Source organism: Monodelphis domestica, chromosome 4, assembly GCF_027887165.1.
Source record: "Monodelphis domestica isolate mMonDom1 chromosome 4, mMonDom1.pri, whole genome shotgun sequence".
Lineage (NCBI taxonomy): Eukaryota > Metazoa > Chordata > Mammalia > Didelphimorphia > Didelphidae > Monodelphis > Monodelphis domestica.
The window spans coordinates 427,541,793-427,825,371 of NC_077230.1; the positions used below are offsets into that span (position 1 = coordinate 427,541,793).

Genomic DNA, 283,579 nt, shown 5'->3' on the forward strand with positions numbered 1-283,579 from the left:
CAATGTTAAGTCTTGTGCCTTGTAAAATGATCATTAGCTACCTCCATTACCCTTTCCTTGATCCTCCAATAAAAGATTGAGGACATATATAGTTCACTCTCTCTTTCTCTCTACCACCATCAGAGGAGCACACAGGCTGGATCCCAAGCTCTTGAAGCCTTGTCTCTGAGTCTCTCTTCCTTTGTTCTATTTCCTCTTTCTCTATATCCACTTCACCCATTTTCTCTCAGTTTCTAACTCTCCTTCTCAGGTGTCCACCTAGGAATATATTAATTTGTGGCTACAGGCAGGCACAACTCATACCTGTCCCAAAGATTTTAGTTTTCATTACTGGTAGAAGGTAGAAGGGGGACAGAAAATAGATTTTAGTTAATTGGAAAAAAATAAATTAAGAAAAAGCTCTTTTCAACCACGGGTGTCAAATACATAGCCTGCAACATTCTCAGGTACTGCATGAACCAGGGGAAAAGGTAATTGGAAAATAGCTAACAAAAGAAAATGACACAGAGATAATTATATGATCATTTAAAATGTGTGCTTTCATCATCCTCATGTACAGATTGAGGCCAATAAAAAATCATTCCACCTCTGAAGTATATCCTGTTGGTGTCTGACTTCCCCAAGGTCACTTCCCCACTTCACAATTCTATCTCTCCCCCCTGCTCTCCATTCAGAACATTCCTAGAGGCAGGGACAGGAAGTTGGGATACCCCTAAGGTTTGTAACAATAAAACTACATGAAATAATAGGAAACTAAGGCCAGAGATGATCTCTCTATGGTCCTGCTGTACATTAATGTGATTATGGGAATGGAGGGTCTGTCATCTGTACATAGGAAAGTCAGACCAGTGAATTAATTGGGCAGCAGGAATTCTACAGTGGATCCAGCTACTGAATGCTAAAGCCAATAGATCAGAACCAGGCTTCACAAGAGACATGCTTCCATGTGGCATTTAATGCCACAAAGAGGAAAATATATGTCCAATGGTGAATCTCTTTGTGTGAAAGGAGACAAAGTTTATATCTTCCTTTCCATCTCCATAATTTCCCTACCAAGGGGAATCAAGGCCAGCCCCATTGCATGACCATAGCTTATACTCCAACCAAGACTAGAAATATGCCGTGGTTCCACAGCACCAAGGGAAAGGGATTGAAGGAAAGAGTTTTGGGCAGTCATTGAACCTGCGGTCCTAGAATTTGGGAGATGAAGAAGGTTGTATATCACTAGGACAGAAGAGAATAATACAATATCAATAACAAGGATGATGAAGACTACTCACATGCTTTTTATACCTACCATATAAAAAGGACCTTTACTCATAGAATGCTATTATATACAGAGAAAATGTAATTCATTTTTCCAGATAAAGAAACTGAGGCCTCAAAAGGAGGAGTCATTTACTACACAGAGAGTAGACAGAAAAGAAAGGATTCTATCCAAGTTTTATGATTCTGAGCTCAGGGCTCTTTCTAACACAATGCACTGTGCCATGGGACCAGGGGGGGGGGGAGAGTCACTTTTGTCTATTTCTGTCATGCCAGGGAAAGAGAGAGCCCCACACAAAGTTGGGGGCCCAATCCAGATACTCACCATAGATTATAATATTCTTGGTTGCAGTACGCGTCAAACCAGTGAATGAGTTAGATACAGTACAGGTATAAGTGCCAGCATCACTCAGGGATGCAATAATAGAAAATGTGGCTGAGTTGCTGACTGGTTGTCCATTGTGTAACCAAGTGAATTGTGCTGCTGGGTTAGAATCAGCAACACAGCTCAAGGTAATATTTGCCCCAGTACGGTACTCATTGGCTGAATGTACAATTGTGGCGTTATCTGGTCCATCTGGAAGAAAGAGAAGGATTCCATATTGAGATTATGGCAGAAATAAGGGGGCATCTCCTAGTCTATAACCCATCACCAAGAACCACTGTGTCTCCCTGATCCTCCTTTGAGCTGGGAAATTCACAACTCATCTTCTACTTTTCCAGTGTGGATCTGAACTTGGAAGATCTTAGGGCTTTCTCCAGTTCCGCACCCTGGATGGCCACCCTCCACCAGAACACATGACAAGGCCAATTTGGGCTCCCTAAAGATGAAAGGGGTTGGGAGCCTCAGAGCCTAGCTCTTTAGCTCTCTGAGGAGGGATGGAATTAGCCTGGCCTCTAGGAACACACCACCAAGCTATAAGCAGGCACCATATAGGAAGAACAAATTTACTCACAGGCAACATCCAGTGTGAATGGATCACTCCTATTGCGATAAAATGGGTTCTTGATTTCACACACATAGGGCCCTTTGTTATCGCTTCTTGTGAGACTGCGGAGAGTGAGTGTCCTCCTATCTGGCGACAGCTGTATCCTGCGACCAGCTGGGGCAACTCCGTTTATGAACCACTTGTAAGCGTGAATTTGACCTGTAGCATAGCAGGTCAATGAGAAGTCTTTGGTCTCCACTTCAGTATTGTTGGAGGTGAGAATGGTAGGTTTGGACAGTGGCGCTGTGCAGAGAATAGACAGAAAATGACTGTGTTGGTTCTTTTTCTTACCTTATAACCAAATAAGTGGTTTGGAAGTGGCCTGTTTAAGACCTTAGCAAGGCAGGAGGCCAGAGACCAAGAACCTGTGATTTCAATGCAAGGACACCCCTTTCTCTGGTGCAGATCACAACTCCTCCAGGCCTTAGGAAAAGTTCAGCTTCAGTTCCTGTGGCTGACAAAGACATTCACATGGAGCCCAAGCCCCGGGTGCTCAGTCTTTCTGGGCTGAAGCAAGTAGGACTGGGGATGACCTACCCCAGACAGAAAAATCTGGGGAGATTTAATTGCATCTATCCAGGAATTCACTGAAGCACTATCACTATTAGAACAACTTGAAGAAGAACCTGAAAAGATTCAAGTTGTAACTTCTATGTGTGACATACCCACAGATATACCACAAGGGGTGTTTGCAAAATATCAAAATGATATGAGTTAGATTAAATCTATTACTCCTGTTAGGATTGAGGTCAGGGAAGGAATACCATCTAAGATACCACAATACAAATTGAGTAGAGAAGCAAGAGAAGAGATAACACCTATCATAAATAGTTTGCTTGAGCAAGGTATATTGAGACCTATGGTATCTGAATACAATTACCCAATATTAGCTATTAAAAAGAATAAGCTAAATGAAGATGGAACTCCTGCCTGGAGATTTGTGATGGATTTAAGGGCTGTGAATAATTTTATATGAAAAAAAAACACACTATAACACCATCTCCAGACAATATCACAACTCAAATACCTGCAGAGTCTAGGTGGTACACAGTGTTGGACCTGAGCAACGCTTGCTTCACTATACTGTTGCACCTTGATTCTCAAAATATTTTTGCTTTCCAATGGAGACAAACCCAGCTGTGCTATGCAAGATTAGTGCAAGGATGTTGCGAGTCTGCTTCAATATTTTGTCAACTATTGCAGAGTGATCTAGCTACCATAACTTTCAAACATAGCAGATTGATACACTATGTGGATGATTTGTTGCTAGCATCTCCTGACCCTAAAACATGTTTGGAAGATTCAAAGAAATTATTGAGAGAACCTTATAAAAGGGGACATAAAGTTTCTAAAAAGAAGATTCAATGGGTCCTACCAACAGTTGAATATTTAGGGTTAGTCCTGGAGGGGGACACCAGGAAAATATCTAATAAAAGGAGGGCAGACATACAGAAGCTAGGCACCCCTAGAACTAAGAAAGAACTTAAGAGCTTTTCTGGCGGTTGCTGGTTTCTCAAGGCAGTACATAGTAGGATATTCTCATATTTCCAAGTGCTTGATTGATATGACAAAGAAAGATATTAAAGAACCATTGCAATTAAATAAAGAACATTTACATGCTTTGTCACAGTTGAAAGGAGCTATTTTATCAGTTCCAATTTTGGGAATACTTGATTATATGAAAGAATTCCACTTGTATGTCCATGAAGCAGATGGTGTTGCTTCTGGAATATTAGCACAGTATTTTGGGTTAAATCTGAGGGCTATTGCATTTTACAGTCCTATCCTTGACACCGTTGCACAAGGAATGGTTCATTGCCTCAGGAGCTTAGTAGCTACAGCTCTAATGGTCAAGAAGTCATATGATATAGTACTAGGATGTAAATTGTATGTGTATTCTGCACATCAAATTGAAAAACTGTTATGGTCGCAGAATATGCATTCATTCACCGATGCAAGAATATCCCAGTATGAAGTCATTTTGTTAGGCAATTATAACATCACAATTCATAGATATGCACCATCGATCCCAGAAACTCTGATCCCTGATTTGCCAATGGATGGAGAAGTATTGCATGATTGGGATCAGATAGTGGAACTCATGCATAGGCCAAATGAATGCCTTAAAGATACACCTCTTATGGATCCAGAAATAGAGTTATACATGGATGAATCCTCTTATGTTCATGATGGGAGACAATTCACAGGGGCAGCAGTTGTTGACAATGACAAAACTCTTTGGCATGCATCACTGCCAAGCCATGTCGGCACTTAGGGAGGATCATGGCCCTAGAATTAGCTAGAGGGAAAAGAGCTAATATTTTTTCTGGATTCACAATATGCTTTCTCCACGGTGCATTGGTCATCATACATATGGTAATACAGAGGGCATAAAACTTCAGCTGGGAAACCAATTGCATATCGCAATCTGATAGATCATATCATAAGTGCTGTAGACTTTCCTAAAGAGGTGGCCATAATCCATTTTAAGGCACACACTCATGGGAAGGACAGAATACCCGTAGGGAATGACTGAGCAGGCACAACATCAAAGTACGCTGCTAGGTTCGATCCTCACCATGTGCTGAATTTCTCTCTGATCAAAAGGCATGATCTCACTGAAGCCTAGGATGGAGAAGAGATGCAGTCATGGAAAGAGCAGCTAGGTACTAAACTAATCAAGGGTGTCTGGATTGCTCAAGGGGGTAAACCTATTCTCCCTAAAAAGTTATATCAACATCTATGCACTGTAAGTCATGCAGAAGGACATTATGGAGTGCAAGGGATTCTGGATACCATAAAGAGATATTGGACAGCACCAGGAATTACAAAAAATACCATTAGAACTTGTCAGGCATGTAAAACATGCAAGAGATATAATCAAGGACATTTTAAGAGTGCTGCATTGGGAAGCAGACCACTCAGCTATATGCTTTTTCAGTGTATTCAAATTGATTATATCAACATGCCTAGAGACAAGGGATACGAATATGCATTGGTGATTATGGATAAATTGACTAGATGGGTTGAGGCATGTCCATCCAAGAAAAGTGACACTGCTACGGTAGTGAGATTTCTATTAAAGGAGATTATACCTAGACATGGCATTCCTGATACCATAGATTCGGACAAGGGGTCTCACTTTACTTCCCAGATTCTAAAAGTAATCTACAAGAATTTAGGGATTAAGTGCAATTACCATTCAGTATATCGACCCCAAGGTTCCAGGCAGGTCAAGCGTATGAACAAAGAACTGAAAACATAAATAGGCAAACTCTGTTCAGAAACACATTTAAAATGGACAGATGTTTTGCCTCTTGATTTGTTCAATATTAGAACCAGGCTTAGGACTGACCTGCATTATATCACCTTTTGAAATGCTACATGGTCAGCCACTTTGGCATGGTAGGACAGTAAGACCACCTTACTTGTCCATCTTAAGAGGGGAATGTGTTCTTCATGAATACTTAAAACAGATACAACGTAGGATTGAAGAACTAAGGAAACTGGGTTTGCTTGGGCAAAGAATACCACTAGATTTTTCATTGCATGAGATAAAACCAGGTGATAAGGTATATGTCAAGAACCTTAATAGAGAATCTCCTACAGAATCAAGATGGATCAGACCAACTAAGGTCATAATGACAATCCCAACATCTATAAAGGTTGATCAAAGAGATCCATAGTTCCATACTTCACATGTGAAATTGCATCACACCCATAATGTTGATTAGCTCTGGGAATATAATCAATAAGCAATGACCGTCCCTACTGACAACACATGAAAGGACATGACTACTTGCCACCAGAATACAGACAAGAGAGTCCTACATATGTTAACATGATTAAGTGATAGCACCCCTGGAGCAAATGCAGCCAGTGTTGCAGCCAAAAGAATAGCATTAGAAGCCTTAGAAAAAGCCTCGATATATTTCTATACAAAGTCTCTGCCAAGAACTAAGTACAGTAAACATTCAATAAATCTTCTAGTGAAAAGTGAAACAACAAGAATTAGCAAACTTGAAATCACTATTTTTAACAAAATCCTGAGAACCTATGCATAATGGTCACACCCATCTGTGAAAAAACATATGTAGACCTTACTTGCTTTTCACGAAGATATACATATGCAAAGCTTACCTCCATGCACGAAGAGAATACATGTAAATCTTACCTGCAGACATAAAGATTGATAAATTCTGACAAACATTCATGAAGATTTCAACTTACTTCCATGCAAATATACTTTTCACTCTTATTTGCACACACATAAAAATGTCACATGCATACATGTTTGTGGTTTGTTCGTGTGTTCTGGGTTCCTGATTGATTATTCCGGTGGATCCTGATTTGAAGACCACATCTTCAATCAAGACTGGAAGATGGCAACTGGCATGCAGACCAGACAGAGGACCAGAGAGTAAGAAAGATTTTATGCAAACATCGTTAAAGGACATGGTAGGACTTTGGAACTTTGGAATTTTGGAACTTTTGATCATGAGGGTATGTAAGAATGCATAATACATGTTACCTCACATATATGCACATATATGCACACATCCTACATAGAATACACTTTAGTAAGATATCTCATAGAATGGGTAAGTACATAACATGCATAGTGGCATAACAAAAGACACATTGATACAAATTTCTGTGGAAAATTCAAAGATTTCTTTTCTGTATGAGTTTGCACAGAAATATAGTATGATGTACATATGTCAATGTGTATGGATCCTATGTACACATGTAAATTACTATTGACTAATGAGCTAACTTTATTTGAGTAATTTATTAATATTCTAACTACTAACATTAGTGACAGCCTAGTGAATTTGTTTAAGTCTTAGGAAAGTAGACATAGAAGTTCTGAAGTATAGAATTTACATTGCATTATGATTGTAGGTTAGCATTTGTTAATGATAGTAAACTTTTCTTAGTGACTGTATAGACATTAGGAATTAGGACATTTGCATATTCTTAATGTTAGTGAAATTGTTGGATTGATTTGACAAATGTTACAGGAGTTGTTATGTGAAACTATATTCATGTAAATCCCTTACCTAAACCATTTTCCTATACGATTCTTAGCTTAACATCTATGTAGATAGAATAGTTAAGTTAGGATTTTTTTATCTGGGGGTGGCTAAGGGAATACTTAAGATAGCACAGGGTGAAGAATAGATAGATAGAATTAATAAGTGTAAGTATCATTGAAAAATGCAAGTTGATTTTTTTGGAGAATAAAAGGGGGGATTGTGGAAGAGGCATGAAGAAAGAGAGGATTTGCAGGACAAGCCAAGCATGCAGATCAAACTGGGGACATGATCTGCAAAATCAAGGTGAAGATTCCAAAAGGAATGTTCCCAGGAGGAGGCAGTTGGGACCCTGGACAGAGGAGAGAAACTGGGACTTTGGGGTTCTCTCTGGGAGTGACTGACCAAGAGAGAAATCTCTTCTCTGGATTCCTGATCAAGAGAGCCTGGCTTTTCCTGACAGGCAGAGAGAAAGACCTTTGTGGTTTTTTGAAAGAGTCTGGACTTGAATTACTCAAGCAGAGATTATCTGACTGGAGAAGGAAGATTTAACAGTTATCTTCCATCTCTCTGGCTGTAGCCAGAGTGTCACAATTGTGACTAGACTGACATTTCCTAAACCCTTCTTAATTCTCCTTGTAGGTTAGGGACAAACTTCATCCCTCTCACCTCAATCCACATTCTGTTTGTTACCAATAAACCCTTTACCTGAGAAAAGAAGAGTAAAGAATATTTCTCTGAAATCGCATAGTTCCCCTGGGTTACTTAGAAGGTGGCTGACTAAGACCAGGGGAGGGGAAAGGGTAGCAGGAGGGCTTCAGGTGAAAGACTGGGAGGTGAAGGGTGGAGAGTAGAAAATAGTTTGATTTATTAGCTTTAGTGATCTTTAGGCAGCTCCAGAGTAATCCCCTCTAGCAGTATCTATCTCTCTAGCCTTATCTCTCATCTATCTCCATTATAACTAGGCAACCTCAGGTGTCCCCTAGTAGCAGCTCTCTAGTCACAAGCCAGAATATCCAGTTACCACAACCAGAAATATTTACACAGATTATCTCTTATATTACAAAATGGACTGGTGGGGAGGGAAGGAGTATAAGGGATGGAGAGGGTTGGGAGGTAGTTTTAAAAGACTTCCAAAAATAAGGAGGGAAATAAGAAGGGATGGGGTAGAAAGGGTAGTGAAATAAGGGTGGAAACTAGGAGGGCTGATTAAAAGTAGATTATAGAAGGAAATAGTGAACGAAGAAAATGCAGAACTACAAGTAGAAAGCAAAATGTTGGGAAATACATATCTGGTAATCATAACTCTGAATGTGAATGGAATGAACAAATCCATAAAACACAAGCAAATAGTAGAGTGGATTAGAATCCAAAACCCTACCATATGATGTCTACAAGAAACACACATGAGGAAGATAGATACGCATAGGGTGAATGTAAGAGGATGGATCCAAATCTATTGGGCATCAACTGATAAAAAGAAGGCAGGAGTCGCAATCATGATATCTGACAAAGCCAAAGCAAAAATAAATCTAGTTAAAAGAGATAGGGAAGGTAATTACATCCAGATGAAAGGCAGTATAGACAATGAGGAAATATCAGTACTCAACATATATGCACCAAATGGCATAGTATCCAAATTTCTAAAGGAGAAACTAGTGGAGCTCAAGGATGAAATAGATAGGAAAACTATACTAGTGGGAGACCTGAACCTTCCTCTATCTGAACTAGATAAATCAAAACAAAAAATAAATGAGAAAGAGGTAAGAAAAGTGAATGAAATCCTAGAAAAAATTATAGTTAGTTGATATATGGAGAAAAATAAATGGGGGCAAAAAGGAATACACATTCTTTTCAGCAGCACATGATACATTCCCAAAAATTGACTATGTATTAGGGCACAAAAACATTGCAAACAAGTACAAAAGAGCAGAAATAATAAATGCAACCTTCTCAGATCACAATGCAATGAAAATAATAATTAGTAAGGGTACATGGAGAGGTAAATCAAAAATTAATTGGAAATTAAACAATACGAGTCTCCAAAACTGGTTAGTCAAAGAACAAAACATAGAAACAATTAATTTCATTGAAGAAAATGACAATGATGAGACATCCTTTCAAAACCTATGGGATGCAGCCAAAGCAGTACTCAGGGGGAAATTTATATCCTTGAGTTAACAAATTAGGGAGGGCAGAGGCCAATGAATTGGGCATGCAAATTAAAAAAACTAGAAAGTGAACAAATTAAAAATCCTCAGATGAAGACTAAATTAGAGATCCTAAAAATCAAAGGAGAAATTAGTAAAATTGAAAGTCAAAGAACTGTTGATTTAATAAATAAGACTAGAAGCTTATACTTTGAAAAAACAAAATACACAAAGTACTAGACCATCTAATTTAAAAAAGGAAAGAAGAAAACCAAATTGACAGCATCCAAGATGAAAAGGGAGACCTCACCTCTAATGAAGAGGAAATTAAGGCAATCATTAAAAGAATCATTATGCCCAATTATATGGCAGCAAATGTGGCAATCTAGGTGATATGGATGAATACTTAGAAAAATATAAATTACCTAGACTAACAGAGGAAGAAATTGGTTACCTAGACAACCCCACATCAGAAAAATATTGAACAAGCCATCAAATAATTTCCTAAGTAAAATCCCCAGGTCCAGAAGGATTCACAAATGAATTCTATCAAACATTCAAAAAACAACGTATCCCAATATTATACAAACTATTTGGCAGAATAAGCAAAGAAGGAGTTCTACCAAATTCATTTTACGACACAAATATGGTACTGATCCCAAAACCAGGCAGGTCAAAAACAGAGAAAGAAACATATAGATGAATCTCGCTAATGAATATAGATGCAAAACTCTTAAATAGGATCCTAGCAAAAATACTCCATCCAGTCATCACAAGGGTTATTCACTATGACCAGGTAGGATTCATACCAGGAATGCAAGAATGGTTCAATATTAGGAAAATATGAATCTTAAAACTGCTCAGACTCTACCTTGGAACATTTGGTTAAGGCTATTCCCCATTTAAAAATGGAGGTACTTGATCAGGAATGTACTGGGAATTTTAACATTACTCCACCCATACTTAGGCATACTTTAGGGGAAGATAAAGTTGTAAAACTCCTTACTAGAACAATGAAAAAGTCCCTAATTCATACTTACAGTGAGTCCAAAACCTTAAGCTAGGTCTATTTTTTGATCTAATACAAAAAGGTACTAAGTTCCTATAAAGGTTAAATTAATCAGTAAAAGGTCAAGCAACTTACAAAAGGAAAGCATAACAAAAGAGGTGTGAAGTTTTAGTCTACTCAGAGAAGGTGATAACAAAAGAATATGTGAATTAAGAATGGTAAGTCCTGTGGAAAGCATCTACTGTGATTAGTAGATGTGAAAATTTAGGGGAGCTGACATAAGAGAAATTTTTCTTTAAAAGGAGATGGTTCTCTCAACTTAGGAGTTAGTTGGATCTCAGACTCGTTGGAGTAGCTGGGTCTCTGAACTTAGTTGGAATCTTGCTTGGAACAAAATCTTGTGGTGAGTGGATAAAAGACTGACTTAGTTTTCTCTCTTAAAGAGAAAGGCCTAGGCCATTTGGCCTAGGCCCTAGGCCTTTTCCTACTATTTCCTCTTACTCTGTCTCTCCTTTCCCTTAATTCCTTCATTCATTTTAATTAAAATCTCTATAAAACCCAATTGACTTGGGTATTTCATATTTGGGGTTTTTCCCATGGCAACAACTTATTTTTGATATAAAATCAAGACACTAAAATTATTTCTACAGTTTTGGCAATTCACAGTCTTGAACCCACATTTTCATGGTAACAAAAACCATCCACATAACTGACCATGTTAACAAGCAAACCAATAAAAATCACATGGTTATCTCAAAAGATGCAGAAAAAGCCTTTGATAAAATACAGCACCCATTTCTATTGAAAACACTAGAAAGTATAGGATAGAAGGGCCTTTCCTAAAAATAAAAAACAGTATAGATCTCAAATCATCAGCAACATCATCTGCAATGGAGATAAACTAGAAGCATTCCCAATAAGATCAGGAGTGAAACATGGATGCCCATTATCACTTCTATTATTTAACATTATACTAGAAACACTAACAGTAGCAATTAGAGAAGAAAAAGAAATTGAAGGTATTAAAATTGGCAATGAGGAGACCAAGCTATCACTCTTTGCAGATGATATGATGGTCTACCTTAAGTATCCTAGAGAATCAACCAAAAAGCTAGTGGAAATAATCAACAACTTTACCAAAGTTGCAGGATACAAAATAAACCCACATAAGTCATCAACATTTCTCTATATATATCCAACACATCTCAGCAGCAAGAATTAGAAAGAGAAATACCATTTAAAATCACCTTAGACAATATAAAATACTTAGGAATCTATCTGCTGAGATAAACACAGGAACTTTATGAACACAACTAAAACACACTCTCCACACAATTAAAAATAGATCTAAACAATTGGAAAATCATTGGTTGCTCATGGGTAGGATAAGCTAACATAATCAAAATGACAATCCTGCCCAAATTAATTTACTTATTTAGTTCCATACCCCAAAAAAATTTTTAATGAGTTAGAAAAAAAAACATAAAATTCATTTGGAAGAACAAAAGATCAAAGATATCCAGGGAAATCATGAAAAAAAATGCAAAGAAAGGAGCACTTGCAGTCGTAGATCTAAAACTATATTATAAAGCAGGGGTCATCAAAACAAGTTGGTACTGGCTAAGAGACAGAAAGTAGGATCAATGGAATAGACTAGGGGTAAATGACCTCAGCAAGATAGTCTATGATAAGTCCAAAGGTCCCAGTTTTGGGGACCAAAACCCACTATTTGATAAAAACTGCTGGCAAAATTGGAAGACTGTATGGGAGAGATTAGGTTTAGATCAACATCTCACACTCTACACCAAGGTAAACTCAGAATGGGTGAATGACCTGAATATAAAGAAGGAAACTATAAGTAAATTAGGTGCACACAGAATAGTATATTTGTCAGATTTTTGGGAAAGGAAAGACTTTAAAACCAAGTAAGAGCTAGAAAAAATCACAAAATGTAAAATCAATAATTTTGATTACATCAAGTTAAAAAGTTTTTGTACAAACAAAACTTATGCATCCAAAATTATAATGGAAGCAACAAATTGGGAAAAAATCTTCATTACAAAAACCTCTGACAAAGGACTAATTACTCAAATTTATAAAGAGCTAAATCAATTGTACAAAAAATCAAGCCATTCTCCAATTGATAAATGGGCAAGGAACATGAGTAAGCATCTTCCATATGAAGAAATCAAAACTATTATTAAGCACATGAAAAAGTTTTCTATATCACTTACAATCAGAGAAATGCAAATCAAAACAACTCTGAGTTATCAACTCACACCTAGCAGATTGGCTCATATGACAGCAAAGCAAAGTAATGAATGCTGGTGGGGGTGTGGCAAAGTTGGGGCATTAATGCATTGCTGATGGAGTTGTGAATTGATCCAACCATTCTAGAGGGCAATTTGGAACTATGTCCAAAGGGCATTAAAGAACAGTCAGAAGTGATTCTGAACAACTTGGAGGAATCTACGAGAAAAAAACACTATCCACATTCAGAGGAAAAACTATGGGAGTAAAAACACCCAAGAAAAACAACTGCTTGAATACATGGGATGAAGGGATATGGTTGGGGATGTAGACTCTAAATTAACATCCTTGTGCAAACAACAACATGGAAATAGGTTCTGATCAAGGACACAAGTAAGACCCAATGAAATTGAACATCAGCTGTGGGAAGGGTAGGTAGAGGGGAGGGAGGGAAATAAAGAGATTACTTTAACCAAAAAAAATTAAATTAATAAAAAAAGAAACGATAAACAAGGGGCAGCTGGGTAGCTCAGTGCATTGAGAACTAGGACTAGAGATGGGAGGTCCTGGGTTCAAATCTGGAAGAACTATACACAGTAACAGCAATATTGTACAAGGATCATCTGTGAAAACTTGGCTACTCTCAGTAATGTAATAATCTGGGACAATCCTGAAAGATTTATGACAGGGAATGTTATCCACTTCCAGAGAAAAAAAACTATTGGAGTTTCCTTTCATATTAGTATATTTGTGGTTTTATTTTGGAATTTGGTTACGTATAAATGTGCTCTTACTACAATGTCCCAAATGGAGTGTTTCGTACAACAATAAAAATACAAAAGAAAAATTAAGGAAAAAAGAATTAGTAGAATATTAATGGTCATGATTTACCAAGCTCTTTACAGATATTATTCCATTTGATCCCAAGTCACTCAAAGAAACACTGAACAGAATGAGTTCAAAAACAGAAACTTCAGATTCCTCTGAATTAATGCAGAATGAAGTGAGTAGAACCAAGAGGGTGATTTATACAATAACTACAGTGTTCCGAAGTCAAAGAACTTTGAAAAACTTGGGACCTCTGATCACTGCAGTGGCTAACAAGGATTGCAGAAAACCCATGATAGTGGGTTACTCACTTTCTACAAAAACCTACAGACTTCCTATGAAATCAGCTGCCTCACTTCAGAAATGGGATGCAGTCAGGGTGTATGTTGCAACAGATATTTTTTGAGCATCAGAATTTGTTTTCCTTGATTGTCCATGTGGCATCATAGGTGTATTTTAATCTTGAAACAATTATTAATATATCAATAGTGCAACCTATATTCTTATATACCAGATTCATGGGCAAGTAGTTCTTGATCATTGTATTTAATAGGTACTGGATTAATTCTGACCACTCTCCAAATCTACAGTCCAAAAGTCAGAAGAATTCCTGGGTAGGCTGCCACAGGGTCCTAGTTCCCACCTTGTCAGGCCAGATTCCATACCAGGTCACATGTTTGAATAAACTCCTCCTCCTTGATCTAATGGTTGTCAGTTGAGCCAATGTTAACTCTTATGCCATGTTACATGATCATTAGCTACCTCCCATTCCCCATTCCTTGATCCTCCAATAAAAGATTGAGGAAATATGTAGTTTACTTTTTCTCTCTCTCTACTAGAATCAGAGGAGCACACATTAAGGCTTTTTAAGCACTGTCTCTGAGTCTTTCTTCTTTTATTATATTCCCTCTTTCTCTATATCCCCTTCACCCATTTTCCCTCAGATCCTAACTCTCTTTGTCAGGTGTCCACCTAGGAATAGATTAATTCATGGCTACAGGCAGGCACAACTCATACCTGTCCCAAAGATTTTAGTTTTCATTAGTGGTAGAATGTAGAAGGGGGACAGAAAATAGATTTTAGTTAATTGGAAAAAAAATAAATTAAGAAAAAGCTCTTTTCAACCACAGGTGTCAAATACATAGCCTGCAACATTCCCAGGTGCTGCATGAACCAGGGGAAAAGGTAATTGTAAAATAGTTAACAAAAGAAAATGACAAACAGATAATTATATGATAATTTAAAATGTGAGCTTTAGGCATCCTCATGTAAAGATTGAGGCGAATAAAAAATCATCCCTCCTCTAAAGTATATGCTGTTGGTGTCTGACTTCCCCAAGGTCACTTCCCCACTTCACAATTCTATCTCTCCCCGCTGCTCTCCATTCAGAACATCCCCATAGTCTAGGAGAGGAAGTTGGGATACCCCTAAAGTTTGTAACAATAAAATTGCATGAAATAAAAGGAAACTAAGGCCAGAGATGACCTCTCTATGAACCTGCTGCCCATTAGTGTGATTATGAGACTGAAGGTTTTGTCATCAATACATAGGAATGTCAGACCAGTGAATTAATTGGGCATCAGGAATTCTACTGTGGACCCAGTTACTGGAGGCTAAAGCCAATCATCCCTTTACATGGATAAGAATCAGGTTTCATAGCAGCCATACTTTCATGTGACTTTTTATGCCACAAAGAGGAAAAATAGAGGTGCAATGGTGAATCTCTGTGTGTGAAAGGAGACAAAGTTTACATCCTCCTTTCCATCTCCAGAATATCCTTGCCAAACAGGATCAAGGCCAGCCCTGTTGCATGACCATAGCTTATACTCCAACCAAGAATTAAAAACATTCTGTGGGTCCATAGCACCAAGGGAAAGGGATGGAAGGAAAGATTATGGAGCAGTCATTGAACCTGCAGTCCTAGAAGTTGGGAGAAAAAGAAGGTTGTATGCTACTGGGACAGAAGAGAATAATACAATATCAATAACAAGGATGATGATGACAATTCACATGTTTTTGTGCCTAACATGTAAAAAGTACTTTCCCCACATAAAATCCTATTATATACAGAGCAAATATTATTCACTTTTCCAGATGAAGAAGCTGAGGATGTGAAAGGAGGAGACACACTTACCACACAGATAATAGACAGAGGAGGAATGATTAAATCCAAGTTTCATGATTCTGAGTAGAAGGTTCCTTCTACCACAATGCATTGTGCCATGGGACCACGGAGGCAGAATGTCACTTATGTCTATTTCTCTCCATGTCTATTTCTGCCAGGGAAAGAGAGAGCCCAACACAAAGTTGGGGGCCCAATCAAGCTACTCACCATAGATCATAAGAGTCTTGTTTGCAGTGCGCGTCAAGCCAGTAAATGAGTTAGTTGCAATACAGGTATAGTTTCCGATATGATTCAGGGATGTAATAATAGAAAATGAGGCTGAGTTGCTGACAGATCGTCCATTCTGTAACCAAGTGAATTGTGCTGGTGGGTTAGAATCAGCAACACAGCTCAAGGTAACATTTATCCCCGTTGCGAACTGATCGCTTATATGGTCAATTGTGGCAATATCTGGGCCATCTGGGGGAAAAAGAAGGATTCCATATTTAGATTATGGCAGAAAAGAAGGGCATCTCCTAGTCTGTAACCCATCACCAGGGACCACTGTGATGCTCCTTTGAGCTGGGAAATTCACAGCTCCTCCTCTACTTTTACAGTTTGGATCTGAACTTGGAAGATCTTAGGGCTTTCTCCAGTTCAGCACCGTGGATGGCCACCCTCCACCAGAACACATGACAAGGCCAATCTGGGCTCCCTAAAGATGAAGGGGTTTGGGAACCTCAGAGCCTAGCTCTTTAGTTCTCAGAGAAGGGACTGAATTAGCCTGGCCTCTGGGAACACACCACCAGGCTATAAGCAGGCACCATATAGGAAGAAGCAATATACTTACAGGCAACATCCAGTGTGAATGCATCACTCCTATTGCTATAAAATGGATTCCGGATTTCACACTCATATGGCCCTTTGTTATCTCTTCTTGTGAGCCTGCTGAGAGTGAGTGTCCTCTTATCTGGCGACAGCTGTATCCTGCTACCAGCTGGGGCAACTCCATTTATGAACCACTGGTAAGCGTGAATTTGACCTGTAGCCTGGCATGTCAATGAGAAGTCCTTGGTCTCCACTGCAGTAATGTTGGAGGTGACAATGGTAGGTTTGGACAGTGGTGCTGCGCAGAGAATAGACAGAAAATGACTGTGTTGGTTCTTTTTCTTACCTTATAACCAAATAAGTGGTTTGGAAGTGGCCTGTCTAAGACCTTGGCAGGCTGGAGGCCAGACACCAAGAACCTGTGATTTCAATAGCAAAGCTCCCCCCTTTCTCTGGTGCAGATCTCATCTCCTCCAGGCCTTAGGAAAAGTTTAACTTCAGTTCCAGTGACTGACAAAGACTTTCACATGGAGTCCAAGCCCCGGGTGCTCAGTCTTTCTGGGCTGAGGCAAGCAGGACTGGGGATGACAGACCCCTTCATCCAGCACCTGGGCTTGGATTTGAGGCCTTTATAGCTTGGCAGAACCACCAAGAGTTTGTGATTCCTTGGCCTGGGCTTTCGGAAGCCAGTGTTCCTTACCTTGACAGCTTGATAAGGATATTGGGAGAGGTTGGTGTGGATAGACTAGGGACAGGCCACAAGGAGACTGTGCTCAGAAAGGGAAACATTACTTTAATTCTGAAGAAAAAAGAAAAGGAAAGGCAGAGAGTGGAAATAGATCAGTTAGTATCAGGGAACAAAAGGAAGAGCCTCAGGCTGGGAGTCAGTTCAGACCTGGTTCAAGTCTGGAGATTTCAAACCCACAATAACATCTCTGGTGCCTAGGACATGATTTGTCCACAGGAAGTAGTTCCTACCCTTTACAGAAGATTCTGGAATTCCCTGCTTTGGCCTCTCCCTTTTCCTTAGGTGTTTCCTACTCTATAAGATAAGAATGAGAATGTTGAAGGTGATCTTCAAACTTAGATATGGTTTTATGCTGGGAATCTAAACTAATGGGGAATAATTTTCCCAGAGTATTCATGGCCCAAGGAGAGCCCTTTCCTTATCTCTAGTTGGAAGTAAGGCCTTGCCACTGAGAGAGATATGTATGCCAGAGCAATCTCTGGGGCACATACATGAGGATCGTCAGGCCTCTGTCCTGGGTCATCCATGGCCAGCTGTCTTAAAAATAATTTCCAAATTGATAGTCATAAGTTAGAAATATTTCAGCTTCCTTGACCTTTCTCCTTGTTATTTTGGTAGAGCTTGCACTCCATCCCTGGGTCTCCATTGGGAAGTTTAATGTGAGGAAGAGTGAGCCTCCCATTTGTATCCAGTAAAGCCAAGTGACACTGGCCAGGACAGTGACAAATCTGAGGTCAGCTAGCGACCTTTTGTAGTGGGGGGAGAATATGAAGGAACAGTGAGCATTCTCTTGGGCATGAAGGCCATGGTAGGACTTTTTGGAAGGTGTTTTGGCAGCATCAATGGATACAGTGCCTGACATGACATAGTGACTAGTGGTAGCCTAAGAGGGAGAAAGACCTATGTTCAAATTCTGTCTCAAAATGTGACTGGCTGTGTGTCTTACTAGCAAGTCCCTATCTGTGTCTCAGTCTCCTGATCTGTTAAATGGGTAAAATAATCTCTCAGTCCAAGTGTTATTGGACCAAATGAGAACATATATAGAAGTTCTGTATAAATCCTGAAAATAGCCCAAACAACGGTTCAGAGGAAGAAAAGTACAGAGTGTGAGTCTGAGTACCAAATGTAGACTCATGCTGTCTGAGCACACAATGCATGGCCAGAAGTATCTGAAAGGCCTGATGCCCTTTTGTGAATGGCTAAGGTTTAATGACAGACCAAGAACACTCAAGGATAGTCTGTAGGCAATAGAGAGTCATGAGCAGAGAAGAGACTAGAGCACACACATATTTAATTGAAGGACCAATTGAGGGCACTAGAGATGCTTAGCCCAAAGAAGAGAAGACTTGAGTGGGAGAAGAGACGTGTCTCCATGGACTGGTGGAGTTATAATGGGTTTTGTGACCCTGCCACGGGATGTTCAGTGGCTTACATTGATCAGGTGGGGACTATTTTCCTTTCTCCTTACAGCAACATTCAGGTACCCTTTTATCTCTTGTCTATCACAGAACAACTCTTTTTTTTTAACCATTACCTCCTGCATTAGAATCAATACTATGTATTGTTTCCAGAGCAAAAGGGCCAGGCAATGGGGGTTAAGTAACTAGCTCAAGGTCACAGAGCCAAAGAGGATCCAGTTTTAATGGACTTGACTCCCTGATCATTTCTCTTCCAAAAATGATTTGGGATGCCTTGGGGAACTAACTGAGCAGGATTCCTGGCCTGACTCTGCAACAGTGCTGAGACCCATAAACAGGTTCACATCCAACACAATCCCTTCATGGGTGAGGATGGACTCCAACATTTGCCCCTCTATGATCTGATGCAAATCAGGCTGGCTCAATTATCCCTGGCCTCAGATATTCCTCTCTTGCTATTGGTCTCCTTCTGTCCACTAGGTGGAACTACCAGGTGTGACAAGGAAATCACTTTTAAAAGACTGATATATATTAATTTAAGGTCGCCAAGGAATTAAGCTATGTAATTCCTTAATGAAAACTCAAGTCAGTCTTCAACCTTTTATGGAGTTTTAATTGCAAACAGGAGGAAGAAAGGAATTAGAGATAGAGAGATAGAGGGAGAGTGAAAGGGGAGAGAAGGGAATAGGGCTTCAATACCCCTTCTGTTTAGGCTGGGCCAAAAGGTCCAAACCCTTAGATAGCTGGGGCAATGAATGGAGATCAGTCCCTATTACTCACGTGACCAAATATGGAGAAATAGTCTCTGGGGCCCCCACCTTCAGCTTCCTTCAGCGCAAGCTTCTCAGAGCACACAGCAACCACTCAGACAAACTCCTCAATCACCCCCAGTCTTCAGACCCTCCTATCCTTCAGGAAAACCCTCCAAGTTCCCTCCCCTCAGTCCTCACATCTCCCAATCACCTGTCCATCAATTTCCCTGTGCCAATGGAGGCTCTAGCTTAACCCAGGACCACCCAGAGGTCTCTGGCCTTTGCACATGTCTGTTGAAGGTCATATTTTCAAATAATTAAATCTTTGATCCTTTGCTACAGCCCTTTCTAAATCCTGTTAACCTGAGGAGGATAGAGATTGGAATAATTAAATTTTGATCTAGGCTGCAGCCCTTACTCAATCCTGTTAGGACTGAATAGGGTGGAGATTGATTCCAAGTATCTCCATTGTATCAATTCTAAAATCAATCATGACTCAAAGAAATTCCTGTTCTATGCTTTAAGCATAGGTCAAAGTCCTTTCCATTGTTCAGCAAAAGGTTTCTGTCCTAAAGTAATCTTAAGAAGGGAAGAGGAGGAAACTCCCATGCCAATGGTGTTCACATTCCAATAGCCAAGACCCACTATCAATAGGGAATTTTTCAAGTATGAAATTTCCCAATGGTGAAATTTCCAACATTTATAAGTCTAAGAAATTTTGAGGTTTACACAGGACAGGAAGAACTCTGGCTCATAAAAAGTTTCAGAGTAGCAGTTGACACCTAATGTGATCTAGGGCATCTTAACCTCTCTAGGGCTGTCTGTGGATACAACTGATTTCAGTTCCCTGGAAAGATCAGGAAATGTCCAATTAAACAGAAAATCCTGAAAATCCAAAGAGAATTTAATAAAATCAAAAGAAAAAATGCAGAATTAAATAAATCTAGGATCTGTTTTTTTTTTTAATAAAAATACAACTAAATAGATGACCCATTGGTTAATTTCATTAAAGAAAGAGGAAAACATAATTACCAAAAGCAAAATTGAAAAGGATGAATGAGTTAGCAATGAAGTTGAAATTAAGGAAATTCTGAGCAATTATTTTGAGCAATTATGTACCAGCCATAACTCAGAAACAAAGAGTCATTTAAGGGTTACATCTAAAAAGCAAATCGGGAAAGGCTTTACAAAGTTATAATTGTGGATTGTCTTATGGCTCAATTAATATGGAAAGGCATAGAATATGTGGTTTCAGGTTTAGGATGGTATCCTCATGAAATCTGGGTACCCATTGCTAAAGATATACTACAGAAATATTTAGTCTTTACTATTAGCATACCCCATTACTATTACCACCTACACTCCACAAGGTTAATTTTCTTTTTTGTCACAACATCCTGTTGTTTTTCCTAGTGTTCTAAGAGATCTTCCAGTATCAGGACCTAATGTTTATGTTGATACGAATGCTAGTTATAAGGCAGGAGTATACAAGGAAGGTAGCTACCTGTCATTTTTACCACTCCTTTTTCTTCTACCCAACAAAATGAATTAACAGCTGTTTTGCTAGAATTTTGGTTATTTCAGGAGCCTTTCAACCTCATAATGGACATTAAATATGTTTTTCAGTCTTTGCAAGGTGTAGAACAAGCTGTCATCAGATCTACTCAAAGCAATGTACAAATGTTATTCTGTAAATTACAAACTGTCATATGTATGACAAAAGACACATCCAGTGTATGCCATGCATGTACGCAGCAATACCAATTTACCTGGACCTATTTTTAAAGGAAATGATATCATAGATCAAGCTTTGATTGCTCAATGTTATCTAACTGATATGCAATTAGCTGAGAAATCCATCATAGATTTCACCAAAATAGTACTGCTTTAGGCCAAATGTTCCAACTCACTAAAGATCAAGCCAGGAGTATTGTTAAAAAGTGTCCTAATTGTGTTCCAAACCATCCCCCAATGTATATTGGTGTGAATCCCAGAGGCTTAAGTAGTACAGATATAGGGCAAATGGATGTGACTCACAAACCGTCCTTTGGACGACTTAAATATATCCATGTCACTGTGGATACTTATTCAGGGTTTTTATGGGCTTACTTTTCAGATGCCTGGTCCCCCCAGAACATTTAAAACAGATATTGGACCTGCTTATACTTCCAAACAACTTTTTCTTTTTTGTAAAACTTGGGATATTCAACACCTCACAGGTATCCCATACATTCCACAAGGACAAGCTATTGAGGAGCATAGTAATCAAATACTAAAAATGTTTCTTTTAAAACAAAAAGGGGGAGACAGCACCCCACATCAACGATCGGCAATAACTGTATATACTATAAATAATTTGATCTTTACTTCCAATAATATATCCAGAGCTGAAAATTTTTTCTCTGCATTTTCTTATGAAGGAAATTGAGGTACCACTACTCCTGTATTCCCTGCTACAGAAGAAAAATTTGTCATATGGAAAGATGATGATCAATCCTGGCAAGGACCTCACCCAGTGGTCCTGCAAGGCCAAGGCTTTGTTTGTGGCTCCACAGGTAAAGACAGTGTATGGCTCCCTTCCTGCTGAGTTCAAGAGACTGACTGACCATAAAGAGAAGGACGAGAAGAGGACTCCGGAAGCCTCACAAGGAGACTCGACTACGTCTCAATAAGATACTGACTCTTCTACTTCTATTCCAGAATTTAAGTACAGCTACTGGAATAAAGAGATGGGTTTTTTGGGAACAACCACCTTGCGTAGAGTATGTCGGCATGGGACACACTTTACCATAAGTCATCTTATATACAAAAACTAATTCTGATATTCCTGGCATTTACCATTTTGAGAGACAAGCTAAGGACAATAATCAGGCCAATAATTGTTTGTGTCTTTCAATTGGACTGGACTAGTTGAGGCACCCCCAGTGTGCCTCACACGAGACCATCCTGAATGCCTGCCCCTCAGATCTCTGCAGGTGCATTATTATGGTCATCCTGACCTGTCAGACTCTTTCTGGATAGGATCTTATCGTGTAGACAAAGGGGTAAAATATAAAGGGTACAGCCAACTGCAATATTTAGTTTGGCTAGGGGAATCTTGTGATGGTACTTGGGGACAAGAAATACCTATTTGTCCTTCTGTGATGGAATATGAACAAAGAGACACTGTTAATATGTTTCCTCCCTTGCTATTGTGTAGATCTAAAAGGGCACCATGTATTCATTGGAAAAATATGATTTGGGTATCTTGGCATAACGACACAAGGTGTATTGGAAAGAAACTGGATTCTTATGAATTTCATGATAGTTTTATAGGAGGATACAGCTTGCCTTTGTGGGTGATGCCCCCAGAGCTAATTGGTTACGTTCTGCTAATTTCATACAGATTTTGATTGATTATGGAAAGACAGCCCTGGCATTGGATAAAGTAAATATGTATCACTATGTTAACGTTTCTAATAATGGAAAAGTCCAAAAACCAGTAAATACAAGTGTTACATTAGACATTCAGACTTGCCTAACAGGGGGATATGCTTTTATACCTACAGTAAATAATCATCCTGAAGCTGAACATTACTGAAATAACAAGCAAAAGAGTTAGATATTTGAATATTGGAATGTAACCTGTAGCAACTGTAGGGTCAGTTACTGTGTAGGATCACAGGTGGATGGGCCTGTCTTAATCATTAAGTGACCACGCATGGCCCTTTTTGCCACTGAACATAAAGATTCATGGTATGGTAGCCCAGGGGACCAAATTCTTTATGTATTACAACAAAAAATAAGACCACAACATAAATGATGTATTACTTGTATTGCATTAGGCATAGTAGCATTAGTTTCTTCATTGGCTTCTACTATAATAGATTCTGTATCTTTAGCACAATCAGTATCTAACTTACATTCTCTTGAGAATGACGCCAATCATTTGAAAGCATTGGCTACAAATGTAACCTCAGCATTAGAAAGAGAAAAAGAAATTGATACAAGTTTTTACAAAAGTATTATGATGTTACAGAAAAATATGACTGATCTAACAAATGAAGTAGAATATGTCATTGAAAACCCACATGAAATGTGATTATAGATATACTGCATTTTGCTTACTATATAAGAGTAAATAATGACACAAAAACATTGGAAAAAAATTAAATTACAATTACAGGAATTATGGGACCATGAAAACATCACCAAATATATTAACAATCTCAGTATATTAATTCAGAATATTGATTCATCCTTTCAGGAGGATCTTTAACCACAGCATATCGCAGATTCTTTGTATAATTGGATCGAAATATAAAAAGGAATATTTTCCTCCTTATTTCATGATATGACTCTTTTGTAGTTGGTGCACTTGTGATTTTGTTTATCTGCTTATGCTTGCCTTGTTTGCTAAAAGTTTAATTACTAGTTTTGCTTAATTGCAAAAAAACTATTAATGGGATCCTGTACCAAAAGGAATTTGATGTCTTAAAAATAAATGGGGAATTGCAGTGAACCTTCCAGGAACCCATGAGAAAAAATTCCTCTTCCCAGGTGTTTGACACAAACTATTCCTGCTGAGTACACCAAAACATAGAAATCTCAGTTCAAGGCTGCATAAACAATTCCAAGATCTCCTGAGAACGGGTTAACTCCCCTGTTCACATTCTGGGGAGGATTGGGGAGAATAGATTGTTTCTCTTGAGGAGAACTTTAAATCTTGCGTGCTGCATACAATAAACATTCATTATCCCTGCTTTGATAATGTTGCAGTCTTTCATTCTTGCAACTTTTTAGCAGTCCCCTATTGCAACTCCTTAGAAGTCCCAGGCAGTTTTCTAATACGCAGTTCCCTCAATTGATCTTCAGAGACTCCAGACCCCTCAACAATCTGGCTGAACATTCCCCACTTCACTGTTGCCACTTGTAAATTGTGTCATCTAGAACCAAATACAATAATCCAAGTGCCATCTGATTGTACAGAAAGACAGCTATCTCCTTATTCTTCGAAGTGGACATGCTTCTCTTAAGACTGCATTAGTGTTTGGGGTAGTTGTGTAGCTCAGTGGATTGAGAGCCAGGCCTAGAGATCAGAAGTTCTGGGATCAAATCTGACCTCAAATAATTCAAAGATATATGACCTTTGGCCACTCATTTAACCTCCATTGCACAGCATGGATTCTAATGCTAATAGGGAAGGATTAAAAAAAGTATACATTATGTTTTTTCAACTACCCTGTTACCTTCCCACTGATAATAAGTTTGTGGATCTCTCAATCATCCCCAACATCTCTTTATGCAATCCAACATGGCATTAATAGTCTGTATCCAAATTCTCTTTTTTTTTTTTAGTTTTTAGTTTTTAAACATTACTTTATTTGGTCATTTTCATACATTATTCATTGGAATCAGAGATCATTTTCTTTTCCTCACCTCCCCTTCCACCAACCCTCCCCAAGTCAACGTGTGATTCCACTGGGTATCACATGTGCCCTTGCTCCGAACCCTATTCCTTGCTGTTGGTATTTGCATTAGGGTGCTCATTTAGCATTTCTCCTCAATCATATCCCCTCAACAACTGTAGTCAAGTAGTTGCCTTTCCTCCGTGTTTTTACTCCCACACTTTGTCACACATTATTTCTTTTTTTCTTTCCAGTTTCAAAATTATGCCTTCTGCTTGTCTGTAGAATTAGTAGAACATTAATGGTCATGATTTACAAAACTCTTTACAGATATTATTTCATTTGATCCAAGTCACTCATAGAAACATTGAACAGAATGAGTTCAAGAAAAGAAACTTCAGAAGATTTATCTAAACTGATACAGAATGAAGTGAGTAGAACCAAGAGATAATATATACAATACCAACATTGTTCTGAAGGCAAACAACTTGGAAACCCATGGGACCTCTCATCACTGCCCTGACCAACCAGGACTGCAGAAGACCCATGATGAAATAAGTTACTCACTTTCTACAAAAAGCTATAGACTTCCTATGAAATCAGGTGCCTCTCTTCAGAAATGGGATGGACTGAGGGTGTAAGTTGCAACACATATTTTTTGAGCTCTGCAATTAGTTTTCCTTGATTGTCCATGCGGCATCATACATGTATTTTAATCTTGAAACAATTATTAATATGTAAATATTGCAACTTATGTGCTCATGTACCGGATTCATAGGCTTATTAGTCTTGATCATTGCATTTAATAGGTACTGTATTAATTCTGACTACTCTCCAAATCTACAGTCCAAAAATAAGAAGAATTCCCGGGTAAGCTGCCATAGGGTCCTAGTTCACACCTTGTCTGACCAGATTCCATACCAGGTCACATGTTTGAATAAACCCCTCCTATTTGATCTTGTGGTAGTCAGTTGAACCAATGTTAAGTCTTGTGCCTTGTAAAATGATCATTAGCTACCTCCATTCCCCATTCCTTGATCCTCCAATAAAAGATTGAGGACATATATAGTTCACTCTCTCTTTCTCTCTACCACCATCAGAGGAGCACACAGGCTGGATCCCAAGCTCTTGAAGCCTTGTCTCTGAGTCTCTCTTCCTTTGTTCTACTTCCTCTTTCACTATATCCCCTTCACCCATTTTCTCTCAGTTTCTAACTCTCCTTCTCAGGTGTCCACCTAGGAATATATTAATTTGTGGCTACAGGCAGGCACAACTCATACCTGTCCCAAAGATTTTAGTTTTCATTACTGGTAGAAGGTAGAAGGGGGACAGAAAATAGATTTTAGTTAATTGGAAAAAAATAAATTAAGAAAAAGCTCTTTTCAACCACGGGTGTCAAATACATAGCCTGCAACATTCTCAGGTGCTGCATGAACCAGGGGAAAAGGTAATTGGAAAATAGTTAACAAAAGAAAATGACACAGAGATAATTATATGATCATTTAAAATGTGTGCTTTCATCATCCTCATGTACAGATTGAGGCCAATAAAAAATCATTCCACCTCTGAAGTATATCCTGTTGGTGTCTGACTTCCCCAAGGTCACTTCCCCACTTCACAATTCTATCTCTCCCCCCTGCTCTCCATTCAGAACATTCCTAGAGGTAGGGACAGGAAGTTGGGATACCCCTAAGGTTTGTAACAATAAAACAACATGAAATAAAAGGAAACTAAGGCCAGAGATGATCTCTCTATGGTCCTGCTGTACATTAATGTGATTATGGGAATGGAGGGTCTGTCATCTGTACATAGGAAAGTCAGACCAGTGAATTAATTGGGCAGCAGGAATTCTACAGTGGATCCAGCTACTGAATGCTAAAGCCAATAAATCAGAACCAGGCTTCACAAGAGACATTCTTCCATGTGGCATTTAATGCCACAAAGAGGAAAATATATGTCCAATGGTGAATCTCTTTGTGTGAAAGGAGACAAAGTTTATATCTTCCTTTCCATCTCCAGAATTTCCCTACCAAGGGGAATCAAGGCCAGCCCCATTGCATGACCATAGCTTATACTCCAACCAAGACTAGAAATATTCCGTGGTTCCACAGCACCAAGGGAAAGGGATTGAAGGAAAGAGTATTGGGCAGTCATTGAACCTGCGGTCCTAGAATTTGGGAGATGAAGAAGGTTGTATATCACTAGGACAGAAGAGAATAATACAATATCAATAACAAGGATGATGAAGACAACTCACATGCTTTTTATACCTACCATATAAAAAGGACCTTTACTCATAGAATGCTATTATATACAGAGAAAATGTAATTCATTTTTCCAGATAAAGAAACTGAGGCCTCAAAAGGAGGAGTCATTTACTACACAGAGAGTAGACAGAAAAGAATGGATTCTATCCAACTTTTATGATTCTGAGCTCAGGGATCTTTCTACCACAATGCACTGTGCCATGGGAGGGGGGGGGAGAGTGTCACTTTTGTCTATTTCTGTCATGCCAGGGAAAGAGAGAGCCCCACACAAAGTTTTGGGCCCAATCCAGATACTCACCATAGATTATAATATTTTTGGTTGCAGTACAGGTCAAACCCGTGAATGAGTTAGATGCAGTACAAGTATAAGTGCCAGCATCACTCAGGGATGCAATAATAGAAAATGTGGCTGATTTGCTGACTGGTTGTCCATTGTGTAACCAAGTGAATTGTGCTGCTGGGTTAGAATCAGCAACACAGCTCAAGGTAATATTTGCCCCAGGAGGGTACTCATCGGCTGAATGTACAATTGTGGCGATATCTGGGCCATCTGGAAGAAAGAGAAGGATTCCATATTGAGATTATGGCAGAAATAAGGGGGTATCTCCTGGTCTATAACCCATCACCAAGAACCACTGTGTCTCCCTGATCCTCCTTTGAGCTGGGAAATTCACAACTCATCTTCTACTTTTCCAGTGTGGATCTGAACTTGGAATATCTTAGGGCTTTCTCCAGTTCAGCACCCTGGATGGCCACCCTCCACCAGAACACATGACAAGGCCATTTTGGGCTCCCTAAAGATGAAAGGGGTTGGGTGCCTCAGAGCCTAGCTCTTTAGCTCTCTGAGGAGGGATGGAATTAGCCTGGCCTCTAGGAACACACCACCAAGCTATAAGCAGGCACCATATAGGAAGAACAAATTTACTCACAGGCAACATCCAGTGTGAATGGATCACTCCTATTGTGATAAAATGGGTTCTCGATTTCACACACATAGGGCCCTTTGTTAAAGCTTCTTGTGAGACTGCGGAGAGTGACTGTCCTCCTATCTGGCGACAGCTGTATCCTGCGACCAGCTGGGGCAACTCCGTTTATGAACCACTTGTAAGCGTGAATTTGACCTGTAGCATAGCAGGTCAATGAGAAGTCTTTGGTCTCCACTTCAGTATTGTTGGAGGTGAGAATGGTAGGTTTGGACAGTGGCGCTGTGCAGAGAATAGACAGAAAATGACTGTGTTGGTTCTTTTTCTTACCTTATAACCAAATAAGTGGTTTGGAAGTGGCCTGTTTAAGACCTTGGCAAGGCAGGAGGCCAGAGACCAAAAACCTGTGATTTCAATGGCAAGGACACCCCTTTCTCTGGTACAGATCACAACTCCTCCAGGCCTTAGGAAAAGTTCAGCTTCAGTTCCTGTGGCTGACAAAGACATTCACATGGAGCCCAAGCCCCGGGTGCTCAGTCTTTCTGGGCTGAGGCAAGTAGGACTGGGGATGACAGACCCCAGACAGAAAAATCTGGGGAGATTTAATTGCATCTATCCAGGAATTCACTGAAGCACTATCACTATTAGAACAACTTGAAGAAGAACCTGAAAAGATTCAAGTTGTAACAACATGGAAATAGGTTCTGATCAAGGACACAAGTAAGACCCAATGAAATTGCACATCAGCTGTGGGAAGGGTAGGTAGAGGGGAGGGAGGGAAATAAAGAGATTATTGTAACCAAAAAAAATTAAATTAATAAAAAAAGAAACGATAAACAAGGGGCAGCTGGGTAGCTCAGTGCATTGAGAACTAGGACTAGAGATGGGAGGTCCTGGGTTCAAATCTGGAAGAACTATACACAGTAACAGCAATATTGTACAAGGATCATCTGTGAAAACTTGGCTACTCTCAGTAATGTAATAATCTGGGACAATCCTGAAAGATTTATGACAGGGAATGTTATCCACTTCCAGAGAAAAAAACTATTGGAGTTTCCTTTCATATTAGTATATTTGTGGTTTTATTTTGGAATTTGGTTACGTATAAATGTGCTCTTACTACAATGTCCCAAATGGAGTGTTTTGTACAACAATAAAAATACAAAAGAAAAATTAAGGAAAAAAGAATTAGTAGAACATTAATGGTCATGATTTACCAAGCTCTTTACAGATATTATTCCATTTGATCCCAAGTCACTCAAAGAAACACTGAACAGAATGAGTTCAAAAACAGAAACTTCAGATTTCTCTGAATTAATGCAGAATGAAGTGAGTAGAACCAAGAGGGTGATTTATACAATAACTACAGTGTTCCGAAGTCAAAGAACTTTGAAAAACTTGGGACCTCTGATCAATGCAGTGGCTAACAAGGATTGCAGAAAACCCATGATAATGGGTTACTCACTTTCTACAAAATCCTACAGACTTCCTATGAAATCAGCTGCCTCACTTCAGAAATGGGATGCAGTCAGGGTGTATGTTGCAACAGATATTTTTTGAGCATCAGAATTTGTTTTCTTTGATTGTCCATGTGGCATCATAGGTGTATTTTAATCTTGAAACAATTATTAATATATCAATAGTGCAACCTATATTCTTATATACCAGATTCATGGGCAAGTAGTTCTTGATCATTGTATTTAATAGGTACTGGATTAATTCTGACCACTCTCGAAATCTACAGTCCAAAAGTCAGAAGAATTCCTGGGTAGGCTACCACAGGGTCCTAGTTCCCACCTTGTCAGGCCAGATTCCATACCAGGTCACATGTTTGAATGAACTCCTCCTCCTTGATGTAATGGTTGTCAGTTGAGCCAATGTTAACTCTTATGCCATGTTACATGATCATTAGCTACCTCCCATTCCCCATTCCTTGATCCTCCAATAAAAGATTGAGAAAATATGTAGTTTACTCTTTCTCTCTCTCTACTTGAATCAGAGGAGCACACATTAAGGCTTTTTAAGCCCTGTCTATGAGTCTTTCTTCTTTTATTATATTCCCTCTTTCTCTATATCCCCTTCACCCATTTTCCCTCATTTCCTAACTCTCTTTCTCAGGTGTCCACCTAGGAATAGATTAATTCATGGCTACAGACAGCCACAACTCAAACCTATCCCAAAGATTTTAATTTTCATTAGTGGTAGAAGGTAGAAGGGGGACAGAAAATAGATTTTAGTTAATTGGAAAAAAAATAAATTAAGAAAAAGCTCTTTTCAACCACAGGTGTCAAATACATAGCCTGCAACATTCCCAGGTGCTGAATGAACCAGGGTTAAAGGTAATTGGAAAATAGTTAACAAAAGAAAATAACAAACAGATAATTATATGATAATTTAAAACGTGAGCTTTAGGCATCCTCATGTACAGATTGAGGCGAATAAAAAATCGTCCCTCCTCTAAAGTATATGCTGTTGGTGTCCAATTCTTTCTCTCCCCGCTGCTCTCCATTCATAACATCCCCATAGTCTAGGAGAGGAAGTTGGGATACCCCTAAGGTTTGTAACAATAAAATTGCATGAAATAAAAGGAAACTAAGGCCAGAGATGATCTCTCTATGAACCTGCTGCCCATTAGTGTGATTATGAGACTGAAGGTTTTGTCATCGATACATAGTAATGTCAGACCAGTGAATTAATTGGGCATCAGGAATTCTACTGTGTACCCAGTTACTGGAGGCTAAAGCCAATCATCCCTTTACATGGATAAGAATCAGGTTTCATAGCAGCCATACTTTCATGTGACTTTTTATGCCACAAAGAGGAAAAATAGAGGTGCAATGGTGAATCTCTGTGTGTGAAAGGAGACAAAGTTTACATCCTCTTTCCATCTCCAGAATATCCCTGCCAAACAGGATAAGGCCAGCCCTGTTGCATGACCATAGCTTATACTCCAACCAAGAATTAAAAACATTCTGTGGGTCCATAGCACCAAGGGAAAGGGATGGAAGGAAAGATTATGGAGCAGTCATTGAACCTGCAGTCCTAGAAGTTGGGAGAAAAAGAAGGTTGTATGCTACTGGGACAGAAGAGAATAATACAATATCAATAACAAGGATGATGATGACAATTCACATGTTTTTGTGCCTAACATGTAAAAAGTACTTTCCCCACATAAAATCCTATTATATACAGAGCAAATATTATTCACTTTTCCAGATGAAGAAGCTGAGGATGTGAAAGGAGGAGACACACTTACCACACAGATAATAGACAGAGAAGGAATGATTAAATCCAAGTTTCATGATTCTGAGTAGAAGGTTCCTTCTACCACAATGCATTGTGCCATGGGACCACGGAGGCAGAATGTCACTTATGTCTATTTCTCTCCATGTCTATTTCTGCCAGGGAAAGAGAGAGCCCAACACAAAGTTGGGGGCCCAATCAAGCTACTCACCATAGATCATAAGAGTCTTGTTTGCAGTGCGCGTCAAGCCAGTAAATGAGTTAGTTGCAATACAGGTATAGTTTCCGATATGATTCAGGGATGTAATAATAGAAAATGAGGCTGAGTTGCTGACAGATTGTCCATTCTGTAACCAAGTGAATTGTGCTGGTGGGTTAGAATCAGCAACACAGCTCAAGGTAACATTTATCCCCGTTGCGAACTGATCACTTATATGGTCAATTGTGGCAATATCTGGGCCATCTGGGGGAAAAAGAAGGATTCCATATTTAGATTATGGCAGAAAAGAAGGGCATCTCCTAGTCTGTAACCCATCACCAGGGACCACTGTGATGCTCCTTTGAGCTGGGAAATTCACAGCTCTTCCTCTACTTTTACAGTTTGGATCTGAACTTGGAAGATCTTAGGGCTTTCTCCAGTTCAGCACCCTGGATGGCCACCCTCCACCAGAACACATGACAAGGCCAATCTGGGCTCCCTAAAGATGAAGGGGTTTGGGAACCTCAGAGCCTAGCTCTTTAGTTCTCAGAGAAGGGACTAAATTAGCCTGGCCTCTGGGAACACATCACAAGGCTATAAGCATGCACCATATAGGAAGAAGCAATATACTTACAGGCAACATCCAGTGTGAATGGATCACTCCTATTGCTAGAAAATGGATTCCGGATTTCACACTCATATGGCCCTTTGTTATCTCTTCTTGTGAGCCTGCTGAGAGTGAGTGTCCTCTTATCTGGCGACAGCTGTATCCTGCTACCAGCTGGGGCAACTCCGTTTATGAACCACTGGTAAGCGTGAATTTGACCTGTAGCCTGGCATGTCAATGAGAAGTCCTTGGTCTCCACTGCAGTAATGTTGGAGGTGACAATGATAGGTTTGGACAATGGCGCTGCGCAGAGAATAGACAGAAAATGACTGTGTTGGTTCTTTTTCTTACCTTATAACCAAATAAGTGGTTTGGAAGTGGCCTGTCTAAGACCTTGGCAGGCTGGAGGCCAGACACCAAGAACCTGTGATTTCAATAGCAAAGCTCCCCCCTTTCTCTGGTGCAGATCTCATCTCCTCCAGGCCTTAGGAAAAGTTCAACTTCAGTTCCTGTGACTGACAAAGACATTCACATGGAGTCCAAGCCCCGGGTGCTCAGTCTTTCTGGGCTGAGGCAAGCAGGACTGGGGATGACAGACCCCTTCATCCAGCACCTGGGCTTGGATTTGAGGCCTTTATAGCTTGGCAGAACCACCAAGAGTTTATGATTCCTTGGCCTGGGCTTTCGGAAGCCAGTGTTCCTTACCTTGACAGCTTGATAAGGATATTGGGAGAGGTTGGTGTGGATAGACTAGGGACAGGCCACAGGGAGACTGTGCTCAGAAAGGGAAACATTACTTTAATTCTGAAGAGAAAAGAAAAGGAAAGGCAGAGAGTGGAAATAGATCAGTTAGTATCAGGGAACAAAAGGAAGAGCCTCAGGCTGGGAGTCAGTTCAGACCTGGTTCAAGTCTGGAGATTTCAAACACACAATAACATCTCTGGTGCCTAGGACATGATTTGTCCACAGGAAGTAGTTCCTACCCTTTACAGAAGATTCTGGAATTCCCTGCTTTGGCCTCTCCCTTTTCCTTAGGTGTTTCTTACCCTATAAGATAAGAATGAGAATGTTGAAGGTGATCTTCAAGCTCAGATATGGTTTTATGCTGGGAATCTAAACTAATGGGGAATAATTTTCCCAGAGTCTTCATGGCCCAAGGAGAGCCCTTTCCTTATCTCTAGTTGGAAGTAAGGCCTTGCCACTGAGAGAGATATGTAAGCCAGAGCAATCTCTGGGGCACATGCATGAGGATCGTCAGGCCTCTGTCCTGGGTCATCCATGGCCAGCTGTCTTAAAAATAATTTCCAAATTGATAGTCATAAGTTAGAAATATTTCAGCTTCCTTGACCTTTCTCCTTGTTATTTTGGTAGAGCTTGCACTCCATCCCTGGGTCTCCATTGGGAAGTTTAATGTGAGGAAGAGTGAGCCTCCCATTTGTATCCAGTAAAGCCAAGTGACACTGGCCAGGACAGTGACAAATCTGAGGTCAGCTAGCTACCTTTTGTAGTGGGGGGAGAATATGAAGGAACAGTGAGCATTCTCCTGGGCATGAAGGCCATGGTAGGACTTTTTGGAAGGTGTTTTGGCAGCATCAATGGATACAGTGCCTGACATGACATAGTGACTAGTGGTAGCCTAAGAGGGAGAAAGACCTATGTTCAAATTCTGTCTCAAAATGTTACTGGCTGTGTGTCTTACTAGCAAGTCCCTATCTGTGTCTCAGTCTCCTGATCTGTTAAATGGGTAAAATAATCACTCAGTCCAAGTGTTATTGGACCAAATGAGAACATATATAGAAGTTCTGTATAAATCCTGAAAATAGCCCAAACAACGGTTCAGAGGAAGGAAAGTACAGAGTGTGAGTCTGAGTACCAAATGTAGACTCATGCTGTCTGAGCACACAATGCATGGCCAGAAGTATCTGAAAGGCCTGATGCCCTTTTGTGAATGGCTAAGGTTTAATGACAGACCAAGAACACTCAAGGATAGTCTGTAGGCAATAGAGAGTCATGAGCAGAGAAGAGACTAGAGCACACACATATTTAATTGAAGGACCAATTGAGGGCACTAGAGATGCTTAGCCCAAAGAAGAAAAGACTTGAGTGGGAGAAGAGACGTGTCTCCATGGACTGGTGGAGTTATAATGGGTTCTGTGACCCTGCCACGGGATGTTCAGTGGCTTACATTGATCAGGTGGGGACTATTTTCCTTTCTCCATACAGCAACATTCAGGTACCCTTTTATCTCTTGTCTATCACAGAACAACCCTTTTTTTAAACCTTACCTTCTGCATTAGAATCAATACTATGTATTGTTTCCAGAGCAAAAGGGCCAGGCAATGGGGGTTAAGTAACTAGCTCAAGGTCACAAAGCCAAAGAGGATCCAGTTTTAAAGGACGTGACTCCCTGATCATTTCTCTTCCAAAAATGATTTGGGATGCCTTGGGGAACTAACTGAGCAGGATTCCTGGCCTGACTCTGCAACAGTGCTGAGACCCATAAACACGTTCACATCCAACACAATCCCTTCATGGGTGAGGATGGACTCCAACATTTGCCCCTCTATGATCTGATGCAAATCAGGCTGGCTCAATCATCCCTGGCCTCAGATATTCCTCTCTTGCTATTGGTCTCCTTCAGTCCACTAGGTGGAACTACCAGGTGTGACAAGGAAATCACTTTTAAAAGACTGATATATATTAATTTAAGGTCGCCAAGGAATTCAGCTATGTAATTCCTTAATGAAAACTCAAGTCAGTCTTCAACCTTTTATGGAGTTTTAATTACAAACAGGAGGAAGAAAGGAATTAGAGATAGAGAGATAGAGGGAGAGTGAAAGGGGAGAGAAGGGAATAGGGCTTGAATACCCCTTCTGTTTAGGCTGGGCCAAAAGGCCCAAGCCCTTAGATAGCTGGGGCAATGAAAGGAGATCAGTCCCTATTACTCACGTGACCAAATATGGAGAAACAGTCTCAGGGGCCCCCACCTTCAGCTTCCTTCAGCGCAAGCTTCTCAGAGCACACAGCAACCACTCAGACAAACTCCTCAATCACCCCCAGTCTTCAGACCCTCCTATCCTTCAGGAAAACCCTCCAAGTTCCCTCCCCTCAGTCCTCACATCTCCCAATCACCTGTCCATCAATTTCCCTGTGCCAATGGAGGCTCTAGCTTAACCCAAGACCACCCAGAGGTCTCTGGCCTTTGCACATGTCTGTTGAAGGTCATATTTTCAAATAATTAAATCTTTGATCCTTTGCTACAGCCCTTTCTAAATCCTGTTAACCTGAGGAGGATAGAGATTGGAATAATTAAATTTTGATCTAGGCTGCAGCCCTTACTCAATCCTGTTAGGACTGAATAGGGTGGATGGAGATTGATTCCAAGTATCTCCATTGTATCAATTCTAAAATCAATCATGACTCAAAGAAATTCCTGTTCTATGCTTTAAGCATAGGTCAAAGTCCTTTCCATTGTTCAGCAAAAGGTTTCTGTCCTAAAGTAATCTTAAGAAGGGAAGAGGAGGAAACTCCCATGCCAATGGGGTTCACATTCCAATAGCCAAGACCCACTATCAATAGGGAATTTTTCAAGTATGAAATTTCCCAATGGTGAAATTTCCAACATTTATAAGTCTAAGAAATTTTGAGGTTTACACAGGACAGGAAGAACTCTGGCTCATAAAAAGTTTCAGAGTAGCAGTTGACACCTAATGTGATCTAGGGCATCTTAACCTCTCTAGGGCTGTCTCTGGATACAACTGACTTCAGTTCCCTGGAAAGATCAGGAAATGTCCAATTAAACAGAAAATCCTGAAAATCCAAAGAGAATTTAATAAAATCAAAAGAAAAAATGCAGAATTAAATAAATCTAGGATCTGTTTTTTTAAAATAAAAATACAACTAAATAGATGACCCATTGGTTAATTTCATTAAAGAAAGAGGAAAACATAATTACCAAAAGCAAAAATGAAAAGGATGAATGAGTTAGCAATGAAGTTGAAATTAAGGAAATTCTGAGCAATTATTTTGAGCAATTATGTACCAGCCATAACTCAGAAACAAAGAGTCATTGAAGGGTTACATCTAAAAAGCAAATCGGGAAAGGCTTTACAAAGTTATAATTGTGGATTGTCTTATGGCTCAATTAATATGGAAAGGCATAGAATATGTGGTTTCAGGTTTAGGATGGTATCCTCATGAAATCTGGGTACCCATTGCTAAAGATATACTACAGAAATATTTAGTCTTTACTATTAGCATACCCCATTACTATTACCACCTACACTCCACAAGGTTAATTTTCTTTTTTGTCCCAACATCCTGTTGTTTTTCCTAGTGTTCTAAGAGATCTTCCAGTATCAGGACCTAATGTTTATGTTGATGCGAATGCTAGTTATAAGGCAGGAGTATACAAGGAAGGTAGCTACCTGTCATTTTTACCACTCCTTTTTCTTCTACCCAACAAAATGAATTAACAGCTGTTTTGCTAGAATTTTGGTTATTTCAGGAGCCTTTCAACCTCATAATGGACATTAAATATGTTTTTAAGTCTTTGCAAGGTGTAGAACAAGCTGTCATCAGATCTACTCAAAGCAATGTACAAATGTTATTCTGTAAATTACAAACTGTCATATGACAAAGGACACATCCAGTGTATGCCATGCATGTACGCAGCCATACCAATTTACCTGGACCTATTTTTAAAGGAAATGATATCATAGATCAAGCTTTGATTGCTCAATGTTATCTAACTGATATGCAATTAGCTGAGGAATCCATCATAGATTTCACCAAAATAGTACTGCTTTAGGCCAAATGTTGCAACTCACTAAAGATCAAGCCAGGAGTATTGTTAAAAAGTGTCCTAATTGTGTTCCAAACCATCCCCCAATGTATATTGGTGTGAATCCCAGAGGCTTAAGTAGTACAGATATACGGCAAATGGATGTGACTCACAAACCGTCCTTTGGACGACTTAAATATATCCATGTCACTGTGGATACTTATTCAGGGTTTTTATGGGCTTACTTTTCAGATGCCTGGTCCCCCCAGAACATTTAAAACAGATATTGGACCTGCTTATACTTCCAAACAACTTTTTCTTTTTTGTAAAACTTGGGATATTCAACACCTCACAGGTATCCCATACATTCCACAAGGACAAGCTATTGTGGAGCATAGTAATCAAATACTAAAAATGTTTCTTTTAAAACAAAAAGGGGGAGACAGCACCCCACATCAACGATCGGCAATAACTGTATATACTATAAAAAATTTGATCTTTACTTCCAATAATATATCCAGAGCTGAAAATTTTTTCTCTGCATTTTCTTATGAAGGAAATTGAGGTACCACTACTCCTGTATTCCCTGCTACAGAAGAAAAATTTGTCATATGGAAAGATGATGATCAATCCTGGCAAGGACCTCACCCAGTGGTCCTGCAAGGCCAAGGCTTTGTTTGTGGCTCCACAGGTAAAGACAGTGTATGGCTCCCTTCCTGCTGAGTTCAAGAGACTGACTGACCATAAAGAGAAGGACGAGAAGAGGACTCCGGAAGCCTCACAAGGAGACTCGACTACGTCTCAATAAGATACTGACTCTTCTACTTCTATTCCAGAATTTAAGTACAGCTCCTGGAATAAAGAGATGGGTTTTTTGGGAACAACCACCTTGGGTAGAGTATGTCGGCATGGGACACACTTTACCGTAAGTCATCTTATATACAAAAACTAATTCTGATATTCCTGGCATTTACCATTTTGAGAGACAAGCTAAGGACAATAATCAGGCCAATAATTGTTTGTGTCTTTCAATTGGACTGGACTAGTTGAGGCACCCCCAGTGTGCCTCACACGAGACCATCCTGAATGCCTGCCCCTCAGATCTCTGCAGGCGCATTATTATGGTCATTCTGACCTGTCAGACTCTTTCTGGATAGGATCTTATCGTGTAGACAAAGGGGTAAAATATAAAGGGTACAGCCAACTGCAATATTTAGTTTGGCTAGGGGAATCTTGTGATGGTACTTGGGGACAAGAAATACCTATTTGTCCTTCTGTGATGGAATATGAACAAAGAGACACTGTTAATATGTTTCCTCCCTTGCTATTGTGTAGATCTAAAAGGGCACCATGTATTCATTGGAAAAATATAACTTGGGTATCTTGGCATAACGACACAAGGTGTATTGGAAAGAAACTGGATTCTTATAAATTTCATCATAGTTTTATAGGAGGATACAGCTTGCCTTTGTGGGTGATGCCCCCAGTGCTAATTGGTTACGTTCTGCTAATTTCATACAGATTTTGATTGATTATGGAAAGACAGCCCTGGCATTGGATAAAGTAAATATGTATCACTATGTTAATGTTTCTAATAATGGAAAAGTCCAAAAACCAGTAAATACAAGTGTTACATTAGACATTCAGACTTGCCTAACAGGGGGATATGCTTTTATACCTACAGTAAATAATCATCCTGAAGCTGAACATTACTGAAATAACAAGCAAAAGAGTTAGATATTTGAATATTGGAATGTAACCTGTAGCAACTGTAGGGTCAGTTACTGTGTAGGATCACAGGTGGATGGGCCTGTCTTAATCATTAAGTGACCACGCATGGCCCTTTTTGCCACTGAACATAAAGATTCATGGTATGGTAGCCCAGGGGACCAAATTCTTTATGTATTACAACAAAAAATAAGACCACAACATAAACGATGTATTACTTGTATTGCATTAGGCATAGTAGCATTAGTTTCTTCATTGGCTTCTACTATAATATATTCTGTATCTTTAGCACAATCAGTATCTAACTTACATTCTCTGGAGAATGACGCCAATCATTTGAAAGCATTGGCTACAAATGTAACCTCAGCATTAGAAAGAGAAAAAGAAATTGATACAAGTTTTTACAAAAGTATTATGATGTTACAGAAAAATATGACTGATCTAACAAATGAAGTAGAATATGTCATTGAAAACCCACATGAAATGTGATTATAGATATACTGCATTTTGCTTACTATATAAGAGTAAATAATGACACAAAAACATTGGAAAAAAATGAAATTACAATTACAGGAATTATGGGACCATGAAAACATCACCAAATATATTAACAATCTCAGTATATTAATTCAGAATATTGATTCATCCTTTCAGGAGGATCTCTAACCACAGCATATCGCAGATTCTTTGTATAATTGGATTGAAACATAAAAAGGATTGTTTTCCTCCTTATTTCATGATATGACTCTTCTTGTAGTTGGTGCACTTGTGATTTTGTTTATCTGCTTATGCTTGCCTTGTTTGCTAAAAGCTTTAATTACTAGTTTTGCTGAATTGCAAAAAAACTATTAATGGGATCCTGTACCAAAAGGAATTTGATGTCTTAAAAATAAATGGGGAATTGCAGTGAACCTTCCAGGAACCCATGAGAAAAAATTCCTCTTCCCAGGTGTTTGACACAAACTATTCTTGCTGAGTACACCAAAACATAGAAATCTCAGTTCAAGGCTGCATAAACAATTCCAAGATCTCCTGAGAACGTGTTAAATCCCCTGTTCACATTCTGGGGAGGATTGGGGAGAATAGATTGTTTCTCTTGAGGAGAACTTTAAATCTTGCGTGCTGCATAAAATAAACGTTCATTATCCCTGCTTTGATAATGTTGCAGTCTTTCTTTCTTGAAACTTTTTAGCAGTCCCCTATTGCAACTCCTTAGAAGTCCCAGGCAGTTTTCTAATACGCAGTTCCCTCAATTGATCTTCAGAGACTCCAGACCCCTCACCAATCTGGCTGAACATTCCCCACTTCACTGTTGCCACTTGTAAATTGTGTCATCTAGAACCAAATACAATAATCCAAGTGCCATCTGATTGTACAAAAAGACAGCTATCTCCTTATTCTTCGAAGTGGACATGCTTCTCTTAAGACTGCATTAGTGGTTGGGGTAGTTGTGTAGCTCACTGGATTGAGAGCCAGGCCTAGAGATCAGAAGTTCTGGGATCAAATCTGACCTCAAATAATTCAAAGATATATGACCTTGGGCCACTCATTTAACCTCCATTGCACAGCATGGATTCTAATGCTAATAGGGAAGGATTAAAAAAAGTATACATTATGTTTTTTCAACTACCCTGTTATCTTCCCACTGATAATAAGTTTGTGGACCTCTCAATCATACCCAACATCTCTTTATGCAATCCAACATGGTATTAATAGTCTGTATCCAATTTCCCTTTTTTTTTAAGTTTTTAGTTTTTAAACATTACTTTATTTGGTCATTTTCATACATTATTCATTGGAATCAGAGATCATTTTCTTTTCCTCACCTCCCCTTCCACCAACCCTCCCCAAGTCAACGTGTGATTCCACTGGGTATCACATGTGCCCTTGTTCCGAACCCTATTCCTTGCTGTTGGTATTTGCATTAGGGTGCTCATTTAGCATTTCTCCTCAATCATATCCCCTCAACAACTGTAGTCAAGTAGTTGCCTTTCCTCTGTGTTTTTACTCCCACACTTTCTCTTCTGCTTAAGGATACCGTTTTTTTTTTCTCATAGATCCCTGCAGATTGTTCAGGGACATTGCATTACCATTAATGGAGAAATCCATTACATTCAATTGTGCCACAGGGTCTCAGTCTCTGTGTACAATGTTCTCCTGGTTCTGCTCCTATCACTCTGCATCACTTCCTGGAGGTCGTTCCAGTCTCCATGGAATTCCTGCACTTTATTATTCCTTTTAGCACAATAGTATTCCATCAACAACATATACCACAATTTGTTTAGCCATTCCCCAATTGAAGGGCATCCCCTCATTTTCCAATTTTTTTTTTGCCAGCACAAAGAGCACAGCTATGAATATTCTTGTACATGTCTTTTTCCTCATTTGGGGTACAAACCCAGCAGTGCTATAGCGGGATCAAAGGGCAGACAATCTTTTAGTGCTCTTTGGACATAGTTCCAAATTACCTTCCAGAATGCTTGGATCAGTTCACAGCCCCATCAGCAATGAATTAATGTCCCAAATTTTGCGACATCCCCTCCAGCATTCATTACTTTCCTTTGCTGTCATGTTGGCCAATCTGCTAGGTGTAAGGTGATACCTCAGAGTTGTTTTGATTTGCATCTCTCTGATTATAAGAGATTTAGAACAATTTTTCACGTGCTTATGAATAGTTTTGATTTCTTTAACTGAAAATTGCCGATTCATGTCCCTTGCCCATTTTTCAATTGGATAATGGCTTGACTTTTTCTACAATTGGTTTAGCTCTTTATAAATTTGAGTAATTAGACCTATGTCAGAGCTTTATGTTATGAAGATTGTTTCCCAATTTGTTGCTTCTCTTCTAATTTTAGTTACATTGGTTTTGTTAATACAAAATCTTTTTAATTTGATGTAGTCAAAAATATTTGTTTTACATTTTGTGACTATTTATAAGTCTTGCTTGGTTTTAAAATCTTTCCCTTCTCAGAGGTTTGACATGTATACCATTCTGTGTTCACCTAATTTACTAATAGTTTCCATCTTTATATTCAAGTCATTCACCTATTCTGAATTTATCTTGGTGTAGGGTGTGATTTGTTGATCCAAACCTAATCTTACCCACACTCTCTTCTAATTTCCCCAGCAGTTTTTATCAAATAGCTGATTTTTGTCCCAAAAACAGGGGTCTTTGGGTTTGTCATAGACTGTCTTGCTGAGGTCATTTACCCCAAGTCTATTCCACTGATACTCCTTTCTGTCTCTTAGCCAGTACCAAATTGTTTTGATGACCACTGCTTTGTAATATAGTTTGAGATCGGGGACGGCAAGGCCACTTTCCTATGTATTTTTTTTTTCATTATTTCCCTGGATATCCTTGAACCTTTGTTCTTCCAAATGAACTTTGTTATGGTTTTCTCTAATTCGGTAAAAAAAAAGTTTTTTGGAAGTTCCATGGGTATGACACTAAATAGATAGATAAGTTTGGATAGGATGATCATTTTTATTATGTTATCCCATCCCACCCATGAGGAATCAATGTTTTTCCAATTGTTTAGATCTAGTTTTAATGGTGTGGAGAGTGTTTCGTAGTTGTGTTCATATAGTTCCCGTGTTTGTCTCGGGAGATAGATTCCTAAGTATTTTATATTGTCTAGAGTGATTTTAAATGAAATTTCTCTTTCTAATTCTTTCTGTTGAGATGTGTTGAAAAGATATAGAAATGCTGATGACTTATGTGGGTTTATTTTGTATCCCGAAACTTTGGTAAAGTTGTTGATTATTTCCACTAGCTTTTTAGTTGATTCTCTAGGATACTTTAAATAGACCGTCATATAATTTGCAAAGAGTGAGAGCTTGGTATCCTCATTGCCAATTTTAATACCTTAAATTTCTTTTTCTTCTCTAATTGCTACTGCTAGTGTTTCTAGTACAATATTAAATAATAAAGGTGATAATGGGCATCCTTGTTTGACTCCTGATCTTATTGGGAAGGCTTCGAGTTTATCCCCATTACAGATGACGTTTGCTGAAGGTTTTAGATATATACAGTTTATTATTTTTATGAAAGGCCCTTCTATTCCTATATTTTCTGATGTTTTCAATAGGAATGGGTGCTGAATTTTATCAAAGGCTTTTTTTTCTGCATCTTTTGAGATAATTATGTGATTTTGTTGGTTTGCTTGTTAATATAATCAATTATGTAGATGGTTTTCCTAATATTGAACCATCCTTGCTTTCCTGGTATGAATTCTACCTGTAGTAGCTGACCCTTGTGATGACTTGCTGGAGTCTTTTTGCTAGTATCCTATTTAATATTTTTGCATCTATATTCATTAGGGAGATTGGCCTATAATTTTCTTTCTCTGTTTTTAACCTGCCTGGCTTTGGGATCAGTACCATGTTTGTGGTGTAAACAGAACTTGGTAGAACCCCTTCTTGGCTTATTCTGTAAAATACTTTGTATAACATTGGGATTAGTTGTTCTTTGAATGTTTGATAGAATTCATTTGTGAATCCATTTGGACCTGGGGATTTTTTCTTAGGGAGTTCTTTGATGGCTTTTTCAATTTCTTTTTCTGATATGGGGTTGTTTAGGTAATTTATTTCTTCTTCTTTTAGTCTAGGCAATTTATATTTTTCTAAGTATTCATCCATATCACCTAGATAGCCATATTTTTGCCATATAATTGGGCATAGTAGTTTTTCATGATTACCATAATTTCCACTTCATTAGAGGTGAGGTCAGCCTTTTCATCTTGGATACTGTCAATTTGGTTTTTTCTTTCCTTTTTTTAATTAGAATGATTAGTACTTTGTCTATTTTATTTGTTTTTTTTCAATGTACCAGCTTCTAGTCTTATTTATTAAATCAATAGTTCTTTGCCTTTCAATTTTATTGATTTCTCCTTTGATTTTTAGGATCTCTAATTTAATCTTCTTCTGAGGATTTTTAATTTGTTCACTTTCTAATTTTTTAATTTGCATGTCCATTTCATTGACCTCTGTCCTTCTTAATTTGTTATATATAAACTCAAGGATATAAATTTCCCCCTGAGTACTGCTTTGGCAGCATCCCATAGGTTTTGAAAGGATGTCTCACCAATGTCTTTTTCTTCAATGAAGTTATTTATTGTTTCTATGATTTGTTCTTTAACTAGCTGGTATTAGAGAATCATACTGTATAATTTCCAATTAATTTTTGGTTTACTTCTCCATGTACCCTTACTAATTTTTATTTTCATTGCATTGTGGTCTGAGAAGTTTGCATTTATTATTTCTACCCTTTTGCATTTGTTTGCAATGTTTTTGTGCCCTAATACATAGTCAATTTTTGTGAATGTACCATGTGCTGCTGAAAATAAGGTGTATTCCTTTTTGTCCCTATTTATTTTTCTCCACATGTCTACTAACTCTAATTTTTCTAAGATTTCATTCGCTTCTATCACCTCTTTCTTATTTATTTTTTGGTTTGATTTATCTAGTACAGATAGAGGAAGGTTCAGGTCTCCCACTAATATACTTTTTCTATCTATTTCATCCTTGAGCTCCTCTAGTTCTTCCTTTAGAAATTTGGATACTATGCCATTTGGTGCATACATGTTCAGTACAAATATTTCCTTGTTGCCTATACTGACTTTTATCAGGATGTAATTACCTTCCCTATCTCTTTTAACTAGATTTATTTTTACTTTGGCTTTGTCAGATATCATGATTGTGACTCCTGCCTTCTTTTTATCAGTAGATGCCCAATAGATTTGGATCCATCCTCTAAATTTCACCCTATGCCTATCTACCTTCCTCGTGTGTGATTTCTACTCCTGGTCCTGTCTTTTCTTCTTTCACTATTTCCTTCTTAACTAATGTTTATTTATAATCAGTCCCCATAGTTACCACCCTTATTTTACTTCCCTTTCTACCCCCCTTCCCTTTTTATCCCCCCCTTATTTTCCCCTGTAATCTTTTTTTAAATTTCCCCCCCACCCTCTCCCTCCCTTGTATTTCTTTCCCTCACCACCAGACCATTTTTTACCCTTCTATTTCCATATAGGGCGCAAATCTATTCTCTGCCTCAATGAATTGGATTATTCTTCCCTCTTTAGGTCAGTTTCAAAGCACATGAGCGATGAGTAATTCCTATCTCCACCCTCTTTACCCTTCCAGTATATCGATGTTCTCTCCCCTCCTGCCATGAGCTTCTTTGTGACATATAAATTTATCCCCATTTGTTTCTTTCCTTGTTTCTTTTTGTATTAACCTCTTTTTTTTAGGTCTGGTTGTATACACACACACACACACGTATATGTATTTATGCATGCATATATCTATATACCTATTGTGTCTTGTCCTTTCATCCTATACAGTTTGTCATAGTTCCCTCTAAGTGTAATTCTACTAGCTGCCCAGGTGATAGCAACAGTTTTTAAGAGTTACCAATGACCTCTCTTTCTTATAGGGATACATATTATTTTAACTTATTGAGTCTCTTAAACATGTTTTTCTTCTTTTTTTGTTTTTCTTTTCCCCCTCTTTTTTAATTACCTTTTGATGATTCTCTTGAGTTATATGCTTGGACATAAAATGTTCTGTTCAGGTCTGATCTTTTCTTTACAAATGCTTGGAATTCCTCTATTGTGTTGAATGACCATACTTTCCACTGTTAGAATATAGTCAGTTTTGATGGGTATTTGATTCTTGGTTGTAGACCTTGTTCCAGAGTTCCTTGCTTTCCAGAATATCATATTCCATGCCTTTCAGTCCTTCAGTGTGGATGTAGCCAGATCTTGTGTTATCCACACTGTGTTTCCATTGTATCTGAATGGCGTAATCTTGGCAGCTTGTAATATCTTTTCTTTGGTCTGATAGTTTTTAAATTTGGCTATAACATTCCTGGGTGTTATCAGTTTGGGATTAAATACAGGAGGTGATCTGTGGATTCTTTCAATCTCCACTTTCCCCTCTTGTTCTAGGATATTGTGACAGTTTTCCTGAATAATTTCCTGTAGTATTATGTCCAGGCTTTTTTCTTTTCTCATGGTCTTCTGGTAGACCAATGATTCTTAAATTATCTCTTCTCAAACGATTTTCTAAATTGTCTGTTTTGTGAATGAGAGGCTTCATATTTTCCTCAATTTTTTCATTCTTTTTGTTTAGTTTTATAGTGTCCTGTTGCCTTGTGAGGTCACTTAATTCCAGTTGTTGTATTCTGATTCTTAAAGACTGAATTTCATCCCTGGCTTTTTGGTCCTCCTTTTCCTTCTGATCTGATTTTCTTTTAGGGTCTTCTTTCATCCTAGTTACCTTGTCTTTCTTCTCCTTTGTCCCATCTTTCATCTTCTTTGCCTCATCTTTCATCTCCTTTGCCTCATTTTCCATCTGGTTGATTTTGGCTTTCAAGACACTATTTTCTCATTTTAGTTCAAGTGCCTCTGTTTCCAGATGACTTATCTTAATTTTTAAGTTATTTTCCCAGTTGTCTTCAGCTTCTTTTGATTGTGTTTTGAATTCTTCCACAGCCTGTATCCAATTCACTGGGATTTCTGATTTATTGTTTGCTGATCTCTCCCCCTCTGTTCCATTTGCTGAGTAGAAGCTGTCTATTGTAGTTTCTTTCTTCTTTATCTGTTGTTTGCTGAAATTCACCCCTTCTTTACTCCCCATATTTGTCTGTGCTCTTACTCCTCTCATTTTTTTTTTGGTTTTGGGGGCTTCTGTCAGTCTCCCCTCTTGGAGCTTTAATAGGAGATCTCTCAGTGTAGCCTCTGGTGGGGTTTGAGCTTCCCTGACCTCTGGAGGCTTTTGATTGCATTAAAGTCCAGCAGTCAATGAGGATGGATATGGAGCTTGGGTTTCCCTGAACTCTGGAGTCTTTTGAAGAGATTAAGTTCAGCTTAGTTGGGCTGGGTGTGCTCTGAGTCCAAAACTTCCTGGAAGGCTGGAGCAAATATGGAGGATCTCCACCACTCTGACAAGGCTGCCAGGTCTATGCTCCCTCTCTAGCTCCTTCCCGGACACCTGTGTTGGACACTCTGAACTTGGCACAGCTCTGCTTGCAAGTTATGCCTTTCAGACCAGCACCTTTGACCACCCAGAAGTTCCCGCTGCCATTGGAATCTCAGCACTCTGGGTGGTGGGGGGATGGGTCCTGGGACCTTCCTTCAGTCTTCCCCTTAACCCTGAGTGTTCTCAGATTCTGGCTTTATGGGGGGAGGGGGGCGTACCTTTTGAATTAAGTCCAGCAGGATGGTTCCTTGGCTCAGACTTGTTGTTAAGTTTGATTTTCAATCCCCTGGGAGCATTCAGTTTGTGATCCATTAGGAAGGGTATTCAGAGGTCTGAACTTCTGCTATTTTGAGGCCTTCATCTTACCTCCCCAACCTTTTTTCTTGAGGATAACCTTGTGTGCTACATAAAATAAATGTTAATTATCCCTGCTTTGATAATGTTGCAGTCTTTCTTTCTTACAACTCTTTAGCAGCCCCCTATTGTGACTCAGTAGAAGTCCCAGGCATTTTTCTAATATTTAGTTCCCTCAATTGATCTTCAGAGACTCCAGACTCCTCACCAATCTGGCTGAACATTCCCCAGTTCACTGTTGCCACTTGTAAATAGTCATCTAGAACCAAATACAATAATCCAAGTGCCATCTGATAGTACAGAAGGGCAGCTTTCTCCTTATTCTTGGAAATGAACATGCTTCTCTTAAGACTGCATTGGTGGTTGAGGTAGTTGTGTAGCTCAGTGCATTAAGAGCCAGGCCTAGAGATCAGAGGTTCTGGGATGAAATCTGACCTCAAAAAATTCAAAGATATATAACCCTAGGCCACTCATTTAACCTCCATTGCACAGTATGGATTCTAAAGCTAAAAGGGAAGGGTTAAAAAAAGTATGCATTATGCTTTTTCAACTACCCTGTTACCTTTCCCACTTATAATAAGTTTGTGGATCTCTCAATAATCCCCAACATCTCTTTATGCAATCCAAATTGGCATTAATAGTCTGTCTCCAATTTCCCCTTTTTTAAATCAACCATACCCCATTACTTCAACTCTTTTCTATGGCATAGGTACCTGTCACTGTCCCATCGAGGCCAATGCTTTTTTGTGTTTTGGACTTTTTCTACTCAAGGATAGGACCTGATATCAATCCCCAATTACATTCATCTTATCACATTATGTCTACTGTGCCAGCATCCTAAACTACTTCTGCATCCTACCTGTTTCAACAATCCCTATCCTGCCATTTTTCTCATTATTTTTTTCCTTCCAGTTTCAAAATTATGCCTTCTGCTTGTCTGTAGAATTAGTAGAACATTAATGGTCATGATTTACAAAACTCTTTACAGATATTATTTCATTTGATCCAAGTCACTCATAGAAACATTGAACAGAATGAGTTCAAGAAAAGAAACTTCAGAAGATTTATCTGAACTGATACAGAATGAAGTGAGTAGAACCAAGAGATAATATATACAATACCAACATTGTTCTGAAGGCAAACAACTTGGAAACCCATGGGACCTCTCATCACTGCACTGACCAACCAGGACTGCAGAAGACCCATGATGAAATAAGTTACTCACTTTCTACAAAATCTATAGACTTCCTATGAAATCAGCTGCCTCTCTTCAGAAATGGGATGGACTGAGGGTGTAAGTTGCAACACATATTTTTTGAGCTCTGAAATTAGTTTTCCTTGATTGTCCATGCAGCATCATACATGTATTTTAATCTTGAAACAATTATTAATATGTAAATATTGCAACTTATGTGCTCATGTACCGGATTCATAGGCTTATTAGTCTTGATCATTGCATTTTATAGGTACTGTATTAATTCTGACTACTCTCCAAATCTACAGTCCAAAAATAAGAAGAATTCCCAGGTAAGCTGCCATAGGGTCCTAGTTCACACCTTGTCTGACCAGATTCCATACCAGGTCACATGTTTGAATAAACCCCTCCTATTTGATCTTGTGGTAGTCAGTTGAACCAATGTTAAGTCTTGTGCCTTGTAAAATGATCATTAGCTACCTCCATTCCCCATTCCTTGATCCTCCAATAAAAGATTGAGGACATATATAGTTCACTCTTTCTTTCTCTCTACCACAATCAGAGGAGCACACAGGCTGGATCCCAAGCTCTTGAAGCCAGGTCTCTGAGTCTCTCTTCTTTTGTTCTATTTCCTCTTTCTCTATATCCTCTTCACCCATTTTCCCTCAGTTCCTAACTCTCTTTCTCAGGTGTCCACCTAGGAATATATTCATTCGTGGCTACAGGCAGGCACAACTCATACCTGTCCCAAAGATTTTAGTTTTCATTACTGGTAGAAGGTAGAAGGGGGACAGAAAATAGATTTTAGTTAATTGGAAAAAAATAAATTAAGAAAAAGCTCTTTTCAACCATGGGTGTCAAATACATAGCCTGCAACATTCTCAGGTGCTGCATGAACCAGGGGAAAAGGTAATTGGAAAATAGTTAACAAAAGAAAATGACACAGAGATAATTATATGATCATTTAAAATGTGTGCTTTCATCATCCTCATGTACAGATTGAGGCCAATAAAAATTCATTCCACCTCTGAAGTATATCCTGTTGGTGTCTGACTTCCCCAAGGTCACTTCCCCACTTCACAATTCTATCTCTCCCCCCTGCTCTCCATTCAGAACATTCCTAGAGGCAGGGACAGGAAGTTGAGATACCCCTAAGGTTTGTAACAATAAAACTACATGAAATAAAAGGAAACTAAGGCCAGAGATGATCTCTATATGGTCCTGCTGTACATTAATGTGATTATGGGAATGGAGGGTCTGTCATCTGTATATAGGAAAGTCAGACCAGTGAATTAATTGGGTAGCAGGAATTCTACAGTGGATCTAGCTACTGAATGCTAAATCCAATAGATCAGAACCAGGCTTCACAAGAGACATGCTTCCATGTGGCATTTAATGCCACAAAGAGGAAAATATATGTCCAATGGTGAATCTCTTTGTGTGAAAGGAGACAAAGTTGATATCTTCCTTTCCATCTCCAGAATTTCCCTACCAAGGGGAATCAAGGCCAGCCCCATTACATGACCATAGCTTATACTCAACCAAGACTAGAAATATTCTGTGGTTCCACAGCACCAAGGGAAAGGGATTGAAGGAAAGAGTATTGGGCAGTCATTGAACCTGCGGTCCTAGAATTTGGGAGATGAAGAAGGTTGTATATCACTAGGACAGAAGAGAATAATACAATATCAATAACAAGGATGATGAAGACAACTCACATGCTTTTTATACCAACCATATAAAAAGGACCTTTACTCATAGAATGCTATTATATACAGAGAAAATGTAATTCATTTTTCCAGATAAAGAAACTGAGGCCTCAAAAGGAGGAGTCATTTACTACACAGAGAGTAGACAGAAAAGAAAGGATTCTATCCAAGTTTTATGATTCTGAGCTCAGGGCTCTTTCTACCACAATGCACTGTGCCATGGGACCAGGGGGGGATAGTGTCACTCTTGTCTATTTCTGTCATGCCAGGATCATCTGTGAAAACTTGGCTACTCTCAGTAATGTAATAATCTGGGACAATCCTGAAAGATTTATGACAGGGAATGTTATCCACTTCCAGAGAAAAAAATATTGGAGTTTCCTTTCATATTAGTATATTTGTGGTTTTATTTTGGAATTTGGTTACGTATAAATGTGCTCTTACTACAATGTCCCAAATGGAGTGTTTTGTACAACAATAAAAATACAAAAGAAAAATTAAGGAAAAAAGAATTAGTAGAACATTAATGGTCATGATTTACCAAGCTCTTTACAGATATTATTCCATTTGATCCCAAGTCACTCATAGAAACACTGAACAAAATGAGTTCAAAAACAGAAACTTCAGATTTCTCTGAATTAATGCAGAATGAAGTGAGCAGAACCAAGATGGTGATTTATACAATAACTACAGTGTTCCGAAGTCAAAGAACTTTGAAAAACTTGGGACCTCTGATCAATGCAGTGGCTAACATGGACTGCAGAAGACCCATCATAATGGGTTACTCACTTTCTACAAAAACCTACAGACTTCCTATGAAATCAACTGCCTCACTTCAGAAATAGGATGCAGTCAGGGTGTATGTTGCAACAGATATTTTTTGAGCATCAGAATTTGTTTTCCTTGAGTGTCCATGTGGCATCATAGGTGTATTTTAATCTTGAAACAATTATTAATATATCAATACTGCAACCTATATTCTTATATACCAGATTCATGGGCAAGTAGTTCTTGATCATTGTATTTAATAGGTACTGGATTAATTCTGACCACTCTCCAAATCTACAGTCCAAAAGTCAGAGGAATTCCTGGGTAGGCTGCCACAGGGTCCTAGTTCCCACCTTGTCAGACCAGATTCCATACCAGGTCACATGTTTGAATAAACTCCCCCTCCTTGATCTAATGGTTGTCAGTTGAGCCAATGTTAACTCTTATGCCATGTTACATGATCATTAGCTACCTCCCATTCCCCATTCCTTGATCCTCCAATAAAAGATTGAGGAAATATGTAGTTTACTCTTTCTCTCTCTCTACTAGAATCAGAGGAGCACACATTAAGGCTTTTTAAGCCCTGTCTATGAGTCTTTCTTCTTTTATTATATTCCCTCTTTCTCTATATCCCCTTCACCCATTTTCCCTCAGTTCCTAACTCTCTTTCTCAGGTGTCCACCTAGGAATATATTAATTCGTGGCTACAGGCAGGCACAACTCATACCTGTCCCAAAGATTTTAGTTTTCATTAGTGGTAGAAGGTAGAAGGGGGACAGAAAATAGATTTTAGTTAATTGGAAAAAAAATAAATTAAGAAAAAGCTCTTTTAAACCACAGGTGTCAAATACATAGCCTGCAACTTTCCCAGGTGCTGCATGAACCAGGGGAAAAGGTAATTGGAAAATAGTTAACAAAAGAAAATGACAAACAGATAATTATATGATAATTTAAAATGTGAGCTTTAGGCATCCTCATGTACAGATTGAGGCAAATAAAAAATCGTCCCTCCTCTAAAGTATATGCTGTTGGTGTCCAATTCTTTCTCTCCCCGCTGCTCTCCATTCAGAACATCCCCATAGTCTAGGAGAGGAAGTTGGGATACCCCTAAGGTTTGTAACAATAAAATTGCATGAAATAAAATGAAACTAAGGCCAGAGATGATCTCTATATGAACCTGCTGCCCATTAGTGTGATTATGAGACTGAAGGTTTTGTCATTGATACATAGGAAAGTCAGACCAGTGAATTAATTGGGCATCAGGAATTCTACTGTGGACCCAGTTACTGGAGGCTAAAGCCAATCATCCCTTTACATGGATAAGAATCAGGTTTCATAGCAGCCATACTTTCATGTGACTTTTTATGCCACAAAGAGGAAAAATATAGGTGCAATGGTGAATCTCTGTGTGTGAAAGGAGACAAAGTTTACATCCTCCTTCCCATCTCCAGAATATCTCTGCCAAACAGGATCAAGGCCAGCCATGTTGCATGACCATAGCTTATACTCCAACCAAGAATTAAAAACATTCTGTGGGTCCATAGCACCAAGGGAAAGGGATGGAAGGAAAGATTATGGAGCAGTCATTGAACCTGCAGTCCTAGAAGTTGGGAGAAAAAGAAGGTTGTATGCTACTAGAACAGAAGAGAATAATACAATATCAATAACAAGGATGATGATGACAATTCACATGTTTTGTGCCTAACATGTAAAAAGTACTTTCCCCACATAAAATCCTATTATATACAGAGCAAATATTATTCACTTTTCCAGATGAAGAAGCTGAGGATGTGAAAGGAGGAGACACACTTACCACACAGATAATAGACAGAGGAGGAATGATTAAATCCAAGTTTCATGATTCTGAGTAGAAGGTTCCTTCTACCACAATGCATTGTGCCATGGGACCACGGAGGCAGAATGTCACTTATGTCTATTTCTCTCCATGTCTATTTCTGCCAGGGAAAGAGAGAGCCCAACACAAAGTTGGGGGCCCAAACAAGCTACTCACCATAGATCATAAGAGTCTTGTTTGCAGTGCGCGTCAAGCCAGTAAATGAGTTAGTTACAATACAGGTATAGTTTCCGATATGATTCAGGGATGTAATAATAGAAAATGAGGCTGAGTTGCTGACAGATTGTCCATTCTGTAACCAAGTGAATTGTGCTGGTGGGTTAGAATCAGCAACACAGCTCAAGGTAACATTTATCCCCGTTGCGAACTGATCGCTTATATGGTCAATTGTGGCAATATCTGGGCCATCTGGGGGAAAAAGAAGGATTCCATATTTAGATTATGGCAGAAAAGAAGGGCATCTCCTAGTCTGTAACCCATCACCAGGGACCACTGTGATGCTCCTTTGAGCTGGGAAATTCACAGCTCTTCCTCTACTTTTACAGTTTGGATCTGAACTTGGAAGATCTTAGGGCTTTCTCCAGTTCAGCACCCTGGATGGCCACCCTCCACCAGAACACATGACAAGGCCAATCTGGGCTCCCTAAAGATGAAGGGGTTTGGGAACCTCAGAGCCTAGCTCTTTAGTTCTCAGAGAAGGGACTGAATTAGCCTGGCCTCTGGGAACACACCACCAGGCTATAAGCATGCACCATATAGGAAGAAGCAATATACTTACAGGCAACATCCAGTGTGAATGGATCACTCCTATTGCTAGAAAATGGATTCCGGATTTCACACTCATATGGCCCTTTGTTATCTCTTCTTGTGAGCCTGCTGAGAGTGAGTGTCCTCTTATCTGGCGACAGCTGTATCCTGCTACCAGCTGGGGCAACTCCGTTTATGAACCACTGGTAAGCGTGAATTTGACCTGTAGCCTGGCATGTCAATGAGAAGTCCTTGGTCTCCACTGCAGTAATGTTGGAGGTGACAATGGTAGGTTTGGACAGTGGTGCTGCGCAGAGAATAGACAGAAAATGACTGTGTTGGTTCTTTTTCTTACCTTATAACCAAATATGTGGTTTGGAAGTGGCCTGTCTAAGACCTTGGCAGGCTGGAGGCCAGACACCAAGAACCTGTGATTTCAATAGCAAAGCTCCCCCCTTTCTCTGGTGCAGATCTCATCTCCTCCAGGCCTTAGGAAAAGTTCAGCTTCAGTTCCTGTGACTGACAAAGACATTCACATGGAGTCCAAGCCCCGGGTGCTCAGTCTTTCTGGGCTGAGGCAAGCATGACTGGGGATGACAGACCCCTTCATCCAGCACCTGGGCTTGGATTTGAGGCCTTTATAGCTTGGTAGAACCACCAAGAGTTTAAGATTCCTTGGCCTGGGCTTTCGGAAGCCAGTGTTCCTTACCTTGACAGCTTGATAAGGATATTGGGAGAGGGTGGTGTGGATAGACTAGGGACAGGCCACAGGGAGATTGTGCTCAGAAAGGGAAACATTACTTTAATTCTGAAGAGGAAAGAAAAGGAAAGGCAGAGAGTGGAAATAGATCAGTTAGTATCAGGGAACAAAAGGAAGAGCCTCAGGCTGGGAGTCAGGTCAGACCTGGTTCAAGTCTGGAGATTTCAAACCCACAATAACATCTCTGGTGCCTAGGACATGATTTGTCCACAGGAAGTAGTTCCTACCCTTTACAGAAGATTCTGGAATTCCCTGCTTTGGCCTCTCCCTTTTCCTTAGGTGTTTCCTACCCTATAAAATAAGAATGAGAATGTTGAAGGTGATCTTCAAGCTCAGATATGGTTTTATGCTGGGAATCTAAACTAATGGGGAATAATTTCCCAGAGTCTTCATGGCCCAAGGAGAGCCCTTTCCTTATCTCTAGTTGGAAGTAAGGCCTTGCCACTGAGAGAGATATGTATGCCAGAGCAATCTCTGGGGCACATGCATGAGGATCGTCAGGCCTCTGTCCTGGGTCATCCATGGCCAGCTGTCTTAAAAATAATTTCCAAATTGATAGTCATAAGTTAGAAATATTTCAGCTTCCTTGACCTTTCTCCTTGTTATTTTGGTAGAGCTTGCACTCCATCCCTGGGTCTCCATTGGGAAGTTTAATGTGAGGAAGAGTGAGCCTCCCATTTGTATCCAGTAAAGCCAAGTGACACTGGCCAGGACAGTGACAAATCTGAGGTCAGCTAGCTACCTTTTGTAGTGGGGGGAGAATATGAAGGAACAGTGAGCATTCTCCTGGGCATGAAGGCCATGGTAGGACTTTTTGGAAGGTGTTTTGGCAGCATCAATGGATACAGTGCCTGACCTGACATAGTGACTAGTGGTAGCCTAAGAGGGAGAAAGACCTATGTTCAAATTCTGTCTCAAAATGTTACTGGCTGTGTGTCTTACTAGCAAGTCCCTATCTGTGTCTCAGTCTCCTGATCTGTTAAATGGGTAAAATAATCTCTCAGTCCTAGTGTTATTGGACCAAATGAGAACATATATAGAAGTTCTGTATAAATCCTGAAAATAGCCCAAACAACGGTTCAGAGGAAGGAAAGTACAGAGTGTGAGTCTGAGTACCAAATGTAGACTCATGCTGTCTGAGCACACAATGCATGGCCAGAAGTATCTGAAAGGCCTGATGCCCTTTTGTGAATGGCTAAGGTTTAATGACAGACCAAGAACACTCAAGGATAGTCTGTAGGCAATAGAGAGTCATGAGCAGAGAAGAGACTAGAGCACACACATATTTAATTGAAGGACCAATTGAGGGCACTAGAGATGCTTAGCCCAAAGAAGAGAAGACTTGAGTGGGAGAGGAGACGTGTCTCCATGGACTGGTGGTGTTAAAATGGGTTCTGTGCCCCTGCCAGGGGATGTTCAGTGGCTTACATTGATCAGGTGGGGACTATTTTCCTTTCTCTTTACAGCAACATTCAGGTACCCTTTTATCTCTTGTCTATCACAGAACAACCCTTTTTTTAACCCTTACCTTCTGCATTAGAATCAATACTATGTATTGTTTCCAGAGCAAAAGGGCCAGGCAATGGGGGTTAAGTAACTAGCTCAAGGTCACAGAGCCAAAGAGGATCCAGTTTTAATGGACTTGACTCCCTGATCATTTCTCTTCCAAAAATGTTTTGGGATGCCTTGGGGAACTAACTGAGCAGGATTCCTGGCCTGACTCTGCAACAGTGCTGAGACCCATAAACAGGTCCACATCCAACACAATCCCTTCATGGGTGAGGATGGACTCCAACATTTGCCCCTCTATCATCAGATGCAAATCAGGCTGGCTCAATCATCCCTGGCCTCAGATATTCCTCTCTTGCTATTGGTCTCCTTCTGTCCACTAGGTGGAACTACCAGGTGTGACAAGGAAATCAATTTTAAAAGACTGATATATATTAATTTAAGGTCGACAAGGAATTCAGCTATGTAATTCCTTAATGAAAACTCAAGTCAGTCTTCAACCTTTTATGGAGTTTTAATTACAAACAGGAGGAAGAAAGGAATTAGAGATAGAGAGATAGAGGGAGAGAGAAAGGGGAGAGAAGGGAATAGGGCTTGAATACCCCTTCTGTTTAGGCTGGGCCAAAAGGCCCAAGCCCTTAGATAGCTGGGGCAATGAAAGGAGATCAGTCCCTATTACTCACGTGACCAAATATGGAGAAACAGTCTCCGGGGCCCCCACCTTCAGCTTCCTTCAGCGCAAGCTTCTCAGAGCACACAGCAACCACTCAGACAAACTCCTCAATCACCCCCAGTCTTCAGACCCTCCTATCCTTCAGGAAAACCCTCCAAGTTCCCTCCCATCAGTCCTCACATCTCCCAATCACCTGTCCATCAATTTCCCTGTGCCAATGGAGGCTCTAGCTTAACCCAGGACCACCCAGAGGTCTCTGGCCTTTGCACATGTCTGTTGAAGGTCATATTTTCAAATAATTAAATCTTTGATCCTTTGCTACAGCCCTTTCTAAATACTGTTAACCTGAGGAGGATAGAGATTGGAATAATTACATTTTGATCTAGGCTGCAGCCCTTACTCAATCCTGTTAGGACTGAATAGGGTGGAGATTGATTCCAAGTATCTCCATTGTATCAATTCTAAAATCAATCATGACTCAAAGAAATTCCTGTTCTATGCTTTAAGCATAGGTCAAAGTCCTTTCCATTGTTCAGCAAAAGGTTTCTGTCCTAAAGTAATCTTAAGAAGGGAAGAGGAGGAAACTCCCATGCCAATGGGGTTCACATTCCAATAGCCAAGACCCACTATCAATAGGGAATTTTTCAAGTATGAAATTTCCCAATGGTGAAATTTCCAACATTTATAAGTCTAAGAAATTTTGAGGTTTACACAGGGCAGGAAGAACTCTGGCTCATAAAAACTTTCAGAGTAGCAGTTGACACCTAATGTGATCTAGGGCATCTTAAACTCTCTAGGGCTGTCTGTGGATACAACTGACTTCAGTTCCCTGGAAAGATCAGGAAATGTCCAATTAAACAGAAAATCCTGAAAATCCAAAGAGAATTTAATAAAATCAAAAGAAAAAATGCAGAATTAAATAAATCTAGGATCTGTTTTTTTTTTTTAATAAAAATACAACTAAATAGATGACCCATTGGTTAATTTCATTAAAGAAAGAGGAAAACATAATTACCAAAAGCAAAAATGAAAAGGATGAATGAGTTAGCAATGAAGTTGAAATTAAGGAAATTCTGAGCAATTATTTTGAGCAATTATGTACCAGCCATAACTCAGAAACAAAGAGTCATTGAAGGGTTACATCTAAAAAGCAAATCGGGAAAGGCTTTACAAAGTTATAATTGTGGATTGTCTTATGGCTCAATTAATATGGAAAGGCATAGAATATGTGGTTTCAGGTTTAGGATGGTATCCTCATGAAATCTGGGTACCCATTGCTAAAGATATACTACAGAAATATTTAGTCTTTCCTATTAGCATACCCCATTACTATTACCACCTACACTCCACAAGGTTAATTTTCTTTTTTGTCCCAACATCCTGTTGTTTTTCCTAGTGTTCTAAGAGATCTTCCAGTATCAGGACCTAATGTTTATGTTGATGCGAATGCTAGTTATAAGGCAGGAGTATACAAGGAAGGTAGCTACCTGTCATTTTTACCACTCCTTTTTCTTCTACCCAAAAAAATGAATTAACAGCTGTTTTGCTAGAATTTTGGTTATTTCAGGAGCCTTTCAACCTCATAATGGACTTTAAATATGTTTTTCAGTCTTTGCAAGGTGTAGAACAAGCTGTCATCAGATCTACTCAAAGCAATGTACAAATGTTATTCTGTAAATTACAAACTGTCATATGACAAAGGACACATCCAGTGTATGCCATGCATGTACGCAGCCCTACCAATTTACCTGGACCTATTTTTAAAGGAAATGATATCATAGATCAAGCTTTGATTGCTCAATGTTATCTAACTGATATGCAATTAGCTGAGGAATCCATCTTAGATTTCACCAAAATAGTACTGCTTTAGGCCAAATGTTGCAACTCACTAAAGATCAAGCCAGGAGTATTGTGAAAAAGTGTCCTAATTGTGTTCCAAACCATCCCCCAATGTATATTGGTGTGAATCCCAGAGGCTTAAGTAGTACAGATATACGGCAAATGGATGTGACTCACAAACCGTCCTTTGGACGACTTAAATATATCCATGTCACTGTGGATACTTATTCAGGGTTTTTATGGGCTTACTTTTCAGATGCCTGGTCCCCCCAGAACATTTAAAACAGATATTGGACCTGCTTATACTTCCAAACAACTTTTTCTTTTTTGTAAAACTTGGGATATTCAACACCTCACTGGTATCCCATACATTCCACAAGGACAAGCTATTGTGGAGCATAGTAATCAAATACTAAAAATGTTTCTTTTAAAACAAAAAGAGGGAGACAGCACCCCACATCAACGATCGGCAATTACTGTATATACTATAAATAATTTGATCTTTACTTCCAATAATATATCCAGAGCTGAAAATTTTTTCTCTGCATTTTCTTATGAAGGAAATTGAGGTACCACTACTCCTGTATTCCCTGCTACAGAAGAGAAATTTGTCATATGGAAAGATGATGATCAATCCTGGCAAGGACCTCACCCAGTGGTCCTGCAAGGCCAAGGCTTTGTTTGTGGCTCCACAGGTAAAGACAGTGTATGGCTCCCTTCCTGCTGAGTTCAAGAGACTGACTGACCATAAAGAGAAGGACGAGAAGAGGACTCCGGAAGCCTCACAAGGAGACTCGACTACGTCTCAATAAGATACTGACTCTTCTACTTCTATTCCAGAATTTAAGTACAGCTCCTGGAATAAAGAGATGGGTTTTTTGGGAACAACCACCTTGGGTAGAGTATGTCGGCATGGGACACACTTTACCGTAAGTCATCTTATATACAAAAACTAATTCTGATATTCCTGGCATTTACCATTTTGAGAGACAAGCTAAGGACAATAATCAGGCCAATAATTGTTTGTGTCTTTCAATTGGACTGGACTAGTTGAGGCACCCCCAGTGTGCCTCACACGAGACCATCCTGAATGCCTGCCCCTCAGATCTCTTCAGGCGCATTATTATGGTCATCCTGACCTGTCAGACTCTTTCTGGATAGGATCTTATCGTGTAGACAAAGGGGTAAAATATAAAGGGTACAGCCAACTGCAATATTTAGTTTGGCTAGGGGAATCTTGTGATGGTACTTGGGGACAAGAAATACCTATTTGTCCTTCTGTGATGGAATATGAACAAAGAGACACTGTTAATATGTTTCCTCCCTTGCTATTGTGTAGATCTAAAAGGGCACCATGTATTCATTGGGAAAAATATGATTTGGGTATCTTGGCATAACGACACAAGGTGTATTGGAAAGAAACTGGATTCTTATAAATTTCATGATAGTTTTATAGGAGGATACAGTTTGCCTTTGTGGGTGATGCCCCCAGAGCTAATTGGTTACGTTCTGCTAATTTCATACAGATTTTGATTGATTATGGAAAGACAGCCCTGGCATTGGATAAAGTAAATATGTATCACTATGTTAATGTTTCTAATAATGGAAAAGTCCAAAAACCAGTAAATACAAGTGTTACATTAGACATTCAGACTTGCCTAACAGGGGGATATGCTTTTATACCTACAGTAAATAATCATCCTGAAGCTGAACATTACTGAAATAACAAGCAAAAGAGTTAGATATTTGAATATTGGAATGTAACCTGTAGCAACTGTAGGGACAGTTACTGTGTAGGATCACAGGTGGATGGGCCTGTCTTAATCATTAAGTGACCACGCATGGCCCTTTTTGCCACTGAACATAAAGATTCATGGTATGGTAGCCTAGGGGATCAAATTCTTTATGTATTACAACAAAAAATAAGACCACAACATAAACGATGTATTACTTGTATTGCATTAGGCATAGTAGCATTAGTTTCTTCATTGGCTTCTACTATAATAGATTCTGTATCTTTAGCACAATCAGTATCTAACTTACATTCTCTGGAGAATGACGCCAATCATTTGAAAGCATTGGCTACAAATGTAACCTCAGCATTAGAAAGAGAAAAAGAAATTGATACAAGTTTTTACAAAAGTATTATGATGTTACAGAAAAATATGACTGATCTAACAAATGAAGTAGAATATGTCATTGAAAACACACATGAAATGTGATTATAGATATACTGCATTTTGCTTACTATAAAAGAGTAAATAATGACACAAAAACATTGGAAAAAAATGAAATTACAATTACAGGAATTATGGGACCATGAAAACATCACCAAATATATTAACAATCTCAGTATATTAATTCAGAATATTGATTCATCCTTTCAGGAGGATCTCTAACCACAGCATATCGCAGATTCTTTGTATAATTGGATTGAAACATAAAAAGGATTGTTTTCCTCCTTATTTCATGATATGACTCTTCTTGTAGTTGGTGCACTTATGATTTTGTTTATCTGCTTATGCTTGCCTTGTTTGCTAAAAGCTTTAATTACTAGTTTTGCTGAATTGCAAAAAAACTATTAATGGGATCCTGTACCAAAAGGAATTTGATGTCTTAAAAATAAATGGGGAATTGCAGTGAACCTTCCAGGAACCCATGAGAAAAAATTCCTCTTCCCAGGTGTTTGACACAAACTATTCTTGCTGAGTACACCAAAACATAGAAATCTCAGTTCAAGGCTGCATAAACAATTCCAAGATCTCCTGAGAACGGGTTAACTCCCCTGTTCACATTCTGGGGAGGATTGGGGAGAATAGATTGTTTCTCTTGAGGAGAACTTTAAATCTTGCGTGCTGCATAAAATAAACGTTCGTTATCCCTGCTTTGATAATGTTGCAGTCTTTCTTTCTTGAAACTTTTTAGCAGTCCCCTATTGCAACTCCTTAGAAGTCCCAGGCAGTTTTCTAATACGCAGTTCCCTCAATTGATCTTCAGAGACTCCAGACCCCTCACCAATCTGGCTGAACATTCCCCACTTCACTGTTGCCACTTGTAAATTGTGTCATCTAGAACCAAATACAATAATCCAAGTGCCATCTGATTGTACAAAAAGACAGCTATCTCCTTATTCTTCGAAGTGGACATGCTTCTCTTAAGACTGCATTGGTGGTTGGGGTAGTTGTGTAGCTCAGTGGATTGAGAGCCAGGCCTAGAGACCAGAAGTTCTGGGATCAAATCTGACCTCAAATAATTCAAAGATATATGACCTTGGGCCACTCATTTAACCTCCATTTCACAGCATGGATTCTAATGCTAATAGGGAAGGATTAAAAAAAGTATACATTATGTTTTTTCAACTACCCTGTTACCTTCCCACTGATAATAAGTTTGTGGACCTCTCAATCATACCCAACATCTCTTTATGCAATCCAACATGGCATTAATAGTCTGTATCCAATTTCCCTTTTTTTTTTAAGTTTTTAGTTTTTAAACATTACTTTATTTGGTCATTTTCATACATTATTGATTGGAATCAGAGATCATTTTCTTTTCCTCACCTCCCCTTCCACCAACCCTCCCCAAGTCAACGTGTGATTCCACTGGGTATCACATGTGCCCTTGTTCCGAACCCTATTCCTTGCTGTTGGTATTTGCATTAGGGTGCTCATTTAGCATTTCTCCTCAATCATATCCCCTCAACAACTGTAGTCAAGTAGTTGCCTTTCCTCCGTGTTTTTACTCCCACACTTTCTCTTCTGCTTAAGGATACCGTTTTTTTTTTTTCTCATAGATCCCTGCAGATTGTTCAGGGACATTGCATTACCATTAATGGAGAAATCCATTACATTCAATTGTGCCACAGGGTCTCAGTCTCTGTGTACAATGTTCTCCTGGTTCTGCTCCTATCACTCTGCATCACTTCCTGGAGGTCGTTGCAGTCTCCATGGAATTCCTCCACTTTATTATTCCTTTTAGCACAATAGTATTCCATCAACAACATATACCACAATTTGTTTAGCCATTCCCCAATTGAAGGGCATCCCCTCATTTTCCAATTTTTTTTTTTTTTGCCAGCACAAAGAGCACAGCTATGAATATTCTTGTACATGTCTTTTTCCTTATTTGGGGTACAAACCCAGCAGTGCTATAGCGGGATCAAAGGGCAGACAATCTTTTAGTGCTCTTTGGACATAGTTCCAAATTACCTTCCAGAATGCTTGGATCAGTTCACAGCCTCATCAGCAATTCATTAATGTCCCAAATTTTGTGACATCCCCTCCAGCATTCATTACTTTCCTTTGCTGTCATGTTGGCCAATCTGCTAGGTGTAAGGTGATACCTCAGAGTTGTTTTGATTTGCATCTCTCTGATTATAAGAGATTTAGAACAATTTTTCACGTGCTTATGAATAGTTTTGATTTCTTTAACTTAAAATTGCCGATTCGTGTCCCTTGCCCATTTTTCAATTGGATAATGGCTTGACTTTTTCTACAATGGGTTTAGCTCTTTATAAATTTGAGTAATTAGACCTTTGTCAGAGCTTTATGTTATGAAGATTGTTTCCCATTTTGTTGCTTCTCTTCTAATTTTAGTTACATTGGTTTTGTTTATACAAAATCTTTTTAATTTGATGTAGTCAAAAGTATTTGTTTTACATTTTGTTACTATTTATAAGTCTTGCTTGGTTTTAAATTCTTTCCCTTCTCAAAGTTTTGACATGTATACCATTCTGTGTTCACCTAATTTACTAATAGTTTCCATCTTTATATTCAAGTCATTCACCCATTCTGAATTTATCTTGGTGTAGGGTGTGATTTGTTGATCCAAACCTAATCTTACCCACACTCTCTTCTAATTTCCCCAGCAGTTTTTATCAAATAGTGGATTTTTGTCCCAAAAACAGGGGTCTTTGGGTTTGTCATAGACTGTCTTGCTGAGGTCATTTACCCCAAGTCTATTCCAATGATACTCCTTTCTGTCTCTTAGCCAGTACCAAATTGTTTTGATGACCACTGCTTTGTAATATAGTTTGAGATCGGGGACTGCAAGGCCACTTTCCTATGTATTTTTTTTTTCATTATTTCCCTGGATATCCTTGATCCTTTGTTCTTCCAAATGAACTTTGTTATGGTTTTCTCTAATTCGGTAAAAAAAAGGTTTTTGGAAGTTCCATGGGTATGACACTAAATAGATAGATAAGTTTGGATAGGATGATCATTTTTATTATGTTATCCCATCCCACCCATGAGGAATCAATGTTTTTCCAATTGTTTAGATCTAGTTTTAATGGTGTGGAGAGTGTTTCGTAGTTGTGTTCATATAGTTCCCGTGTTTGTCTCGGGAGATAGATTCCTAAGTATTTTATATTGTCTAGAGTGATTTTAAATGAAATTTCTCTTTCTAATTCTTGCTGTTGAGATGTGTTGAAAAGATATAGAAATGCTGATGACTTATGTGGGTTTATTTTGTATCCTGAAACTTTGGTAAAGTTGTTGATTATTTCCACTAGCTTTTTAGTTGATTCTCTAGGATACTTTAAATAGACCATCATATCATTTGCAAAGAGTTACAGCTTGGTATCCTCATTGCCAATTTTAATACCTTCAATTTCTTTTTCTTCTCTAATTGCTACTGCTAGTGTTTCTAGTACAATATTAAATAATAAAGGTGATAATGGGCAATCTTGTTTGACTCCTGATCTTATTGGGAAGACTTCGAGTTTATCCCCATTACAGATGACATTTGCTGAAGGTTTTAGATATATACAGTTTATTATTTTTATGAAAGGTCCCTCTATTCCTATACTTTCTGGTGTTTTTAATAGGAATGTGTGCTGAATTTTATCAAAGGCTTTTTTTCTGCATCATTTGAGATAATCATGTGATTTTTGTTGGTTTGCTTGTTAATATGATCAATTATGTAGATGGTTTTCCTAATATTGAACCATCCTTGCATTCCTGGTATGAATTCTACCTGTAGTAGCTAACCCTTGTGATGACTTGCTGGAGTCTTTTTGCTAGTATCCTATTTAAAATTTTTGCATCTATATTCATTAGGGAGATTGGCCTATAATTTTCTTTCTCTGTTTTTAAACTGCTTGGCTTTGGGATCAGTACCATGTTTGTGGTGTAAAAAGAACTTGGTAGAACCCCTTCTTGGCTTATTCTGTAAAATACTTTGTATAACATTGGGATTAGTTGTTCTTTGAATGTTTGATAGAATTCATTTATGAATCCATCTGGACATGGATTTTTTCTTAGGGAGTTCTTCGATGGCTTTTTCAATTTCTTTTTCTGATATAGGGTTGTTTAGGTAATTTATTTCTTCTTTTTTTAGTCTAGGCAATTTATATTTTTCTTAGCATTCATCCATATCATCTAGATTGCCATATTTTTGCCATATAATTAGGCATAGTAGTTTTTCATGATTACCTTAATTTCCTCTTCATTAGAGGTGAGGTCTGCCTTTTCATCTTGGATACTGTCAATTTGTTTTTTTCTTTCCTTTATTTAATTAGACTGATTAATACTTTGTCTATTTTATTTTTTTTTCAATGTACCAGCTTCTAGTCTTATTTATTAAATCAATAGTTCTTTGCCTTTCAATTTTACTGATTTCTCCTTTGATTTTTAGGATCTCTAATTTAGTCTTCTTCTGAGGATTTTTAATTTGTTCACTTTCTAGTTTTTTAATTTGCATGTCCAATTCATTGACCTCTGTCCTTCTTAATTTGTTATATATAAACTCAAGGATATAAATTTCCCCCTGAGTACTGCTTTGGCTGCATCCCATAGGTTTTGAAAGGATGTCCCACCAATGTCTTTTTCTTCAATGAAGTTATTAATTGTTTCTATGATTTGTTCCTTAACTAGCTGGTTTTGGAGAATCATATTGTATCATTTCCAATTAATTTTTGGTTTACTTCTCCATGTACCCTTACTAATTTTTATTTTCATTGCATTGTGGTCTGAGAAGTTTGCATTTATTATTTCTACCCTTTTGCATTTGTTTGCAATGTTTTTGTGCCCTAATACATAGTCAATTTTTGTGACTGTACCATGTGCTGCTGAAAATAAGGTGTATTCCTTTTTGTCCCTATTTATTTTTCTCCACATGTCTACTAACTCTAATTTTTCTAAGATTTCATTCGCTTCTATCACCTCTTTCTTATTTATGTTTTGGTTTGATTTATCTAGTACAGATAGAGGAAGGTTCAGGTCTCCCACTAATATACTTTTTTCTATCTATTTCATCCTTGATCTCCTCTAGTTCCTCCTTTAGAAATTTGAATACTATGCCATTTGGTGCATACATGTTGAGTACAAATATTTCCTTGTTGTCTATACTGCCTTTTATCAGGATGTAATTACCTTCCCTATCTCTTTTAACTAGATTTATTTTTACTTTGGCTTTCTCAGATATCATGATTGTGACTCCTGCCTTCTTTTTATCAGTTGATTCCCAATAGATTTGGATCCATCCTCTAACTTTCACCCTATGCGTATCTATCTTCCTCATGTGTGTTTCTTGCAGACAGCATATGTTAGGGTTTTGGATTCTAATCCACTATGCTATCCACTTGCATTTTCTGGGTGAATTCATTCCATTCACATTCAGAGTTATGATTACTAGCTGTGTATTTCCCAGCATTTTGATTTCTACTCCTGGTCCTGTCTTTTCTTCTTTCACTATTTCCTTCTACACTAATGTTTATTTATAATCAGTCCCCATAGTTACCACCCTTATTTTACTTCCCTTTCTACCCCCCTCCCTTTTTAACCCCCCCTTATTTTCCCCTGTAATCTTTTTTTAAATTTCCCCCCCCACCCTCTCCCTCCCTTGTATTTCTTTCCCTCACCACCAGTCCATTTTTTACCCTTCTATTTCCATATAGGGCACAAATCTATTCTCTGCCTCAATGAATTGGATTATTCTTCCCTCTTTAGGTCAGTTTCAAAGCACATAAGAGATGAGTAATTCCTATCTCCACCCTCTTTACCCTTCCAGTGTATCGATGTTCTCTCCCCTCCTGCCATGAGCTTCTTTGTGACATATAAATTTATCCCCATTTGTTTCTTTTCCTGTTTCTTTTAGTATTAACCTCTTTTTTTTAGGTCTGGTTGTATACACACACACACACACGTATATGTATTTATGCATGCATATATCTATATACCTATTGTGTCTTGTCCTTTCATCCTATACAGTTTGTCACTGTTCCCTCTAAGTGTAATTCTACTAGCTGCCATGGTGATAGCAACAGTTTTTAAGAGTTACCAATGACCTCTCTTTCTTATAGGGATACATATAATTTTAACTTATTGAGTCTCTTAAACATGTTTTTCTTCTTTTTTTTGTTTTTCTTTTCCCCCTCTTTTTTAATTACCTTTTGATGATTCTCTTGAGTTCTATGCTTGGACATAAAATTTGCTGTTCAGGTCTGATCTTTTCTTTACAAATGCTTGGGATTCTTCTATTGTGTTGAATGACCATACTTTCCACTGTAAGAATATAGTCAGTTTTGATGGGTATTTGATTCTTGGTTGTAGACCTAGTTCCAGAGTTCTTTGCTTTCCAGAATATCATATTCCATGACTTTCAGTCCTTCAGTGTGGATGTAGCCAGATCTTGTGTTATCCTCACTGTGTTTCCATTGTACCTGAATGGCGTCATCTTGGCAGCTTGTAATATCTTTTCTTTAGTCTGATTGATAGTTTTTAAGTTTGGCTATAACATTCCTGGGTGTTATCAGTTTGGGATTAAATACAGGAGGTGATCTGTGGATTCTTTCAATCTCCACTTTCCCCTCTTGTTCTAGGATATTGTGACAGTTTTCCTGAATAATTTCCTGTAGTATTATGTCCAGGCTTTTTCTTTTGTCATGGTCTTCTGGTAGACCAATGATTCTTAAATTATCTCTTCTCAAAAGATTTTCTAAATTGTCTGTTTTGTGAATGAGAGGCTTCATATTTTCCACAATTTTTTCATTCTTTTTCTTTAGTTTTATAGTGTCCTGTTGCCTTGTGAGGTCACTTAATTCCAGTTGTTGTATTCTGATTCTTAAAGACTGAATTTCATCCCTGTCTTTTTGGTCCTCCTTTTCCTTCTGATCTGATTTTCTTTGAAGGTCTTCTTTCATCCTCTTTACCTTGTCTTTCTTCTCCTTTGTCCCATCTTTCATCTTCTTTGCCTCATCTTTCATCTGCTTTGCCTCATTTTCCAGCTGGTTGATTTTGGCTTTCAAGACACTATTTTCTCATTTTAGTTCAAGTGCCTCTGTTTCCAGATGACTTATCTTAATTTTTAAGTTATTTTCCCAGTTGTCTTCAGCTTCTTTTGATTGTGTTTTGAATTCTTCCACAGCCTGTATCCAATTCACTGGGATTTCTGATTTATCGTTTGCTGATCTCTCCCCCTCTGTTCCATTTGCTGAGTAGAAGCTGTCTATTGTAGTTTCTTTCTTCTTTATCTGTTGTTTGCTGAAATTCACCCCTTCTTTACTCCCCATATTTGTCTGTGCTCTTACTCCTCTCATTTTTTTTTGTTTTTGGGGGCTTCTGTCACTCTCCCCTCTTGGAGCTTTAATAGGAGATCTCTCAGTGTAGCCTCTGGTGGGGTTTGAGCTTCCCTGACCTCTGGAGGCTTTTGATTGCATTAAAGTCCAGCAGTCAATGAGGATGGATATGGACCTTGGGTTTCCCTGAACTCTGTAGTCTTTTGAAGAGATTAAGTTCAGCTTAGTTGGGCTGGGTGTGCTCTGAGTCCAAAACGTCCTGGAAGGCTGGAGCAAATATGGAGGATCTCCACCACTCTGACAAGGCTGCCAGGTCTATGCTACCTCTCTAGCTCCTTCCCCAACATCTCCGTTGGACACTCTAAACTTGGCACAGCTCTGCTTGCAAGTTATGCCTTTCAGACCAGCACCTTTGACCACCCAGAAGTTCCCACTGCCATTGGAATCTCAGCACTCTGGGTGGGTGGGGGGATGGGTCCTGGGACCTTCCTTCAGTCTTCCCCTTAACCCTAAGTGTTCTCAGATTCTGGCTTTATGGGGGGAGGGGGGGCGTACCTTTTGAATTAAGTCCAGCAGGATGGTTCCTTGGCTCAGACTTGTTGTTAAGTTTGATTTTCAATCCCCTGGGAGCATTCAGTTTGTGATCCATTAGGAAGGGTATTCAGAGGTCTGAACTTCTGCTATTTTGAGGCCTTCATCTTACCTCCCCAACCTTTTTTCTTGAGGATAACCTTGTGTGCTACATAAAATAAATGTTAATTATCCCTGCTTTGATAATGTTGCAGTCTTTCTTTCTTACAACTCTTTAGCAGCCCCCTATTGTGACTCAGTAGAAGTCCCAGGCATTTTTCTAATATGTAGTTCCCTCAATTGATCTTTAGAGACTCCAGACTCCTCACCAATCTGGCTGAACATTCCCCAGTTCACTGTTGCCACTTGTAAATAGTCATCTAGAACCAAATACAATAATCCAAGTGCCATCTGATAGTACAGAAGGGCAGCTTTCTCCTTATTCTTGGAAATGGACATGTTTCTCCTAAGACTGCATTGGTTGGGGTAGTTGTGTAGCTCAGTGGATTAAGAGCCAGGCCTAGAGATCAGAGGTTCTGGGATGAAATCTCACCTCAAATAATTCAAAGATACATAACCCTAGGTCACTCATTTAACCTCCATTGCACAGTATGGATTCTAAGGCTAAAAGGGAAGGGTTAAAAAAAGTATGCATTATGCTTTTTCAACTACCCTGTTACCTTTCCCACTTATAATAAGTTTGTGGATCTCTCAATAATCTCCAACATCTCTTTATGCAATCCAAATTGGCATTAATAGTCTGTCTCCAATTTCCCCTTTTTTAAATCAACCATACCCCATTACTTCAACTCTTTTCTATGGCATAGGTACCAGTCACTGTCCCATCGAGGCCAATGCTTTTTTGTGTTTTGGACTTTTTCTACTCAAGGATAGGACCTGATATCAATCCCCAATTACATTCATCTTATCACATTATGTCTACTGTGCCAGCATCCTAAACTACTTCTGCATCCTACCTGTTTCAACAATCCCTATCCTGCCATTTTTCTCATTATTTCTTTTTTTCTTTCCAGTTTCAAAATTATGCCTTCTGCTTGTCTGTAGAATTAGTAGAACATTAATGGTCATGATTTACAAAACTCTTTACAGATATTATTTCATTTGATCCAAGTCACTCATAGAAACATTGAACAGAATGAGTTCAAGAAAAGAAACTTCAGAAGATTTATCTGAACAGATACAGAATGAAGTGAGTAGAACCAAGAGTTAATATATACAATACCAACATTGTTCTGAAGGCAAACAACTTGGAAACCCATGGGACCTCTCATCACTGCACTGACCAACCAGGACTGCAGAAGACCCATGATGAAATAAGTTACTCACTTTCAACAAAAAGCTATAGACTTCCTATGAAATCAGCTGCCTCTCTTCAGAAATGGGATGGACTGAGGGTGTAAGTTGCAACACATATTTTTTGAGCTCTGAAATTAGTTTTCCTTGATTGTCCATGCAGCATCATACATGTATTTTAATCTTGAAACAATTATTAATATATAAATATTGCAACTTATGTGCTCATGTACCGGATTCATAGGCTTATTAGTCTTGATCATTGCATTTAATAGGTACTGTATTAATTCTGACTACTCTCCAAATCTACAGTCCAAAAATAAGAAGAATTCCCGGGTAAGCTGCCATTGGGTCCTAGTTCACACCTTGTCTGACCAGATTCCATACCAGGTCACATGTTTGAATAAACCCCTCCTATTTGATCTTGTGGTAGTCAGTTGAACCAATGTTAAGTCTTGTGCCTTGTAAAATGATCATTAGCTACCTCCATTCCCCATTCCTTGATCCTCCAATAAAAGATTGAGGACATATATAGTTCACTCTCTCTTTCTCTCTACCACCATCAGAGGAGCACACAGGCTGGATCCCAAGCTCTTGAAACCTTGTCTCTGAGTCTCTCTTCCTTTGTTCTATTTCCTCTTTCTCTATATCCCCTTCACGCATTTTCTCTCAGTTTCTAACTCTCCTTCTCAGGTGTCCACCTAGGAATATATTAATTTGTGGCTACAGGCAGGCACAACTCATACCTGTCCCAAAGATTTTAGATTTCATTACTGGTAGAAGTTAGAAGGGGGACAGAAAATAGATTTTAGTTAATTGGAAAAAAAATAAATATAGAAAAAGCTCTTTTCAACCACAGGTGTCAAATACATAACCTGCAACATTCTCAGGTGCTGCATGAACCAGGGGAAAAGGTAATTGGAAAATAGTTAACAAAAGAAAATGACAAACAGATAATTATATGATCATTTAAAATGTGTGCTTTCATCATCCTCATGTACAGATTGAGGCCAATAAAAATTCATTCCACCTCTGAAGTATATCCTGTTGGTGTCTGACTTCCCCAAGGTCACTTCCCCACTTCACAATTCTATCTCTCCCCCCTGCTCTCCATTCAGAACATTCCTAGAGGCAGGGACAGGAAGTTGGGATACCCCTAAGGTTTGTAACAATAAAACTACATGAAATAAAAGGAAACTAAGGCCAGAGATGATCTCTCTATGGTCCTGCTGTACATTAATGTGATTATGGGAATGGAGGGTCTGTCATCTGTACATAGGAAAGTCAGACCAGTGAATTAATTGGGCAGCAGGAATTCTACAGTGGATCCAGCTACTGAATGCTAAAGCCAATAGATCAGAACCAGGCTTCACAAGAGACATGCTTCCATGTGGCATTTAATGCCACAAAGAGGAAAATATATGTCCAATGGTGAATCTCTTTGTGTGAAAGGAGACAAAGTTTATATCTTCCTTTCCATCTCCAGAATTTCCCTACCAAGGGGAATCAAGGCCAGCCCCATTGCATGACCATAGCTTATACTCCAACCAAGACTAGAAATAATCCGTGGTTCCACAGCACCAAGGGAAAGGGATTGAAGGAAAGAGTATTGGGCAGTCATTGAACCTGCGGTCCTAGAATTTGGGAGATGAAGAAGGTTGTATATCACTAGGACAGAAGAGAATAATACAATAACAATAACAAGGATGATGAAGACAACTCACATGCTTTTTATACCTACCATATAAAAAGGACCTTTACTCATAGAATGCTATTATATACAGAGAAAATGTAATTCATTTTTCCAGATAAAGAAACTGAGGCCTCAAAAGGAGGAGTCATTTACTACACAGAGAGTAGACAGAAAAGAAAGGATTCTATCCAAGTTTTATGATTCTGAGCTCAGGGCTCTTTCTACCACAATGCACTGTGCCATGGGACCAGGGGGGGGGGAGAGTGTCACTTTTGTCTATTTCTGTCATGCCAGGGAAAGAGAGAGCCCCACACAAAGTTGGGGGCCCAATCCAGATACTCACCATAGATTATAATATTCTTGGTTGCAGTACGCGTCAAACCAGTGAATGAGTTAGATGCAGTACAGGTATAAGTGCCAGCATGATTCAGGGATGCAATAACAGAAAATGTGGCTGAGTTGCTGACAGGTTGTCCATTGTGTAACCAAGTGAATTGTGCTGCTGGGTTAGAATCAGCAACACAGCTCAAGGTAATATTTGCCCCAGTAGGGTACTCATTGGCTGAATGTACAATTGTGGCGTTATCTGGTCCATCTGGAAGAAAGAAAAGGATTCCATATTGAGATTATGGCAGAAATAAGGGGGCATCTCCTAGTCTATAACCCATCACCAAGAACCACTGTGTCTCCCTGATCCTCCTTTGAGCTGGGAAATTCACAACTCATCTTCTACTTTTCCAGTGTGGATCTGAACTTGGAAGATCTTAGGGCTTTCTCCAGTTCAGCACCCTGGCTGGCCACCCTCAACCAGAACACATGGCAAGGCCAGTTTGGGCTCCCTAAAGATGAAGGGGGTTGGGAACCTCAGAGCCTACCTCTTTAGCTCTCAGAGAAGGGACTGAATTAGCCTGGGCCTCTGGGAACACACCACCAGGCTATAAGAAGGCACCATATAGGAAGAAGCAATATACTCACAGGTAACATTCAGTGTGAATGGATTACTCCTTTTCCTAAACAATGGGTTCTCGATTTCACACACATAGGGCCCTTTGTTTTCCGTTCTTCTGAGACTGAGGATAGTGAGTGTCCTCTTATCCGGCGACAGCTGTATCCTGTTACCACCTAGGGCAAGTCCATTTATGAACCACCGGTAAGCGTGAATTTGACCCGTAGCATTGCATGTCATTGAGAAGTCCTTGGTCTCCACTGCAGTATTGTTGGAGGTGATGATGGTAGGTTTGGACAGTGGTGCTGTGCAGGGAATAGACAGAAAATGACTGTATTCGTACTTTTTCTTATCTTATAACCTTATAAGTGGTTTGGAAGTGGCCTGTCTAAGACCTTGGCAAGGCTGGGGGCCAGAGACTAAAAACCTGTGATTTCAAAGGCAAAGACACCCCTTTCTATGGTGCAGATCTCATCTCCTCCAGTCCTTAAGAAAAGTTCTTCTTCAGTTCTGTGACTGACAAAGACATTCACATGGAGTCCAAGCCCCTGGTGCTCAGTCTTGATGGGCTGAGGCAAGCTGGTCTGGGGATGATAGACCACTTCATCCAGCACCTGGGCTTGAATTTGAGGCCTTTCTAACTTGGCAGAACCACCAAGAGTTTATGATTCCTTGGCCTGGACTTCCAGAAGCCAGGGTCCCTTACCTTGACAGCTTGATAAGGATATAGGGAGCCGGTGGTGTGGATAGACTAAAGTCAGGCCATGGGGAGATTGTGCTCAGAAAGGGAAACATTACTTTAACTCTGTCGAGGAAAGAAAAGGAAAGGCAGAGAGTGGGAATAGATCAGTTCTTATCAGGATAAAAAAGGATGAGCCTCTGGCTGGGAGTCAGGTTAGATCTGTTTCAAGTCTGGATATATTGAACCCACAATAATATCTCTAGAGCATAGGACATGATTTGCCCCCAGGATGTCCATACCCTTTACAGAAGATTCTAGAATTCCCTGCTTTGGGATCTTTCCTTTCCTTTGGTGTTTCCTGCCCTACAGGATGAGAATGAGAATGTTGAAGGTGATCTTCAAGCTCACATGAGGTTTTATGCTGGGAATCTAAGCTAATGGGGACTAAATTTCCCTGAGCCTTTATGGTCCAAGGAGAGACCTTTCCTGATCTCTAGTTGGAAGTTAAAATACCTCACTGAGAGAGGTATGTGTTGTAATAATTAAAGGAGTTTGGCATAAACTGTTACAGATAAAAGAGTGGTTGCCTTAAACTGTGACCTCAAAGATATGTTTTCAAATCAAAAATATAGTGGTCACCCGGGAAAAATTCCCACATATTAAATATAACCAAGTCAGCTGGGTTTTATGGAGATTTTAATTAATACAAATAAGGAATTAATGAAAGAGAGAGAATAAGAGGAAACAATGAGAAAAGAGATAGGCCAGCTTAGGCCAGCCTAGGCTTTTAAGCCTTAAGAGAGAGATCAGTCAGTCTTTTATCACTCATGTAAAAAATAGACTCAGATACAGGACTACAATCCCCACGAGCCTTTGCTCCACTTCCCCAGAATGCCTTGTAATCTCACCTGGGCCGAGATCGAGAAGGGATTTAAGCTGATTCAAAAGCTTTTGAGGGGGGCTTGGGGCTTTTGGACTTCCGTTTTGCAGCAGGAGCGTCTCTTGTGTGATGTGAGGTTATTTTGTCTAGGCCTCTGGCATAGGCACATGTTTCTTACTTGTATATTCTTTAATCTTTAATCCTTTAATAAACCTTTAAAAAATATAATACTTCTTGCAGAGAGAAACTAATTTCTACCTGCCTCAGTCTCCCCATCTCCCCTAAATTTTAATCTTTACACTCACCACAAGATTTGTCCCAAGCAAGACTCTAGTGTTCAGAGAGATACCAGTTCACCTTTGGCCAGCTCAATCTCCATCTAAGTTCAGCCACCAAGCCCTTCCCATTCATCTTTGGCCATATGAAACCTCTTCAGAGAGAGGTCCTCAGAGAGAGTTTTTCTCTCAGCTTCTGATTTCCTTTTAAAGAGAATTTTCTCCTATGTCACCTCCCCTAAGTTCTCACATCTACCAATCACAGTAGACATTTTCCAAAGGACAAACCATTCTTAATTCACACCTGAGTAGACTAAAACCTCATACCTCTTTTGTTAAGGCTTGTCCCTTACAAGTTGGCAAGTTGCCTGACCTTCATAGGTACTTAGCACCTTCCTAAAAATGGACTTAGCTTAAGGCTTTTGTTTCACTATAAGTATGAGTTAAGTACTTATTTATTGTTCAGTAAAGAGTTTACAACTTTATCTTCCTCTAAAATATGCTTAAGTATGGGTGGAGTAGAGTTCTCACATTCCTGACTAAGTCCCTTCATTGTTAAAATGGGGAATGGTCTTAACCAAGTGTTATGAAGTAGGGTCTGAGAATTTTTAAGATTCACAGTGTGCCAGAGCAATCCCTGGGGCACATCCAGGATCATCAACAGGCTTCCTTCCTGGGTCATCCATGGCCAGCTGTCTTAAAATTAATTTCCAATTTTACAGGTATAAGTGAGAAATATTTCAGCTTCCTTGACCTTTCTCCTTGTTATTTTGGTAGAGCTTGCACTCCATCCCTGGGTCTCCACTGGGAAGTTTAAGGTGAGGAAGAATGAGCCTCCCATTTGTATCCAGTAAAGCCAAGTGAGACTGACCAGGACAGTGACAAATCTGAGGTCAGCTAGCCACCTTTTGTAGTGGGGGGAGAATATGAAGAAACAGTGAGCATGCTCCTGAGCATGAAGGTCATGGTAGGACTTTTTGGAAGGTGTTTTGGCAGCATCAATGGATCCAGTGACTGACATGACATAGTGACTAGTGTTGGACTAAGAGTGAGAAAGACCTGAGTTCAAATTCTGTCTCAAAATGTTACTGGTTGTGCGACTTACTAGCAAGTCCCTATCTGTGTCTCAGTCTCCTGATTTGTTAAATGGGTAAAATAATCTCTCCCTCTTAGTGTTGTTGGATGAAATGAGACCATATATAAAAGCTGTGTATAAATCCCAAGAAGAGCCCAAACAAAGGTTCAGAGGAAGGAAAGTCAGAGTGTGAGACTGGGTACCAAATGTAGACTCAGGCTGTCTGAGCACACAATGCATGGCCAGAAGTATCTGTAATGCCTGCTGCCATTTTCTGAAGGGCTAAGGTTTAATGCCAGAACAAGAACACTCAAGGATAATCTGTAGGCAATAGAGAGTCATAGAGAAGAGACATGAGCACACACATATTTTATTGAAGGGCCAATTAAGGGCACTAGAGATGCTTAGCCCAAAGAAGAAAAGACTTGAGGAGGAGGGGAGACATGTCTCCAAAGACTGGTCAAGTTATAATGGGTTTGATGCCCCTGCCAGGGGATGCTCAGTGGTTACATTGATCAGGGAGGGACTATTTCCTAATGTGTCAGTATCTTTTCTCCTTACAGCAACATTCTGGTACCCTTTTATCTCTTGTCTATCACAAAACAACTCTTTTTTAAAACCCTTACCTCCTGCATTAGAATCAATACTCTGTATTGTTTCCAAGGCAGAAGGGCCAGGCAATGGGGGTTAAGTAACTAGCTCAAGGTCACACAGCTAAGAAGTGTCTGAGGCAAGATTTGAACCCAAGATTTCCTGATCCACAGCCAGGCTCTCAATTCGCTGAGTTACCCAGCTGCCCCTGCAGATCAGCTCTTCAGAGGAGGTAATGGCTTCTTTTTCAGAAGGGGCAGGGATTATGATTGGAATCCTGGTATCTAATTGAGAACTCTACTATATTTTGTTAGAAAGAAAGGCGAGTAGGATTGTGTGGCCTCTGACTCTTATTTCTCCTAGTCTGCCTCCAGAAATGTGGGAGAAAAATGAAGATGATTCCTCAATTTCTTGACCTTCTCTAGGCCCCTGGTCTCCTTCCCTTCCCTAAGCTTGCCTTTCACACAATATTTACTGATATGGATCTCATTGTTCTTTTCAGGGTTATTCATTGTACCTCCTTTTTTCCCAACTTCTTTCTCAAGCAAAAAGTCTTTACTTTTCTGTTTTTAGAAGATGTGGTAGACCTAGATTGATGTAGCCCCAAAATTAAGGAAATAAGATTTAAAAAGACAGAGCCGAAAAGAATGAAGAGGCAGCAAAGGGATCAGGGATAGGGTAGTCTAGAGATAAAGAGAGATGGAGGAGAGTTTTCAGCAAGCTGTATCTCAAGGAAACTGGTCTATGGGTTTTCCTTGACTACACAGGCCAAACAGCAAACAGTTTTAATGGACTTGACTCCCTTCTCATTTCTCTTCCAAAAATGATTTGGGATGCTTTGCAAAACTGATCTGAAGAGGATTCCTGGACTGACTCTGCAACAGTTATGAGACGCATAAACAGGCTTACATCCAACCCAATCCTTTCTTGGGTGAGGAAGGGCTCCAACATTTGCCCCTCTATAATCAGATGGAAATCAGGCTGGCTCAATCATCCCTGGCCTCAGATATTCCTCTCTTGCTATTGGTCTCCTTCTGTCCACTAGGTGGAACTACCAGTACAGGAAGGACTCATTAGTACAAAAAGTTTCAGAGTAGCAGTTGACACATAATGTGATCTAGGGCATCTTAAACTCTCTAGGGCTGTCTCTGGATACAACTGACTTCAGTTCCCTGGAAAGATCAGGAAATGTCCAATTAAACAGGAAATCTTGAAAATCAAAAAGAGAGTTTAATAAAATCAAAAGAAAATAAAAAACAGAATTAAATAATACTAGGATCTGGTTTTTAAAATATAAATACAATTAAATAGATGAAGCATTGGTTAATTTGATTAAAGATAGAAGAAAACATTATAACCAATAGCAAAAATGAAAAGGATGAATGAGTTAGCAATGAAGTTGAAATTAAGGAAATTTTGAGCACTTATTTTGAGCAATCATGTGCCAGCAAAATTGAAATGTAAGTAAAATAGATGAATACTTACAAAAAAGATTAATTGCTCAGATTAGCAGAATTATAAATAGAATATTTAAACAACTCAATCTTAGAAAAAGACATTGAAGAAACCACAAATGAGTTCTCTATGAAAAAGTCCCCAGGATCAGATTGATATACCAGTGAATTACCACACTGAAGGAACAATGAATCTCAATGCTATTTAAACAATCTTAAAAATCTAGGCAATGAGGGCTATGGGGTGATCAGTAGATAGCAGGGCCTAGATTCAGGAGGACCAGGGTTCACATCTGGCCTCAGATACTTTGGATGTGTGACCACGGGCATGTCATTATCCCCCTTTTTCTAGCCTTTACTTCTCAACTTACTTTGAACCAATACTCAGAATTGATTCCAAGATGGAAGGGAAGAATTTTCAAAAATAGGTAAAGAAAGAATCCCACCTAATTCCTTTTGTGATCCAAATATATTTTTGATACCAAAGCCAGTGAAAGCAAAAACAGAAAAAGAATTGGAATACTTAAATAATCCTGTATTAGAAATAGAAATTGAACAAGGCATCACAAATGTCCCTAAGAAAAAATCCACAGGGCCTGATGGTTCTATAAGTGTGTTATATCAAACATACAACGAACAACTAATCCCAATATTATACAAAATATTTGATGTAATAAACAAACAGGGAGTTGTACCAAATTCCATTTATGACACAATTATGGTACTGATTCCAAAGCCAGGCACATCAAAAACAGAGAAAGAAAACTATAGACTAATCTCCTTCATGGACATAGATGCAAAGGTCTTAAATAGAATACTAGCAAAAAGACTCCAGCAACTGATCCTGAGGGTTATTCATTATGATCAGTTGGGATTCATACCAGATTAATATTAGGAAAATCATCCACATAATTGACCATATCAACAAGCAAACCAACAAAAATCACATGATTATCACAACAGATGCAGAAAAAGCCTTTGACTAAATACAACACTCATTCCAACTGAAAGCACAAGAAAGTATAGGAATAGAAGGGCCTTTCCTAAAAATAATCAACAGTATATATCTAAAACCATTAGCCAACATCATCTGCAATGGAGATAAACTAGATGTATTCCCAATAAGAGTACAAGTGAAATAAGGATGCCCATTATCACCTCTACTATTTAACATTGTACTAGAAACACTAGCAGTAGCAATTAGAGAAGAAAAAGACATTGAAGGCATTAAAATAGGCAATGAGGAGATCAAGCTATCTCTCTTTGCAGATGATATGATGGTCTACTTAAAGTATCATAGAGAATCAATTAAAAGGCTAGTGGGAATAATCAACCATTTTACCCAAGTTACATGATACAAAATAAACCCACATATGTTATCAGCATTTCTATATATTTCCAATACATCTCAACAGCAAGAATAAGAAAGAGAAATTCCATTTAAAATCACCCTACACAATATAAAATATGTAGGAATCTATCTGCCAAAGCAAACACAAGAACTATATGAACACAACTACAAAACAATTTCCACAAAATTAAAACTAGATCTAAATAATTGGAAGAACATTAACTGCTCATGAGTAGGATGAGTTAACATAATAAAAATGACAATCCTACCCAAACTTATTTAGTGCCACACCCATGGAACTACCAAGAAAGTTGCTTATTGAAGTAGAAAAAACATCACAAAGTTCGTTTGGAAGAACCAAAGATCAAAGATATCCAGGGAAATAATGAAAAAAAATGTGTAGGAAGATGTCCTAGAAGTAGCAGATCTCAAACAATACGATAAATCAGGGGTCATCAAAGCAAAATGGTACTGGCTAAGAGACAGAAAGGAGAATCAGTGGAATAGACTTGGGGTAAGGGACCTCAGCAAGACTGTCTATGATAAACCCAAAGATCCCAGCTTTGAGGACCAAAATCCATTTTTTGACAAAAATGGCTGGGAAAATTGGAAGACAATATGGGAGTGATTGGGTGTGGATCAACATCTCAAACCATAAACCAAGAAAATTCAGAATGGGTGAATGACATGAATGTTAAAAGAAGGAAAATATAAGTAAATTAGGTGAACACAAAATAGTATGTATATATCAGATCTTTGGGAAAGCAAAGATTTTAAGACAAAGCAAGAGTTAGAAAGAATCACAAATGGAAAGTAAATAATTTTTATTATATTATACTAAAAAGGTTTTGTGCCAACAAAACCAATGTAACCAAAATTAGAATGGAAGCAACAAATTGGGGGAATAAATCTTCATAACAAAATCCTCTGACAAAGATCTAATTACACAAATTTATAAAGAGCTAAATAAGTTGTACAAAAAAACCATGCCATTCTCCAATTGATCAATGGGCAAGGGACATGAATAGGCAATTTTCATATAAAAAATAAAAACTATTAATAAACACAGGAAAAAAAGTGTTCTAAATCTCTTATAATCAGAGAGATGCAAATCAAAACAACTCTGAGGTATCACCTCACACCTAGCAGATTGGCTAACATGCCAGCAAAGGAAAGTAATGAATGTTGCAGGGGATGTGGCAAAATTGGAACATTAATGCCCTGCTGGTGGTGTTGTGAATTGATCCAACTGTTCTGGAGGTCAATTTGGAAATATGCAGAAAGGACACTAAAAAACAGTCAGCCCTTTGATCCAGCCATAACACTGCTGGGTTTATACCCCAAAGAGATAATATGGAAAAAAAAAATTTGTACAAGAATATTCATAGCTGCACTCTTTGTGGTGGCAAAAAATTTGAAAATGAGGGGATGCCCTTCAATTGGGGAATGGCTGAAAAAATTGTGGTATATGTTGATGATGGAATACTATTGTGATCAAAGGAATAATACACTGGAGGAATTCAATGGGAACTAGAATGACCTCCAGGAATTGATGCAGAGTGAAAGGAGCAGAAGCAGGAGAACATTTTACACAGAGACTGATACACTGTGGTACAATCAAATGTAATAGACTTCTCCATTAGTTCCAAATGCAGTGATCCTGATCAACTCGGAGGGATCTATGAGGAAGAAAACTATCCATATTCGAAGGAAAAACTGTGGGAGCAGAAACACAGAAGAAAAAGAATTGTTTCATTACATTGATGGAAGGGGATATGATTGGGCATGTAGACTCTAAATGATCACCCTAGTGCAAACATCAACAATATGGGAATAGGTTCTGATTAAGAACACATATAAAACACAGTGAAATTGCATTTCAGCTACAGGAAGGGGTGGAGGAAGTAGAAAGAGGGAAAGGATATGATTCTTGTAACCAAGAAATAATGTTCTAAATTGACTATATAAAATTTAAAATATAACTCCATGAAATATTTCAGTAGCTATAAGACTTAAATCCTAAATATTTACATTCGCCACACTCAAGTTATGTTTTACTCCAGAACTGGCTACAAATCATGTTTGTAAATATTATGTAGAAAAATATAAAAACATGTTTGAATGGAAATAATTTCCATATGGTGCTATTTCTTTAAATTAAATAAAGCAACTTTTTTTAAAAGATAAAAAAAAATAGACAAGAGGAGAGTTAATCCTATCTTTCACAAGAGACTGATGACTTAGCTATCCTGATCAATACATTGATCTAAGACATTTTCAAAGGATTTATGATGAAGAAATATACTCTCTACCTCCAGAGAAAGATCTGATGGTGTCTAAATGTTGTATAAACAATACTTCTTTCAATTTCTTTTTTCTTGGCTTTTGTGTTGTTGTTACAAAGTGGATAATATGTACATATGTTTTACATAATTTCATATGTACAAAGGACATCACATTTTTTGTCTTCACAATGGGTCAGGACCAGGTAGGAGGGTGGGAATGCAAAATTTTAAAAAACTGTTATAAGTAAAAATATAAAGAATTTGGAGTTTGGAAGGAAGTTTGAGATTTCCATTCCATTGAGGTCCTGGGATAAATTGGCAAATAGAATCATCTACCTACAATCTTGCAAAAGGTTTAAGATACAGGGTCCTAATTTTTTGTAGTTGCCTTTATTGAATAGTTGGAGGCATTTCCCAGAAGAACAAAAAAAGGCAGAAAGTAATAAAAGCCCTTCTTAATGAGGTAATTCCTAAGATTGGATATCCCAGATCACATAATCAAAATGATAATGGTCCTGGCATCACATCACAGATTATTCTCATGATTGTTAATGCTTTGTGCTTAACCAACAACCTTCATTACACCTGGCATCCTCAGTACACAATCAACCCTGTTTGCTTCAGTTTTCTCATCAGTAAAATAAGCTGAAGAAGGGAATAACAAAACACTTCATAACTTTTGGTAAGAAACACCAAATAGGGTCATGAAGACACAGACATGTCCGAAATAACTGAACAATTTTTCCTTTTCTGAAAGGGAAATTTTGTGATTCTGAACAATACTGGCTGTCTCAGTCATTTTCTTCCTTTGGTTCCTCTAGTTTGGGACATACTCCTGGAAGGGGGGCAGGGACTGAGTCATTTTCCTGTATCTCAAGTCCATAGCCTAGGGACTTTTTGCTGAGAAAGTGGGTGAAAAATATTGTGGGATAGAGCTGAATGGCCAGTTGTGGCCCAGGTCAGTTAGATGAATGAATGAATGAATGAATGAATGCATGCATGCATGCATGCATGTACCAGTGGACTGATAAGAATAGGATTAGTAATGTGGGAGATGGGGAAGGAGGGAGGAGGGCTTGGCATTCATCCAGTACTACATATCAGCCTAATCATTCAAATGAAGATAATGCTTGTGCTTTGGAACTGTATTTTAATTTAAAATCCAAGATTTTGATTTTTGTTCTAGAAAAGATCTTCAATAAGAAGCTTGCTAACTCCTAAATCCAGGGAATGAACTGTTGCAGAAAGATGCAAAAACATACATTACATCAAGAAGATCAAGAATGAATTTTGGATATGGTTGATTGAACTAAAATTTAATTGAACATTTATTGTAAATGTACACATTTATGACAAAAGGGACTGCCCCTAATTTGGCTTTCTGTCATTGTGCCTAGCAAAACATTGGTTTTGCTTTCTTTCTTTCTATTTCCTCCCTTACTACTCTAATTTCCTCTCAGAAAATTGAATATTGTATATATCTATAGTTAGAAGTGCATTTAGGACTACAAGATGATTATGTTAAATGATCAATGGGGAGACTAGTCACCCAGTGATCATCAGGGGGGATTGTGAATCTTAAAAATTCTCAGACCCTACTTCAGAACACTTGGTTAAGACCATTCCCCATTTTAAACAATGAAGGGACTTAGATCAGGAAGTGGGAACTCTACTTCACCCATACTTAAGCATGCCTTAGGGGAAGATAAAGTTGTAAACTCCTTGCTGAACAATGAAAAATACTTAACCCATACTTATAGTAAGGCAAAAACCCTTAAGCTGTGCCTATTTTTAGATCTAATTCAAAAAGGTGCTAAATACCTATAAAGGTCAGACAACTTGTAAACTTGCAACGAACAAAGAGGTGAGAACTTACTCAGGTGTGAATTACTCAAAGTTTAGTCTACTCAGGTGTGAATTAAGAATGGTCTGTCCTTTTTAAATCGTCTACAGTGATTAGTAGTTGTAAGAACATAGGGGAGGTGACATAGAAGAAAATTCGCTTTTAAAAGGAGCTCAGAAAGGGCTCTGGGGAAATTCAGCTGGAAGGAATCAGCTGGAGAGATTGAACTGGGAAAGGCTGAATGGTGGCTGAACTTGATTGAGCTAGCTGAAGCTGAACTGTTGTCTCTCTGAACACTAAAATCTTGCTTTGGACAGATCTTGTGGTGAGTTGATAAAAGACTGACTGATCTCTCTTAAGGTTAGCCTAAGCTGGCCTAGCCTTTTTCTCATTATTTCCTTTCTCTCTCTCTCTCTCTCTCTCTCTCTCTCTCTCTCTCTCTCTCTCTCTCTCTCTCTCTCTCTCTCTCTCTCTCTCTCTCTCTCTCTCTCTCTCTCTCTCCCTTTCTTTAATTCCTCATTTGTATTAATTGAAATCTCTATAAAACCCAGCTGACTTGGGTATATTTCATATATGGGAATTTTTCCCTGGCGACCACTTTATATTTGATTTAAATCAAGACACTGTACTGAAACCATATTTTCTGCGGTCACAATTTAAGCCAACCACTCTTTTAACTGCCACAGTTTATACCAGACCACTCTTTTAACTGTTACAGAACACAATGAGATGCTATATTGCTTAGTAGACTTTAAAATGCTGGGCATCTGGAAACTCTTGTAATTAGTATCATTTCATTTCTCTGTGCATAGAAGATTACTCAGTTTAGGTCAATTCCCTGGGGGTAAGGGATAAAGCTGATCTCAATAGGTGAGCCATTGAAGTGGGAATGACCAGGAGAACCAGAGGGGAAGCAGTTAGAAACCAACAGGGGAAGAGCCAAGATGGCAGCATAGCAGGAGCTTCTCTGAATCTCCTTCTAACCAATCATTACAAAGCATCGCAAGGGGGCAGCTGGGTAGCTCAGTGAATTGAGAGCCATGCCTAGAGACGGGAGGTCCTAGGTTCAAATCTGGCCTCAGACACTTCCCAGCTGTGTGACCCTGGGCAAGTCACTTGACCCCCATTGCCTAGCCCTTACCACTCTTCTGCCTTGGAGCCAATACACAGTATTGACTCCAAGACGGAAGGTAAGGGTTAAAAAAAACAAAAAACAAAGCATCTCAAAAGGACAAAAATCAGAACCAGAGAAATAAAGGCACTCTCCCACTGGTCACAGTGTGAAAGGTATGCAGTGAGTGAGGATTCCTATGCCATAAAGAAAAGAAACTGCTCAAATCAAAGCACTAGTTGACCACACTTTCCCCCACATCAAATACTGAACCACAGTTAATGCCAGGGCCAGGAGAATTTCCAAAGTCTCAGGGGAAGACTGAGAGCACCACAGAATACCCCTGAGGGCTGTGGCTGGCCTTGGCAGTGAGACTCAAAGCTAAATAACACAGTCCTTGCAGCAGGGGAAGCAAAGGGGCAGCCAAAAGGGTAGCCAAAGCAGAGTTGAGGATGATGAACTTAGTGCAAAACCCATGTTGCAGTTGAAAATACAAGAAGCAACAGCTGAGGAAGATAGCCTTAGGAAAAAATGCTTTGAAGCAGGAACTACACATAAAAAAAAAACAACAGAGATCTACCTGCCCTCATTCAATCCTCAGAAAGGGAACGAAAGATATTCACAAGGCAAAGCCCTTGAGACAGAAGCTAAGAAACCAATGACCACCAACATGCAAGAATACCAATCCTAAAGGGGCAAAAGGAGTTAACAAAAAAAACCATCTTGACCCTGGAAAATTTTTATGGAGAAAAAGAGCAAATGTAGAATATCTGTCTTGTAAAGTGGGTAGAGGAAGTGCACATCATCCTCTTCCTCATTTCTTGCTCTGGGGCCCAGGGGTCTCACATTAAAAAAAATCCCTTAAATTCTGTTTTAGAATATATATTAAATATTGTTTCTAAAGCAGAATAGCATAAGGGCTTGGGATTTGGGGGTAAGTGGAATGCCCAGGGTAACAGAGATACAAAGTGACTAAGGACAGATTTGAAGCTAGGTCCTTATGACTCCAGGCCTGTCCCCTCTATTCACTGAGCCCTTTCATCTTGTTGTGAGAAAAAGAGAAACCATTAAAAGGAGAAAGCTGTGGGAGAGACCTGAGAACTAGAGAATTACCACCATTCTCGGAAGGAAATGCTTCCTCAGTGTTCCAATTCCTGCATGATCCAGCAACTTTAGCACTAGATGACTGGCATGGAGAGGTGCCTTATTAGTCTATTTCAGACTTCTCCTAATTCATAAACTCTTCATGTGTTTCTGATTTCTCTTTATTGAGATTCCTTAGTAGCAGGAAAACTCACCAAAGGAAGACACCCACATCTCACATACAGTGCCAAAAACAAGGTGGTGAAGTATGGGTGAGAATATGACTCCTGGGAAACAAGTCCTCTTCTGCAAGTCTGACTTGGCCAGATTGGGCTGAATGGCTCTTGCCACTCTGTGGCTCAGAATAGGGCAAGGCTTTCTCTCTAGGACTGGGAGGGAAGAATCCCAGGTGCCTTTCATAAGTTAGGTAAAGGAGGAACCTGGCCCTTGGAAGTCCATGCCTCCAAATTTGGAAAAGATACAGAAATGGAGACTGGAGAAGTCTTTCAGAACAAAGGAGCCACTAGGAGAACACACTGGTGGCTAACTCTGTTGGTTCTTAAATTTATTTGCAGGGATTGGATACTAATGATTTGTACTTTGTAAGGACATGGTAGTTGTCCCTGAATAAGTATCAGATATGATTTGACTAAGGTCTCAATCAGAGCAATTGAGTTACTTGAGAAAGAAGGGATACTTAGAGAAGAGTTGTCTTTGGAGCTTCTTAAAATATAAGATTACTTCCCAGGCACCAGGGTTTCTTTCCCCCTCCCTCATCAAGCCTCATCACTGACATGCAACTACCTCAAAGTTAGTCCTTCAGCCATATACACTATTATTCTCCTACTCAGCTAGCCTATGGAGTGTTGGATCTTTCTCAGGAGTCTTTTTCCTACACTAGGTTATGTAATATTTTAATTTGAGAAATTGTTTGGAGCTGTAGTAGTAGTAGTAGTAGTAGTAGTAGTAGTAGTAGTAGTAGTAGTAGTAGTAGTAGTAGTAGTAGTAGTAGTAGTTGTTGTTGTTGTTGTTGTTGTTGTTGTTGTTGTTGTTGTTGTTGTTGTTGTAGTAGTAGTATTGGTAAAGAGAGGGGAAAATGGAAGAAAGGTCAAGAGATATTAGTGTTAAAAGGAATTTCCCTCCAGATTATGTGTTTTTGTTTGATATCATCAATCACTGACCTGTAGGTCATTTATCATTGAGATTGACTGGTATTGAGAAACCCTCAGAGAAAGGAAGTTGAAACCAAGGAGAAGGGAAACTGATCCGACAGAAACTGCCCCCTTGTTAATCCAAGGAATTGCTCCTGCTCTTCTCTCTCTCTCTCTCTCTCTCTCTCTCTCTCTCTCTCTCTCACTCTCTCTCTCTCTCTATCTCTCTCTCTCTCTCTCTCTCTCTCTCTCTCTCTCTCTCTCTCTCTCTCACTCTTTCCAGTTTGACATGTACTATCATTTTGTTCAGTCTCTTTACATTTAACTCTTCCTAAACTATTCTTAAGTAAGTTATTATAGTTTATTTAGATTGGCTAAAATACACCAAGATGTTGACCAGAACCAGTAATCAAGACTGATCAAAGCTACAACCGCACTGCAGAAAACTTTGGATTGGTGAGAAATGGTTAAGTATTGGGGGAGGGAAGCAAGCTGAACTTTTGCTTTTTTCCCCAAATAGAGCCAGGTTTGGGGATTAAGCTCTAATTAATGATTAAATTACAGCTAGGAAATATTGTGGATGGAGTCTGGAGTCAAAAAACTCATCTTTCTGAGTTCAAATCTGGTCTCAGACACTCAATAGATGTGTGACCCTGGGAAAGTCACTTCACCATCTTTGCCTCAGTTTTCTCATCTGTAAAATGAGCTAGACAAGGAGTGCAAACCCCTCCAGGATCTCTGCTAAGAAATGGAGTCAGGAAGAGTTGTACATGACTCTATAATTACTTGTTAACAATTTCTCCTCACACATAAGGGTTTTGCTTTCCATCATCATTTGCCTCTATGATTCTAGTTCAGCCCTCTGTGGCCACACAGAACACTTCTAAATCCTCTTCCACGTAAGAGTCCAGAATATTGCTATCAGGCCTCTCCCCAAAGCTTTCTATTCCTCTTTTTCTAATATGTAGTTCCTCAATTGATCTTCAGAGACTCCCAAACCCTCAGCAATCTGGCTGAACACTCCCCAGTTCACTGTTGCCCCTTGTAAAATGTGTCATCTAGAACCAAATACAATAGTAAAAGTGCCATCTGATAGTACAGAAGGGCAGCTATCTCCTTATTCTTGGAAATGGACATGCTTCTCTTAAGACGGCATTAGTGGTTGGGGTAGTTGTGTAGCTCAGTGGATTGAGAGCCAGGCCTAGAGATCAGAGGTTCTGGGATCAAATCTGACCTCAAATAATTCCTAGCTATATGACCCTGGGCCACTCACTTAACTTCCATTGCATAGTATTGATCCTACGTCTGATAGGTAAGGGTTAAAATAAAGTTTGCATTATGTTTTTTCAACTACTCTATTACCTTTCCTACAGATAATAACTTTGTGGTTCTCTCAATCATCCCCAAGATCTCTTTATGAAATCTAACTTGGCATTAATGATCTGTATCCAATTTCCCCTTTTTTTAAATCAACCATGCCCCATTTAACTTTTTTCTATGACATGTATACTAGTAACTGCCCCATCGAGGTCGATTTTTTTTTTTGTGATTTTGACATTTTGTATTCCAGGATAGGACCTGATATCAATTCCCAATAATATTCATATTATCACATTCCACCTACTGTACCAGCTTCCTGAACTACTTCTACATCCTATCTGTTTTTACCATCCCTATCATGCCAATTTTTTCTTTCTCTATATTTTCCTTCCAGGTCCAAAATTATGCTTTCTGCTTATCTACAGAATTACTAGAACATTAATGGTCACCACTTACTAAGGTCTTTAAAGATATTATTTCATTTGAGCCAAGTCACTCATAGGAACATTGAACGGAATGAGTTCAAGAACAGAAACTTCAGAAGATTTGTCTGAACTGATGCAGAATGAAGTGAGTAGAACAAGAAGGTAATTTATACAATAACGATAGTGTTGTGAAGTCAAAGAACTTTGAAAAACTTGGGACCTCTGATCAATGCAGTGGCTGACAAGGACTGCAGAAGACCCATGATAATAAGTTACTCACTTCCTACAAAAAGCTACAGACTTGCTATGAAATCAGCTGCCTCAATTCAGAAATAGGATGGACTCAGGCTGTAAGTTGCAACAGATATTTATTGAGATTGAGAATTACTTTACCTTGATATGTCCACATGAGTATTTTAATCTTGAAAGAATTACTAATATATTAATATTGCAACCTATGTGCTCAGGTATCATATTCACAGATATATTAGTTCTTGATCATTGTATTTAATAGGTACTCTATTAATTTTGACTACTCTTCAAATCTACATCCCAAAGGTCAGAAGAATTCCTGGGTAGGCTGCCACATTGTCCTAGTTCCCACCTTGCCAGACCAGATTCCATACAAGGTCATATGCTGAGTTAATCTACTCCTCTTTGATCTTGTAGTTGTCAGGTGAGCCGATATTAAGTCTTATGCCATGTCACATGAACATTAGCTACCTCCCATTCCCCATTGCTTGATCCTCCAGTAAAAGATTGAGGAAATATGTAGTTCACTCTCTCTCTCTCTCTCTCTCCCATCATCAGAGGAGCACACAGGCTGGATCCCAAGCTCTTTAATTCCTGGCTCTGAGTCTTTCTTCCTTTATTATATTCCCTCTTTCTCTATATCCCCTTTACCCATTTTTCCTCAGTTTCTAACTCTCCTTTTCAGGTGTCCAACTAAGAATATATTAATTTGTGGCTATAGGCAGACACAACCCATACATGTCCCAAACATATTCTTTTTCATTAGTGGTAGAAGGTAGAAGGGGAACAGAAAATAGATTGTGATTAATTGGAAAAAGTAAATTAAGAAAAAGTTCCTTTCAAACACAGGTGTCAAATACATAGACTGCAACATTGCCAGGTGCTGCCTGAACCAGGTCAAAAGGTAATTGGGAAATAGTTGTAGCAGTCCACCCCTAGCTATGGGCAAGGGGAACAGTCGGTATGTACAGATTGCCTTAGAAGAGAGCATGCTCAGTCTTGAGCATGCTAAGTATTGCACATGGCTGGGAAAGCCTCTGACCCTTGACCCCAGCTTCCCCCAGGTTAAGCGGGAACACAGGTTTCTTTGTGCTCACCTGGTTAAGAGAAACCACACCTATACCTTGTCATTAACCAATGATCATCATCCCTGTGTACTGTGTATATTTGCATATCAAAGATTATATATAGCCCAGCAAGCTCCGCCTCTCTCTCTCTCTTTCAGGCTAGCTGATGGCTGTCCTGGCAGGACTTGGCCTCTGGCCAAGCTCCATCTTTAAATCTTCTCTATCTCTCTTTCATCTCTCTGACCTGTGTGGGATTAAATGTGGATCTCTGGACTGGTAAAAGCCTTTGGAAGGGTCCTTTGATCAGAGCTTAGCTGTGGCTCATGGAAAATTAATAAAGACTCATTCCTGCCACCTCATATCTCTAATTTGACTCCGTCATCCCCCTTGTGGTATCTAAAACTTCTATCCTATCTCTATCTTCCTACCTTAAAGCTTCTCTCCCCTCTGAGGAAGCTTTAATAGTTAACCAAAAAAAAAAAAGATACACAGATAATTATATGCTAAATTAAAATGTGTGCTTTAAGCATCCTTATGTACAGATTTAGCCCAATAAAAAGTCATCCCTCCTGTAAAGTATATGCTGTTGGTATCTGACTTTCCAGAGGTCACTTCCACACATCAAAATTCTATTTCTCCCCCTGCTCTCCATTCAGAATATACCCAGAGTCAGGGACAGGAAGCTGGGATACCCCTAAGAATTATAACAATAAAGCTGCATGAAATAAAAGGAAACTAAGGCCAGAGATGACCTCTCTATGGTCCTGCTGCCATTAGTGTGATTATGGGAATGGAGGGTCTGTCATCTGTACATAGGAAAGTCAGACCAGTGAATTAATTGGGCAGCAGGAATTCTACAGTGGAAACAGTTACTGGAGGCTAAAGTCAATAGATCAGAATCAGGTTAAATAACTGACATGCTTCCATGTGGCATTTTACGCTACAAAAAGGAAAAATATAGAAGCAATGGTGAATCCCTATGTGTGAAAGCAGACAAAGTTTACATTCTCCTTTCCATCTCCAGAATTTCCCTGCCAAAGAGGACCAAGACCAGCCCCATTGCATGACCAGAGCTTATACTCCAACCAAGACTAGAAATATTCTGTGGTTTCACAGCACCAAGGGAAAGGGACTGAAGGAAAGAGTATGGGGCAGTCATTGAAACTGCAGTCCTAGAAGGTGGGACACAAAGAAGGTTGTATGTCACTGGGACAGAAGAGAATAATACAATATCAATAACAAAGATGATGACGACAACTAACTTTTTTATTTTGTGTCTACCATGTAAAAAGGACTTTCTCCACCTAAAATCCTATTATACACAGAACAAATATTATTCATTTTTCCAGATGAAGTAACTGAGGCTATGAAAGGAGGAATCATTTACTGCACAGATAGTAGACAGAAAAGAAAGGATTCAATCTACGTTTCATGATTCTGAGCTCAGGGCTCTTTCTACCACAATGCACTGTGTCATGGGACCAGGCAGAATATCTTATGTCTATTTCTCTCATACCAGGGAAAGAGAAAGCCCACCACAAAGTTGGTGGCCCAATCCAGATACTCACCATAGATTATAATATTCTTGGTTGCGGTGCGCGTCATGCCAGTGAATGAGTTAGATGCAATACAGGTATAGGTTCCAGCATGATTCAGGGATGAAATAACAGAAAATATGGCTGAGTTGCTGACAGATTGTCCATTCTGTAACCAAGTGAATTGTGCTGGTGGGTTAGAATCAGCTACACAGCTCAAGGTAATATTTACCCCAGTAGGGTACACACCAGCTGAACGGACAATCGTGGCGATATCTGGGCCATCTGGAGGAAAGAGAAGGATTCCATATTGAGATTAAGGTAGAAAGAAGGGCATCTCCTAGTCTGTAACCCATCACCAGGGACCACTGTGTCTCCCTGATCGTCCCTTGAGCTGGGAAATTCACAGTTGGTACTCTAAGAGATTGGATCTGAACTTGGAAGATCTTAGGGCTTTCTCCAGTTCAGCACCCTGGCTGGCCACCCTCAACCAAAAAAGCATGACAAGACCAATCTGGGCTCCCTAAAGATGAAGGGGGTTGGGAACCTCAGAGCCTACCTCTTTAGCTCTCAGAGAAGGGACTGAATTAGCCTGGCCTCTGGGAACACACCACCAGACTATAAGCAGGCACCATATAGGAAGAAGCAATATACTCACAGGTAACATTCAGTGGGAATGGATCACTCCTATTCCGAAACAATGGGTTCTCGATTTCACACACAAAGGGCCCTTTGTTATCGAATCTTGTGAGACTGCTGAGAGTGAGTGTCCTCCTATCTGGCGACAGCTGTATCCTGCGACCATCTGGGGCAACTCCGTTTATGAACCACTGGTAAGCGTGAATTTGACCTGTAGCATTGCAAGTCATTGAGAAGTCCTTGGTCTCCACTGCAGTATTGTTGGAGGTAACAATGGTAGGTTTGGACAGTGGCGCTGTGCAGAGAATAGACAGAAAATGACGGTGTTGGTTCTTTTTCATACCTTATAACCAAATAAGTGGTTTAGAAGTGGGCTGTCTAAGACCTTGGCATGGCAGGAGGCCAGAGACCAAAAACCTGTGATTTCAATGGCAAGGACACCCCTTTCTCTGGTGCAGATCACAACTCCTCCAGGTCTTAGGAAAAGTTCAGCTTCAGTTCCTGTGGCTGACAAAGACATTCACATGGAGCCCAAGCCCCGGGTGCTCAGTCTTTCTGGGCTGAGGCAAGCAGGACTGGGGATGACAGACCCCTTCATCCAGCACCTGGGCTTGGATTTGAGGCCTTTATAGCTTGGCAGAACCACCAAGAGTTTATGATTCCTTGGACTGGACTTCAGGAAGCCAGGGTTACTTAACTTGATAGTTTGATAAGGATATTGGGATAGGCTTGTGTGGATAGACTAGGGTCAGGCCACAGGGAGACTGTGCTCAGAAAGGGAAATATTACTTTAACTCTGAAGAGGAATGAAAAGGAAAGGCAGAGAGTGGAAATAGATCAGTTAGTAGCAGGGTACAAAAGGAAGAGCCTCTGGCTGGGAGTCAGGTGAGACCTGGTTCAAGTCTGGAGATTTCAAACCCACAATAACATCTCTGGTGCCTAGGACATAATTTGCCACCAGGAAGCAATTCATACCCTTTACAGAAGATTCTGGAATTCCCTGCTTTGGGTTCTTCCATTTCCTTAGGTGTTTCTTGCCCTACAAGATGAGAATGAGAATGTTGAAGGTGATCTTCAAGCTCAGATATGGTTTTATTCTGGGAATCTAAGCTAATTGTGACTAATTTTCCCTGAGCCTTCATGGCCCAAGGGGAGCTCTTTCCTCATCTCTATTTGGAAGTGAGGCCTTGCCACTGAGAGAGGTGTGTGTGCCAGAGCAATCCCTCGGGCACATCCGGGAGCATCGACAGGCTTCCTTCCTTGGTCATCCAGTTCCAGCTGTCTTAAAATTAATTTCCAAATTGATAGGAATAAGTTCCAAATATTTCAGCTTTTTTGATCTTGCACTCTGACACTGGGTCTCGGTTGGGAAGTTTAAGTTAAGGAACCATTAGCCTCCCATTTGTATCCAGGAAAGCCAAGTGAGACTGGCCAGGACAGTGACAAATCTGAGGTCTGCTAGCCACTTTTTGTAATGGGGAGAGAATATGAAAGAAGTGTGAACATGATCCTGGGCATGAAGGCCATGGTAGGACATTTTGGAATGTGTTTTGGCAACATCAATGAATGCAATGCCATATCAACAGGCAAACCAACAAAAATCACATGATTATCACAACAGTGGAGAAAAAAACCTTTGACTAAATATAACACTCATTCCTACTAAAAACACTAGAATGTATAGGAATAGAAGGGCCTTTCCTAAAAATAATATACAGTATATATCTAAAACCATTAGTAAGCAGCATCTGCAAGAGGGATAAATTAGAAGCCTTCCCAATAAGATCAGGAGTGAAACAAAGATGCTCATTATCACCTCTATTATTTAACATTGTACTAGAAACAATAACAGTAGCAATTAGAGAAGAAAAAGAAATTTAAGGAATTAACATAGACAATGAGGAGACCAAGCTATCCCTCTTTGCAGGTGATATGATGGTCTACTTAAATTATCCTAGAGAATCAACTAAAAGGCTAGTGGAATTAATCAATAACTTTACCAATGTTGCAGAATACAAAATAAAGCCATATTTCTATATATTTCCAACATGTAGCAGTCCAACCCTAGCTATGGGCAAGGGAAACAGTATGTACAGAGTGGCTTAGAAGAGAGCATTCTCAGTCTTGCACATGGCTAGGAAAGCCTCTGACCCTTGACCCCAGCTTCCCCCAGCTTAGGCGGGAAAACAGGTTTCTTTGTGATCACCTGGCTAAGATAAATCACACCTATACCTTGTCATTAACCAATGATAATCATCCCTATGTATTATGTATATTTGCATATAAAAGACATTAAAAGCAAGGGCCACAGCAATCCCTGCCCTCTTGCTCTCTTGGATATCAGCTCTCACTGATGCCTGTCCTTGCTGGAACTTGGCCTCTGGCCAAGCTCCATCTTTAATTCCTTTCCTTCTCTATCTCTCTCACCTGGGACCTGGCCTTCAGCCAGGCACTTTCTTTTCTCTATCATGTCTCCGACCTGTATTGTACTGAATCTGGATCTTTGGATGGAATAAGCCTTCTGAGTAGTCCACTGATTGGAGTATTGCTGTGGCTCCAATATAATCAATAAGGCCTGGTTTCTGACTCATTTCTGCCACCTCATATCTCTAACTTGTCTCTGCCACGCCCCTCGCGGTATCCAAAATTCTATCCTTCCTCTATCTTTCCACCTTGTGGCTTCTTGAGGGTTTGGGAAGTCTCACAACACATCTCAATGACAAGAATTAGAAATAGAAATTTCATTTAAAAATCACCCTACACAATATAAAATATGTAGGAATCTATCTGCCCAAACAAACACAAGAACTATATGAACACAACTACAAAACAATTTCCACAGAATTAAAACTAGATCTAAATAATTGGAAAAATATTAACTGCTCTTGGGTAGGATGAGTTAGCATAATAAAAATAACAATCCTACCCAATCTTATTTACTTATTTAGTGCTATACCCATGGAACTACCAGGAAAGTTATTTATCAAAGTAGAAAAAAAAATCACAAAGTTCATTTGGAAGAACCAAAAATCAAGGCAATCCAGGGAAATAATGAAAAAAATGTGGAGGACGGTGTCCTAGCAGTACCAGATCTCAAACATTAATATGAATCAGTTTTCATCAAAGCAATATGGTACTGGCTAAGACAAAGAAAGGAGGATCAATGGAATAGACTTAGGGTAAGGGACCTAAGCAAGACTATCAATGATAAACCCAAGGACCCCAAGTTTGAGGACAAAAATCTATTTGATAGAAACTTCTGGGAAAATTGGAAGATAAAATGGGAGAGATTGGGTTTGGATCAACATCTCAAACCCTAAACCAAGAAAATTCTGAATGGGTGAATAACCTCAATATAAAGAAGGAAAATATAAGTAAATTAGGTGAACACAAAATACTATATATATATATATATCAGATATTTGGGGAAGGAAAGATTTTAAGACGAAGCAAGAGTTAGAAAAAATCACAAAATGTACCATAAATAATTTTGATTATATTCAGTTAAATAGGTTTTGTGCCAACAAAACCAATGTAACTGAAATTATAATGAAAGCAACAAATTGGGGAAGAAATCTTCATGACAAAAAATTCAGACTAAGATCTAATTACTCAAATTTATAAGGAGCTAAATCAATTGTACAAAAAATCAAGCCATTCTCCAATTGATAAATGGGCAACGGACATGAATAGGCAACTTTCATACGAAGAAATAAAAACTATTAATAAGCACATTTCTATTGAAAACACTAGAAAGTATAGGATAGAAGGGCCTTTCCTAAAAATAAAAAACAGTATAGATCTAAAGCCATCAGCAAAATCATCTGCAATGGGGATAAACTAGAAGCATTCCCAATAAGATCAGGAGTCAAACAAGGATGCCCATTATCACTTTTATTATTTAATATTGTACTAGAAACACTAGCAGTAGCAATTAGAGTAGAAAAAGAAATTGAAGGTATTAAATTTGGCAATGAGGAGACCAAGCTGTCACTCTTTGCAAATGGTATGACGGTCTATTTAAAGTATCCTAGAGAATCAACTAAAAAGCTAGTGGAAATAATCAACAACTTTAGCAAAGTTTCAGGATACAAAATAAACCTGCATAAGTCATCAGCATTCCTATATATCTCCAACCCAGTTCAGCAACAAGAATTAGGAAGAGAAATTCCATTTAAAATCACCCTAGACAATATAAAATACTTAGGAATCTATCTGCCAAGACAAACACAAGAACTATATGAACACAACTGCAAAACACTCTCCACACCATTAAAACTAGATCTAAACAATTGGAAAAACATTGATTGCTCATGGGTGGGATGAGCTAACAATAAAAATGACCATCCTATCCAAACTTATCTATCTATTTAGTGCCATACACATTAAAATTCCAAAAAACTTTTTTACTGAATTAGAGAAAACCATAACAAAGTTCATTTGGAAGAACAAAGAATCAAGGATATCCAGGGAAATAATGGAAAAAAAAATACAAAGGAAGGTGGCCTTTTAGTCCCAGATCTCAAACTATATTACAAAGCAGTGGTCATCAAAACAATTTGGTACTGGCTAAGAGACAGAAAGGAGTATCAGTGGAATAGACTTGGGCTAAATGACCTCAGCAAGACAGTCTATGACAAACCCAAAGACCCCAGCTTTTGGGACAAAAATCCACTATTTGATAAAGACTGCTGGGGAAATTGCAAGACAGTGTGGGTGAGATTAGGTTTGGATCAACAAATCAAACCCTACACCAAGATAGACTCAGGATGGGTGAATGACTTGAATATAAAGAAGGAAACTATAAGTAAATTAGGTGAACACAGAATAGCATACATGTCAGACCTTTGGAAAGGGAAAGATTTTAAAACCAAGCAAGATTTAGAAAGAGTCACAAAATGTAAAATAAATAATTTTGACTACATCAAGTTAAAATGTTTCTGTACAAACAAAAGCAATGTAACCAAAATTAGAAGAGAAGCAACAAATTGGGAAATAATCTTCATAACATAAACCTCTAACAAAGGTCTAATTACTCAAATTTATAAAGAGCTAAACCATTTGTACAAAAAATCCAGCCATTCTCCAATTGAAAAATGGGCAAGGGACATGAATTGGCAATTTTCAGTTAAATAAATCAAAACTATTCATAACCACATGAAAAAATGTTCTAAATCTCTTATAATCAGAGAGATGCAAATCAAAACAACTCTGAGGTATCATCTCACACCTAGCAGATTGGCCAACATGACAGCAAAGGAAAGTAACGAATGCTGGAGGGGATGTGACAATGTGGGGACACTAATTCATTGCTGGTGGAGTTGTGAATTGATCCAACAGTTCTGGAGGGCAATTTGGAACTATGCCCAAAGGACAATAAAAGATTGTCTGCCCTTTGATCAAGCCATAGCACTGCTGGGTTTGTACCCCAAATAGATAATAAGGAAAAAGACTTGTACAAGAATATTCATAGCTGCACTCTTTGTGGTGGAAAAAGGATGCCCATTAATTGGAGAACGGTTGAACAAATTGTGGTATATGTTGGTGATGGATACTATTGTGCTAAAAGGAATAATAAAGTGGAGGAATTCCATGGAGACTGGAAAGACCTCCAAGAAGTGATGCAGAGTGAGTGGAGCAGAACCAGGAGAACATTGTACACAGAGACTGATACACTGTGGTCCAATCATAATGGACTTCTCCATTAATGGCTTTACAATGTCCCTGAACAATCTGTAGAGTTCTATGAGGAAAAAAAAAACTCTTCACAAGCAGAGGACAAACTGAAGGAGTAAAAACACCAAGGAAAAGCAACTGCTTGACTACAGAGGCTGAGGGGACAAGTCAGAGGAGAGAAGCTAAATGAGCACCCTAATGCAAATACCAACAACAAGGAAATGGGTTCGGAGCAAGGACACATGAGATAACCAGAGGAGATACCTAGCTAGGGGAGGGTTGTTAGGGGGTGGGGGGAGAAAAAGAAAATGATCTCTGTTTCCAATGAATAATGTATGAAAATGACCAAATAAAATGTTTTAAAAACTCAAAAAAAAATAAACATATGAAAAAGTGTTCTAAATCTCTTATAATCAGAGACATGTAAGTCAAAACAACTCTGAGGTATCACCTTACACCTACCGGATTGGGTAACATGACAGCAAAGGAAAGTAATGAATGTTGGAGGGGATGTGGCAAAATTGGGATGATAATGCAGTGCTTGTGGAGTTGTGAATTGATCTGGAGGGCAATTTGGAACTATGCCCAAAGTGCACTAAAGAATAGTTGGCCTTTTAATCCAGCCATAGCACTGTTGGGTTTATACCCCAAAGAGATAATAAGGAAAAAAGATTTGTACAAGAATATTCATAGCTGCACTCTTTGTGGTGGCAAAAAATTTAAAATGAGGGGATGCCCTTCAATTGGGGAATGGCTGAACAAATTGTTGTATATCTTGATGATGGAATTCTATTGTGCTCAAAGGAATGATAAACTGGAGGGATTCCATGTGAACTGGAATAACCTCCAGGAACTGATGCAGAGTGAAAGCAGCTGAACCAGGAGAACATTGTACACAGAGACTTATACACTATGGTACAATCAAATGTAATGGACTTCTCCATTAGTTCCAATGCAGTGATCCTGAACAACTCAGATGGATCTATAAAGAAGAAAACTATCCAAATTTAGAGGAAAAACTGTGGGAGCAGAAACACAGAAGAAATAGAACAGCTTCATTACATGGGTCAAGGGAGAAATGATTGGGGATGTAGACTCTAAATTATCACCCTAGTGCAAACATCAACAACATGGAAACAGGTTCTGATTAAGAACATGTAAAACACATGTAAAACACAGTGGAATTGCATGTCAGCTATGGGAAGGTATGGAGGAAGGGGAGGGAGGGAAAGAATATGATTCTTGGAACGAAGGAATAATGTTCTAATTTGGCTAAATAAAATTTTAAAAAGTAACTGCATAAAATATTTCAGTAGCTATAAGACTTAAATCCTATATATTTATAATCTTTAGCATTCAAGTTATGTTTTGCTCCAGAACTGTCTTCAAATTATGTTTGTAAATATTATGTAGGAAAATATAAAAGCAGGTTTGAATGGAAATAATTTCGATATGATGCTATTTCTTTAAGTTCAATAAAGCAAATTTTTAAAAGATAAAAAAAATAGACAAGAGAAGAGTTAATCCTATCCTTTACAACAGACTGATGACTTGACTATCCTGATTAATGCATCGATCTAAGACATTTTCAAAGGATTTATGATGAAGAAAAATACCCTCTACCTCCAGAGAAAGATCTGATGATGTCTGAATTTGTACAAACAATACTTCTTTCAATTTCTGTTTTTCTTGCCTTTTTTGTTGTTGTTCCAAAGAGGCTAATGTGTAAATATGTTTTACGTAATTTCATATGTACAAAAGACACCACATTTCTTGCCTTCACAATGGGTCAGGAACAGGTAGGAAGGGGGTACTCAAAAGTTTTAAAAAGATTGTTAAAAATAAAAATACAAAGAATTTGGAGTTTGTGAGGAAGTTTGAGATTTCCATTCCATTAAGGTCCTGGGAAAATTTGGCAAATAGAATCATCCATCTACTATATTGCAAAAGGTATAAGGTATAGGGCCCTCAGTTTTTGTAGTTGCCTTTATTGAATAGGTAGAGTCATTGCCCAGAAGAACAGAAAAAGGCAGGAAGTAACAAAAGCCCTTCTTAATGAAGTAATTCCTAGGGTGGGCCATCCCACATCACATCATCAAAATGATAATGGTCCTGGCTTCACATCACTATTATTCCCATAATTACTAATGCTTTGTGTATAACCAACAACCTTTATTGCACCTGGTATCCCTAGTACTCAATCAACCCTGTTTGCTTCAGTTTCCTCATCTGTAAAATAAGCTGAAGAAGGGAATAACAAAGCACTTCATGACTTTTGTTAAAAAACACCAAATAGGGTCATGAAGACATACACGTCTGAAATAACTGAACAAATTTTCCTTTTCTGAAAGGGAAATTTAGTGATTCTGAACCATACTGTCTGTCTCAGTCAAATTTGCCTCCTCTTGTTTGGGACACACTCCTGGAGGGGGGCAGGGACTGAGTCATTTTTCTGTATCTCTAGTCCAGAGCCTAGAGACACTTTGTGCTGAGCAAGTGCGTGAAAAATATTGTGGGATAGAGGTGAATGGCTGGTGTGGCCCAGGTCAGTTAGATGAATGAATGAATGTACCTGTGGACTGATAAGAAGAAGATCAGTGATGTAGGAGGTGGGGAAGGGAGGAGGCTTGGTGTTCATCCAATACTACATATCAGCCTCAGTTTCCTTAGCATTCAAATGAAGATAATGCTTGTGCTTTGGAATACAATGAGATGCTATATTGCTTAGTAGACTTTAAAGTGCTGAGTATCTGGAAAATCTTGTAATTAGCATTATCTCATTTCTCCATGCCTAGAAGATTACTCAGATTGGGTCAATAGCTTCCCAAGGGGTAAGGGATAAAGCTGATCTCTTTAGGTGACCCATCAAAATGGGAATGACCTGGGGAAGCAGAGGGGCAGCAGTTAGAAACCAACAGGGGAAGAGCCAAGATGACAGCATAGCAGGAGCTTCTCTGAATCTCCCTCCAACCAATCATTACAAAGCATCTCAAAAGGACAAAAATCAGAAGCAGAGGAGTAAAGGGCCTCTCCTACTGGACACAGTGTGAAATGTAGGCATTGAGTGAGGGATCCCTATGCCATGAGGGAGAGAAACTGCTCAAATCAAAGCACTAGTTGACCATGTCTTCCCCACAACCGCTTACTAAGCCATAGTTAATGCCAGAGCCAGGAAAATTTCCAAAGTCTCAGGGATTACTGAAAGAACTGCAGAATACCCCTGAGGGCTGTGCCTGGCCTTGGCAGTGAGACTCAAAGCTGAATAACACAGTCCTTGCAGCAGGGGTAGCAAAGGGGCAGCCAAAGGGGTAATCAAAGCAAAGCAGAGTTAAGGATGATGAACTTAGTGCAAAACCCATGTTGCAGTTGAAAATCCAAGAGGCAACCACTGAGGACTATAACCTTAGGACAAAATGCTTTGAAGCAGGAACTACACATAAAAAAAAAAAAAACATCACAGATCTACCTGCCCTCACTCAGGCCTCTGAACGGGAAGGAAAGATAGTCCTAAGGTAAAGTCCTTGAGACAGAAGCTTAAGAGCAATGATCACAAATATTCAAGTATCCCAATCTTCCAAGGGCAAAAGGAGTAAAGAACATAAAAAACCCTCTTGACCATGGCAAAATTTTATGGAGACAAAGAGCAAATGTAGAATGTCTGTCTTGTAAAGTGGGTACAGGGAGTGCACATCATCCTCTTCCTCGTTTCTTGCTCTTGGGCCCAGGGGTCTCACATTAAAAAAAAAAAACAAAAAACAATCCCTTAAATTCTGTTTTAGAATATATATTAAATATTGTTTTTAAAGTATAAGAACATACGGGCTTGGGAATTGGGGATAAGAGACATGCCCAGGGTAACAGAGATAGGAAGTGACTAAGGACAGATTTGAAGCCTGAATCTCCCGACTCCAGGCCTGGCCCCTCTATTTACTGATCCTTTTCACTTTGTTGCTAGGAAAAGAGGAAGCAGGAAAAGGAGAAAGCTGTGGGAGAGACCTGAGAACTGGAGAGTTACCAGCATCCTCAGAAGGAAATGCTTCCTCAGTGTTCCAATTCTTGCTTGATCCAGCAACTTTAGCACTAGATGACTGGCATGAGAGGTGCCTTATTAATCTATTTCAGATTTCCCCCAATTCATAAAGTCTTCATGTGATTCTGATTTCCTTAGTAGCTGTTTAAAGTCAAGGAACAGGGAATGAGGATCCCAGAACACCCATAGGAAAGCTCACCAAAGGAAGACACCCACATCTCACATACAGTGCCAAAAACAAGGGGGTGGGGGGGGCAAGTACGGGTGAGAATATTACTCCTGGGAAACAAGTCCTCTTCTGCAAGTCTGACTTGGCCAGGTTGGGATGGATGGCTCTTGCCACTCTGTGGCTCAGAATAGGGCAAGGCTTTCTCTCTCTCTAGGACTGGGAGGGAAGACTCCCAGGTCCCTTTCGTAAGTTAGGTAAAGGAGGAACCTGGCCCTTGGAAGTCCATGGCTCCAACATAGGAAAAGGCACAGAAATGGAGATTGGAAGTGTCTTTCAGAGCAATGGGGCCACTAGGAGAACCCACAGTTGGTTAAATCTGTTTGTCCCTGTGTTTATTTGCAGGGATTGGATACTGAGGATTTGTGCTCTATAAGGTCATGGTAGTTGACCCTGAATAAATATCACACATTATTTGACTGAGGTCTTAATCAGAGCAATTGAGCTCCTTGAGAAAGAAGGGATACTTAAGAGAACAGTTTAAAGTCTTGTCTTTAGAGCTTCTTAAATTTCAAGATTTCTTCCCAGGCACCAGGGTTTCTTTCCCCCTCCCTCATCAAGTCTCATCACTGACATGCAACTACCTCAAAGTTAGTCCTTCAGTCACATACACTATTATTCTCCTACTCCTAGCTAGCCGATGTAGTGGTGGATCTGTCTCAGGAATCTTTTCCCACACTTAGTTTCTCATCAGGTTGTGCAATATTTTAAATAATGAAATTGTTTGGAGCTTGATAACTTTATTAAATGTAAGTAGTAGTAGTAGTAGTAGTAGTAGTAGTAGTAGTTGTTGTTGTTGATGTTGTTGTTGTTGTATTAGTAAAGAGAGGGAAAAATGGGAGAAAGGTAAAGAGATACTTAGTGTTAAAAAGAATTTCCCTCCCAATTATGTGTGTTTGTTTGATATCATTAATCAGTGACCTGTAGGTTATTTACCATTGTGATATGCAGGAATCAACAAACCCTCAGAGAAAGGAAGTTGAGACCAAGAAGAGGGGAACCTGATCCCACAAGAACTGCCCCCTTGGGTGTTGCCAGACAAACTAAAGATATATGATTGGTTCTTGAGATGGGATGGGGAAGAGCAAGTGGGTGGAGAAAACTACTTGTAAGGTTAATCCAAGGAACTGCTCCTGCTCTTCTTTCACTTTCTCTCTTTCTCTTCCTCTCTCTTTCCAGTTTGACATGTACTTTCATGTTGTTCAGTTTCTTCACATTTTCATCTCCCTAAACTATTCTTAAGTGTTAATAGTTGATTTAGACAGGCTAAAAATCACCAAGATGTTGACCAGAACCAGTAATCAAGACTAATCAAAGCTATAACCGCACTGCAGAAAACTTTGGATTGGTGAGAAATGGTTAAGTATTGGGGGAGGGAAGCAAGCTGAACTTTTGCTTTTTTCCCCAAATAGAGCCAGTTTTGGGGATTAAGCTCTAATTAATGATTAAATGACAGCTAGGAGATATAGTGGATGGAGAATGGAGTCAGGAAACTCATCTTTCTTATTTCAAATCTGGTCTCAGATTTGATCTAACTAGCTGTGTGACCCTGAGAAAGTCAGTTCACCCTGTTTGCCTCAGTTTCCTCATCTGTAAAATGAGTTGGACAAGGAAATGGCAAACCCCTCCAGGATCTCTGCTAAGAAATGGAGTTGGGAAGAGTTGGACAGAACTTAATAATGACTTCATGAAGAATTTCTCCTCACAAACAAGGGTTTTGCTTTCCATCACCATTTGCCTCTATGATTCTAGTTCAGCCCTCTGAGGCCACACAGAACACTTCTAATTCCTCTTCCACCTAAGAGTCCAGAAAATTACTATCAGGCCTCTCCCCAAAGCTTTCTATTCCTTTTTCAAATATGTAGTTCCCTCAATTGATTTTTGGAGACTCCAGACCCCTCATCATTCTGGCTGAACACTCCCCAGTTCACTGTTGCCACTTGTAAATTGTGTCATTCATAACCAAATACAATAATCTAAGTGCCATCTGATAGTACAGAAGGGCAGCTATCTCCTTATTCTTGGAACTGGACATGCTTCTCTTAAGACTGCATTAGTGGTTGAGGTAATTGTGTAGCTCAGTGGATTGAGAGCCAGGCCTAGAGATCAGAGGTTCTGGGATCAAATCTGACCTTAAATAATTCCCAGCTATATGACCCTGGGCCACTCACTTAACTTCCATTGCAGAGTATTGATCCTACATCTGATAGGTAAGGGTTAAAATAAAGTTTGCTTTATGTTTTTTGAACTGCTCTATTACCTTTCCCACCGATAATATATTTGTGATCCTCTCAATCATCCCCAAGTCCCCTTTATGCAAGCCAATATGGCATTAATAGTTTGTATCCAATTTCCCCTTTTTTAAATCAACCATGCCCCATTAATTCAACTTTTTTCTACGACATGTACTAGTCAGTTCCCCATTGAGGTCGATTTTTTTTTTTATGATTTGGACATTTTGTATTCCAGGATAGGACCTGATATCAATTCCCAATAATATTCATATTATCACATTCCATCTACTGTACCAGATTTCTGAGCTACTTCTGCATCATATCTGCTTTTACCATCCCTATCATGCCAATTTTTTCTTTCTCTCTCTTTTCCTTCCAGGTCCAAAATTATGCTTTCTGCTTGTCTACAGAATTACTAGAACATTAATGGTCACCATTTACTAAGGTCTTTAAAGATATTATTTCATTTGAGCCAAGTCACTCATAGGAACAGTTCCATTTCACGAACAGAAACTTCAGAAGATTTGTCTGAACTGATGCAGAATGAAGTGAGCAGAACAAGAAGGTAATTTATACAATAAATACAGTGTTCTGAAGGGAAACAACTTTAAAAAACTTGGGACTTCTGATCAATGCAGTGGCTAAAAAGAATTGCAGAAGACCCATGACAATAAGTTATTCACTTCCTACAAAAAGCTACAGACTTCCTATGAAATCAGCTGCCTCACTTCAGAAATGGGATGGACTCAGGGTGTAAGTTGCAACAGATATTTATTGAGATTGAGAATTACTTTACCTTGATATGTCCACATGAGTATTTTAATCTTGAAACAATTACTAATGTATTAATATTGCAATCTATGTGCTCATGTACCATATTCACAGGCATATTAGTTCTTGATCATTGTATTTAATAGGTACTCTATTAATTCTGACCACTCTTCAAATCTACAGTCTGAAATAGAAGAGTAAACTGACTGAAAACTATTACTGCTTGAAATAGAGAAGGTAAACTGTGGGGAACCTTGTTTCTTCTTACAATGACTGCTGTTCTCTTACTGTGACTAGAGAGGGCAGTTACTGGGACCTGAACCTGTTTGGTGATAATGGAGGTAGGGAGTAGGGACCAGCAGGCAAACTGGGGTTTGCCCCAGGAACAACCCCCCAAAAAACCACAAACATGTGTGTAAGTTAGGGTTTTTTATGTATGTGTGCAAGTAAGAGTGAAAAGTTACTTTTGCATGGAAGTGAGTTGAAATCTTCATGAGTGTCAGAATGTATCAATTTTTCTTCATGCATGGGGGTAAGCATTATGTATTTGTTTCTCTTCGTGCTTGCAAGTTAGGTCAACTTGTGTTTTTCTTCTTGCATGAGTGTACGCGTTATGCCTAAGCGTATAGTTTTCAAGTTGTCTTTTTTTCTTCATCAAGGAGGTCTATCTTATGGTTACTGAATGTAGTTTTTGAATGGTTATTGTATGTATTACTAGGAGATATTTCTTTTTGATTTGTTACTATTTCAGGCAGATCATTGTGACTGCTATTCTTTCAAATGCAAGGTTTTCTTTTTGTATTCTGTGTTAATGGCTATATATCTTCAGAGACTGTACTATATGCTTCAGCTTTAGTGGTGCATTTCTATTCCTTAATCAATTCAACTTGTGCAGGGCTAATTTTCTGTGTTTTGATGGCTCTCATGTGCTTTCCTGTGTTTTCGGTAGGGACTGAATTGGCTTATCACTTATTTTCCCAGTACTATTCAATATTATGGGTATGATGTAATTTCACATGTAAAGCATGGAACCATGGATCTCTTTGATCAACCTTTATAGACGAGGTTGTCATCACAACCATTGTTGGTCTGATCCATCTTGGTTCTGTAGGAGATTCTCTATTAAAATTCTTGACATATACCTTATCACCTGGTTTTATCATGTGCAATGAAAAATCTGGTGGTATTCTCAGCACAAGCAAACCCAGTTTCCTTAGATCTTCAATCCTACATTGTATCTGTTCTAAGTATTCATGAAGAATGCATCCCCCTCTTAACAAAGACAAGTAAGGTAACTTTACTGTCCTACCATGCCAAAGAGCCTTACCATACAGCATTTCAAAAGGTGATATAATGCAGGTCAGTCCTAGGCCTGGTTCTAATGTTGAACAAAGCATGAGGCAAAACATCTGTTCATTTTAAATGTGTTTCTGAACAGAGTTTACCTATTTGTGTTTTTAGCTCTTTGTTCATCCTTTCGACCTGCCCGGAACTCTGGGGCCTATAGATTGAATGGTAATTACACTTAATCCCCAAGTTCTTATAGATTTCTTGTAGAACCTGGGAAGTGAAGTGGGACCCCTTGTCGGAGTCGATGGTATTGGGAATGCCATGTCTAGGTATAATCTCCTTCAATAGAAATTTCACTACTGTGGCAGTGTCACTTTTCTTGGGCAGACATGCTTCAACCCATCTAGTCAGTCTATCCACTATAACCAATGCATATTTGTATCCTTTGTCCTTAGGCATGTTGATTTAATCATTCTGAATACACTGGAAAGGCATATAGCTGAGTGGTCTGCCTCCCAATGCAACACTCTTAAAATGTCCTTGATTATATCTCCTGCATGTCTCACATGCCTGACAAGTTCTAATGACATTTGTAGTTATTCCTGGTGCTGTCCAATATCTCTTTATGGTATCCAGAATCCCTTGTACTCTGTAATGTCCATTTGCATGAATTACAGTATATAGATTTTATATAACTTTACGGAGAATAGGTTTACCCCCTCAAGCAATCCAGACACCTTTGATCAGTTTAGCGTCTACTTGCTCTTTCCATGACTGTATCTCTTCTCTGTCATAGGCTTCAGTGAGATTATACCTTTCGACCAGAGAGAAATTCAGCACACGGTGGGGACCGAACCTAGCAGCATATTTTGATGTTACGTCTTCTCTGTCATTCCACAGGGATATTCTGTCCTTTCCATGAGTATGTGCCTTACAATGGATTATGGCCACCTCCCTAGGAAAGTCTACAGCACTTATGATACGATCTATCAGATTGCCATATGCAATTGGTTTCACAGCTGAAGTTTTATACCCTCTGTTTTACCATATATATGATGACCAATATACAGTGGAGAAAGTGTATTGTGAATCCAGGAAAAATATTAGCTCTTTTTTTCCCTCTAGCTAATTCTAGGGCCTTGAGCTCGGCTCCCTGGGCACTGACATGACTTGGCAATGATGCATGCCAAAGTGTTTTGTTATTGTCAACAACCACTGCCGATGTGAATTTTCTCCCACCATGAACACAGGAGGACCCATCAGTGTATAACTCCATTTCTGGATCGATAAGAGGTGTATCTTTAAGGCATTCATTTGGCCTATGCATGAGTTCCACTATCTGATCCCAATCATGCAATACTTCTCCATCCATTGGCAAATCAGGGATCAGAGTTGCTGGGTTCAATGGTGCACATCTATGAATTGTGATATTATCATTGCCTAACAAAATGACTTCATACTGGGATATTCTCACATCAGTGAATAAATGCATATTGTGTGACCTTAAAAGGTTTTCAATTTGGTGTGCAAAATACACATGCAATTTACATCCCAGTACTATGTCATAGGACTTCTTGACCATTAGAGCAGTAGCTATTATGCTCCTGAGGCAATACACCCTGCCCTGTGCAACCGTGTCAAGGATAGAACAATAAAACGCTATAGCCCTTAGATTCAACCCAAAATGCTGTGCTAACATTCCACAAGCAATGCCTTTTGCTTCATGGACATACAAGTGGAATTCCTTCTTATAATTAGGTATTCCCAAAGTTGGAATTGATAGAATAGCTCCCTTCAACTGTGACAAAGCATGCAAATGTTCCTTATTCAATTGCAATGGTTCTTTAATGTCTTTCTTTGTCAAATCAGTCAAGCACTTGGAAATATGAGAACATCCCACTATGTACTGCCTCAAGAAACCAGCAACCCCCATAAAAGGTCTAACTAAGTTCTTTCTAAGTTCTAGGGGTGCCTAGCTTCTGTATGTCTGCCCTCCTTTTATTAAAGATTTTCCTGGTGCCCCCCTGCAGGACAAATCCTAAATATTTAACTATTGGTAGGACCCATTGAATCTTCTTTTTAGAAACTTTATGAAACCCTCTTATAGAGTTCTATTAACAATTTCTTTGAATCTTCTAAACAAGTCTTAGGGTCAGGAGATGCTAGCAACAAATCATCCACATAGTGTATCAATCTACTACGTTTGAAAGTTATAGTAGCTAGATCTTTGCAACAATTGACAAAATATTGAAGCCGACTCACAACATCCTTGCACTAATCTAGTATAGCACAGCTGGGTTTGATCCCATTGGAAAGCAAAAATATTTTGAGAATCAGGGTGCAACGGTATAGTAAAGTAAGTGTTGCTCAGGTCCAACACTGTGTACCATCTAGCCTCTGCAGGTATCTGAGTTATGATATCATTTGGAGATGGTGTTACAGTATGTCTCTTCCTAATGAAATTAGTCACAGCCCTCAAATCCATAAAAAATCTCTATGCAGAAGTGTCATCTTCATTTAGCTTATTCTTTTTGATAGCTAATATTGGGCTATTATATTCAGATTATGTAGGTCTCAATATACCTTGCTCAAGCAAGCTATTTATAATGGGTATTATCCCTTCTCTTGCTTCTCTACTTAATTTGTATTGTGGTATCTTAGGTGGTATTCCTTCCCTGACCTCAATCCTAACAGGAGTAATCAATTTAATCTGACCCACATCATTTTGATGTTTTGCAAACACCCCCTGTGGAATATCTGTGGGTATGTCATACATAGAAGTCACAACTTGAATCTTTTCAGGTTCTTCTTCAAGTTGTTCTAAGTACAACAATGGATAGTGCTTCAGTAAGTTCTTGGGTAGATGAAAATAAATTACCCCAGAATTTTCACATTTTTCACAGGGTTGCCTGTATCTTGCACAAGAAAAAATCACATCCTAAAAGATTGTCATGGCATGATGGAATCAACAAGAAGGTATGATCTACGGTGAGAGGACCCAGTTTAACCATAGTGCTTTTGAGCTCAGGGACCTGTTGAATTTGTCCCATTGCTCCAGCTACAGAAACCATACCCCCTATGTCGGTATCCCCTGGACATGTCTTTAGGACAGATTTTGAAGCACCAGCATCTAAGAGAGCCTTATAGTTCTTCTTCCCCACCTTAATCCATACATATGGTTCTGGCGTGTAGCAAAGGAGTTTATTGCCACTGAATTAGTACTCCTGTCTTTGGTACCCTCTGCCAGCTGCATATGTAGCTCAGTTAATTTCTTTTGATTTGATCCATTCCCAATGAAGTCTTCAATGGAACATGAACCTTTGCTTTGGCCAGATACCCCTCTGCCATTTAGAATGCTGGCACTAACTGAATTCTTGGTTGTTACTAAGTCTGCCATTCCATCCCCAGATTCAAATTTAACTGATATGTCACCTCTAGTACTTCGAATATGATAATCTTTGTGTTCAAAAGCAATGTCAGCTTCATTATCAGTTTTTTTTTTTATCTATAACACACATTGCTGGATGGAAGGTACTAGCTTCTGGATTCAAACTAGATATACTTACCAAAGGTACCTCTGCCATGAAGTTATTGACAGAATTAACTGCATTAGGTGGGACTTCTTCTGTGAATGTTTCTAGAGCCTTGCCATCTTTATCACCAGTAACCATTAGGGAATTAAAATTATGTGTCTCTGTATTAGTTACTAACTTTTTCTTGAGTTCCTATGACTTATTCTTTCTTTCCCTTTCACATAATTTAATCCCATTCTCCACTCTACACTGGAAAAAGTTCTCAAGGAATGATTTGATTTCCTTTACAGACTTTTCCTGTGTGGTTACTATATAGGTCTTATCAAATTCTTTCATCTCATTTGCAATTTGAGATATTATTTCTTTAATTTCTGCCTCATTTTCTTTAATCTGGCTCTGCCTTTCTCTTGCTTTATTGCAATGGCTATCATTCACAGAATAACTTTCTTGCACCAATTTTGCACTATTTCCCAACTTTTTACTATTATTTTTTTATTAAAAAACCCTTACCTTCAATACTGTGTATTGGCTCCAAGGCAGAAGAGTAAGGGCTAGGCAATGGGGGTCAAGTGACTTGCCCAGGGTCACACATCTGGGAAGTGTCTGAGGACAGATTTGAACCCAGGACCTCCCATCTCTAGGCCTGACTCTCAATCTACCGAGCCACCCAGCTGCCCCCTTTAATATTATTTTTAACTGCAGCCTCTAGCTCAAAATTTCTTCTTCTATCTCCAAGTGCCTGGCTTCATAATTCCCTTCTAATCATATCTGAATACTTTGGTTTTGCTCCAGTTTCTATTGCCTTTTGCATTTCCCTCAAATCAGGTGCTTGTTGTGAGGACTTTAACTTGCAGTGTGAACAGCAAGTGGATTTCTTGTACCTAGTTCCTGCATTATGTTTTTCTCTGTTAGTACTCTCCTGTTTCTTCTTTAAGAAACAGTCTCTAATCAAGTGCCCTTTACGGTAGCAAAAAAAAAAAAAACAAAAAAACACTCCCTAGTTTCTTTTTGCACTGATATTGTCTGGTAACTAGATTTTTGGGAAATAGATTTTGTATATGTTCTGACCATGTTTAAATTTTTAATTTCCTTCTGTTTCAAATCCTTTTCAGTCCTCTAACTTTTCCTTAAGGTCTTTAACTTCCTTGTTCTGATCTGAACTATTTTCAAATAGGTAACCTGCAGCCTCTCTCAATTCAATTAGGGAAAATGAATCATATCTAGGGAAATAGTTCTTAAAGAATGTCCTCAACTTCCGGTTAAGATGGCGGCTTAGAGAAAGCTGAAGTTCAGATCTCCGGAAAACCCTTCCCGACCGATCTCAAACTAGAAGCTCCTAAGGCGCCGAAATTCAAAACGATCAACAGCACAGACCCTGGGAAACCTCCTCCTGGACCTGGACCCGGTTCAAAAGGTACGGCTCCCCTTAAAAGCCAGAACCCGAGATCCCCCGAGATCCCTCGGACCTCAGGGGTAGGAGCGCAGAGTCCAAGGCTCCCGGAAGCGGCAGCCGCACCGGGCTCAGAGAGCAGGGTCTGAGGAACAACAACCCTCAGGGTCTTCTACCCAAGTCCCAGTCCGGGTGAAAGTTACTGCCTGGGGCCTCTGCTGCAGAGAGCCAGTTGGTCCCGGTGAAAGTTACTGCCTGGGGCCTCCGCTGCAGAGAGCCTGTCGGTCCGGGTGAAAGTTACTGCCTGGGGCCTCCGCTGCAGAGAGCTGGTCAAAACAACAGCAACCCTCAGGGCGGGCAAGACAGCCTCACGGGCTGGATCCTGCTATCCAAGTCTCAGTGAAAGTCTGTGCTCTCGGAGCTTGGGGAAGTGGCAGCCCATCCCCCCGCAGGCCGACGAAACAGCCTCACGGCCAGGGATTCTGAAGGCAACTTCCGGAAATCGAGCCAGGGGGAGAGTGTGGCCTCGTGGTCCGACCCTTCCATTCCAGTTCCAGTGAGGCATATTCAGTTTAACCCAGGGAACGCTCATAGAACCAACATCTGCCCAGGACTAAAGCCTCTGATCACCAGACAAAGACAAGAAAAGCCAATCCTCCACGTTCAGAGATGACAAACTCCACAGAAGCACAGAAGCCCCAAAATACCAAGAAAAATAAGAAGAAAGGGGCGACTCTGGACACATTCTATGGAGCCAAAATACAAAATACAGAGCAGATAGAAGAAGATATACAAGAAAATTCTCCAAAATTTTCCAAAGGAAATAGAAACTCTCCACAAACCCATGAAGAATTTGAATCAGAAAGGACCAAAAAGATGGAAGCCCTCTGGGAGGAAAAGTGGGAAATGATGCAAAAGAAATTCACGCATCTACAAAACCAGTTTGACCAAACTGTAAAAGAAAACCAGGCTTTAAAGCAAGAACTAATAAAGCAAAGCCAAAACACCAAGAAATTAGAAGAGAACATAAAATATCTCACCGACAAGGTGATAGATCTGGAAAACAGGGGGAGAAGAGAAAATTTAAGAATAATTGGACTCCCAGAAAAGCCAGAAATAAACACCAAACTGGACATGGTGATACAAGATATAATCAAAGAAAATTGCCCAGAGATTCTAGAACAAGGGGGCAATACATCCACTGACAGAGCTCACAGAACACCTTCTACACTAAACCCCCAAAAGACAACTCCCAGGAATGTAATTGCCAAATTCCAAAGCTATCAAACAAAAGAAAAAATCCTACAGGAAGCCAGAAAAAGACAATTTAGATATAAAGGAATGCCAATCAGAGTCACACAAGACCTTGCAAGTTCTACGCTGAATGATCGTAAGGCATGGAACATGATCTTCAGAAAGGCAAGAGAGCTGGGTCTCCAACCAAGAATCAGCTACCCAGCAAAACTGACTATATACTTCCAAGGGAAAGTATGGGCATTCAACAAAATAGAAGACTTCCAACTTTTTGCAAAGAAAAGACCAGAGCTCTGTGGAAAGTTTGATACCAAAAAACAAAGAGCAAGGAATACCTGAAAAGGTAAATATTAAGGAAAGGGGAAATATGTTATCTTCTTCTTTTACTCAAACTCTCTTCTATAAGGACTACATCTCTATCAATCTATGTATACTAACATGTGGGGAAAATGTAATGTATAAATAGGGGGTAAAGAAAGACCAAATAGAATAATGGTTCTCACACAAAGATTCACAGGGGAAGGGGAGGGGAAGAAAACTCCTATAAGAAGGAGAGGAAGAGGGGGGGGGGGTTTACTTAAACCTCAATCTCAGGGAAATCAACTCTGAGAGGGAAAAACATCCAGATCCATTGGGATCTTGAATTCTATCTTACCCAACAAGGGTAAGGAGAAGGGAAAACCAAGGGGGGGAGGGGGAGAGGGAGAACAAAAAGGGAGGGAAAGAGAGGGGGGAGGGGGAGGGAACAAAAAGGGAGGGACTAAAAAGGGAAACATCAAGGGAGGGGACAGGGGGGACTGATTCAAAGTAAATCACTGGACTAAAAGGTAGAGCCAAAGAAGAAAAGGTTAGAATTAGGGAAGGCAATCAAAATGCCAGGGAGTCCACAAATGACAATCATAACTTTGAACGTGAATGGGATGAACTCACCCATAAAACGTAGACGAATAGCAGAATGGATTAGAATCCAAAACCCTACCATATGTTGTCTTCAAGAAACACACATGAGGCGGGTTGACACCCACAAGGTCAGAATTAAAGGATGGAGTAAGACCTTCTGGGCCTCAACTGATAGAAAGAAGGCAGGAGTGGTAATCATGATATCTGATAAAGCCAATGCAAAAATAGACCTGATCAAAAGGGATAGGGAAGGTAATTATATTTTGTTAAAAGGGATTCTAGACAATGAGGAAATATCATTAATCAACATGTATGCACCAAATAATATAGCACCCAAATTTCTAATGGAGAAACTAGGAGAATTGAAGGAAGAAATAGACAATAAAACCATACTAGTGGGAGACTTAAACCAACCATTATCAAATTTAGATAAATCAAATCAAAAAATAAATAAGAAAGAGGTAAAAGAAGTGAATGAAATCTTAGAAAAATTAGAATTAATAGACATATGGAGAAAAATAAATAGGGATAAAAAGGAATACACCTTCTTCTCAGCACCACATGGCACATTCACAAAAATTGACCATACATTAGGTCACAGAAACATAGCACACAAATGCAAAAAAGCAGAAATAATGAATGCAGCCTTCTCAGATCACAAGGCAATAAAAATAATGATTAGTAATGGTACATGGAAAACCAAATCTAAAACCAATTGGAAATTAAACAATATGATACTCCAAAACCGTTTAGCTAAAGAAGAAATCATAGAAACAATTAATAATTTCATCAAGGAAAATGACAATGGCGAAACATCCTTTCAAACCTTTTGGGATGCAGCCAAAGCGGTAATCAGAGGCAAATTCATATCCCTGAAAGCTCATATTAACAAACAAGGGAGAGCAGAGATCAATCAACTGGAAATGCAATTGAAAAAACTCGAAAGCGATCAAATTAAAAACCCCCAGCAGAAAACCAAATTAGAAATCCTAAAAATTAAGGGAGAAATTAATAAAATCGAAAGTGATAGAACTATTGATTTAATAAATAAGACAAGAAGCTGGTACTTTGAAAAAACAAACAAAATAGACAAAGTACTGGTCAATCTAATTAAAAAAAGGAAGGAAGAAAAGCAAATTCACAGCATTAAAGATGAAAAGGGGGACAGCACCTCCAATGAGGAGGAAATTAAGGCAATCATTAGAAATTACTTTGCCCAATTATATGGCAATAAATACACCAATTTAGGAGAAATGGATGAATATATACAAAAATACAAACTGCCTAGACTAACAGAAGAGGAAATAGAATTCTTAAATAATCCCATATCAGAAATTGAAATCCATCAAGCCATCAAAGAACTTCCTAAGAAAAAATCCCCAGGGCCTGATGGATTCACCTGTGAATTCTATCAAACATTCAGAGAACAGTTAACCCCAATACTATACAAACTATTTGACATAATAAGCAAAGAGGGAGTTCTACCAAACTCCTTTTACGACACAAACATGGTACTGATTCCAAAACCAGGCAGGTCAAAAACAGAGAAAGAAAACTATAGACCAATCTCCCTAATGAATATAGATGCAAAAATTTTAAATAGGATACTAGCAAAAAGACTCCAGCAAGTGATCAGAAGGATCATTCACCATGATCAAGTAGGATTCATACCAGGGATGCAGGGCTGGTTCAACATTAGGAAAACCATCCACATAATTGACCACATCAACAAGCAAACTAGCAAGAACCACATGATTATCTCAATAGATGCAGAAAAAGCCTTTGATAAAATACAACACCCATTCCTATTAAAAACACTAGAAAGCATAGGAATAGAAGGGTCATTCCTAAAAATAATAAACAGTATATATCTAAAACCAACAGCTAATATCATCTGCAATGGGGATAAACTAGATGCATTCCCAATAAGATCAGGAGTGAAACAAGGATGCCCATTATCACCTCTACTATTTGACATTGTACTAGAAACACTAGCAGTAGCAATTAGAGAAGATAAAGAAATTGAAGGTATCAGAATAGGCAAGGAGGAGACCAAGTTATCACTCTTTGCGGATGACATGATGGTCTACTTAAAGAATCCTAGAGATTCAACCAAAAAGCTAATTGAAATAATCAACAACTTTAGCAAAGTTGCAGGATACAAAATAAACCCACATAAATCATCAGCCTTTCTATATATCTCCAACACAGCTCAGCAGCAAGAACTAGAAAGAGAAATCCCATTCAAAATCACCTTAGACAAAATAAAATACCTAGGAATCTATCTCCCAAGACAAACACAGGAACTATATGAACACAACTACAAAACACTCGCCACACAACTAAAACTAGACTTGAACAATTGGAAAAACATTAACTGCTCATGGATAGGACGAGCCAATATAATAAAAATGACCATCCTACCCAAACTTATTTATCTATTTAGTGCCATACCCATTGAACTACCAAAATACTTCTTCACTGATTTAGAAAAAACCATAACAAAGTTCATTTGGAAGAACAAAAGATCAAGGATATCCAGGGAAATAATGAAAAAAAACACATATGATGGGGGCCTTGCAGTCCCAGACCTCAAACTATATTACAAAGCAGCAGTCATCAAAACAATTTGGTACTGGCTAAGAAACAGAAAGGAAGATCAGTGGAATAGACTGGGGGAAAACGACCTCAGCAAGACAGTATACGATAAACCCAAAGATCCCAGCTTTTGGGACAAAAATCCACTATTCGATAAAAACTGCTGGGAAAATTGGAAGACAGTGTGGGAGAGACTAGGAATAGATCAACACCTCACACCCTACACCAAGATAAATTCAAAATGGGTGAGTGACTTAAACATAAAGAAGGAAACCATAAGTAAATTGGGTAAACACAGAATAGTATACATGTCAGACCTTTGGGAGGGGAAAGGCTTTAAAACCAAGCAAGATATAGAAAGAATCACAAAATGTAAAATAAATAATTTTGACTACATCAAACTAAAAAGCTTTTGTACAAACAAAACCAATATAACTAAAATCAGAAGGGAAACAACAAATTGGGAAAAAATCTTCATAGAAACCTCTGACAAAGGTTTAATTACTCATATTTATAATGAGCTAAATCAATTGTACAAAAAATCAAGCCATTCTCCACTTGATAAATGGGCAAGGGAAATGGATAGGCAGTTCTCAGATAAAGAAATCAAAACTATTAACAAGCACATGAAGAAGTGTTCTACATCTCTTATAATCAGAGAGATGCAAATCAAAACAACTCTGAGGTATCACCTCACACCTAGCAGATTGGCTAACATTACAGCAAAGGAAAGTAATGAATGCTGGAGGGGATGTGGCAAAGTAGGGACATTAATTCATTGCTGGTGGAGTTGTGAACTGATCCAACCATTCTGGAGGGCAATTTGGAACTATGCCCAAAGGGCGACAAAAGAATATCTACCCTTTGACCCAGCCATAGCACTGCTGGGTCTGTACCCCAAAGAGATAATGGACACAAAGACTTGTACAAAAATATTCATAGCTGCGCTCTTTGTGGTGGCCCAAAACTGGAAAACGAGGGGATGCCCATCAATTGGGGAATGGCTGAACAAACTGTGGTATATGTTGGTGATGGAATACTATTGTGCTCAAAGGAATAATAAAGTGGAGAAGTTCCATGGAGACTGGAACAACCTCCAGGAAGTGATGCAGAGCGAGAGGAGCAGAACCAGGAGAACATTGTACACAGAGACTGAGACCCTGTGGCACAATTGAATGTAATGGACTTCTCCATTAGGGGCGGTGTAATGTCCCTGAACAACTTTCAGGGATCCAGGAGAAAAAAAAAACACCATTCATAAGCAAAGGATAAACTATGGGAGTGGAAACACCGAGAAAAAGCAACTGCCTGAATACAGAGGTTGAGGGGACATGACAGAGGATAGACTTTAAATGAACACTCTAATGCAAATACTATCAACAAAGCAATGGGTTCAAATCAAGAAAACATCTAATGCCCAGTGGACTTACGCGTCGGCTCTGGGGGGTGGGGGGGAAGAAAAGAAAATGATCTATGTCTTTAACGAATAATGCTTGGAAATGATCAAATAAAATATATTAAAAAAAAAAACAAAACAAAAACAAAAAAAAATAAGTAGTGACTGAGTCAGATTAAATTGTAACTGAGAAATATTTTTAAATAAATAAAAATGTGATTAAATAAAAAAAAAAAAGAATGTCCTCAAACTTGGTGTGCATCCCCTCAGAAACTGTCTACGTACATGGCCAGCTGTCTCTTCATTATCTGCTTCTAAACCTAAGATTGCCTCTGCCATCTCTGACAGACAGTCTATGAATGTGGCAGGATGCTCCCCCTTTTCCTGCCTGATCTTATCAAATTTGGACCATTCACCAGGTTTTGAATAGCATTGCTTAATGGCTTCAAGCAAATCCTCTCTGCACTGTTTAAGGTATGACATGCAGATTGGATTGGCAAAATCCATATCCAATCTTTGATCTACAGTGGGCCAGCTGGTCAAATTACTTTCAGATCTAGTTGTCTCCACAAATTCCCTTTTTTCATGGGAGCTGAAAAGTTCTGTTAAGAGAAATTCAATATCTTCGAAGTCTGGATCAAAGATTCGAAATGCTCTCTTTAGCTCCTTGTGGGTTTTAAAAGGATTGTCCACCAATTTTGGAAAACGACATTTAACAAACTCAAGTTCATGAGGAGTGAATTGTCTATGGTCCTTTGAGTGAATAACACCAGCATTAGTTGTTAGCTTGGTCACTTCCTTCAATGAACATATTTTCTCAGGGACACTAGCAGCCTGGTTCTCATTTTCATTGCTACCTTCAGTTTCCTGAGGTGCATTCTCTGATTGCCCATTGTCCTTGCCCATAACTAGATATAAACCCTTTTCCTTAATGAGTTGTTCAAAAACTGCCTTAATCATTTTTGTCTAAGTTGTTGTCAATGGCCATAAACTTCTCTGCCTTAAGGGGAACTATAAATCTAAAAAATTTCCTCACTTGGGTTAGAGTCTGCAACACAGCCATGAATAGTACATATACTTGTGCCAGGATTTTCCAGAGAATTAATTCATTTTGGAAAGGTAATTGTAACATAGTCATTGTCAAGTTTCCTACATAATCCACAGTCTTCACTACCATTTGAGTCAGTTTGCTGTAAAGAATATGGTAAATCCAAAAGCAAGCGATGGCTGCCAAAACCACCACACCAAAAACTACTTGTTTGAACATTTTTACTATCTTTCCTGCCTGTGGGATTGTTGGGTACTGTCAGATTAAGGTGCCACTTGAAATAGAAGAGTAAATTAACTGAAAACTACTATTGCTTGAAATAGAGAAGGTAAACTGTGGGGAACCTTGTTTCTTCTTACAATGATTGCTGTTCTCTGACTGTGACTAGAGAGCTCCTGCTGGGACCTGAACCTCTTTGGTGATAGTGGAGGTAGGAATGAGAAATGCTGAGGTATGCCACCACACAGGGATATTGGTACACAGGGGACTACTTATAAAGGAATGCCCTGGGGTTTACTCTGGGGTTTGCCTGCTGATTCCTACTGATGGCTGATTCTTCAATCTATTTCCTAACTCCTTCCTCCCTCACTCCCTCCCTTTTCCAACCCTCTCCACCCAGTTCTTCTTGAAGCCTTGGCTCCTTCCCTCCCCACTTGAGTAAACTATAAAGATATTCTTTTCTTTTCCTTTTTCAAGTCAAGGGGTTTATTGGGATAACAGGGTGGGAAACTGAGGTAAGAGGGATGAGGATTTCCCTAATCTAAAGGAGAATTTTAGAAAGTATCCCAGTCACAAACTGTGACTCTAAGACAGTTAGGGAGATGGAGAACAACTGTTTGAATCTTCTTTCTTCTTCACCAAGAAAATCTCTTCTTCAGTGTCAACTTCAACTGCTCAGAACCAGAGAAACCCAAAAAAACAAATCAGCTTTACAAAGGTCTTTCAGCCAGGTTCAAACCTCCAGGGAGAGAGTGTGACTTCCAGGCAGAGACCAAGTCCAAAAGCCAAGTCAGCCCCCCTCCCCCAGGGTCCTTTCAGCCAGCTTCAAACCTCCAGGGAAAAATGACTTCCAGTCAGAGACAAAGTTCCCTCCCCACTGTGAGATAGAGATAGGAAGAGAGAAAGGTTTTGCAGGACTTGTGGATCAACATGCAAGAACATAAGAACCAGGATTCCAATGGAATGTCCTCAGTGTGTGGTAGTTGGAGCTGACAGGAGTCAGGGTTTTTTTGTTTTGTTTTGTTTTCTTTTTTTTGGTCTCTGTGTCTCTGACTGGAAGCCACTTTTTCCTTGGAGGTTTGAAGCTGGCTGAAAGGACCTTGGAGGGGGGGAGGTGGCAAACTTGGCTTTTGGACTTTGTCTCTGACTGGGGGACTGACTCTCTTTCTCCCTGGAGGTTTGAGGCTGACTGAAAGATCTTTGTGAAGCTGATTTGGGTTTTGGGTTTCTCTGATTCTGAACAATTGAAGTTGACACTGAGCCATTGTCCTCCATCTCCCTATCTCAGAGTCACAGTTTGTGACTAGAATACTTCCCCAAACCTTTCTAAAATCAATCATTTAGATTAGGGACTTCCTCACCCCCCTTACCTCAGTTTCCCATCCTGTTATCCCAATAGACCACTTACCTGAGAAAGAAACTTAGAATATTTTGTAATTCACTCAGGGGGGAGGGAAAATTGGGAGGAGAAGAGTGGCAGGAGGAAGAGGGTTGGAGGAGGGAGTGAGGGAGGAAGGAGGTTAGGAAATAGATTAGTAGAAATCAATAGACAGATTCCCCAGAGCAGTCCCTTCTGTACCAGTGTCCTTTGTGTGTGGCAATCCCCCATTACAACTAAGCATCCTCAGGTTCTCTCAGCAGTTTCAGGTTCCCATTAGCAGTGCTCTCAAGTCAAAAGCCAGACAGAGAACAACAGTCATTGCTAATAAAGATGTTCTCCTCAGTTACCATTCCCTATTCACAAGTAATAGCTTCTCTCAGCTTATTCTTTATTACACCGGTCAGCTTAAACTGCCACCAACCAGGGACATTCCATTGGAACCCTGGTTCTTGCATCTTGGTCCACGAGACCTGCAAAGCCTCTCTCTATTCATGTCTCTATCACAAATCCAAAGGTCAGAAGAATTCCTGGGTAGGCTGCCTCAGTGTCCTAGTTCCCACCTTGCCAGACCAGATTCCATACCAGGTCACATGCTTAAGAAAACTCCTCTTCTTTGATCTTGTGGTAGTCAGTTGAACCAATGTTAAGCCTTATGCCTTGTCACATGAACATTAGCCACCTCCCATTCCCCATTGCTTGATCCTCCAACAAAAGACTGAGGAAATATGTAGTTCACTGCCTCTCTCTCTCTCTACAACCATCAGAGGAGCACACAGGCTGGATCCCAAGCTCTTTTAAGCCTTGTCTCTGAGTCTCTCTTCCTTTGTTCTATTTCCTCTTACTCTATATCCCCTTCACCCATTTTCCCTCACTTTCTAACTCTCCTTCTCAGGTATCCACCTAAGAATATATTAATTTGTGGCTACAGGCAGGCACAACTCATACCTGTCCCAAAGATGTTTTTTTTCATTAGCGGTAGAAGGTAAAAAGGGGACAAAAATAGATTTTGGTTAATTGGAAAAAATAAATTAAGAAAAAGCTCTTTTAGACTACAGGTGTCAAATCCATAGCCTCCAACATTCCCAGTGCTGCCTGAACCAGGTGAAAAGGTAATTGGGAAATAATTAACAAAAGAAAATAACTCACAGATAATTATATGATAATTTAAAATGTGTGCTTTAAGCATCCTCATGTACAGACTGAGGTCAATAAAATATCATCCCTCCTCTAAAGTATATACTGTTGGAGTCTGACTTCCCCAAGGTCACTTCCCCACTTCACAATTCTATCTCTCCCCTTGCTCTCAATTCAGAATATCCCCAGAGTCAGGGACAGGAAGCTGGGATACCTCTAATAATCGTAACAATAAAACAGCATGAAATAAAAGGCAACTAAGGCCAGAGATGATCTCTCTATGGTCATGATGCCCATTAGTGTGATTATGGAGGGTCTGTCATCTGTACATATGAAAGTCAGACAAGTGAATTAACATATACTGGAGGCTAAAGCCAATAGATCAGAACCAGGTTAAATAAGATATGCTTCCATGTGGCATTTTATGCTACAAAGAGGAAGAATATAGGTCCAATAGTGAATCTCTGGGTGTGAAAGGAGACAAAGTTTACATCCTCCTTTCCATCTCCAGAATTTCCCTGCCAAAGAGGATCAAGGCTAGCCCCATTGCATGACCATAGCTTATACTCCAACCAAGACTAGAAACACTCTGTGGTTCCACAGCAACAAGGGAAATGGACTGCAAGAGTGAGTATGGGGGAGTCATTGAACCTGCAGCCTTAGAAGGTGGGAGAAAAAGAAGGATGTATGTCTCTGGGACAGAATAGAATAATACAATATCAATAATAAAGATGATAATGACAACTAATGTTTTTATTTTGTGTCTACCATGTAAAAAGGATTCCACATAAAATCCTATTATACACAGAACAAATATTATTCATTTTTCCAGATGAAGGAACTGGGGCTGCAAAAGGAGGAGTCATTTACTACATAGATAATAGGCAGAAAAGAAAAGATTCAATCTACGTTTCATGATTCTGATCTCAGGGCTCTTTCTACCACAATGCACTGTGCCATGGGACCAGGGGGGGGGGAAGTGTCACTTTTGTCTATTTCTGTCATGCCAGGGAAAGAGAGAGCCCCACACAAAGTTGGGGGCCCAATCCAGATACTCACCATAGATTGTAATATTCTTGGTTGCAGTACGAGTCAAACCAGTGAATAAGTTAGATGCAGTACAGGTATAGGTGCCAGCATCACTCAGGGATGCAATAACAGAAAATGTGGCTGAGTTGCTGATCCTTTGTCCATTCTGTAACCAAGTGAATTGTGCTGCTGGGTTAGAATCAGCAACACAGCTCAAGGTAATATTTGCCCCAGTAGGGTACTCATTGGCTGAATGTACAATTGTGGCGATATCTGGGCCATCTGGAAGAAAGAAAAGGATTCCATATTGAGATTATGGCAGAAATAAGGGGGCATCTCCTAGTCTATAACCCATCACCAAGAACCACTGTGTCTCCCTGATCCTCCTTTGAGCTGGGAAATTCACAACTCATCTTCTACTTTTCCAGTGTGGATCTGAACTTGGAAGATCTTAGGGCTTTCTCCAGTTCAGCACCCTGGATGGCCACCCTCAACCAGAACACATGGCAAGGCCAATTTGGGCTCCCTAAAGATGAAGGGGGTTGGGAACCTCAGAGCCTACCTCTTTAGCTCTCAGAGAAGGGACTGAATTAGCCTGGGCCTCTAGGAACACACCACCAGGCTATAAGAAGGCACCATATAGGAAGAAGCAATATACTCACAGGTAACATTCAGTGTGAATGGATCACTCCTATTCCGAAACAATGGGTTCTCGATTTCACACACATAGGGCCCTTTGTTTTCCGTTCTTCTGAGACTGCGGATAGTGAGTGTCCTCTTATCCGGCGACAGCTGTATCCTGTTACCACCTGGGGCAAGTCCATTTATGAACCACCGGTAAGCGTGAATTTGACCCATAGCATTGCATGTCATTGAGAAGTCCTTGGTCTCCACTGCAGTATTGTTGGAGGTGATGATGGTAGGTTTGGACAGTGGTGCTGTGCAGGGAATAGACAGAAAATGACTGTATTCGTACTTTTTCTTATCTTATAACCATATAAGTGGTTTGGAAGTGGCCTGTCTAAGACCTTGGCCAGGCTGGGGGCCAGAGACTAAAAACCTGTGATTTCAAAGGCAAAGACACCCCTTTCTATGGTGCAGATCTCATCTCCTCCAGTCCTTAAGAAAATTTCTTCTTCAGTTCTGTGACTGACAAAGACATTCACATGGAGTCCAAGCCCCTGGTGTTCAGTCTTGATGGGCTGAGGCAAGCTGGTCTGGGGATGATAGACCACTTCATCCAGCACCTGGGCTTGGATTTGAGGCCTTTCTAACTTGGCAGAACCACCAAGAGTTTATGATTCCTTGGCCTGGACTTCCAGAAGCCAGGGTTCCTTACCTTGACAGCTTGATAAGGATATTGGGAGCCGGTGGTGTGGATAGACTAAAGTCAGGCCATGGGGAGATTGTGCTCAGAAAGGGAAACATTACTTTAACTCTGTCGAGGAAAGAAAAGGAAAGGCAGAGAGTGGGAATAGATCAGTTCTTATCAGGATACAAAAGGATGAGCCTCTGGCTGGGAGTCAGGTGAGACCTGTTTCAAGTCTGGATATATTGAACCCACAATAGCATCTCTAGAGCATAGGACATGATTTGCCCCCAGGATGTCCATACCCTTTACAGAAGATTCTAGAATTCCCTGCTTTGGGATATTTCCTTTCCTTTGGTGTTTCCTGCCCTACAGGATGAGAATGAGAATGTTGAAGGTGATCTTCAAGCTCAGATGAGGTTTTATGCTGGGAATCTAAGCTAATGGGGACTAAATTTCCCTGAGCCTTTATGGTCCAAGGAGAGACCTTTCCTGATCTCTAGTTGGAAGTTAAAATACCTAACTGAGAGAGGTATGTGTTGTAATAATTAAAGGAGTTTGGCATAAACTGTTACAGATAAAAGAGTGGTTGCCTTAAACTGTGACCTCAAAGATATGTTTTCAAATCAAAAATATAGTGGTCACCCGGGAAAAATTCCCACATATTAAATATAACCAAGTCAGCTGGGTTTTATGGAGATTTTAATTAATACAAATAAGGAATTAATGAAAGAGAGAGAATAAGAGGAAACAATGAGAAAAGAGATAGGCCAGCTTAGGCCAGCCTAGGCTTTTAAGCCTTAAGAGAGAGATCAGTCAGTCTTTTATCACTCATGTAAAAAATAGACTCAGATACAGGACTACAATCCCCACGAGCCTTTCCTCCACTTCCCCAGAATGCCTTGTAATCTCACCTGGGCCGAGATCGAGAAGGGATTTAAGCTGATTCAAAAGCTTTTGAGGGGGGCTTGGGGCTTTTGGACTTCCATTTTGCAGCAGGAGTGTCTCTTGCGTGATGTGAGGTTATTTTGTCTAGGCCTCTGGTCTAGGCACATGTTTCTTACTTGTATATTCTTTAATCTTTAATCCTTTAATAAACCTTTAAAAAATATAATACTTCTTGCAGAGAGAAACTAATTTCTACCTGCCTCAGTCTCCCCATCTCCCCTAAATTTTAATCTTTACACTCACCACAAGATTTGTCCCAAGCAAGACTAGTGTTCAGAGAGATACCAGTTCACCTTTGGAAAGCTCAATCTCCATCTAAGTTCAGCCACCAAGCCCTTCCCATTCATCTTTGGCCATATGAAACCTCTTCAGAGAGAGGTCCTCAGAGAGAGTTTTTCTCTCAGCTTCTGATTTCCTTTTAAAGAGAATTTTCTCCTATGTCACCTCCCCTAAGTTCTCACATCTACCAATCACAGTAGACATTTTCCAAAGGACAAACCATTCTTAATTCACACCTGAGTAGACTAAAACCTCATACCTCTTTTGTTAAGGCTTGTCCCTTACAAGTTGGCAAGTTGCCTGACCTTCATAGGTACTTAGCACCTTCCTAAAAATGGACTTAGCTTAAGGCTTTTGTTTCACTATAAGTATGTGTTAAGTACTTATTTATTGTTCAGTAAAGAGTTTACAACTTTATCTTCCTCTAAAATATGCTTAAGTATGGGTGGAGTAGAGTTCTCACATTCCTGACTAAGTCCCTTCATTGTTAAAATGGGGAATGGTCTTAACCAAGTGTTATGAAGTAGGGTCTGAGAATTTTTAAGATTCACATTGTGCCAGAGCAATCCCTGGGGCACATCCAGGATCATCAACAGGCTTCCTTCCTGGGTCATCCATGGCCAGCTGTCTTAAAATTAATTTCCAATTTTACAGGTATAAGTGAGAAATATTTCAGCTTCCTTGACCTTTCTCCTTGTTATTTTGGTAGAGCTTGCACTCCATCCCTGGGTCTCCACTGGGAAGTTTAAGGTGAGGAAGAATGAGCCTCCCATTTGTATCCAGTAAAGCCAAGTGAGACTGACCAGGACAGTGACAAATCTGAGGTCAGCTAGCCACCTTTTGTAGTGGGGGGAGAATATGAAGAAACAGTGAGCATGCTCCTGAGCATGAAGGTCATGGTAGGACTTTTTGGAAGGTGTTTTGGCAGCATCAATGGATCCAGTGACTGACATGACATAGTGACTAGTGTTGGACTAAGAGTGAGAAAGACCTGAGTTCAAATTCTGTCTCAAAATGTTACTGGTTGTGCGACTTACTAGCAAGTCCCTATCTGTGTCTCAGTCTCCTGATTTGTTAAATGGGTAAAATAATCTCTCCCTCTAAGTGTTGTTGGATGAAATGAGACCTTATATAAAAGCTGTGTATAAATCCCAAGAAGAGCCCAAACAAAGGTTCAGAGGAAGGAAAGTCAGAGTGTGAGACTGGGTACCAAATGTAGACTCAGGCTGTCTGAGCACACAATGCATGGCCAGAAGTATCTGTAATGCCTGCTGCCATTTTGTGAAGGGCTAAGGTTTAATGCCAGAACAAGAACACTCATGGATAGTCTGTAGGCAATAGAGAGTCATAGAGAAGAGACATGAGCACACACATATTTTATTGAAAGGCCAATTAAGGGCACTAGAGATGCTTAGCCCAAAGAAGAAAAGACTTGAGGCGGAGGGGAGACATGTCTCCAAAGACTGGTCAAGTTATAATGGGTTTGATGCCCCTGCCAGGGGATGCTCAGTGGTTACATTGATCAGGGAGGGACTATTTCCTAATGTGTCAGTATCTTTTCTCCTTACAGCAACATTCTGGTACCCTTTTATCTCTTGTCTATCACAAAACAACTCTTTTTTAAAACCCTTACCTCCTGCATTAGAATCAATACTCTGTATTGTTTCCAAGGCAGAAGGGCCAGGCAATGGGGGTTAAGTAACTAGCTCAAGGTCACACAGCTAAGAAGTGTCTGAGGCAAGATTTGAACCCAAGATTTCCTGATCCACAGCCAGGCTCTCAATTCGCTGAGTTACCCAGCTGCCCCTGCAGATCAGCTCTTCAGAGGAGGTAATGGCTTCTTTTTCAGAAGGGGCAGGGATTATGATTGGAATCCTGGTGACTAATTGAGAACTCTACTATATTTTGTTAGAAAGATAGGCGAGTAGGATTGTGTGGCCTCTGACTCTTATTTCTCCTAGTCTGCCTCCAGAAATGTGGGAGAAAAATGAAGATGATTCCTCTATTTCTTGACCTTCTCTAGGCCCCTGGTCTCCCTCCCTTCCCCAAGCTTGCCTTTCACACAATATTTACTGATATGGATCTCATTGTTCTTTTCAGGGTTATTCATTGTACCTCCTTTTTTCCCAACTTCTTTCTCAAGCAAAAAGTCTTTACTTTTCTGTTTTTAGAAGATGTGGTAGACCTAGATTGATGTAGCCCCAAAATTAAGGAAATAAGATTTAAGAAGACAGAGCCAAAAAGAATGGAGAGGCAGCAAAGGGATCAGGGATAGGGTAGTCTAGAGATAAAGAGAGATGGAGGAGAGTTTTCAGCAAGCTGTATCTCAAGGAAACTGGTCTATGGGTTTTCCTTGACTACACAGGCCAAACAGCAAACAGTTTTAATGGACTTGACTCCCTTCTCATTTCTCTTCCAAAAATGATTTGGGATGCTTTGCAAAACTGATCTGAAGAGGATTCCTGGACTGACTCTGCAACAGTTATGAGACGCATAAACAGGCTCACATCCAACCCAATCCTTTCTTGGGTGAGGAAGGGCTCCAACATTTGCCCCTCTATAATCAGATGGAAATCAGGCTGGCTCAATCATCCCTGGCCTCAGATATTCCTCTCTTGCTATTGGTCTCCTTCTGTCCACTAGGTGGAACTACCAGTACAGGAAGGACTCATTAGTACAAAAAGTTTCAGAGTAGCAGTTGACACATAATGTGATCTAGGGCATCTTAAACTCTCTAGGGCTGTCTCTGGATACAACTGACTTCAGTTCCCTGGAAAGATCAGGAAATGTCCAATTAAACAGGAAATCTTGAAAATCAAAAAGAGAGTTTAATAAAATCAAAAGAAAATAAAAAACAGAATTAAATAATACTAGGATCTGGTTTTTAAAATATAAATACAATTAAATAGATGAAGCATTGTTTAATTTGATTAAAGATAGAAGAAAACATTATAACCAATAGCAAAAATGAAAAGGATGAATGAGTTAGCAATGAAGTTGAAATTAAGGAAATTTTGAGCACTTATTTTGAGCAATCATGTGCCAGCAAAATTGAAATGTAAGTAAAATAGATGAATACTTACAAAAAAGATTAATTGCTCAGATTAACAGAATTATAAATAGAATATTTAAACAACTCAATCTTAGAAAAAGACATTGAAGAAACCACAAATGAGTTCTCTATGTAAAAGTCCCCAGGATCAGATTGATATACCAGTGAATTACCACACTGAAGGAACAATGAATCTCAATGCTATTTAAACAATCTTAAAAACCAAGAAATGAGGGCTATGGGGTGATCAGTAGATAGCAGGGCCTAGATTCAGGAGGACCAGGGTTCACATCTGGCCTCAGATACTTTGGATGTGTGACCACGGGCATGTCATTATCCCCCTTTTTCTAGCCTTTACTTCTCAACTTACTTTGAACCAATACTCAGAATTGATTCCAAGATGGAAGGGAAGAATTTTCAAAAATAGGTAAAGAAAGAATCCCACCAAATTCCTTTTGTGATCCAAATATATTTTTGATACCAAAGCCAGTGAAAGCAAAAACAGAAAAAGAATTGGAATACTTAAATAATCCTGTATTAGAAATAGAAATTGAACAAGGCATCACAAATGTCCCTAAGAAAAAATCCACAGGGCCTGATGGTTCTATAAGTGTGTTATATCAAACATACAACGAACAACTAATCCCAATATTATACAAAATATTTGATGTAATAAACAAACAGGGAGTTGTACCAAATTCCATTTATGACACAATTATGGTACTGATTCCAAAGCCAGGCACATCAAAAACAGAGAAAGAAAACTATAGACTAATCTCCTTCATGGACATAGATGCAAAGGTCTTAAATAGAATACTAGCAAAAAGACTCCAGCAACTGATCCTGAGGGTTATTCATTATGATCAGTTGGGATTCATACCAGATTAATATTAGGAAAATCATCCACATAATTGACCATATCAACAAGCAAACCAACAAAAATCACATGATTATCACAACAGATGCAGAAAAAGCCTTTGACTAAATACAACACTCATTCCAACTGAAAGCACAAGAAAGTATAGGAATAGAAGGGCCTTTCCTAAAAATAATCAACAGTATATATCTAAAACCATTAGCCAACATCATCTGCAATGGAGATAAACTAGATGTATTCCCAATAAGAGTACAAGTGAAATAAGGATGCCCATTATCACCTCTACTATTTAACATTGTACTAGAAACACTAGCAGTAGCAATTAGAGAAGAAAAAGACATTGAAGGCATTAAAATAGGCAATGAGGAGATCAAGCTATCTCTCTTTGCAGATGATATGATGGTCTACTTAAAGTATCATAGAGAATCAATTAAAAGGCTAGTGGGAATAATCAACCATTTTACCCAAGTTACATGATACAAAATAAACCCACATATGTTATCAGCATTTCTATATATTTCCAATACATCTCAACAGCAAGAATAAGAAAGAGAAATTCCATTTAAAATCACCCTACACAATATAAAATATGTAGGAATCTATCTGCCAAAGCAAACACAAGAACTATATGAACACAACTACAAAACAATTTCCACAAAATTAAAACTAGATCTAAATAATTGGAAGAACATTAACTGCTCATGAGTAGGATGAGTTAACATAATAAAAATGACAATCCTACCCAAACTTATTTAGTGCCACACCCATGGAACTACCAAGAAAGTTGCTTATTGAAGTAGAAAAAACATCACAAAGTTCGTTTGGAAGAACCAAAGATCAAGGATATCCAGGGAAATAATGAAAAAAAATGTGTAGGAAGATGTCCTAGAAGTAGCAGATCTCAAACAATACTATAAATCAGGGGTCATCAAAGCAAAATGGTACTGGCTAAGAGACAGAAAGGAGAATCAGTGGAATAGACTTGGGGTAAGGGACCTCAGCAAGACTGTCTATGATAAACCCAAAGATCCCAGCTTTGAGGACCAAAATCCATTTTTTGACAAAAATGGCTGGGAAAATTGGAAGACAATATGGGAGTGATTGGGTGTGGATCAACATCTCAAACCATAAACCAAGAAAATTCAGAATGGGTGAATGACATGAATGTTAAAAGAAGGAAAATATAAGTAAATTAGGTGAACACAAAATAGTATGTATATATCAGATCTTTGGGAAAGCAAAGATTTTAAGACAAAGCAAGAGTTAGAAAGAATCACAAATGGAAAGTAAATAATTTTTATTATATTATACTAAAAAGGTTTTGTGCCAACAAAACCAATGTAACCAAAATTAGAATGGAAGCAACAAATTGGGGGAATAAATCTTCATAACAAAATCCTCTGACAAAGATCTAATTACACAAATTTATAAAGAGCTAAATAAGTTGTACAAAAAAACCATGCCATTCTCCAATTGATCAATGGGCAAGGGACATGAATAGGCAATTTTCATATAAAAAATAAAAACTATTAATAAACACAGGAAAAAAAGTGTTCTAAATCTCTTATAATCAGAGAGATGCAAATCAAAACAACTCTGAGGTATCACCTCACACCTAGCAGATTGGCTAACATGCCAGCAAAGGAAAGTAATGAATGTTGCAGGGGATATGGCAAAATTGGAACATTAATGCCCTGCTGGTGGTGTTGTGAATTGATCCAACTGTTCTGGAGGTCAATTTGGAAATATGCAGAAAGGACACTAAAAAACAGTCAGCCCTTTGATCCAGCCATAACACTGCTGGGTTTATACCCCAAAGAGATAATATGGAAAAAAAAAATTTGTACAAGAATATTCATAGCTGCACTCTTTGTGGTGGCAAAAAATTTGAAAATGAGGGGATGCCCTTCAATTGGGGAATGGCTGAAAAAATTGTGGTATATGTTGATGATGGAATACTATTTTGATCAAAGGAATAATACACTGGAGGAATTCAATGGGAACTAGAATGACCTCCAGGAATTGATGCAGAGTGAAAGGAGCAGAAGCAGGAGAACATTTTACACAGAGACTGATACACTGTGGTACAATCAAATGTAATAGACTTCTCCATTAGTTCCAAATGCAGTGATCCTGATCAACTCGGAGGGATCTATGAGGAAGAAAACTATCAATATTCGAAGGAAAAACTGTGGGAGCAGAAACACAGAAGAAAAAGAATTGTTTCATTACATTGATGGAAGGGGATATGATTGGGCATGTAGACTCTAAATGATCACCCTAGTGCAAACATCAACAATATGGGAATAGGTTCTGATTAAGAACACATATAAAACACAGTGAAATTGCATTTCAGCTACAGGAAGGGGTGGAGGAAGTAGAAAGAGGGAAAGGATATGATTCTTGTAACCAAGAAATAATGTTCTAAATTGACTATATAAAATTTAAAATATAACTCCATGAAATATTTCAGTAGCTATAAGACTTAAATCCTAAATATTTACATTCGCCACACTCAAGTTATGTTTTACTCCAGAACTGGCTACAAATCATGTTTGTAAATATTATGTAGAAAAATATAAAAACATGTTTGAATGGAAATAATTTCCATATGGTGCTATTTCTTTAAGTTAAATAAAGCAACTTTTTTTAAAAGATAAAAAAAAAAATAGACAAGAGGAGAGTTAATACTATCTTTCACAAGAGACTGATGACTTAGCTATCCTGATCAATACATTGATCTAAGACATTTTCAAAGGATTTATGATGAAGAAATATACTCTCTACCTCCAGAGAAAGATCTGATGGTGTCTAAATGTTGTATAAACAATACTTCTTTCAATTTCTTTTTTCTTGGCTTTTGTGTTGTTGTTACAAAGTGGATAATATGTACATATGTTTTACATAATTTCATATGTACAAAGGACATCACATTTTTTGTCTTCACAATGGGTCAGGACCAGGTAGGAGGGTGGGAATGCAAAATTTTAAAAAACTGTTATAAGTAAAAATATAAAGAATTTGGAGTTTGGAAGGAAGTTTGAGATTTCCATTCCATTGAGGTCCTGGGATAAATTGGCAAATAGAATCATCTACCTACAATCTTGCAAAAGGTTTAAGATACAGGGTCCTAATTTTTTGTAGTTGCCTTTATTGAATAGTTGGAGGCATTTCCCAGAAGAACAAAAAAGGCAGAAAGTAATAAAAGCCCTTCTTAATGAGGTAATTCCTAAGATTGGATATCCCAGATCACATAATCAAAATGATAATGGTCCTGGCATCACATCACAGATTATTCTCATGATTGCTAATGCTTTGTGCTTAACCAACAACCTTCATTACACCTGGCATCCTCAGTACACAATCAACCCTGTTTGCTTCAGTTTTCTCATCAGTAAAATAAGCTGAAGAAGGGAATAACAAAACACTTCATAACTTTTGGTAAGAAACACCAAATAGGGTCATGAAGACACAGACATGTCCGAAATAACTGAACAACAATTTTTCCTTTTCTGAAAGGGAAATTTTGTGATTCTGAACAATACTGGCTGTCTCAGTCATTTTCTTCCTTTGGTTCCTCTAGTTTGGGACATACTCCTGGAAGGGGGGCAGGGACTGAGTCATTTTCCTGTATCTCAAGTCCATAGCCTAGGGACTTTTTGCTGAGAAAGTGGGTGAAAAATATTGTGGGATAGAGGTGAATGGCCAGTTGTGGCCCAGGTCAGTTAGATGAATGAATGAATGAATGAATGAATGCATGCATGCATGCATGCATGCATGTACCAGTGGACTGATAAGAATAGGATTAGTAATGTGGGAGATGGGGAAGGAGGGAGGAGGGCTTGGCATTCATCCAGTACTACATATCAGCCTTATCATTCAAATGAAGATAATGCTTGTGCTTTGGAACTGTATTTTAATTTAAAATCCAAGATTTTGATTTTTGTTCTAGAAAAGATCTTCAATAAGAAGCTTGCTAACTCCTAAATCCAGGGAATGAACTGTTGCAGAAAGATGCAAAAACATACATTACATCAAGAAGATCAAGAATGAATTTTGGATATGGTTGATTGAACTAAAATTTAATTGAACATTTATTGTAAATGTACACATTTATGACAAAAGGGACTGCCCCTAATTTGGCTTTCTGTCATTGTGCCTAGCAAAACATTGGTTTTGCTTTCTTTCTTTCTATTTCCTCCCTTACTACTCTAATTTCCTCTCAGAAAATTGAATATTGTATATATCTATAGTTAGAAGTGCATTTAGGACTACAAGATGATTATGTTAAATGATCAATGGGGAGACTAGTCACCCAGTGATCATCAGGGGGGATTGTGAATCTTAAAAATTCTCAGACCCTACTTCAGAACACTTGGTTAAGACCATTCCCCATTTTAAACAATGAAGGGACTTAGATCAGGAAGTGGGAACTCTACTTCACCCATACTTAAGCATGCCTTAGGGGAAGATAAAGTTGTAAACTCCTTGCTGAACAATGAAAAGTACTTAACCCATACTTATAGTAAGGCAAAAACCCTTAAGCTGTGCCTATTTTTAGATCTAATTCAAAAAGGTGCTAAATACCTATAAAGGTCAGACAACTTGTAAACTTGCAAGGAGCAAAGAGGTGAGAACTTACTCAGGTGTGAATTACTCAAAGTTTAGTCTACTCAGGTGTGAATTAAGAATGGTCTGTCCTTTTTAAATCGTCTACAGTGATTAGTAGTTGTAAGAACATAGGGGAGGTGACATAGAAGAAAATTCGCTTTTAAAAGGAGCTCAGAAAGGGCTCTGGGGAAATTCAGCTGGAAGGAATCAGCTGGAGAGATTGAACTGGGAAAGGCTGAATGGTGGCTGAACTTGATTGAGCTAGCTGAAGCTGAACTGTTGTCTCTCTGAACACTAAAATCTTGCTTTGGACAGATCTTGTGGTGAGTTGATAAAAGACTGACTGATCTCTCTTAAGGTTAGCCTAAGCTGGCCTAGCCTTTTTCTCATTATTTCCTTTCTCTCTCTCTCTCTCTCTCTCTCTCCCTTTCTTTAATTCCTCATTTGTATTAATTAAAATCTCTATAAAACCCAGCTGACTTGGGTATATTTCATATATGGGAATTTTTCCCTGGCGACCACTTTATATTTGATTTAAATCAAGACACTGTACTGAAACCATATTTTCTGCGGTCACAATTTAAGCCAACCACTCTTTTAACTGCCACAGTTTATACCAGACCACTCTTTTAACTGTTACAGAACACAATGAGATGCTATATTACTTAGTAGACTTTAAAATGCTGGGCATTTGGAAACTCTTGTAATTAGTATCATTTCATTTCTCTGTGCATAGAAGATTACTCAGTTTAGGTCAATTCCCTGGGGGTAAGGGATAAAGCTGATCTCAATAGGTGAGCCATTGAAGTGGGAATGACCAGGAGAACCAGAGGGGAAGCAGTTAGAAACCAACAGGGGAAGAGCCAAGATGGCAGCATAGCAGGAGCTTCTCTGAATCTCCTTCTAACCAATCATTACAAAGCATCGCAAGGGGGCAGCTGGGTAGCTCAGTGAATTGAGAGCCATGCCTAGAGACGGGAGGTCCTAGGTTCAAATCTGGCCTCAGACACTTCCCAGCTGTGTGACCCTGGGCAAGTCACTTGACCCCCATTGCCTAGCCCTTACCACTCTTCTGCCTTGGAGCCAATACACAGTATTGACTCCAAGACGGAAGGTAAGGGTTAAAAAAAACAAAAAACAAAGCATCTCAAAAGGACAAAAATCAGAACCAGAGAAATAAAGGCACTCTCCCACTGGTCACAGTGTGAAAGGTATGCAGTGAGTGAGGATTCCTATGCCATAAAGAAAAGAAACTGCTCAAATCAAAGCACTAGTTGACCACACTTTCCCCCACATCAAATACTGAACCACAGTTAATGCCAGGGCCAGGAGAATTTCCAAAGTCTCAGGGGAAGACTGAGAGCACCACAGAATACCCCTGAGGGCTGTGGCTGGCCTTGGCAGTGAGACTCAAAGCTAAATAACACAGTCCTTGCAGCAGGGGAAGCAAAGGGGCAGCCAAAAGGCTAGCCAAAGCAGAGTTGAGGATGATGAACTTAGTGCAAAACCCATGTTGCAGTTGAAAATACAAGAAGCAACAGCTGAGGAAGATAGCCTTAGGAAAAAATGCTTTGAAGCAGGAACTACACATAAAAAAAAACAACAGAGATCTACCTGCCCTCATTCAATCCTCAGAAAGGGAACGAAAGATACTCACAAGGCAAAGCCCTTGAGGCAGAAGCTAAGAAACCAATGACCACCAACATGCAAGAATACCAATCCTAAAGGGGCAAAAGGAGTTAACAAAAAAAACCATCTTGACCCTGGAAAATTTTTATGGAGAAAAAGAGCAAATGTAGAATATCTGTCTTGTAAAGTGGGTAGAGGAAGTGCACATCATCCTCTTCCTCATTTCTTGCTCTGGGGCCCAGGGGTCTCACATTAAAAAAAATCCCTTAAATTCTGTTTTAGAATATATATTAAATATTGTTTCTAAAGCAGAATAGCATAAGGGCTTGCGATTTGGGGGTAAGTGGAATGCCCAGGGTAACAGAGATACAAAGTGAATAAGGACAGATTTGAAGCTAGGTCCTTATGACTCCAGGCCTGTCCCCTCTATTCACTGAGCCCTTTCATCTTGTTGTGAGAAAAAGAGAAACCATTAAAAGGAGAAAGCTGTGGGAGAGACCTGAGAACTAGAGAATTACCACCATTCTCGGAAGGAAATGCTTCCTCAGTGTTCCAATTCCTGCATGATCCAGCAACTTTAGCACTAGATGACTGGCATGGAGAGGTGCCTTATTAGTCTATTTCAGACTTCTCCTAATTCATAAACTCTTCATGTGTTTCTGATTTCTCTTTATTGAGATTCCTTAGTAGCAGGAAAACTCACCAAAGGAAGACACCCACATCTCACATACAGTGCCAAAAACAAGGTGGTGAAGTATGGGTGAGAATATGACTCCTGGGAAACAAGTCCTCTTCTGCAAGTCTGACTTGGCCAGATTGGGCTGAATGGCTCTTGCCACTCTGTGGCTCAGAATAGGGCAAGGCTTTCTCTCTAGGACTGGGAGGGAAGAATCCCAGGTGCCTTTCATAAGTTAGGTAAAGGAGGAACCTGGCCCTTGGAAGTCCATGCCTCCAAATTTGGAAAAGATACAGAAATGGAGACTGGAGAAGTCTTTCAGAACAAAGGAGCCACTAGGAGAACACACTGGTGGCTAACTCTGTTGGTTCTTAAATTTATTTGCAGGGATTGGATACTAATGATTTGTACTTTGTAAGGACATGGTAGTTGTCCCTGAATAAGTATCAGATATGATTTGACTAAGGTCTCAATCAGAGCAATTGAGTTACTTGAGAAAGAAGGGATACTTAGAGAAGAGTTGTCTTTGGAGCTTCTTAAAATATAAGATTACTTCCCAGGCACCAGGGTTTCTTTCCCCCTCATCAAGCCTCATCACTGACATGCAACTACCTCAAAGTTAGTCCTTCAGCCATATACACTATTATTCTCCTACTCAGCTAGCCTATGGAGTGTTGGATCTTTCTCAGGAGTCTTTTTCCTACACTAGGTTATGTAATATTTTAATTTGAGAAATTGTTTGGAGCTGTAGTAGTAGTAGTAGTAGTAGTAGTAGTAGTAGTAGTAGTAGTAGTAGTAGTAGTAGTAGTAGTTGTTGTTGTTGTTGTTGTAGTTGTAGTAGTAGTAGTAGTAGTATTGGTAAAGAGAGGGGAAAATGGAAGAAAGGTCAAGAGATATTAGTGTTAAAAGGAATTTCCCTCCAGATTATGTGTTTTTGTTTGATATCATCAATCACTGACCTGTAGGTCATTTATCATTGAGATTGACTTGTATTGAGAAACCCTCAGAGAAAGGAAGTTGAAACCAAGGAGAAGGGAAACTGATCCGACAGAAACTGCCCCCTTGTTAATCCAAGGAATTGCTCCTGCTCTTTTCTCTCTCTCTCTCTCTCTCTCTCTCTCTCTCTCTCTCTCTCTCTCTCTCTCTCTCACTCTTTCCAGTTTGACATGTACTATCATTTTGTTCAGTCTCTTTACATTTAACTCTTCCTAAACTATTCTTAAGTAAGTTATTATAGTTTATTTAGATTGGCTAAAATACACCAAGATGTTGACCAGAACCAGTAATCAAGACTGATCAAAGCTACAACCGCACTGCAGAAAACATTGGATTGGTGAGAAATGGTTAAGTATTGGGGGAGGGAAGCAAGCTGAACTTTTGCTTTTTTCCCCAAATAGAGCCAGGTTTGGGGATTAAGCTCTAATTAATGATTAAATTACAGCTAGGAAATATTGTGGATGGAGTCTGGAGTCAAAAAACTCATCTTTCTGAGTTCAAATCTGGTCTCAGACACTCAATAGATGTGTGACCCTGGGAAAGTCACTTCACCATCTTTGCCTCAGTTTTCTCATCTGTAAAATGAGCTAGACAAGGAGTGCAAACCCCTCCAGGATCTCTGCTAAGAAATGGAGTCAGGAAGAGTTGTACATGACTCTATAATTACTTGTTAACAATTTCTCCTCACACATAAGGGTTTTGCTTTCCATCATCATTTGCCTCTATGATTCTAGTTCAGCCCTCTGTGGCCACACAGAACACTTCTAAATCCTCTTCCACGTAAGAGTCCAGAATATTGCTATCAGGCCTCTCCCCAAAGCTTTCTATTCCTTTTTCTAATATGTAGTTCCTCAATTGATCTTCAGAGACTCCCAAACCCTCCCTCAGCAATCTGGCTGAACACTCCCCAGTTCACTGTTGCCCCTTGTAAAATGTGTCATCTAGAACCAAATACAATAGTAAAAGTGCCATCTGATAGTACAGAAGGGCAGATATCTCCTTATTCTTGGAAATGGACATGCTTCTCTTAAGACGGCATTAGTGGTTGGGGTAGTTGTGTATCTCAGTGGATTGAGAGCCAGGCCTAGAGATCAGAGGATCTGGGATCAAATCTGACCTCAAATAATTCCTAGCTATATGACCCTGGGCCACTCACTTAACTTCCATTGCATAGTATTGATCCTACGTCTGATAGGTAAGGGTTAAAATAAAGTTTGCATTATGTTTTTTCAACTACTCTATTACCTTTCCTACAGATAATAACTTTGTGGTTCTCTCAATCATCCCCAAGATCTCTTTATGAAATCTAACTTGGCATTAATGATCTGTATCCAATTTCCCCTTTTTTAAAATCAACCATGCCCCATTAATTTAACTTTTTTCTATGACATGTATACTAGTAACTGCCCCATCGAGGTCGATTTTTTTTTTTGTGATTTTGACATTTTGTATTCCAGGATAGGACCTGATATCAATTCCCAATAATATTCATATTATCACATTCCATCTACTGTACCAGCTTCCTGAACTACTTCTACATCCTATATGTTTTTACCATCCCTATCATGCCAATTTTTTCTTTCTCTATATTTTCCTTCCAGGTCCAAAATTATGCTTTCTGCTTGTCTACAGAATTACTAGAACATTAATGGTCACCATTTACTAAGGTCTTTAAAGATATTATTTCATTTGAGCCAAGTCACTCATAGGAACATTGAACGGAATGAGTTCAAGAACAGAAACTTCAGAAGATTTGTCTGAACTGATGCAGAATGAAGTGAGTAGAACAAGAAGGTAATTTATACAATAACGATAGTGTTGTGAAGTCAAAGAACTTTGAAAAACTTGGGACCTCTGATCAATGCAGTGGCTGACAAGGACTGCAGAAGACCCATGATAATAAGTTACTCACTTCCTACAAAAAGCTACAGACTTGCTATGAAATCAGCTGCCTCAATTCAGAAATAGGATGGACTCAGGCTGTAAGTTGCAACAGATATTTATTGAGATTGAGAATTACTTTACCTTGATATGTCCACATGAGTATTTTAATCTTGAAAGAATTACTAATATATTAATATTGCAACCTATGTGCTCAGGTATCATATTCACAGATATATTAGTTCTTGATCATTGTATTTAATAGGTACCCTATTAATTTTGACTACTCTTCAAATCTACATCCCAAAGGTCAGAAGAATTCCTGGGTAGGCTGCCACATTGTCCTAGTTCCCACCTTGCCAGACCAGATTCCATACAAGGTCATATGCTGAGTTAATCTACTCCTCTTTGATCTTGTAGTTGTCAGGTGAGCCGATATTAAGTCTTATGCCATGTCACATGAACATTAGCTACCTCCCATTCCCCATTGCTTGATCCTCCAGTAAAAGATTGAGGAAATATGTAGTTCACTCTCTCTCTCTCTCTCTCTCTCTCTCTCTCTCTCTCTCTCTCTCTCTCTCTCTCTCTCTCCCATCATCAGAGGAGCACACAGGCTGGATCCCAAGCTCTTTAATTCCTGGCTCTGAGTCTTTCTTCCTTTATTATATTCCCTCTTTCTCTATATCCCCTTTACCCATTTTTCCTCAGTTTCTAACTCTCCTTTTCAGGTGTCCAACTAAGAATATATTAATTTGTGGCTATAGGCAGACACAACCCATACATGTCCCAAACATATTCTTTTTCATTAGTGGTAGAAGGTAGAAGGGGAACAGAAAATAGATTGTGATTAATTGGAAAAAGTAAATTAAGAAAAAGTTCCTTTCAAACACAGGTGTCAAATACATAGACTGCAACATTGCCAGGTGCTGCCTGAACCAGGTCAAAAGGTAATTGGGAAGTAGTTGTAGCAGTCCACCCCTAGCTATGGGCAAGGGGAACAGTCGGTATGTACAGATTGCCTTAGAAGAGAGCATGCTCAGTCTTGAGCATGCTAAGTATTGCACATGGCTGGGAAAGCCTCTGACCCTTGACCCCAGCTTCCCCCAGGTTAAGCGGGAACACAGGTTTCTTTGTGCTCACCTGGTTAAGAGAAACCACACCTATACCTTGTCATTAACCAATGATCATCATCCCTGTGTACTGTGTATATTTGCATATCAAAGATTATATATAGCCCAGCAAGCTCCACCTCTCTCTCTCTCTTTCAGGCTAGCTGATGGCTGTCCTGGCAGGACTTGGCCTCTGGCCAAGCTCCATCTTTAAATCATCTCTATCTCTCTTTCATCTCTCTGACCTGTGTGGGATTAAATGTGGATCTCTGGACTGGTAAAAGCCTTTGGAAGGGTCCTTTGATCAGAGCTTAGCTGTGGCTCATGGAAAATTAATAAAGACTCATTCCTGCCACCTCATATCTCTAATTTGACTCCATCATCCCCCTTGTGGTATCTAAAACTTCTATCCTATCTCTATCTTCCTACCTTAAAGCTTCTCTCCCCTCTGAGGAAGCTTTAATAGTTAACCAAAAAAAAAAAAAGATACACAGATAATTATATGCTAAATTAAAATGTGTGCTTTAAGCATCCTTATGTACAGATTTAGCCCAATAAAAAGTCATCCCTCCTGTAAAGTATATGCTGTTGGTATCTGACTTTCCAGAGGTCACTTCCACACATCAAAATTCTATTTCTCCCCCTGCTCTCCATTCAGAATATACCCAGAGTCAGGGACAGGAAGCTGGGATACCCCTAAGAATTATAACAATAAAGCTGCATGAAATAAAAGGAAACTAAGGCCAGAGATGATCTCTCTATGGTCCTGCTGCCATTAGTGTGATTATGGGAATGGAGGGTCTGTCATCTGTACATAGGAAAGTCAGACCAGTGAATTAATTGGGCAGCAGGAATTCTACAGTGGAAACAGTTACTGGAGGCTAAAGTCAATAGATCAGAATCAGGTTAAATAACTGACATGCTTCCATGTGGCATTTTATGCTACAAAAAGGAAAAATATAGAAGCAATGGTGAATCCCTATGTGTGAAAGCAGACAAAGTTTACATTCTCCTTTCCATCTCCAGAATTTCCCTGCCAAAGAGGACCAAGACCAGCCCCATTGCATGACCAGAGCTTATACTCCAACCAAGACTAGAAATATTCTGTGGTTTCACAGCACCAAGGGAAAGGGACTGAAGGAAAGAGTATGGGGCAGTCATTGAAACTGCAGTCCTAGAAGGTGGGACACAAAGAAGGTTGTATGTCACTGGGACAGAAGAGAATAATACAATATCAATAACAAAGATGATGACGACAACTAACGTTTTTATTTTGTGTCTACCATGTAAAAAGGACTTTCTCCACCTAAAATCCTATTATACACAGAACAAATATTATTCATTTTTCCAGATGAAGAAATTGAGGCTATGAAAGGAGGAGTCATTTACTGCACAGATAGTAGACAGAAAAGAAAGGATTCAATCTACGTTTCATGATTCTGAGCTCAGGGCTCTTTCTACCACAATGCACTGTGTCATGGGACCAGGCAGAATATCTTATGTCTATTTCTCTCATACCAGGGAAAGAGAAAGCCCACCACAAAGTTGGTGGCCCAATCCAGATACTCACCATAGATTATAATATTCTTGGTTGCGGTGTGCGTAAAGCCAGTGAATGAGTTAGATGCAATACAGGTATAGGTTCCAGCATGATTCAGGGATGAAATAACAGAAAATATGGCTGAGTTGCTGACAGATTGTCCATTCTGTAACCAAGTGAATTGTGCTGGTGGGTTAGAATCAGCTACACAGCTCAAGGTAATATTTACCCCAGTAGGGTACACACCAGCTGAACTGACAATCGTGGCGATATCTGGGCCATCTGGAGGAAAGAGAAGGATTCCATATTGAGATTAAGGTAGAAAGAAGGGCATTTCCTAGTCTGTAACCCATCACCAGGGACCACTGTGTCTCCCTGATCGTCCCTTGAGCTGGGAAATTCACAGTTGGTACTCTAAGAGTTTGGATCTGAACTTGGAAGATCTTAGGGCTTTCTCCAGTTCAGCACCCTGGCTGGCCACCCTCAACCAAAAAAGCATGACAAGGCCAATCTGGGCTCCCTAAAGATGAAGGGGTTTGGGAACCTCAGAGCCTACCTCTTTAGCTCTCTGAGAAGGGACTGAATTAGCCTGGCCTCTGGGAACACACCACCAGACTATAAGCAGGCACCATATAGGAAGAAGAAATATACTCACAGGTAACATTCAGTGGGAATGGATCACTCCTATTCCGAAACAATGGGTTCTCGATTTCACACACATAGGGCCCTTTGTTTTCCCTTCTTGTGAGCCTGCGGAGAGTGAGTATCCTCTTATCCGGGGACAGCTGTATCCTGCTACCAACTGGGGCAAGTCCATTTATGAACCACCGGTAAGCATGAATTTGACCCGTAGCATTGCATGTCATTGAGAAGTCCTTGGTCTCCACTGCAGTATTGTTGGAGGTGATGATGGTAGGTTTGGACAGTGGCACTGTGCAGGGAATAGACAGAAAATGACTGTATTCGTACTTTTTCTTATCTTATAACCAAATAAGTGGTTTGGAAGTGGCCTGTCTAAGACCTTGGCAAGGCTGAGGGCCAGAGACCAAGAACCTGTGATTTCAAAGGCAAAGACAAAGACACCCCTTTCTCTGGTGCAGATCTCAACTCCTCCAGGCCTTAGGAAAGTTCAGCTTCAGTTCCTGTGGCTGACAAAGACATTCACATGGAGCCCAAGCCCTGGGTTCTCAGTCTTGCTGGGCTGAGGCAAGCTGGATGTAAACCTTAAAATTTCCAGACCCTACTTTATAAGATTGGATTAAGACCATTCCCCATTTGGGCAGTGAACTCTACTTAAAGCAGGAATGTGAGAATTCTACTATACCTACTTGGGTCTGCCCTAGGGGAAGATAAAGTTGTAAACTCTTTTCTGAACAATGAACAGTACTTAAACCCATACTTTTCTTAAGCTAAGTACCTATAAAGGTCAAGCAACTTGTGAATTTACAAGGAACAAAGAACTGGAAAACTTACTCAGAGCTTTCCTGGTGTTAATTACTCAAAAATCCACACCTTCTTAGGTGTGGACTAAGAATGGGTGGTCCTTTAGAAACATCTACAGTGATTGGTAGATGTAAGGACTTAGGGGAGGTGACAGAGGAGATTTTGTCCTTAAAAATAAGAGCTCAGAGAAGAACAAGAGGTGGGGGATCTGGTTTCTGATTCTCATTCTGAAGGAGAGCTCCTTGAGGAGCTCCTCTGAGGGGCTCTGTCCCTCTGGGGTAGGAGCTCTGGAGGCTCTTGAGAGAGGCCCTTTGAAACAATCTCTGTCTGGAAGACTCTTTGAGAAAGCAGCTGAGATGCTGCTGGCCTGGTGTCATTAGAAATACTTACTTAGACAGATCTTATGGTGAGTTATAAAAAACTGACTGATTTCTCTTTTAAGACTCAGGTCTAGGCCATATTGGCTTTGAGACCCTTCATACTTATTCCTTTTTTACTCTCTCTCTCTTTCTTTGATTACAAATTGTATTGTTAATGAAAATCTTTATAAAACCCAATTGACTTGGGTATTTGAATAATTGGGAATATTTCCCTGGCAACCACCTTATATTTGATTTTAAAACCCAAGACACTGTAGTGAAACATATTTCTCCGGTCAAATTTACTCACCCTCTCTTATGTCTATCACAATTTATATCTTCCACTATTTTAATCACTACAGTTTAAAACCTCAAATCTCACATGGACTGGGGATGACAGACTACTTCATCCAACACCTGTACTTGGATTTGAGGCCTTTCTAGTTTGGCAGAACTACCAAGAGTTTATGATTCCTTAGCCTGGACTTCCAGAAGCCAGGATTCCTTACCTTGACATCTTCTTAAGAATATTGGGAGAACACTGTGGTATCATCGAACGTAATGGACTTCTCCATTAGTGGTGGTGTAATGTCCCTGCACAATCTGCAGGGATCAAGGAGAAAAAAACACTATCCAAAAGCAGAGGACAAACTGAGGGAGTAGAAACACCGAGGAAAAGCAACTGCCTGACTACAATGGCTGAGGGGACATGACAGAGGAAAGACTCGGAGCGAACACTCTGATGCAAATACTAACAACATGGCAATGGGTTCAAGTCAAGAACACATATGATACCAGTGGAATCACACGTCGGCCACGGGGGGTGGGAGGGAGGAAAAGAAAATGATCTTTGTCTTTAATGAAAAATGCATGGAAATGATCAAATAAAATACTATTAAAAAAATTAAAAAAAAATTAAAAAAAAGAATATTGGGAGAAACTGGAGAAGATAGACTAGGGACAGGCCATGGGGAAATTGTGCTCAGAAAGGGAAACTTACTTTAACTCTTAAGAGGAAAGAAGAGGAAAGGAAGAGAGAGGGAATAGATCAGTTCTTATCAGGATACGAAAGGATGAGTCTCTGGCTGGGAGTCAGGTGAGACCTGGTTCAAGGCTGGAGATTTCAAACCCACAATAACATCTCTCCTGCCTAGGACTGTGTTTTGCCACCCCAGGAGGCAGTTCATACCCATTTAATGGATTCTGGAATTCCCTGCTTTGGGCTCTTCTCTTTCCTATGGTGTTTCCTACCCTACAAGATGAGAATGAGAATGTTGAAGGTGATCTTCAAGCTCAGATGAGGTTTTATGCTGGGAATCTAAGCTAATGGGGACTAATCTTCCCTGAGCCTTCATGACCCAAGGGGAGCCCTTTCCTTATCTCTAGTTAGCAGGTAGGCCTTGCCACTGAGAGAGGTGTGTGTACCAGAGTAAAGCCTGGGGCACATCCAGGAGCATTGACAGGCTTCTGTCCTGTGTCATCCATGGCCAGCTGTCTTAAAATTAATTTCCAAATTGACATTCATAAGTTAAAAATATTTCAGCTTCCTTGACCTTTCACCTTGTTATTTTGGTAGAGCTTGCACTCCATCCCAGGGTCTTGGTTGGGAAGTTTAAGGAGAGGAAGAATGAGCCTCCCATTTGTATCCAGTAAAGCCAAGTGAGACTGGCCGGGAAGGTGACAAATCTGAGGTCAGCTAGCCACCTTTTGTAGTGGGGGGAGAATATGAAGAAACAGTGAGCATGTTCCTGGGCATGAAGGTCATGGTAGGACTTTTTGGAAGGTGTTTTGGCAGCATCAATGGATCCAGTGACTGACATGACATAGTGACTAGTGTTGGACTAAGAGTGAGAAAGATCTATATTCAAATTCTGTCTCAAAATGTTACTGGCTGTGTGTGTTACTAGCAAGTCCCTATCTGTGTCTCAGTCTCCTGATTTGTTAAATGGGTAAAATAATCTCTCCCTCCTGGTGTTGTTGGATGAAATGAGACCATATATAAAAGCTCTGTATAAATCCTGAGAATAGGCCAAACAAATGTTCAGAGGAAGGAAAGTACAGAGTATGAGTCTGGGTACCAAAGGCAGACCCAGGCTGTCTGAGCACACAATGCATGGCCAGAAGTATCTGAAAGGTCTGATGCCCTTTTGTGAAGGGAGCCAGACCAAGAACACTCAAGGATAGTCTGTAGGCAGTAGGGAGTCATGAGCAGAGAAGAGACATGAGCACACACATGTGTATTTGAAAGACCAATTGAGGGCACTAGAGATGCTTAGCCCAAAGAAGAAAAGACTTGAGGGGGAGGGGAGACATGTCTCCAAAGACTGGTCAAGTTATAATGAGTTTGATGCCCCTGCCAGGGGATGCTCAGTGGTTACATTGATCAGGGAGGGACTATTTCCTAATGTGTCAGTATCTTTTCTCCTTACAGCAACATTCTGGTACCCTTTTATCTCTTGTCTATCACAGAACAACTCTTTTTTTTTTAAACCCTTACCTCCTGCATTAGAATCAATACTATGTATTGTTTCCAAGGCAGAAGGGCCAAGCAATGGGGGTTAAGTAAGTAGCTCAAGGTCACACAGCTAAGAAATGTCTGAGGCAAGATTTGAACCCAAGACTTCCTGTTCCACGGCCATGCTCTCAATCCACTGAGATACCCAGCTGCCCCCACAGATCAACTCTTCAGAGGAGGTAATGGCTTCTTTTTCAGAAGGGGCAGGTATTATGATTGGAATCTTGGTGATTCTGATTGGGAACTCTACTATTTTTTTGTTAGAAAGATAGGAGAGTAGGATTCTGTGGCCCCGGACTCTCCTCTCTCATAGTCTGCCTCCCATAATGTGGGAGAGAAATCAAGATGATTCCTCAATTTCTTGACCTTCTCTAAGGCCCTAGTCTCCCCTCCCTGGCCCAAACATGCCTTTCACACAGTATTTACTGCTGTGGATCTCATTGTTCTTTTCAGAGTTATTAATTGTTCCTCCTTTTTTTTTTCAACTTCTTTCTCTAGGAAACAGTTTTTACTTCTCCGTTTTTAGAAGAGTTGCTAGACCTAGAGTATGTAACCCACAAAATTAAGGAAATAAGATCTAAGAAGACAGAGCAAGAAAAAATGGAGAGGCAGCAAAGGGAACAGGAAGAGGGTAGGCTAGAGAAAAAGAGAGATGGAGGAGAGCTGTCAGCAGGCTGCATCTCAAGGTAATAGCTCCAGAGGCTTTCCTTGACTACACAGACCAAACAGGATTCAGTTTTAATGGACTTGACTCCCTGCTCATTTCATTCCAAAAATTATTTGGGATGCCTTGGAGAACTGAACTGAACAGGATTTCTGGACTGACTCTGCCACAATGCCAAGACCTATAAACAGGCTTGCTGGGAGCCATCAGGCCAGGACTCCTTGACAGAGGCACGTGTGTTACTAAGGAGGCCACAGTGTGGCCCTTGGGAAGATGTGATTGTCCCCTCAGCCCCCATTTGCATGACCTCTTAATTGACATGATTTTTATTTCCCCTGGTCTGAAAAGGAATAATGCCAGAGCAAAACACCTGTACTCTAATTCTCTAAAACATCACTGAAAGATCAGACCCTCAAACCCAATCCCAAAAGACTATCATGTGTTAAACTTTACTTAGGTACATAATCTCCAGTAAAACCACAGCTACAGGCCAAGCCCAAAAACTTTTCACTCACAGAAACCTATTCTCATGAAGCCAGCACACAAATCAATCATAGAGACCCATACAATAAGTACAAGTTCATCAAGCTTCAATATGCCTCAGTGACTGGATTACACAAACCAGTAAGTCACCAGTGGGAAACTCCCTAGTAAGAACCCTGAGAAATGACCAGTCTGATATGAAATCTGAATTATGTTTCCAGTACCCCTCAACCTCAATGATATGATTGTTGAATTGTCTTTTAAGAACTGTTGATAATTATCGTATTTCGTTAAAAGCAATAAGTAATTTTCCTTGATTGTTTGTAAGCTTAAAACTTCTCACAGGGTAATGAGAAAATTAAGCCACCTGTGATGAAATCATTTATCTTGTATGCTGTCTGTAATCACAATATATGAATATAGAATGTTAATCAAGTGATTTGTTAAAAGTTAATGTATCACTTTTCCAATTATCTCTCTTTGAACATGTGTGTTAGCTAATGTATCTATGTGCAAAGAAAATGGGCATAAAAATAAACACCAAGCCTGGGGATGGCAGAGCAGCTATCAGATGCAAAGCAATTCCATGGCCGCAATGATTAAGCTGTCTTCCATTTGTTATTTTGACTGATCCTTTGCCACCTGTCGGGAACCCCTGGAGTCTCGAGTGAGGCTGGACCTTGCCTGTGGCATTTCTGGTGCTGGAACAGGACCATTCCTGTCAAGTTAAATCCCCTTCCCCTAACCCTAAAAGTTTTGAATGGATCAGGTTCCCCGCCCCGAAGAGGTCCCAGGCCCCCCATGGACAGAGCAAGGTTTGTGGGGGGGATTAATCCAGGGCTCCCAATATAAGAGGAGCCGTTCATAACAGGTTAAGGTAGGAGAAGAAAAGGGCTGCCATGGGACACAGTGAATTGAAAGAAAGAAAACTTTTCACTGAAATAATTAAACACAGTTTTCAGAAAAGTGGAATAAAGGAGAGAAAAATAAGCAAGTCACAGCTGATTAATTGTTGGAGTTTATTCAAAATTGCGGTCTGTGGTTCCGTAATGTAAGGATGGTAGATTTAGACACAGAAGAAAAAGTTAGCCCAGAATTAAAATCTTATAACATCCCCATCGGCTAGACAACCACCAGTAACCCCTCCATCTGAGGAAAGGAGGAGTGGATGGTCAGGAATGAGGGGTCCCCCTCATCCTCCAACTCCATGACCCCCAGATTCTCGACTCTAGCAGAGAAAAGCCCATTTTTCAATCCCTTGTCACCTGCCTTTTCAAATGTTTACACTTAAGGCTCATAGAGCCAAAACCTTTTTTCACCTCTAACAGTTTTAAAGGGACAGTACTTTGGAAACAACAAGATGGACTTTTTCATTTCTTCTTCCTTTTTCTTTCTTCCTCAAGATCTTGAGTAAACACCTTAACTCTTAAAAGCATGCTTCCCTAGTATGTGTTTAATGTTTATTATGTGTGACTCGATGCGTATCTGCATCCTAAGTTTTGTGTTCGCATTTTCCCTAATTGGCCATTTACAAAAAACTACTTCAAAGTCCTCCGCCGAAAAGAAATAATTTATGTTCCATAAATCTTCTTTCATTTTGTTTTAGAAAGGGCCCATCCAGACAAAAAAAAGAGAGAAAGAATGATTTGTAACCTACAAAGGGGCCTTTTATCCCCCAATCTGGCTCTTCTCTTAGATTTGATATTAAAGATCTATATAGGCAACCTTGGAAAACTGCTAATTAGTCTGGAAATGTACTGTGATGAGTGGAATTTTATGGTGATGATTGTGTCTCAGTTAGAAGTGAAATGTTAGCTAAATTCAATTCTGTTCAAGCCAGAGGTCTGTTTATCAACACTAGAACCAATAAGAGATAGTGATTGAAATAAGTTCAGAACTGGTTGAAGGTAATTAATAGACAGCTTGACACCAAGAGGAATTTTCCTTTCTAAAAGACAAAAAACCATAATGGATGCTTACTAAAACATAAGATATTTATATGTCAAATTCAGTCACTCAACAGTTATAGTGGAGAACTTTTTTCTAAGAATTAAATGTTGAATTTCAAAATGAGATATCCTTCAAAGACAGCAACATGTTAGCATTGAGATTGTAGAAGTTCAGAACTGGTAATTAGCATATGTGATTTTGCATAGTTGATAAGTATGTGATGTATGGCTAATGTTAGAAGATGTAAACAATGTTATACTTGATAGGGAATATATGTGCTATGAATAAGAAGAAACATATCTATTCAAATGTAATTTGTTATGATGTCATAATAGATGAATACAAAATATGTATGAAATTGTGCTGTGAAGAAAATTAATTTTTATGCAGATTATGTATAGTGCAATTGGCAAAGGAAATTTGACCAGTTCGAAATCAAATAAGCTTCATTATTAGGCTATTAAGTCTAGGTAAAAGGTAGTCGCCTCTCCCATACTTATAGTAAGAGTAATAGGGACAAAAACTAAATGTTTTATTCTGCATGGAGCAGAAGTATGAAAGGAAAACTGGAATCTTAAGGAAACATTGTTAGAGAACATTAAACAAAGTCAATTTGGAAGTTGTTAAGTTTTTCATTAATATACTGAGAGATTTAATATCAAGGTTTTAAAAACATGTAACTAAAGCGTTAAAAAAGGATTGGAAAGAAAGGAAAAATCTTCACAGACTACAAGTGCAGTCAAGCAGTTACTGTCCTAAAACATTCCAAAAGTAATTTATCCCCTTCCTCAGGTACAGAAAGGAGAACAAAAGTGCTTGTAATCATTTTATATTTATATTAAGGGACCAATAAAACAAAATATTTTAAACAGATAAAAGTTTTCAGCTACCTTATTTAAACTACAGAGATATAATTTGAAAAACTTGAGAGGTTGGCTGATAGCTGGAATAAATCTTGATCTGATAATAAGATATATTACAACTAAGACTTAAAGAAGCAACAGGTGTTTTAAGAGTTTATTTGAGTTGCCTAAATATTATAATCTCTATAAACTACTATTAAGTAAAAATATGAGTTTTTCTAGAAGCAGACAGAAATAAAAGGTTTTTTTAATTCAAACTGCATAATGCTGGCTAGGTAATACAACTGCAAATGTCCAAACTACAAATCCAGAATCCTAAAGAAGCTCAGGTTAGAAAACATAACTTCCTTTTAATAATGAAAATTGATATATTACAGTTAGCTAAACAAAAATAAAAATGCAATGATTTATGAATAGTTGGATTAACTGGATCCCAGCACAGGCACACATCCAACCCAATCCCTTCATGGGTGAGGATGAGTTCCAACATTTGCCCCTCTATAATCAGATGTAAATCAGGCTGGCTCAATCATCCCTGGCCTCAGATTTTCCTCTCTTGCTGTCTCCTTCTGTCCACTAAGTTGAACTACCAGGACAGGAAGGACTCTGGATCATTACTACAAAATGTTTCAGAGTAGCAGTCTATGTTTCTGTAGCAGTCAGAGAGAGAGAGGGAGAGAGAGAGAGAAGGGAATGGGGCTTAAATACCCCCTCTGTTTAGGCTGGGCCAAAAGGCCCAAGCCCTTAGTTAGCTGAGGCAAAGAAAAGAGATCAGTCCCTATCACTCACGTGACCAAAATGGAGAAACAGTCTCAGGGGCCTCCACCTCCAGCTTCCTTCAGAGCAAGCTTCTCAGAGCACAACCTCTCAGAGCAAAACCTCTCCAACCACACTAGTTCTCAGACTCCGCTATCTTTAAGGAAACCATCCAAGTTCCCTCCCCTCAGTTCTCACATCTACCAATCACTGTCCATGTCTTCCCTGTGCCAATGGTGGCACTAGCTTAACCCAGGACCACCCAGAGGTCTGCGGCTTTGCACATGTCTGTTGAAGGTCATAATCTCAAATAATTAAATCTTGATCCTTTGCTGCAGCCCTTCCTAAATCCTGTTACCCTGAGTAGGGTGGAGATTGGAAGTTCCAAGACCTGGTTTTGTCATTCCAAGTATCTCTATTGTATAAATTCTAAAATCAATCATGACTCAAAGAACTTCCTGTTCTATGCTTAAGCATAGATCAAAGCCCTTTCCATTGTTTAGCAAAAGGTTTCTGTCCTAAGGTAGTCTTAAGTAGGGAGGAGAAGGATCCTCCCTACCTAATGTTGGAAATGGGGAAATTTCCAACATTCATAAGTCTAAGAAATTTTAAGGTTTACAATCCTCAGTTTTTGTAGATACCTTTATTGAGTAGGTAGAAGCTCTGCCCAGAAGAACAGAAAAAGGCGGGAAGTAACAAAAGCTCTTCTTAATGAAGTAATTCCTAGGGTGGGCCATCCCACATCACATCATCAAAACGATAATGGTCCTGGCTTCACATCACTATTATTGTCATGATTGTTAATGCTTTGGGCATAACCTACAAGCTTCATTGCACCTGGCATCCCTAGAACTCAATCAACCCTGTTTGCTTCAGTATTCTCATCTATAAAATAAGCTGGAGAAAGAAATAACAAAGCACTTCAGAACTTTTGTCAAGAAACACCAAATAGGGTCATGAAAACACAGACACATCTGAAATAACTGAACAAATTTTCCTTTTCTGAAAGGGAAATTTAGTGATTCTGAACCATACTGTCTGTCTCAGTCAAATTTGCCTCCTCTTGTTTGGAACATACTCCTGGAGGGGGACAGGGACTGAGTCATTTTTCTGTATCTCTAGTCCAGAGCCTAGGGACTTTGTCCTGAGCAAGTGGGTAAAAAATATTGTGGAGAGGTGAATGGCCTCTGTGGCCCAGGTCAGTTAGATGAATGAATGAATGCAAAATAAGAATAGGATCAATAATGTGAGAGGTGGGGAAAGGAGGAGGCTTGGTGTTTGTCTAGTGCTACTTATCAGCATCAGTTTCCTTACCATTCAAATAAAGATGCTTGTGCTTTGGAACACAATGAGATGCTATATTGCTTAGTAGACTTTAAAGTGCTGGGTATCTGGAAACTCTTGTAATTAGTATCATCTCATTTATCTATGCCTAGAAGATTACTCAGTTTGGATCAATAGATTCCCTGGGGGTAAGGGATAAAGCTGATCTCAATAGGTGAGCCATTGAAGTGGGAATGACCAGGGGAACCATAGGGGGGAGCAGTTAGAAACCAACAGGGGAAGAGCCATTATGGCAGCATAGCAGGAGCTTCTCTCAATATCCTTCTAACCAATCATTACAAAGCATCTCAAAAGGACAGAAATCAGAACCAAAGGAGTAAAGGGCCTCGCCTATTGGACACAGTGTGAAAGGTAGGCAGTGAGTGTGGATTCCTATGCCATAAGGGAGAGAAACTGCTCAAATCAAAGCACTAGTTGACCACATCTTCTCCCACAACAACTACTGATCCACAGTCAATGCCAGGGCCAGGAAAATCTCCAAAGTCTCAGGGGATGACTGAAAGCACCACAGAATACCCCTGAGGGCTGTGCCTGGCCTTGGCAGTGAGACTCAAAGCTGAATAACACAGTCCTTGCAGCAGGGGCAGCAAAAGGGCAGCCAAAAGGGCAGCCAAAGCAGAGTTGAGGATGATGAACTTAGTGCAAAACCCATGTTGCAGTTGAAAATCCAAGAGGCAACCACTGAGGAGGATAACCTTAGGACAAAATGCTTTGAAGCAGGAACTACACATAAAAAAAACCATCAGAGATTTACCTACCCTCACTCAGTCCTCTGAAAGGGAAGGACAAATAGTCCCAAGGCAAAGCCCTTGAGGCAGGAGCTTAGAGAACAATGACCACCAACATGCAAGAATCCTAATCCTCCAAGGGCAAAAGGTGTAAAGAACATCCAAAAAAAAAACCCTCTTGACCCTGGAAATTTTTGAAGGAGTAAAAGAGCAAATGTAGAATGTCTGTCTTGTAAAGTGGGTACAGGGAGTGCACATCATTGTCTTCCTCATTTCTTGCTCTGGGGCCCAGGATTCTCATATTAAAAAGAAAAAACAATCCCTTAAATTCTGATATAGAATATATATTAAATATTGGTTCTAAAGTAGAAGAGTATATAAGGGCTTGGGAATTGGTGGTAAGTGACATGACCAGGGTAACATATATAGGTAGTGAATTAGGACAGATTTGAAGCCAGGACCTCCTCACTTCAGTACTGGCCCTTCTATTCACTGAGCCCTTTCATCTTGTTGCTAAGAAAAGAGAAAGCAGGAAAAGGAGAAAGCTGTGGGAGAAACCTGAGAACTGGAGAGTTACCAGCATCCTCAGAAGGAAATGCTTCCTCAGTGTTCCAATTCCTGCTTGATCCAGCAACTTTAGCACTAGATGACTGGCATGAGAGGTGCCTTATTAATCTATTTCAGATTTCCCCCAATTCATAAAGTCTTCCTGTGTTTCTGATTTCTCTTTAACAAGATTCCTTAGTAGCTGTTTCTAGTCAAGGAAAAGGGAATGAGGATTCCAGAACTTCCACAGGAAAGCTCACCAAGGGAAGACACCCACATCTCACAAACAGTGCCAAAAACAAGAGGGGGGGAAGTATGGGTGAGAATATGACTCCTGGGAAACAAATCCTCTTCTGCGAGTCTGAATTGGCCAGGTTGGGATGGATGGCTCTTGCCACTCTGTGGCTCAGAATAGGGCAAGGCTTTCTCTCTTTCTAGGACTGGGAAGGAAGACTCCCAGGTCCCTTTAGTAAGTTAGGTAAAGGGGGAACCTGACCTTTGGAGGTCCATGGCTCCAAAGGGGAAAAGGCACAGAAATGGAGACTGAAGGAGTCTTTTATAGCAATGAGGCCACTAGGAGAACCCACTGGTGGATAACTCTGTTGGTCCCTGAATTTATTTGCAGGGATTGGATACTGAGGATGTGTGCTCTGTAAGATTATGGTAGTTGACCCTGAATAAATATCAGACATGATTTGACAGAGGTCTCAATCAGAGCAACTGAGCTCCTTGAGAAAGAAGGGATACTTAAGAGAACAGTTAAAAGTCTTGTCTTTAGAGCTTCTTAAATTTCAAGATTTCTTCGCAGGCACCAGGGTTTCTTTCCCCCTCCCTTATTATCAAGCCTCATCACTGACATGCAACTACCTCAAAGTTAGTCCTTCAGCCATATACACTATTATTCTTCTACTCAGCTAGCCTATGGAGTGGTGGATCTTTCTCAGGAGTCTTTTTCCACACTTAGTTTATCATTAGGTTGTGCAACATTTTAAATTATGAGATTGTTTGGAGTTTGATAATTTCATTAAATGACTGTAGAAGCAATAGTAGTAGTAGTAAGTAGTAGTAGTAGTAGTAGTAGTAGTAGTAGTAGTAGTAGTAGTATTGGTAAAGAGAAGGGAAAATGGGAGAAAGGTAAAGAGACACTTAGTGTTAAAAGGAATTTTCCCTCCAGATTATGTGTGTTTCTTGGATATCATCAATCAGTGACCTGTAAGTTATTTACCATTGAAATGTCCAGGTATTGACAAACCCTCAGAGAAAGGAAGTTGAAACCAAGGAGAGGGGAAACTGATCCCACAGAAACTGCCCACTTGGGTGTTGCCAGGCAAACTGAGGAACTATTATTGGTTCTTTAGATGTGATTGGGGAGAGCTAGTGGGTGGAGAAAGCTACTTATAAGGTTAGACCGAGGAACTGCTGCTGCTCTTCTTTCTCTCTCTCACTCTCTCTTTATTTCTTTCTCTCTCTCTCTCTCTTACTCCCTACCCACCCATCCCCCTCTCCCTCTCTCCCTCTCTCTACATTTCCCTATCTTTCCTATCACTACTCTGATATAATAAAGCTACTCAAGATACTACCAGCATCATAATTTAATTTTAATTGTTGCCCTCTGGTGACCATAAAATTTTGACATGTAGTTTCATTTTGTTCAGTTTCTTTACATTTTACTCTCCCTAAACTATTCTTAAGTGTTAGTAGTTGATTTAGACAGGCTAAATACACCAAGATGTTGACCAGAACCAGTAATCAAGACTGATCAAAGTTACAACCTCACTGCAGAAAACTTTGGATTGGTGAGAAATGATTAAGTATTTGGGGAAGGAAGCAAGCTTACTTTTTGCTTTTTCTCCCAAATAGAGCCAGGTTTGGGGATTAAGTGCTAATTAATGATTAAATGACAGCTAGGAGATATTGTGGATGGAGACTGGAGTCAGGAAACTCATCTTTCTGAGTTCAAATCTGGTCTCAGACACTCAATAGATGTGTGACCCTGGGAAAGTCACTTCACCCTGTTTGCCTCAGTTTCCTCATCTGTGAAATGAGTTGGACATTGAACTGGCAAAACCCTCCAGGATCTCTGCTAAGAAATGGAGTCAGGAAGAGTTGTACATGACTCTATAATTACTTGTTAACAATTTCTCCTCACACATAAGGGTTTTGCTTTCCATCATCATTTGCCTCTATGATTCTAGTTCAGCCCTCTGAGGCCACACAGAACACTTCTAAATCCTCTTCCACATAAGAGTCTAGAATATTGCTATCAGGCCTCTCCCCAAAGCTTTCTATTCCTTTTTCAAATATGTAGTTCCCTCAATTGATCTTCAGAGACTCCAGATCCCTCACCAATCTGGATGAACTTTCCCCAGTTCACTGTAGCCCCTTCTAAATTGTGTCTTCTAGAACCAAATACAATAATCCAAGTGCCATCTGATAGTACAGAAGGACAGTTATCTCCTTATTCTTGGAAGTGGACATGCTTCTCTTAAGACTGCATTAGTGGTTGGGTAGTTGTGTAGCTCAGTGGATTGAGAGCCAGCCCTAGAGATCAGAGGTTCTGGGATCAAATCTGACCTCAAATAATTCCCAGCTATATGACCCTGGGCCACTCACTTAACATCCATTGCACAGTATGAATTCTATGGCTAATAAGTAAGGGTTAAAAAAAGTTTGCATGATGTTTTTTCAACTGCCCTGTTACCTTTCCAAATGATAATGAGTTTGTGGATCTCTCAATCATCCCCAAGGCCTCTTTATGCAATCCAACATGGCATTAATAGTTTGTCTCCAATTTCCCCTTTTTTAAATCAACCATCCCCCATTAATTTAACTTTTTTTCTGTGGCATTTGTACCAGTCACTGCCCCATGGAGGCCAGTGATTTTTTCTGATTTGGACTTTTTTATTCCAGGATAAGACCTGATATCAATCCCCAATAGTATTCATCTTATTACATTCCATCTTCTGTGCCAGCTTCCTGAGCTACTTCTGCATCCTATCTGCTTTTACCATCCCTATCTTTCCAATTTTTCTTTTTCTCTTTTCCTTCCAGTTACAAAATTATGCTTTCTGCTTGTCTGTATAATCAGTCGAACAATAATGGTCACCATTTACAAAGCTCTTTTCATATGTTATTTCATTTGATCCAAGTCACTCATAGGGACAATTCTGTTTCACGAACAGAAACTTCAGAAGATTTGTATGAACTGATGCAAAATGAAGTGAGTAGAACCAAGAGAGTAATTTATTCAATAACAACAATGTTGTAAAGGCAAACAACTTTGAAAAATTTGGGACCTCTGATCAATGCAGTGGCTAACAAGGATTGCAGAAGACCCATGATAATAAGTTACTCACTTTCTACAAAAAACTACGGACTCCCTATGAAATCAGCTGCCTCCCTTCAGAAATAGGATGCAACAGGGTGTAAGTTGCAACAGATATTTTTTAAGCTTGGGAAATAGATTTCCTTGATTGTCCATGTGACATTATAGGTGTATTTTAATCTTGAAACAGTTACTAATGTATTAATATTGCAACATATGAGCTCATGTACGGGATTCATAGGCATAGTAGTTCTTGATCATTGTATTTAATAGGTACTCTATTAATTCTGACCACTCTTCAAATCTACAGTCCAAAGGTCAGAAGAATTCCTGGATAGGCTGCCACAGGGTCCTAGTTCCCACCTTGTCAGACCAGATTCTATACCAGTTCACATGCTTAATTAACCTCCTCCTCTTTGATCTTGTGGTTGTCAGATGAGCCAATGTTAAGTCTTATGCCTTGTCACATGAACATTAGCCACCTCCCATTCCCCATTGCTTAATCCTCCAATAAAAGATTGAGGAAATAAATTAAGAAAAAGCTCTTTTCAACCACAGGTGTCAAATACATAACCTGCAACATTCTCAGGTGCTGCATGAACCAGGGGAAAAGGTAATTGGAAAATAGTTAACAAAAGAAAATGACACAGAGATAATTATATGATCATTTAAAATGTGTGCTTTCATCATCCTCATGTACAGATTGAGGCCAATAAAAAATCATTCCACCTCTGAAGTATATCCTGTTGGTGTCTGACTTCCCCAAGGTCACTTCCCCACTTCACAATTCTATCTCTCCCCCCTGCTCTCCATTCAGAACATTCCTAGAGGCAGGGACAGGAAGTTGGGATACCCCTAAGGTTTGTAACAATAAAACTACATGAAATAAAAGGAAACTAAGGCCAGAGATGATCTCTCTATGGTCCTGCTGTACATTAATGTGATTATGGGAATGGAGGGTCTGTCATCTGTACATAGGAAAGTCAGACCAGTGAATTAATTGGGCAGCAGGAATACTACAGTGGATCCAGCTACTGAATGCTAAAGCCAATAGATCAGAACCAGGCTTCACAAGAGACATGCTTCTATGTGGCATTTAATGCCACAAAGCGGAAAATATATGTCCAATGGTGAATCTCTTTGTGTGAAAGGAGACAAAGTTTATATCTTCCTTTCCATCTCCAGAATTTCCCTACCAAGGGGAATCAAGGCCAGCCCCATTGCATGACCATAGCTTATACTCCAACCAAGACTAGAAATATTCCGTGGTTCCACAGCACCAAGGGAAAGGGATTGAAGGAAAGAGTATTGGGCAGACATTGAACCTGCGGTCCTAGAATTTGGGAGATGAAGAAGGTTGTATATCACTAGGACAGAAGAGAATAATACAATATCAATAACAAGGATGATGAAGACAACTCACATGCTTTTTATACCTACCATATAAAAAGGACCTTTACTCATAGAATGCTATTATATACAGAGAAAATGTAATTCATTTTTCCAGATAAAGAAACTGAGGCCTCAAAAGGAGGAGTCATTTACTACACAGAGAGTAGACAGAAAAGAAAGGATTCTATCCAAATTTTATGATTCTGAGCTCAGGGCTCTTTCTACCACAATGCACTGTGCCATGGAACCAGGGGGGGTGGGGAGAGTGTCACTTTTATCTATTTCTGTCATGCCAGGGAAAGAGAGAGCCCCACACAAAGTTGGGGGCCCAATCCAGATACTCACCATAGATTATAATATTCTTGGTTGCAGTACGCGTCAAACCAGTGAATGAGTTATATGCAGTACAGGTATAAGTGCCAGCATCACTCAGGGATGCAATAATAGAAAATGTGGCTGAGTTGCTGACTGGTTGTCCATTGTGTAACCAAGTGAATTGTGCTGCTGGGTTAGAATCAGCAACACAGCTCAAGGTAATATTTGCCCCAGTAGGGTACTCATCAGCTGAATGTACAATTGTGGCGATATCTGGGCCATCTGGAAGAAAGAAAAGGATTCCATATTGAGATTATGGCAGAAATAAGGGGGCATCTCCTAGTATAAACCCATCACGAAGAACCACTGTGTCTCCCTGATCCTCCTTTGAGCTGGGAAATTCACAACTCATCTTCTACTTTTCCAGTGTGGATCTGAACTTGGAAGATCTTAGGGCTTTCTCCAGTTCAGCACCCTGGATGGCCACCCTCAACCAGAACACATGGCAAGGCCAATTTGGGCTCCCTAAAGATGAAGGGGGTTGGGAACCTCAGAGCCTACCTCTTTAGCTCTCAGAGAAGGGACTGAATTAGCCTGGGCCTCTGGGAACACACCACCAGGCTATAAGAAGGCACCATATAGGAAGAAGCAATATACTCACAGGTAACATTCAGTGTGAATGGATTACTCCTTTTCCTAAACAATGGGTTCTCAATTTCACACACATAGGGCCCTTTGTTTTCCGATCTTCTGAGACTGCGGATAGTGAGTGTCCTCTTATCCGGCGACAGCTGTATCCTGTTACCACCTGGGGCAAGTCCATTTAAGAACCACAGGTAAGTGTGAATTTGACCCATAGCATTGCATGTCATTGAGAAGTCCTTGGTCTCCACTGCAGTATTGTTGGAGGTGAGAATGGTAGGTTTGGACAGTGGCGCTGTGCAGAGAATAGACAGAAAATGACTGTGTTGGTTCTTTTTCTTAACTTATAACCAAATAAGTGGTTTGGGAGTGGCCTGTTTAAGACCTTGGCAAGGCAGGAGGCCAGAGACCAAAAATCTGTGATTTCAATGGCAAGGACACCCCTTTCTCTGGTGCAGATCACAACTCCTCCAGTCCTTAGGAAAAGTTCAGCTTCAGTTCCTGTGGCTGACAAAGACATTCACATGGAGCCCAAGCCCCGGGTGCTCAGTCTTTCTGGGCTGAGGCAAGTAGGACTGGGGATGACAGACCCCAGTCAGAAAAATCTGGGGAGATTTAATTGCATCTATCCAGGAATTCACTGAAGCACTATCACTATTAGAACAACTTGAAGAAGAACCTGAAAAGATTCAAGTTGTAACTTCTATGTGTGACATACCCACAGATATACCACAAGGGGTATTTGCAAAATATCAAAATGATATGAGTTAGATTAAATCAATTACTCCTGTTAGGATTGAGGTCAGGGAAGGAATACCATCTAAGATACCACAATACAAATTGAGTAGAGAAGCGAGAGAAGAGATAACACCTATCATAAATAGTTTGCTTGAGCAAGGTATATTGAGACCTATGGTATCTGAATACATTTACCCAATATTAGCTATTAAAAAGAATAAGCTAAATGAAGATGGAACTCCTGCCTGGAGATTTGTGATGGATTTAAGGGCTGTGAATAATTTTATATGAAAAAAAAAAACACACTATAACACCATCTCCAGACAATATCACAACTCAAATACCTGCAGAGTCTAGGTGGTACACAGTGTTGGACCTGAGCAACGCTAGCTTCACTATACTATTGCACCTTGATTCTCAAAATATTTTTGCTTTCCAATGGAGACAAACCCAGCTGTGCTATGCAAGATTAGTGCAAGGATGTTGCGAGTCTGCTTCAATATTTTGTCAACTGTTGCAGAGAGATCTAGCTACCATAACTTTCAAACATAGCAGATTGATACACTATGTGGATGATTTGTTGCTAGCATCTCCTGACCCTAAAACATGTTTGGAAGATTCAAAGAAATTATTGAGAGAACCTTATAAGAGAGGACATAAAGTTCCTAAAAAGAAGATTCAATGGGTCCTACCAACAGTTGAATATTTAGGATTAGTCCTGGAGGGGGACACCAGGAAAATATCTAATAAAAGGAGGGCAGACATACAGAAGCTAGGCACCCCTAGAACTAAGAAAGAACTTAAGAGCTTTTCTGGCGGTTGCTGGTTTCTCAAGGCAGTACATAGTAGGATATTCTCATATTTCCAAGTGCTTGATTGATATGACAAAGAAAGATATTAAAGAACCATTGCAATTAAATAAAGAACATTTACATGCTTTGTCACAGTTGAGAGGAGCTATTTTATCTGTTCCAATTTTGGGAATACTTGATTATATGAAAGAATTCCACTTGTATGTCCATGAAGCAAAAGGTGTTGCTTCTGGAATATTAGCACAGTATTTTGGGTTAAATCTGAGGGCTATTGCATTTTACAGTCCTATCCTTGACACGGTTGCACAAGGAATGGTTCATTGCCTCAGGAGCTTAGTAGCTACAGCTCTAATGGTCAAGAAGTCATATGATATAGTACTAGGATGTAAATTGCATGTGTATTCCGCACATCAAATTGAAAAACTGTTATGGTCGCAGAATATGCATTCATTCACCGATGCAAGAATATCCCAGTATGAAGTCATTTTGTTAGGCAATTATAACATCACAATTCATAGATATGCACCATCGAACCCAGAAACTCTGATCCCTGATTTGCCAATGGATGGAGAAGTATTGCATGATTGGGATCAGATAGTGGAACTCATGCATAGGCCAAATGAATGCCTTAAAGATACACCTCTTATGGATCCAGAAATAGAGTTATACATGGATGAATCCTCTTATGTTCGTGATGGGAGAAAATTCACAGGGGCAGCAGTTGTGGACAATGACAAAACTCTTTGGCATGCATCACTGCCAAGCCATGTCGGCACTTAGGGAGGATCATGGCCCTAGAATTAGCTAGAGGGAAAAGAGCTAATATTTTTTCTGGATTCACAATATGCTTTCTCCACGGTGCATTGGTCATCATACATATGGTAATACAGAGGGCATAAAACTTCAGCTGGGAAACCAATTGCATATCGCAATCTGATAGATCATATCATAAGTGCTGTAGACTTTCCTAAAGAGGTGGCCATAATCCATTTTAAGGCACACACTCATGGGAAGGACAGAATACCCCTAGGGAATGACTGAGCAGGCACAACATCAAAGTACGCTGCTAGGTTCGATCCTCACCATGTGCTGAATTTCTCTCTGATCAAAAGGCAGGATCTCACTGAAGCCTAGGATGGAGAATAGATGCAGTCATGGAAAGAGCAGCTAGGTACTAAACTAATCAAGGGTGTCTGGATTGCTCAAGGGGGTAAACCTATTCTCCCTAAAAAGTTATATCAACATCTATGCACTGTAAGTCATGCAGAAGGACATTATGGAGTGCAAGGGATTCTGGATACCATAAAGAGATATTGGACAGCACCAGGAATTACAAAAAATACCATTAGAACTTGTCAGGCATGTGAAACATGCAAGAGATATAATCAAGGACATTTTAAGAGTGCTGCATTGGGAAGCAGACCACTCAGCTATATGCTTTTTCAGTGTATTCAAATTGATTATATCAACATGCCTAGAGACAAGGGATACAAATATGCATTGGTGATTATGGATAAATTGACTAGATGGGTTGAGGCATGTCCATCCAAGAAAAGTGACACTGCTACGGTAGTGAGATTTCTATTAAAGGAGATTATACCTAGACATGGCATTCCTGATACCATAGATTCGGACAAGGGGTCTCACTTTACTTCCCAGATTCTAAAAGTAATCTACAAGAATTTAGGGATTAAGTACAATTACCATTCAGTATATCGACCCCAAGGTTCCAGGCAGGTCAAGCGTATGAACAAAGAACTGAAAACATAAATAGGCAAACTCTGTTCAGAAACACATTTAAAATGGACAGATGTTTTGCCTCTTGATTTGTTCAATATTAGAACCAGGCTTAGGACTGACCTGCATTATATCACCTTTTGAAATGCTACATGGTCAGCCACTTTGGCATGGTAGGACAGTAAGACCACCTTACTTGTCCATCTTAAGAGGGGAATGTGTTCTTCATGAATACTTAAAACAGATACAACGTAGGATTGAAGAACTAAGGAAACTGGGTTTGCTTGGGCAAAGAATACCACTAGATTTTTCATTGCATGAGATAAAACCAGGTGATAAGGTATATGTCAAGAACCTTAATAGAGAATCTCCTACAGAATCAAGATGGATCAGACCAACTAAGGTCATAATGACAATCCCAACATCTATAAAGGTTGATCAAAGAGATCCATAGTTCCATACTTCACATGTGAAATTGCATCACACCCATAATGTTGATTAGCTCTGGGAATATAATCAATAAGCAATGACCGTCCCTACTGACAACACATGAAAGGACATGACTACTTGCCACCAGAATACAGACAAGAGAGTCCTACATATGTTAACATGATTAAGTGATAGCACCCCTGGAGCAAATGCAGCCAGTGTTGCAGCCAAAAGAATAGCATTAGAAGCCTTAGAAAAAGCCTCGATATATTTCTATACAAAGTCTCTGCCAAGAACTAAGTACAGTAAACATTCAATAAATCTTCTAGTGAAAAGTGAAACAACAAGAATTAGCAAACTTGAAATCACTATTTTTAACAAAATCCTGAGAACCTATGCATAATGGTCACACCCATCTGTGAAAAAACATATGTAGACCTTACTTGCTTTTCACGAAGATATACATATGCAAAGCTTACCTCCATGCACGAAGAGAATACATGTAAATCTTACCTGCAGACATAAAGATTGATAAATTCTGACAAACATTCATGAAGATTTCAACTTACTTCCATGCAAATATACTTTTCACTCTTATTTGCACACACATAAAAATGTCACATGCATACATGTTTGTGGTTTGTTCGTGTGTTCTGGGTTCCTGATTGATTATTCCGGTGGATCCTGATTTGAAGACCACATCTTCAATCAAGACTGGAAGATGGCAACTGGCATGCAGACCAGACAGAGGACCAGAGAGTAAGAAAGATTTTATGCAAACATCGTTAAAGGACATGGTAGGACTTTGGAACTTTGGAATTTTGGAACTTTTGATCATGAGGGTATGTAAGAATGCATAATACATGTTACCTCACATATATGCACATATATGCACACATCCTACATAGAATACACTTTAGTAAGATATCTCATAGAATGGGTAAGTACATAACATGCATAGTGGCATAACAAAAGACACATTGATACAAATTTCTGTGGAAAATTCAAAGATTTCTTTTCTGTATGAGTTTGCACAGAAATATAGTATGATGTACATATGTCAATGTGTATGGATCCTATGTACACATGTAAATTACTATTGACTAATGAGCTAACTTTATTTGAGTAATTTATTAATATTCTAACTACTAACATTAGTGACAGCCTAGTGAATTTGTTTAAGTCTTAGGAAAGTAGACATAGAAGTTCTGAAGTATAGAATTTACATTGCATTATGATTGTAGGTTAGCATTTGTTAATGATAGTAAACTTTTCTTAGTGACTGTATAGACATTAGGAATTAGGACATTTGCATATTCTTAATGTTAGTGAAATTGTTGGATTGATTTGACAAATGTTACAGGAGTTGTTATGTGAAACTATATTCATGTAAATCCCTTACCTAAACCATTTTCCTATACGATTCTTAGCTTAACATCTATGTAGATAGAATAGTTAAGTTAGGATTTTTTTATCTGGGGGTGGCTAAGGGAATACTTAAGATAGCACAGGGTGAAGAATAGATAGATAGAATTAATAAGTGTAAGTATCATTGAAAAATGCAAGTTGATTTTTTTGGAGAATAAAAGGGGGGATTGTGGAAGAGGCATGAAGAAAGAGAGGATTTGCAGGACAAGCCAAGCATGCAGATCAAACTGGGGACATGATCTGCAAAATCAAGGTGAAGATTCCAAAAGGAATGTTCCCAGGAGGACGCAGTTGGGAGCCTGGACAGAGGAGAGAAACTGGGACTTTGGGGTTCTCTCTGGGAGTGACTGACCAAGAGAGAAATCTCTTCTCTGGATTCCTGATCAAGAGAGCCTGGCTTTTCCTGACTTAGGCAGAGAGAAAGACCTTTGCGGTTTTTTGAAAGAGTCTGGACTTGAATTACTCAAGCAGAGATTATCTGACTGGAGAAGGAAGATTTAACAGTTATCTTCCATCTCTCTGGCTGTAGCCAGAGTGTCACAATTGTGACTAGACTGACATTTCCTAAACCCTTCTTAATTCTCCTTGTAGGTTAGGGACAAACTTCATCCCTCTCACCTCAATCCACATTCTGTTTGTTACCAATAAACCCTTTACCTGAGAAAAGAAGAGTAAAGAATATTTCTCTGAAATCGCATAGTTCCCCTGGGTTACTTAGAAGGTGGCTGACTAAGACCAGGGGAGGGGAAAGGGTAGCAGGAGGGCTTCAGGTGAAAGACTGGGAGGTGAAGGGTGGAGAGTAGAAAATAGTTTGATTTATTAGCCTTTAGTGATCTTTAGGCAGCTCCAGAGTAATCCCCTCTAGCAGTATTTATCTCTCTAGCCTTATCTCTCATCTATCTCCATTATAACTAGGCAACCTCAGGTGTCCCCTAGTAGCAGCTCTCTAGTCACAAGCCAGAATATCCAGTTACCACAACCAGAAATATTTACACAGATTTTCTCTTATATTACAAAATGGACTGGTGGGGAGGGAAGCAGTATAAGGGATGGAGAGGGTTGGGAGGTAGTTTTAAAAGACTTCAAAAAATAAGGAGGGAAATAAGAAGGGATGGGGTAGAAAGGGTAGTGAAATAAGGGTGGAAACTAGGAGGGCTGATTAAAAGTAGATTATAGAAGGAAATAGTGAACGAAGAAAATGCAGAACTACAAGTAGAAAGCAAAATGTTGGGAAATACATATCTGGTAATCATAACTCTGAATGTGAATGGAATGAACAAATCCATAAAACACAAGCAAATAGTAGAGTGGATTAGAATCCAAAACCCTACCATATGCTGTCTACAAGAAACACACATGAGGAAGATAGATACGCATAGGGTGAAAGTAAGAGGATGGAGCCAAATCTATTGGGCATCAACTGATAAAAAGAAGGCAGGAGTCGCAATCATGATATCTGACAAAGCCAAAGCAAAAATAAATCTAGTTAAAAGAGATAGGGAAGGTAATTACATCCAGATGAAAGGCAGTATAGACAACGAGGAAATATCAGTACTCAACATATATGCACCAAATGGCATAGTATCCAAATTTCTAAAGCAGAAACTAGTGGAGCTCAAGGATGAAATAGATAGGAAAACTATACTAGTGGGAGACCTGAACCTTCCTCTATCTGAACTAGATAAATCAAAACAAAAAATAAATGAGAAAGAGGTAAGAAAAGTGAATGAAATCCTAGAAAAATTAGAGTTAGTTGATATATGGAGAAAAATAAATGGGGGCAAAAAGGAATACACATTCTTTTCAGCAGCACATGATACATTCACAAAAATTGACTATGTATTAGGGCACAAAAACATTGCAAACAAGTACAAAAGAGCAGAAATAATAAATGCAACCTTCTCAGATCACAATGCAATGAAAATAATAATTAGTAAGGGTACATGGAGAGGTAAATCAAAAATTAATTGGAAATTAAACAATACGAGTCTCCAAAACTGGTTAGTCAAAGAACAAATCATAGAAACAATTAATTTCATTGAAGAAAATGACAATGATGAGACATCCTTTCAAAACCTATGGGATGCAGCCAAAGCAGTACTCAGGGGGAAATTTATATCCTTGAGTTCATATATTAACAAATTAGGGAGGGCAGAGGTCAATGAATTGGGCATGCAAATTAAAAAAACTAGAAAGTGAACAAATTAAAAATCCTCAGATGAAACTAAATTAGAGATCCTAAAAATCAAAGGAGAAATTAGTAAAATTGAAAGTCAAAGAACTGTTGATTTAATAAATAAGACTAGAAGCTGATACTTTGAAAAAACAAAATACACAAAGTACTAGACCATCTAATTTAAAAAAGGAAAGAAGAAAACCAAATTGACAGCATCCAAGATGAAAAGGGAGACCTCACCTCTAATGAAGAGGAAATTAAGGCAATCATTAAAAGAATCATTATGCCCAATTATATGGCAGCAAATGTGGCAATCTAGGTGATATGGATGAATACTTAGAAAAATATAAATTACCTAGACTAACAGAGGAAGAAATTGGTTACCTAGACAACCCCACATCAGAAAAATATTGAACAAGCCATCAAATAATTTCCTAAGTAAAATCCCCAGGTCCAGAAGGATTCACAAATGAATTCTATCAAACATTCAAAAAACAACGTATCCCAATATTATACAAACTAATTGGCAGAATAAGCAAAGAAGGAGTTCTACCAAATTCATTTTACGACACAAATATGGTACTGATCCCAAAACCAGGCAGGTCAAAAACAGAGAAAGAAACATATAGATGAATCTCGCTAATGAATATAGATGCAAAACTCTTAAATAGGATCCTAGCAAAAATACTCCATCCAGTCATCACAAGGGTTATTCACTATGACCAGGTAGGATTCATACCAGGAATGCAAGAATGGTTCAATATTAGGAAAATATGAATCTTAAAACTGCTCAGACTCTACCTTGGAACATTTGGTTAAGGCTATTCCCCATTTAAAAATGGAGGTACTTGATCAGGAATGTACTGGGAATTTTAACATTACTCCACCCATACTTAGGCATACTTTAGGGGAAGATAAAGTTGTAAAACTCCTTACTGGAACAATGAAAAAGTCCCTAATTCATACTTACAGTGAGTCCAAAACCTTAAGCTAGGTCTATTTTTTGATCTAATACAAAAAGGTACTAAGTTCCTATAAAGGTTAAATTAATCAGTAAAAGGTCAAGCAACTTACAAAAGGAAAGCATAACAAAAGAGGTGTGAAGTTTTAGTCTACTCAGAGAAGGTGATAACAAAAGAATATGTGAATTAAGAATGGTAAGTCCTGTGGAAAGCATCTACTGTGATTAGTAGATGTGAAAATTTAGGGGAGCTGACATAAGAGAAATTTTTCTTTAAAAGGAGATGGTTCTCTCAACTTAGGAGTTAGTTGGATCTCAGACTCGTTGGAGTAGCTGGGTCTCTGAACTTAGTTGGAATCTTGCTTGGAACAAAATCTTGTGGTGAGTGGATAAAAGACTAACTTAGTTTTCTCTCTTAAAGAGAAAGGCCTAGGCCATTTGGCCTAGGCCCTAGGCCTTTTCCTACTATTTCCTCTTACTCTGTCTCTCCTTTCCCTTAATTCCTTCATTCATTTTAATTAAAATCTCTATAAAACCCAATTGACTTGGGTATTTCATATTTGGGGTTTTTCCCATGGCAACAACTTATTTTTGATATAAAATCAAGACACTAAAATTATTTCTACAGTTTTGGCAATTCACAGTCTTGAACCCACATTTTCATGGTAACAAAAACCATCCACATAACTGACCACGTTAACAAGCAAACCAATAAAAATCACATGGTTATCTCAAAAGATGCAGAAAAAGCCTTTGATAAAATACAGCACCCATTTCTATTGAAAACACTAGAAAGTATAGGATAGAAGGGCCTTTTCTAAAAATAAAAAACAGTATAGATCTCAAATCATCAGCAACATCATCTGCAATGGAGATAAACTAGAAGCATTCCCAATAAGATCAGGAGTGAAACATGGATGCCCATTATCACTTCTATTATTTAACATTATACTAGAAACACTAACAGTAGCAATTAGAGAAGAAAAAGAAATTGAAGGCATTAAAATTGGCAATGAGGAGACCAAGCTATCACTCTTTGCAGATGATATGATGGTCTACCTTAAGTATCCTAGAGAATCAACCAAAAAGCTAGTGGAAATAATCAACAACTTTACCAAAGTTGCAGGATACAAAATAAACCCACGTAAGTCATCAACATTTCTCTATATATCTCCAACACATCTCAGCAGCAAGAATTAGAAAGAGAAATACCATTTAAAATCACCTTAGACAATATAAAATACTTAGGAATCTATCTGCTGAGATAAACACAGGAACTTTATGAACACAACTAAAACACACTCTCCACACAATTAAAAATAGATTTAAACAATTGGAAAATCATTGGTTGCTCATGGGTAGGATAAGCTAACATAATCAAAATGACAATCCTGCCCAAATTAATTTACTTATTTAGTTCCATACCCAAAAAAAATTTTTACTGAGTTAGAAAAAAAACATAAAATTCATTTGGAAGAACAAAAGATCAAAGATATCCAGGGAAATCATGAAAAAAAATGCAAAGAAAGGAGCACTTGCAGTCGTAGATCTAAAACTATATTATAAAGCAGGGGTCATCAAAACAAGTTGGTACTGGCTAAGAGACAGAAAGTAGGATCAATGGAATAGACTAGGGGTAAATGACCTCAGCAAGACAGTCTATGATAAGTCCAAAGGTCCCAGTTTTGGGGACCAAAACCCACTATTTGATAAAAACTGCTGGCAAAATTGGAAGACTGTATGGGAGAGATTAGGTTTAGACCAACATCTCACACTCTACACCAAGGTAAACTCAGAATGGGTGAATGACCTGAATATAAAGAAGGAAACTATAAGTAAATTAGGTGCACACAGAATAGTATATTTGTCAGATTTTTGGGAAAGGAAAGACTTTAAAACCAAGTAAGAGCTAGAAAAAATCACAAAATGTAAAATCAATAATTTTGATTACATCAAGTTAAAAAGTTTTTGTACAAACAAAACTTATGCATCCAAAATTATAATGGAAGCAACAAATTGGGAAAAAATCTTAATTACAAAAACCTCTGACAAAGGACTAATTACTCAAATTTATAAAGAGCTAAATCAATTGTACAAAAAATCAAGCCATTCTCCAATTGATAAATGGGCAAGGAACATGAGTAAGCATCTTCCATATGAAGAAATCAAAACTATTATTAAGCACATGAAAAAGTTTTCTATATCACTTACAATCAGAGAAATGCAAATCAAAACAACTCTGAGTTATCAACTCACACCTAGCAGATTGGCTCATATGACAGCAAAGCAAAGTAATGAATGCTGGTGGGGGTGTGGCAAAGTTGGGGCATTAATGCATTGCTGATGGAGTTGTGAATTGATCCAACCATTCTAGAGGGCAATTTGGAACTATGCCCAAAGGGCATTAAAGAACAGTCAGCAGTGATTCTGAACAACTTGGAGGAATCTACGAGAAAAAAACACTATCCACATTCAGAGGAAACACTATGGGAGTAAAAACACCCAAGAAAAACAACTGCTTGAATACATGGGATGAAGGGATATGGTTGGGGATGTAGACTCTAAATTAACATCCTTGTGCAAACAACAACATGGAAATAGGTTCTGATCAAGGACACAAGTAAGACCCAATGAAATTGCACATCAGCTGTGGGAAGGGTAGGTAGAGGGGAGGGAGGGAAATAAAGAGATTATTGTAACCAAAAAAAATTAAATTAATAAAAAAGAAACGATAAACAAGGGGCAGCTGGGTAGCTCAGTGCATTGAGAACTAGGACTAGAGATGGGAGGTCCTGGGTTCAAATCTGGAAGAACTATACACAGTAACAGCAATATTGTACAAGGATCATCTGTGAAAACTTGGCTACTCTCAGTAATGTAATAATCTGGGACAATCCTGAAAGATTTATGACAGGGAATGTTATCCACTTCCAGAGGAAAAAAACTATTGGAGTTTCCTTTCATATTAGTATATTTGTGGTTTTATTTTGGAATTTGGTTACGTATAAATGTGCTCTTACTACAATGTCCCAAATGGAGTGTTTTGTACAACAATAAAAATACAAAAGAAAAATTAAGGAAAAAAGAATTAGTAGAACATTAATGGTCATGATTTACCAAGCTCTTTACAGATATTATTCCATTTGATTCCAAGTCATTCAAAGAAACACTGAACAGAATGAGTTCAAAAACAGAAACTTCAGATTTCTCTGAATTAATGCAGAATGAAGTGAGTAGAACCAAGAGGGTGATTTATACAATAACTACAGTGTTCCGAAGTCAAAGAACTTTGAAAAACTTGGGACCTCTGATCAATGCAGTGGCTAACAAGGATTGCAGAAGACCCATGATAATGGGTTACTCACTTCCTACAAAAACCTACAGACTTCCTATGAAATCAGCTGCCTCACTTCAGAAATGGGATGCAGTCAGGGTGTATGTTGCAACAGATATTTTTTGAGCATCAGAATTTGTTTTCCTTGATTGTCCATGTGGCATCATAGGTGTATTTTAATCTTGAAACAATTATTAATATATCAATAGTGCAACCTATATTCTTATATACCAGATTCATGGGCAAGTAGTTCTTGATCATTGTATTTAATAGGTACTGGATTAATTCTGACCACTCTCCAAATCTACAGTCCAAAAGTCAGAAGAATTCGTGGGTAGGCTGCCACAGGGTCCTGGTTCCCACCTTGTCAGACCAGATTCCATACCAGGTCACATGTTTGAATAAACTCCTCCTCCAAGATCTAATGGTTGTCAGTTGAGCCAATGTTAACTCTTATGCCATGTTACATGATCATTAGCTACCTCCCATTCCCCATTCCTTGATCCTCCAATAAAAGATTGAGGAAATATGTAGTTTACTCTTTCTCTCTCTCTACTAGAATCAGAAGAGCACACATTAAGGCTTTTTAAGCACTGTCTCTGAGTCTTTCTTCTTTTATTATATTCCCTCTTTCTCTATATCCCCTTCACCCATTTTCCCTCAGTTCCTAACTCTCTTTCTCAGGTGTCCACCTAGGAATAGATTAATTCATGGCTATAGGCAGGCACAACTCATACCTGTCCCAAAGATTTTAGTTTTCATTAGTGGTAGAAGGTAGAAGGGGGACAGAAGATAGATTTTAGTTAATTGGAAAAAAAATAAATTAAGAAAAAGATCTTTTCAACAACAGGTGTCAAATACATAGCCTGCAACATTACCAGGTGCTGCATGAACCAGGGGAAAAGGTAATTGGAAAATAGTTAACAAAAGAAAATGACAAACAGATAATTATATGATATTTTAAAATGTGAGCTTTAGGCATCCTCATGTACAGATTGAGGCGAATAAAAAATCATCCCTCCTCTAAAGTTTATGCTGTTGGTGTCTGACTTCCCCAAGGTCACATCCCCACTTCACAATTCTATCTCTCCCCGCTGCTCTCCATTCAGAACATCCCCATAGTCTAGGAGAGGAAGTTGGGATACCCCTAAGGTTTGTAACAATAAAATTGCATGAAATAAAAGGAAACTAAGGCCAGAGATGATCTCTCTATGAACCTGCTGCCCATTAGTGTGATTATGAGACTGAAGGTTTTGTCATCGATACATAGGAAAGTCAGACCAGTGAATTAATTGGGCATCAGGAATTCTACTGTGGAACCAGTTACTGGAGGCTAAAGCCAATCATCCCTTTACATGGATAAGAATCAGGTTTCATAGCAGCCATACTTTCATGTGACTTTTTATGCCACAAAGAGGAAAAATATAGGTGCAATGGTGAATCTCTGTGTGTGAAAGGAGACAGTTTACATCCCCCTTTCCATCTCCAGAATATCCCTGCCAAACAGGATCAAGGCCAGCCCTGTTGCATGACCAGAGCTTATACTCCAACCAAGAATTAAAAACATTCTGTGGGGCCATAGCACCAAGGGAAAGGGATGGAAGGAAAGATTATGGAGCAGTCATTGAACCTGCAGTCCTAGAAGTTGGGAGAAAAAGAAGGTTGTATGCTACTAGGAAAGAAGAGAATAATACAATATCAATAACAAGGATGATGATGACAATTCACATGTTTTTGTGCCTAACATGTAAAAAGTATTTTCCCCACATAAAATCCTATTATATACAGAGCAAATATTATTCACTTTTCCAGATGAAGAAGCTGAGGATGTGAAAGGAGGAGACACACTTACCACACAGATAATAGACAGAGGAGGAATGATTAAATCCAAGTTTCATGATTCTGAGTAGAAGGTTCCTTCTACCACAATGCAATGTGCCATGGGACCACGGAGGCAGAATGTCACTTATGTCTATTTCTCTCCATGTCTATTTCTGCCAGGGAAAGAGAGAGCCCAACACAAAGTTGGGAGCCCAATCAAGCTACTCACCATAGATCATAAGAGTCTTGTTTGCAGTGCGCGTCAAGCCAGTAAATGAGTTAGTTGCAATACAGGTATAGTTTCCGATATGATTCAGGGATGTAATAATAGAAAATGCGGCTGAGTTGCTGACAGATTTTCCATTCTGTAACCAAGTGAATTGTGCTGGTGGGTTAGAATCAGCAACACAGCTCAAGGTAACATTGTTCCCCGTTGAGAACTGATCGCTTATATGGTCAATTGTGGCAATATCTGGGCCATCTGGGGGAAAAAGAAGGATTCCATATTTAGATTATGGCAGAAAAGAAGGGCATCTCCTAGTCTGTAACCCATCACCAGGGACCACTGTGATGCTCCTTTGAGCTGGGAAATTAACAGCTCCTCCTCTACTTTTACAGTTTGGATCTGAACTTGGAAGATCTTAGGGCTTTCTCCAGTTCAGCACCCTGGATGGCCACACTCCACCAGAACACATGACAAGGCCAATCTGGGCTCCCTAAAGATGAAGGGGTTTGGGAACCTCAGAGCCTAGCTCTTTAGTTCTCAGAGAAGGGACTGAATTAGCCTGGCCTCTGGGAACACACCACCAGGCTATAAGCAGGCACCATATAGGAAGAAGCAATATACTTACAGGCAACATCCAGTGTGAATGCATCACTCCTATTGCTATAAAATGGATTCCGGATTTCACACTCATATGGCCCTTTGTTATCTCTTCTTGTGAGCCTGCTGAGAGTGAGTGTCCTCTTATCTGGCGACAGCTGTATCCTGCTACCAGCTGTGGCAACTCCGTTCATGAACCACTGGTAAGCGTGAATTTGGCCTGTAGCCTGGCATGTCAATGAGAAGTCCTTGGTCTCCACTGCAGTAATGTTGGAGGTGACAATGGTTGGTTTGGACAGTGGCGCTGTGCAGAGAATAGACAGAAAATGACTGTGTTGGTTCTTTTTCTTACCTTATAACCAAATAAGTGGTTTGGAAGTGGACTGTCTAAGACCTTGGCAGGCTGGAGGCCAGACACCAAGAACCTGTGATTTCAATAGCAAAGCTCCCCCCTTTCTCTGGTGCTGATCTCATCTCCTCCAGGCCTTAGGAAAAGTTCAGCTTCAGTTCCTGTGACTGACAAAGACATTCACATGGAGTCCAAGCCCCGGGTGCTCAGTCTTTCTGGGCTGAGGCAAGCAGGACTGGGGATGACAGACCCCTTCATCCAGCACCTGGGCTTGGATTTGAGGCCTTTATAGCTTGGCAGAACCACCAAGAGTTTATGATTCCTTGGACTGGGCTTTCGGAAGCCAGTGTTCCTTACCTTGACAGCTTGATAAGGATATTGGGAGAGGTTGGTGTGGATAGACTAGGGACAGGCCACAGGGAGACTGTGCTCAGAAAGGGAAACATTACTTTAATTCTGAAGAGGAAAGAAAAGGAAAGGCAGAGAGTGGAAATAGATCAGTTAGTATCAGGGAACAAAAGGAAGAGCCTCAGGCTGGGAGTCAGGTCAGACCTGGTTCAAGTCTGGAGATTTCAAACCCACAATAACATCTCTGGTGCCTAGGACATGATTTGTCCACAGGAAGTAGTTCCTACCATTTACACAAGATTCTGGAATCCCCTGCTTTGGCCTCTCCCTTTTCCTTAGGTGTTTCCTACCCTATAAGATAAGAATGAGAATGTTGAAGGTGATCTTCAAGCTCAGATATGGTTTTATGCTGGGAATCTAAACTAATGGGGAATAATTTTCCCAGAGTCTTCATGGCCCAAGGAGAGCCCTTTCCTTATCTCTAGTTGGAAGTAAGGCCTTGCCACTGAGAGAGATATGTATGCCTGAGCAATCTCTGGGGCACATGCATGAGGATCATCAGGCCTCTGTCCTGGGTCATCCATGGCCAGCTGTCTTAAAAATAATTTCCAAATTGATAGTCATAAGTTAGAAATATTTCAGCTTCCTTGACCTTTCTCCTTGTTATTTTGGTAGAGCTTGCACTCCATCCCTGGGTCTCCATTGGGAAGTTTAATGTGAGGAAGAGTGAGCCTCCCATTTGTATCCAGTAAAGCCAAGTGACACTGGCCAGGACAGTGACAAATCTGAGGTCAGCTAGCTACTTTTTGTAGTGGGGGGAGAATATGAAGGAACAATGAGCATTCTCCTGGGCATGAAGGCCCTGGTACGACTTTTTGGAAGGTGTTTTGGCAGCATCAATGGATACAGTGCCTGACATGACATAGTGACTAGTGGTAGCCTAAGAGGGAGAAAGACCTATGTTCAAATTCTGTCTCAAAATGTTACTGGCTGTGTGTCTTACTAGCAAGTCCCTAACTGTGTCTCAGTCTCCTGATCTGTTAAATGGGTAAAATAATCTCTCAGTCCAAGTGTTATTGGACCAAATGAGAACATATATAGAAGTTCTGTATAAATCCTGAAAATAGACCAAACAACGGTTCAGAGGAAGGAAAGTACAGAGTGTGAGTCTGAGTACCAAATGTAGACTCATGCTGTCTGAGCACACAATGCATGGCCAGAAGTATCTGAAAGGCCTGATGCCCTTTTGTGAATGGCTAAGGTTTAATGACAGACCAAGAACACTCAAGGATAGTCTGTAGGCAATAGAGAGTCATGAGCAGAGAAGAGACTAGAGCACACACATATTTAATTGAAGGACCAATTGAGGGCACTAGAGATGCTTAGCCCAAAGAAGAGAAGACTTGAGTGGGAGAGGAGACGTGTCTCCATGGACTGGTGGAGTTATAATTGGTTCTGTGACCCTGCCAGGGGATGTTCAGTGGCTTACATTGATCAGGTGGGGACTATTTTCCTTTCTCCTTACAGCAACATTCAGGTACCCTTTTATCTTTTGTCTATCACAGAACAACCCTTTTTTAACCCTTACCTTCTGCATTAGAATCAATACTATGTATTGTTTCCAGAGCAAAAGGGCCAGGCAATGGGGGTTAAGTAACTAGCTCAAGGTCACAGAGCCAAAGAGGATCCAGTTTTAATGGACTTGACTCCCTGATCATTTCTCTTCCAAAAATGATTTGGGATGCCTTGGGGAACTAACTGAGCAGGATTCCTGGCCTGACTCTGCAACAGTGCTGAGACCCATAAACAGGTTCACATCCAACACAATCCCTTCATGGGTGAGGATGGACTCCAACATTTGCCCCTCTATGATCAGATGCAAATCAGGCTGGCTCAATCATCCCTGGCCTCAGATATTCCTCTCTTGCTATTGGTCTCCTTCTGTCCACTAGGTGGAACTACCAGGTGTGACAAGGAAATCACTTTTAAAAGACTGATATATATTAATTTAAGGTCGACAAGGAATTCAGCTATGTAATTCCTTAATGAAAACTCAAGTCAGTCGTCAAACTTTTATGGATTTTTAATTACAAACAGGAGGAAGAAAGGAATTAGTGATAGAGAGATAGAGGGAGAGAGAAAGGGGAGAGAAGGGAATAGGGCTTGAATACCCCTTCTGTTTAGGCTGGGCCAAAAGGCCCAAGCCCTTAGATAGCTGGGGCAATGAAAGGAGATCAGTCCCTATTACTCACGTGACCAAATATGGAGAAACAGTCTCTGGGGCCCCCACCTTCAGCTTCCTTAAGGGCAAGCTTCTCAGAGCACACCACAACCACTCAGAAAAACTCCTCAATCACCCCCAGTCTTCAGACCCTCCTATCCTTCAGGAAAACCCTCCAAGTTCCCTCCCCTCAGTCCTCACATCTCCCAATCACATGTCCATCAATTTCCCTGTGCCAATGGAGGCTCTAGCTTAACCCAGGAACACCCAGAGGTCTCTGGCCTTTGCACATGTCTGTTGAAGGTCATATTTTCAAATAATTAAATCTTTGATCCTTTGCTACAGCCCTTTCTAAATCCTGTTAACCTGAGGAGGATAGAGATTGGAATAATTAAATTTTGATCTAGGCTGCAGCCCTTACTCAATCCTGTTAGGACTGAATAGGGTGGATGGAGATTGATTCCAAGTATCTCCATTGTATCAATTCTAAAATCAATCATGACTCAAAGAAATTCCTGTTCTATGCTTTAAGCATAGGTCAAAGTCCTTTCCATTGTTCAGCAAAAGGTTTCTGTCCTAAAGTAATCTTAAGAAGGGAAGAGGAGGAAACTCCCATGCCAATGGGGTTCACATTCCAATAGCCAAGACCCACTATCAATAGGGAATTTTTCAAGTATGAAATTTCCCAATGGTGAAATTTCCAACATTTATAAGTCTAAGAAATTTTGAGGTTTACACAGGACAGGAAGAACTCTGGCTCATAAAAAGTTTCAGAGTAGCAGTTGACACCTAATGTGATCTAGGGCATCTTAACCTCTCTAGGGCTGTCTCTGGATACAACTGACTACAGTTCCCTGGAAAGATCAGGAAATGTCCAATTAAACAGAAAATCCTGAAAATCCAAAGAGAATTTAATAAAATCAAAAGAAAAAATGCAGAATTAAATAAATCTAGGATCTGTTTTTTTTTTTTAATAAAAATACAACTAAATAGATGACCCATTGGTTAATTTCATTAAAGAAAGAGGAAAACATAATTACCAAAAGCAAAAATGAAAAGGATGAATGAGTTAGCAATGAAGTTGAAATTAAGGAAATTCTGAGCAATTATTTTGAGCAATTATGTACCAGCCATAACTCAGAAACAAAGAGTCATTGAAGGGTTACATCTAAAAAGCAAATCGGGAAAGGCTTTACAAAGTTATAATTGTGGATTGTCTTATGGCTCAATTAATATGGAAAGGCATAGAATATGTGGTTTCAGGTTTAGGATGGTATCCTCATGAAATCTGGGTACCCATTGCTAAAGATATACTACAGAAATATTTAGTCTTTACTATTAGCATTCCCCATTACTATTACCACCTACACTCCACAAGGTTAATTTTCTTTTTTGTCACAACATCCTGTTGTTTTTCCTAGTGTTCTAAGAGATCTTCCAGTATCAGGACCTAATGTTTATGTTGATGCGAATGCTAGTTATAAGGCAGGAGTATACAAGGAAGGTAGCTACCTGTCATTTCTACCACTCCTTTTTCTTCTACCCAACAAAATGAATTAACAGCTGTTTTGCTAGAATTTTGGTTATTTCAGGAGACTTTCAACCTCATAATGGACTTTAAATATGTTTTTCAGTCTTTGCAAGGTGTAGAACAAGCTGTCATCAGATCTACTCAAAGCAATGTACAAATGTTATTCTGTAAATTACAAACTGTCATATGAAAAAGGACACATCCAGTGTATGCCATGCATGTACGCAGTCATACCAATTTACCTGGACCTATTTTTAAAGGAAATGATATCATAGATCAAGCTTTGATTGCTCAATGTTATCTAACTGATATGCAATTAGCTGAGGAATCCATCATAGATTTCACCAAAATAGTACTGCTTTAGGCCAAATGTTGCAACTCACTAAAGATCAAGCCAGGAGTATTGTGAAAAAGTGTCCTAATTGTGTTCCAAACCATCCCCCAATGTATATTGGTGTGAATCCCAGAGGCTTAAGTAGTACAGATATAGGGCAAATGGATGTGACTCACAAACCGTCCTTTGGACGACTTAAATATATCCATGTCACTGTGGATACTTATTCAGGGTTTTTATGGGCTTACTTTTCAGATGCCTGGTCCCCCCAGAACATTTAAAACAGATAATGGACCTGCTTATACTTCCAAACAACTTTTTCTTTTTTGTAAAACTTGGGATATTCAACACCTCACAGGTATCCCATACATTCCACAAGGACAAGCTATTGTGGAGCATAGTAATCAAATACTAAAAATGTTTCTTTTAAAACAAAAAGGGGGAGACAGCACCCCACATCAATGATCGGCAATAACTGTATATACTATAAATAATTTGATCTTTACTTCCAATAATATATCCAGAGCTGAAAATTTTTTCTCTGCATTTTCTTATGAACGAAATTGAGGTACCACTACTCCTGTATTCCCTGCTACAGAAGAAAAATTTGTCATATGGAAAGATGATGATCAATCCTGGCAAGGACCTCACCCAGTGGTCCTGCAAGGCCAAGGCTTTGTTTGTGGCTCCACAGGTAAAGACAGTGTATGGCTCCCTTCCTGCTGAGTTCAAGAGACTGACTGACCATAAAGTGAAGGACGAGAAGAGGACTCCGGAAGCCTCACAAGGAGACTCGACTACGTCTCAATAAGATACTGACTCTTCTACTTCTATTCCAGAATTTAAGTACAGCTCCTGGAATAAAGAGATGGGTTTTTTGGGAACAACCACCTTGGGTAGAGTATGTCGGCATGGGACACACTTTACCGTAAGTCATCTTATATACAAAAACTAATTCTGATATTCCTGGCATTTACCATTTTGAGAGACAAGCTAAGGACAATAATCAGGCCAATAATTGTTTGTGTCTTTCAATTGGACTGGACTAGTTGAGGCACCCCCAGTGTGCCTCACACGAGACCATCCTGAATGCCTGCCCCTCAGATCTCTGCAGGTGCATTATTATGGTCATCCTGACCTGTCAGACTCTTTCTGGATAGGATCTTATCGTGTAGACAAAGGGGTAAAATATAAAGGGTACAGCCAACTGCAATATTTAGTTTGGCTAGGGGAATCTTGTGATGGTACTTGGGGACAAGAAATACCTATTTGTCCTTCTGTGATGGAATATGAACAAAGAGACACTGTTAATATGTTTCCTCCCTTGCTATTGTGTAGATCTAAAAGGGCACCATGTATTCATTGGAAAAATATGATTTGGGTATCTTGGCATAACGACACAAGGTGTATTGGAAAGAAACTGGATTCTTATAAATTTCATGATAGTTTTATAGGAGGATACAGCTTGCCTTTGTGGGTGATGCCCCCAGAGCTAATTGGTTACGTTCTGCTAATTTCATACAGATTTTGATTGATTATGGAAAGACAGCCCTGGCATTGGATAAAGTAAATATGTATCACTATGTTAATGTTTCTAATAATGGAAAAGTCCAAAAACCAGTAAATACAAGTGTTACATTAGACATTCAGACTTGCCTAACAGGGGGATATGCTTTTATACCTACAGTAAATAATCATCCTGAAGCTTTGAACATTAGTGAAATAACAAGCAAAAGAGTTAGATATTTGAATATTGGAATGTAACCTGTAGCAACTGTAGGGTCAGTTACTGTGTAGGATCACAGGTGGATGGGCCTGTCTTAATCATTAAGTGACCACGCATGGCCCTTTTTGCCACTGAACATAAAGATTCATGGTATGGTAGCCCAGGGGATCAAATTCTTTATGTATTACAACAAAAAATAAGACCACAACATAAACGATGTATTACTTGTATTGCATTAGGCATAGTAGCATTAGTTTCTTCATTGGCTTCTACTATAATAGATTCTGTATCTTTAGCACAATCAGTATCTAACTTACATTCTCTGGAGAATGAGGCCAATCATTTGAAAGCATTGGCTACAAATGTAACCTCAGCATTAGAAAGAGAAAAAGAAATTGATACAAGTTTTTACAAAAGTATTATGATGTTACAGAAAAATATGACTGATCTAACAAATGAAGTAGAATGTGTCATTGAAAACACACATGAAATGTGATTATAGATATACTGCATTTTGCTTACTATATAAGAGTAAATAATGACACAAAAACATTGGAAAAAAATTAAATTACAATTACAGGAATTATGGGACCATGAAAACATCACCAAATATATTAACAATCTCAGTATATTAATTCAGAATATTGATTCATCCTTTCAGGAGGATCTCTAACCACAGCATATTGCAGATTCTTTGTATAATTGGATTGAAACATAAAAAGGATTGTTTTCCTCCTTATTTCATGATATGACTCTTCTTGTAGTTGGTGCACTTGTGATTTTGTTTATCTGCTTATGCTTGCCTTGTTTGCTAAAAGCTTTAATTACTAGTTTTCCTAAATTGCAAAAAAACTATTAATGGGATCCTGTACCAAAAGGAATTTGATGTCTTAAAAATAAATGGGGAATTGCAGTGAACCTTCCAGGAACCCATGAGAAAAAATTCCTCTTCCCAGGTGTTTGACACAAACTATTCCTGCTGAGTACACCAAAACATAGAAATCTCAGTTCAAGGCTGCATAAACAATTCCAAGATCTCCTGAGAACGGGTTAACTCCCCTGTTCACATTCTGGGGAGGATTGGGGAGAATAGATTGTTTCTCTTGAGGAGAACTTTAAATCTTGCGTGCTGCATACAATAAACATTCATTATCCCTGCTTTGATAATGTTGCAGTCTTTCTTTCTTGAAACTTTTTAGCAGTCCCCTATTGCAATTCCTTAGAAGTCCCAGGCAGTTTTCTAATACGCAGTTCCCTCAATTGATCTTCAGAGACTACAGACCCCTCGCCAATCTGGCTGAACATTCCCCAGTTCACTGTTGCCACTTGTAAATTGTGTCATCTAGAACCAAATACAATAATCCAAGTGCCATCTGATTGTACAGAAAGACAGCTATCTCCTTATTCTTCGAAGTGGACATGCTTCTCTTAAGACTGCATTAGTGGTTGGGGTAGTTGTGTAGCTCAGTGGATTGAGAGCCAGGCCTAGAGATCAGAAGTTCTGGGATCAAATCTGACCTCAAATAATTCAAAGATATATGACCTTGGGCCACTCATTTAACCTCCATTGCACAGCATGGATTCTAATGCTAATAGTGAAGGATTAAAAAAAGTATACATTATGTTTTTTCAACTACCCTGTTACCTTCCCACTGATAATAAGTTTGTGGACCTCTCAATCATACCCAACATCTCTTTATGCAATCCAACATGGCATTAATAGTCTGTATCCAATTTCCCTTTTTTTTTAAGTTTTTAGTTTTTAAACATTACTTAATTTGGTCATTTTCATACATTATTCATTGGAATCAGAGATCATTTTCTTTTTTTGACCTCCCCTTCCACCAACCCTCCCCAAGTCAACTTGTGATTCCACTGGGTATCACATGTGCCCTTGTTCCGAACCCTATTCCTTGCTGTTGGTATTTGCATTAGGGTGCTCATTTAGCATTTCTCCTCAATCATATCCCCTCAACAACTGTAGTCAAGTAGTTGCCTTTCCTCCGTGTTTTTACTCCCACAATTTCTCTTCTGCTTAAGGATACCGTTTTTTTTTTTCTCATAGATCCCTGCAGATTGTTCAGGGACATTGCATTACCATTAATGGAGAAATCCATTACATTCAATTGTGCCACAGTGTCTCAGTCTCTGTGTACAATGTTCTCCTGGCTATGCTCCTATCACTCTGCATCACTTCCTGGAGGTCGTTCCAGTCTCCATGGAATTCCTCCACTTTATTATTCCTTTTAGCACAATAGTATTCCATCACCAACATATACCACAATTTGTTTAGCCATTCCCCAACTGAAGGGCATCCCCTCATTTTCCAATTATTTTTTTTGCCAGCACAAAGAGCACAGCTATGAATATTCTTGTACATGTCTTTTTCCTTATTTGGGGTACAAACCCAGCAGTGCTATAGCGGGATCAAAGGGCAGACAATCTTTTAGTGCTCTTTGGACATAGTTCCAAATTACCTTCCAGAATGGTTGGATCAGTTCACAGCACCATCAGCAATGCATTAATGTCCCAAATTTTGTGACATCCCCTCCAGCATTCATTACTTTCCTTTGCTGTCATGTTGGCCAATCTGCTAGGTGTAAGGTGATACCTTAGAGTTGTTTTGATTTGCATCTCTCTGATTATAAGAGATTTAGAACAATTTTTCACGTGCTTATGAATAGTTTTGATTTCTTTAACTGAAAATTGCCGATTCATGTCCCTTGCCCATTTTTCAATTGGATAATGGCTTGACTTTTTCCTACAATTGGTTTAGCTCTTTATAAATTTGAGTAATTAGACCTTTGTCAGAGCTTTATGTTATGAAGATTGTTTCCCAATTTGTTGCTTCTCTTCTAATTTTAGTTACATTGGTTTTGTTTGTACAAAATCTTTTTAATTTGATGTAGTCAAAAGTATTTGTTTTACATTTTGTGACTATTTATAAGTCTTGCTTGGTTTTAAAATCTTTCCCTTCTCAAAGGTTTGACATGTATACCATTCTGTGTTCACCTAATTAACTAATAGTTTCCATCTTTATATTCAAGTCATTCACCCATTCTGAATTTATCTTGGTGTAGGGTGTGATTTGTTGATCCAAACCTAATCTTACCCACACTCTCTTCTAATTTCCCCAGCAGTTTTTATCAAATAGTGGATTTTTGTCCCAAAAACAGGGGTCTTTGGGTTTGTCATAGACTGTCTAGCTGAGGTCATTTACCCCAAGTGTATTCCACTGATACTCCTTTCTGTCTCTTAGCCAGTACCAAATTGTTTTGATGACCACTGCTTTGTAATATAGTTTGAGATCAGGGACGGCAAGGCCACTTTCCTATGTATTTTTTTTCTCATTATTTCCCTGGATTTCCTTGAACCTTTTTTCTTCCAAATGAACTTTGTTATGGTTTTCTCTAATTCGGTAAAAAAAAAGTTTTTTGGAAGTTCCATGGGTATGACACTAAATAGATAGATAAGTTTGGATAGGATGATCATTTTTATTATGTTATCCCATCCCACCCATGAGGAATCAATGTTTTTCCAATTGTTTAGATCTAGTTTTAATGGTGTGGAGAGTGTTTCGTAGTTGTGTTCATATAGTTGCCGTGTTTGTCTCGGGAGATAGATTCCTAAGTATTTTATATTGTCTAGAATGATTTTAAATGAAATTTCTCTTTCTAATTCTTGCTGTTGAGATGTGTTGAAAAGATATAGAAATGCTGATGACTTATGTGGGTTTATTTTGTATCCCGAATCTTTGGTAAAGTTGTTGATTATTTCCACTAGCTTTTTAGTTGATTCTCTAGGATACTTTAAATAGACCATCATATCATTTGCAAAGAGTTACAGCTTGGTATCCTCATTGCCAATTTTAATACCTTCAATTTCTCTTTCTTCTCTAATTGCTACTGCTAGTGTTTTTAGTACAATATTAAATAATAAAGGTGATAATGGGCATCCTTGTTGGACTCCTGATCTTATTGGGAAGGCTTCGAATTTATCCCCATTACAGATGACGTTTGCTGAAGGTTTTAGATATATACAGTTTATTATTTTTATGAAAGGCCCTTCTATTCCTATACTTTCTGGTGTTTTTAATAGGAATGGGTGCTGAATTTTATCAAAGCCTTTTTTTTCTGCATCTTTTGAGATAATCATGTGATTTTGTTGGTTTGCTTGTTAATATGATCAATTATGTAGATGGTTTTCCTAATATTGAACCATCCTTGCATTCCTGGTATGAATTCTACCTGTAGTAGCTAACCCTTGTGATGACTTGCTGGAGTCTTTTTGCTAGTATCCTATTTAATATTTTTGCATCTATATTCATTAGGGAGATTGGCCTATAATTTTCTTTCTCTGTTTTTAACCTGCCTGGCTTTGGGATCAGTACCATGTTTGTGGTGTAAAAAGAACTTGGTAGAACCCCTTCTTGTCTTATTCTGTAAAATACTTTGTATAACATTGGGATTAGTTGTTCTTTGAATGTTTGATAGAATTCATTTGTGAATCCATCTGGACCTGGGGATTTTTTCTTAGGGAGTTCTTTGATGGCTTTTTCAATTTCTTTTTCTGATATGGGGTTGTTTAGGTAATTTATTTCTTCTTCTTTTAGTCTAGGCAATTTATATTTTTCTAAGTATTCATCCATATCACCTAGATTGCCATATTTTTGCCATATAATTGGGCATAGTAGTTTTTCATGATTAACTTAATTTCCTCTTAATTAGAGGTGAGGTCTGCCTTTTCATCTTGGATACTGTCAATTTGTTTTTTTTCTTTCCTTTTTTTAATTAGACTGATTAGTACTTTGTCTATTTTATTTGTTTTTTTCAATGTACCAGCTTCTAGTCTTATTTATTAAATCAATAGTTCTTTGGCTTTCAATTTTATTGATTTCTCCTTTGATTTTTATGATCTCTAATTTAGTCTTCTTCTGAGGATTTTTAATTTGTTCACTTTCTAGTTTTTTAATTTGCATGTCCAATTCATTGACCTCTGTCCTTCTTAATTTGTTATATATAAACTCAAGGATATAAATTTCCCCCTGAGTACTGCTTTGGCTGCATCCCATAGGTTTTGAAAGGATGTCTCACCAATATCTTTTTCTTCAATGAAGTTATTAATTGTTTCTATGATTTGTTCTTTAACTAGCTGGTTTTGGAGAATCATACTGTATAATTTCCAATTAATTTTTGGTTTACTTCTCCATGTACCCTTACTAATTTTTATTTTCATTGCATTGTGGTCTGAGAATTTTGCATTTATTATTTCTACCCTTTTGCATTTGTTTGCAATGTTTTTGTGCCCTAATACATAGTCAATTTTTGTGAATGTACCATGTGCTGCTGAAAATAATGTGTATTCCCTTTTGTCCCTATTTATTTTTCTCCACATGTCTACTAACTCTAATTTTTCTAAGATTTCATTCGCTTCTATCACCTCTTTATTATTTATTTTTTGGTTTGATTTATCTAGTACAGATAGAGGAAGGTTCAGGTCTCCCACTAATATACTTTTTCTATCTATTTCATCCTTGAGCTCCTCTAGTTCCTCCTTAAGAAATTTGGATACTATGCCATTTGGTGCATATATGTTGAGTACAAATATTTCCTTGTTGTCTATACTGCCTTTTACATATAAATTTACCCCCATTTTATCAGGATGTAATTACCTTCCCTATCTTTTTTAACTAGATTTATTTTTACTTTGGCTTTCTCAGATATCATGATTGTGACTCCTGCCTTCTTTTTATCAGTTGATGCCCAATAGATTTGGATCCATCCTCTAACTTTCACCCTATGCCTATCTACCTTCCTCGTGTGTGATTTCTACTCCTGGTCCTGTCTTTTCTTCTTTCATTATTTCCTTCTACACTAATGTTTATTTATAATCAGTCCACATAGTTACCACCCTTATTTTACTTCCCTTTCTACCCCCCTTCCCTTTTTATCCCCCCCTATTTTCCCCTGTAACGTTTTTTAAATTTCCCCCTACCCTCTCCCTCCCTTGTATTTCTTTCCTTCACCACCAGTCCATTTTTTACCCTTCTATTTCCATATAGGGCGCAAATCTATTCTCTGCCTCAATGAATTGGATTATTCTTCCCTCTTTAGGTCAGTTTCAAAGCACATAAGCAATGAGTAATTCCTATCTCCACCCTCTTTACCCTTCCAGTGTATCGATGTTCTATCCCCTCCTGCCATGAGTTTCTTTGTGACATATAAATTTACCCCCATTTGTTTCTTTTCCTGTTTCTTTTAGTATTAACCTCTTTTTTTAAGGTCTGGTTGTATACACACACACACACACGTATATGTATTTATGCATGCATATATCTATATACCTATTGTGTCTTGTCCTTTCATCCTATACAGTTTGTCACTGTTCCCTCTAAGTGTAATTCTACTAGCTGCCCAGGTCATAGCAACAGTTTTTAAGAGTTACCAATGACCTCTCTTTCTTATAGGGATACATATAATTTTAACTTATTGAGTCTCTTAAACATGTTTTTCTTTTTTGTTTGTTTTTCTTTTCCCCCTCCTTTTTAATTACCTTTTGATGATTCTCTTGAGTTCTATGCTTGGACATAAAATTTTCTGTTCAGGTCTGATTTTTCTTTACAAATGCTTGGAATTCCTCTATTGTGTTGAATGACCATACGTTCCGCTGTTAGAATATAGTCAGTTTTGATGGGTATTTGATTCTTGGTTGTAGACCTAGTTCCAGAGTTCCTTGCTTTCCAGAATATCATATTCCATGCCTTTCAGTCCTTCAGTGTGGATGTAGCCAGATCTTGTGTTATCCACACTGTGTTTCCATTGTATCTGAATGGCGTCATCTTGGCAACTTGTAATATCTTTATTTGGTCTGATAGTTTTTAAATTTGGCTATAACATTCCTGGGTGTTATCAGTTTGGGATTAAATACAGGAGGTGATCTGTGGATTCTTTCAATCTCCACTTTCCCCTCTTGTTCTAGGATATTGTGACAGTTTTCCTGAATAATTTCCTGTAGTATTATGTCCAGGCTTTTTCTTTTGTCATGGTCTTCTGGTAGACCAATGATTCTTAAATTATCTCTTCTCAAACGATTTTCTAAATTGTCTGTTTTGTGAATGAGAGGCTTCATATTTTCCTCAATTTTTTCATTCTTTTTGTTTAGTTTTATAGTGTCCTGTTGCCTTGTGAGGTCACTTAATTCCAGTTGTTGTATTCTGATTCTTAAAGACTGAATTTCACCCCTGGCTTTTTGGTCCTCCTTTTCCTTCTGATCTGATTTTCTTTGAAGGTCTTCTTTCATCCTCTTTACCTTGTCTTTCTTCTCCTTTGTCCCATCTTTCATCTTCTTTGCCTCATCTTTCATCTCCTTTGCCTCATTTTCCAGCTGGTTGATTTTGGCTTTCAAGACACTATTTTCTCATTTTAGTTCAAGTGCCTCTGTTTCCAGATGACTTATCTTAATTTTTAAGTTATTTTCCCAGTTGTCCTCAGCTTCTTTTGATTTTGTTTTGAATTCTTCCACAGCCTGTATCCAATTCACTGGGATTTCTGATTTATCGTTTGCTGATCTCTCCCCCTCTGTTCCATTTGCTGAGTAGAAGCTGTCTATTGTAGTTTCTTTCTTCTTTATCTGTTGTTTGCTGAAATTCACCCCTTCTTTACTCCCCATATTTGTCCGTTCTCTTATTCCTCTCATTTTTTTTTTTTTGGTTTTGGGCGCTTCTGTCAGTCTCCCCTCTTGGAGCTTTAATAGGAGATCTCTCAGTGTAGCCTCTGGTCGGGTTTGAGCTTCCCTGACCTCTGGAGGCTTTTGATTGCATTAAAGTCCATCAGTCAATGAGGATGGATATGGAGCTTGGGTTTCCCTGAACTCTGGAGTCTTTTGATGAGATTAAGTTCAGCTTAGTTGGGCTGGGTGTGCTCTGAGTCCAAAACTTCCTGGAAGGCTGGAGCAAATATGGAGGATCTCCACCACTCTGACAAGGCTGCCAGGTCTATGCTCCCTCTCTAGCTCCTTCCCCGACACCTGTGTTGGACACTCTGAACTTGGCACAGCTCTGCTTGCAAGTTATGCCTTTCAGACCAGGACCTTTGACCACCCAGAAGTTCCCGCTGCCATTGGAATCTCAGCACTCTGGGTGGGTGGGGGGATGGGTCCTGGGACCTTCCTTCAGTCTTCCCCTTAACCCTGAGTGTTCTCAGATTCTGGCTTTATGGGGGGAGGGGGGGAGTACCTTTTGAATTAAGTCCAGCAGGATGGTTCCTTGGCTCAGACTTGTTGTTAAGTTTGATTTTCAATCCCCTGGGAGCATTCAGTTTGTGATCCATTAGGAAGGGTATTCAGAGGTCTGAACTTCTGCTCCTTCGAGGCCTCCATATTACATCCCCAACCTTTTTCTTGAGGATAACCTTGTGTGCTACATAAAATAAATGTTAATTATCCCTGCTTTGATAATGTTGCAGTCTTTCTTTCTTACAACTCTTTAGCAGCCCCCTATTGTGACTCAGTAGAAGTCCCAGGCATTTTTCTAATATGTAGTTCCCTCAATTGATCTTCAGAGACTCCAGACTCCTCACCAATCTGGCTGAACATTCCCCAGTTCACTGTTGCCACTTGTAAATAGTCATCTAGAACCAAATACAATAATCCAAGTGCCATCTGATAGTACAGAAGGGCAGCTTTCTCCTTATTCTTGGAAATGGACATGCTTCTGTTAAGACTGCATTGGTGGTTGAGGTAGTTGTGTAGCTCAGTGCATTAAGAGCCAGGCCTAGAGATCAGAGGTTTTGGGATGAAATCTGACCTCAAAAAATTCAAAGATATATAACCCTAGGCCACTCATTTAACCTCCATTGCACAGTATGTATTCTATGGCTAAAAGGGAAGGGTTAAAAAAAGTATGCATTATGCTTTTTCAACTACCCTGTTACCTTTCCCACTTATAATAAGTTTGTGGATCTCTCAATAATCCCCAACATCTCTTTATGCAATTCAAATTTGCATTAATAGTCTGTCTCCAATTTCCCCTTTTTTAAATCAACCATACCCCATTACTTCAACTCTTTTCTATGGCATAGGTACCAGTCACTGTCCCATCGAGGCCGATGCTTTTTTGTGTTTTGGACTTTTTCTACTCAAGGATAGGACCTGATATCAATCCCCAATGACATTCATCTTATCACATTATGTCTACTGTGCCAGCATCCTAAACTACTTCTGCATCCTACCTGTTGCAACAATCCCTATCCTGCCAATTTTCTCATTATTTCTTTTTTTCTTTCCAGTTTCAAAATTTTGCTTTCTGCTTCTCTGTAGAATTAGTAGAACATTAATGGTCATGATTTACAAAACTCTTTACAGATATTATTTCATTTGATCCAAGTCACTCATAAAAACATTGAACAGAATGAGTTCAAGAAAAGAAACTTCAGAAGATTTATCTGAACTGATACATAATGAAGTGAGTAGAACCAAGAGATAATATATACAATACCCACATTGTTCTGAAGGCAAACAACTTGGAAACCCATGGGACCTCTCATCACTGCACTGACCAACCAGGACTGCAGAAGACCCATGATGAAATAAGTTACTCACTTTCTACAAAAAGCTATAGACTTCCTATGAAATCAGCTGCCTCTCTTCAGAAATGGGATGGACTGAGGGTGTAAGTTGCAACACATATTTTTTGAGCTCTGAAATTAGTTTTCCTTGATTGTCCATGCGGCATCATACATGTATTTTAATCTTGAAACAATTATTAATATGTAAATATTGCAACTTATGTGCTCATGTACCGGATTCATAGGCTTATTAGTCTTGATCATTCCATTTAATAGGTACTGTATTAATTCTGACTACTCTCCAAATCTACAGTCCAAAAATAAGAAGAATTCCCGGGTAAGCTGCCATAGGGTCCTAGTTCACACCTTGTCTGACCAGATTCCATACCAGGTCACATGTTTGAATAAACCCCTCCTATTTGATCTTGTGGTAGTCAGTTGAACCAATGTTAAGTCTTGTGCCTTGTAAAATGATCATTAGCTACCTCCATTCCCCATTCCTTGATCCGTCAATAAAAGATTGAGGACATATATAGTTCACTCTCTCTTTCTCTCTACCACCATCAGAGGAGCACACAGGCTGGATCCCAAGCTCTTGAAGCCTTGTCTCTGAGTCTCTCTTCCTTTGTTCTATTTCCTCTTTCTCTATATCCCCTTTACCCATTTTCTCTCAGTTTCTAACTCTCCTTCTCAGGTGTCCAGCTAGGAATATATTAATTTGTGGCTACAGGCAGGCACAACTCATCCCTGTCCCGAAGATTTTAGTTTTCATTACTGGTAGAAGGTAGAAGGGGGACAGAAAATAGATTTGTTAATTGGAAAAAATAAATTAAGAAAAAGCTCTTTTCAACCACGGGTGTCAAATACATAGCCTGCAACATTCTCAGGTGCTGCATGAACCAGGGGAAAAGGTAATTGGAAAATAGTTAACAAAAGAAAATGACACAGAGATAATTATATGATCATTTAAAATGTGTGCTTTCATCATCCTCATGTACAGTTTGAGGCCAATAAAAACTCATTCCACCTCTGAAGTATATCCTGTTGGTGTCTGACTTCCCCAAGGTCACTTCCCCACTTCACAATTCTATCTCTCCCCCCTGCTCTCCATTCAGAACATTCCTAGAGGCAGGGACAGGAAGTTGGGATACCCCTAAGGTTTGTAACAATAAAACTACATGAAATAAAAGGAAACTAAGGCCAGAGATGATCTCTCTATGGTCCTGCTGTACATTAATGTGATTATGGGAATGGAGGGTCTGTCATCTGTACATAGGAAAGTCAGACCAGTGAATTAATTGGGCAGCAGGAATTCTACAGTGGATCCAGCTACTGAATGCTAAAGCCAATAGATCAGAACCAGGCTTCACAAGAGACATGCTTCCATGTGTCATTTAATGCCACAAAGAGGAAAATATATGTCCAATGGTGAATCTCTTTGTGTGAAAGGAGACAAAGTTTATATCTTCCTTTCCATCTCCAGAATTTCCCTACCAAGGGGAATCAAGGCCAGCCCCATTGTATGACCATAGCTTATACTCCAACCAAGACTAGAAATATTCCGTGGTTCCACAGCACCAAGGGAAAGGGATTGAAGGAAAGAGTATTGGGCAGTCATTGAACTTGCGGTCCTAGAATTTGGGAGATGAAGAAGGTTGTATATCACTAGGACAGAAGAGAATAATACAATATCAATAACAAGGATGATGAAGACAACTCACATGCTTTTTATACCTACCATATAAAAAGGACCTTTACTCATAGAATGCTATTATATACAGAGAAAATGTAATTCATTTTTCCAGATAAAGAAACTGAGTCCTCAAAAGGAGGAGTCATTTACTACACAGAGAGTAGACAGAAAAGAAAGGATTCTATCCAAGTTTTATGATTCTGAGCTCAGGTCTCTTTCTACCACAATGCACTGTGCCATGGGACCAGGGGGGGATAGTGTCACTCTTGTCTATTTCTGTCATACCAGGATCATCTGTGAAAACTTGGCTACTCTCAGTAATGTAATAATCTGGGACAATCCTGAAAGATTTATGACAGGGAATGTTATCCACTTCCAGAGAAAAAACTATTGGAGTTTCCTTTCATATTAGTATATTTGTGGTTTTATTTTGGAATTTGGTTACGTATAAATGTGCTCTTACTACAATGTCCCAAATGGAGTGTTTTGTACAACAATAAAAATACAAAAGAAAAAATAAGGAAAAAAGAATTAGTAGAACATTAATGGTCATGATTTACCAAGCTCTTTACAGATATTATTCCATTTGATCCCAAGTCACTCATAGAAACACTGAACAGAATGAGTTCAAAAACAGTAACTTCAGATTTTTCTGAATTAATGCAGAATGAAGTGAGCAGAACCAAGATGGTGATTTATACAATAACTACAGTGTTCCGAAGTCAAAGAACTTTGAAAAACTTGGGACCTCTGATCAATGCAGTGGCTAACATGGACTGCAGAAGACCCATGATAATAAATTACTCACTTCCTACAAAAACCTACAGACTTCCTATGAAATCAGCTGCCTCACTTCAGAAATGGGATGCAGTCAGGGTGTATGTTGCAACAGATATTTTTTGAGCATCAGAATTTGTTTTCCTTGATTGTCCATGTGGCATCATGGGTGTATTTTAATCTTGAAACAATTATTAATATATCAATAGTGCAACCTATATTCTTATATACCAGATTCATGGGCAAGTAGTTCTTGATCATTGTATTTAATAGGTACTGGATTAATTCTGACCACTCTCCAAATCTACAGTCCAAAAGTCAGAAGAATTCCTGGGTAGGCTGCCACAGGGTCCTGGTTCCCCCCTTGTCAGACCAGATTCCATACCAGGTCACATGTTTGAATAAACTCCTCCTCCTTGATCTAATGGTTGTAAGTTGAGCCAATGTTAACTCTTATGCCATGTTACATGATCATTAGCTACCTCCCATTCCCCATTCCTTGATCCTCCAATAAAAGATTGAGGAAATATGTAGTTTACTCTTTCTCTCTCTCTACTAGAATCAGAGGAGCACACATTAAGGCTTTTTAAGCCCTGTCTCTGAGTCTTTTTTCTTTTATTATATTCCCTCTTTCTCTATATCCCCTTCACCCATTTTCCCTCAGTTCCTAACTCTCTTTCTCAGGTGTCCACCTAGGAATAGATTAATTCATGGCTACAGGCAGGCACAACTCATACCTGTCCCAAAGATTTTAGTTTTCATTAGTGGTAGAAGGTAGAAGGGGGACAGAAAATAGATTTTAGTTAATTGGAAAAAAAATAAATTAAGAAAAAGCTCTTTTCAACCACAGGTGTCAAATACATAGCATGCAACATTCCCAGGTGCTGCATGAACCAGGGGAAAAGGTAATTGGAAAATAGTTAACAAAAGAAAATGACAAACAGATAATTATATGATAATTTAAAATGTGAGCTTTAGGCATCCTCATGTACAGATTGAGGCGAATAAAAAATCGCCCCTCCTCTAAAGTATATGCTGTTGGTGTCCAATTCTTTCTCTCCCCGCTGCTCTCCATTCAGAACATCCCCATAGTCTAGGAGAGGAAGTTGGGATACCCCTAAGGTTTGTAACAATAAAATTGCATGAAATAAAAGGAAACTAAGGCCAGAGATGATCTCTCTATGAACCTGCTGCCCATTAGTGTGATTATGAGACTGAAGGTTTTGTCATTGATACATAGGAAAGTCAGACCAGTGAATTAATTGGGCATCAGGAATTCTACTGTGGACCCATTTACTGGAGGCTAAAGCCAATCATCCCTTTACATGGATAAGAATCAGGTTTCATAGCAGCCATACTTTCATGTGACTTTTTATGCCACAAACAGGAAAAATATAGGTGCAATGGTGAATCTCTGTGTGTGAAAGGAGCCAAAGTTTACATCCTCCTTTCCATCTCCAGAATATCCCTGCCAAACAGGATCAAGGCCAGCCCTGTTGCATGACCAGAGCTTATACTCCAACCAAGAATTAAAAACATTCTGTGGGTCCATAGCACCAAGGGAAAGGGATGGAAGGAAAGATTATGGAGCAGTCATTGAACCTGCAGTCCTAGAAGTTGGGAGAAAAAGAAGGTTGTATGCTACTAGGACAGAAGAGAATAATACAATATCAATAACAAGGATGATGATGACAATTCACATGTTTTTGTGCCTAACATGTAAAAAGTATTTTCCCCACATAAAATCCTATTATATACAGAGCAAATATTATTCACTTTTCCAGATGAAGAAGCTGAGGATGTGAAAGGAGGAGACACACTTACCACACAGATAATAGACAGAGGAGGAATGATTAAATCCAAGTTTCATGATTCTGAGTTCAAGGTTCCTTCTACCACAATGCATTGTACCATGGGACGACGGAGGCAGAATGTCACTTATGTCTATTTCTCTCCATGTCTATTTCTGCCAGGGAAAGAGAGAGCCCAACACAAAGTTGGGGGCCCAATCAAGCTACTCACCATAGATCATAAGAGTCTTGTTTGCAGTGCACTTCAAGCCAGTAAATGAGTTAGTTGCAATACAGGTATAGTTTCCGATATGATTCAGGGATGTAATAATAGAAAATGCGGCTGAGTTGCTGACAGATTGTCCATTCTGTAACCAAGTGAATTGTGCTGGTGGGTTAGAATCAGCAACACAGCTCAAGGTAACATTTATCCCCCTTGCGAATTGATCGCTTATATGGTCAATTGTGGCAATATCTGGGCCATCTGGGGGAAAAAGAAGGATTCCATATTTAGATTATGGCAGAAAAGAAGGGCATCTCCTAGTCTGTAACCCATCACCAGGGACCACTGTGATGCTCCTTTGAGCTGGGAAATTCACAGCTCCTCCTCTACTTTTACAGTTTGGATCTGAACTTGGAAGATCTTAGGGCTTTCTCCAGTTCAGCACCCTGGATGGCCACCCTCCACCAGAACACATGAGAAGGCCAATCTGGGCTCCCTATAGATGAAGAGGTTTGGGAACCTCAGAGCCTAGCTCTTTAGTTCTCAGAGAAGGGACTGAATTAGCCTGGCCTCTGGGAACACACCACCAGGCTATAAGCAGGCACCATATAGGAAGAAGCAATATACTTACAGGCAACATCCAGTGTGAATGGATCACTCCTATTGCTATAAAATGGATTCCGGATTTCACACTCATATGGCCCTTTGTTATCTCTTCTTGTGAGCCTGCTGAGAGTGAGTGTCCTCTTATCTGGCGACAGCTGTATCCTGCTACCAGCTGTGGCAACTCCGTTTATGAACCACTGGTAAGGGTGAATTTGACCTGTAGCCTGGCATGTCAATGAGAAGTCCTTGGTCTCCACTGCAGTAATGTTGGAGGTGACAATGGTAGGTTTGGACAGTGGCGCTGTGCAGAGAATAGACAGAAAATGACTGTGTTGGTTCTTTTTCTTACCTTATAACCAAATAAATGGTTTGGAAGTGGCCTGTCTAAGACCTTGGCAGGCTGGAGGCCAGACACCAAGAACCTGTGATTTCAATAGCAAAGCTCCCCCCCTTTCTCTGGTGCAGATCTCATCTCCTCCAGGTTTATGAAAAGTCCAACTTCAGATCCTGTGACTGACAAAGACATTCACATGGAGTCCAAGCCCCGGGTGCTCAGTCTTTCTGGGCTGAGGCAAGTAGGACTGGGGATGACAGACCCCTTCATCCAGCACCTGGGCTTGGATTTAAGGCCTTTATAGCTTGGCAGAACCACCAAGAGTTTATGATTCCTTGGCCTGGGCTTTCGGAAGCCAGTGTTCCTTACCTTGACAGCTTGATAAGGATATTGGGAGAGGTTGGTGTGGATAGACTAGGGACAGGCCACAGGGAGACTGTGCTCAGAAAGGGAAACATTACTTTAATTCTGAAGAGAAAAGAAAAGGAAAGGCAGAGAGTGGAAATAGATCAGTTAGTATCAGGGAACAAAAGGAAGAGCCTCAGGCTGGGAGTCAGGTCAGACCTGGTTCAAGTCTGGAGATTTCAAACCCACAATAACATCTCTGGTGCCTAGGACATGATTTGTCCACAGGAAGTAGTTCCTACCCTTTACAGAAGATTCTGGAATCCCCTGCTTTGGCCTCTCCCTTTTCCTTAGGTGTTTCCTACCCTATAAGATAAGAATGAGAATGTTGAAGGTGATCTTCAAGCTCAGATATGGTTTTATGCTGGGAATCTAAACTAATGGGGAATAATTTTCCCAGAGTCTTCATGGCTCAAGGAGAGACCTTTCCTTATCTCTAGTTGGAAGTAAGGCCTTGCCACTGAGAGAGATATGTATGCCAGAGCAATCTCTGGGGCACATGCATGAGGATCGTCAGGCCTCTGTCCTGGGTCATCCATGGCCAGCTGTCTTAAAAATAATTTCCAAATTGATATTCATAAGTTAGAAATATTTCAGCTTCCTTGACCTTTCTCCTTGTTATTTTGGTAGAGCTTGCACTCCATCCCTGGGTCTCCATTGGGAAGTTTAATGTGAGGAAGAGTGAGCCTCCCATTTGTATCCAGTAAAGCCAAGTGACACTGGCCAGGACAGTGACAAATCTGAGGTCAGCTAGCTACTTTTTGTAGTGGGGGGAGAATATGAAGGAACAGTGAGCATTCTCCTGGGCATGAAGGCCATGGTAGGACTTTTTGGAAGGTGTTTTGGCAGCATCAATGGATACAGTGCCTGACATGACATAGTGACTAGTGGTAGCCTAAGAGGGAGAAAGACCTATGTTCAAATTCTGTCTCAAAATGTTACTGGCTGTGTGTCTTACTAGCAAGTCCCTATCTGTGTCTCAGTCTCCTGATCTGTTAAATGGGTAAAATAATCTCTCAGTCCAAGTGTTATTGGACCAAATGAGAACATATATAGAAGTTCTGTATAAATCCTGAAAATAGCCCAAACAACGGTTCAGAGGAAGGAAAGTACAGAGTGTGAGTCTGAGTACCAAATGTAGACTCATGCTGTCTGAGCACACAATGCATGGCCAGAAGTATCTGAAAGGCCTGATGCCCTTTTGTGAATGGCTAAGGTTTAATGACAGACCAAGAACACTCAAGGATAGTCTGTAGGCAATAGAGAGTCATGAGCAGAGGAGAGACTAGAGCACACACATATTTAATTGAAGGACCAATTGAGGGCACTAGAGATGCTTAGCCCAAAGAAGAGAAGACTTGAGTGGGAGAGGAGACGTGTCTCCATGGACTGGTGGAGTTATAATGGGTTCTGTGACCCTGCCAGGGGATGTTCAGTGGCTTACATTGATCAGGTGGGGACTATTTTCCTTTCTCCTTACAGCAACATTCAGGTACCCTTTTATCTCTTTTCTATCACAGAACAACTCTTTTTTTTAACCCTTACCTTCTGCATTAGAATCAATACTATGTATTGTTTCCAGAACAAAAGGGCCAGGCAATGGGGGTTAAGTAACTAGCTCAAGGTCACAGAGGCAATGAGGATCCAGTTTTAATGGACTTGACACCCTGATCATTTCTCTTCCAAAAATGATTTGGGATGCCTTGGGGAACTAACTGAGCAGGATTCCTGGCCTGACTCTGCAACAGTGCTGAGACCCATAAACAGGTTCACATCCAAACAATTCCTTCATGGGTGAGGATGGACTCCAACATTTGCCCCTCTATGATCAGATGCAAATCAGGCTGGCTCAATCATCCCTGGCCTCAGATATTCCTCTCTTGCTATTGGTCTCCTTCTGTCCACTAGGTGGAACTACCAGGTGTGACAAGGAAATCACTTTTAAAAGACTGATATATATTAATTTAAGGTCGCCAAGGAATTCAGCTATGTAATTCCTTAATGAAAACTCAAGTCAGTCTTCAACCTTTTATGGAGTTTTAATTACAAACAGGAGGAAGAAAGGAATTAGAGATAGAGAGATAGAGGGAGAGAGAAAGGGGAGAGAAGGGAATAGGGCTTGAATACCCCTTCTGTTTAGGCTGGGCCAAAAGGCCCAAGCCCTTAAATAGCTGGGGCAATGAAAGGAGATCAGTCCCTATTACTCACGTGACCAAATATGGAGAAACAGTCTCCGGGGCCCCCACCTTCAGCTTCCTTCAGCGCAAGCTTCTCAGAGCACACCATAATCACTCAGACAAACTCCTCAATCACCCCCAGTCTTCAGACCCTCCTATCCTTCAGGAAAACCCTCCAAGTTCCCTCCCCTCAATCCTCACATCTCCCAATCACATGTCCATCAATTTCCCTGTGCCAATGGAGGCTCTAGCTTAACCCAGGAACACCCAGAGGTCTCTGGCCTTTGCACATGTCTGTTGAAGGTCATATTTTCAAATAATTAAGTCTTTGATCCTTTGCTACAGCCCTTTCTAAATCCTGTTAACCTGAGGAGCATAGAGATTGGAATAATTAAATTTTGATCTAGGCTGCAGCCCTTACTCAATCCTGTTAGGACTGAATAGGGTGGAGATTGATTCCAAGTATCTCCATTGTATCAATTCTAAAATCAATCATGACTCAAAGAAATTCCTGTTCTATGCTTTAAGCATAGGTCAAAGTCCTTTCCATTGTTCAGCAAAAGGTTTCTGTCCTAAAGTAATCTTAAGAAGGGAAGAGGAGGAAACTCCCATGCCAATGGGGTTCACATTCCAATAGCCAAGACCCACTATCAATAGGGAATTTTTCAAGTATGAAATTTCCCAATGGTGAAATTTCCAACATTTATAAGTCTAAGAAATTTTGAGGTTTACACAGGACAGGAAGAACTCTGGCTCATAAAAAGTTTCAGAGTAGCAGTTGACTCCTAATGTGATCTAGGGCATCTTAACCTCTCTAGGGCTGTCTCTGGATACAACTGACTTCAGTTCCCTGGAAAGATCAGGAAATGTCCAATTAAACAGAAAATCCTGAAAATCCAAAGAGAATTTAATAAAATCAAAAGAAAAAATGCAGAATTAAATAAATCTAGGATCTGTTTTTTTTTTTAATAAAAATACAACTAAATCGATGACCCATTGGTTAATTTCATTAAAGAAAGAGGAAAACATAATTACCAAAAGCAAAAATGAAAAGGATGAATGAGTTAGCAATGAAGTTGAAATTAAGGAAATTCTGAGCAATTATTTTGAGCAATTATGTACCAGCCATAACTCAGAAACAAAGAGTCATTGAAGGGTTACATCTAAAAAGCAAATCGGGAAAGGCTTTACAAAGTTATAATTGTGGATTGTCTTATGGCTCAATTAATATGGAAAGGCATAGAATATGTGGTTTCAGGTTTAGGATGGTATCCTCATGAAATCTGGGTACCCATTGCTAAAGATATACTACATAAATATTTAGTCTTTACTATTAGCATACCCCATTACTATTACCACCTACACTCCACAAGGTTAATTTTCTTTTTTGTCCCAACATCCTGTTGTTTTTCCTAGTGTTCTAAGAGATCTTCCAGTATCAGGACCTAATGTTTATGTTGATGCGAATACTAGTTATAAGGCAGGAGTATACAAGGAAGGTAGCTACCTGTCATTTTTACCACTCCTTTTTCTTCTACCCAACAAAATGAATTAACAGGTGTTTTGCTAGAATTTTGGTTATTTCAGGAGCCTTTCAACCTCATAATGGACTTTAAATATGTTTTTCAGTCTTTGCAAGGTGTAGAACAAGCTGTCATCAGATCTACTCAAAGCAATGTACAAATGTTATTCTGTAAATTACAAACTGTCATATGAAAAAGGACACATCCAGTGTATGCCATGCATGTACGCAGTCATACCAATTTACCTGGACCTATTTTTAAAGGAAATGATATCATAGATCAAGCTTTGATTGCTCAATGTTATCTAACTGATATGCAATTAGCTGAGGAATCCATCATAGATTTCACCAAAATAGTACTGCTTTAGGCCAAATGTTGCAACTCACTAAAGATCAAGCCAGGAGTATTGTGAAAAAGTGTCCTAATTGTGTTCCAAACCATCCCCCAATGTATATTGGTGTGAATCCCAGAGGCTTAAGTAGTACAGATATAAGGCAAATGGATGTGACTCACAAACCGTCCTTTGGACGACTTAAATATATCCATGTCACTGTGGATACTTATTCAGGGTTTTTATGGGCTTACTTTTCAGATGCCTGGTCCCCCCAGAACATTTAAAACGGATAATGGACCTGCTTATACTTCCAAACAACTTTTTCTTTTTTGTAAAACTTGGGATATTCAACACCTCACAGGTATCCCATACATTCCACAAGGACAAGCTATTGTGGAGCATAGTAATCAAATACTAAAAATGTTTCTTTTAAAACAAAAAGGGGGAGACAGCACCCCACATGAACAATCGGCAATAACTGTATATACTATAAATAATTTGATCTTTACTTCCAATAATATATCCAGAGCTGAAAATTTTTTCTCTGCATTTTCTTATGAAGGAAATTGAGGTACCACTACTCCTGTATTCCCTGCTACAGAAGAAAAATTTGTCATATGGAAAGATGATGATCAATCCTGGCAAGGACCTCACCCAGTGGTCCTGCAAGGCCAAGGCTTTGTTTGTGGCTCCACAGGTAAAGACAGTGTATGGCTCCCTTCCTGCTGAGTTCAAGAGACTGACTGACCATAAAGAGAAGGACGAGAAGAGGACTCCGGAAGCCTCACAAGGAGACTCGACTACGTCTCAATAAGATACTGACTCTTCTACTTCTATTCCAGAATTTAAGTACAGCTCCTGGAATAAAGAGATGGGTTTTTTGGGAACAACCACCTTGGGTAGAGTATGTCGGCATGGGACACACTTTACCGTAAGTCATCTTATAAACAAAAACTAATTCTGATATTCCTGGTATTTACCATTTTGAGAGACAAGCTAAGGACAATAATCAGGCCAATAATTGTTTGTGTCTTTCAATTGGACTGGACTAGTTGAGGCACCCCCAGTGTGCCTCACACGAGACCATCCTGAATGCCTGCCCCTCAGATCTCTGCAGGCGCATTATTATGGTCATCCTGACCTGTCAGACTCTTTCTGGATAGGATCTTATCGTGTAGACAAAGGGGTAAAATATAAAGGGTACAGCCAACTGCAATATTTAGTTTGGCTAGGGGAATCTTGTGATGGTACTTGGGGACAAGAAATACCTATTTGTCCTTCTGTGATGGAATATGAACAAAGAGACACTGTTAATATGTTTCCTCCCTTGCTATTGTGTAGATCTAAAAGGGCACCATGTATTCATTGGAAAAATATGATTTGGGTATCTTGGCATAACGACACGAGGTGTATTGGAAAGAAACTGGATTCTTATAAATTTCATGATAGTTTTATAGGAGGATACAGCTTGCCTTTGTGGGTGATGCCCCCAGAGCTAATTGGTTACGTTCTGCTAATTTCATACAGATTTTGATTGATTATGGAAAGACAGCCCTGGCATTGGATAAAGTAAATATGTATCACTATGTTAATGTTTCTAATAATGGAAAAGTCCAAAAACCAGTAAATACAAGTGTTACATTAGACATTCAGACTTGCCTAACAGGGGGATATGCTTTTATACCTACAGTAAATAATCATCCTGAAGCTTTGAACATTACTGAAATAACAAGCAAAAGAGTTAGATATTTGAATATTGGAATGTAACCTGTAGCAACTGTAGGGTCAGTTACTGTGTAGGATCACAGGTGGATGGGCCTGTCTTAATCATTAAGTGACCACGCATGGCCCTTTTTGCCACTGAACATAAAGATTCATGGTATGGTAGCCCAGGGGATCAAATTCTTTATGTATTACAACAAAAAATAAGACCACAACATAAACGATGTATTACTTGTATTGCATTAGGCATAGTAGCATTAGTTTCTTCATTGGCTTCTACTATAATAGATTCTGTATCTTTAGCACAATCAGTATCTAACTTACATTCTCTGGAGAATGACGCCAATCATTTGAAAGCATTGGCTACAAATGTAACCTCAGCATTAGAAAGAGAAAAAGAAATTGATACAATTTTTTACAAAAGTATTATGATGTTACAGAAAAATATGACTGATCTAACAAATGAAGTAGAATGTGTCATTGAAAACACACATGAAATGTGATTATAGATATACTGCATTTTGCTTACTATATAAGAGTAAATAATGACACAAAAACATTGGGAAAAAATTAAATTACAATTACAGGAATTATGGGACCATGAAAACATCACCAAATATATTAACAATCTCAGTATATTAATTCAGAATATTGATTCATCCTTTCAGGAGGATCTCTAACCACAGCATATCGCAGATTCTTTGTATAATTGGATTGAAACATAAAAAGGATTGTTTTCCTCCTTATTTCATGATATGACTCTTCTTGTAGTTGGTGCACTTGTGATTTTGTTTATCTACTTATGCTTGCCTTGTTTGCTAAAAGCTTTAATTACTAGTTTTGCTGAATTGCAAAAAAAACTATTAATGGGATCCTGTACCAAAAGGAATTTGATGTCTTAAAAATAAATGGGGAATTGCAGTGAACCTTCCAGGAACCCATGAGAAAAAATTCCTCTTCCCAGGTGTTTGACACAAACTATTCCTGCTGAGTACACCAAAACATAGAAATCTCAGTTCAAGGCTGCATAAACAATTCCAAGATCTCCTGAGAACGGGTTAACTCCCCTGTTCACATTCTGGGGAGGATTGGGGAGAATAGATTGTTTCCCTTGAGGAGAACTTTAAATCTTGCGTGCTGCATACAATAAACGTTCATTATCCCTGCTTTGATAATGTTGCAGTCTTTCTTTCTTGAAACTTTTTAGCAGTCCCCTATTGCAACTCCTTAGAAGTCCCAGGCAGTTTTCTAATACCCAGTTCCCTCAATTGATCTTCAGAGACTCCAGAACCCTCATCAATCTGGCTGAACATTCCCCAGTTCACTGTTGCCACTTGTAAATTGTGTCATCTAGAACCAAATACAATAATCCAAGTGCCATCTGATTGTACAGAAAGACAGCTATCTCCTTATTCTTCGAAGTGGACATGCTTCTCTTAAGACTGCATTAGTGGTTGGGGTAGTTGTGTAGCTCAGTGGATTGAGAGCCAGGCCTAGAGATCAGAAGTTCTGGGATCAAATCTGACCTCAAATAATTCAAAGATATATGACCTTGGGCCACTCATTTAACTTCCATTGCACAGCATGGATTCTAATGCTAATAGGGAAGGATTAAAAAAAGTATACATTATGTTTTTTCAACTACCCTGTTACCTTCCCACTGATAATTATTTTGTGGACCTCTCAATCATACCCAACATCTCTTTATGCAATCCAACATGGCATTAATAGTCTGTATCCAATTTCCCTTTTTTTTTAAGTTTTTAGTTTTTAAACATTACTTAATTTGGTCATTTTCATACATTATTCATTGGAATCAGAGATCATTTTCTTTTTTTGACCTCCCCTTCCACCAACCCTCCCCAAGTCAACTTGTGATTCCACTGGGTATCACATGTGCCCTTGTTCTAAACCCTATTCCTTGCTGTTGGTATTTGCATTAGGGTGCTCATTTAGCATTTCTCCTCAATCATATCCCCTCAACAACTGTAGTCAAGTAGTTGCCTTTCCTCCGTGTTTTTACTCCCACACTTTCTCTTCTGCTTAAGGATACCTTTTTTTTTTTTTCTCATAGATCCCTGCAGATTGTTCAGGGACATTGCATTACCATTAATGGAGAAATCCATTACATTCAATTGTGCCACAGTGTCTCAGTCTCTGTGTACAATGTTCTCCTGGCTCTGCTCCTATCACTCTGCATCACTTCCTGGAGGTCGTTCCAGTCTCCATGGAATTCCTCCACTTTATTATTCCTTTTAGCACAATAGTATTCCATCACCAACATATACCACAATTTGTTTAGCCATTCCCCAATTGAAGGGCATCCCCTCATTTTCCAATTTTTTTTTTTGCCAGCACAAAGAGCACAGCTATGAATATTCTTGTACATGTCTTTTTTCCTTATTTGGGGTACAAACCCAGCAGTGCTATAGCGGGATCAAAGGGCAGACAATCTTTTAGTGCTCTTTGGACATAGTTCCAAATTACCTTCCAGAATGGTTGGATCAGTTCACAGCACCATCAGCAATGCATTAATGTCCCAAATTTTGCGACATCCCCTCCAGGATTCATTACTTTCCTTTGCTGTCATGTTGGCCAATCTGCTAGGTGTAAGGTGATACCTCAGAGTTGTTTTGATTTGCATCTCTCTGATTATAAGAGATTTAGAATAATTTTTCACGTGCTTATGAATAGTTTTGATTTCTTTAACTGAAAATTGCCGATTCGTGTCCCTTGCCCATTTTTCAATTGGATAATGGCTTGACTTTTTCTATAATTGGTTTAGCTCTTTATAAATTTGAGTAATTAGACCTTTGTCAGAGCTTTATGTTGTGAAGATTGTTTCCCAATTTGTTGCTTCTCTTCTAATTTTAGTTACATTGGTTTTGTTTGTACAAAATCTTTTTAATTTGATGTAGTCAAAAGTATTTTTTTACATTTTGTGACTATTTATATGTCTTGCTTGGTTTTAAAATCTTTCCCTTCTCAAAGGTTTGACATGTATACCATTCTGTGTTCACCTAATTTACTAATAGTTTCCTTCTTTATATTCAAGTCATTCACCCATCCTGAGTCTATCTTGGTGTAGGGTGTGATTTGTTGATCCAAACCTAATCTTACCCACACTGCCTTCCAATTTCCCCAGCAGTTTTTATCAAATAGCTGATTTTTGTCCCAAAAACAGAGATCTTTGTGTTTGTCATAGACTGTCTAGCTGAGGTCATTTACCCCAAGTCTATTCCACTGATACTCCTTTCTGTCTCTTAGCCAGTACCAAATTGTTTTGCTGACCACTGCTTTGTAATATAGTTTGAGATCGGGGACGGCAAGGCCACTTTCCTATGTATTTTTTTTTCATTATTTCCCCGGATATCCTTGAACCTTTGTTCTTCCAAATGAACTTTGTTATGGTTTTCTCTAATTCGGTAAAAAAAGTTTTTTGGAAGTTCCATGGGTATGGCACTAAATAGATAGATAAGTTTGGATAGGATGATCATTTTTATTATGTTATCCCATCCCACCCATGAGGAATCAATGTTTTTCCAATTGTTTAGATCTAGTTTTAATGGTGTGGAGAGTGTTTCGTAGTTGTGTTCATATAGTTGCCGTGTTTGTCTCGGGAGATAGATTCCTAAGTATTTTATATTGTCTAGAGTGATTTTAAATGAAATTTCTCTTTCTAATTCTTGCTGTTGAGATGTGTTGAAAAGATATAGAAATGCTGATGACTTATGTGGGTTTATTTTGTATCCCGAAACTTTGGTAAAGTTGTTGATTATTTCCACTAGCTTTTTAGTTGATTCTCTAGGATACTTTAAATAGACCATCATATCATTTGCAAAGAGTTACAGCTTGGTATCCTCATTGCCAATTTTAATACCTTCAATTTCTTTTTCTTCTCTAATTGCTACTGCTAGTGTTTCTAGTACAATATTAAATAATAAAGGTGATAATGGGCATCCTTGTTTGACTCCTGATCTTATTGGGAAGGCTTCGAGTTTATCCCCATTACAGATGACGTTTGCTGAAGGTTTTAGATATATACAGTTTATTATTTTTATGAAAGGCCCTTCTATTTCTATACTTTCTGGTGTTTTCAATAGGAATGGGGGCTGAATTTTATCAAAGGCTTTTTTTTCTGCATCTTTTGAGATAATCATGTGATTTTGTTGGTTTGCTTGTTAATATGATCAATTATGTAGATGGTTTTCCTAATATTGAACCATCCTTGCATTCCTGGTATGAATTCTTCCTGTAGTAGCTAACCCTTGTGATGACTTGCTGGAGTCTTTTTGCTAGTATCCTATTTAATATTTTTGCATCTATATTCATTAGGAAGATTGGCCTATAATTTTCTTTCTCTGATTTTAACCTGCCTGGCTTTGGGATCAGTACCATGTTTGTGGTGTAAAAAGAACTTGGTAGAACCCCTTCTTGGCTTATTCTGTAAAATACTTTGTATAACATTGGGATTAGTTGTTCTTTGAATATTTGATAGAATTCATTTGTGAATCCATCTGTTCCTGGGGATTTTTTCTTAGGGAGTTCTTTGATGGCTTTTTCAATTTCTTTTTCTGATATGGGGTTGTTTAGGTAATTTATTTCTTCTTCTTTTAGTCTAGGCAATTTATATTTTTCTAAGTATTCATCCATATCACCTAGATAGCCATATTTTTGCCATATAATTGGGCATAGTAGTTTTTCATGATTAACTTAATTTCCTCTTCATTAGAGGTGAGGTCTGCCTTTTCATCTTGGATACTGTCAATTTGTTTTTTTTCTTTCCTTTTTTTAATTAGACTGATTAGTACTTTGTCTATTTTATTTGTTTTTTTTCAATGTACCAGCTTCTAGTCTTATTTATTAAATCAATAGTTCTTTGGCTTTCAATTTTATTGATTTCTCCTTTTATTTTTAGGATCTCTAATTTAGTCTTCTTCTGAGGATTTTTAATTTGTTCACTTTCTAGTTTTTTAATTTGCATGTCCAATTCTTTGACCTCTGTCCTTCTTAATTTGTTATATATAAACTCAAGGATATAAATTTCCCCCTGAGTACTGCTTTGGCTGCATCCCATAGGTTTGGAAAGGATGTCTCACCAATATCTTTTTCTTCAATGAAGTTATTAATTGTTTCTATGATTTGTTCTTTAACTAGCTGGTTTTGGAGAATCATACTGTATAATTTCCAATTAATTTTTGGTTTACTTCTCCATGTACCCTTACTAATTTTTATTTTCATTGCATTGTGGTCTGAGAATTTTGCATTTATTATTTCTACCCTTTTGCATTTGTTTGCAATGTTTTTGTGCCCTAATACATAGTCAATTTTTGTGAATGTACCATGTGCTGCTGAAAATAATGTGTATTCCTTTTTGTCCCTATTTATTTTTCTCCACATGTCTACTAACTCTAATTTTTCTAAGATTTCATTTGCTTCTATCACCTCTTTCTTATTTATTTTTTGGTTTGATTTATCTAGTACAGATAGAGGAAGGTTCAGGCCTCCCACTAATATACTTTTTCTATCTATTTCATCCTTGAGCTCCTCTAGTTCCTCCTTAAGAAATTTGGATACTATGCCATTTGGTGCATACATGTTGAGTACAAATATTTCCTTGTTGTCTATACTGCCTTTTATCAGGATGTAATTACCTTCCATATCTCTTTTAACTAGATTTATTTTTACTTTGGCTTTGTCAGATATCATGATTGTGACTCCTGCCTTCTTTTTATCAGTTGATGCCCAATAGATTTGGATCCATCCTCTAACTTTCACCCTATGCCTATCTACCTTCCTCGTGTGTGATTTCTACTCCTGGTCCTGTCTTTTCTTCTTTCACTATTTCCTTCTACACTAATGTTTATTTATAATCAGTCCCCATAGTTACCACCCTTATTTTACTTCCCTTTCTACCCCCCTTCCCTTTTTATCCCCCCCTTATTTTCCCCTGTAATCTTTTTTAAATTTCCCCCCCACCCTCTCCCTCCCTTGTATTTCTTTCCCTCACCACCAGTCCATTTTTTACCCTTCTATTTCCATATAGGGCGCAAATCTATTCTCTGCCTCAATGAATTGGATTATTCTTCCCTCTTTAGGTCAGTTTCAAAGCACATAAGAGATGAGTAATTCCTATCTCCACCCTCTTTACCCTTCCAGTGTATCGATGTTCTCTCCCCTCCTGCCATGAGCTTCTTTGTGACATATAAATTTACCCCCATTCGTTTCTTTCCTTGTTTCTTTTAGTATTAACCTTTTTTTTTTTAGGTCTGGTTCTATACACACACACACACACACATATATGTATTTATGCATGCATATATCTATATACCTATTGTGTCTTGTCCTTTCATCCTATACAGTTTGTCACAGTTCCCTCTAAGTGTAATTCTACTAGCTGCCCAGGTGATAGCAACAGTTTTTAAGAGTTACCAATGACCTCTCTTTCTTATAGGGATACATATAATTTTAACTTATTGAGTCTCTTAAACATGTTTTTCTTTTTTGTTTGTTTTTCTTTTCCCCCTCTTTTTTAATTACCTTTTGATGATTCTCTTGAGTTCTATGCTTGGACATAAAATTTTCTGTTCAGGTCTGATCTTTTCTTTACAAATGCTTGGAATTCCTCTATTGTGTTGAATGACCATACTTTCCGCTGTTAGAATATAGTCAGTTTTGATGGATATTTGATTCTTCGTTGTAGACCTAGTTCCAGAGTTCTTTGCTTTCCAGAATATCATATTCCATGCCTTTCAGTCCTTCAGTGTGGATGTAGCCAGATCTTGTGTTATCCTCACTGTGTTTCCATTGTATCTGAATGGCGTGATCTTGGCAGCTTGTAATATCTTTTCTTTGGTCTGATAGTTTTTAAATTTGGCTATAACATTCCTGGGTGTTATCAGTTTGGGATTAAATACAGGAGGTGATCTGTGGATTCTTTCAATCTCCACTTTCCCCTCTTGTTCTAGGATATTGTGACAGTTTTCCTGAATAATTTCCTGTAGTATTATGTCCAGGCTTTTTCTTTTGTCATGGTCTTCTGGTAGACCAATGATTCTTAAATTATCTCTTCTCAAACGATTTTCTAAATTGTCTGTTTTGTGAATGAGAGGCTTCATATTTTCCTCAATTTTTTCATTCTTTTTGTTTAGTTTTATAGTGTCCTGTTGCCTTGTGAGGTCACTTAATTCCAGTTGTTGTATTCTGATTCTTAAAGACTGAATTTCACCCCTGGCTTTTTGGTCCTCCTTTTCCTTCTGATCTGATTTTCTTTGAAGGTCTTCTTTCATCCTCTTTACCTTGTCTTTCTTCTCCTTTGTCCCATCTTTCATCTTCTTTGCCTCATCTTTCATCTCCTTTGCCTCATTTTCCAGCTGGTTGATTTTGGCTTTCAAGACACTATTTTCTCATTTTAGTTCAAGTGCCTCTGTTTCCAGATGACTTATCTTAATTTTTAAGTTATTTTCCCAGTTGTCCTCAGCTTCTTTTGATTTTGTTTTGAATTCTTCCACAGCCTGTATCCAATTCACTGGGATTTCTGATTTATCGTTTGCTGATCTCTCCCACTCTGTTCCATTTGCTGAGTAGAAGCTGTCTATTGTAGTTTCTTTCTTCTTTATCTGTTGTTTGCTGAAATTCACCCCTTCTTTACTCCCCATATTTGTCTGTGCTCTTACTCCTCTCATTTTTTTTTGGTTTTGGGGGCTTCTGTCAGTCTCCCCTCTTGGAGCTTTAATAGGAGATCTCTCAGTGTAGCCTCTGGTGGGGTTTGAGCTTCCCTGACCTCTGGAGGCTTTTGATTGCATTAAAGTCCATCAGTCAATGAGGATGGATATGGAGCTTGGGTTTCCCTGAACTCTGGAGTCTTTTGATGAGATTAAGTTCAGCTTAGTTGGGCTGGGTGTGCTCTGAGTCCAAAACTTCCTGGAAGGCTGGAGCAAATATGGAGGATCTCCACCACTCTGACAAGGCTGCCAGGTCTATGCTCCCTCTCTAGCTCCTTCCCCGACACCTGTGTTGGACACTCTGAACTTGGCACAGCTCTGCTTGCAAGTTATGCCTTTCAGACCAGCACCTTTGACCACCCAGAAGTTCCCGCTGCCATTGTAATCTCAGCACTCTGGGTGTGTGGGGGGATGGGTCCTGGGACCTTCCTTCAGTCTTCCCCTTAACCCTGAGTGTTCTCAGATTCTGGCTTTATGGGGTGAGGGGGGGCGTACCTTTTGAATTAAGTCCAGCAGGATGGTTCCTTGGCTCAGACTTGTTGTTAAGTTTGATTTTCAATCCCCTGGGAGCATTCAGTTTGTGATCCATTAGGAAGGGTATTCAGAGGTCTGAACTTCTGCTCCTTCGAGGCCTCCATATTACATCCCCAACCTTTTTCTTGAGGATAACCTTGTGTGCTACATAAAATAAATGTTAATTATCCCTGCTTTGATAATGTTGCAGTCTTTCTTTCTTACAACTCTTTAGCAGCCCCCTATTGTGACTCAGTAGAAGTCCCAGGCATTTTTCTAATATGTAGTTCCCTCAATTGATCTTCAGAGACTCCAGACTCCTCACCAATCTGGCTGAACATTCCCCAGTTCACTGTTGCCACTTGTAAATAGTCATCTAGAACCAAATACAATAATCCAAGTGCCATCTGATAGTACAGAAGGGCAGCTTTCTCCTTATTCTTGGAAATGGACATGCTTCTGTTAAGACTGCATTGGTGGTTGAGGTAGTTGTGTAGCTCAGTGCATTAAGAGCCAGGCCTAGAGATCAGAGGTTTTGGGATGAAATCTGACCTCAAAAAATTCAAAGATATATAACCCTAGGCCACTCATTTAACCTCCATTGCACAGTATGTATTCTAAGGCTAAAAGGGAAGGGTTAAAAAAAGTATGCATTATGCTTTTTCAACTACCCTGTTACCTTTCCCACTTATAATAAGTTTGTGGATCTCTCAATAATCCCCAACATCTCTTTATGCAATTCAAATTGGCATTAATAGTCTGTCTCCAATTTCCCCTTTTTTAAATCAACCATACCCCATTACTTCAACTCTTTTCTATGGCATAGGTACCAGTCACTGTCCCATCGAGGCCGATGCTTTTTTGTGTTTTGGACTTTTTCTACTCAAGGATAGGACCTGATATCAATCCCCAATGACATTCATCTTATCACATTATGTCTACTGTGCCAGCATCCTAAACTACTTCTGCATCCTACCTGTTGCAACAATCCCTATCCTGCCAATTTTCTCATTATTTCTTTTTTTCTTTCCAGTTTCAAAATTTTGCTTTCTGCTTCTCTGTAGAATTAGTAGAACATTAATGGTCATGATTTACAAAACTCTTTACAGATATTATTTCATTTGATCCAAGTCACTCATAGAAACATTGAACAGAATGAGTTCAAGAAAAGAACTTCAGAAGATTTATCTGAACTGATACATAATGAAGTGAGTAGAACCAAGAGATAATATATACAATACCAACATTGTTCTGAAGGCATACAACTTGGAAACCCATGGGACCTCTCATCACTGCACTGACCAACCAGGACTGCAGAAGACCCATGATGAAATAAGTTACTCACTTTCTACAAAAAGCTATAGACTTCCTATGAAATCAGCTGCCTCTCTTCAGAAATGGGATGGACTGAGGGTGTAAGTTGCAACACATATTTTTTGAGCTCTGAAATTAGTTTTCCTTGATTGTCCATGCGGCATCATACATGTATTTTAATCTTGAAACAATTATTAATATGTAAATATTGCAACTTATGTGCTCATGTACCGGATTCATAGGCTTATTAGTCTTGATCATTGCATTTAATAGGTACTGTATTAATTCTGACTACTCTCCAAATCTACAGTCCAAAAATAAGAAGAATTCCCGGGTAAGCTGCCATAGGGTCCTAGTTCACACCTTGTCTGACCAGATTCCATACCAGGTCACATGTTTGAATAAACCCCTCCTATTTGATCTTGTGGTAGTCAGTTGAATCAATGTTAAGTCTTGTGCCTTGTAAAATGATCATTAGCTACATCCATTCCCCATTCCTTGATCCTCCAATAAAAGATTGAGGACATATATAGTTCACTCTCTCTTTCTCTCTACCACCATCAGAGGAGCACACAGGCTGGATCCCAAGCTCTTGAAGCCTTGCCTCTGAGTCTCTCTTCCTTTGTTCTATTTCCTCTTTCTCTATATCCCCTTTACCCATTTTCTCTCAGTTTCTAACTCTCCTTCTCAGGTGTCCAGCTAGGAATATATTAATTTGTGGCTACAGGCAGGCACAACTCATCCCTGTCCCGAAGATTTTAGTTTTCATCACTGGTAGAAGGTAGAAGGGGGACAGAAAATAGATTTTAGTTAATTTGAAAAAATAAATTAAGAAAAAGCTCTTTTCAACCACGGGTGTCAAATACATAGCCTGCAACATTCTCAGGTGCTGCATGAACCAGGGGAAAAGGTAATTGGAAAATAGTTAACAAAAGAAAATGACACAGAGATAATTATATGATCATTTAAAATGTGTGCTTTCATCATCCTCATGTACAGTTTGAGGCCAATAAAAAATCATTCCACCTCTGAAGTATATCCTGTTGGTGTCTGACTTCCCCAAGGTCACTTCCCCACTTCACAATTCTATCTCTCCCCCCTGCTCAACATTCAGAACATTCCTAGAGGCATGGACAGGAAGTTGGGATACCACTAAGGTTTGTAACAATAAAACTACATGAAATAAAAGGAAACTAAGGCCAGAGATGATCTCTCTATGGTCCTGCTGTACATTAATGTGATTATGGGAATGGAGGGTCTGTCATCTGTACATAGGAAAGTCAGACCAGTGAATTAATTGGGCAGCAGGAATTCTACAGTGGATCCAGCTACTGAATGCTAAAGCCAATAGATCAGAACCAGGCTTCACAAGAGACATGCTTCCATGTGGCATTTAATGCCACAAAGAGGAAAATATATGTCCAATGGTGAATCTCTTTGTGTGAAAGGAGACAAAGTTTATAACTTCCTTTCCATCTCCAGAATTTCCCTACCAAGGGGAATCAAGGCCAGCCCCATTGCATGACCATAGCTTATACTCCAACCAAGACTAGAAATAATCCGTGGTTCCACAGCACCAAGGGAAAGGGATTGAAGGAAAGAGTATTGGGCAGTCATTGAACCTGCGGTCCTAGAATTTGGGAGATGAAGAAGGTTGTATATCACTAGGACAGAAGAGAATAATACAATATCAATAACAAGGATGATGAAGACAACTCACATGCTTTTTATACCTACCATATAAAAAGGACCTTTACTAATAGAATGCTATTATATACAGAGAAAATGTAATTCATTTTTCCAGATAAAGAAACTGAGGCCTCAAAAGGAGGAGTCATTTACTACACAGAGAGTAGACAGAAAAGAAAGGATTCTATCCAAGTTTTAAGATTCTGAGCTCAGGTCTCTTTCTACCACAATGCACTGTGCCATGGGACCGGGGGGGATAGTGTCACTCTTGTCTATTTCTGTCATGCCAGGATCATCTGTGAAAACTTGGCTACTCTCAGTAATGTAATAATCTGGGACAATCCTGAAAGATTTATGACAGGGAATGTTATCCACTTCCAGAGAAAAAACTATTGGAGTTTCCTTTCATATTAGTATGTTTGTGGTTTTATTTTGGAATTTGGTTATGTATAAATGTGCTCTTACTACAATGTCCCAAATGGAGTGTTTTGTACAACAATAAAAATACAAAAGAAAAATGAAGGAAAAAAGAATTAGTAGAACATTAATGGTCATGATTTACGAAGCTCTTTACGGATATTATTCCATTTGATCCCAATTCACTCAAAGAAACACTGAACAGAATGAGTTCAAAAACAGAAACTTCAGATTTCTCTGAATTAATGCAGAATGAAGTGAGTAGAACCAAGATGGTGATTTATACAATAACTACAGTGTTCCGAAGTCAAAGAACTTTGAAAAACTTGGGACCTCTTATCAATGCAGTGGCTAACAAGGATTGCAGAAAACCCATGATAATGGGTTACACACTTCCTACAAAAACCTACAGACTTCCTATGAAATCAGCTGCCTCACTTCAGAAATGGGATGCAGTCAGGGTGTATGTTGCAACAGATATTTTTTGAGCATCAGAATTTGTTTTCCTTGATTGTCCATGTGGCATCATAGGTGTATTTTAATCTTGAAACAATTATTAATATATCAATAGTGCAACCTATATTCTTATAACCAGATTCATGGGCAAGTAGTTCTTGATCATTGTATTTAATAGGTACTGGATTAATTCTGACCACTCTCCAAATCTACAGTCCAAAAGTCAGAAGAATTCCTGGGTAGGCAGCCACAGGGTCCTAGTTCCCCCCTTGTCAGACCAGATTCCATACCAGGTCACATGTTTGAATAAACTCCTCCTCCTTGTTCTAATGGTTGTCAGTTGAGCCAATGTTAACTCTTATGCCATGTTACATGATCATTAGCTACCTCCCATTCCCCATTCCTTGATCCTCCAATAAAAGATTGAGGAAATATGTAGTTTACAATTTCTCTTTCTCTACTAGAATCAGAGGAGCACACATTAAGGCTTTTTAAGCCCTGTCTCTGAGTCTTTTTTCTTTTATTATATTCCCTCTTTCTCTATATCCCCTTCACCCATTTTCCCTCAGTTCCTAACTCTCTTTCTCAGGTGTCCACCTAGGAATAGATTAATTCATGGCTACAGGCAGGCACAACTCATACCTGTCCCAAAGATTTTAGTTTTCATTAGTGGTAGAAGGTAGAAGGGGGACAGAAAATAGATTTTAGTTAATTGGAAAAAAAATAAATTAAGAAAAAGCTCTTTTCAACCACAGGTGTCAAATACATAGCCTGCAACATTCCCAGGTGCTGCATGAACCAGGGGAAAAGGTAATTGGAAAATAGTTAACAAAAGAAAATGACAAACAGATAATGATATGATAATTTAAAATGTGAGCTTTAGGCATCCTCATGTACAGATTGAGGCGAATAAAAAATCGTCCCTCCTCTAAAGTATATGCTGTTGGTGTCCAATTCTTTCTCTCCCCGCTGCTCTCCATTCAGAACATCCCCATAGTCTAGGAGAGGAAGTTGGGATACCCCTAAGGTTTGTAACAATAAAATTGCATGAAATAAAAGGAAACTAAGGCCAGAGATGATCTCTCTATGAACCTGCTGCCCATTAGTGTGATTATGAGACTGAAGGTTTTGTCATCGATACATAGGAAAGTCAGACCAGTGAATTAATTGGGAATCAGGAATTCTACTGTGGACCCAGTTACTGGAGGCTAAAGCCAATCATCCCTTTACATGGATAAGAATCAGGTTTCATAGCAGCCATACTTTCATGTGACTTTTTATGCCACAAAGAGGAAAAATATAGGTGCAATGGTGAATCTCTGTGTGTGAAAGGAGACAAAGTTTACATCCTCCTTTCCATCTCCAGAATATCCCTGCCAAACAGGATCAAGGCCAGCCCTGTTGCATGACCAGAGCTTATACTCCAACCAAGAATTAAAAACATTCTGTGGGTCCATAGCACCAAGGGAAAGGGATGGAAGGAAAGATTATGGAGCAGTCATTGAACCTGCAGTCCTAGAAGTTGGGAGAAAAAGAAGGTTGTATGCTACTAGGACAGAAGAGAATAATACAATATCAATAACAAGGATGATGATGACAATTCACATGTTTTTGTGCCTAACATGTAAAAAGTACTTTCCCCACATAAAATCCTATTATATACAGAGCAAATATTATTCATTTTTCCAGATGAAGAAGCTGAGGATGTGAAAGGAGGAGACACACTTACCACACAGATAATAGACAGAGGAGGAATGATTAAATCCAAGTTTCATGATTCTGAGTAGAAGGTTCCTTCTACCACAATGCATTGTGCCATGGGACCACGGAGGCAGAATGTCACTTATGTCTATTTCTCTCCATGTCTATTTCTGCCAGGGAAAGAGAGAGCCCAACACAAATTTGGGGGCCCAATCAAGCTACTCACCATAGATCATAAGAGTCTGGTTTGCAGTGCGCGTCAAGCCAGTAAATGAGTTAGTTGCAATACAGGTATAGTTTCCGATATCATTCAGGGATGTAATAATAGAAAATGAGGCAGAGTTGCTGACAGATTGTCCATTCTGTAACCAAGTGAATTGTGCTGGTGGGTTAGAATCAGCAACACAGCTCAAGGTAACATTTATCCCCGTTGCGAACTGATCACTTATATTGTCAATTGTGGCAATATCTGGGCCATCTGGGGGAAAAAGAAGGATTCCATATTTAGATTATGGCAGAAAAGAAGGGCATCTCCTAGTCTGTAACCCATCACCAGGGACCACTGTGATGCTCCTTTGAGCTGGGAAATTCACAGCTCCTCCTCTACTTTTACAGTTTGGATCTGAACTTGGAATATCTTAGGTCTTTCTCCAGTTCAGCACCCTGGATGGCCACCCTCCACCAGAACACATGAGAAGGCCAATCTGGGCTCCCTAAAGATGAAGGGGTTTGGGAACCTCAGAGCCTAGCTCTTTATTTCTCAGAGAAGGGACTGAATTAGCCTGGCCTCTGGGAACACACCACCAGGCTATAAGGAGGCACCATATAGGAAGAAGCAATATACTTACAGGCAACATCCAGTGTGAATGGATGACTCCTATTGCTAAAAAATGGATTCCGGATTTCACACTCATATGGCCCTTTGTTATCTCTTCTTGTGAGCCTGCTGACAGTGAGTGTCCTCTTATCTGGCGACAGCTGTATCCTGCTACCAGCTGGGGCAACTCCGTTTATGAACCACTGGTAAGCGTGAATTTGACCTGTAGCCTGGCATGTCAATGAGAAGTCCTTGGTCTCCACTGCAGTAATGTTGGAGGTGACAATGGTAGGTTTGGACAGTGGTGCTGCGCAGAGAATAGACAGAAAATGACTGTGTTGGTTCTTTTTCTTACCTTATAACCAAATAAATGGTTTGGAAGTGGCCTGTCTAAGACCTTGGCAGGCTGGAGGCCAGACACCAAGAACCTGTGATTTCAATAGCAAAGCTCCCCCCTTTCTCTGGTGCAGATCTCATCTCCTCCAGGCCTTAGGAAAAGTTCAACTTCAGTTCCTGTGACTGACAAAGACATTCACATGGAGTCCAAGCCCCGGGTGCTCAGTCTTTCTGGGCTGAGGCAAGCAGGACTGGGGATGACAGACCCCTTCATCCAGCACCTGGGCTTCGATTTGAGGCCTTTATAGCTTGGCAGAACCACCAAGAGTTTATGATTCCTTGGCCTGGGCTTTCGGAAGCCAGTGTTCCTTACCTTGACAGCTTGATAAGGATATTGGGAGAGGTTGGTGTGGATAGACTAGGGACAGGCCACAGGGAGACTGTGCTCAGAAAGGGAAACATTACTTTAATTCTGAAGAGAAAAGAAAAGGAAAGGCAGAGAGTGGAAATAGATCAGTTAGTATCAGGGAACAAAAGGAAGAGCCTCAGGCTGGGAGTCAGGTCAGACCTGGTTCAAGTCTGGAGATTTCAAACCCACAATAACATCTCTGGTGCCTAGGACATGATTTGTCCACAGGAAGTAGTTCCTACCCTTTACAGAAGATTCTGGAATCCCCTGCTTTGGCCTCTCCCTTTTCCTTAGGTGTTTCCTACCCTATAAGATAAGAATGAGAATGTTGAAGGTGATCTTCAAGCTCAGATATGGTTTTATGCTGGGAATCTAAACTAATGGGGAATAATTTTCCCAGAGTCTTCATGGCCCAAGGAGAGCCCTTTCCTTATCTCTAGTTGGAAGTAAGGCCTTGCCACTGAGAGAGATATGTATGCCAGAGCAATCTCTGGGGCACATGCATAAGGATCGTCAGGCTTCTGTCCTGGGTCATCCATGGCCAGCTGTCTTAAAAATAATTTCCAAATTGATAGTCATAAGTTAGAAATATTTCAGCTTCCTTGACCTTTCTCCTTGTTATTTTGGTAGAGCTTGCACTCCATCCCTGGGTCTCCATTGGGAAGTTTAATGTGAGGAAGAGTGAGCCTCCCATTTGTATCCAGTAAAGCCAAGTGACATTGGCCAGGACAGTGACAAATCTGAGGTCAGCTAGCTACCTTTTGTAGTGGGGGGAGAATATGAAGGAACAGTGAGCATTCTCCTGGGCATGAAGGCCATGGTAGGACTTTTTGGAAGGTGTTTTGGCAGCATCAATAGATACAGTGCCTGACATGACATAGTGACTAGTGGTAGCCTAAGAGGGAGAAAGACCTATGTTCAAATTCTGTCTCAAAATGTTACTGGCTGTGTGTCTTACTAGCAAGTCCCTATCGGTGTCTCAGTCTCCTGATCTGTTAAATGGGTAAAATAATCTCTCAGTCCAAGTGTTATTGGACCAAATTAGAACATATATAGAAATTCTGTATAAATCCTGAAAATAGCCCAAACAACAGTTCAGAGGAAGGAAAGTACAGAGTGTGAGTCTGAGTACCAAATGTAGACTCATGCTGTCTGAGCACACAATGCATGGCCAGAAGTATCTGAAAGGCCTGATGCCCTTTGGTGAATGGCTAAGGTTTAATGACAGACCAAGAACACTCAAGGATAGTCTGTAGGCAATAGAGAGTCATGAGCAGAGAAGAGACTAGAGCACACACATATTTAATTGAAGGACCAATTGAGGGCACTAGAGATGCTTAGCCCAAAGAAGAGAAGACTTGAGTGGGAGAGGAGACGTGTCTCCATGGACTGGTGGAGTTATAATGGGTTCTGTGACCCTGCCAGGGGATGTTCAGTCGCTTACATTGATCAGGTGGGGACTATTTTCCTTTCTCCTTACAGTAACATTCAGGTACCCTTTTATCTCTTGTCTATCACAGAACAACCCTTTTTTAACCCTTACCTTCTGCATTAGAATCAATACTATGTATTGTTTCCAGAGCAAAAGGGCCAGGCAATGGGGGTTAAGTAACTAGCTCAAGGTCACAGAGGCAAAGAGGATCCAGTTTTAATGGACTTGACTCCCTGATCATTTCTCTTCCAAAAATGATTTGGGATGCCTTGGGGAACTAACTGAGCAGGATTCCTGGCCTGACTCTGCAACAGTGCTGAGACCCATAAACAGGTTCACATCCAACACAATCCCTTCATGGGTGAGGATGGACTCCAACATTTGCCCCTCTATGATCAGATGCAAATCAGGCTGGCTCAATCATCCCTGGCCTCAGATATTCCTCTCTTGCTATTGGTCTCCTTCTGTCCACTAGGTGGAACTACCAGGTGTGACAAGGAAATCACTTTTAAAAGACTGATATATATTAATTTAAGGTCGCCAAGGAATTCAGCTATGTAATTCCTTAATGAAAACTCAAATCAGTCGTCAACCTTTTATGGAGTTTTAATTACAAACAGGAGGAAGAAAGGAATTAGAGATAGAGAGATAGAGGGAGAGAGAAAGGGGAGAGAAGGGAATAGGGCTTGAATACCCCTTCTGTTTAGGCTGGGCCAAAAGGCCCAAGCCCTTAGATAGCTGGGGCAATGAAAGGAGATCAGTCCCTATTACTCACGTGACCAAATATGGAGAAACAGTCTCCGGGGCCCCCACCTTCAGCTTCCTTCAGTGCAAGCTTCTCAGAGCACACCGCAACCACTCCGACAAACTCCTCAATCACCCCCAGTCTTCAGACCTTCCTATCCTTCAGGAAAACCCTCCAAGTTCCTTCCCCTCAGTCCTCACATCTCCCAATCACATGTCCATCAATTTCCCTGTGCCAATGGAGGCTCTAGCTTAACCCAGGAACACCCAGAGGTCTCTGGCCTTTGCACATGTCTGTTGAAGGTCATATTTTCAAATAATTAAATCTTTGATCCTTTGCTACAGCCCTTTCTAAATCCTGTTAACCTGAGGAGGATAGAGATTGGAATAATTAAATTTTGATCTAGGCTGCAGCCCTTACTCAATCCTGTTAGGACTGAATAGGGTGGAGATTGATTCCAAGTATCTCCATTGTATCAATTCTAAAATCAATCATGACTCAAAGAAATTCCTGTTCTATGCTTTAAGCATAGGTCAAAGTCCTTTCCATTGTTCAGCAAAAGGTTTCTGTCCTAAAGTAATCTTAAGAAGGGAAGAGGAGGAAACTCCCATGCCAATGGGGTTCACATTCCAATAGCCAAGACCCACTATCAATAGGGAATTTTTCAAGTATGAAATTTCCCAATGGTGAAATTTCCAACATTTATAAGTCTAAGAAATTTTGAGGTTTACACAGGACAGGAAGAACTCTGGCTCATAAAAAGTTTCAGAGTAGCAGTTGACTCCTAATGTGATCTAGGGCATCTTAACCTCTCTAGGGCTGTCTCTGGATACAACTGACTTCAGTTCCCTGGAAAGATCAGGAAATGTCCAATTAAACAGAAAATCCTGAAAATCCAAAGAGAATTTAATAAAATCAAAAGAAAAAATGCAGAATTAAATAAATCTAGGATCTGTTTTTTTTAATAAAAATACAACTAAATAGATGACCCATTGGTTAATTTCATTAAAGAAAGAGGAAAACATAATTACCAAAAGCAAAAATGAAAAGGATGAATGAGTTAGCAATGAAGTTGAAATTAAGGAAATTCTGAGCAATTATTTTGAGCAATTATGTACCAGCCATAACTCAGAAACAAAGAGTCATTGAAGGGTTACATCTAAAAAGCAAATCGGGAAAGGCTTTACAAAGTTATAATTGTGGATTGTCTTATGGCTCAATTAATATGGAAAGGCATAGAATATGTGGTTTCAGGTTTAGGATGGTATCCTCATGAAATCTGGGTACCCATTGCTAAAGATATACTACAGAAATATTTAGTCTTTACTATTAGCATACCCCATTACTATTACCACCTACACTCCACAAGGTTAATTTTCTTTTTTGTCCCAACATCCTGTTGTCTTTCCTAGTGTTCTAAGAGATCTTCCAGTATCAGGACCTAATGTTTATGTTGATGCGAATGCTAGTTATAAGGCAGGAGTATACAAGGAAGGTAGCTACCTGTCATTTTTACCACTCCTTTTTCTTCTACCCAACAAAATGAATTAACAGCTGTTTTGCTAGAATTTTGGTTATTTCAGGAGCCTTTCAACCTCATAATGGACTTTAAATATGTTTTTCAGTCTTTGCAAGGTGTAGAACAAGCTGTCATCACATCTACTCAAAGCAATGTACAAATGTTATTCTGTAAATTACAAACTGTCATATGACAAAGGACACATCCAGTGTATGCCATGCATGTACGCAGTCATACCAATTTACCTGGACCTATTTTTAAAGGAAATGATATCATAGATCAAGCTTTGATTGCTCAATGTTATCTAACTGATATGCAATTAGCTGAGGAATCCATCATAGATTTCACCAAAATAGTACTGCTTTAGGCCAAATGTTGCAACTCACTAAAGATCAAGCCAGGAGTATTGTGAAAAAGTGTCCTAATTGTGTTCCAAACCATCCCCCAATGTATATTGGTGTGAATCCCAGAGGCTTAAGTAGTACAGATATACGGCAAATGGATGTGACTCACAAACCGTCCTTTGGACGACTTAAATATATCCATGTCACTGTGGATACTTATTCAGGGTTTTTATGGGCTTACTTTTCAGATGCCTGGTCCCCCCAGAACATTTAAAACAGATAATGGACCTGCTTATACTTCCAAACAACTTTTTCTTTTTTGTAAAACTTGGGATATTCAACACCTCACAGGTATCCCATACATTCCACAAGGACAAGCTACTGTGGAGCATAGTAATCAAATACTAAAAATGTTTCTTTTAAAACAAAAAGGGGGAGACAGCACCCCACATCAATGATCGGCAATAACTGTATATAATATAAATAATTTGATCTTTACTTCCAATAATATATCCAGAGCTGAAAATTTTTTCTCTGCATTTTCTTATGAACGAAATTGAGGTACAACTACTCCTGTATTCCCTGCTACAGAAGAAAAATTTGTCATATGGAAAGATGATGATCAATCCTGGCAAGGACCTCACCCAGTGGTCCCGCAAGGCCAAGGCTTTGTTTGTGGCTCCACAGGTAAAGACAGTGTATGGCTCCCTTCCTGCTGAGTTCAAGAGACTGACTGATCATAAAGAGAAGGACGAGAAGAGGACTCCGGAAGCCTCACAAGGAGACTCGACTACGTCTCAATAAGATACTGACTCTTCTACTTCTATTCCAGAATTTAAGTACAGCTCCTGGAATAAAGAGATGGGTTTTTTGGGAACAACCACCTTGGGTAGAGTATGTTGGCATGGGACACACTTTACCTTAAGTCATCTTATATACAAAAACTAATTCTGATATTCCTGGCATTTACCATTTTGAGAGACAAGCTAAGGACAATAATCAGGCCAATAATTGTTTGTGTCTTTCAATTGGACTGGACTAGTTGAGGCACCCCCAGTGTGCCTCACACGAGACCATCCTGAATGCCTGCCCCTCAGATCTCTGCAGGTGCATTATTATGGTCATCCTGACCTGTCAGACTCTTTCTGGATAGGATCTTATCGTGTAGACAAAGGGGTAAAATATAAAGGGTACAGCCAACTGCAATATTTAGTTTGGCTAGGGGAATCTTGTGATGGTACTTGGGGACAAGAAATACCTATTTGTCCTTCTGTGATGGAATATGAACAAAGAGACACTGTTAATATGTTTCCTCCCTTGCTATTGTGTAGATCTAAAAGGGCACCATGTATTCATTGGAAAAATATGATTTGGGTATCTTGGCATAACGACACAAGGTGTATTGGAAAGAAACTGGATTCTTATAAATTTCATGATAGTTTTATAGGAGGATACAGCTTGCCTTTGTGGGTGATGCCCCCAGAGCTAATTGGTTACGTTCTGCTAATTTCATACAGATTTTGATTGATTATAGAAAGACAGACCTGGCATTGGATAAAGTAAATATGTATCACTATGTTAATGTTTCTAATAATGGAAAAGTCCAAAAACCAGTAAATACAAGTGTTACATTAGACATTCAGACTTGCCTAACAGGGGGATATGCTTTTATACCTACAGTAAATAATCATCCTGAAGCTGAACATTACTGAAATAACAAGCAAAAGAGTTAGATATTTGAATATTGGAATATAACTTGTAGCAACTGTAGGGTCAGTTACTGTGTAGGATCACAGGTGGATGGGCCTGTCTTAATCATTAAGTGACCACGCATGGCCCATTTTGCCACTGAACATAAAGATTCATGGTATGGTAGCCCAGGGGATCAAATTCTTTATGTAATACAACAAAAAATAAGACCACAACATAAACGATGTATTACTTGTATTGCATTAGGCATAGTAGCATTAGTTTCTTTTTGAGTAATTAGACCTTTGTCAGAGCTTTATGTTATGAAGATTGTTTCCTAATTTGTTGCTTCTCTTCTAATTTTAGTTACATTGGTTTTGTTTGTACAAAATCTTTTTAATTTGATTTAGTCAAAAGTATTTGTTTTACATTTTGTGACTATTTATAAGTCTTGCTTGGTTTTAAAATCTTTCCCTTCTCAAAGATTTGACATGTATACCATTCTGTGTTCACCTAATTTACTAATAGTTTCCTTCTTTATATTCAAGTCATTCACCCATTCTGAATTTCTCTTGGTGTAGGGTGTGATTTGTTGATCCAAACCTAATCTTACCCACACTGTCTTCTAATTTCCCCAGCAGTTTTTATCAAATAGTGGATTTTTGTCCCAAATACAGGGGTCTTTGGGTTTGTCATAGACTGTCTTGCTGAGGTCATTTACCCCAAGTCTATTCCACTGATACTCCTTTCTGTCTCTTAGCCAGTACCAAATTGTTTTGATGAACACTGCTTTGTAATATAGTTTGAGATCGGGGACGGCAAGGCCACTTTCCTATGTATTTTTTTTTTCATTTTTTCCCTGGATATCCTTGATCCTTTGTTCTTCCAAATGAACTTTGTTATGGTTTTCTCTAATTCGGTAAAAAAAAGTTTTTTGGAAGTTCCATGGGTATGGCACTAAATAGATAGATAAGTTTGGATAGGATGATCATTTTTATTATGTTAGCCCATCCAACCTATGAGTAATCAATGTTTTTCCAATTGTTTAGATCTAGTTTTAATGGTGTGGAGAGTATTTCGTAGTTGTGTTCATATAGTTCCCGTGTTTGTCTCGGGAGATAGATTCCTAAGTATTTTATATTGTCTAGAGTGATTTTAAATGAAATTGCTCTTTCTAATTCTTGCTGTTGAGATGTGTTGAAAAGATATAGAAATGCTGATGACTTATGTGGGTTTATTTTGTATCCTGAAACTTTGGTAAAGTTGTTGATTATTTCCACTAGCTTTTTAGTTGATTCTCTAGGATACTTTAAATAGACCGTCATATCATTTGCAAAGAGTGACAGCTTGGTATCCTCATTGCCAATTTTAATACCTTCAATTTCTTTTTCTTCTCTAATTGCTACTGCTAGTGTTTCTAGTACAATATTAAATAATAAAGGTGATAATGGGCATCCTTGTTTGACTCCTGATCTTATTGGGAAGGCTTCGAGTTTATCCCCATTACAGATGACGTTTGCTGAAGGTTTTAGATATATACAGTTTATTATTTTTATGAAAGGCCCTTCTATTCCTATACTTTCTGGTGTTTTCAATAGGAATGGGTGCTGAATTTTATCAAAGGCTTTTTTTTCTGCATCTTTTGAGATAATCATGTGATTTTGTTGGTTTGCTTGTTAATATGATCAATTATGTAGATGGTTTTCCTAATATTGAACCATCCTTGCATTCCTGGTATGAATTCTACCTGTAGTAGCTAACCCTTGTGATGACTTGCTGGAGTCTTTTTGCTAGTATCCTATTTAATATTTTTGCATCTATATTCATTAGGGAGATTGGCCTATAATTTTCTTTCTCTATTTTTAACCTGCCTGGCTTTGGGATCAGTACCATGTTTGTGGTGTAAAAAGAACTTGGTAGAAAGAACTTGGTAGATAAAGAAACTGAGGCCTCAAAAGGAGGAGTCATTTACTACACAGAGAGTAGACAGAAAAGAAAGGATTCTATCCAAGTTTTATGATTCTGAGCTCAGGGCTCTTTCTACCACAATGCACTGTGCCATGGGACCGGGGGGGGGGGGAGAGAGTCACTTTTGTCTATTTCTGTCATGCCAGGGAAAGAGAGAGCCCCGCACAAAGTTGGGGGCCCAATCCAGATACTCACCATAGATTATAATATTCTTGGTTGCAGTACGCGTCAAACCAGTGAATGAGTTAGATGCAGTACAGGTATAAGTGCCAGCATCACTCAGGGATGCAATAATAGAAAATGTGGCTGAGTTGCTGACTGGTTGTCCATTGTGTAACCAAGAGAATTGTGCTGCAGGGTTAGAATCAGCAACACAGCTCAAGGTAATATTTGCCCCAGGAGGGTACTCATTGGGGGAATGTACAATTGTGGCGATATCTGGGCCATCTGGAAGAAAGAGAAGGATTCCATATTGAGATTATGGCAGAAATAAGGGGGCATCTCCTAGTCTATAACCCATCACCAAGAACCACTGTGTCTCCCTGATCCTCCTTTGAGCTGGGAAATTCACAACTCATCTTCTACTTTTCCAGTGTGGATCTGAACTTGGAAGATCTTAGGGCTTTCTCCAGTTCAGCACCCTGGATGGCCACCCTCCACCAGAACACATGACAAGGCCAATTTGGGCTCCCTAAAGATGAAAGGGGTTGGGAGCCTCAGAGCCTAGCTCTTTAGCTCTCTGAGGAGGGATGGAATTAGCCTGGCCTCTAGGAACACACCACCAAGCTATAAGCAGGCACCATATAGGAAGAACAAATTTACTCACAGGCAACATCCAGTGTGAATGGATCACTCCTATTGCGATAAAATGGGTTCTCGATTTCACACACATAGGGCCCTTTGTTAACGCTTCTTGTGAGACTGCTGAGAGTGAGTGTCCTCCTATCTGGCGACAGCTGTATCCTGAGACCAGCTGGGGCAACTCCGTTTATGAACCACTTGTAAGCGTGAATTTGACCTGTAGCATTGCAGGTCAATGAGAAGTCTTTGGTCTCCACTGCAGTATTGTTGGAGGTGAGAATGGTAGGTTTGGACAGTGGCGCTGTGCAGAGAATAGACAGAAAATGACTGTGTTGGTTCTTTTTCTTACCTTATAACCAAATAAGTGGTTTGGAAGTGGCCTGTTTAAGACCTTGGCAAGGCAGGAGGCCAGAGACCAAAAACCTGTGATTTCAATGGCAAGGACACCCCTTTATCTGGTGCAGATCACAACTCCTCCAGGCCTTAGGAAAAGTTCAGCTTCAGTTTCTGTGGCTGACAAAGACATTCACATGGAGCCCAAGCCCCGGGTGCTCAGTCTTTCTGGGCTGAGGCAAGTAGGACTGGGGATGACAGACCCCAGACAGAAAAATCTGGGGAGATTTAATTGCATCTATCCAGGAATTCACTGAAGCACTATCACTATTAGAACAACTTGAAGAAGAACCTGAAAAGATTCAAGTTGTAACTTCTATGTGTGACATACCCACAGATATACCACAAGGGGTGTTTGCAAAATATCAAAATGATATGAGTTAGATTAAATCTATTACTCCTGTTAGGATTGAGGTCAGGGAAGGATTACCATCTAAGATACCACAATACAAATTGAGTAGAGAAGCGAGAGAAGAGGTAACACCTATCATAAATAGTTTGCTTGAGGGACTTCCGGTTAAGATGGCGGCTTAGAGAAAGCTGAAGTTCAGATCTCCAGAAAACCCTTCCCGACCGATCTCAAACTAGAAGCTCCTAAGGCGCTGAAATTCAAAACGATCAACAGCACAGACCCTGGGAACCCTCCTCCTGGACCTGGACCCGGTTCAAAAGGTACGGCTCCCCTTAAAAGCCAGAACCCGAGATCCCTCGGACCTCAGGGGTAGGAGCGCAGAGTCCAAGGCTCCCGGAAGCGGCAGCCGCGCCGGGCTCAGAGAGCAGGGTCTGAGGAACAACAACCCTCAGGGTCTTCTACCCAAGTCCCAGTCCAGGTGAAAGTTACTGCCTGGGGCCTCCGCTGCAAAGAGCTGGTCGGTCCGGGTGAAAGTTACTGCCTGGGGCCTCCGCTGCAAAGAGCTGGTCGGTCCGGGTGAAAGTTACTGCCTGGGGCCTCCGCTGCAGAGAGCTGGTCAAAACAACAGCAACCCTCAGGGCGGGCAAGACAGCCTCACGGGGCTGGATCCTGCTATCCATGTCTCAGTGAAAGTCCTTGCCCGGAGCTTGGGAAAGCTGCAGCCCATCCCCCCGCAGGCCGACGAAACAGCCTCACGGCCAGCGATTCCTCATGGTCCGACCCTTCCATTCCAGTTCCAGTGAGGCATATTCAGTTTAACCCAGGGAAAGCTCATAGAACTATCTGCCCAGGACTAAAGCGTCTGAACACCAGACAGAGACAAGAAAAACTAATCCTCCACATTCAGAAATGGCAAACTCCACAGAACCACAGAAGCCCCAAAATACCAAGAAAAATAAGAAGAAAGGGGCGACTTTGGACACATTCTATGGAGCCAAAATACAAAATACAGAGCAGACAGAAGATAATATAAAAGAAAATGCTCCAAAACCTTCCAAAGGAAATGGAAACTCTCCACAAACCTATGAAGAATTTGAATCAGAAATGACCAAAAAGATGGAAGCCTTCTGGGAGGAAAAGTTCGAAATAATGCAAAAGAAATTCACGCATCTACAAAACCAGTTTGACCAAACTGTAAAAGAAAACCACGCTTTAAAGGCCAGAATCAGGCAGCTGGAAGACAACGATCGTGTAAAAGAGCAAGAATCAATAAAGCAAAGCCAAAATACCAAGAAATTAGAAGAGAACATAAAATATCTCACCGACAAGGTGATAGATTTGGAAAATAGGGGGAGAAGGGATAATTTAAGAATAATTGGACTCCCAGAAAAGCCAGAAATAAACACCAAACTGGACATGGTGATACAAGATATAATCAAAGAAAATTGCCCAGAGATTCTAGAACAAGGGGGCAATACAGCCACTGACAGAGCTCACAGAACACCTTCTACACTAAACCCCCAAAAGACAACTCCCAGGAATGTAATTGCCAAATTCCAAAGCTATCAAACAAAAGAAAAAATCCTACAGGAAGCCAGAAAAAGACAATTTAGATATAAAGGAATGCCAATCAGGGTCACCCAAGACCTTGCAAGTTCTACTCTGAATGATCGTAAGGCATGGAACATGATCTTCAGAAAGGCAAGAGAGCTGGGTCTCCAACCAAGAATCAGCTACCCAGCAAAACTGACTATATACTTCCAAGGGAAAGTATGGGCATTCAACAAAATAGAAGACTTCCAACTTTTTGCAAAGAAAAGACCAGAGCTCTGTGGAAAGTTTGATACCGAAAATCAAAGAGCAAGGAATACCTGAAAAGGTAAATATTAAGGAAAGGGGAAAATGTTATCTTCTTCTTTTACTCAAACTCTCTTCTATAAGGACTACATTTATATCAACCTATGTATACTAATATATGGGGAAAATGTAATGTATAAATAGGGGGTAAAGAAAGACCAAATAGAATAATGGTTCTCACACAAAGATTCACAGGGGAAGGGGAGGGGAAGAAAACTCCTATAAGAAGGAGAGGAAAAGAGGGGGGGGGGGTTACTTAAACCTCAATCTCAGGGAAATCAACTCTGAGAGGGAAAAACATCCAGATCCATTGGGATCTTGAATTCTATCTTACCCAACAAGGGTAAGGAAAAGGGAAAACCAAGGGGGGGAGGGGGAGAGGGAGAACAAAAAGGGAGGGAAAGAGAGGGGGGAGGGGGAGGGAACAAAAAGGGAGGGACTAAAAAGGGAAACATCAAGGGAGGGGACAAGGGGGACTGATTCAAAGTAAATCACTGGACTAAAAGGTAGAGCCGAAGAAGAAAAGGTTAGAATTAGGTAAGGCAATCAAAATGCCAGGGAGTCCACAAATGACAATCATAACTTTGAACGTGAATGGGATGAACTCACCCATAAAACGTAGACGAATAGCAGAATGGATTAGAATCCAAAACCCTACCATATGTTGTCTTCAAGAAACACACATGAGGCGGGTTGACACCCACAAGGTCAGAATTAAAGGATGGAGTAAGACCTTCTGGGCCTCAACTGATAGAAAGAAGGCAGGAGTGGTAATCATGATATCTGATAAAGCCAATGCAAAAATAGACCTGATCAAAAGGGATAGGGAAGGTAATTATATTTTGTTAAAAGGGACTCTAGACAATGAGGAAATATCATTAATCAACATGTATGCACCAAATAATATAGCACCCAAATTTCTAATGGAGAAACTAGGAGAATTGAAGGAAGAAATAGACAATAAAACCATACTAGTGGGAGACTTAAACCAACCATTATCAAATTTAGATAAATCAAATCAAAAAATAAATAAGAAAGAGGTAAAAGAAGTGAATGAAATCTTAGAAAAATTAGAATTAATAGACATATGGAGAAAAATAAATAGGGATAAAAAGGAATACACCTTCTTCTCAGCACCACATGGCACATTCACAAAAATTGACCATACATTAGGTCACAGAAACATAGCACACAAATGCAAAAAAGCAGAAATAATGAATGCAGCCTTCTCAGATCACAAGGCAATAAAAATAATGATTAGTAATGGTACATGGAAAACCAATTCTAAAACCAATTGGAAATTAAACAATATGATACTCCAAAACCGTTTAGCTAAAGAAGAAATCATAGAAACAATTAATAATTTCATCAAGGAAAATGACAATGGCGAAACATCCTTTCAAACCTTTTGGGATGCAGCCAAAGCAGTAATCAGAGGCAAATTCATATCCCTGAAAGCTCATATTAACAAACAAGGGAGAGCAGAGATCAATCAATTGGAAATGTAATTGAAAAAACTCGAAAGTGATCAAATTAAACCCCCCCAGCAGAAAACCAAATTAGAAATCCTAAAAATTAAGGGAGAAATTAATAAAATCGAAAGTGATAGAACTATTGATTTAATAAATAAGACAAGAAGCTGGTACTTTGAAAAAACAAACAAAATAGACAAAGTACTGGTCAATCTAATTAAAAAAAGGAAGGAAGAAAAGCAAATTCACAGCATTAAAGATGAAAAGGGGGACAGCACCTCCAATGAGGAGGAAATTAAGGCAATCATTAGAAATTACTTTGCCCAATTATATGGCAATAAATACACCAATTTAGGAGAAATGGATGAATATATACAAAAATACAAACTGCCTAGACTAACAGAAGAGGAAATAGAATTCTTAAATAATCCCATATCAGAAATTGAAATCCATCAAGCCATCAAAGAACTTCCTAAGAAAAAATCCCCAGGGCCTGATGGATTCACCTGTGAATTCTATCAAACATTCAGAGAACAGTTAACCCCAATACTATACAAACTATTTGACATAATAAGCAAAGAGGGAGTTCTACCAAACTCCTTTTACGACACAAACATGGTACTGATTCCAAAACCAGGCAGGTCAAAAACAGAGAAAGAAAACTATAGACCAATCTCCCTAATGAATATAGATGCAAAAATTTTAAATAGGATACTAGCAAAAAGACTCCAGCAAGTGATCAGAAGGATCATTCACCATGATCAAGTAGGATTCATACCAGGGATGCAGGGTTGGTTCAACATTAGGAAAACCATCCACATAATTGACCACATCAACAAGCAAACTAGCAAGAACCACATGATTATCTCAATAGATGCAGAAAAAGCCTTTGATAAAATACAACACCCATTCCTATTAAAAACACTAGAAAGTATAGGAATAGAAGGGTCATTCCTAAAAATAATAAACAGTATATATCTAAAACCAACAGCTAATATCATCTGCAATGGGGATAAACTAGATGCATTCCCAATAAGATCAGGAGTGAAACAAGGATGCCCATTATCACCTCTACTATTTGACATTGTACTAGAAACACTAGCAGTAGCAATTAGAGAAGATAAAGAAATTGAAGGCATCAGAATAGGCAAGGAGGAGACCAAGTTATCACTCTTTGCGGATGACATGATGGTCTACTTAAAGAATCCTAGAGATTCAACCAAAAAGCTAATTGAAATAATCAACAACTTTAGCAAAGTTGCAGGATACAAAATAAACCCACATAAATCATCAGCTTTTCTATATATCTCCAACACAGCTCAGCAGCAAGAACTAGAAAGAGAAATCCCATTCAAAATCACCTTAGACAAAATAAAATACCTAGGAATCTATCTCCCAAGACAAACACAGGAACTATATGAACACAACTACAAAACACTCGCCACACAACTAAAACTAGACTTGAACAATTGGAAAAACATTAACTGCTCATGGATAGGACGAGCCAATATAATAAAAATGACCATCCTACCCAAACTTATTTATCTATTTAGTGCCATACCCATTGAACTACCAAAATACTTCTTCACTGATTTAGAAAAAACCATAACAAAGTTCATTTGGAAGAACAAAAGATCAATGATATCCAGGGAAATCATGAAAAAAAACACATATGATGGGGGCCTTGCAGTCCCTGACCTAAAACTATATTACAAAGCAGCAGTCATCAAAACAATTTGGTACTGGCTAAGAAACAGAAAGGAAGATCAGTGGAATAGACTGGGGGAAAACGACCTCAGCAAGACAGTATACGATAAACCCAAAGATCCCAGCTTTTGGGACAAAAATCCACTATTCGATAAAAACTGCTGGGAAAATTGGAAGACAGTGTGGGAGAGACTAGGAATAGATCAACACCTCACACCCTACACCAAGATAAATTCAAAATGGGTGAGTGACTTAAACATAAAGAAGGAAACCATAAGTAAATTGGGTAAACACAGAATAGTATACATGTCAGACCTTTGGGAGGGGAAAGGCTTTAAAACCAAGCAAGATATAGAAAGAATCACAAAATGTAAAATAAATAATTTTGACTACATCAAACTAAAAACCTTTTGTACAAACAAAACCAATATAACTAAAATCAGAAGGGAAACAACAAATTGGGAAAAAATCTTCATAGAAACCTCTGACAAAGGTTTAATTACTCATATTTATAATGAGCTAAATCAATTGTACAAAAAATCAAGCCATTCTCCAATTGATAAATGGGCAAGGGAAATGGATAGGCAGTTCTCAGATAAAGAAATCAAAACTATTAACAAGCACATGAAGAAGTGTTCTACATCTCTTATAATCAGAGAGATGCAAATCAAAACAACTCTGAGGTATCACCTCACACCTAGCAGATTGGCTAACATAACAGCAAAGGAAAGTAATGAATGCTGGAGGGGATGTGGCAAAGTAGGGACATTAATTCATTGCTGGTGGAGTTGTGAACTGATCCAACCATTCTGGAGGGCAATTTGGAACTATGCCCAAAGGGCGACAAAAGAATATCTACCCTTTGACCCAGCCATAGCACTGCTGGGTCTGTACCCCAAAGAGGTAATGGACACAAAGACTTGTACAAAAATATTCATAGCTGCGCTCTTTGTGGTGGCCCAAAACTGGAAAACGAGGGGATGCCCATCAATTGGGGAATGGCTGAACAAACTGTGGTATATGTTGGTGATGGAATACTATTGTGCTCAAAGGAATAATAAAGTGGAGAAGTTCCATGGAGACTGGAACAACCTCCAGGAAGTGATGCAGAGCGAGAGGAGCAGAACCAGGAGAACATTGTACACAGAGACTAATACACTGTGGTATCATCGAACGTAATGGACTTCTCCATTAGTGGCGGTGTAATGTCCCTGAACAACTTTCAGGGATCCAGGAGAAAAAAAAACACCATTCATAAGCAAAGGATAAACTATGGGAGTGGAAACACCGAGAAAAAGCAACTGCCTGAATACAGAGGTTGAGGGGACATGACAGAGGATAGACTTTAAATGAACACTCTAATGCAAATACTATCAACAAAGCAATGGGTTCAAATCAAGAAAACATCTAATGCCCAGTGGACTTACGCGTCGGCTATGGGGGGTGGGGGGGAGGAAAAGAAAATGATCTATGTCTTTAACGAATAATGCTTGGAAATGATCAAATAAAATATATTTAAAAAAAAAATAGTTTGCTTGAGCAAGGTATATTGAGACCTATGGTATCTGAATACATTTACCCAATATTAGCTATTAAAAAGAATAAGCTAAATGAAGATGGAACTCCTGCCTGGAGATTTGTGATGGATTTAAGGGCTGTGAATAATTTTATATGAAAAAAAAACACACTATAACACCATCTCCAGACAATATCACAACTCAAATACCTGCAGAGTCTAGGTGGTACACAGTGTTGGACCTGAGCAACACTTGCTTCACTATACTATTGCACCTTGATTCTCAAAATATTTTTGCTTTCCAATGGAGACAAACCCAGCTGTGCTATGCAAGATTAGTGCAAGGATGTTGCGAGTCTGCTTCAATATTTTGTCAACTGTTGCAGAGAGATCTAGCTAACATAACTTTCAAACATAGCAGATTGATACACTATGTGGATGATTTGTTGCTAGCATCTCCTGACCCTAAAACATGTTTGGAAGATTCAAAGAAATTATTGAGAGAACCTTATAAGAGGGGACATAAAGTTTCTAAAAAGAAGATTCAATGGGTCCTACCAACAGTTGAATATTTAGGATTAGTCCTGGAGGGGGACACCAGGAAAATATCTAATAAAAGGAGGGCAGACATACAGAAGCTAGGCACCCCTAGAACTAAGAAAGAACTTAAGAGCTTTTCTGGCGGTTGCTGGTTTCTCAAGGCAGTACATAGTAGGATATTCTCATATTTCCAAGTGCTTGATTGATATGACAAAGAAAGATATTAAAGAACCATTGCAATTAAATAAAGAACATTTACATGCTTTGTCACAGTTGAGAGGAGCTATTTTATCTGTTCCAATTTTGGGAATACTTGATTATATGAAAGAATTCCACTTGTATGTCCATGAAGCAAAAGGTGTTGCTTCTGGAATATTAGCACAGTATTTTGGGTTAAATCTGAGGGCTATTGCATTTTACAGTCCTATCCTTGACCCGGTTGCACAAGGAATGGTTCATTGCCTCAGGAGCTTAGTAGCTACAGCTCTAATGGTCAAGAAGTCATATGATATAGTACTAGGATGTAAATTGCATGTGTATTCCGCACATCAAATTGAAAAACTGTTATGGTCGCAGAATATGCATTCATTCACCGATGCAAGAATATCCCAGTAGGAAGTCATTTTGTTAGGCAATTATAACATCACAATTCATAGATATGCACCATCGAACCCAGAAACTCTGATCCCTGATTTGCCAATGGATGGAGAAGTATTGCATGATTGGGATCAGATAGTGGAACTCATGCATAGGCCAAATGAATGCCTTAAAGATACACCTCTTATGGATCCAGAAATAGAGTTATACATGGATGAATCCTCTTATGTTCGTGATGGGAGAAAATTCACAGGGGCAGCAGTTGTTGACAATGACAAAACTCTTTGGCATGCATCACTGCCAAGCCATGTTGGCGCTTAGGGAGGATCATGGCCCTAGAATTAGCTAGAGGGAAAAGAGCTAATATTTTTCTGGATTCACAATATGCTTTCTCCACGGTGCATTGGTCATCGTACATATGGTAAAACAGAGGGCATAAAACTTCAGCTGGGAAACCAATTGCATATCGCAATCTGATAGATCATATCATAAGTGCTGTAGACTTTCCTAAAGAGGTGGCCATAATCCATTTTAAGGCACACACTCATGGGAAGGACAGAATACCCCTAGGGAATGACTGAGCAGGCACAACATCAAAGTACGCTGCTAGGTTCGATCCTCACCATGTGCTGAATTTCTCTGATCAAAAGGCAGGATCTCACTGAAGCCTAGGATGGAGAATAGATGCAGTCATGGAAAGAGCAGCTAGGTACTAAACTAATCAAGGGTGTCTGGATTGCTCAAGGGGGTAAACCTATTCTCCCTAAAAAGTTATATCAACATCTATGCACTGTAAGTCATGCAGAAGGACATTATGGAGTGCAAGGGATTCTGGATACCATAAAGAGATATTGGACAGCACCAGGAATTACAAAAAATACCATTAGAACTTGTCAGGCATGTGAAACATGCAAGAGATATAATCAAGGACATTTTAAGAGTGCTGCATTGGGAAGCAGACCACTCAGCTATATGCTTTTTCAGTGTATTCAAATTGATTATATCAACATGCCTAGAGACAAGGGATACAAATATGCATTGGTGATTATGGATAAATTGACTAGATGGGTTGAGGCATGTCCATCCAAGAAAAGTGACACTGCTACGGTAGTGAGATTTCTATTAAAGGAGATTATACCTAGACATGGCATTCCTGATACCATAGATTCGGACAAGGGGTCTCACTTTACTTCCCAGATTCTAAAAGTAATCTACAAGAATTTAGGGATTAAGTACAATTACCATTCAGTATATCGACCCCAAGGTTCCAGGCAGGTCAAGCGTATGAACAAAGAACTGAAAACATAAATAGGCAAACTCTGTTCAGAAACACATTTAAAATGGACAGATGTTTTGCCTCTTGATTTGTTCAATATTAGAACCAGGCTTAGGACTGACCTGCATTATATCACCTTTTGAAATGCTACATGGTCAGCCACTTTGGCATGGTAGGACAGTAAGACCACCTTACTTGTCCATCTTAAGAGGGGAATGTGTTCTTCATGAATACTTAAAACAGATACAACGTAGGATTGAAGAACTAAGGAAACTGGGTTTGCTTGGGCAAAGAATACCACTAGATTTTTCATTGCATGAGATAAAACCAGGTGATAAGGTATATGTCAAGAACCTTAATAGAGAATCTCCTACAGAATCAAGATGGATCAGACCAACTAAGGTCATAATGACAATCCCAACATCTATAAAGGTTGATCAAAGAGATCCATAGTTCCATACTTCACATGTGAAATTGCATCACACCCATAATGTTGATTAGCTCTGGGAATATAATCAATAAGCAATGACCGTCCCTACTGACAACACATGAAAGGACATGACTACTTGCCACCAGAATACAGACAAGAGAGTCCTACATATGTTAACATGATTAAGTGATAGCACCCCTGGAGCAAATGCAGCCAGTGTTGCAGCCAAAAGAATAGCATTAGAAGCCTTAGAAAAAGCCTCGATATATTTCTATACAAAGTCTCTGCCAAGAACTAAGTACAGTAAACATTCAATAAATCTTCTAGTGAAAAGTGAAACAACAAGAATTAGCAAACTTGAAATCACTATTTTTAACAAAATCCTGAGAACCTATGCATAATGGTCACACCCATCTGTGAAAAAACATATGTAGACCTTACTTGCTTTTCACGAAGATATACATATGCAAAGCTTACCTCCATGCATGAAGAGAATACATGTAAATCTTACCTGCAGACATAAAGATTGATAAATTCTGACAAACATTCATGAAGATTTCAACTTACTTCCATGCAAATATACTTTTCACTCTTATTTGCACACACATAAAAATGTCACATGCATACATGTTTGTGGTTTGTTCGTGTGTTCTGGGTTCCTGATTGATTATTCCAGTGCATCCTGATTTGAAGACCACATCTTCAATCAAGACTGGAAGATGGCAACTGGCATGCAGACCAGACAGAGGACCAGAGACTAAGAAAGATTTTATGCAAACATCGTTAAAGGACATGGTAGGACTTTGGAACTTTGGAATTTTGGAACTTTTGATCATGAGGGTATTTAAGAATGCATAATACATGTTACCTCACATATATGCACATATATGCACACATCCTACATAGAATACACTTTAGTAAGATATCTCATAGAATGGGTAAGTACATAACATGCATAGTGGCATAACAAAAGACACATTGATACAAATTTCTGTGGAAAATTCAAAGATTTCTTTTCTGCATGAGTTTGCACAGAAATATAGTATGATGTACATATGTCAATGTGTATGGATCCTATGTACACATGTAAATTACTATTGACTAATGAGCTAACTTTATTTGAGTAATTTATTAATATTCTAACTACTAACATTAGTGACAGCCTAGTGAATTTGTTTAAGTCTTAGGAAAGTAGACATAGAAGTTCTGAAGTATAGAATTTACATTGCATTATGATTGTAGGTTAGCATTTGTTAATGATAGTAAACTTTTCGTAGTGACTGTATAGACATTAGGAATTAGGACATTTGCATATTCTTAATGTTAGTGAAATTGTTGGATTGATTTGACAAATGTTACAGGAGTTGTTATGTGAAACTATATTCATGTAAATCCCTTACCTAAACCATTTTCCTATACGATTCTTAGCTTAACATCTATGTAGATAGAATAGTTAAATTAGGATTTTTTTATCTGGGGGTGGCTAAGGGAATACTTAAGATAGCACAGGGTGAAGAATAGATAGATAGAATTAATAAGTGTAAGTATCATTGAAAAATGCAAGTTGATTTTTTTGGAGAATAAAAGGGGGGATTGTGGAAGAGGCATGAAGAAAGAGAGGATTTGCAGGACAAGCCAAGCATGCAGATCAAACTGGGGACATGATCTGCAAAATCAAGGTGAAGATTCCAAAAGGAATGTTCCCAGGAGGAGGCAGTTGGGAGCCTGGACAGAGGAGAGAAACTGGGACTTTGGGGTTCTCTCTGGGAGTGACTGACCAAGAGAGAAATCTCTTCTCTGGATTCCTGATCAGGAGAGCCTGGCTTTTCCTGACTTAGGCAGAGAGAAAGACCTTTGTGGTTTTTTGAAAGAGTCTGGACTTGAATTACTCAAGCAGAGATTATCTGACTGGAGAAGGAAGATTTAACAGTTATCTTCCATCTCTCTGGCTATAGCCAGAGTGTCACAATTGTGACTAGACTGACATTTCCTAAACCCTTCTTAATTCTCCTTGTAGGTTAGGAACAAACTTCATCCCTCTCACCTCAATCCACATTCTGTTTGTTACCAATAAACCCTTTACCTGAGAAAAGAAGAGTAAAGAATATTTCTCTGAAATCGCATAGTTCCCCTGGGTTACTTAGAAGGTGGCTGACTAAGACCAGGGGAGTGGAAAGGGTAGCAGGAGGGCTTCAGGTGGAAGACTGGGAGGTGAAGGGTGGAGAGTAGAAAATAGTTTGATTTATTAGCCTTTAGTGATCTTTAGGCAGCTCCAGAGTAATCCCCTCTAGCAGTATTTATCTCTCTAGCCTTATCTCTCATCTATCTCCATTATAACTAGGCAACCTCAGGTGTCCCCTAGTAGCAGCTCTCTAGTCACAAGCCAGAATATCCAGTTACCACAAACAGAAATATTTACACAGATTATCTCTTATATTACAAAATGGACTGGTGGGGAGGGAAGCAGTATAAGGGATGGAGAGGGTTGGGAGGTAGTTTTAAAAGACTTCAAAAAATAAGGTGGGAAATAAGAAGGGATGGGGTAGAAAGGGTAGTGAAATAAGGGTGGAAACTAGGAGGGCTGATTAAAAGTAGATTATAGAAGGAAATAGTGAACGAAGAAAATGCAGAACTACAAGTAGAAAGCAAAATGTTGGGAAATACATATCTGGTAATCATAACTCTGAATGTGAATGGAATGAACAAATCCATAAAACACAAGCAAATAGTAGAGTGGATTAGAATCCAAAACCCTACCATATGCTGTCTACAAGAAACACACATGAGGCAGATAGATACGCATAGGGTGAAAGTAAGAGGATGGAGCCAAATCTATTGGGCATCAACTGATAAAAAGAAGGCAGGAGTCGCAATCATGATATCTGACAAAGCCAAAGCAAAAATAAATCTAGTTAAAAGAGATAGGGAAGGTAATTACATCCAGATGAAAGGCAGTATAGACAACGAGGAAATTTCAGTACTCAACATATATGCACCAAATGGCATAGTATCCAAATTTCTAAAGCAGAAACTAGTGGAGCTCAAGGATGAAATAGATAGGAAAACTATACTAGTGGGAGACCTGAACCTTCCTCTATCTGAACTAGATAAATCAAAACAAAAAATAAATGAGAAAGAGGTAAGAAAAGTGAATGAAATCCTAGAAAAATTAGAGTTAGTAGACATGTGGAGAAAAATAAATGGGGGCAAAAAGGAATACACATTCTTTTCAGCAGCACATGATACATTCACAAAAATTGACTATGTATTAGGGCACAAAAACATTGCAAACAAGTACAAAAGAGCAGAAATAATAAATGCAACCTTCTCAGATCACAATGCAATGAAAATAATAATTAGTAAGGGTACATGGAGAGGTAAATCAAAAATTAATTGGAAATTAAACAATACGAGTCTCCAAAACTGGTTAGTCAAAGAACAAATCATAGAAACAATTAATTTCATTGAAGAAAATGACAATGATGAGACATCCTTTCAAAACCTATGGGATGCAGCCAAAGCAGTACTCAGGGGGAAATTTATATCCTTGAGTTCATATATTAACAAATTAGGGAGGGCAGAGGTCAATGAATTGGGCATGCAAATTAAAAAAACTAGAAAGTGAACAAATTAAAAATCCTCAGATGAAGACTAAATTAGAGATCCTAAAAATCAAAGGAGAAATTAGTAAAATTGAAAGTCAAAGAACTGTTGATTTAATAAATAAGACTAGAAGCTGATACTTTGAAAAAACAAAATACACATAGTACTAGACCATCTAATTTAAAAAAGGAAAGAAGAAAACCAAATTGACAGCATCCAAGATGAAAAGGGAGACCTCACCTCTAATGAAGAGGAAATTAAGGCAATCATTAAAAGAATCATTATGCCCAATTATATGGCAGCAAATGTGGCAATCTAGGTGATATGGATGAATACTTAGAAAAATATAAATTACCTAGACTAACAGAGGAAGAAATTGGTTACCTAGACAACCCCACATCAGAAAAATATTGAACAAGCCATCAAATAATTTCCTAAGTAAAATCCCCAGGTCCAGAAGGATTCACAAATGAATTCTATCAAACATTCAAAAAACAACGTATCCCAATATTATACAAACTAATTGGCAGAATAAGCAAAGAAGGAGTTCTACCAAATTCATTTTACGACACAAATATGGTACTGATCCCAAAACCAGGCAGGTCAAAAACAGAGAAAGAAACATATAGATGAATCTCGCTAATGAATATAGATGCAAAACTCTTAAATAGGATCCTAGCAAAAATACTCCATCCAGTCATCACAAGGGTTATTCACTATGACCAGGTAGGATTCATACCAGGAATGCAAGAATGGCTCAATATTAGGAAAATATGAATCTTAAAACTGCTCAGACTCTACCTTGGAACATTTGGTTAAGGCTATTCCCCATTTAAAAATGGAGGTACTTGATCAGGAATGTACTGGGAATTTTAACATTACTCCACCCATACTTAGGCATACTTTAGGGGAAGATAAAGTTGTAAAACTCCTTACTGGAACAATGAAAAAGTCCCTAATTCATACTTACAGTGAGTCCAAAACCTTAAGCTAGGTCTATTTTTTGATCTAATACAAAAAGGTACTAAGTTCCTATAAAGGTTAAATTAATCAGTAAAAGGTCAAGCAACTTACAAAAGGAAAGCATAACAAAAGAGGTGTGAAGTTTTAGTCTACTCAGAGAAGGTGATAACAAAAGAATATGTGAATTAAGAATGGTAAGTCCTGTGGAAAGCATCTACTGTGATTAGTAGATGTGAAAATTTAGGGGAGCTGACATAAGAGAAATTTTTCTTTAAAAGGAGATGGTTCTCTCAACTTAGGAGTTAGTTGGATCTCAGACTCGTTGGAGTAGCTGGGTCTCTGAACTTAGTTGGAATCTTGCTTGGAACAAAATCTTGTGGTGAGTGGATAAAAGACTGACTTAGTTTTCTCTCTTAAAGAGAAAGGCCTAGGCCATTTGGCCTAGGCCCTAGGCCTTTTCCTACTATTTCCTCTTACTCTGTCTCTCCTTTCCCTTAATTCCTTCATTCATTTTAATTAAAATCTCTATAAAACCCAATTGACTTGGGTATTTCATATTTGGGGTTTTTCCCATGGCAACAACTTATTTTTGATATAAAATCAAGACACTAAAATTATTTCTACAGTTTTGGCAATTCACAGTCTTGAACCCACATTTTCATGGTAACAAAAACCATCCACATAACTGACCACGTTAACAAGCAAACCAATAAAAATCACATGGTTATCTCAAAAGATGCAGAAAAAGCCTTTGATAAAATACAGCACCCATTTCTATTGAAAACACTAGAAAGTATAGGATAGAAGGGCCTTTCCTAAAAATAAAAAACAGTATAGATCTAAAATCATCAGCAACATCATCTGCAATGGAGATAAACTAGAAGCATTCCCAATAAGATCAGGAGTGAAACATGGATGCCCATTATCACTTCTATTATTTAACATTATACTAGAAACACTAACAGTAGCAATTAGAGAAGAAAAAGAAATTGAAGGCATTAAAATTGGCAATGAGGAGACCAAGCTATCACTCTTTGCAGATGATATGATGGTCTACCTTAAGTATTCTAGAGAATCAACAAAAAAGCTAGTGGAAATAAGCAACAACTTTACCAAAGTTGCAGGATACAAAATAAACCCACATAAGTCATCAACATTTCTCTATATATCTCCAACACATCTCAGCAGCAAGAATTAGAAAGAGAAATACCATTTAAAATCACCTTAGACAATATAAAATACTTAGGAATCTATCTGCTGAGATAAACACAGGAACTTTATGAACACAACTAAAACACACTCTCCACACAATTAAAAATAGATTTAAACAATTGGAAAATCATTGGTTGCTCATGGGTAGGATAAGCTAACATAATCAAAATTACAATCCTGCCCAAATTAATTTACTTATTTAGTTCCATACCCAAAAAAAATTTTTTACTGAGTTAGAAAAAAAACATAAAATTCATTTGGAAGAACAAAAGATCAAAGATATCCAGGGAAATCATGAAAAAAAAATGCAAAGAAAGGAGCACTTGCAGTCGTAGATCTAAAACTATATTATAAAGCAGGGGTCATCAAAACAAGTTGGTACTGGCTAAGAGACAGAAAGTAGGATCAATGGAATAGACTAGGGGTAAATGACCTCAGCAAGACAGTCTATGATAAGTCCAAAGGTCCCAGTTTTGGGGACCAAAACCCACTATTTGATAAAAACTGCTGGCAAAATTGGAAGACTGTATGGGAGAGATTAGGTTTAGATCAACATCTCACACTCTACACCAAGGTAAACTCAGAATGGGTGAATGACCTGAATATAAAGAAGGAAACTATAAGTAAATTAGGTGCACACAGAATAGTATATTTGTCAGATTTTTGGGAAAGGAAAGACTTTAAAACCAAGTAAGAGCTAGAAAAAATCACAAAATGTAAAATCAATAATTTTGATTACATCAAGTTAAAAAGTTTTTGTACAAACAAAACTTATGCATCCAAAATTATAATGGAAGCAACAAATTGGGAAAAAATCTTCATTACAAAAACCTCTGACAAAGGACTAATTACTCAAATTTATAAAGAGCTAAATCAGTTGTACAAAAAATCAAGCCATTCTCCAATTGATAAATGGGCAAGGAACATGAGTAAGCATCTTCCATATGAAGAAATCAAAACTATTATTAAGCACATGAAAAAGTTTTCTATATCACTTACAATCAGAGAAATGCAAATCAAAACAACTCTGAGTTATCAACTCACACCTAGCAGATTGGCTCATATGACAGCAAAGCAAAGTAATGAATGCTGGTGGGGGTGTGGCAAAGTTGGGGCATTAATGCATTGCTGATGGAGTTGTGAATTGATCCAACCATTCTAGAGGGCAATTTGGAACTATGCCCAAAGGGCATTAAAGAACAGTCAGCAGTGATTCTGAACAACTTGGAGGAATCTACGAGAAAAAAACACTATCCACATTCAGAGGAAACACTATGGGAGTAAAAACACCCAAGAAAAACAACTGCTTGAATACATGGGATGAAGGGATATGGTTGGGGATGTAGACTCTAAATTAACATCCTTGTGCAAACAACAACATGGAAATAGGTTCTGATCAAGGACACAAGTAAGACCCAATGAAATTGCACATCAGCTGTGGGAAGGGTAGGTAGAGGGGAGGGAGGGAAATAAAGAGATTATTGTAACCAAAAAAAATTAAATTAATAAAAGAAATGATAAACAAGGGGCAGCTGGGTAGCTCAGTGCATTGAGAACTAGGACTAGAGATGGGAGGTCCTGGGTTCAAATCTGGAAGAAATATACACAGTAACAGCAATATTGTACAAGGATCATCTGTGAAAACTTGGCTACTCTCAGTAATGTAATAATCTGGGACAATCCTGAAAGATTTATGACAGGGAATGTTATCCACTTCCAGAGAAAAAAACTATTGGAGTTTCCTTTCATATTAGTATATTTGTGGTTTTATTTTGGAATTTGGTTACGTATAAATGTGCTCTTACTACAATGTCCCAAATGGAGTGTTTTGTACAACAATAAAAATACAAAAGAAAAATTAAGGAAAAAAGAATTAGTAGAACATTAATGGTCATGATTTACCAAGCTCTTTACAGATATTATTCCATTTGATCCCAAGTCACTCAAAGAAACACTGAACAGAATGAGTTCAAAAACAGAAACTTCAGATTTCTCTGAATTAATGCAGAATGAAGTGAGTAGAACCAAGAGGGTGATTTATACAATAACTACAGTGTTCCGAAGTCAAAGAACTTTGAAAAACTTGGGACCTCTGATCAATGCAGTGGCTAACAAGGATTGCAGAAAACCCATGATAATGGGTTACTCACTTCCTACAAAAACCTACAGACTTCCTATGAAATCAGCTGCCTCACTTCAGAAATGGGATGCAGTCAGGGTGTATGTTGCAACAGATATTTTTTGAGCATCAGAATTTGTTTTCCTTGATTGTCCATGTGGACAATAGGTGTATTTTAATCTTGAAACAATTATTAATATATCAATAGTGCAACCTATATTCTTATATACCAGATTCATGGGCAAGTAGTTCTTGATCATTGTATTTAATAGGTACTGGATTAATTCTGACCACTCTCCAAATCTACAGTCCAAAAGTCAGAAGAATTCCTGGGTAGGCTGCCACAGGGTCCTGGTTCCCACCTTGTCAGACCAGATTCCATACCAGGTCACATGTTTGAATAAACTCCTCCTCCTTGATCTAATGGTTGTCAGTTGAGCCAATGTTAACTCTTATGCCATGTTACATGATCATTAGCTACCTCCCATTCCCCATTCCTTGATCCTCCAATAAAAGATTGAGGAAATATGTAGTTTACTCTTTCTCTCTCTCTACTAGAATCAGAGGAGCACACATTAAGGCTTTTTAAGCACTGTCTCTGAGTCTTTCTTCTTTTATTATATTCCCTCTTTTCTATATCCCCTTCACCCATTTTCCCTCAGTTCCTAACTCTCTTTCTCAGGTGTCCACCTAGGAATAGATTAATTCATGGCTACAGGCAGGCACAACTCATACCTGTCCCAAAGATTTTAGTTTTCATTAGTGGTAGAAGGTAGAAGGGGGACAGAAAATAGATATTAGTTAATTGGAAAAATAAATAAATTAAGAAAAAGCTCTTTTCAACCACGGGTGTCAAATACATAGCCTGCAACATTCCCAGGTGCTGCATGAACCAGGGGAAAAGGTAATTGGAAAATAGTTAACAAAAGAAAATGGCACAGAGATAATTATATGATCATTTAAAATGTGTGCTTTCATCATCCTCATGTACAGATTGAGGCCAATAAAAAATCATTCCATCTCTAAAGTATATCCTGTTGGTGTCTGACTTCCCCAAGGTCACTTCCCCACTTCACAATTCTATCTCTCCCCCCTGCTCTCCATTCAGAACATTCCTAGAGGCAGGGACAGGAAGTTGGGATACCCCTAAGGTTTGTAACAATAAAACTACATGAAATAAAAGGAAACTAAGGCCAGAGATGATCTCTCTATGGTCCTGCTGTACATTAATGTGATTATGGGAATGGAGGGTCTGACATCTGTACATAGGAAAGTCAGACCAGTGAATTAATTGGGCAGCAGGAATTCTACAGTGGATCCAGCTACTGAATGCTAAAGCCAATAGATCAGAACCAGGCTTCACAAGAGACATGCTTCCATGTGGCATAAAATGCCACAAAGAGGAAAATATATGTCCAATGGTGAATCTCTTTGTGTGAAAGGAGACAAAGTTTATATCTTCCTTTCCATCTCCAGAATTTCCCTACCAAGGGGAATCCAGGCCAGCCCCATTGTATGACCATAGCTTATACTCCAACCAAGACTAGAAATATTCCATGGTTCCACAGCACCAAGGGAAAGGGATTGAAGGAAAGAGTATTGGGCAGTCATTGAACCTGCGGTCCTAGTATTTGGGAGATGAAGAAGGTTGTATATCACTAGGACAGAAGAGAATAATACAATAACAATAACAAGGATGATGAAGACAACTCACATGCTCTTTATACCTACCATATAAAAAGGACCTTTACTCATAGAATGCTATTATATACAGAGAAAATGTAATTCATTTTTCCAGATAAAGAAACTGAGGCCTCAAAGGAGGAGTCATTTACTACACAGAGAGTAGACAGAAAAGAAAGGATTCTATCCAAGTTTTATGATTCTGAGCTCAGGTCTCTTTCTACCACAATGCACTGTGCCATGGGACCAGGGGGGGGTGGGAGAGAGTCACTTTTGTCTATTTCTGTCATGCCAGGGAAAGAGAGAGCGCCACACAAAGTTGGGGGCCCAATCCAGATACTCACCATAGATTATAATATTCTTGGTTGCAGTACGCGTCAAACCAGTGAATGAGTTAGATGCAGTACAGGTATAAGTGCCAGCATCACTCAGGGATGCAATAATAGAAAATGTGGCTGAGTTGCTGACTGGTTGTCCATTGTGTAACCAAGTGAATTGTGCTGCAGGGTTAGAATCAGCAACACAGCTCAAGGTAATATTTGCCCCAGGAGGGTACTCATCAGGGGAATGTACAATTGTGGTGATATCTGGGCCATCTGGAAGAAAGAGAAGGATTCCATATTGAGATTATGGCAGAAATAAGGGGGCATCTCCTAGTCTATAACCCATCACCAAGAACCACTGTGTCTCCCTGATCCTCCTTTGAGCTGGGAAATTCACAACTCATCTTCTACTTTTCCAGTGTGGATCTGAACTTGGAAGATCTTAGGGCTTTCTCCAGTTCAGCACCCTGGATGGCCACCCTCCACCAGAACACATGACAAGGCCAATTTGGGCTCCCTAAAGATGAAAGGGGTTGGGAGCCTCAGAGCCTAGCTCTTTAGCTCTCTGAGGAGGGATGGAATTAGCCTGGCCACTAGGAACACACCACCAAGCTATAAGCAGGCACCATATAGGAAGAACAAATTTACTCACAGGCAACATCCAGTGTGAATGGATCACTCCTATTGCGATAAAATGGGTTCTCGATTTCACACACATAGGGCCCTTTGTTATCGCTTCTTGTGAGACTGCGGAGAGTGAGTGTCCTCCTATCTGGCGACAGCTGTATCCTGAGACCAGCTGGGGCAACTCCGTTTATGAACCACTTGTAAGCGTGAATTTGACCTGTAGCATTGCAGGTCAATGAGAAGTCTTTGGTCTCCACTGCAGTATTGTTGGAGGTGAGAATGGTAGGTTTGGACAGTGGCGCTGTGCAGAGAATAGACAGAAAATGACTGTGTTGGTTCTTTTTCTTACCTTATAACCAAATAAGTGGTTTGGAAGTGGCCTGTTTAAGACCTTGGCAAGGCAGGAGGCCAGAGACCAAAAACCTGTGATTTCAATGGCAAGGACACCCCTTTCTCTGGTGCAGATCACAACTCCTCCAGGCCTTAGGAAAAGTTCAGCTTCAGTTCCTGTGGCTGACAAAGACATTCACATGGAGCCCAAGCCCCGGGTGCTCAGTCTTTCTGGGCTGAGGCAAGTAGGACTGGGGATGACAGACCCCAGACAGAAAAATCTGGGGAGATTTAATTGCATCTATCCAGGAATTCACTGAAGCACTATCACTATTAGAACCACTTGAAGAATAACCTGAAAAGATTCAAGTTGTAACTTCTATGTGTGACATACCCACAGATATACCACAAGGGGTGTTTGCAAAATATCAAAATGATATGAGTTAGATTAAATCTATTACTCCTGTTAGGATTGAGGTCAGGGAAGGCATACCATCTAAGATACCACAATACAAATTGAGTAGAGAAGCGAGAGAAGAGATAACACCTATCATAAATAGTTTGCTTGAGCAAGGTATATTGAGACCTATGGTATCTGAATACATTTACCCAATATTAGCTATTAAAAAGAATAAGCTAAATGAAGATGGAACTCCTGCCTGGAGATTTGTGATGGATTAATGGGCTGTGAATAATTTTATATGAAAAAAAAACACACTATAACACCATCTCCAGACAATATCACAACTCAAATACCTGCAGAGTCTAGGTGGTACACAGTGTTGGACCTGAGCAACGCTTGCTTCACTATACTGTTGCACCTTGATTCTCAAAATATTTTTGCTTTCCAATGGAGACAAACCCAGCTGTGCTATGCAAGATTAGTGCAAGGATGTTGCGAGTCTGCTTCAATATTTTGTCAACTGTTGCAGAGAGATCTAGCTACCATAACTTTCAAACATAGCAGATTGATACACTATGTGGATGATTTGTTGCTAGCATCTCCTGACCCTAAAACATGTTTGGAAGATTCAAAGAAATTATTGAGAGAACCTTATAAGAGGGGACATAAAGTTTCTAAAAAGAAGATTCAATGGGTCCTACCAACAGTTGAATATTTAGGATTAGTCCTGGAGGGGGACACCAGGAAAATATCTAATAAAAGGAGGGCAGACATACAGAAGCTAGGCACCCCTAGAACTAAGAAAGAACTTAAGAGCTTTTCTGGCGGTTGCTGGTTTCTCAAGGCAGTACATAGTAGGATATTCTCATATTTCCAAGTGCTTGATTGATATGACAAAGAAAGATATTAAAGAACCACTGCAATTAAATAAAGAACATTTACATACTTTGTCACAGTTGAGAGGAGCTATTTTATCAGTTCCAATTTTGGGAATACTTGATTATATGAAAGAATTCCACTTGTATGTCCATGAAGCAAAAGGTGTTGCTTCTGGAATATTAGCACAGTATTTTGGGTTAAATCTGAGGGCTATTGCATTTTACAGTCCTATCCTTGACACGGTTGCACAAGGAATGGTTCATTGCCTCAGGAGCTTAGTAGCTACAGCTCTAATGGTCAAGAAGTCATATGATATAGTACTAGGATGTAAATTGCATGTGTATTCCGCACATCAAATTGAAAAACTGTTATGGTCGCAGAATATGCATTCATTCACCGATGCAAGAATATCCCAGTATGAAGTCATTTTGTTAGGCAATTATAACATCACAATTCATAGATATGCACCATCGAACCCAGAAACTCTGATCCCTGATTTGCCAATGGATGGAGAAGTATTGCATGATTGGGATCAGATAGTGGAACTCATGCATAGGCCAAATGAATGCCTTAAAGATACACCTCTTATGGATCCAGAAATAGAGTTATACATGGATGAATCCTCTTATGTTCGTGATGGGAGAAAATTCACAGGGGCAGCAGTTGTTGACAATGACAAAACTCTTTGGCATGCATCACTGCCAAGCCGTGTCGGCGCTTAGGGATGATCATGGCCCTAGAATTAGCTAGAGGGAAAAGAGCTAATATTTTTCTGGATTCACAATATGCTTTCTCCACGGTGCATTGGTCATCGTACATATGGTAAAACAGAGGGCATAAAACTTCAGCTGGGAAACCAATTGCATATCGCAATCTGATAGATCATATCATAAGTGCTGTAGACTTTCCTAAAGAGGTGGCCATAATCCATTTTAAGGCACACACTCATGGGAAGGACAGAATACCCCTAGGGAATGACTGAGCAGGCACAACATCAAAGTACGCTGCTAGGTTCGATCCTCACCATGTGCTGAATTTCTCTCTGATCAAAAGGCATGATCTCACTGAAGCCTAGGGTGGAGAAGAGATACAGTCATGGAAAGAGCAGCTAGGTACTAAACTAAACAAGGGTGTCTGGATTGCTCAAGGGGGTAAACCTATTCTCCCTAAAAAGTTATATCAACATCTATGCACTGTAAGTCATGCAGAAGGACATTATGGAGTGCAAGGGATTCTGGATACCATAAAGAGATATTGGACAGCACCAGGAATTACAAAAAATACCATTAGAACTTGTCAGGCATGTGAAACATGCAAGAGATATAATCAAGGACATTTTAAGAGTGCTGCATTGGGAAGCAGACCACTCAGCTATATGCTTTTTCAGTGTATTCAAATTGATTATATCAACATGCCTAGAGACAAGGGATACAAATATGCATTGGTGATTATGGATAAATTGACTAGATGGGTTGAGGCATGTCCGTCCAAGAAAAGTGACACTGCTACGGTAGTGAGATTTCTATTAAAGGAGATTATACCTAGACATGGCATTCCTGATACCATAGATTCGGACAAGGGGTCTCACATTACTTCCCAGATTCTAAAAGTAATCTACAAGAATTTAGGGATTAAGTGCAATTACCATTCAGTATATCGACCCCAAGGTTCCAGGCAGGTCAAGCGTATGAACAAAGAACTGAAAACATAAATAGGCAAACTCTGTTCAGAAACACATTTAAAATGGACGGATGTTTTGCCTCTTGATTTGTTCAATATTAGAACCAGGCTTAGGACTGACCTGCATTATATCACCTTTTGAAATGCTACATGGTCAGCCACTTTGGCATGGTAGGACAGTAAGACCACCTTACTTGTCCATCTTAAGAGGGGAATGTGTTCTTCATGAATACTTAAAACAGATACAACGTAGGATTGAAGAACTAAGGAAACTGGGTTTGCTTGGGCAAAGAATACCACTAGATTTTTCATTGCATGAGATAAAAGCAGGTGATAAGGTATATGTCAAGAACCTTAATAGAGAATCTCCTACAGAATCAAGATGGATCAGACCAACTAAGGTCATAATGACAATCCCAACATCTATAAAGGTTGATCAAAGAGATCCATAGTTCCATACTTCACATGTGAAATTGCATCACACCCATAATGTTGATTAGCTCTGGGAATATAATCAATAAGCAATGACCGTCCCTACTGACAACACATGAAAGGACATGACTACTTGCCACCAGAATACAGACAAGAGAGTCCTACATATGTTAACATGATTAAGTGATAGCACCCCTGGAGCAAATGCAGCCAGTGTTGCAGCCAAAAGAATAGCATTAGAAGCCTTAGAAAAAGCCTCGATATATTTCTATACAAAGTCTCTGCCAAGAACTAAGTACAGTAAACATTCAATAAATCTTCTAGTGAAAAGTGAAACAACAAGAATTAGCAAACTTGAAATCACTATTTTTAACAAAATCCTGAGAACCTATGCATAATAGTCACACCCATCTGTGAAAAAACATATGTAGACCTTACTTGCTTTTCACGAAGATATACATATGCAAAGCTTACCTCCATGCACGAAGAGAATACATGTAAATCTTACTTGCAGACATAAAGATTGATAAATTCTGACAAACATTCATGAAGATTTCAACTTACTTCCATGCAAATATACTTTTCACTCTTATTTGCACACACATAAAAATGTCACATGCATACATGTTTGTGGTTTGTTCGTGTGTTCTGGGTTCCTGATTGATTATTCCAGTGGATCCTGATTTGAAGACCACATCTTCAATCAAGACTGGAAGATGGCAACTGGCATGCAGACCAGACAGAGGACCAGAGAGTAAGAAAGATTTTATGCAAACATCGTTAAAGGACATGGTAGGACTTTGGAACTTTGGAATTTTGGAACTTTTGATCATGAGGGTATGTAAGAATGCATAATACATGTTACCTCACATATATGCACATATATGCACACATCCTACATAGAATACACTTTAGTAAGATATCTCATAGAATGGGTAAGTACATAACATGCATAGTGGCATAACAAAAGACACATTGATACAAATTTCGGTGGAAAATTCAAAGATTTCTTTTCTGCATGAGTTTGCACAGAAATATAGTATGATGTACATATGTCAATGTGTATGGATCCTATGTACACATGTAAATTACTATTGACTAATGAGCTAACTTTATTTGAGTAATTTATTAATATTCTAACTACTAACATTAGTGACAGCCTAGTGAATTTGTTTAAGTCTTAGGAAAGTAGACATAGAAGTTCTGAAGTATAGAATTTACATTGCATTATGATTGTAGGTTAGCATTTGTTAATGATAGTAAACTTTTCGTAGTGACTGTATAGACATTAGGAATTAGGACATTTGCATATTCTTAATGTTAGTGAAATTGTTGGATTGATTTGACAAATGTTACAGGATTTGTTATGTGAAACTATATTCATGTAAATCCCTTACCTAAACCATTTTCCTATACGATTCTTAGCTTAACATCTATGTAGATAGAATAGTTAAGTTAGGATTTTTTTATCTGGGGGTGGCTAAGGGAATACTTAAGATAGCACAGGGTGAAGAATAGATAGATAGAATTAATAAGTGTAAGTATCATTGAAAAATGCAAGTTGATTTTTTTGGAGAATAAAAGGGGGGATTGTGGAAGAGGCATGAAGAAAGAGAGGATTTGCAGGACAAGCCAAGCATGCAGATCAAACTGGGGACATGATCTGCAAAATCAAGGTGAAGATTCCAAAAGGAATGTTCCCAGGAGGAGGCAGTTGGGAGCCTGGACAGAGGAGAGAAACTGGGACTTTGGGGTTCTCTCTGGGAGTGACTGACCAAGAGAGAAATCTCTTCTCTGGATTCCTGATCAAGAGAGCCTGGCTTTTCCTGACTTAGGCAGAGAGAAAGACCTTTGTGGTTTTTTGAAAGAGTCTGGACTTGAATTACTCAAGCAGAGATTATCTGACTGGAGAAGGAAGATTTAACAGTTATCTTCCATCTCTCTGGCTATAGCCAGAGTGTCACAATTGTGACTAGACTGACATTTCCTAAACCCTTCTTAATTCTCCTTGTAGGTTAGGGATAAACTTCATCCCTCTCACCTCAATCCACATTCTGTTTGTTACCAGTAAACCCTTTACCTGAGAAAAGAAGAGTAAAGAATATTTCTCTGAAATCGCATAGTTCCCCTGGGTTACTTAGAAGGTGGCTGACTAAGACCAGGGGAGTGGAAAGGGTAGCAGGAGGGCTTCAGGTGGAAGACTGGGAGGTGAAGGGTGGAGAGTAGAAAATAGTTTGATTTATTAGCCTTTAGTGATCTTTAGGCAGCTCCAGAGTAATCCCCTCTAGCAGTATTTATCTCTCTAGCCTTATCTCTCATCTATCTCCATTATAACTAGGCAACCTCAGGTGTCCCCTAGTAGCAGCTCTCTAGTCACAAGCCAGAATATCCAGTTACCACAAACAGAAATATTTACACAGATTATCTCTTATATTACAAAATGGACTGGTGGGGAGGGAAGCAGTATAAGGGATGGAGAGGGTTGGGAGGTAGTTTTAAAAGACTTCAAAAAATAAGGAGGGAAATAAGAAGGGATGGGGTAGAAAGGGTAGTGAAATAAGGGTGGAAACTAGGAGGGCTGATTAAAAGTAGATTATAGAAGGAAATAGTGAACGAAGAAAATGCAGAACTACAAGTAGAAAGCAAAATGTTGGGAAATACATATCTGGTAATCATAACTCTGAATGTGAATGGAATGAACAAATCCATAAAACACAAGCAAATAGTAGAGTGGATTAGAATCCAAAACCCTACCATATGCTGTCTACAAGAAACACACATGAGGCAGATAGATACGCATAGGGTGAAAGTAAGAGGATGGAGCCAAATCTATTGGGCATCAACTGATAAATAGAAGGCAGGAGTCGCAATCATGATATCTGACAAAGCCAAAGCAAAAATAAATCTAGTTAAAAGAGATAGGGAAGGTAATTACATCCAGATGAAAGGCAGTATAGACAATGAGGAAATATCAGTACTCAACATATATGCACCAAATGGCATAGTATCCAAATTTCTAAAGCAGAAACTAGTGGAGCTCAAGGATGAAATAGATAGGAAAACTATACTAGTGGGAGACCTGAACCTTCCTCTATCTGAACTAGATAAATCAAAACAAAAAATAAATGAGAAAGAGGTAAGAAAAGTGAATGAAATCCTAGAAAAATTAGAGTTAGTAGACATGTGGAGAAAAATAAATGGGGGCAAAAAGGAATACACATTCTTTTCAGCAGCACATGATACATTCACAAAAATTGACTATGTATTAGGGCACAAAAACATTGCAAACAAGTACAAAAGAGCAGAAATAATAAATGCAACCTTCTCAGATCACAATGCAATGAAAATAATAATTAGTAAGGGTACATGGAGAGGTAAATCAAAAATTAATTGGAAATTAAACAATACGAGTCTCCAAAACTGGTTAGTCAAAGAACAAATCATAGAAACAATTAATTTCATTGAAGAAAATGACAATGATGAGACATCCTTTCAAAACCTATGGGATGCAGCCAAAGCAGTACTCAGGGGGAAATTTATATCCTTGAGTTCATATATTAACAAATTAGGGAGGGCAGAGGTCAATGAATTGGGCATGCAAATTAAAAAAACTAGAAAGTGAACAAATTAAAAACCTCAGATGAAGACTAAATTAGAGATCCTAAAAATCAAAGGAGAAATTAGTAAAATTGAAAGTCAAAGAACTGTTGATTTAATAAATAAGACTAGAAGCTGATACTTTGAAAAAACAAAATACACAAAGTACTAGACCATCTAATTTAAAAAAGGAAAGAAGAAAACCAAATTGACAGCATCCAAGATGAAAAGGGAGACCTCACCTCTAATGAAGAGGAAATTAAGGCAATCATTAAAAGAATCATTATGCCCAATTATATGGCAGCAAATGTGGCAATCTAGGTGATATGGATGAATACTTAGAAAAATATAAATTACCTAGACTAACAGAGGAAGAAATTGGTTACCTAGACAACCCCACATCAGAAAAATATTGAACAAGCCATCAAATAATTTCCTAAGTAAAATCCCCAGGTCCAGAAGGATTCACAAATGAATTCTATCAAACATTCAAAAAACAACGTATCCCAATATTATACAAACTAATTGGCAGAATAAGCAAAGAAGGAGTTCTACCAAATTCATTTTACGACACAAATATGGTACTGATCCCAAAACCAGGCAGGTCAAAAACAGAGAAAGAAACATATAGATGAATCTCGCTAATGAATATAGATGCAAAACTCTTAAATAGGATCCTAGCAAAAATACTCCATCCAGTCATCACAAGGGTTATTCACTATGACCAGGTAGGATTCATACCAGGAATGCAAGAATGGCTCAATATTAGGAAAATATGAATCTTAAAACTGCTCAGACTCTACCTTGGAACATTTGGTTAAGGCTATTCCCCATTTAAAAATGGAGGTACTTGATCAGGAATGTACTGGGAATTTTAACATTACTCCACCCATACTTAGGCATACTTTAGGGGAAGATAAAGTTGTAAAACTCCTTACTGGAACAATGAAAAAGTCCCTAATTCATACTTACAGTGAGTCCAAAACCTTAAGCTAGGTCTATTTTTAGATCTAATACAAAAAGGTACTAAGTTCCTATAAAGGTTAAATTAATCAGTAAAAGGTCAAGCAACTTACAAAAGGAAAGCATAACAAAAGAGGTTTGAAGTTTTAGTCTACTCAGAGAAGGAGATAACAAAAGAATATGTGAATTAAGAATGGTAAGTCCTGTGGAAAGCATCTACTGTGATTAGTAGATGTGAAAATTTAGGGGAGCTGACATAAGAGAAATTTTTCTTTAAAAGGAGATGGTTCTCTCAACTTAGGAGTTAGTTGGATCTCAGACTCGTTGGAGTAGCTGGGTCTCTGAACTTAGTTGGAATCTTGCTTGGAACAAAATCTTGTGGTGAGTGGATAAAAGACTGACTTAGTTTTCTCTCTTAAAGAGAAAGGCCTAGGCCATTTGGCCTAGGCCCTAGGCCTTTTCCTACTATTTCCTCTTACTCTGTCTCTCCTTTCCCTTAATTCCTTCATTCATTTTAATTAAAATCTCTATAAAACCCAATTGACTTGGGTATTTCATATTTGGGGTTTTTCCCATGGCAACAACTTATTTTTGATATAAAATCAAGACACTAAAATTATTTCTACAGTTTTGGCAATTCACAGTCTTGAACCCACATTTTCATGGTAACAAAAACCATCCACATAACTGACCACGTTAACAAGCAAACCAATAAAAATCACATGGTTATCTCAAAAGATGCAGAAAAAGCCTTTGATAAAATACAGCACCCATTTCTATTGAAAACACTAGAAAGTATAGGATAGAAGGGCCTTTCCTAAAAATAAAAAACAGTATAGATCTCAAATCATCAGCAACATCATCTGCAATGGAGATAAACTAGAAGCATTCCCAATAAGATCAGGAGTGAAACATGGATGCCCATTATCACTTCTATTATTTAACATTATACTAGAAACACTAACAGTAGCAATTAGAGAAGAAAAAGAAATTGAAGGCATTAAAATTGGCAATGAGGAGACCAAGCTATCACTCTTTGCAGATGATATGATGGTCTACCTTAAGTATCCTAGAGAATCAACCAAAAAGCTAGTGGAAATAATCAACAACTTTACCAAAGTTGCAGGATACAAAATAAACCCACATAAGTCATCAACATTTCTCTATATATCTCCAACACATCTCAGCAGCAAGAATTAGAAAGAGAAATACCATTTAAAATCACCTTAGACAATATAAAATACTTAGGAATCTATCTGCTGAGATAAACACAGGAACTTTATGAACACAACTAAAACACACTCTCCACACAATTAAAAATAGATCTAAACAATTGGAAAATCATTGGTTGCTCATGGGTAGGATAAGCTAACATAATCAAAATTACAATCCTGCCCAAATTAATTTACTTATTTAGTTCCATACCCCAAAAAAATTTTTAATGAGTTAGAAAAAAAAACATAAAATTCATTTGGAAGAACAAAAGATCAAAGATATCCAGGGAAATCATGAAAAAAAAAATGCAAAGAAAGGAGCACTTGCAGTCGTAGATCTAAAACTATATTATAAAGCAGGGGTCATCAAAACAAGTTGGTACTGGCTAAGAGACAGAAAGTAGGATCAATGGAATAGACTAGGGGTAAATGACCTTAGCAAGATAGTCTATGATAAGTCCAAAGGTCCCAGTTTTGGGGACCAAAACCCACTATTTGATAAAAACTGCTGGCAAAATTGGAAGACTGTATGGGAGAGATTAGGTTTAGATCAACATCTCACACTCTACACCAAGGTAAACTCAGAATGGGTGAATGACCTGAATATAAAGAAGGAAACTATAAGTAAATTAGGTGCACACAGAATAGTATATTTGTCAGATTTTTGGGAAAGGAAAGACTTTAAAACCAAGTAAGAGCTAGAAAAAATCACAAAATGTAAAATCAATAATTTTGATTACATCAAGTTAAAAAGTTTTTGTACAAACAAAACTTATGCATCCAAAATTATAATGGAAGCAACAAATTGGGAAAAAATCTTCATTACAAAAACCTCTGACAAAGGACTAATTACTCAAATTTATAAAGAGCTAAATCAATTGTACAAAAAATCAAGCCATTCTCCAATTGATAAATGGGCAAGGAACATGAGTAAGCATCTTCCATATGAAGAAATCAAAACTATTATTAAGCACATGAAAAAGTTTTCTATATCACTTACAATCAGAGAAATGCAAATCAAAACAACTCTGAGTTATCAACTCACACCTAGCAGATTGGCTCATATGACAGCAAAGCAAAGTAATGAATGCTGGTGGGGGTGTGGCAAAGTTGGGGCATTAATGCATTGCTGATGGAGTTGTGAATTGATCCAACCATTCTAGAGGGCAATTTGGAACTATGCCCAAAGGGCATTAAAGAACAGTCAGCAGTGATTCTGAACAACTTGGAGGAATCTACGAGAAAAAAACACTATCCACATTCAGAGGAAACACTATGGGAGTAAAAACACCCAAGAAAAACAACTGCTTGAATACATGGGATGAAGGGATATGGTTGGGGATGTAGACTCTAAATTAACATCCTTGTGCAAACAACAACATGGAAATAGGTTCTGATCAAGGACACAAGTAAGACCCAATGAAATTGCACATCAGCTGTGGGAAGGGTAGGTAGAGGGGAGGGAGGGAAATAAAGAGATTATTGTAACCAAAAAAAATTAAATTAATAAAAAAAGAAACGATAAACAAGGGGCAGCTGGGTAGCTCAGTGCATTGAGAACTAGGACTAGAGATGGGAGGTCCTGGGTTCAAATCTGGAAGAACTATACACAGTAATAGCAAAATTGTACAAGGATCATCTGTGAAAACTTGGCTACTCTCAGTAATGTAATAATCTGGGACAATCCTGAAAGATTTATGACAGGGAATGTTATCCACTTCCAGAGAAAAAAACTATTGGAGTTTCCTTTCATATTAGTATATTTGTGGTTTTATTTTGGAATTTGGTTACGTATAAATGTGCTCTTACTACAATGTCCCAAATGGAGTGTTTTGTACAACAATAAAAATACAAAAGAAAAATTAAGGAAAAAAGAATTAGTAGAACATTAATGGTCATGATTTACCAAGCTCTTTACAGATATTATTCCATTTGATCCCAAGTCACTCAAAGAAACACTGAACAGAATGAGTTCAAAAACAGAAACTTCAGATTTCTCTGAATTAATGCAGAATGAAGTGACTAGAACCAAGAGGGTGATTTATACAATAACTACAGTGTTCCGAAGTCAAAGAACTTTGAAAAACTTGGGACCTCTGATCAATGCAGTGGCTAACAAGGATTGCAGAAAACCCATGATAATGGGTTACTCACTTCCTACAAAAACCTACAGACTTCCTATGAAATCAGCTGCCTCACTTCAGAAATGGGATGCAGTCAGGGTGTATGTTGCAACAGATATTTTTTGAGCATCAGAATTTGTTTTCCTTGATTGTCCATGTGGCATCATGGGTGTATTTTAATCTTGAAACAATTATTAATATATCACTAGTGCAACCTATATTCTTATATACCAGATTCATGGGCAAGTAGTTCTTGATCATTGTATTTAATAGGTACTGGATTAATTCTGACCACTCTCCAAATCTACAGTCCAAAGTCAGAAGAATTCCTGGGTAGGCTGCCACAGGGTCCTGGTTCCCCCCTTGTCAGACCAGATTCCATACCAGGTCACATGTTTGAATAAACTCCTCCTCCTTGATCTAATGGTTGTCAGTTGAGCCAATGTTAACTCTTATGCCATGTTACATGATCATTAGCTACCTCCCATTCCCCATTCCTTGATCCTCCAATAAAAGATTGAGGAAATATGTAGTTTACTCTTTCTCTCTCTCTACTAGAATCAGAGGAGCACACATTAAGGCTTTTTAAGCACTGTCTCTGAGTCTTTCTTCTTTTATTATATTCCCTCTTTCTCTATATCCCCTTCACCCATTTTCCCTCAGTTCCTAACTCTCTTTCTCAGGTGTCCACCAAGGAATAGATTAATTCATGGCTACAGGCAGGCACAACTCATACCTGTCCCAAAGATTTTAGTTTTCATTAGTGGTAGAAGGTAGAAGGGGGACAGAAAATAGATTTTAGTCAATTGGAAAGAAAAATAAATTAAGAAAAAGATCTTTTCAACAACAGGTGTCAAATACATAGCCTGCAACATTCCCAGGTGCTGCATGAACCAGGGGAAAAGGTAATTGGAAAATAGTTAACAAAAGAAAATGACAAACAGATAATTATATGATATTTTAAAATGTGAGCTTTAGGCATCCTCATGTACAGATTGAGGCAAATAAAAAATCATCCCTCCTCTAAAGTATATGCTGTTGGTGTCTGACTTCCCCAAGGTCACTTCCCCACTTCACAATTCTATCTCTCCCCGCTGCTCTCCATTCAGAACATCCCCATAGTCTAGGAGAGGAAGTTGGGATACCCCTAAGGTTTGTAACAATAAAATTGCATGAAATAAAAGGAAACTAAGGCCAGAGTTGATCTCTCTATGAACCTGCTGCCCATTAGTGTGATTATGAGACTGAAGGTTTTGTCTTCGATACATAGGAAAATCAGACCAGTGAATTAATTGGGAATCAGGAATTCTACTGTGGACCCAGTTACTGGAGGCTAAAGCCAATCATCCCTTTACATGGATAAGAATTAGGTTTCATAGCAGCCATACTTTCATGTGACTCTTTATGCCACAAAGAGGAAAAATATAGGTGCAATGGTGAATCTCTGTGTGTGAAAGGAGACAAAGTTTACATCCTCCTTTCCATCTCCAGAATATCCCTGCCAAACAGGATCAAGGCCAGCCCTGTTGCATGACCAGAGCTTACACTCCAACCAAGAATTAAAAACATTCTGTGGGTCCATAGCACCAAGGGAAAGGGATGGAAGGAAAGATTATGGAGGAGTCATTGAACCTGCAGTCCTAGAAGTTGGGAGAAAAAGAAGGTTATATGCTACTAGGACAGAAGAGAATAATACAATATCAATAACAAGGATGATGATGACAATTCACATGTTTTTGTGCCTAACATGTAAAAAGTACTTTCCCCACATAAAATCCTATTATATACATAGCAAATATTATTCACTTTTCCAGATGAAGAAGCTGAGGATGTGAAAGGAGTAGACACACTTACCACACAGATAATAGACAGAGGAGGAATGATTAAATCCAAGTTTCATGATTCTGAGTAGAAGGTTCCTTCTACCACAATGCATTGTGCCATGGGACCATGGAGGCAGAATGTCACTTATGTCTATTTCTCTCCATGTCTATTTCTGCCAGGGAAAGAGAGAGCCCAACACAAAGTTGGGGGCCCAATCAAGCTACTCACCATAGATCATAAGAGTCTTGTTTGCAGTGCGCGTCAAGCCAGTAAATGAGTTAGTTGCAATACAGGTATAGTTTCCGATATGATTCAGGGATGTAATAATAGAAAATGAGGCTGAGTTGTTGACAGATTTTCCATTCTGTAACCAAGTGAATTGTGCTGGTGGGTTAGAATCAGCAACACAGCTCAAGGTAACATTTATCCCCGTTGCGAACTGATCGCTTATATGGTCAATTGTGGCAATATCTGGGCCATCTGGGGGAAAAAGAAGGATTCCATATTTAGATTATGGCAGAAAAGAAGGGCATCTCCTAGTCTGTAACCCATCACCAGGGACCACTGTGATGCTCCATTGAGCTGGGAAATTCACAGCTCCTCCTCTACTTTTACAGTTTGGATCTGAACTTGGAAGATCTTAGGGCTTTCTCCAGTTCAGCACCCTGGATGGCCACCCTCCACCAGAACACATGACAAGGCCAATCTGGGCTCCCTAAAGATGAAGGGGTTTGGGAACCTCAGAGCCTAGCTCTTTAGTTCTCAGAGAAGGGACTGAATTAGCCTGGCCTATGGGAACACACCACCAGGCTATAAGCATGCACCATATAGGAAGAAGCAATATACTTACAGGCAACATCCAGTGTGAATGGATCACTCCTATTGCTATAAAATGGATTCCGGATTTCACACTCATATGGCCCTTTGTTATCTCTTCTTGTGAACCTGCTGACAGTGAGTGTCCTCTTATCTGGCGACAGCTGTATCCTGCTACCAGCTGGGGCAACTCTGTTTATGAACCACTGGTAAGCGTGAATTTGACCTGTAGCCTGGCATGTCAATGAGAAGTCCTTGGTCTCCACTGCAGTAATGTTGGAGGTGACAATGGTAGGTTTGGACACTGGCGCTGCGCAGAGAATAGACAGAAAATGACTGTGTTGGTTCTTTTTCTTACCTTATAACCAAATAAGTGGTTTGGAAATGGCCTGTCTAAGACCTTGGCAGGATGGAGGCCAGACACCAAGAACCTGTGATTTCAATAACAAAGCTCCCCCCTTTCTCTGGTGCAGATCTCATCTCCTCCAGGCCTTAGGAAAAGTTCAACTTCAGTTCCTGTGACTGACAAAGACATTCACATGGAGTCCAAGCCCCAGGTGCTCAGTCTTTCTGGGCTGAGGCAAGCAGGACTGGGGATGACAGACCCCTTCATCCAGCACCTGGGCTTGGATTTGAGGCCTTTATAGCTTGGCAGAACCACCAAGAGTTTATGATTCCTTGGCCTGGGCTTTTGGAAGCCAGTGTTCCTTACCTTGACAGCTTGATAAGGATATTGGGAGAGGTTGGTGTGGATAGACTAGGGACAGGCCACAGGGAGACTGTGCTCAGAAAGGGAAACATTACTTTAATTCTGAAGAGGAAAGAAAAGGAAAGGCAGAGAGTGGAAATAGATCAGTTAGTATCAGGGAACAAAAGGAAGAGCCTCAGGCTGGGAGTCAGGTCAGACCTGGTTCAAGTCTGGAGATTTCAAACCCACAATAACATCTCTGGTGTCTAGGACATGATTTGTCCACAGGATGTAGTTCCTACCCTTTACAGAAGATTCTGGAATTCCCTGCTTTGGCCTCTCCCTTTTCCTTAGGTGTTTCCTACCCTATAAGATAAGAATGAGAATGTTGAAGGTGATCTTCAAGCTCAGATATGGTTTTATACTGGGAATCTAAACTAATGGGGAATAATTTTCCCAGAGTCTTCATGGCCCAAGGAGAGCCCTTTCCTTATCTCTAGTTGGAAGTAAGGCCTTGCCACTGAGAGAGATATGTATGCCAGAGCAATCTCTGGGGCACATGCATGAGGATCGTCAGGCTTCTGTCCTGGGTCATCCATGGCCAGCTGTCTTAAAAATAATTTCCAAATTGATAGTCATAAGTTAGAAATATTTCAGCTTCCTTGACCTTTCTCCTTGTTATTTTGGTAGAGCTTGCACTCCATCCCTGGGTCTCCATTGGGAAGTTTAATGTGAGGAAGAGTGAGCCTCCCATTTGTATCCAGTAAAGCCAAGTGACACTGGCCAGGACAGTGACAAATCTGAGGTCAGCTAGCTACCTTTTGTAGTGGGGGGAGAATATGAAGGAACAGTGAGCATTCTCCTGCCATGAAGGCCATGGTAGCACTTTTTGGAAGGTGTTTTGGCAGCATCAATGGATACAGTGACTGACATGACATAGTGACTAGTGGTAGCCTAAGAGGGAGAAAGACCTATGTTCAAATTCTGTCTCAAAATGTTACTGGCTGTGTGTCTTACTAGCAAGTCCCTATCTGTGTCTCAGTCTCCTGATCTGTTAAATGGGTAAAATAATCTCTCAGTCCAAGTGTTATTGGACCAAATGAGAACATATATAGAAGTTCTGTATAAATCCTGAAAATAGACCAAACAACGGTTCAGAGGAAGGAAAGTACAGAGTGTGAGTCTGAGTACCAAATGTAGACTCATGCTGTCTGAGCACACAATGCATGGCCAGAAGTATCTGAAAGGCCTGATGCCCTTTTGTGAATGGCTAAGGTTTAATGACAGACCAAGAACACTCAAGGATAGTCTGTAGGCAATAGAGAGTCATGAGCAGAGAAGAGACTAGAGCACACACATATTTAATTGAAGGACCAATTGAGGGCACTAGAGATGCTTAGCCCAAAGAAGAGAAGACTTGAGTGGGAGAGGAGACGTGTCTCCATGGACTGGTGGAGTTATAATGGGTTCTGTGACCCTGCCAGGGGATATTCAGTGGCTTACATTGATCAGGTGGGGACTATTTTCCTTTCTCCTTACAGCAACATTCAGGTACCCTTTTATCTCTTGTCTATCACAGAACAACCCTTTTTTTAACCCTTACCTTCTGCATTAGAATCAATACTATGTATTGTTTCCAGAGCAAAAGGGCCAGGCAATGGGGGTTAAGTAACTAGCTCAAGGTCACAGAGCCAAAGAGGATCCAGTTTTAATGGACTTGACTCCCTGATCATTTCTCTTCCAAAAATGATTTGGGATGCCTTGGGGAACTAACTGAGCAGGATTCCTGGCCTGACTCTGCAACAGTGCTGAGACCCATAAACAGGTTCACATCCAACACAATCCCTTCATGGGTGAGGATGGACTCCAACATTTGCCCCTCTATGATCAGATGCAAATCATGCTGGCTCAATCATCCCTGGCCTCAGATATTCCTCTCTTGCTATTGGTCTGCTTCTGTCCACTAGGTGGAACTACCAGGTGTGACAAGGAAATCACTTTTAAAAGACTGATATATATTAATTTAAGGTCGCCAAGGAATTCAGCTATGTAATTCCTTAATGAAAACTCAAGTCAGTCTTCAACCTTTTATGGAGTTTTAATTGCAAACAGGAGGAAGAAAGGAATTAGAGATAGAGAGATAGAGGGAGAGAGAAAGGGGAGAGAAGGGAATAGGGCTTGAATACCCCTTCTGTTTAGGCTGGGCCAAAAGGCCCAAGCCCTTAGATAACTGGGGCAATGAAAGGAGATCAGTCCCTATTACTCACGTGACCAAATATGGAGAAACAGTCTCCAGGGCCCCCACCTTCAGCTTCCTTCAGTGCAAGCTTCTCAGAGCACACCTCAACCACTCCGACAAACTCCTCAATCACCCCCAGTCTTCAGACCCTCCTATCCTTCAGGAAAACCCTCCAAGTTCCTTCCCCTCAGTCCTCACATCTCCCAATCACCTGTCCATCAATTTCCCTGTGCCAATGGAGGCTCTAGCTTAACCCAGGACCACCCAGAGGTCTCTGGCCTTTGCACATGTCTGTTGAAGGTCATATTTTCAAATAATTAAATCTTTGATCCTTTGCTACAGCCCTTTCTAAATCCTGTTAACCTGAGGAGGATAGAGATTGGAATAATTAAATTTTGATCTAGGCTGCAGCCCTTACTCAATCCTGTTAGGACTGAATAGGGTGGATGGAGATTGATTCCAAGTATCTCCATTGTATCAATTCTAAAATCAATCATGACTCAAAGAAATTCCTGTTCTATGCTTTAAGCATAGGTCAAAGTCCTTTCCATTGTTCAGCAAAAGGTTTCTGTCCTAAAGTAATCTTAAGAAAGGAAGAGGAGGAAACTCCCATGCCAATGGGGTTCACATTCCAATAGCCAAGACCCACTATCAATAGGGAATTTTTCAAGTATGAAATTTCCCAATGGTGAAATTTCCAACATTTATAAGTCTAAGAAATTTTGAGGTTTACACAGGACAGGAAGAACTCTGGCTCATAAAAAGTTTCAGAGTAGCAGTTGACACCTAATGTGATCTAGGGCATCTTAACCTCTCTAGGGCTATCTCTGGATACAACTGACTTCAGTTCCCTGGAAAGATCAGGAAATGTCCAATTAAACAGAAAATCCTGAAAATCCAAAGAGAATTTAATAAAATCAAAAGAAAAAATGCAGAATTAAATAAATCTAGGATCTGTTTTTTTTTTAATAAAAATACAAGTAAATAGATGACCCATTGGTTAATTTCATTAAAGAAAGAGGAAAACATAATTACCAAAAGCAAAAATGAAAAGGATGAATGAGTTAGCAATGAAGTTGAAATTAAGGAAATTCTGAGCAATTATTTTGAGCAATTATGTACCAGCCATAACTCAGAAACAAAGAGTTATTGAAGGGTTATATCTAAAAAGCAAATCGGGAAAGGCTTTACAAAGTTATAATTGTGGATTGTCTTATGGCTCAATTAATATGGAAAGGCATAGAATATGTGGTTTCAGGTTTAGGATGGTATCCTCATGAAATCTGGGTACCCATTGCTAAAGATATACTACAGAAATATTTAGTCTTTTACTATTAGCATACCCCATTACTATTACCACCTACACTCCACAAGGTTAATTTTCTTTTTTGTCCCAACATACTGTTGTTTTTCCTAGTGTTCTAAGAGATCTTCCAGTATCAGGACCTAATGTTTATGTTGATGCGAATGCTAGTTATAAGGCAGGAGTATACAAGGAAGGTAGCTACCTGTCATTTTTACCACTCCTTTTTCTTCTACCCAAAAAAATGAATTAACAGCTGTTTTGCTAGAATTTGGGTTATTTCAGGAGCCTTTCCACCTCATAATGGACTTTAAATATGTTTTTCAGTCTTTGCAAGGTGTAGAACAAGCTGTCATCAGATCTACTCAAAGCAATGTACAAATGTTATTCTGTAAATTACAAACTGTCATATGACAAAGGACACATCCAGTGTATGCCATGCATGTACGCAGTCATACCAATTTACCTGGACCTATTTTTAAAGGAAATGATATCATAGATCAAGCTTTAATTGCTCAATGTTATCTAACTGATATGCAATTAGCTGAGGAATCCATCATAGATTTCACCAAAATAGTACTGCTTTAGGCCAAATGTTGCAACTCACTAAAGATCAAGCCAGGAGTATTGTGAAAAAGTGTCCTAATTGTGTTCCAAACCATCCCCCAATGTATATTGGTGTGAATCCCAGAGGCTTAAGTAGTACAGATATAAGGCAAATGGATGTGACTCACAAACCGTCCTTTGGACGACTTAAATATATCCATGTCACTGTGGATTCTTATTCAGGGTTTTTATGGGCTTACTTTTCAGATGCCTGGTCCCCCCAGAACATTTAAAACAGATAATGGACCTGCTTATACTTCCAAACAACTTTTTCTGTTTTGTAAAACTTGGGATATTCAACACCTCACAGGTATCCCATACATTCCACAAGGACAAGCTATTGTGTAGCATAGTAATCAAATACTAAAAATGTTTCTTTTAAAACATAAAGGGGGAGACAGCACCCCACATCAACGATCGGCAATAACTGTATATACTATAAATAATTTGATCTTTACTCCAATAATATATCCAGAGCTGAAAATTTTTTCTCTGCATTTTCTTATGAACGAAATTGAGGTACCACTACTCCTGTATTCCCTGCTACAGAAGAAAAATTTGTCATATGGAAAGATGATGATCAATCCTGGCAAGGACCTCACCCAGTGGTCCTGCAAGGCCAAGGCTTTGTTTGTGGCTCCACAGGTAAAGACAGTGTATGGCTCCCTTCCTGCTGAGTTCAAGAGACTGACTGACCATAAAGAGAAGGACGAGAAGAGGACTCCGGAAGCCTCACAAGGAGACTCGACTATGTCTCAATAAGATACTGACTCTTCTACTTCTATTCCAGAATTTAAGTACAGCTCCTGGAATAAAGAGATGGGTTTTTTTGGGAACAACCACCTTGGGTAGAATATGTTGGCATGGGACACACTTTACCGTAAGTCATCTTATATACAAAAACTAATTCTGATATTCCTGGCATTTACCATTTTGAGAGACAAGCTAAGGACAATAATCAGGCCAATAATTGTTTGTGTCTTTCAATTGGACTGGACTAGTTGAGGCACCCCCAGTGTGCCTCACACGAGACCATCCTGAATGCCTGCCCCTCAGATCTCTGCAGGCGCATTATTATGGTCATCCTGACCTGTCAGACTCTTTCTGGATAGGATCTTATCGTGTAGACAAAGGGGTAAAATATAAAGGGTACAGCCAACTGCAATATTTAGTTTGGCTAGGGGAATCTTGTGATGGTACTTGGGGACAAGAAATTCCTATTTGTCCTTCTGTGATGGAATATGAACAAAGAGACACTGTTAATATGTTTCCTCCCTTGCTATTGTGTAGATCTAAAAGGGCACCATGTATTCATTGGAAAAATATGATTTGGGTATCTTGGCATAACGACACAAGGTGTATTGGAAAGAAACTGGATTCTTATAAATTTCATGATAGTTTTATAGGAGGATACAGCTTGCCTTTGTGGGTGATGCCCCCAGAGCTAATTGGTTACGTTCTGCTAATTTCATACAGATTTTGATTGATTATGGAAAGACAGCCCTGGCATTGGATAAAGTAAATATGTATCACTATGTTAATGTTTCTAATAATGGAAAAGTCCAAAAACTAGTAAATACAAGTGTTACATTAGACATTCAGACTTGCCTAACAGGGGGATATGCTTTTATACCTACAGTAAATAATCATCCTGAAGCTGAACATTACTGAAATAACAAGCAAAAGAGTTAGATATTTGAATATTGGAATGTAACCTGTAGCAACTGTAGGGTCAGTTACTGTGTAGGATCACAGGTGGATGGGCCTGTCTTAATCATTAAGTGACCACGCATGGCCTTTTTTGCCACTGAACATGAAGATTCATAGTATGGTAGCCCAGGGGATCAAATTCTTTATGTATTACAACAAAAAATAAGACCACAACATAAATGATGTATTACTTGTATTGCATTAGGCATAGTAGCATTAGTTTCTTCATTGGCTTCTACTATAATAGATTCTGTATCTTTAGCACAATCAGTATCTAACTTACATTCTCTGGAGAATGACGCCAATCATTTGAAAGCATTGGCTACAAATGTAACCTCAGCATTAGAAAGAGAAAAAGAAATTGATACAAGTTTTTACAAAAGTATTATGATGTTACAGAAAAATATGACTGATCTAACAAATGAAGTAGAATGTGTCATTGAAAACACACATGAAATGTGAGTATAGATATACTGCATTTTGCTTACTATATAAGAGTAAATAATGACACAAAAACATTCCTATATATCCTAAAATCCTATTATATACAGAGCAAATATTATTCACTTTTCCAGATGAAGAAGCTGAGGATGTGAAAGGAGTAGACACACTTACCACACAGATAATAGACTGAGGAGGAATGATAAAATCCAAGTTTCATGATTCTGAGTAGAAGGTTCCTTCTACCACAATGCATTGTGCCATGGGACCATGGAGGCAGAATGTCACATATGTCTATTTCTCTCCATGTCTATTTCTGCCAGGGAAAGAGAGAGCCCAACACAAAGTTGGGGGCCCAATCAAGCTACTCACCGTAGATCATAAGAGTCTTGTTTGCAGTGCGCGTCAAGCCAGTAAATGAGTTAGTTGCAATACAGGTATAGTTTCCGATATGATTCAGGGATGTAATAATAGAAAATGAGGCTGAGTTGTTGACAGATTTTCCATTCTGTAACCAAGTGAATTGTGCTGGTGGGTTAGAATCAGCAACACAGCTCAAGGTAACATTTATCCCCGTTGCGAACTGATCGCTTATATGGTCAATTGTGGCAATATCTGGGCCATCTGGGGGAAAAAGAAGGATTCCATATTTAGATTATGGCAGAAAAGAAGGGCATCTCCTAGTCTGTAACCCATCACCAGGGACCACTGTGATGCTCCATTGAGCTGGGAAATTCACAGCTCCTCCTCTACTTTTACAGTTTGGATCTGAACTTGGAAGATCTTAGGGCTTTCTCCAGTTCAGCACCCTGGATGGCCACCCTCCACCAGAACACATGACAAGGCCAATCTGGGCTCCCTAAAGATGAAGGGGTTTGGGAACCTCAGAGCCTAGCTCTTTAGTTCTCAGAGAAGGGACTGAATTAGCCTGGCCTATGGGAACACACCACCAGGCTATAAGCATGCACCATATAGGAAGAAGCAATATACTTACAGGCAACATCCAGTGTGAATGGATCACTCCTATTGCTATAAAATGGATTCCGGATTTCACACTCATATGGCCCTTTGTTATCTCTTCTTGTGAGCCTGCTGACAGTGAGTGTCCTCTTATCTGGCGACAGCTGTATCCTGCTACCAGCTGGGGCAACTCTGTTTATGAACCACTGGTAAGCGTGAATTTGACCTGTAGCCTGGCATGTCAATGAGAAGTCCTTGGTCTCCACTGCAGTAATGTTGGAGGTGACAATGGTAGGTTTGGACAGTGGCGCTGTGCAGAGAATAGACAGAAAATGACTGTGTTGGTTCTTTTTCTTACCTTATAACCAAATAAGTGGTTTGGAAATGGCCTGTCTAAGACCTTGGCAGGATGGAGGCCAGACACCAAGAACCTGTGATTTCAATAGCAAAGCTCCCCCCTTTCTCTGGTGCAGATCTCATCTCCTCCAGGCCTTAGGAAAAGTTCAACTTCAGTTCCTGTGACTGACAAAGACATTCACATGGAGTCCAAGCCCCGGGTGCTCAGTCTTTCTGGGCTGAGGCAAGCAGGACTGGGGATGACAGACCCCTTCATCCAGCACCTGGGCTTGGATTTGAGGCCTTTATAGCTTGGCAGAACCACCAAGAGTTTATGATTCCTTGGCCTGGGCTTTCGGAAGCCAGTGTTCCTTACCTTGACAGCTTGATAAGGATATTGGGAGAGGTTGGTGTGGATAGACTAGGGACAGGCCACAGGGAGACTGTGCTCAGAAAGGGAAACATTACTTTAATTCTGAAGAGGAAAGAAAAGGAAAGGCAGAGAGTGGAAATAGATCAGTTAGTATCAGGGAACAAAAGGAAGAGCCTCAGGCTGGGAGTCAGGTCAGACCTGGTTCAAGTCTGGAGATTTCAAACCCACAATAACATCTCTGGTGCCTAGGACATGATTTGTCCACAGGAAGTAGTTCCTACCCTTTACAGAAGATTCTGGAATTCCCTGCTTTGGCCTCTCCCTTTTCCTTAGGTGTTTCCTACCCTATAAGATAAGAATGAGAATGTTGAAGGTGATCTTCAAGCTCAGATATGGTTTTATACTGGGAATCTAAACTAATGGGGAATAATTTTCCCAGAGTCTTCATGGCCCAAGGAGAGCCCTTTCCTTATCTCTAGTTGGAAGTAAGGCCTTGCCACTGAGAGAGATATGTATGCCAGAGCAATCTCTGGGGCACATGCATGAGGATCGTCAGGCTTCTGTCCTGGGTCATCCATGGCCAGCTGTCTTAAAAATAATTTCCAAATTGATAGTCATAAGTTAGAAATATTTCAGCTTCCTTGACCTTTCTCCTTGTTATTTTGGTAGAGCTTGCACTCCATCCCTGGGTCTCCATTGGGAAGCTTAATGTGAGGAAGAGTGAGCCTCCCATTTGTATCCAGTAAAGCCAAGTGACACTGGCCAGGACAGTGACAAATCTGAGGTCAGCTAGCTACCTTTTGTAGTGGGGGGAGAATATGAAGGAACAGTGAGCATTCTCCTGCCATGAAGGCCATGGTAGCACTTTTTGGAAGGTGTTTTGGCAGCATCAATGGATACAGTGACTGACATGACATAGTGACTAGTGGTAGCCTAAGAGGGAGAAAGACCTATGTTCAAATTCTGTCTCAAAATGTTACTGGCTGTGTGTCTTACTAGCAAGTCCCTACCTGTGTCTCAGTCTCCTGATCTGTTAAATGGGTAAAATAATCTCTCAGTCCAAGTGTTATTGGACCAAATGAGAACATATATAGAAGTTCTGTATAAATCCTGAAAATAGCCCAAACAACGGTTCAGAGGAAGGAAAGTACAGAGTGTGAGTCTGAGTACCAAATGTAGACTCATGCTGTCTGAGCACACAATGCATGGCCAGAAGTATCTGAAAGGCCTGATGCCCTTTTGTGAATGGCTAAGGTTTAATGACAGACCAAGAACACTCAAGGATAGTCTGTAGGCAATAGAGAGTCATGAGCAGAGAAGAGACTAGAGCACACACATATTTAATTGAAGGACCAATTGAGGGCACTAGAGATGCTTAGCCCAAAGAAGAGAAGACTTGAGTGGGAGAGGAGACGTGTCTCCATGGACTGGTGGAGTTATAATGGGTTCTGTGACCCTGCCAGGGGATGTTCAGTGGCTTACATTGATCAGGTGGGGACTATTTTCCTTTCTCCTTACAGCAACATTCAGGTACCCTTTTATCTCTTTTCTATCACAGAACAACTCTTTTTTTTTAACCCTTACCTTCTGCATTAGAATCAATACTATGTATTGTTTCCAGAACAAAAGGGCCAGGCAATGGGGGTTAAGTAACTAGCTCAAGGTCACAGAGGCAATGAGGATCCAGTTTTAATGGACTTGACACCCTGATCATTTCTCTTCCAAAAATGATTTGGGATGCCTTGGGGAACTAACTGAGCAGGATTCCTGGCCTGACTCTGCAACAGTGCTGAGACCCATAAACAGGTTCACATCCAAACAATTCCTTCATGGGTGAGGATGGACTCCAACATTTGCCCCTCTATGATCAGATGCAAATCAGGCTGGCTCAATCATCCCTGGCCTCAGATATTCCTCTCTTGCTATTGGTCTGCTTCTGTCCACTAGGTGGAACTACCAGGTGTGACAAGGAAATCACTTTTAAAAGACTGATATATATTAATTTAAGGTCGCCAAGGAATTCAGCTATGTAATTCCTTAATGAAAACTCAAGTCAGTCTTCAACCTTTTATGGAGTTTTAATTACAAACAGGAGGAAGAAAGGAATTAGAGATAGAGAGATAGAGGGAGAGAGAAAGGGGAGAGAAGGGAATAGGGCTTGAATACCCCTTCTGTTTAGGCTGGGCCAAAAGGCCCAAGCCCTTAGATAGCTGGGGCAATGAAAGGAGATCAGTCCCTATTACTCACGTGACCAAATATGGAGAAACAGTCTCCGGGGCCCCCACCTTCAGCTTCCTTCAGCGCAAGCTTCTCAGAGCACACCATAATCACTCAGACAAACTCCTCAATCACCCCCAGTCTTCAGACCCTCCTATCCTTCAGGAAAACCCTCCAAGTTCCCTCCCCTCAATCCTCACATCTCCCAATCACATGTCCATCAATTTCCCTGTGCCAATGGAGGCTCTAGCTTAACCCAGGAACACCCAGAGGTCTCTGGCCTTTGCACATGTCTGTTGAAGGTCATATTTTCAAATAATTAAGTCTTTGATCCTTTGCTACAGCCCTTTCTAAATCCTGTTAACCTGAGGAGCATAGAGATTGGAATAATTAAATTTTGATCTAGGCTGCAGCCCTTACTCAATCCTGTTAGGACTGAATAGGGTGGAGATTGATTCCAAGTATCTCCATTGTATCAATTCTAAAATCAATCATGACTCAAAGAAATTCCTGTTCTATGCTTTAAGCATAGGTCAAAGTCCTTTCCATTGTTCAGCAAAAGGTTTCTGTCCTAAAGTAATCTTAAGCAGGGAAGAGGTGGAAACTCCCATGCCAATGGGGTTCACATTCCAATAGCCAAGACCCACTATCAATAGGGAATTTTTCAAGTATGAAATTTCCCAATGGTGAAATTTCCAACATTTATAAGTCTAAGAAATTTTGAGGTTTACACAGGACAGGAAGAACTCTGGCTCATAAAAAGTTTCAGAGTAGCAGTTGACTCCTAATGTGATCTAGGGCATCTTAACCTCTCTAGGGCTGTCTCTGGATACAACTGACTTCAGTTCCCTGGAAAGATCAGGAAATGTCCAATTAAACAGAAAATCCTGAAAATCCAAAGAGAATTTAATAAAATCAAAAGAAAAAATGCAGAATTAAATAAATCTAGGATCTGTTTTTTTTTTAATAAAAATACAACTAAATAGATGACCCATTGGTTAATTTCATTAAAGAAAGAGGAAAACATAATTACCAAAAGCAAAAATGAAAAGGATGAATGAGTTAGCAATGAAGTTGAAATTAAGGAAATTCTGAGCAATTATTTTGAGCAATTATGTACCAGCCATAACTCAGAAACAAAGAGTCATTGAAGGGTTACATCTAAAAAGCAAATCGGGAAAGGCTTTACAAAGTTATAATTGTGGATTGTCTTATGGCTCAATTAATATGGAAAGGCATAGAATATGTGGTTTCAGGTTTAGGATGGTATCCTCATGAAATCTGGGTACCCATTGCTAAAGATATACTACAGAAATATTTAGTCTTTACTATTAGCATACCCCATTACTATTACCACCTACACTCCACAAGGTTAATTTTCTTTTTTGTCACAACATCCTGTTGTTTTTCCTAGTGTTCTAAGAGATCTTCCAGTATCAGGACCTAATGTTTATGTTGATGCGAATACTAGTTATAAGGCAGGAGTATACAAGGAAGGTAGCTACCTGTCATTTTTACCACTCCTTTTTCTTCTACCCAACAAAATGAATTAACAGCTGTTTTGCTAGAATTTTGGTTATTTCAGGAGCCTTTCAACCTCATAATGGACTTTAAATATGTTTTTCAGTCTTTGCAAGGTGTAGAACAAGCTGTCATCAGATCTACTCAAAGCAATGTACAAATGTTATTCTGTAAATTACAAACTGTCATATGACAAAGGACACATCCAGTGTATGCCATGCATGTACGCAGTCATACCAATTTACCTGGACCTATTTTTAAAGGAAATGATATCATAGATCAAGCTTTAATTGCTCAATGTTATCTAACTGATATGCAATTAGCTGAGGAATCCATCATAGATTTCACCAAAATAGTACTGCTTTAGGCCAAATGTTGCAACTCACTAAAGATCAAGCCAGGAGTATTGTGAAAAAGTGTCCTAATTGTGTTCCAAACCATCCCCCAATGTATATTGGTGTGAATCCCAGAGGCTTAAGTAGTACAGATATAAGGCAAATGGATGTGACTCACAAACCGTCCTTTGGACGACTTAAATATATCCATGTCACTGTGGATACTTATTCAGGGTTTTTATGGGCTTACTTTTCAGATGCCTGGTCCCCCCAGAACATTTAAAACGGATAATGGACCTGCTTATACTTCCAAACAACTTTTTCTTTTTTGTAAAACTTGGGATATTCAACACCTCACAGGTATCCCATACATTCCACAAGGACAAGCTATTGTGGAGCATAGTAATCAAATACTAAAAATGTTTCTTTTAAAACAAAAAGGGGGAGACAGCACCCCACATGAACAATCGGCAATAACTGTATATACTATAAATAATTTGATCTTTACTTCCAATAATATATCCAGAGCTGAAAATTTTTTCTCTGCATTTTCTTATGAACGAAATTGAGGTACCACTACTCCTGTATTCCCTGCTACAGAAGAAAAATTTGTCATATGGAAAGATGATGATCAATCCTGGCAAGGACCTCACCCAGTGGTCCTGCAAGGCCAAGGCTTTGTTTGTGGCTCCACAGGTAAAGACAGTGTATGGCTCCCTTCCTGCTGAGTTCAAGAGACTGACTGACCATAAAGAGAAGGACGAGAAGAGGACTCCGGAAGCCTCACAAGGAGACTCGACTACGTCTCAATAAGATACTGACTCTTCTACTTCTATTCCAGAATTTAAGTACAGCTACTGGAATAAAGAGATGGGTTTTTTGGGAACAACCACCTTGGGTAGAGTATGTCGGCATGGGACACACTTTACCGTAAGTCATCTTATAAACAAAATCTAATTCTGATATTCCTGGTATTTACCATTTTGAGAGACAAGCTAAGGACAATAATCAGGCCAATAATTGTTTGTGTCTTTCAATTGGACTGGACTAGTTGAGGCACCCCCAGTGTGCCTCACACGAGACCATCCTGAATGCCTGCCCCTCAGATCTCTGCAGGCGCATTATTATGGTCATCCTGACCTGTCAGACTCTTTCTGGATAGGATCTTATCGTGTAGACAAAGGGGTAAAATATAAAGGGTACAGCCAACTGCAATATTTAGTTTGGCTAGGGGAATCTTGTGATGGTACTTGGGGACAAGAAATACCTATTTGTCCTTCTGTGATGGAATATGAACAAAGAGACACTGTTAATATGTTTCCTCCCTTGCTATTGTGTAGATCTAAAAGGGCACCATGTATTCATTGGAAAAATATGATTTGGGTATCTTGGCATAACGACACGAGGTGTATTGGAAAGAAACTGGATTCTTATAAATTTCATGATAGTTTTATAGGAGGATACAGCTTGCCTTTGTGGGTGATGCCCCCAGAGCTAATTGGTTACGTTCTGCTAATTTCATACAGATTTTGATTGATTATGGAAAGACAGCCCTGGCATTGGATAAAGTAAATATGTATCACTATGTTAATGTTTCTAATAATGGAAAAGTCCAAAAACCAGTAAATACAAGTGTTACATTAGACATTCAGACTTGCCTAACAGGGGGATATGCTTTTATACCTACAGTAAATAATCATCCTGAAGCTTTGAACATTAGTGAAATAACAAGCAAAAGAGTTAGATATTTGAATATTGGAATGTAACCTGTAGCAACTGTAGGGTCAGTTACTGTGTAGGATCACAGGTGGATGGGCCTGTCTTAATCATTAAGTGACCACGCATGGCCCTTTTTGCCACTGAACATAAAGATTCATGGTATGGTAGCCCAGGGGATCAAATTCTTTATGTATTACAACAAAAAATAAGACCACAACATAAACGATGTATTACTTGTATTGCATTAGGCATAGTAGCATTAGTTTCTTCATTGGCTTCTACTATAATAGATTCTGTATCTTTAGCACAATCAGTATCTAACTTACATTCTCTGGAGAATGACGCCAATCATTTGAAAGCATTGGCTACAAATGTAACCTCAGCATTAGAAAGAGAAAAAGAAATTGATACAATTTTTTACAAAAGTATTATGATGTTACAGAAAAATATGACTGATCTAACAAATGAAGTAGAATGTGTCATTGAAAACACACATGAAATGTGATTATAGATATACTGCATTTTGCTTACTATATAAGAGTAAATAATGACACAAAAACATTGGGAAAAAATTAAATTACAATTACAGGAATTATGGGACCATGAAAACATCACCAAATATATTAACAATCTCAGTATATTAATTCAGAATATTGATTCATCCTTTCAGGAGGATCTCTAACCACAGCATATCGCAGATTCTTTGTATAATTGGATTGAAACATAAAAAGGATTGTTTTCCTCCTTATTTCATGATATGACTCTTCTTGTAGTTGGTGCACTTGTGATTTTGTTTATCTACTTATGCTTGCCTTGTTTGCTAAAAGCTTTAATTACTAGTTTTGCTGAATTGCAAAAAAAACTATTAATGGGATCCTGTACCAAAAGGAATTTGATGTCTTAAAAATAAATGGGGAATTGCAGTGAACCTTCCAGGAACCCATGAGAAAAAATTCCTCTTCCCAGGTGTTTGACACAAACTATTCCTGCTGAGTACACCAAAACATAGAAATCTCAGTTCAAGGCTGCATAAACAATTCCAAGATCTCCTGAGAACGGGTTAACTCCCCTGTTCACATTCTGGGGAGGATTGGGGAGAATAGATTGTTTCCCTTGAGGAGAACTTTAAATCTTGCGTGCTGCATACAATAAACGTTCATTATCCCTGCTTTGATAATGTTGCAGTCTTTCTTTCTTGAAACTTTTTAGCAGTCCCCTATTGCAACTCCTTAGAAGTCCCAGGCAGTTTTCTAATACCCAGTTCCCTCAATTGATCTTCAGAGACTCCAGAACCCTCATCAATCTGGCTGAACATTCCCCAGTTCACTGTTGCCACTTGTAAATTGTGTCATCTAGAACCAAATACAATAATCCAAGTGCCATCTGATTGTACAGAAAGACAGCTATCTCCTTATTCTTCGAAGTGGACATGCTTCTCTTAAGACTGCATTAGTGGTTGGGGTAGTTGTGTAGCTCAGTGGATTGAGAGCCAGGCCTAGAGATCAGAAGTTCTGGGATCAAATCTGACCTCAAATAATTCAAAGATATATGACCTTGGGCCACTCATTTAACTTCCATTGCACAGCATGGATTCTAATGCTAATAGGGAAGGATTAAAAAAAGTATACATTATGTTTTTTCAACTACCCTGTTACCTTCCCACTGATAATTAGTTTGTGGACCTCTCAATCATACCCAACATCTCTTTATGCAATCCAACATGGCATTAATAGTCTGTATCCAATTTCCCTTTTTTTTTAAGTTTTTAGTTTTTAAACATTACTTAATTTGGTCATTTTCATACATTATTCATTGGAATCAGAGATCATTTTCTTTTTTTGACCTCCCCTTCCACCAACCCTCCCCAAGTCAACTTGTGATTCCACTGGGTATCACATGTGCCCTTGTTCTAAACCCTATTCCTTGCTGTTGGTATTTGCATTAGGGTGCTCATTTAGCATTTCTCCTCAATCATATCCCCTCAACAACTGTAGTCAAGTAGTTGCCTTTCCTCCGTGTTTTTACTCCCACACTTTCTCTTCTGCTTAAGGATACCTTTTTTTTTTTTTCTCATAGATCCCTGCAGATTGTTCAGGGACATTGCATTACCATTAATGGAGAAATCCATTACATTCAATTGTGCCACAGTGTCTCAGTCTCTGTGTACAATGTTCTCCTGGCTCTGCTCCTATCACTCTGCATCACTTCCTGGAGGTCGTTCCAGTCTCCATGGAATTCCTCCACTTTATTATTCCTTTTAGCACAATAGTATTCCATCACCAACATATACCACAATTTGTTTAGCCATTCCCCAATTGAAGGGCATCCCCTCATTTTCCAATTTTTTTTTTTGCCAGCACAAAGAGCACAGCTATGAATATTCTTGTACATGTCTTTTTTCCTTATTTGGGGTACAAACCCAGCAGTGCTATAGCGGGATCAAAGGGCAGACAATCTTTTAGTGCTCTTTGGACATAGTTCCAAATTACCTTCCAGAATGGTTGGATCAGTTCACAGCACCATCAGCAATGCATTAATGTCCCAAATTTTGCGACATCCCCTCCAGGATTCATTACTTTCCTTTGCTGTCATGTTGGCCAATCTGCTAGGTGTAAGGTGATACCTCAGAGTTGTTTTGATTTGCATCTCTCTGATTATAAGAGATTTAGAATAATTTTTCACGTGCTTATGAATAGTTTTGATTTCTTTAACTGAAAATTGCCGATTCGTGTCCCTTGCCCATTTTTCAATTGGATAATGGCTTGACTTTTTCTATAATTGGTTTAGCTCTTTATAAATTTGAGTAATTAGACCTTTGTCAGAGCTTTATGTTGTGAAGATTGTTTCCCAATTTGTTGCTTCTCTTCTAATTTTAGTTACATTGGTTTTGTTTGTACAAAATCTTTTTAATTTGATGTAGTCAAAAGTATTTTTTTACATTTTGTGACTATTTATATGTCTTGCTTGGTTTTAAAATCTTTCCCTTCTCAAAGGTTTGACATGTATACCATTCTGTGTTCACCTAATTTACTAATAGTTTCCTTCTTTATATTCAAGTCATTCACCCATCCTGAGTCTATCTTGGTGTAGGGTGTGATTTGTTGATCCAAACCTAATCTTACCCACACTGCCTTCCAATTTCCCCAGCAGTTTTTATCAAATAGCTGATTTTTGTCCCAAAAACAGAGATCTTTGTGTTTGTCATAGACTGTCTAGCTGAGGTCATTTACCCCAAGTCTATTCCACTGATACTCCTTTCTGTCTCTTAGCCAGTACCAAATTGTTTTGCTGACCACTGCTTTGTAATATAGTTTGAGATCGGGGACGGCAAGGCCACTTTCCTATGTATTTTTTTTTTCATTATTTCCCCGGATATCCTTGAACCTTTGTTCTTCCAAATGAACTTTGTTATGGTTTTCTCTAATTCGGTAAAAAAAGTTTTTTGGAAGTTCCATGGGTATGGCACTAAATAGATAGATAAGTTTGGATAGGATGATCATTTTTATTATGTTATCCCATCCCACCCATGAGGAATCAATGTTTTTCCAATTGTTTAGATCTAGTTTTAATGGTGTGGAGAGTGTTTCGTAGTTGTGTTCATATAGTTGCCGTGTTTGTCTCGGGAGATAGATTCCTAAGTATTTTATATTGTCTAGAGTGATTTTAAATGAAATTTCTCTTTCTAATTCTTGCTGTTGAGATGTGTTGAAAAGATATAGAAATGCTGATGACTTATGTGGGTTTATTTTGTATCCCGAAACTTTGGTAAAGTTGTTGATTATTTCCACTAGCTTTTTAGTTGATTCTCTAGGATACTTTAAATAGACCATCATATCATTTGCAAAGAGTTACAGCTTGGTATCCTCATTGCCAATTTTAATACCTTCAATTTCTTTTTCTTCTCTAATTGCTACTGCTAGTGTTTCTAGTACAATATTAAATAATAAAGGTGATAATGGGCATCCTTGTTTGACTCCTGATCTTATTGGGAAGGCTTCGAGTTTATCCCCATTACAGATGACGTTTGCTGAAGGTTTTAGATATATACAGTTTATTATTTTTATGAAAGGCCCTTCTATTTCTATACTTTCTGGTGTTTTCAATAGGAATGGGGGCTGAATTTTATCAAAGGCTTTTTTTTCTGCATCTTTTGAGATAATCATGTGATTTTGTTGGTTTGCTTGTTAATATGATCAATTATGTAGATGGTTTTCCTAATATTGAACCATCCTTGCATTCCTGGTATGAATTCTACCTGTAGTAGCTAACCCTTGTGATGACTTGCTGGAGTCTTTTTGCTAGTATCCTATTTAATATTTTTGCATCTATATTCATTAGGAAGATTGGCCTATAATTTTCTTTCTCTGATTTTAACCTGCCTGGCTTTGGGATCAGTACCATGTTTGTGGTGTAAAAAGAACTTGGTAGAACCCCTTCTTGGCTTATTCTGTAAAATACTTTGTATAACATTGGGATTAGTTGTTCTTTGAATATTTGATAGAATTCATTTGTGAATCCATCTGTTCCTGGGGATTTTTTCTTAGGGAGTTCTTTGATGGCTTTTTCAATTTCTTTTTCTGATATGGGGTTGTTTAGGTAATTTATTTCTTCTTCTTTTAGTCTAGGCAATTTATATTTTTCTAAGTATTCATCCATATCACCTAGATAGCCATATTTTTGCCATATAATTGGGCATAGTAGTTTTTCATGATTAACTTAATTTCCTCTTCATTAGAGGTGAGGTCTGCCTTTTCATCTTGGATACTGTCAATTTGTTTTTTTTCTTTCCTTTTTTTAATTAGACTGATTAGTACTTTGTCTATTTTATTTGTTTTTTTTCAATGTACCAGCTTCTAGTCTTATTTATTAAATCAATAGTTCTTTGGCTTTCAATTTTATTGATTTCTCCTTTTATTTTTAGGATCTCTAATTTAGTCTTCTTCTGAGGATTTTTAATTTGTTCACTTTCTAGTTTTTTAATTTGCATGTCCAATTCTTTGACCTCTGTCCTTCTTAATTTGTTATATATAAACTCAAGGATATAAATTTCCCCCTGAGTACTGCTTTGGCTGCATCCCATAGGTTTGGAAAGGATGTCTCACCAATATCTTTTTCTTCAATGAAGTTATTAATTGTTTCTATGATTTGTTCTTTAACTAGCTGGTTTTGGAGAATCATACTGTATAATTTCCAATTAATTTTTGGTTTACTTCTCCATGTACCCTTACTAATTTTTATTTTCATTGCATTGTGGTCTGAGAATTTTGCATTTATTATTTCTACCCTTTTGCATTTGTTTGCAATGTTTTTGTGCCCTAATACATAGTCAATTTTTGTGAATGTACCATGTGCTGCTGAAAATAATGTGTATTCCTTTTTGTCCCTATTTATTTTTCTCCACATGTCTACTAACTCTAATTTTTCTAAGATTTCATTTGCTTCTATCACCTCTTTCTTATTTATTTTTTGGTTTGATTTATCTAGTACAGATAGAGGAAGGTTCAGGTCTCCCACTAATATACTTTTTCTATCTATTTCATCCTTGAGCTCCTCTAGTTCCTCCTTAAGAAATTTGGATACTATGCCATTTGGTGCATACATGTTGAGTACAAATATTTCCTTGTTGTCTATACTGCCTTTTATCAGGATGTAATTACCTTCCATATCTCTTTTAACTAGATTTATTTTTACTTTGGCTTTGTCAGATATCATGATTGTGACTCCTGCCTTCTTTTTATCAGTTGATGCCCAATAGATTTGGATCCATCCTCTAACTTTCACCCTATGCCTATCTACCTTCCTCGTGTGTGATTTCTACTCCTGGTCCTGTCTTTTCTTCTTTCACTATTTCCTTCTACACTAATGTTTATTTATAATCAGTCCCCATAGTTACCACCCTTATTTTACTTCCCTTTCTACCCCCCTTCCCTTTTTATCCCCCCCTTATTTTCCCCTGTAATCTTTTTTAAATTTCCCCCCACCCTCTCCCTCCCTTGTATTTCTTTCCCTCACCACCAGTCCATTTTTTACCCTTCTATTTCCATATAGGGCGCAAATCTATTCTCTGCCTCAATGAATTGGATTATTCTTCCCTCTTTAGGTCAGTTTCAAAGCACATAAGAGATGAGTAATTCCTATCTCCACCCTCTTTACCCTTCCAGTGTATCGATGTTCTCTCCCCTCCTGCCATGAGCTTCTTTGTGACATATAAATTTACCCCCATTCGTTTCTTTCCTTGTTTCTTTTAGTATTAACCTCTTTTTTTTAGGTCTGGTTGTATACACACACACACACACACACACGTATATGTATTTATGCATGCATATATCTATATACCTATTGTGTCTTGTCCTTTCATCCTATACAGTTTGTCACTGTTCCCTCTAAGTGTAATTCTACTAGCTGCCCAGGTGATAGCAACAGTTTTTAAGAGTTACCAATGAACTCTCTTTATTATAGGGATACATATAATTTTAACTTATTGAGTCTCTTAAACATGTTTTTCTTCTTTTTTTTGTTTTTCTTTTCCCCCTCTTTTTTAATTACCTTTTGATGATTCTCTTGAGTTCTATGCTTGGACATAAAATTTGCTGTTCAGGACTGATCTTTTCTTTACAAATGCTTGGAATTCTTCTATTGTGTTGAATGACCATACTTTACACTGTAAGAATATAGTCAGTTTTGATGGGTATTTGATTCTTGGTTGTAGACCTAGTTCCAGAGTTCTTTGCTTTCCAGAATATCATATTCCATGACTTTCAGTCCTTCAGTGTGGATGTAGCCAGATCTTGTGTTATCCTCACTGTGTTTCCATTGTACCTGAATGGCGTCATCTTGGCAGCTTGTAATATCTTTTCTTTGGTCTGATAGTTTTTAAATTTGGCTATAACATTCCTGGGTGTTATCAGTTGGGGATTAAATACAGGAGGTGATCTGTGGATTCTTTCAATCTCCACTTTCCCCTCTTGTTCTAGGATATTGTGACAGTTTTCCTGAGTAATTTCCTGTAGTATTATGTCCAGGCTTTTTCTTTTCTCATGGTCTTCTGGTAGACCAATGATTCTTAAATTATCTCTTCTCAAACGATTTTCTAACTTGTCAGTTTTGTGAATGAGAGGCTTCATATTTTCCCCAATTTTTTCATTCTTTTTGTTTAGTTTTATAGTGTCCTGTTGCCTTGTGAGGTCACTTAATTACAGTTGTTGTATTCTGATTCTTAAAGAATGAATTTCATCCCTGGGTTTTGGTCCTCCTTTTCCTTCTGATCTGATTTTCTTTGAAGGTCTTCTTTCATCCTAGTTACCTTGTCTTTCTTCTCCTTTGTCCCATCTTTCATCTTCTTTGCCTCATCTTTCATCTCCTTTGCCTCATTTTCCAGCTGGTTGATTTTGGCTTTCAAGACACTATTTTCTCATTTTAGTTCAAGTGCCTCTGTTTCCAGATGAGTTATCTTAATTTTTAAGTTATTTTCCCTGTTGTCTTCAGCTTCTTTTGATTGTGTTTTGAATTCTTCCACAGCCTGTATCCAATTCACTGGGATTTCTGATTTATCGTTTGCTGATCTCTCCCCCTCTGTTCCATTTGCTGAGTAGAAGCTGTCTATTATAGTTTCTTTCTTCTTTATCTGTTGTTTGCTGAAATTCACCCCTTCTTTACTCCCCATATTTGTCTGTGCTCTTACTCCTCTCATTTTTTTTTGTTTTGGGGGCTTCTGTCAGTCTCCCCTCTTGGAGCTTTAATAGGAGATCTCTCAGTGTAGCCTCTGGTGGGGTTTGAGCTTCCCTGACCTCTGGAGGCTTTTGATTGCATTAAAGTCCAGCAGTCAATGAGGATGGATATGGAGCTTGGGTTTCCCTGAACTCTGTAGTCTTTTGATGAGATTAAGTTCAGCTTAGTTGGGCTGGGTGTGCTCTGAGTCCAAAACTTCCTGGAAGGCTGGAGCAAATATGGAGGATCTCCACCACTCTGACAAGGCTGCCAGGTCCATGCTCCCTCTCTAGCTCCTTCCCCGACATCTCCGTTGGACACTCTAAACTTGGCACAGCTCTGCTTGCAAGTTATGCCTTTCAGACCAGCACCTTTGACCACCCAGAAGTTCCCACTGCCATTGGAATCTCAGCACTCTGGGTGGGTGGGGGGATGGGTCCTGGGACCTTCCTTCAGTCTTCCCCTTAACCCTGAGTGTTCTCAGATTCTGGCTTTATGGGGGGAGGGGGGGCGTACCTTTTGAATTAAGTCCAGCAGGATGGTTCCTTGGCTCAGACTTGTTGTTAAGTTTGATTTTCAATCCCCTGGGAGCATTCAGTTTGTGATCCATTAGGAAGGGTATTCAGAGGTCTGAACTTCTGCTATTTTGAGGCCTTCATCTTACCTCCCCAACCTTTTTTCTTGAGGATAACCTTGTGTGCTACATAAAATAAATGTTAATTATCCCTGCTTTGATAATGTTGCAGTCTTTCTTTCTTACAACTCTTTAGTAGCCCCCTATTGTGACTCAGTAGAAGTCCCAGGCATTTTTCTAATATGTAGTTCCCTCAATTGATCTTTAGAGACTCCAGACTCCTCACCAATCTGGCTGAACATTCCCCAGTTCACTGTTGCCACTTGTAAATAGTCATCTAGAACCAAATACAATAATCCAAGTGCCATCTGATAGTACAGAAGGGCAGCTTTCTCCTTATTCTTGGAAATGGACATGTTTCTCTTAAGACTGCATTGGTTGGGGTAGTTGTGTAGCTCAGTGGATTAAGAGCCAGGCCTAGAGATCAGAGGTTCTGGGATGAAATCTGACCTCAAATAATTCAAAGATATATAACCCTAGGTCACTCATTTAACCTCCATTGCACAGTATGGATTCTAAGGCTAAAAGGGAAGGGTTAAAAAAAGTATGCATTATGCTTTTTCAACTACCCTGTTACCTTTCCCACTTATAATAAGTTTGTGGATCTCTCAATAATCCCCAACATCTCTTTATGCAATCCAAATTGGCATTAATAGTCTGTCTCCAATTTCCCCTTTTTTAAATCAACCATACCCCATTACTTCAACTCTTTTCTATGGCATAGGTACCAGTCACTGTCCCATCGAGGCCGATGCTTTTTTGTGTTTTGGACTTTTTCTACTCAAGGATAGGACCTGATATCAATCCCCAATTACATTCATCTTATCACATTATGTCTACTGTGCCAGCATCCTAAACTACTTCTGCATCCTACCTGTTCCAACAATCCCTATCCTGCCAATTTTCTCATTATTTCTTTTTTTCTTTCCAGTTTCAAAATTTTGCTTTCTGTTTCTCTGTAGAATTAGTAGAACATTAATGGTCATGATTTACAAAACTCTTTACAGATATTATTTCATTTGATCCAAGTCACTCATAGAAACATTGAACAGAATGAGTTCAAGAAAAGAAACTTTAGAAGATTTATCTGAACAGATACAGAATGAAGTGAGTAGAACCAAGAGATAATATATACAATACCAACATTGTTCTGAAGGCAAACAACTTGGAAACCCATGGGACCTCTCATCACTGCACTGACCAACCAGGACTGCAGAAGACCCATGATGAAATTAGTTTCTCACTTTCAACAAAAAGCTATAGACTTCCTATGAAATCAGCTGCCTCTCTTCAAAAATGGGATGGACTGAGGGTGTAAGTTGCAACACATATTTTTTGAGCTCTGAAATTAGTTTTCCTTGATTGTCCATGCGGCATCATACATGTATTTTAATCTTGAAACAATTATTAATATATAAATATTGCAACTTATGTGCTGATGTACCGGATTCATAGGCTTATTAGTCTTGATCATTGCATTTAATAGGTACTGTATTAATTCTGACTACTCTCCAAATCTACAGTCCAAAAATAAGAAGAATTCCCGGGTAAGCTGCCATAGGGTCCTAGTTCACACCTTGTCTGACCAGATTCCATACCAGGTCACATGTTTGAATAAACCCCTCCTATTTGACCTTGTGGTAGTCAGTTGAACCAATGTTAAGTCTTGTGCCTTGTAAAATGATCATTAGCTACCTCCATTCCCCATTCCTTGATCCTCCAATAAAAGATTGAGGACATATATAGTTCACTCTCTCTTTCTCTCTACCACCATCAGAGGAGCACACAGGCTGTATCCCAAGCTCTTGAAGCCTTGTCTCTGAGTCTCTCTTCCTTTGTTCTATTTCCTCTTTCTCTATATCCCCTTCACCCATTTTCTCTCAGTTTCTAACTCTCCTTCTCAGGTGTCCAGCTAGGAATATATTAATTTGTGGCTACAGGCAGGCACAACTCATACCTGTCCCAAAGATTTTAGATTTCATTACTGGTAGAAGGTAGAAGGGGGACAGAAAATAGATTTTAGTTAATTGGAAAAAAAATAAATTAAGAAAAAGCTCTTTTCAACCACAGGTGTCAAATACATAACCTGCAACATTCTCAGGTGCTGCATGAACCAGGGGAAAAGGAAATTGGAAAATAGTTAACAAAAGAAAATGACACAGAGATAATTATATGATCATTTAAAATGTGTGCTTTCATCATCCTCATGTACAGATTGAGGCCAATAAAAACTCATTCCACCTCTGAAATATATCCTGTTGGTGTCTGACTTCCCCAAGGTCACTTCCCCACTTCACAATTCTATCTCTCCCCCCTGCTCTCCATTCAGAACATTCCTAGAGGCAGGGACAGGAAGTTGGGATACCCCTAAGGTTTGTAACAATAAAACTACATGAAATAAAAGGAAACTAAGGCCAGAGATGATCTCTCTATGGTCCTGCTGTACATTAATGTGATTATGGAATTGGAGTGTCTGTCATCTGTACATAGGAAAGTCAGACCAGTGAATTAATTGGGCAGCAGGAATTCTACAGTGGATCCAGCTACTGAATGCTAAAGCCAATAGATCAGAACCAGGCTTCACAAGAGACATGCTTCCATGTGGCATTTAATGCCACAAAGAGGAAAATATATGTCCAATGGTGAATCTCTTTGTGTGAAAGGAGACAAAGTTTATATCTTCCTTTCCATCTCCAGAATTTCCCTACCAAGGGGAATCAAGGCCAGCCCCATTGCATGACCATAGCTTATACTCCAACCAAG

The 283,579-nt window shown here is 39.0% G+C and overlaps 5 protein-coding genes across 6 annotated transcripts; all 5 read right to left on the reverse strand.

Moving 5' to 3' along the window:
* Positions 1-1,431: 1,431 nt before the first annotated feature.
* LOC103102305 (carcinoembryonic antigen-related cell adhesion molecule 5-like) lies at positions 1,432-52,859 on the reverse strand. The gene is made up of 9 exons (XM_056825362.1): positions 52,536-52,859; positions 32,032-32,307; positions 31,410-31,661; positions 27,962-28,237; positions 27,331-27,582; positions 16,483-16,758; positions 15,861-16,112; positions 2,223-2,498; positions 1,432-1,843 (listed from the first exon to the last, which is right to left on the reverse strand). Exons 1-9 carry the CDS (start codon positions 52,543-52,545, stop codon positions 1,515-1,517), a joined length of 2,199 nt encoding a protein of 732 aa, XP_056681340.1. The 5' UTR covers positions 52,546-52,859; the 3' UTR covers positions 1,432-1,514.
* Positions 52,860-67,960: 15,101 nt separating this feature from the next.
* Positions 67,961-142,698, reverse strand: LOC130458746 (carcinoembryonic antigen-related cell adhesion molecule 5-like). Of its 2 annotated transcripts, XM_056825365.1 has the most exons (7): positions 140,638-142,698; positions 140,013-140,264; positions 121,106-122,013; positions 90,986-91,261; positions 90,361-90,612; positions 71,977-72,252; positions 67,961-71,596 (listed from the first exon to the last, which is right to left on the reverse strand). In XM_056825365.1, the coding sequence occupies exons 4-7, from the start codon at positions 91,194-91,196 to the stop codon at positions 71,268-71,270; spliced, it is 1,068 nt and encodes a 355-aa protein (XP_056681343.1). In that variant the 5' UTR covers positions 91,197-91,261; positions 121,106-122,013; positions 140,013-140,264; positions 140,638-142,698; the 3' UTR covers positions 67,961-71,267. The 2 variants fall into 2 exon arrangements, with proteins under 2 accessions (XP_056681343.1, XP_056681344.1); XM_056825366.1 differs by lacking the exons at positions 121,106-122,013; positions 140,013-140,264; positions 140,638-142,698 and adding an exon at positions 91,942-92,000.
* Positions 142,699-157,234: 14,536 nt separating this feature from the next.
* Positions 157,235-192,560, reverse strand: LOC130458747 (carcinoembryonic antigen-related cell adhesion molecule 1-like). The gene is made up of 4 exons (XM_056825368.1): positions 192,131-192,560; positions 171,595-171,870; positions 170,973-171,224; positions 157,235-157,602 (listed from the first exon to the last, which is right to left on the reverse strand). Exons 1-4 carry the CDS (start codon positions 192,138-192,140, stop codon positions 157,238-157,240), a joined length of 903 nt encoding a protein of 300 aa, XP_056681346.1. The 5' UTR covers positions 192,141-192,560; the 3' UTR covers positions 157,235-157,237.
* Positions 192,561-220,312: 27,752 nt separating this feature from the next.
* LOC130459015 (carcinoembryonic antigen-related cell adhesion molecule 1-like) lies at positions 220,313-231,861 on the reverse strand. The gene is made up of 5 exons (XM_056826228.1): positions 231,782-231,861; positions 223,123-223,432; positions 223,075-223,081; positions 222,460-222,742; positions 220,313-220,346 (listed from the first exon to the last, which is right to left on the reverse strand). Exons 1-5 carry the CDS (start codon positions 231,859-231,861, stop codon positions 220,313-220,315), a joined length of 714 nt encoding a protein of 237 aa, XP_056682206.1.
* An 11,207-nt stretch (positions 231,862-243,068) lies between these two features.
* On the reverse strand, positions 243,069-257,722 carry LOC130458751 (carcinoembryonic antigen-related cell adhesion molecule 1-like). Its single transcript, XM_056825373.1, has 3 exons — positions 257,440-257,722; positions 243,792-244,067; positions 243,069-243,412 (listed from the first exon to the last, which is right to left on the reverse strand). Exons 1-3 carry the CDS (start codon positions 257,447-257,449, stop codon positions 243,084-243,086), a joined length of 615 nt encoding a protein of 204 aa, XP_056681351.1. The 5' UTR covers positions 257,450-257,722; the 3' UTR covers positions 243,069-243,083.
* Positions 257,723-283,579: the final 25,857 nt, after the last annotated feature.

What these genes read in the sequence shown, in the direction of transcription:
- LOC130459015 (XM_056826228.1), bottom strand. Translation starts at nt 231,861, where the DNA reads ATGATCCTCCCTAAGCGCCAACATGGCTTGGCAGTGATGCATGCCAAA. An exon ending in TGTCAACAACTGCTGCCCCT is followed by an intron (nt 223,433 to 231,781) that starts GTGAATTTTCTC and finishes TAAGAAAAAGAA; the next exon opens with CCAACACAGTCATTTTCTGT. An exon ending in GATTGGGCCCCCAACTTTGT is followed by an intron (nt 220,347 to 222,459) that starts GCGGGGCTCTCT and finishes TTGTTATTTCAG; the next exon opens with TAATGTTCAGCTTCAGGATG.
- LOC103102305 (XM_056825362.1), bottom strand. An exon ending in ATTCACACTGGATGTTGCCT is followed by an intron (nt 27,583 to 27,961) that starts GTGAGTAAATTT and finishes TCTTTCTTCCAG; the next exon opens with ATGGCCCAGATATCGCCACA. An exon ending in CAAAAATATTATAATCTATG is followed by an intron (nt 16,759 to 27,330) that starts GTGAGTATCTGG and finishes TTCTCTGCGCAG; the next exon opens with CACCACTGTCCAAACCTACC.
- LOC130458751 (XM_056825373.1), bottom strand. An exon ending in ATTCACACTGGATGTTGCCT is followed by an intron (nt 243,413 to 243,791) that starts GTGAGTAAATTT and finishes TCTTTCTTCCAG; the next exon opens with ATGGCCCAGATATCACCACA.
- LOC130458747 (XM_056825368.1), bottom strand. An exon ending in ATTCACACTGGATGTTGCCT is followed by an intron (nt 171,225 to 171,594) that starts GTAAGTATATTG and finishes TTTTTCCCCCAG; the next exon opens with ATGGCCCAGATATTGCCACA. An exon ending in CAAGACTCTTATGATCTATG is followed by an intron (nt 157,603 to 170,972) that starts GTGAGTAGCTTG and finishes TTCTCTGCACAG; the next exon opens with CGCCACTGTCCAAACCTACC.
- LOC130458746 (XM_056825365.1), bottom strand. Translation starts at nt 91,196, where the DNA reads ATGACTTGCAATGCTACAGGTCAAATTCACGCTTACCAGTGGTTCATA. An exon ending in ATTCCCACTGAATGTTACCT is followed by an intron (nt 90,613 to 90,985) that starts GTGAGTATATTG and finishes TCTTTCCTCCAG; the next exon opens with ATGGCCCAGATATCGCCACG. An exon ending in CAAGAATATTATAATCTATG is followed by an intron (nt 72,253 to 90,360) that starts GTGAGTATCTGG and finishes TTCCCTGCACAG; the next exon opens with CACCACTGTCCAAACCTACC.